Source organism: Gorilla gorilla, chromosome 6 (genome assembly GCF_029281585.2).
Source record: "Gorilla gorilla gorilla isolate KB3781 chromosome 6, NHGRI_mGorGor1-v2.1_pri, whole genome shotgun sequence".
In the NCBI taxonomy this organism is placed as follows: domain Eukaryota; kingdom Metazoa; phylum Chordata; class Mammalia; order Primates; family Hominidae; genus Gorilla; species Gorilla gorilla.
The window spans coordinates 42,463,449-42,732,873 of NC_073230.2; the positions used below are offsets into that span (position 1 = coordinate 42,463,449).

The following is a 269,425-nucleotide window of genomic DNA, read 5'->3' on the forward strand; positions in this document are numbered from 1 at the left end:
GTGCAGACTGCCCATCAGCTCCCCCTTGACCTCACCAGCATTGGCCCCAGTCCTTCCAGCTCCTACCAGTGCTAGGAATGACTTCAACACTGAGCCTCTCAGCCCCTTGACATCTTCATCTCCAGGGACCTGCACTCCCACTTCATGTCATTGACCAACACTTATGGTCTCACCTTGCACCATATCATCACCCCAGTCTGGCTTTGCCTCTGCATTTTAAAATTCAAACATCCAATCCTCTACTGTCTCCAAGTCTGTTTGGTATTCTATCTTCATCCCAGGGCCTGTCACTGCAACTCCCTCTGCCGGGATCTTTCCTTGCTTGGTCCTTCTGTCTCATCCACGTGGCAGAATGTTACTATCCAACTTTGGATCCATACCCATGCTATTTACTGGAGTGCTGGAGAAATCCCACAACTTAGAAGGCAGGAACCCTATGGATTCATAGTTTCCATTAGCAACTGGATCCCACATACTGCCTTCTACATTCTCCTAGTTCCATTCTCCCAAGAAGATACAGCAAATGCCCACTAGTCTCTTAAACCTGCTACCATGTTACCTACTCCCACTCCCCTAAACATGGCCTTGCCTCCTACTCAATGGAGAAACTGGGCACCATCAGAACGAGCTGCCACATACCCTCAGACTCACCAAAGAGTCTGCTTCTTACCCCAGTGTAAGCACTGAACAGGCAGGTGGGTGTATGGGTCTGAGACTGAGGAGAGCTGGCCTGTAGACACAGGTTTGGAAATCTTCAACAAAAAGACAATAATGAGATCACCCAGGGGATGTATGTGAGGTAAAAAGAGCCTAGTTTTTGAACTCTAGAGGACATCGATGTTTGTGAACAAGAGATATCTGTAAGGGAGACTGGAAAAGAGCAGCCAGAGAGATCACAAAACCCAGGAGCATGTGGGTCAGAGAAATCAATGGAAGGAAGTGGTCAGCTGACATGATAATGACTGGCATGTCCTGTGAACCAGAAACATGGAGGTCTTTAACCATCTTGGTGAGAGCAGTTCTGTGCAGTATTAGATGAAGATGCCAGACTTCTGTGAACTTGAGTGTGACTGGAAAATCATTCTGTGGAAAGCACAAGGACTCCTAGAAGCCTCTGAGGAAGCAGAGATAGCAAGTATAAGGGACTCTGCCAAGGATGTCTATGCATGAAGAAAGGAGAGAGATCTAGTGGTTGCCTTGGGGAGATGCTGGTTTAGTGGAGAGTTCTAATGAAGATAACAGCCATGTCATTTGGGCATGCTTAAGACTGTAGAAAGGCAGCCAGAAGAGTGGAGAGATGACCAAGCAGCTAGTTAGTAGAGGGAGCACCATCCCCTGGAAGAGAGGTTGGCTGTGTCCAGAAGAGGGGCTCCTCCTTGTGATGGGGTGTCTTTTAGTCACCTGAAACCCCAAAGCCCAAGCCTGCTTTTCCTCCAGTCTCCTTACTCCAGCAAGTGGCATTACCATTCCCCCTATTCCTTTATCCAGGCAGTCATCCTGCTGATTCTGTCTCATTAATGGTCCTCAAATCAATTCATTGCTTTCCACCCTCAATGCCATGATCCACAGTCATTTTTCCCATGGTCTTCAGCAGCAGCTCTAACTGGCCTCTTTGCATCTTCTCTTGTTGCCCATCAATCTTCCAGAGAGCTGTTTCCAATATGCAAATCGAATCCTGTTACTCCTTGTTTTGAAAACCATTCACCACTTCCAAATCTGTCTACATGGCTAACTAGGCCTTCAGGATCTATGACACACACCCTCTTCCTGCCCCTTCTTCTCCAGCCTTGCCTCTCACCATTTCCCAGTGCCCCTCACCATTTCCCAGTGCTTCTCACCATTTCCAAGTGCCTCTCACCATTTCCCAGTGCCCCTCACCATTCCCTAGTGCCCTTCACCATTTCCCAGTGCCTCTCACCATTCCTCAGTGCCCGATGCCCTCTCTTCCCTGGACATGCACATATATTGTTATCTTGGATGGCCACCCTTCTGTCCTGCCCAGGCCCTGCCAGTTCTCCTGGATGACTCTGGCTCAGTCTTCACATCTCACTTAGAACTCAGATCCTGCAGGAACTCTTCTCTTCCTGTAACCTAGACCTTCCCCTGTCATATCTCCTACCACAGTTTTTGTTTTGTTTTGTTTTGAGACGAAGTCTCGCTCTTGTCCCCCAGGTTGGAGTGTGATGGTGCAATCTTGGCTTACTGCAACCTCCGTCTCCCGGGTTCAAGTGGTTCTCTTGCCTCAGCCTCCCGAGTAGCTGTGATTACAGGCACGCACCACCACACCCAGCTAATTTTTGTATTTTTAGTAGAGACGGGGTTTCACCATGTCGGTCAGGCTGGTCTCAAACTCCTGACCTCAGGTGATCCACCCACCTCGACCTCCCAAAGTGCTGGGATTACAGGCATGAGCCTTACCACACTGTTTTGTCTGCTTATTTGTCTGATTTCTTGTTAGACTGTAAGCTTCTTGAGCCTGTTATGGGGTGAGGAAAGTGGAATTGGGCTGAGAGAAGTTGAACTTCAGTCCAATCCAATAGGGAACTCTGGAGCTAGGATGCCCCTTCAAACTCATTGCAAGTTGCAGTAAAGGTCCCAAACCTTTGACATTCACATCAACCTATTATCAATGTTGACTGCTTCCAGTGAGCGGGAGTAACCGCGGGAAGGCAGCTCCCTTCAGCCAAGAGCAAATGCCAAAGAGGGACTCAGTTGGGAGCCCTCAGCCACCAACACCCCTGTCATGCTGAGGGGAGGAGGGCTTCAGACCTGAAGGAGGAATCTGGGTGGCCACCACAGCATTGGCTACCAATACCTTTGGTGGCTCAGGGCCACCACATATACCATAGGTGCCTATTAAATCTTTGTTGGTTAATGATTGATTATGTGATTAAATGAATTAATTAAATCACAGAAAACAAGTCTAATTACATTAAATGACTCGAGATTTAGGGCCTTAAAGAAGGGCAAATGTTTTATTTAGAAATAACTAGTGAAGGTTCTTGAGCAAAACACGAATGGATTTTAAACAGGATTTGAGGAACATTGTGCAAGTAGATATGTTATGAGGGAGTAAATTTGTGACGTGGGCGGTGTGGATGGCTGAGATGACAGCAAGAATGTGGACGGGAAGAAATCCTAGGGGCTGGGAGGCTGCTGCTTTAACAGGAAGGATGAGGTATGGCACGCCTGTAATACAATGTTTAGAGCATGACAGGACAAATATGAGACCAGCTGAAAGGTTAACTCTTTGGAAAATATGTATAATTGTACTTGACCTCATTACTATTAATAGGTTCAAGCAAAGATTCTCCCATTTTGAATATATTAAGTAATAGATTAGATGTAAATTCCTTGAAGGCAATACTGCATCCCCAGTGCCTAGGGCAGTAGCTGCACACACTACATGCATAGTACATTTGTTGAATAAATAAGCGAATCAAATCTTGACTGACAGAACTCTAATACAGATTCCTAATGATTAGGAAACAGATTGGTGTAAGTCTAGACCTTCAAAGTATTCACTGTACATTTCTAAACTATAGTTATTTTAGAATAATCTTGCAGATATATTTTAAAACTGAGAGATTTAGTTGTTTTACTTACCAATCAGGCATTAATTCAATTCACCCGCCCATCCCCCCATTGCCATGAATCATGGTTTGTTCTTAGGAAATGAACCTTAAGGAAATAGCTGGAAACATTTCATTGCCATGGCAAGATGACCTGGAGCACACTCTGCTCAGCAATGCTGGAGTGGGTGAACTCCCTACTTTTACTTTTGCCAGCCAAGAAGCTCCCTGTAACTACAGTATCCAGTTTGTAGCAGGCAACAGATTAGGGAGGAGTTGCTGATAAGGAGTCTTTTGCTTTTAAAAGAAAACTAACTGACATGAATTCCAGCACCTGATTTTTGCACCTGAACTATGAACATTGTGTCCGGAGGAGTCAAGGCTGCTCTGGCAAGAGCTGAAGTATAAAGTGCAGTGAAATTGCGCTCTAGCATTGGCGTCTTGCTTGCAGAGCAGTGTACACCATGCTAGATTTCTAGCAGCTTTGGGAGGAATATGCCTTGTGTGTTCTGTGCAGTCTCAGGAGGAATCAAAACAAGTGATTCCCAGTTGCCATTGGCCCTGAGTTAATGAGAGAATTGGAGGATAGAAGATAAAAAAAAAAAAAAAGAGCTTATTCCCATCCTTTCTGGCCTACCCAAAATGGCTTCTTTTATGGATGCAATGGACAAAAGAGGAAGTGGCATCAGCTAAGCACACAGAGGAAGAAGTGGCATCAGCTAAGCAGACAGCCCAAAATTCCATGGTTGGTCCGTAGACTTCCACCCATGTTTTGAGGGTTTCCACCTCTGGTTGGGCGTGACTGGGGTTGCGGGGCTGGGTAACGATATTAATGATATTTTAGGGCCAGTGTGCTTTTTCTCATCCTGAGCCTCTCTCAATACTCAGTTGTTCAATGTGTGGAAGTAAGAGAGGGTTAAGTTGGGCCTCTGGATTCCCCCAAAGAGATGCCACAATAATACCCCCCAGTGATTGTTTCAAATGATGTGTCTTGCTTTGTGCCATCAGCATTTAGTCACACTTGGATCTTAAACAGCCTTGAGAGCTAGTTGGAACTGCCCAATCTATGCTTATCATAGCACTGCAATTCACACGCAGACTTGATGTTTGTTCTCGTTTCCTCATCTCTCATGAAAAAAAAAATACACAACTAGGACTGTAAGAACTGACACACAATTCCTTCAATGTCAGCTTCAAAGTTCTAATCTGCAATATTATTTTCTTCATGAGAATTAGACTTGCATGGAGAATCTGATGTTAGTTAATTTACATAACGCAGACAACCATGTAATACAAGATTCAGCCCTCCATAGCAGTCCTGGACAGCCAGAGAATGCTTGGCTATCTTTGAAGCCCACTCCAGCCAAAGTGGGTAAACAATGAAATGATGGGATGCTAAACTTCCACTGTTCAGTGTGTTAAATGCAAACATTCAAAAAAATTAATTTGTCTCACTCCAACCTTATGTATTCTGAGTTTCTTTTCTGCTGTGACTATTTTGGACAAATGCATGCAATCCAGAAACCATGGAGCAAATAAGTCGATTAAAGGAGAAAGAGTATAGTGAGACCAGGGGACCAAGGACCTTAACAAAGGCAGCCCAGGGAATGAAGACATGATGGAGGGAGAGGAGGAAAGCTAAGGGATGGGCAGCTCATTGGAAGCTGGAGGCAGAGGTGACACTGATGTTTGGAGTCCCTCATGTGGCTGGGTATGATGCCTCAGGGAAACTTCTCTGGAGCCCCAGAACAGGCCACTGCTGAACCCCAAGCCTGCATCATCCCTTCACCTAGTTTATTCACTGGGATTCCAGGCATAATTTTATTTTAAAGATGGCAATGCTGCTATAAAAAATAAAGGCAAGCAAAATATCTAGGAAGCTTGCTTAAGATGCACTTTATCAGCTCCTGTCCCTAGAGAATGAGTTTCAGGTGAGGTCTTTGTCTGCATTTCTAGCCAGAGGACTGTGATGCACACGGATCTTGACCACACCTTGCAAAATGCTGGCCTGAAAGGTGGTTTAAGGGTCATTACTCCAAAGGAATCAGTTCTGAGTGTTTGGAGGTCACACTTCTCACTAACTTAAGGGTTGTTTTTTTTTGTTTTGTATGTGTGTTTTTATAGATATGGAGTCTCACTATGTTGCCCAGGCTGGCCTCAAAATCCTGGGCTCAAGAAATCCTCCTGCCTCAGCCTCCCAGAGTACTGAGATTATAGGCATGAGCCACTGCACCTGGCAAAGGTTTTTCAATTTTTTTTAACTTTTTGCTCCTGTATTCCATTTTTTGAGGACAAATATTTTCTCATATTCCTCTATTAGGAATATTTAATAATCTATACACTTGTGAAGGACACATTCAGAAAAAGTAAACAAAATTTTAAGAAATCATGGAAAAAAAATAGAGTCATATTTCCACAGTTTATCCTTCATCCTTTTTTTTTTTTTGCTTTTTTTTTTTTTTTTTTTGAGACAGAGTCTCACTCTGTTGCCCCGGCTGGAGTGCAGTGGCACGATCTCGGCTCACTGCAACCTCTGCCTCCCAGGTTCAAGCGATTCTCCTGCCTCAGCCTCCTGAGTAGCTGGGATTACAGGCACCCAGCACCATGCCTGTTTAACTTTTTTTGTATTTTTAGTAGAAACGGGGTTTCACTATCTTGGCCAGGCTGGTCTTGAACTCCTGACCCCATGATCTGCCCAACTTGGCCTCCCAAAGTGCTGGGATTACAGGCGTGAGCCACTGTGCCCAGCACCCCCTCCTTTTTTTAGAGTCATATTTTGGAGGAATAGCTATTGAATGTCCATCATAATTCTGTTTTAGTGGTTTAAGATGAATCTTGGAAACAAGTCTTAAAATTTTTGCCAAGAGAATGAGGTAGGTAACAATAGAACATGTACTATTTATAAAACTTTATTAAGAGGTTACACAGATATATTATTTTGGGATCTGTGGAGTTAGACTATTTCAGAGCTGGTGTCATCTAACCCTTTTTTTGGAACCTGAAAGTGGGGGGCAAAAGGAGTAATGACACGCTCAGTGGATACCCATAGGCCGCTGCCTCTCATCCCTGCAGCTCTGGCAACATTACAATTACCTGGGAGACTCTGAGAAATGCTGGTGCCCAGATGTCACTCCAGGCAAATGCAGTCAGAAAAGGATGGCATCTGTACCTTTTAGAAGTTTCTCAGGTGATTCTGCCAAGTGGGGAGCCTGAGATCCACAGCTTTACGGAAAAGAGAAATGACCTCTTTGCTCATTCCTTATGATATGATAGATTTTTAACATATCTATCTAAAAGTAAATTTATCTTTACCCAAGGTCTGTACAGTAAAAGGAAAAGATAATGAGGTAACAAGTAATGCAGAATGTCTCTCTGATCACAAGTCAAAATGTGGAAGTGGGTTTCATACATCAAAGGTGGGACTTCGTTCCTGGCACTGATCTCTATTTGAGCTCCTCTTTTGTAGCCTCTACAACAATTAGGTTAGCTCATGAATGCTAATTTATCCCACAGGGCACAGTAGATATACAGTATTGGCTAGAAAATGATTTGAAACTTTAACCTGGGATGCCAGAGGTTTGCCTCCCAGACCCCCGCTTGTCTCCTCTGCTCGGCCCCAGTTTGGCTGCAGCGCAGGCAACCTGAGCAGGACTCACCCTATCTCCCCTCTCCCTGGAAGAGAAACAGAAAGAGCGTGAAGATGATGGATGGAGGAAGGGAGAAGTGAATCAAGGTGCAAGACTGAGAGCTGGTGAAGAGTCATGAAATATCTTGGAGAAAATTTTCTCAAATACCCTTTTTTCCTGGAGTTACTCAAGCACAAGATGCATTTCTGGAGCCAGCCAAGAAACAGGCCCATGGAATTTTAAGAGTCAAGAAAACAAAAGAAATCCAGGCTTAGCCAGCCTATAGATTTGTGTATGGGCATGATACAAAGCATTAATGATACATTTGTTCTTTATGCCCCAAAATAAGAAGACTGATACACCATCAAGGAAAACTCCCAGAAAAGGGAAAAGCCTTACAATAGCAAATAAAAAGAGCCCTACAAAACTAGCCTTTACCAAGTTCTAGGGACTGTCTCAGGATATCACATATACTACCTTGTTTAATTCTCACAGGAGTCTACAAGATGCATCCTTTCATTATCCTCAATTTGTAGGAGAAAGAACTCAGAGAGGCTCAGGAAACTTGCTCAAGGTTATATGACTAGTTAGGGGTGGAGCTGGGGTATGAACTCAGGCCACTGTTCCTAACCCTTGACACTACACTGTCTTGTGAGATGGACAATTCATAAAAGATAACAACATGAGTTTTTTTCCCTGAAAAGCTAAAAATTGCTTCCTTGAAAATAAAGATGCTAAGAGCCCACCCTAAGAATCACAGCCCATCCTAAGAAAGTATGTTCAGTGCAATTGAGTGTGGCAAATTATGGGGATTAACTTGAATTCTCTTTATATATTACAAAGGAAGTCATTAGCAGACTTTGGAACTCTGTTGTTAGTAACAAATGGCTTACACCCCAGCTCACTGCAACACCCCAGTGTGCTGTGATACCACCATGGCTGGGAACCATTGGCCTGGAAAACAGACCTAGGCAGAAAGATATTTATGTAACTGAGTTGAAGAAGGTAGCTGGAAGGTGCATCAAGCTAGACATTGGCAGTGTGTGTCAGGTGCTCCAGCTTAGGGCCTTCCTGGAAAATGGGCAGGAAAAATAGATGGTGACAAAGCAAACACATCAGTGTTGTGGGTGAGCCTGCAGAGATAAGTTCTGGGGCATTCTGCTGCCTCCCAAGACTACATAAGTCCCAGGAGCCACAGCATTTGTTGCATAAGATTAAATCACTCCAAGCTGAGAATTTCCCCCTTTGAAGGAATAAATGGCAAGCCATGGGGGAAAGAATGAGCCAACTCTTCTAGGACATGTGTGCCTCCACTTAGGCATTTTGGTCCCTTGACCCTCCAAGACATCGATGTGACTTTGGCCAAGTCACTGGTTGTTACCAGGAGGGGATGAAATACGTGTTTCCCTAAATCCCTTCCAACTCAAAAAATATGGGATACTTTGAATAAAATGAGATTGGTACAAAATTCTGATTACCTTTGAGAATGTCTAGCTCTGATTGCTAGATTTTCACTGCATATTTTCCTCTGGCTTTCAATTATCTCCCAATAATTTACCCCCAAATCTTTATTACTTCAAATGAATAGACTTTTCATAGAGCCCTACTGCATCTCTAGTCCGCAGACACTAAGACATACATTAGCATTATTAAATTGTAAGCCAGAGACATATCTATATATCTAAATACTGTGCATACTTTCCCTGATCATTATGTACTTTTTCCCCATTCCATTACCACTTAAAATGCATTTTGTGATATTTCATTAAAGAGGCATAATTACATTAGAGAAGTTTGTTTTCAGACATCAACATGTGCCTTTGGGTTACATTTCAAATTATGAAGATGGACTTAAAAGAGATAACACCATTTAGTGTGCTAATTACCACAAGATTCTCAAAGTGCGCCAGAGCTCTAGGTGCTTTTGCTGTTTAAGAAATGTGACTGTAAGAACTTCCACTCATAAAGCTTAGCATGCATTGACTACCTACTATGGATTGGGCTTGATATTGAGGATAGAGAAGAACAAAACAAGTCTAGCAGAGCAGGAAAGTGTGTGTGTAAATACGTTGTAGCTGCCACCCTCTGGAGTGGCTCTCCGTTTCACCAAGAATCCCTTAGGCCCTCCCCAGCAGCACTCTTTCCCCTTCTATGCCCAGGAGCCTGGAGCACAATTGTATTATGTGACATAGCCCTGAATGGATACTGGCCCCTGCACAACCAGGCAACATTGTCTCTCCCAATAATTTGAACCTTTAACTAAGAGTTTTAATTTAGCTTGGGCAAGCCTGGTGAATGACAGACTCAAAACTGAAGATTATGGAGCAGCCACTTCTGCTTGTCATGTTGGCTGAGAAGTAGAAATATAGAAATAATCAGTGTGCAGAGTAGAGTGCAGCAGACAGTGAGAAACAAGGATGGAGGAGGGAGAGAGAATGAATAATTAGATGACTGAATGAATCCTGGAGAGCCTTGCTTCCCATCAGCTGTTGGTTCCAGACCCTCCAGCCGCATTCCAACACCCCAGTGCTTGAGGCCCCTACATTTCCTTTTTTGTGGTTTTAGCCTTGATTTTTTTTTCTTTGCAACCAAGAGTTCCAACTAATAAATGAGTGTAATAACTTGTTATTGGCATTATAATGGAAGTGGGTACAGAACAAATTTTAACCTGTCTTATTTATACAAATACAGTACAGATGTCAATTGTACTTAATGATAAATAGGCCAATGACAACTCATTTTCGTTCTTAAATCCTTTCCACTATAAACATTTATACACAGCAACATTTGCAAGACATTGAGCCTTGGCAGTGAGTGTAACAAGACGCATAGCAATGGTGGGCAACCTTATTCTGATCAAGAGAAAATTAGGAAAAAGCAAAAATTACTTACAGGCTATATTTCTCTCTCATTCAAAATGGCTTTATTGTTGATCTTATGGGGAAAATTGTATTTTTGCAACTCAGGTGATTTATTTATTGAAGAGAAGAATGCCAACAAGAAAACTTTTTCGGCCTCTGAAAGATTATAACATGTTCCGGTTTAAGAATTTGTGACTCCAGACAGCTCTAATTGTCCATCTCTTATGTCTGGACTGCACCTTAATTTTCACCACATGAGTTCATCTGCATTAGCCCCAAGTATCCTTCCATCCCCCCCACCAAAAAAATCTGGTCCATGAGGTATTATTATCCTCATTTAGAGGATATGGAGAAATTAAGGCTCTGTTTCAAAGCAAGTCTGTAAATTCTTTAACATTCTTCCCATCAAGAAGAGAGACCTATCTCCTGCCCTGGAACATGGGCAGCACTTTTGACTGTCTGCATGCATATAATATGGTGGAAGTGACACTGCTTGACTTGTGAAGCTGGATCACAATGGGTTATTGACTTCCACCAGCCTGTCTCTGGGGACAGGTGACTTCATGTAAGAAGTCCAGCTACCCTGACAGAGAGTCCACATGGAGGGAGCACACTGTGATAGACAGAGGTGCCTGAGGAGCCCCGGCTGTTCCAGCCGCCAGCTGTTTAGGTCTTCCCAAGTCAGGCACCAGAAAGTATGAATGGACAGGCCTTCAAGAGAACTCTAGCCCCAGCCATTGTCTGATTGTCACTGCATGAGGACCAAAAACTGCCTAGCTGAGCCCCATCAACACCTAAAGAAGTGAAAGATAGTAATGACAAATGCTTGCTGTTGTTTTATAGCACTAAGTTCTGAGTGGTTTGTTGTGCTGCAGGCTCCAAGAGAAGTAACTTTCTGAGATCACTCAGGAATTTCTTAGTGGAACTAGGGCTAGAATCAATTCGCTGCATTTAATGCAGTATTAACCAGACAACTGTGTGGGGCCCTGGGGACCAGAGAAGAATTAAGACACAGCCCAAGCCTTCCCCTGGTCTGAGCTTCCTCTTCCTGACTTCATATTCATGGCAGCTCCTTCTTGCTGGGAGTGGGATAGAGGAGCCCTAGGGCTGCTGGCTTCTGGAAGGAACTGGCTCCAGGGCACCCTGGCTATTCCGCTGCTCCATGCTGTGTGCAGGTGGCTCTGGCACCAAGAGGTGGCACCAAACCTGCTGCCAGCCTTGGCTTTCTCACCAGTCCTGCTCTGATGAGTTGACAGGCTGTGTTTGGAATTGAGCATGGCGGTATTACAAAGGCAAGTGGGTACCACACAACCTGCCTGCAGTGTTGCTTTGTTCTGATGAATTATACCGAGTGCCTGGATTCACATTTGGCTGGATTGTCAGGAAAAATATGTGTTCTGGGTGCCAGCTGATCTTTTCATCTAGCTTCTGTCCTCAGGTAAACATTCCCTGTTAAAATTCTAAATTTCCATCTGCTTCCTCTAAAGAGATTGGTAAAAAGGCATAAAACACCTAAGAATCAGTGTTACTTGTAATGAGCCCAGGGCTGCTGCAGGGGGCACCATATACATAGAATACCAGGTGAGTGGGGTCCCCAGGGCTGAAGTATTATGCTCTAGGCCAGAAAAAGGATATTTTTTTTAATTCCTGGGATACAGATAATGTATTTTCACATAACATCCACATGTTTCATGAATTAAGCCAACAAATATTTACCAAGTATCCTTTAAATCCTTTAGTATTTAAAGTATCATTTTTTGCAAAAAAAAATATATATATATGAGAGCCAACTTATTTTTGCCTGTCATGAAATCAAAGGCCAATTAAATAATCACTGCCAAATTTATATTTCTGTTTTATAGGTTTTCTTTATTCAAGGCATTCTTGTACAGTAAAGGGCAGGAAAAGGAGAGGGAGAGGGAAAGGGAGAAGAGGAAGAAGGAGGAAGGTGTGTGTGTTGGGAGTAGGGAGAAGCTTTGCAAATGGTAAACCTGGGTTATTATTTGACTTTTGGTTAAAAAAAAAAAAGTTGCATCAAATTAAGCAGTAAGCAATCATGAAGCAGGCAGTGACATGCATAGAGCAGATTTTCCTAAATCATCTTCCCCAGAACGCCAATTCGCTAAGATGTTAATAAGCATTTTCCAAATAAAGATTTTCATTTTTCAGATAAATTCAGGATCGGCTGCATCTCCACTCCTGGTGAGTGACAATTCGTTTTAGCATGTTAAAGGCTCTGGAAAATGCTAGGGTAAAAGCAAAATGAAACACAAAACAAGAAGCTTGATTGACTTCCTTTAGCCTGGCACCCCCCAGATGCTGAACCTCTGTTATTGAAGTCGCTGAGGAACAGAGCCCATGGCACATGTGGAAAATCCTCTGCTGGATGAGGTGACTGTGGGATGGTCTCTGCTAGCTCCCTGCTAGGTCAGAGTGGAGCACTGGAGAAACACCAAACTCTTACCCAGGAGGGAAAAGGTCTGTTTCTCTGGCATCCTGCCTTTTTGTAGGGAGAAAAACTTCCAGTTTGAGTCTGAGGTGAAAATCGCTTTCCTGTTGCATCAAAGTCATGGAAACCCTGATGTGCCGTTATACCATTCAACATTCCCATCCCTGCAGTGCCTCAGGCTTTTGCAGTTTGCCCTCCTCATGCCCTTTCCTGGATCATGACCTTCTTCCAGCTGCCATTCCATTTTCACAGTCATTTCCATGCCCCGTTTGGCTAACTCACCACTCCCTCAAAATGAGATGCCCAGGTCAAAAAGCAGAGCTTTGCCCCATGTCCTTCCTGGAGCCTGGAGACTCCTGCCGAGTCCAGAGGGAGCAGCGAGCGTGCCAGAGAAGGGCCCCTGCTAGGGACTGCTTCTGCTGTGAACATTTGGGTCCTGTTCCTGTGCTTTCCCACACCTCTCCCAGATGCTGCCGCAACCTTTACATGAATGCTCAGCCTCAGTTTCCTCCTGTCTCAAATGTCCTTATTTCAGGGTTGGGATAAAGAGTAAAAAAATACGTTTAGAGTATTAAGCCTAGTGCCTGCCTGCAATAGGTGCTCAACAAATAGATGCTATTACTGATCATCACTATTCTTGCCTTATCTTCCCAAAGCGTCTTCATACTGAGAATACAAATGAGGTCAGGTTAACAGGACCAATTTAAATCTCACTGACTGCTTGGCCTCATTTGCATCTGCAGACCTTCACACCTCCTCCACCTGTAAGCTCCAGGCCAGTATTTCTGGGACTCTCCGGAGGGTGTCTCATGGGTATGTAAGAACAAGCCCGCTCTCTGTGCCACGCAAGCCTGCTCATGGCTCACTTGTCACCAGAATGCCCGCCACCAGCTGTCACAGCTGCATGGGGTGCAGGAGTGAGGCCCTGGCTCCACCTGGCACAGCAACTCCATGTTGGTGGTTATGGCCTGTGTGCCACCCATCTGCTCTTCTGTCCTAAGAACAGACTGTGCTGTGGTCTCTGAGCAGCCAGCTTTTTGTGTTACTGGCTGTTGGACGGGGGCTGAGTAGGGCTCCTTGAGACCTCCCATGTTAGAATTTACTGACAAGAGTTTTTCTTTTTGGAATTCTCACCTTTTTCCTCCTTAGGAAAGGAGCTGGCCTAGGGACGGGATGAGTCACTTCCTTCACAGGGAGCTTGGAGTCTCTGCTGTCTTCACCACTGAAAGCTTTGTTGTCAGGTCCAGCGTCTTGCTCTGGCACCACCTCATGTGGGAGGTGTTCTCCCCTGGTGGTCTATTCCGTTCCTTACAAGCAGTCAGCCCCCATAGTGGGCCCAGACTGAGTCCTCTTCCAGGAGGCTCTTCTGCCTGTGCAAAGGGGCCACCGCCAGCCCAGCCCTCAGTGCGCTGGTCTCAGTCTCAGTGGCCCCACCATGGTGCTGCCCTATGGGAGCAAACTCTCCCGCATCTCCATTCTCCTCACAGCACTAGCCACTGTGGTGACCATGGGTCCTACCCGATCCTGCTGGTGACTCCCTGCCACCATTGCCAGGACACAGCTCTTTCTGGCCCAGAGTGTCAATTCTGGCAAATTTAACTTGATATTGGCTATCCAAGGACAAGTATATGGTGAGCACTAAGCACCAGGCATTGTGTCTAGCTTCTGGCTCTCATAGATTTGCTAGGATTCCCCTGTAATGGCGGTGGTGGTGACAGGAGCTTACTCTACCCTGGGCAGGAGCCAGGCTGCAAACCCAAGTCTGGCTAAATCAAAAGTCCAGGCTTCCTAGAGACTCACTGTCTCTTTGTTCCTTACTGAAATCTTTGCTCTTATCCTCACACCTGTGCCACGCAAAGCCCCTCAGGAGCTAGGCTGATCATGACTGGACCCCGCACAGTCGCCCAGCATGCTCCTCCCCATTGCCTCTAAGCTGGCCAGGACCCTGGGGGGCTTTCCCCAGGCACTACCCTGACACCTTTCTGGGGCACCATAGTAACTATCCACAGCCCCTCCTGGAGTGTGTCTCTTCATCCTGAGGTCTAAAGTCCTGATAATCTCCCCCAGTGAACCTGCAGTTTCTCCGAGGGGCCAGGTCCTCTGAGGACATGGGTCCCCTGGTGACTGCCTTGCCATTATTGCACCTTCTCAGATGAGTGTGCAGACCACATTCCATGATCCCCAAGGAGCATTAGCCCAGAGGAAACACCTGATCAATCCTTGCCAATTTACGCTAAAAGCCACCATTTAAAAACAAAAACAAAAACAAAACCCTCATCAGGATGACCTTCTATACCACAAAAACTTGCCCTCAGCAGAATTCTCTATAGGTCTCAAAGGTGACAGTACAAAGCACTGCTGGAAATTCCCACTCTCCTAGCATCCTATTTATTGATCACATAGCTGCCTCCCGGGGGTAGAACCACTGGGAAATGTGTATGAACAGCACTCATCAACCATCACGTTTTTATTTGGCATTAGCTCCATGCCCAGTGAAGTGCCAGGTACAGACTGAGATTCATTTAAAAAATAGAAAGCATGGTCCTGTAAATAATTTGCAATTAACCAGGGAGATACACTTATACTGGAGAACTGAAGAACAGCTACAAGTACGCACCGTAAGTAGGAAAGTTCTACAGCTTCCCTGGCTTCCTCCCACTCTCAGCCCTGCAAGCTCACCCAAGCCGAGCAGCCCACTGGCTGTACCTCAAACGTGCCAAGCGACTCCTGCCTCAGGGGCTTCTCCTGGTTATTCCTGTGCCCTGGAAAAACCTTCTGCCAGACCTTCCCAATACTCCCTGCCTCACTTCCATCCATTCTCTGCTTCAATTCCCCTTCGCAGAGAGGCCTCCCTGGTCACTGTCTCTAAAACAGTTCCTCCTCTTACTCACTCTTCTTACTTTGCTTTAGTGTTTCTTCTTAGCACTTGTCACTACCAGATCTCCCACTTGTTATTTACTTGTTTCTTTGTGTGTATTAACTACATATGTATTTCAGTTGAAAGGTCTGTTCAAAACTTTGATCCTTTTTGAAATGTCCTTGTTTTTTATTGTTGCATTTTAGAGTTTTTGAGTTTATTCTGTTTTGTTTACTGTAGTATCTCCAGAGTCTGGAATAGCACCTGCCACAAAGGAAGCTATTTCCTGAGGAAATGAGGGAATAAATGAAGGGATGGATAAATGAATGAATGAATGAGACAGACTATGCCTCGTGGTAGGATTTATATAAAATAAGAATAATATAAAAATAATGCAATTTTATATTTGCATATCACTCATTCCATATATGTGATTGTGAGATGTATCCCATCTGTGTGGTGTGTGTCTGTGGGTATGTATGTGTGAGTGGTGAGTTTGTGCATGCTGTTTATGTGGATCTAGCCAATTGACCACTGTGCAGGAGGAAGAACTCAGACCTTGGAGTCAGAGGAATCTGGCTTCACATCCCTGCTCGGTCACTTGTTAACTATATGACAGTAAGTATGTTTCTCGACTTTTCCAAACCTGGGTTTATTCACATTAACATGGGGATAAAAGTACCTCTTTCATAGATTTGTTATGGGGGTGAAATGAGACAACATACAACATACTTAAGACACTTTACAAATGAGAAATGCTTAGAAAAAACTTTATTATATGTATGCTTTTCATTTGATTTCCTAATTTTTAATTTACATAAGATAATATTCACTGATTTTAGTGTATAGTTGTATGATTTTGGATCCCAATCAAGTTTTGTTTTTTTTTTTTTTTTTTTGGAGATGGAGTCTCGCTCTGTCGCCCAGGCTGGAGTGCAGTGGCACAATCTCAGCTCACTGCAAGCTCCGCCTCCCGGGTTCATGCCATTCTCCTGCCTCAGCCTCCCAAGTAGCTGGGACTATAGGTGCCTGCCACCAAGCCTGGCTAATTTTTTTGTATTTTTAGTAGAGACGAGGTTTCACTGTGTTAGCCAGGATGGTCTTGATCTCCTGACCTCATGATCTGCCTGCCTCAGCCTTCCAAAGTGCTGGGATTACAGGCGTGAGCCACCACACCTGGGCCCCAATCAAGTTTTATGACCCCAAAGTGTTCCTTCTAACTGTCCCCCATTTGGGGCAACTTCTCTCACTCCAAACTCTTGGCAACCACTGATTTGTTCTTCTTTCCTGTAGTTTTGCCTTTTCCAGGGTAGCGTGTAAATGGATTACCATATGTAGCTTTTTGAGCCTAGCTTCTTAAATTTAGCATAATGAATTTGAGAATCTTCCATGTTGCATGTATCAATAGTTTGTTCCTTTTTATGGTTGAATTTGCTTATTCATTGTGTATCCATTCACTAAAGGACATTTAAGTTGTTTCCAGCTTTGGGTGATTATGGATAAAGCTGCTATATTACATTTGCATAATGGTTTTATATGAACATAAGTTTTCATTTTTTTGGATAAGTACCTTAAAATGAGATTGCTGGATCAGATCGTAAGTGTGTATTTAAGTTTCTTATAAGAAACTACCAAACTGTTGTTCAAATGTTCCAGTGGCCTGAATCCTCACTAATACATTGTACTGTCATATTGTGTTTAAACTTTAGCCTCCTAATTGGCAGGTAGTGGTTTCAGTTTGTATTTCCCTGATGACTATTGATGTTGACTGTCTTTTCATGTGCTTACTTGCCATACATATATGTATTTTAGTTGAAGTGTCTGTTCAAAATTTTGATTCTTTAAAAAATTTCCTTGTGTTTTTATTGTTGCATTTTAGAGTTCTTTTTATATTCTGGATACAAGTCTTTTGTCATATATGTAATTCACAGATGGTTTTTTCCTAGTCTGTGGCTTTTCTTTGCATTATTTTGACAATGTCATTTGCAAAGCAAATTCTTAATTTTTAATGAATTCTAATTTACCAATTTTTTTCCTTGAAAGTATTGTTTTGGTGTTATTAATATAAGAATTTTTGCCTAATTTAGGGATGTAATAATTTTATCCTATATTTTCCTTTAAAAGTTTATAGTTTTACATTTTATACTTAGCTCTATGATTCATTTTGCATTAATTTTGTTAAAAAGACTATCCTTTCTCCACTGAATTACCTTTGTATGTTTTTAGAAATTCAGTTGACCATATTTATATAGGTCTATTTCTGGACTTTATTTTATTTGATTGACTTAGGTGTTCATCCTTTTGCCAATATCACGCTTGATTACACTAACTTGAAATAAAGTGGTATGAGTTTTCCAACTTTGCTCTTTTTCAAATTTGTTTTGCTATTCTCATTCTTTTGCTTTACCCTATATACTTTAGAATCAGCTTGCCAATATATATAGATAATTTTGTGGAGATTTTGATTATGATTGCATTGAACCTATAGATAAATTTGGGGAGAATTGACATCTTATGAATATCCCATAAACACAGTATATCTTCCCATTTATTTGGCCTTTCTTTGGGATTTTTTTTTTAAATCAGGGTTTATAACATATAGATCCTGCTGATATTACATTTACTCTCAATATTTTATTTTATGGCACTATTATAAATGGCATAATGTAAAATTTCAATAAAATTATTTATTGGTAGTATATAGAAATACATTTGTGTTTTTTTGTTTTTTTTGTTTTTTTTTGTTTTTTTTGAGATGGAGTCTTGCTCTGTTGCCCAGGCTGGAGTGCAGTGGCATGATCTTGGCTCACTGCAACCTCTGCCTCCTGGGTTCAAGTGATTATCGTGCCTCAGCCTCCCGAGTATCTTGGATTACAGGTGTGTGCCAGCACGCCTGGCTAAGTTTTTCTATTTTTAGTAGAGATGGGGTTTCACAATGTTAGCCTGGCTGGTCTCGAACTCCTGACCTCAAGTGATCTGCCTGCCTCGGCCTCCCAAAGTGATGGGATTATAGGTGTGAGCCACCATGCCTGGCCAAAATTAATTTTTATATATTGATCTTTTTAGTCAATTATGATTATGAGCTCTAGAGCTTTCTTAGAGATTCCTTGGAATTTTCTACATAATGGCTTTTATTTCTTTTTCTGGCCTTATTGCACTGGCTAGGGCTTCCAGAACAATGTTGTAAAAAAGTGGTAAGAGCAAAAGTCTTTCTCTTGTTTCCTATTTTAGGGGAATGCAGTCTTTTTCCATTAAGTGTGAAATCAACTATACAGTTTTCTCTACATGCCCTTTATCAGTTTAAAAAAAATTTCCTTCCATTATTAGTTTGCTGAGAATTTGTATCATGAATAGATATTGAAAATTTCAAATGTGTTTTCTGTATCTACTGAAGCAATCGTGGTTTTCCTTCTTAACCTATTAATATAGTTAATTATATTGATTAACTTTCAAATGTTGAACCAGCCTTACATTCCCAAGACAAATCCTGCTTAGTCATGGTACATTATCCTTTGTAAATATTGCTGGAATAGATTCACTAAAATTTTGTTCAGAATTACTTCACCTATGTTCATAAGGGATATTGGTCTGGTTTTAATGCTGGTCTAATTCTAGCCTAATAAAATGGGTTGTGAAGTATTTCCTTCTTTTTCTATTTTTGAGAAAAGATTATATAGATTTGTTACTTCTTCCTTAAATGTTTGGGAGAATTACTCAGTAAAACCTTCTGGACATGGAGTTTTCTTTTTTGAAGTATTCTAACTACAAATTCAATTTCTCTAATAGATATGAGACAAATCAAGTTATCTAATTTCTTCACCAGGCTTTGGTAGTTTGTATGTTTCAAGGAATTAGTCCATTTAATTCCTGATTTAACCCTGATTTAAACACAAATTTGTGGTAATACAGTCATTTGTTTTTCTGTAGTGATATCCACTCTTCCATTCCTGATATTGATAGCTTTTGTCTTCTCTCTCTCTCTCCTTCTTGCTTAGTATAACTAGAGATTTATGCATTTTATTGATATTTTCATTGGCTTTGTCTACTGTTTTTCTGCTTTCATTTTCATTGACTTTTGTTTTTATTTTTGTTAATTCATTTTCTCTGCTTGCTTTGGGTTTAGTTTGTTCTTTTTTCTTTTTTTTTGTTGTTTGTTTGTTTTATGGAGTTTCATTCTTAGCGTCTAGGCTGGAGTGCAATAGCACAATCTTGGCTCAACTGCAATCTCCGCCTCCCAGGTTCAATAGATTCTTCTGCCTCAGCTTCCCCAGTAGCTGGGATTACAGGCGCCTGCCATCACACCCAGCTAATTTTTTGTATTTTTAGTAGAGAAGGTGTTTCACCATGTTGGCCTGGCTGGTCTCAAACTCCTGACTTCAGGTGATCCACCCACCTTGGCCTCCCAAAGTTCTGGGATTACAGGGGTGAACCACCGTGCTTAGCTGTTTGTTGTTTTTTTCTAATGTCTCACTGTGGAAGCTTAAGTTATTGATTTGAGACTTTCTTTTCTAATATGAGCATTTAGTGCTATAATTTTCTTCTCTCTAAGCACTTCCACAGTTTTTTATAAATTGTATTTTTATTAATTATTTTAAAATATTTTATTATTTCCCTTGAAACTTACTTGACCAATGGGTTATTTAGAACTGTGTTGTTTGACTTCCAAATGTTTAGGTATTTTCTAGATATCCTTGATTTTTTATTTTTTTCTTTAACCATTTATGGTCATACATATTATTGTCAACATATTTGGTATGATTTCAATTATTTTAAAATTGTTAAGGTTTATTTAATGGTTCTGTCCTCTATAGGTACTTGAAAAGAATGTGTTTTGCTGTTTTGGAGTGGGTTGGCACCTGTTAGTGGTTTTTCCCTTGACTACTGGTCACATTTTCCTGGTTCTTTGTATGTTAAGTAGTTTCGGATTGTATTTTAGACAATCTGATATTATGTTGTGAGACTCTGAGTCCTGTTAAAATTCTCTAGAGAATATTGATTTTCCATAATGACCACCCTGTTATGCAGTTCCACACAACTGGAGAGACAAAGAGAACGAAAACAAAAATTGTCCCCCATCCACTTGGGATGATAGGGAACTCTTCTGAAGATCCTCTGACCAGAGAGACAGTGGTTTGTTTGTTTGCTTTCTCAGTGTTTTAGGTGCTCATGCCACAACTGCTGCAGAGAAGCTCTAGACTGTGGCCACTCCTCGCTTAGAGATAGGAGGAAAAAAGAGGGGAAAAACAGAAAGAAAAAAAGCCTTGGAATATATTCTACACTTTTCAGCTTACAGAGGTCTCTGTATCTGTTTGGTTCAACAAAGGAGATTTCTCTGAGTTTTGACGTCTGCTTCTACTGCTCAGTTCCATAATTAGGGCCATTTTCATTTCAAAGCAGTGAGATACAAAAGCAAAAATAACTCAGGATTCTCATCCTAATACTGGTTTTTCTTCAAATTTTGACTTTCAAACTATCTTCTGGTGTTTACTTTTCAGAGTCCTTAAATAGTTGCTTTCTGTATTCATTTTTAGTTGTAATCTGTGAGAGAGACAGGCTATAGAGGGCTGACTTTATCTTGGCCAGCAATGGCAGTCTCAGTAATATTTAACATCTAATAATTATTGAATTCCATGTACAACTCGCATCTCCTATCCTACCCTCTTTAGGAGGGCTTTTAAGAATGCTGGATAGTGGGAATTTTAGAGACATTGTGGGATGACTTCTGTTTTCACTGGGAGAGGTGGGAACAGCTTTGTTAGGTAAGCATTTTCTGGCATCTACTTGGGACTCATTTGCATATTGGTAGCTTCAACCTCACACAAATCAAATTGATCCGGTATCCCATTTTTATGTTCACACTCTGGAAACATGTACTACTACTGCCACCTATATCTACAACACTTAGTGTAATTGCTGGTTTATATGTCTGTCTCCTCCTTGAGGTTCCTTAAGGACAGAGAATGTTCTCTGCCTTCTGAGCTCCAGCACAAATTCTGGCACATAGAAGGAACATAATAATTTTTTTTAAATGTGTGACCTTGCTTTAAAATTGACTTTCATATTCTTGGAATGAGGGATAACATTTTTCTTATCTTAAACAAGTATGATAAAAATACCCAACACATCTCTGAGAACCATCTTGTAATTGCAGCCTTCTCATGCCTGAGAAAGGTAAACACTACACACAAGAGTATCGTGGAGTGGCCACACTGTGTCTTCTCTGCTTCAGAGATAGGTAAATCAAGGCATGGGAAAGTCAGGTGTCTTTGTATTCAACCTCAGATTATTAAGCACCTCAGAGAAACTGAAATGGAGAATCTGTGTCAACTCTTTCTTAGAATGGCAGTTCTGATCTCAATTTCCTTCAACTGCATAATAGAATACACAACTCAGTATCTATTTACACATCACTGCTTTTTCTTTTTGCATTAAGACATCATTTTAGAATAGGTTTTCTGACTTCCTCTATGTCTCTGACTGCATTAACTACCAAAAGCGTGGCTGAGCCACACTTCACTGACATCATCGTGCTCCCAGCTCAAATCATTTTCATCCTATTGTGAAGCAAAAGCCTTAAAAATGCTCTTTAGTTTTTTTTTTTTATTTTTAAAGGGCATTTACATCCAGCCATTTATGAGTGCAGTCAAGGCAATTTCATGTTATTTTCCAAGACTTTTACACATTTGGAGAGCCTGGCAAAATGCATTCGAGATGTTTGAGCAAGAGGTCCCATCAGTCATTCACCTGCATGTTTTAAATTGAGTGCCTGCCCTGTCCTGCTGAACGCTCCATTCATCGAATTGCCTGGAACAGCTCCATGGCCCTCAGGAGCCTCATGCACATCTCACACTGTTGCAAAATTGCCTTCAGACAGGATTCTGATTTCCGTCAGAGAATTTTAAATTCCAGCTAATGGAATGCTTTGAAGGCATGTGCCACAGACTTCTGCCCAGTGCAAGTCCTGTGTGTGAGCAAATCTAGCAGGGACTCCAGAGCCTGGACAGCAGAAAGCTGCACTTCCTCAAGAGGATGCAGGATCCTCTCACTTTCCCAGTTCTACAGCTGACTAGTCAGCTGAGGGATTCACCTGGCGTCTGTTATCTCCCCACTAGCTTCTCACTGTGGGAAGAGAAAGAATAGGATCCTGCTGGGAGCCAGGAGTCCCTGGGTTTAATTAATGGCCTTTTGGCTTTCTTCCCTTCCCCTCTCCACTGTGTGCACTGGTGGACACTGGTCCCCATCCCTGAGGTTCAGTCCTGCCCTGGATTCCAGGTCTACACCAAGCCCGAGAAGGTTCTGGATGAGAAGAGCTGAGTAATTTGCTTGGTCAACAATTTTTGAAACAATGCTTGAGATAACCTTTGGAATCTGGGTTCTTCAACTACACAGTTTCTGTCTTACTTTTCTCTTGCAGGAGGGTCAGTGCTTTCATTCCCAGCCAGCTATTCCTTGTTCTTCATGTCCTCTACCACCTAGTCCCAAATATACAATGAGAACTCCTGGATCTCTTAGTTTCTAGGTGTCCAGTTCTACTTCCCCTTAAATTAATGACTTCCATCCAGGACACAGTGGTTTTGTTTCATTGTATCAATGGATCAGACAGGCCCAAATCTAATTGCAAGCTTTGCCCCTGTCTGGTTGGAGGGCCTTAAGAAAGGCACTTGACATCTCTGAGACCCAATTTTCTCATCTGCAAAACAGTTTTACTAAGATGTCCTAAAGATTAAATTATATAATATATAAAGAGTCTAGCAAAGAGTAAGCCTGTAAATGATGGCTATTATTATTATTTTTACTAGTATTTGACTATCCATTTCCTCCATGACTGTTGCCCGGGTTTTCAGTGCTCTTCAGACTTATTTTTCTTTGATCACACATCAGTGAGTCCATGGCTAAATGAGTCTATCTTTGGCTCAACTCTCACATTCAGATATATTCTATGCTTTCACCTGAACTTGGGGATCCTCCATGGATTACTGGTCCTACCTCAATTATTTTTCCTGCTTGTTCTCTGCCTTATTTGTCCTTCTACTTCCTGAGCCCCTAATTTATTCATGTGAAAAAGCAAAATTGCACAATGTAAATTCTATGAGAACAGCTTCACTCTAAGGTAAATTATAATGTCTTGTCTTATTCATGAAATGACTGAATGTTGATGGTCATGTATATCATCTACTAAAATGATAGAATGAATGCTTTAGACACTCTAGAAATAGTTTGTTCTATTTTTCTCTACTTGACTGATGATCTCTTGGGATCAGAACAGATATTCACAATATTAAAACTATAGTAAATGGTTTTGTGGTTGTAACCAATGACAAATAATTTTTTCTCTTTGAATCTGACATCCTCCACATCTACTCTCTGGGATGGAAATGTCTTTAGTGATACTGCCAAAAAAAGCATCAGAGAGAGATTAGATAGAGATGACCTTTCCATGAATTTTAAGAGGAAGACTCTGATATGGTTTGACTTTGTGTCCCCACTGAAATCTCATCCTGAATTGTAATCCTCAGGTGCCAAGGGAAGAACCTGGTGGGAGGTGATTGGATCTTGGGGGTGGTTTCCCCCATCCTATTCTCATGATAGTTGTCACAAGAGCTGATGGTTTTAAAGTGTGGTATTTCCTGACGCTTGCTCTCGCTCACTCGCTTTCTGTCTCTCTCTCTCTCTTGCAGTCTCTCTCTCTCTGTCTGTTGCCTGCCGCATGTAAGATGTGCCTTGCTTCCCCTTCACCTTCTACCATGATTGTAAGTTTCCTGAGGCCTCCCCAGCCATGCAGAACTATGAGTCAATTAAACCTCCTTTCTTTATAAATACTCAGTCTCTGGTGGTATTCTTCATAGCATTGTGAAAACGGACTAATACAGAGAATTGGTACCAAGGTAGTGTGGTACTGCTGTAAAGATAACTTGAGAATGTGGAAGCAACTTTGGAACTGGATAACAGGCAGAGGTTGGAACAGTTTGGAAGGCTCAGATGAAGACAAGAGGATGAATGAAAGTTTGGAACTTCCTAGAGACTTGTTGAATTGTTTTGACCAAAATGCTAATAGTGATATAGACAATGAAGTCCAGCCTGAGATGATCTCAGATGGAAATGAGGAACCTATTGGGAGCTGGAGTAAAGGTTACTCTTACTATGCTTTAGCAAAGAGACTGGCAGCATTTTGCACCTACTCCGGAGATCTATGGAACTTTGAACTTAAGAGAGATGATTTAGGGTGTCTGGCAGAAGAAATTTCTAAGCAGCAAAGCATTCAAGAGGTAATCTGGTTGATTCTGAAAGCGTTCAGTTACATGCGCTTACAAAGAGATGGTTTGAAATTGGAACTTACATTTAAAAGGGAAGCAGAGCATAAAGATTTGGAAAATGTACAGCCTGACTATGTGGTAGAAATTTTTCTGGGAAGAAATTCAAGCCAGCTGCAGAAATTTGCGTAAGTAACAAGGAGCCAAATGTTAATCACCAAGACAATGGGGGAAATGTCTCCAGGGCATTTCAGAGATCTTCAAAGTAGCCCATCCCATCACAGGCCCAAAAGCCTAAGAGGGGAAATGTCCTCAGGGCCCTGGGCCCTGCTGCTCTGTGCAGCCTTGGGACACGGTGTCCTGCATCCCAGCCACTCCAGCTCCAGCTGTGGCTAAGAGGGGCCAAGGTACAGCTCAGGCCATTGCTTTAGAGAATGCAAGCCCCAAAACCTTGGCAGCTTCCACATGATGTTGGGCCTGTGAGTATTCAGAAGACAAGAGTTGAGCTTTCAGAACCTCCATCTGGATTTCAGAGGATGTGTGGAAAAGCAGGCAGAAGTCTGCTAGAGGGGTGGAGCCGTTATAGAGAACCTCTGTTAGGCAGTGTAGAAGGGAAATGTGGGGTTGGAGCGCCCATACAGAGTCTCCACTGAGGTACTGCCTTGTGGAGCTGTGAGAAAAGGGCTACCATCCTCCAGACCCCAGAAAGGTAGATCCACCAACAGCTTGCACCTTGCACCTGAAAAAGCCACAGGCATTCAATGCCATCCCATGAAAGCAGCTGGAGGGGCTGTACCCTGCTAAGCCACAGGGGTGGAGCTGCCCAAAGCCATGGGAACCCACCCCTTGCATTAGCGTGCCCTGGGTGTGAGACATGGAGTCAAAGGAGATCATTTTGGAGCTTTAAGATTTAATGACTGCCCGGCTGCGTTTTAGATTTTCATGTGGCCTGTGGGCCCTTTATTTTGGCCAATTTCTCCCATTTGGATGGGAATACTTACCCAATGGCTGTACCGCTACTGTATCTTTTTTTTTCTTTTTGAGATGGAGTCTCCCTCTGTCACCCAGGCTGGAGTGCACTGGTGCGATCTCGGTTCACTGCAACCTCTAACTCCCACATTCAAGCAGTTCTCCTGCCTCAGCCTCCTAAGTAGCTGGGACTATAAGCGCCGGCCACCACACCCAGCTAATTTTTGTATCTTTAGTAGAGATGGGGTTTCACCATGTTGGGTAGGCTGGTCTTGAACTCCTGACCTCAGGTGATCCACCTGCCTCAGCCTCCCAAAGTGCTGGGATTACAGGTGTGAGCCACTGCACCTGGGCCCCTATTGTATCTTGGAAGTAACTAACTTGCTTTTGATTTTACAGACTCATAGGTAGAAGGAACTTGCCTTGTCTTAGATGAGACTCTGGACTTGGACTTTCAGGTTAATACTGGAATGAGTTAAGACTTTAAGACTCTTGGGAAGGAATGGTTGGTTTTGAAACTTGAAAGGGACATGAAATTTTGGAGGGGCTGGGGTGAAATAATATGGTTTATCTCTGTGTCCCCACCAAAATCTCATTTCAAATTGTAATCCTCAGATGTCAAGGGAGGAACCTGGTGGGAAGTGATTGGATCATGGAGGTGGTTTCCCCCATGCTGTTCTCATGATAGTGAGTGAGTTCTCATGAGAGCTGATGGTTTTAAAGTGTGGCACTTCCTGGTTCGTTCTCTCTCTCTCTCTCTCTCTCTCTCTGTCTCACCTGCTGCTGTGTAAGATGTGCCTTGTCTTCCACCATGATTGTGAATTTCCTGAGGGCCCCCCAGCCATGCAGAACTGTGAGTCAATTAAACCTCCTTTCTTTATAAATTACCCAGTCTCTGGTGGTATTCTTTATATCAGTGTGAAAACAGACTAATACAGACTCCTTCCCTGGACACTAGAACCATGATGGCATTAGGGATGGAGTTATTAATGCATAATAGCAGAAAGCTCTTTACCTCAACATTATAAAGATAATAAAGGTATAGTTAACAATGATTGTACACACATTGTAGATTCCATTACAGTATTAAATTGAGCAATAGTGTTTGCAGCAAACTATGGGCATTATTCTTTGATTTCCCCTCCCATTAAATTATTCTTTAATTTCCCCTCCCATTAAAGGAGAGGCTGGTCTCTTTTCAGGTAAGGATTGCTCATCTCTTTCTTCTGCATGCCTCATGCCATGCATGCCCCATGCAGGTGTAAGCTAGATGGCATTCTGTATGTCAGGACCATTTTTCATTACTGCAAAATACTCAAACTAAGTTTTAAAGAAAAGAATTTCTATCCTATGCATTGCTATAAGGCTTTTTATTCCAACATATGGTATTAAATAGGAGTTTTGTGCTCAATTGTGAATTTATATGAAAAGGAGATTAGGACACAACAGGCACAGAGGAAAGATCATGTGAAGACACAGGGAGAAAACACTTATCTGCAGATCAAGAAGAAAGATCCCAGGAGAAACTGACCCTCCTGATAGATACCTTGATCTCCGACACCTGTCTGTGGTACTTGATGATGGCGCCCTAGCAAACTAACATAATTGTGATGAAACACAGAGGCCCAAGAGTGGCCTTTGTGTTTCATTTCAGTGCTCTATGTTCTGGCCAATTGTCTGTCATCTTCCTTTGTGTGTGAATGAGTCCCCTGTGGGCAAAAGCAGAGGCCACCCGTGGAGGCATACCTAGATGGGTGGCAGGCAGACAACCACTATCTGTCATCTACCCAACCCCCACTTATGTCCTTTTCCCTCCACATCCCTCCTCTTTCACCATCCCTCCCCTCCTACTCACCTTCTTCAGGTAGCAGGAGTGGGAGGTAGGAAAAAGCAATAGACTTATTAATGTTAAAGATCCAAGCTGCAAACCTTTGCCTCTGAATAGCTTTTTGGTTTCAGACTCTTTCTCTAGGCAAAATTTTCTCAAAATTATCTGCTACAGGAATTCAGAGAAACATTTAAAACTCTAAAAGTAGACCGATACCACCACCTTCTCCATCCTCCGCCCAACCAGGCTGTGACAGTACGTAAAATCTGTATACCCAACACCAATTCCCTTGATGGTATTTGGATCCATTTCCAATTGAGAAGCAGTCATCTATCCTTTTTCATTAGCTTCGCCTTCACTGGTGAGAAGTTTGTGGGAAGTAAAGACTCTGGAGGCCTGGAGTTGTTGGGTTTTAAAATTTTATGCCTGGAGGGTAAGTCCACTCTAGTAAATGCGAAGTTATTTTTAAACTTAAAGCCATGGAATACCACTACATTATAGTAACCAGCTATTTTGTAGTATAACCTACATTCATTCATGTATTGTTTGTATGAATGTTCTGTTTCCAGCATAATGGCTTTTAAAAATTAAAGATATAAATTAGCTATTATTAGAGAAACAGCACAATAGTAAAACTCCCATAAATTGGCATAAGAAAATATTAATAATAGACTCTAGAGGGGACAGACAGTCTCTAAAGAATAAACAAACCATTGAGTAGAGAACAGAAATCCCACCCAACCAGTTAGTGCTCTATGCTGATCTTCAAACAATGAGTTCCTGGGTCTTAGCAATAACAACAAAAACAACTCACCACTAACCCAGTGCTTACTGAATCTCATATGCTTTATATGTATTACTTTATTTTTTTTTCCAAATGTCACTTTTGAAGAAGATACCTTTAATATTTCCACTTTACAGATGATGAAATTTTAAAATGTTATATAAATTGCCCAGCTAGTAAATGGTAGAGCAGGGATTCAAACCCAGCCTTAATATATATACTATTATTTTGATCCCCAGAGCACTCAATATAGTGTTGGGTACTTTTAAAAGAACTAAGAAAATGTTGAGCCATATGGGGGATGATTCAGCCATATTGTAGGGACAGAAAACAGTAAAAGTGACCCAAATACCCTATCTTTAAAACTTTTCTATGTTTTAACCATTTATTTTCCACATTATTCTTTTGTGCAATGTTTGCTGAGCATCTACTATGTTCCAGGTACTGTGTCGGGTGGAAAACAGGAATAAATAATATACAAACCCTTTTATTAAGTAATTCAGAGTTCAATGAAAGACTTCAAAGGAAAACAGATCATTTTTAAATTATCAAACTGTGTGACAGGTGGAGTGGCATTAGCAGATCACAGAGGGGATGTTCGGGACTGGCTGCTGGCAGGAGGGGACATCTGAGCAGGTGAGAGGCAGAGGTGTGGGAGGAAGACAGGTAAGACCTTAACAGGCAAGGGTACAGTGTGAGCACTGGCAGGAAAATGAGTTGCTGGAAATTTCCAGCAGTTCATTGTTGCTGAAGCAGAACGTGTGATGCCGGGCGGGTCCCTGATCGTGGAGTGGAGGAGGGATGCAAAGCATGGAGACCCTTTTGAGGCACCAGAAGAGGGAGAGAGATTGAACAAATAGGAGAGGTGGGTGGGTGAGGGAGAGAAGAGCCACTGAGATCATCACAACTCAAACAAAACTAAAATGTAGTGCATGTCCTTGAGTTCTCTTGCTTTCTCCCATTTTCCATGAAAACATGCAAACTAGCACCTTAACACTTTTTGTAATTTCATGACAAATGCTATCATATTTCATAGCCAGCAGATGGCACTAAGTATACATAAAATGAACATTTTGCACACTCACTTTTTTTTTTTTTCTCTTGAGACAGTCTCACTCTGTTGCCCACGCTGCAGTGCAGTGGCGCAATCGTGTCTCTCTGCATCCTGGGCTCCAGCGATCCTCCTGCCTCAGCTTCCCGAGTAGCTGGGACCACAGGCGCCTACCTCCTACTTATTTTAAAAGAGTTCAATCCAGGCTCTACTGTTCCCAAGGGACTTTTCTCCATACTAGGAACTCTAAAATCTGACAATGGTTTGGATCCGTGAGATAGGAAAGGCATCTTACAGGTACAGGGTCCTGTCTTCTGCCAGGGTCTACTGTGCTGTAGTCTCAGAGGGATTTCATCAGGGGATCCCAGTAAGGTTGTAAAATGAATAAGATCTTGGTGGCACCATCTCTGTGTAGTGAGGAAAACTTATGTAAAACTGGAACGGGTGAAGGGGTGAAACTAGGAAGGTGTCATAGCTGTTAGAGGACGGGGAGCAGGACTGGGTGGGTAAAGCCTTCAGCTGTGAGGTCCGTTGACATCTATGAAAGAGGAAGAAAGCAGGAGAGCCTCCAGCTGCAAAGGACGGCTGACCAGGGCTTGGCTTGCTCAGTGAGCAGCTTCAGAGCAAAGATTGCCTGATGAAGCAGTTCAGCATTGGGCCGAAACAGCCAGGCCCTACAGTATCCTTCTCATCTGGTTTGGCTCTGTCCCCACCCAAAATCTCATCTTGAATTGTAATCCCCATAATCCCCACATGTCAAGGGAGAGGCCAGGTGGATGTAATTGAATCATGGGGGTGTTTTCTCCCATGCTGTTCTCGTGTTAGTGAGTTCTCACGAGAGCTGATGATTTTGTAAGTGTTTGGTAGTTTCTCCTGCGTTCATTTCTCCTTCCTGCCACCTTGTGAAGAAGGTGGCTTGCTTCCCCTTCACCTTCTGCCATGATTGTAAGTTTCCTCAGGCCTCCCCAGCCATGCTGAACTGTGAGTCAATTAAACCTCTTACCTTTATAAATTACCCAGTCTTGGGTATTTCCTTATAGCAATGTGAGAACAGACTAGTATATCTTCCTTGCTCGGTCATTGGCTGGGGGTTACCCAGGAAGAATGTGACCCAGAGTGAATGCCATGCAGATGCTGATGGTGCTACAGTTGAAGGCTGTCAGTTACCTCTGCTCCCTGCAGCTGGACAGCAGGTTCTCAGAGGAATACCCTAAAGGTGGTGTACTTTTGTGGCTGCCACACCATTCTTGTTAAGGAAATAACTCTCGTGTATGATCTCCATTGTATTTCTTAGGTCTGTATGAAGCTGTGTAAACAGTCTTGCTCTTTTCAATAGCTGAGGTGCTTTTTAAATAAAATTCATAGGTTCTTGGATATGATTCAATCCAGTATAGTCTGTGAACTGGCTTTGCAGCTTCATCTGAATAATCTCATTATTTACATACGAGTTATATGTATCTCTTGGAAGAAAATTTTAAAAGTAAAAGCCATTATCTATATGTGCTCAAAGGATATGAAAGAATTTTAATCTCAGAAAAGCACAATAAGGAAGTCAATATCTATTTTAATCTCAGGCAAGCATACTAAAGAAGTCAGTAGCTGCAAAAGCTCCTCAAAAAATTATTCTAAGTCAAATATAAATAATCTTATTTGCTCTTTTGGATTATGAATACATCATAGCTTTTTTATTAACATCCAATTCAAAGTTGGCCTATTGTCTGGTGGTATTAAAGTTGATCACATGTGTAGCCCTTAATAATGCACATTGACATGGAACACTTGGCTTGATCCTCATAATTCTATGAGGTAGGTATTATCACCTATGTACAGATGAAGAAACACATCCTGAGAGATGTGAATTTTAATGCAATTTCTATGAATGACATCTTTTTTTCAAAATCCTACGAAACACAATCTGGTAATTTTTAAGACACCGTACCACTCTTTCCTTACACCATATACAAAAATCAACTCAAGATGGATGAAAGATTTGAATGTAAAACTTAAAACTATCAAAACCCTAGAAGAAAACAAGAAAGGCCATGGACATATGCCTTGGCAAAGACTTCATGATGAAGATGCCAAGAGCAATTGCGGCAAAAACGAAAATTGACAAATGGGATCTAATAAAACTCAAGAGCTTCTGCACAGTGAAAGAAACTGTCAACAGAGTAAACATACAACCTACAGAATGGGGGAAAACACCTGCAAGCTATGCATCTGACAAAGGTCTAATATCCAGCACCTATAAGGAACTTAAATCAACAAGCAAAAACAAACAACCTCATTAAAAATGGGCAAAAAGTGTGAACAGACACTTCTCAAAAGAAGACGTGCATGTAGGCAACAAGCATATGAAAAAATGTTCACCATCACTAATCATTAGAGAAATGCAAATCAAGACCACAGTAAGATACCATCTCACACCAGTCAGAATAGCTATGATGAAAAAGTTAAAAAAAAAAAAAAAAAGATGCTGGTGAAGTTGTGGAGAAGAGAACACTTATACACTGCTGGTGGAAATGTAAACCAGTTTGGCCACTGTGGAAAGCAGTTTGGAGATTTTTCAAAGAATTCAAAATAGAGCTATCATTCAACCCAGCAATCCCATTACTGGATATATGCCCAAAGGAATATAAATTGTTCTACCATAAAAACACATATACATGTATGTTCATTGCAGCATTATTCACAATAGCAAAGGCATGGAATCAACCTAAATGCTCATCAGTGGCAGAATGGATAAAGAAAATGTGGTACATATATACCATGGAATACTATACAGCCATATAAAAAAAAGAGATCACATCCTCTGCAGCAACATGGATGGAGCTGGAGGCCAGTATCCTAAGTGAACTAACACAGAACAGAAAACCAAATACTGTATGTGCTCCCTATAAGTAGGAGCTAAACACTGAGCACACATGGACAAAAAGGAGGGAATAATAGGCACCAGGGCCTACTTGAGGGTGGAGGGTTGGAGGAGAGCGAGGACTGAGAAAATACCTATCAGGTACTATGCTTATTACCTGGGTGACAAAATAATATGTACACCAAACCCCATGACATGCAATTTACCTATATAACAAACCTGCAAATGTACTCCTGCACCTAAAATAGAAGTTGGAAGGAAAAAAATACATTGCACAAATGGAAACAATAAAATCTACAATTTGAACATTTATTTGAATAGCTGGACGTGTCATCAGAACAACTCTTGATGCTTATTTAGGCTCCCAGAGTTACCTAAAGAGAACATGAGGTTTAAGAACTACTGATGAGGAATCAAAGCCCTACTTTGAAGAGTATGAATATATATTAAGCATTATATACATATATAAACACACATTTTAAAGAATTATAAAATGAACACTTGTATACTTAACACCAAGAAATTGAATATTAACATTGAAGCACCCAGGACTTCTCCTGTATTGCATTCTTTCCTAGAAGTGATCACCAGCCTGTTTTGAATTAACTATGCCTATGCTTTCGCTGTTTTGCCACACTATATCTTCTATAATATTGTCTTGTTTGCTTTTAGGCCCTATGTAAATGGCATATATATTGACATGCACACACATCCCCTTTGATGACTTAGTTTTTTAACAGTCTATTTGACATTGGTTCCCACTGATGCTTGTGACTGTAGATCACATTCATTCCTTTACAATATTACGTTGTATGGAAATATCCATTTTATCCATTCTGTTGGTGGGCCTTTGAGTTGTTTTCAGCTTTTTTTTCTCAGGTACAAATAATGCTTCCATGAAGATTCTTGTAATTGGTTTCCTTGGTATATTTGTAACAACATTTCTTTAGGGTGAAACTATAAATTGCAGAGACTACATACTTTAAAACTTATTAGGAATTAACAGCTTATTTTCTAAGGTGGCTGTACCAATTTACACTCCTACTATAATTTCATGAGAGTTCTTGTGGCACCCTGTCCTCACCAATTCTTATCTGAATGTAAATATTACCATGTGATTTTAATCTGTATTTCCCTATTTTCTTCTAAGACTTTAAACATTTTACTTTCATTTAAGTCCTCGACCCATTTAAATTTGACTTTTGTGCATGAAGTTATATATATATACTTGTCCTTTTGAAAATGTCCTTATATTTCTCTTAAGAATTTTCAAAGATTTTTCTTTCCCCTTATCTCAATCCCCATCCTTTATGAACAGACTCAATGAATTAAAGAATATGAACCCATACAGAGCTTCAGAGACATACACTTTCTAAAGAATATGGTGAGTTTTTCTGGACATAGAACAAATACAAATGAGAATAATAACAAATACTATTTTGGGTCTCACAAATTAGCAAAATATATTCTTAATAAGGCTAATTAATCCCAGTGAGAGTGTTGTAAAATGAGCATTGTTATACACACTAACTTTTGATGGTGCATACAATCCAAAAGGTGCACACATACCTTTGCAAAGGTAATTTGAGGCTAACTGCATTGAAGGGTTTAAGGGTGTCCACAGTTTAAGGAAATTTATGAAATCTATCCTATGGAAATAACTTTAAAATCATAAAGTATGCACTAAGATGTTCATTGCAGTGTATGTATATCTTAACCACTTTTGAGCTATTGCCATTTTTGCTGCTATGTGTATGTATATAATTGTCCCCTTCTTTAAAATGTCCTGTTTTTTTCAAAACTAATTTTTCTATGAGTTTGTCCTTCGTGTATAATAGGAACATGTAATGTATAAAAATATAAACATAATTTTATTATTAAAGTACTCAGATTTTTGGTGTCTATCAGCAGCAAAGTGGTAGAACACAGATACTGTTGAAGCTGTGCATTTGCTTCTGACAACTGGATGAAGCAGATGAAGGAATTGTTGCAGCTTGTGTGCACCTCACTTCTAGCCATAGTTTCAGATTAGTGTGCAAACATAGGATCCTAGAAACTATGGAAAAAGCTTCATTGAATTAAGTGAAAATCTTCTCATGTTTCAAAAGAATAAAAAATAAAATTTATACAGGCAAGAATTCAGTAGAACAATTTGTATAAGAACAAGCTGCAGCCCAGTACTCCTATTTGTTGACATCAAATAAAGGTGAGACTATTTGGAATTCTGAAATGAGCTAACCTCACTCTGTAACTTGATATTACTGAAATGGTTATTAGTGAGCTGTAGGGGGTAGTGCAGAAGAAACTAGTGTTTGTTGAGTGCCTTTATGTGCCAGGTACTTCAAAACTTTCTTTCACTAATCCTCATAATGACCCTGCCAAGTAGGTATTGTGAGTTCTGCTTTACAGGTGAAGAAAGCTCATGGAGTTAAGTAACATGACCAACCATAGCATGGTGCCTGACATACAGTAAGTGTTTAATGAATATCTTTTGAATACATGGTAGGAACCTAACTAATGGAAGAAGCAGTATTCAAACTTTGATACATCTCATTGCACAGCTCACACTATTTCCATCACAGTATATTGCCTTCTGTGTAAGACTATACAGAATCATTTTTAAATGGCTAAGAAAGAGCACTGCCAGTGTAAACATGGCTAGTAAGCCCAGCAATCTATGATTTCTCCCTTTATATGAGAACAATTTCAATTTCAAAATGTATGCATTGTGAAGGATGAGAAAAGACAGGAAACAGGATCTTCAAGGGCTTTACAGTTACTTAACACAGATAGTACATGAAAATAACATAAATATATATGAAAACATCATATGTGTATGGAACATTTTATTAGTACAGCTCATCCATTTTTTGTTGAGTTCTACTGACTTTTTAAAATTTATTTTACTTTAAGTTCTGGGATACATGTGCAAAACATGCAGGTTTGTTGCATAGGTATACATGTGCCATGGTGGTTTGCTGCACCTATTGACCCGTCATTTAGGGTTTAAGTCCTGCATGCATTAGGTATTTGTCCTAATGCTCTCCCTCCCCTTGCCCCCCACCCCCACCTCCCACCAACAGGCCCTTGTGTGATGTTCCCCTCTCTGTGTCCATGTGTTCTCATTGTTCAACTCCCACTTATGAATGAGAACATATGGTGTTTGGTTTTCTGTTCTTGTGTTAGTTTGCTGAGAACGATGGCTTCCAGCTTCATCCACGTCCCTGCAAAGGACATGAACTCATCCTTTTTTATGGCTGCATAGTATTCCATGGTGTGTATGTGACACATTTTCTTTATCCAGTCTATCATTGATGGGTATTTGGGTTAGTTACAAGTCTTTGCTACTGTAACATCATCTGAAATGTGTTACTTTAATTTTATGTTAGGTGTTATGTCTCTTTTCCTTTTTTGTCCCACACATCACTGAAACAGATTATTTGAAAATGCTAAAATAAGTAAAATGTGCAGCATGCTTTCTAAAATGCTTTGTCTCCTGTACCAAAATAATTTACAAATACAAAAGTTGGAAATAATTGTATTAGTTTTTTAATGCATAAATCCAAACATATTTGTACTGAATATTTTATTAGCTAATACAGTACCATTTTTAAAATTCTACCAACTTACTTAAACTATTTCCTGTAAAAACATCATCCAAAATATACTTTGTTAATTTTTATGAATGTTAGGTGTTATGTCTCTTTTCTTTGACGCTCTCCTTTTTTATCCTGTGCTTACACCAAAAACAAATTATTTGAAAATGCTAAAATAAAATGTGGCATGTTTTCTTAGCTGTTTTGTATTCTGTTATAAAATATTTTACAACTATTAAAGTTGAAAAATAACTTTATTGGTTTTGCTGCATATAGCTGCCTGTCTGCTATAAGAGAACTAATCTATAAAATTAAGGCATTTTGTTATTTCAAGTGTAGAGGGGCAAGAATATAAGGGAATGATAAAAACCCCAAGATGACTCATTTAAAGTAGATGCACATTAAAATACTATAGATCTGGCATATTTCATATTTATAAAGCAGACAAAAAGAATGTTTATCTTTGCATTTGGCAAGAGTGTCTTCAAGATAACTACCACTTTTCAAAGCACTATTTTTGGGTAGGTTTTATTAGGGGAGAGGACTTAGAAAACATGACTTTCCTCATCCAAAACCGAAAATAAATGAGGGCTTAAAAATATATTATTTAAGAAGATAGTGGCCGGAAATAAAGACCATGACCAACAAACTTTGGGGCCATCAAGATGAAAAGACCTTTGCTTTATTCAAGATCTAGGATCTGAAAATCTCACTTCATAAATTTAACTGGATTTTCTTTTCTGATTATGTTTAACCCCAAAATTTGGTTGTATACCGTAGCAGTTTCTATTCTACCTGGATGTTAAAAGAAAAACCATTGGAATCTAAAGAGAGATGAATAACTTCTTGAGCTTAGATGGAGAACTAACCAGTGGCAAATATGTATCTAGTGGGGTAAATACATCTCAAGAGATTCAAAACGTTACAAAACAAGGTGTTTTTAAAAACACTTCAACTTGAAATTATAAAAAAAAGTATTAAAAGGTATTAGAGATCTTTCTTAAGGGCTGGTAAAATAAAAACACCTTAAAAGACACACTGTTACAACTTGCTCACAGAGGTAAAGAGGTTGTGACCAGTATCAGCATTTTAAGGATGTCATTTCAGAGCTTGCATTCTTCTGCCTTAAATGGTTCAAAGAGTTTGAGCAGGTACACTCTGGTACTAGGGAAAATCTGAAGCAGTTCACCTAGTTGGATGAAAAAGGACTTACATACCCTTGATTTATTAAAATTCATTGTTCTTTTATATACATTTCTCTTTAAAATTCTGAAATGAACATTTGTTTATGCAGTATGACATGAATGATTTAATAACTTATATGACAAGCTTAATAAGGCTGACATTCAATGAACAGAAAAGTAATTTACCTTTTAGTAATCAGAGAAACTTTCGATCCATTTTTATCTTATTTTTAAGTGTCTGTTATTAAAGCTTGTGATTTTTATTAATGTAAATAAGCCAAAGGGTGATTGTTTTTGACACACGGCATTGTGCCATAGTGTAATGGGTAGTATCCTTCTCAGTTAACCCTCAATACTCTGTACACACTATTCTGAAATACTGTGGTGAAGTAAGGCTTGGCATCTTTGAGCAGGACGCTACATAAGGGAGGGTTAGCTGCATTGGAAGGGTCTTCCACATCCCAGATTTCAAGCATACTGCAACCAGGCCTGAAAAAAGACAGACATATATATCCATATTAGAAATGTATTCCTGTCTAGAGAAAATAGATACATAACACAACATCTAGATTTTCAGAGACAAATTTATTTCATAAGTTAAATATTTTAAAGCGTCATTTCAAAAAACAATTTCAATGTTTAGAAATTTAAAAAATAGAATGAAATTAAGCATGTTGCATTTTCACATCTCATTTAACCAAATGAAAGACATATCCTAATAATAAAGCTTCAATATACATTCACAAATATATATGTAAAAGCACACTTTCAAGATGAAACAAACATAAATATACTTTCCAAGTGCCATCACCATCTAAACATAAGGCCCATTTGTAGTAAAATAAGACAAATTAAAACCTAATCGAATTCCTGATGAATTTCACATTTTTTAGCACAAACTGCCTTGGATTAGCATGAAATGATCCAAGGCAGGGACAGGAGACTCTTATGGCAATTTGTTTTCTTCAATGCTTTCCCATTTTGGGTGGCTCTATGACTGGGCTAAATGAGACACTCTCCTCCCTAGAGAGTAATCCTGCATGGCAGTCATTAAAGGGAAGGAGTCAGACAAAATTGATTTCTAATTTTTTAACATCTATATTGAAGTATAAGTTATACACAATAAAACTTCACCTATTTTATGTGTAAAGTTTGCCAGGTATGGGCATATGTGTATAGATGTGTAAGCACTACCACAATCGTAATACAGAAAATTTCCATCACCCCCACAAGTTCCCTTTGCCCTTTTGCAATCTACCATCTGCCCCAAACATGGCCTCAGGCAACTACTGTACTTTCTGCACTATAGTTTTGCTTTTTCTAGAATTTCATATAAATATATTATGTAGTCTTTTCATTTTTGGCTTCTTTACCATAGCATGTTTTTGATATCCATATCTGAGCTGTAGTTCCTACATCTTCTGTTGTGGTTCAGTAGTTCCTTCCTTTTTGTTGCTAAATAATATTTCATTGTATATAGAGAACACAATTTGTTTATCCATTTGCAAGTTAATGAACATTTGAGATGTTTTGAGTTTTTGGTAACCATGAACAGTGCCACTATAAACATTGATGGACAAGGCTTTTTGTGGACATATGTTATCATTTCTCTTAGGGAAACACCTAGGAGTGGAATTGCTGGGTTGCATGGTTATGTATGATTAAGTGTGGATTTATCTTTATAAGCAAGTTCAAAACTGTTTTCCAGAGTAGATGCACCATTTTCCATTTCCACCAACAATGCATGAGAGTTTAAGTTGTATCAGTTTTTGTAATTTTAATCATTATAGTATGGTTATGGATGATTCAAAATATCTTCTTTGGTGAAATTTCTATTCAAATATTTTGCCAAATTTTGTGTTGGTTCTTACTGAGGTGTGAGAGTTCTTTGTATATTCTGGGTAAAAGTCTGCCAGATTTTTTTAGCAGATGTATTAAGGCGTAATTGCTCAATAATTACTCAATAAGCTGCACATATTTAGTATCCACTTGGATACATATTAACATAGGTATATACTTGTAAAACAGCAGCCACAATAAAAATCATGAACATATCCATCTCTCCCAAAAGTTTACTTCTGCCCTTTTGTAATTCTAATTATTGTGTGCTTTCTTTTTTGTCTGGCTTCTTGTCCTCAGTAGAATTATTTTGAGATCCATCCATATTGCTGTAACAATAGTTCGTTCATTTTTATTAGTAATATTTACATTGTTTGGATATTCTAATAGTGTGTTTATACATTCATCTGCTGATAAATAAGCGGATTGTTTCCAGTTTGGGGCTAATACAGAAAATAAAGTGCTATGAACATTTGTGTACAATTACTGGGATGGATATATGCTTTCTTTTATTTTAATAAATACAGTAGTTGTATGTTTAACTTTTTCTAAAATTGCTAAACTGTCTTGCAGAGTGGTTGTGCCATATTACTTTTGCACCACTGGTGTATGAGAGTTCTAAGTCCTCCATAGTGTCAGCAACACTTGGCAGTTTTTTTTTTCAATTATAGCTATTTTATTAAGTGTTTAGTTACATCTCACTGTAATTTTCATTTGCATTTCACAAATCACTAGTAACATCAAGCATCTTTTTGTGTGATTATTTGCCATCTGTCCTTTTGTCCTTTTTTTTTTTTTTTTTTTTCTGAGACAAGGTCTTGCTCTGTCGCCGAGTGGAGTGCAACGGCACAATCTCGGCTCACTGCAACCTCCGTCTCCTCGGTTCAAGTAATTATCCTGCTTCAGCCTCCCGAGTAGCTGGGATTATATGCGCCCACCATCACGCCTGGCTAACTAACTTTTTGTATTTTTAGTAGAGATGGGGTTTAGCCATGTTGGCCAGGCTGATCTCGAACTCCTGACCTCAGGTGATCCACCCGCCTCAGCCTCCCAAAATCCTGGGATTACAGGCGTGAGCCAACTACTGCACCCGGCCTGTTTTGTCCATTTTTAATTGGGTTGTTTTCTTATTATTGGGTTTTGAGAGTTTTTAATACATCTAGAGAAAGTCCTTTATCAGACATAGGCTTTGAAAATATTTTCTCCCAGACTGTGGTTTATCTTTTAATTCTTCCTAACACTGTTTATAAAAAAGCAGAGGTTTACAGTTTTAATGAAGTCCTATTTATCAATGTGTTCTCTTGTGGATCATGATTATGTTACTGTATCTGAGAAATCTTAGCCTAATCCAAGGTTACAATAATTTTCTTCCATATTTTCTCCTAGAAATTTTATATTCTTGGATTCTTAGTAGCAAGTTACCTTCTACTCCTAGTTTGCTGAGAGTTTTTAATCAGTTATGGATACTGAATTGTGTCAAATACTTTCTCCTGAACGTACTAAGAGGATGATGCGCGATGATGCGGTCTTTCTTTTTCAGTTTGTTACTATGGTGAATTCACCTGATTGATTGGTTTTCAAATAGTGAGACAACTTTGCATTCCTGAGATAAACTCCACTTGCACATTATATATTGTCTTTCTTTAATATATTGCTGGATTCATTTGTTGCAATTTTACTTAAAAATTTCACATATGTGTTCACGATAAATTTTGATTGGTTGTTTCCTTTTATTGTAATGTTTCTCTCATGTTGGTATCAGGATAATGCTGACCTCACAGAACCAGTTGGGAAGTAATCACTCCTTTTGAATTTTCTGGAATAGTTTGTAGAATTGGAATTATTTCCAGTGAAGATATCTGTCTTAAAGTTTTCTTTGTGACAATTCTTTTTACTACAAATATAATTTTATTAATAGATACAAGGTCATTCATAATAAGGTAATAGATATAAGATTTTCTATTTCTTAAGTGAGCTTTGATTTTGCACCTTTCAAGGAACTTGTCCATTTTATTTATTTTGTCCTACTTAGTGGAATAAAGTTGTTCCTAAAACTCCCTCATTATCCTTTTCATTTCTTCAGATCCTGTAGTGATAAAATTTTTCTTATTCCTGATACTAGTAATTTCTGTCTTCAATCTTTTAGTTTGGGTAGGAATTTATCAATTTTATTAATCTTCTCAAGAATCAGTGTTTGGTTTTACTGACTTTTCCCTGTTTTGGGAGGAAATACACACTGATTTTGATTCTGATCTTTATGCTTTCTTTTCTTCTCCTTACTTTGGAGTTTACTTATTCTTTTTTTTCTAGTTCCTTAAGGCGAAGCTGAGTGACTGATATGAGGCCTTTCTTCTTTTTCTATTATGGGCATTCAACATAAAAACAAATCTCTCTACTGCTGTATCTGCATCCCACAAATAGCGGGATGGTGTTCTCATTTTCCCTTAGGTCAACATACGTTGAAACTAACCCTCCTTTTGTTTCTTCTTGACCATGTATTATCTGGAAGTGTATTACTTAGTTTCTAAACATTTGAGGGAATTTCCATATAGAATTCTGTTACTGATTTCTAATTTAATTTCATTGTAGTCAGAGATTGTACTTTACATGATCTAAAGTATTTTAAATGTGTCAATACTTGCTTTGTGGCCTAGAAAATGGTCTTTTTTGATAAATAGTCTGCGTGTGCTTGAATGTCTGTTTTGCTGTTCTAGGGTGGTGTGTACTATAAATGTCAATTAGGTCGTATTGGTTGATGGCGTTATTCAAGTCTTCCACATTCTTGCCAAATTTCTTTTTATTTGTTCTACAAATTATTTAGACATGGCTATTAAAATTTCTAACTATACTGTAGATTTGTCTATTTTTTCCTAAAGTTCTATCAGTTGTGTTTCATATTTTTGAAGCTCTCTTATCTAAGTGCATAAATGTTCAGAGTTGCTACATCCTCTTGAAATATAGATCCCTTCTTCATTTAAAATTCCTTGTTTAACCTTGATAATATTCTTAGCATTCAAATGTACTTTGATGTTATTACAGCCACCCCAGCTTTCACTGACTAGTAGTAGCATCACATGTCCTTTTCCTATCTGTTAACTTTTAACCTCTTCGTGTCTTTATATTTAAGTAAATTTCTTGAAAGTAGCCTATAGTAGGGTCTTGCTTTGCTATGCAATCTGACAATTCTTGCTTTTCATTTGTGGTGTTTAGAGCTATATTCGTTTCCTATTGCTGCTATAACAAATTACCACAAACAGTTGCTTAAAGCAACATATATTTATTCTCTTTCAAATTTTGGAGCTCATAAGTCTAAAATCACGGTATTGGCAGGACTCCAATCCTTCAGGAGGCTCTAGAAGAAAATCCACTTCCTTGCCTTTTCCAGCCCTAGAAGCTGGCCTCCTTCCTTGGCTTGTGGCCTCATATCACTCCAACTTCTGCTTCTACCATCACATCGCCTTTTTGATCTCTTACTCTTTTGCCTCCTCCTTATAAAGACTTTGTGATTACATTTGTCCTACTTGGATAATAAGGATAATCTCCACATCTCATGAGCATTAATTTAATCACATTTGAAATTTCCTTTTTCCATGTGAGTAACGTAATTCACAATTTCTGGGAATTAGGACATGGCCATTATGGGGGGCTCATTATTCAGCCTACCACAAGTCCATTTACACTTAATGTGATAATTAATATGGTTAGATTTAAGTCTGTCTTCTCCGTGTTTTCTCTTTGTTCCATCTGATCGTCATCTCCCTTTTCCATCTCTTCTGCCTTATTTTGGATTGAGTGATTTTTATAATTCCATTTTAATCTTGTTTGTTGCCTTTTGCATTCTGTCAATTTTTGCTTCATATATTTTGAAGTTCTCTTTTAAGTTCATATGCACTCAAATTATTGTATCTTTCTGCTGTACTGAACTATTTTGCATTATAAAACATAGTCATTTCCAGTAATATTCTTTGTCTTAACATCTACCTTCTCTGATATTTATACATTTTTCACTTCAGCTTTTCTAATGTTTACTCACATGATATCTTTTCCATTCTTTTTCCTTCAGCCAATATACATATCTATCTGTATTTAAAATGCACCTCTTGCAGGCAGTCCATAGATAGGTTTTGCTCTTGTATTCAGTTTGCCAATCTTCACCTTTTGTTTGGAAGAATTTAGTCCTCTTTCACTTTGAAATTACTGATATGGTTTGATATAGGCTTGCTATTGTGCTCTTTTGTTTTTTTAAAAAAACTTTTTATTTCAAGACATTTGGAGATCCACATTAAGTGAGAGATAATACAAGTAGCTCTTGTACAGTCTTTAGACAGTGTCCTCCGCCATGGTAACATCTTGAACATTTGTATAATATCACAGCCAGATAATAATTCACATTGATAGAATGGTGATAGAGAGCATTTCCATCACCACAAAGATCCCTTGTATAGCCACACATACTATACTCCCCCCATATTCCTACCCCACCCTAACCCCTTGCAACCACAAATCATCCATATCTATAATTTTGTCATTTGAAGACAGTTATACAAATGGAATCATACAGTATGTAACCTTTGGGGATTGTCTTTTCTTCATTCAAACAATTCTCTGGAGATTCATCCAGGATCTTGAGTGTATCAATAGTTTGATCCTATTGCTGAGCAGTATTCCATGGTATGAATAGATCACTATTATTTAATCATTTACCTTGCGAAAAACATCTGGGTTGTTTCAGGTTTAGGCTATTACAAACAAAGCTGCTATAGACATTTTTCTACAGAATTTTGTGTGAATATAACTTTCCACCTTTCTGGGAAAAAATGCCCAATACAATTGCTGGGTCTTAAGTTAGTTATATGTTTAGGTTTTTTCCCCTTTTAGTTTTAGTTGACAAGTAATACTTTTATGGAGTATAGAGTGATATTTCAATGCATAATTACAATGTGTAATGATCAAATAAGGGTAATTAGGATATCCATCACCACAAATGTTTACCATCTGTTTGTGCTGGGAACATTCAAAATCCTCTGTTCTGGCTTTCTCGACATAAAAAGATAAATTACTGTTAACTAATATTCACTCTACAGTGCCAGAGAGCACTATAACTTATTCCTTCTATTTATCTGTAGTTTTGTATCTCTTAACCAACCTCTCCGTATCTTCTTCTCCTCCCTACCCTTCCCACTCAGCCTTTAATTACCACAATTCTACTCTACTTCTATGAGCTACTTCTTTGAGCTTCCACATGAGTGACAACATGCACTATTCATCTTTCTGTGGCTGACTTATTTCACTTAATGTATCCAGGCTCATCCATGTCTAGGCTTGCCATTATGCTCTTTTTTTCCCCACTGTTTTATTTATTTTTTGAGTGGTTTTGATAGGGATGACAACAAGCATCTTTAACATATCATGATTTACTTACCATTTAAATTGGGTTATTTCTAGTAAATCGTACATTTCCACGGTTTACTCAATTTTTGTGCTATTGTCATGTATATTTAATTTCTGTCATAAACTAAAAAATATAATGGTATCACCTTTGCCTTAAATAATGTCTTTTAAAGATTTTCAGAGAAGAAAAACGTATAGTGATTAATATCCACATATTTACCATTTCCAGCGCATCACAGTATTTCTTGTATACCTGAGTCACCATCTGGCATCATTTCTCATCAGCTGATAGAACTTCTTGTCCATCTTGAAGTATAAATCTGTTACCAACAAATTATCTTAGATTTTGTTGATCTGAAAAATGTATATTTGGCCTCCATTTTAAAAAGATACTTTCATTAAATATAGAATTGTTGATTTTTCTTCTTCAGCACTTTGAATTATCATTCCAGTGTCTGATAATTTCCACTATTTATGTTGGGAAGTCAGATGTTTATATAGCATATCATTTTTTTCTCTTATTTTCAAGATTTTCTCTTAATCTTTGATTTTACCATTTTGACTATAATGTGCCTTGCTTTGGTTTTCTTTGGGCTTCACCCAGTTGGATTTGTTGAGCTTAGCAGACCTCTCAGTTAGTAGCTTTTATCAAACTTGAGAAATTTTTGGCCAACATTTCTTCAATATTTTTTCTGTCATGTTCTTTTTTTCATTACATCTAATACTAAAATTACGCATGTGTTGAACTACTTAATGTTACATAGGTCTGTGACTTTGGTTATTTTTCAATCTTTTTGGCTCCTGTTCTTTTGATTAACTATTCTCTCTTGATCTATCTTCAAATTCACTGCATTTTCTGTTCAAATGTTCTGTTTTCATCTCAGAATTGTTGAGTACATTTAAATGATTTTCATTTCATTTATTATACTTTTCAGCTCTAGAATTTCCGTGGGGGCTGGAGTGTTTCTATTTCTCTGCTGAGATTCCATAGCTCTTCACTAATGGATACCACGTTTTCTTTTAATTCATTGAATACATTTTTCTTAAGCCTTTGAATGTATTTGTAATAGTGGCTTTGCAGTCTTTGGCTGCTAAATCCAACATCTGGACCTACTTGAATCGGTTTCTATTAACTTATTTTTTTCAGAGTATTGGTCATACTTTCTCATTTCAGTTTGCATCTCTGAAACCTTTTGCACATTGTAAATGATATACTGAAGTGACTGTAGAACCTGTTTTGTTCTTCTGATTGCCAATGTGTCGTTCTAGGAGACAATTAATGTGCCTGAATTTCCTGTCATGTGCAGCAGCTAATATCTGTGCTTAGGAGTCTAAACAAAGGCCTCGTAAGATCAATTACACATCTTACAATTTTATGATTTTTAGAGATTCAAAATTCAGAAATTAAAAAATTTTAATTAGGAATGTTTTCCTTATGTCATTTTGGGTTTTGTCACTTTTCTTTTAAGTCTTACAAATCCAATATAATTCAGCTATAATACAGAATGCCAATATCTCACTTTGCTGTAAATTCAAATCCATATTTCAGATATCTAATAAAAATTTTCATAAATATTTCAAAAATTATGAAAAAAGCTAAGTGGAAGATGTTAAATTGAAAAATCAGGATATTAAATATACTATAATGTTTGGAATTAAATTCTACTTCATTGATAGTATAGTTTTACGTCCCTAGATGAAATAATTTAAACTAAGGTACCAGGATAATATTTTAATAAATTTAAAATAAAAATTCTTAAAGAATCAGGACTACTGTAATAAAGTGAAACATTTGTTGCTCAAAAATATACCATATCAGATAGCATAGGGTTAATACTCACTTAGTTCTCACAACACACCATGCCTCTTCTAAAACATAATAATTCACATGTAACTCCAACAATTTCTCTCCTACTTCTTTGGCAGATTTTCGACTACATGTAGAATAAACTATTTTTGTCCGAGCCCTTTAAATTTAAACAATAGTTTAAAAGATTTTAAAATAAATGATAATAGAGTAGACTAAAAAAATCTTACTAGCAAATTGAAATCTCAATACTCACTGGATGGAACACTGATATACATGACTCAAAACAGCATCAACTATTTTGGGGATGGCAGTTTCCACATTCCTACTTATATTTTGAATGTAATAAAACTTACAGCAATTTAATTTTGCATATACTGCTCATTACTGTATAAGATAGTCTAAAGTTGTACTGGGTAGCAGAGAGCAGCTTAGGATATATAATTTTCTTCTCATAATTCACACAGTTTTCAGCGAATATATTCTGACAGAGACTGAATGTAGTGAAAACACATCTTTCAATGCTTAATTTCATCTAAAGAAGCTCTGACAAATACATGAATTGAAATTTAGTGTATCAAGTAGAACACTTAGACAATGGACATCCACGGTATCAGAAGAGGTAGGAAAAGCACCTTCACAGAATCTTGAGAAATGGGGATGGTCACCAAAATATGGTACAATAGGTGATTTGACCGTAGTGGGAATTCTTACAAAATCCTGACAAACTATCACTTATGCACTGGATGTTGCTTAGAATTTCAAGCATATGGGATGCTCAGTCACCACAGTGGTTTCCATGCCAGTTCACCACAGTAGAACAGAGAGAGCATCAGGTACATTTCTAAGGTGTCTGACTCCAAGCCCTGGCTCCTAGACAGAAGACCTAAAACTTTTAAATAATTTAAAGATTTGCCTCTTAACAATAGGCCAAAAATCCACTTTTAAAAAAGATTACCCTGAAAATTACTAGAATAACCAAAATAATTTTTTAAACCAGCCATTTAAGGAAAGCAAAACTTTTAGACATCAATGGAAACTAGAGTTCTCATAATCGACTAGCAAAAATACTCTAAATTTTCATGAAAGCACGTAGTGTATAATAGCAACTTTCATGTACTTTTTCTACCTGTCACAAAAAGCTAGTCATTGGCCACCAGTAAGATCTAGAAATCATTTCTTAAATCAGAGTGGGGCTTGTGGTGTAGAGCAGGGGTTGGCAAACCACGGCTGCAAGTAAAATCCATCCTACTTACTCTTTCAACTACCTAGTAGTTTTACTGGAATACACACACACATCATAAATATGTGACACATTTGTCACTTCGGGAAAAACTGGCTTTTGCATTCTTCAGTTTTCAGAGGTCTGCTTGCTCCAGAGGCAACAGGTACGTATTGTCATTTCTGGATGGTTATTGTCATTTTTTTTTAACTTCCAGTACGAAAATGAGGATGAGTTTGTGTGTGTGTGTGTGTGTGTGTGTGTGTGTGTGTGTGTCTGTGTCTGTGTGTGTGTAAAAATTTTCCCAATTCCTAAGAATTGGGAGTCGCCAAGTGAGTCTTGAAGAAATACTCATCAGCTGCCAACCTCAAGTCTGCATCTTCGTAAAGTGGATGATTCACAATGGGATGAAGTGTAGACAGCTTGACGCTTGCCATTGTAGGCATGGCACCTGCGAAGACAGCATCTGAAAAAAAAAGGATATATTCTTCAATTAAATGTATTAAAGAAACTCAGAAGTTAAACTTACCTCTAATATGTGAACCCAAATTAAGAAGGATGATGCCTATTTACATGACCATGGACCTCATTCTTTGTATTAACTCAATAGTTATTCATTATCTACTATAATAATAGCTGACTTTTGTTAAATGCTATCTTGGTGATAGAAATCGTGCTCCATATTTTAACAAGAAATAACTTAATTTTCACAATTCTAAGGGGTAGGTCCTCTGTTCTTACTTTGTAGAATCTACAAACTGAGCATGTGAGGGGTCTGAGTTGTGCACTCATTAGAATCTAATGCCTGATGGTGTAAGGTGGAACAATTTCATCCAGAAACCACCCCCTACCCCCCAGTTCTGTGGAAAAAAATGGTCTTCCACGAAACTAGTCCCTGGTGCTAAAAAGGCTGCAGACTGCTCTTGTAGATGATGAAGAGACACAGCCAAGTTAAGTGACTTGCCCAAGACTGCACAGCTAGGAAGTTCCAGACCCTGCCCTCTTAGCTGCTTCACTAAAGCTTCCTGCTATGCTAAAGCACCATGCTAACAGCAGGACTACAGACACACATGAAACAAAAAGAATGTAAAATGTCACATCTGTTCCAAGAATGTGAAATGCCAGGAGCTGAGAGACTGCTATGAAGGGCAAGTCTCATGGGACATTTTTTCCAATGACTTTTGTGGATGGTGAACTGTGGTCCTGTGGATGTGCCATAAAAAAAGGAAAACATTGTTTTCTTCCCTCAGATCATCTTTAATTAAATTCTCAGAGTTACCATTTGACTTGACACCATTTATACACGTCATGAAATCATTTTACTACTTGCTAGTAGTACTTTTTGGAGTAATAACATGTATAAATTTGGTCATAACTAGAGATACATCTAAATCTATCTGGCTTCCATTTCATCTCTTGAAATATCAGAAGACCAAATGCTTACTTCCTGGTACTTTTGTATAAAAAACAATTACAGTGGGAGGAGCCAAGATGGCCGAATAGGAACAGCTCTGGTCTACAGCTCCCAGCGTGAGCAACGCAGAAGATGGGTGATTTCTGCATTTCCATCTGGGGTACCGGGTTCATCTCACTAGGGAGTGCCAGACAGTGGGCGCAGCTCAGTGGGTGCACGCACCGTGCGCGAGCAGAAGCAGGGCGAGGCATTGCCTCACTTGGGAAGCGCAAGGGGTCAGGGAGTTCCCTTTCCCAGTCAAAGACAGGGGTGATGGACTCACCTGGAAAATCGGGTCACTCCCACCCGAATATTGCGCTTTTCAGACCGGCTTAAAAAATGGCGCACCATGAGATTATATCCCGCACCTGGCTCGGAGGGTCCTACGCCCACGCCCATGGAGTCTCGTTGATTGCTAGCACAGCAGTCTGAGATCAAACTGCAAGGCGGCAGCGAGGCTGGGGAAGGGGCGCCCACCATTGCCCAGGCTTGCTTAGGTAAACAAAGCAGCCTGGAAGCTCGAACTGGGTGGAGCCCACCACAGCTCTAGGAGGCCTGCCTGCCTCTGTAGGCTCCACCTCTGGGGGCAGGGCACAGACAAACAAAAAGACAGCAGTAACCTCTGCAGACTTAAATGTCCCTGTCTGACAGCTTTGAAGAGAGCAGTGGTTCTCCCAGTATGCAGCTGGAGATCTGAGAACGGGCAGACTGCCTCCTCAAGTGGGTCCCTGACCCCTGACCCCCGCGCAGCCTAACTGGTAGGCACCCCGCAGCAGGGGCACACTGACACCTCACACAGCAGCGTATTCCAACAGACCTGCAGCTGAGGGTCCTGTCTGTTAGAAGGAAAACTAACAAACAGAAAGGATATCCACACCAAAAACCCATCTGTACATGACCATCATCAAAGACCAAAAGTAGATAAAACCACAAAGATGGGGAAAAAACAGAACAGAAAAACTGGAAACTCTAAAATGCAGAGTGCCTCTCCTCCTCCAAAGGAACGCAGTTCCTCACCAGCAACTGAACAAAGCTGGATGGAGAATGACTTTGACGAGCTGAGAGAAGAAGGCTTCAGACGATCAAATTACTCTGAGCTACGGGAGGACATTCAAACCAAAGGGAAAGAAGTTGAAAACTTTGAAAAGAATTTAGAAGAATGTATAACTAGAATAACCAATACAGAGAAGTGCTTACAGGAGCTGATGGAGCTGAAAACCAAGGCTCGAGAACTACGTGAAGAACGCAGAAGCCTCAGGAGCCGATGCGATCAACTGGAAGAAAGGGTATCAGCAATGGAAGATGAAATGAATGAAACAAGCGAGAAGGGAAGTTTAGAGAAAAAAGAATAAAAAGAAGTGAGCAAAGCCTCCAAGAAATATGGGACTATGTGAAAAGACCAAATCTACGTCTGACTGGTGTACCTGAAAGTGATGGGGAGAATGGAACCAAGTTGGAAAACACTCTGCAGGATATTATCCAGGAGAACTTCCCCAATCTAGCAAGGCAGGCCAACGTTCAGATTCAGGAAATACAGAGAACGCCACAAAGATACTCCTCGAGAAGAGCAACTCCAAGACACATAATTGTCAGATTCACCAAAGTTGAAATGAAGGAAAAAATGTTAAGGGCAGCCAGAGAGAAAGGTCGGGTTACCCTCAAAGGGAAGCCCATCAGACTAACAGCGGATCTCTCGGCAGAAACCCTACAAGCCAGAAGAGAGTGGGGGCCAATATTCAACATACTTAAAGAAAAGAATTTTCAACCCAGAATTTCATATCCAGCCAAACTAAGCTTCATAAGTGAAGGAGAAATAAAATCCTTCACAGACAAGCAAATGCTGAGAGATTTTGTCACCACCAGGCCTGCCCTAAAAGAGCTCCTGAAGGAAGCACTAAACATGGAAAGGAACAACCGGTACCAGCCGCTGCAAAATCATGCCAAAATGTAAAGACCATCGAGACTAGGAAGAAACTGCATTAACTAACGAGCAAAATCACCAGCTAACATCATAATGACAGGATCAAATTCACACATAACAATATTAACTTTAAATGTAAATGGACTAAATGCTCCAATTAAAAGACACGGACTGGCAAATTGGATAAAGAATCAAGACCCATTAGTGTGCTGTATTCAGGAAACCCATCTCACGTGCAGAGACACACATAAGCTCAAAATAAAAGGATGGAGGAAGATCTACCAAGCAAATGGAAAACAAAAAAAGGCAGGGGTTGCAATCCTAGTCTCTGATAAAACAGACTTTAAACCAACAAAGATCAAAAGAGACAAAGAAGGCCAGTACATAATGGTAAAGGGATCAATTCAACAAGAAGAGCTAACTATCCTAAACATATATGCACCCAATACAGGAGCACTCAGATTCATAAAGCAAGTCCTGAGTGACCTACAAAGAGACTTAGATGCCCACACATTAATGGGAGACTTTAACACCCCACTGTCAACATTAGACAGATCAACGAGACAGAAAGTCAACAAGGATACCCAGGAATTGAACTCAGCTCTGCACCAACCAGAACTAATAGACATCTACAGAACTCTCCACCCCAAATCAACAGAATATACATTTTTTTCAGCACCACACCACACCTATTCCAAAATTGACCACATACTTGGAAGGAAAGCTCTCCTCAGCAAATGTAAAAGAACAGAGATTATAACAAACTATCTCTCAGACCACAGTGCAATCAAACTAGAACTCAGGATTAAGAATCTCACTCAAAACCGCTCAACTACATGGAAACTGAACAACCTGCTCCTGAATGACTACTGGATACATAACGAAATGAAGGCAGAAATAAAGATGTTCTTTGAAACCAATGAGAACAAAGACACAACATACCAGAATCTCTGGGACGCATTCAAAGCAGTGTGTAGAGGGAAATTTATAGCACTAAATGCCCACAAGAGAAAGCAGGAAAGATCCAAAATTGACACCCTAACATCACAATTAAAAGAACTAGAAAAGCAAGAGAAAACACATTCAAAAGCTAGCAGAAGGCAAGAAATAACTAAAATCAGAGCAGAACTGAAGGAAATAGAGACACAAAAAACCCTTCAAAAAATTAATGTATCCAGGAGCTGGTTTTTTGAAAGGATCAACAAAATTGATAGACCGCTAGCAAGACTAATAAAGAAAAAAAGAGAGAAGAATCAAACAGACAGAATAAAAAATGATAAAGGGGATATCACCACTGATCCCACAGAAATACAAACTACCATCAGAGAATACTACAAACACCTCTACACAAATAAACTAGAAAATCTAGAAGAAATGGATAAATCCCTTGACACATACATTCTCCCAAGACTAAACCAGGAAGAAGTTGAATCTCTGAATTGACCAATAACAGGAGCTGAAATTGTGGCAATAATCAATAGTTTACCAACCAAAAAGAGTCCAGGACCAGATGGATTCACAGCTGAATTCTACCAGAGGTACAAGGAGGAACTGGTACCATTCCTTCTGAAACTATTCCAATCAATAGAAAAAGAGGGAATCCTCCCTAACTCATTTTGTGAGGCCAGCATCATTCTGATACCAAAGCCGGGCAGAGACACAACCAAAAAAGAGAATTTTAGACCAATATCCTTGATGAACATTGATGCAAAAATCCTCAATAAAATACTGGCAAACCGAATCCAGCAGCACATCAAAAAGCTTATCCACCATGATCAAGTGGGCTTCATCCCTGGGATGCAAGGCTGGTTCAATATATGCAAATCAATAAATGTAATCCAGCATATAAACAGAGCCAAAGAGAAAAACCACATGATTATCTCAATAGATGCAGAAAAGGCCTTTGACAAAATTCAACAACCCTTCATGCTAAAAACTCTCAATAAATTAGGTATTGATGGGACGTATTTCAAAATAATAAGAGCTATCTATGACAAACCCACAGCCAATATCATACTGAATGGGCAAAAACTGGAAGCATTCCCTTTGAAAACTGGCACAAGACAGGGATGCCCTCTCTCACCACTCCTATTCAACATAGTGTTGGAAGTTCTGGCCAGGGCAATCAGGCAGGAGAAGGAAATAAAGGGTATTCAATTAGGAAAAGAGGAAGTCAAATTGTCCCTGTTTGCAGACGACATGATTGTATATCTAGAAAACCCCATTGTCTCAGCCCAAAATCTCCTTAAGCTGATAAGCAACTTCAGCAAAGTCTCAGGATACAAAATCAATGTACAAAAATCACAAGCATTCTTATACACCAACAACAGACAAACAGAGAGCCAAATCATGAGTGAACTCCCATTCACAATTGCTTCAAAGAGAATAAAATACCTAGGAATCCAACTTACAAGGGATGTGAAGGACCTCTTCAAGGAGAACTACAAACCACTGCTCAAGGAAATAAAAGAGGATACAAACAAATGGAAGAACATTCCATGCTCATGGGTAGGAAGAATCAATATCGTGAAAATGGCCATACTGCCCAAGGTAATTTACAGATTCAATGCCATCCCCATCAAGCTACCAATGCCTTTCTTCACAGAATTGGAAAAAACTACTTTAAAGTTCATATGGAACCAAAAAAGAGCCCAGATCGCCAAGGCAATCCTAAGCCAAAAGAACAAAGCTGGAGGCATCACACTACCTGACTTCAAACTATACTACAAGGCTACAGTAACCAAAACAGCATGGTACTGATACCAAAACAGAGATATAGATCAATGGAACAGAACAGAGCCCTGAGAAATAATGCTGCATATCTACAACTATCTGATCTTTGACAAACCTGAGAAAAACAAGTAATGGGGAAAGGATTCCCTATTTAATATATGGTGCTGGGAACGCTGGCTAGCCATATGTAAAAAGCTGAAACTGGATCCCTTCCTTACACCTTATACAAAAATCAATTCAAGATGGGTTAAAGACTTAAACGTTAGACCTAAAACCATAAAAACCCTAGAAGAAAACCTAGGCATTACCATTCAGGCCATAGGCGTGGGCAAGGACTTCATGTCTAAAACACCAAAAGCAATGGCAACAAAAGCCAAAATTGACAAATGGGATCTAATTAAACTAAAGAGCTTCTGCACAGCAAAAGAAACTACCATCAGAGTGAACAGGAAACCTACAAAATGGGAGAAAATTTTTGCAAGCTACTCATCTGACAAAGGGCTAATATCCAGAATCTACAATGAACTCAAACAAATTTACAAGAAAAAAAACAAACAATCCCATCAAAAAGTGGGTGAAGGATATGAACAGACACTTCTCAAAAGAAGACATTTATACAGCCAAAAAACACATGAAAAAATGCTCATCATCACTGGCCATCAGAGAAATGCAAATCAAAACCACAATGAGATACCATCTCACACCAGTTAGAATGGCAATCATTAAAAAGTCAGCAAACAACAGGTGCTGGGGAGGATGTGGAGAAATAGGAACACTTTTACACTGTTGGTGGGACTGTAAACTAGTTCAACCATTGTGGAAGACAGTGTGGCGATTCCTCAGGGATCTAGAACTAGAAATACCATTTGACCCAGCCATCCCATTACTGGGTATATACCCAAAGGACTATAAATCATGCTGCTATAAAGACACATGCACACGTATGTTTATTGCGGCATTATTCAAAATAGCAAAGACTTGGAACCAACCCAAATGTCCAACAATGATAGACTGGATTAAGAAAATGTGGCACATATACACCATGGAATACTATGCAGCCATAAAAAATGATGAGTTCATGTCCTTTGTGGGGACATGGATGAAACTGGAAATCATCATTCTCAGTAAACTATTGCAAGAACAAAAAACCAAACACCGCATATTCTCACTCATAGGTGGGAATTGAACAATGAGATCACATGGACACAGGAAGGGGAACATCACACTCTGGAGACTGTTGTGGGGTGGGGGAGGGGGGAGGGATAGCATTGGGAGATATACCTAATGCTAGATGATGAGTTAGTGGATGCAGCGCACCAGCATGCCCCATGTATACGTATGTAACTAACCTGCGCAATGTGCACATGTACCCTAAAACTTAAAGTATAATAAAAAAAAAGTAAAAAAAAAAATCTTACATTCCTTCTCATGTTAATAGTTATTATTTTTTAAATATGATGCTATTAGCAAATTTTAGATTGGCATCCTTAATACATTAGTTAGATGTTAGTAATTCCACTTTTCCCTATAACTATTTTTCTTTTTAATCAGAAATCAATCTTGAGTTTTGTTCAATAATTTTATGATATTTATTCTGATTTTTATATTACTTTCTATTAATATATTGGTAAGTTTTTCTAAGATTTTCTGTATGTTTATCTGAAAGAAGTTCTGTAATTTTCTTCACTGTTGCCATTATCAGATTATATATCAGATTTACAAAAGTTTTGTTAAAAATTTCGTTCCCCCCCCATTTTTCTATGTCATTGAACATTTTGTTGACATTTCACATTTCTTGATTATTGAAGGAAATCTATAAGTCCATTGCTTGTAAATGTTTTTTTGGAGGGAAGTTACTCTTTTTTAGTATATACTACATTGTTATTGCTATATTCACCTATTAAATTATCTACTTTATTAAGACTTAAAATATTAATTTAAAAAAAAAACCTTAAATCTAAGACCTCAAACTCTGAAATTACTACAAGAAAACTTTGGGGAAACTCTCCAGGACTTTGGTTTGGACAAGGAGTTCTTGAGTAAATACCTGGGAAGCACAGGCAACCAAAGCAAAAATGAACAAATGGGATCACATCAAGTGTAAAAGCTTCTGCACAGCAAAGGAAACAATCAGCAAAGTGAAGAGACAACCCAAAGAATGGGTGAAAATATTTGCAAACTACCAATCTGACAAAGAATTAATAACCAGAATATATAAGGAGCTCAAACAACTCTGTAGGAAAAGAAAATCTAAAAATCCACTTTAAAAATGGGCAAAAGATCTGAATAGACATTTCTCGAAAGAAAACATACAAGTGGCAAACAGGTACATGAAAAGGTGCTCAACATCACTGATCATCAGAGAAATGCAAATCAATACTACAGTGAAATAGCATCTCACTCCAGTTAAAATGGCTATTACTCAAAAGACAGGCAATAACAAATGGCTGTTATCCAAAAGACAGGAAAAGACGTGGAGAAAAGGGAACTCTCATACACTTTTGGTGAAAATGTAAATTAGTACAACCACTATGTAGAAGAGTTTGGAGGTTCCTCAAAAAACTAAAAATAGACTTACCAAATGATCCAGCAATCCTACTCTTAGATATATACCCCAAAGAAAGGAAATAAATATTTAGAAGAGGTATCTGCACTCCCATGTTTATTGCAGCACTTCTCACAATAGCCTTGATTTGGAAGCAACCTAAGTGTCCATCAACAGGTTAATGGATAAAGAAAATGTGGTACATAGACACAACGCAGTGCTATTCAGACATAAAAACGAGTGAGATCCTGTCATAAAAAAAAGAATGAGATCCTATCTATTAACATGAATGGAACTGGAGGTCATTACATTAGTTGAAATAAGCCAGGTACAGAAAGACAAACTTTGCAGGTTCTTACTTATTTGTGGGAGCTAAAAATTAAAAGAGTTGAACTCATGGAGATCAAGAATAGAATGATGGTTACCAGAGGCTGGGAAGGATAGTGAGGGGGTGGAGGGGAAGTGAGGATGGTTAATGTGCACCAACAAAATAGAATGGATAAGATGTAGTGTTTGGTAACACATAAGGGTGACTGTAGTCAACAAAATTTTACTGTACATTTAAAAATAACTGAGAGAGTATAACTGGATTGTTTGTAACACAAAGGATCAATGCTTCAGGTGATGGATACTCCATTTACCCTGATGTGATTATTACACATTGTATGCCTGTATCAAAACATCCCATCTACCCCATAAATATATACACCTGCTCTGTACCCACATAAATTAAAAACTTTAAGAACCCTGAGTGTTTACTTTCCAGTATAGCTAAGCATTCTAAATGCAACTTTGAATGAAAATTTCTTTATATGCCTCAAATTTGAAAATATGTAAGCTAGTCAAAGAATGTGTATTTATTATTGGAGACTCAATAATTAATGATGACAAGCTGTTAAGCTAGAGAAGTGGTTCTCAGGCAGGCATGATTTTGCTCCCTAGGGAGCACTATCAACTTCTGGAGACATTTTTCGATGTCATGCTATGGGGAGGAGGGAGGAGATGCTGTTGGCATCTTGTAGATAGAGGCCAAGGATTTCTTGTAATACATAGGACAGCCTCAATGTCAACTGTGCTAAGGTTGGGAAATGCTGAGTAAGAAGAATTGAAAGCCCAGGGCCAGGGTCTTCCAAAAAAAACTAGGCACACCTGTCCAGCAAGAGCTGGACCCACTGAGTTGTCACCTATGGCAGACAGAGAGGAAGAAATACCCTCCCACTCCACCTTCTATCTTTTTGGCTGTGAAGTAAATGAGCATAACAAGGAAAAATCAGATATTTTCCTATCACTATATGGAAGTCTCCATTTAGCCTACTACACAGATTAGAAAAAGGTATTCCCCTGACTTGACAGAGCCCCATTATACATGGCTTGATGAGTGGACCACAAGCTGGATTTAAGCTTTCACTTATCCTCTCAATTGGTCACCTTTGTGCAGTGCACAAACTATACAACTGTATATGGCAGACCTCAATATAAGCACTAGTTCCACTAATACTACAAAACTTCATACAGCTTTTAATATGTGGTAACCATGAGATAACTCATAATAAGAGTAATTAAAAGGAGAATAAGACAGATTGAAAAGAAGATCAAAGAAGAGGCATCTAAAAGTGAGACAGGGGTTTGTGGCAGTTATCTTAGAAGGATAAGTTGCCAAATGTAGGCTCTCTGTCAGGAACCCAATACAAACACCGGAACAAAGAAAGACACAAGAAAAGATTAAAAGGGCAGCTATTTTTAAAAGCTTGGGAAAAATAGCTATAACTGGGGAGGGGCAGGCAAGGGAGAGTAAAGAAAGGGAGTGATTACCTTGAGCTCCTATGTGGAAAAAGTCAGTTGGGGATTACTTTTAAAATTCTAATTAAACTGGCTTGGCAGTTTAATGAGGCACTGTCACCTACACCCTTTGAAAGCTATAGACCAAATATCTTACTTATACCTTATAAAGATTTACCTTAATGAAGGTTAATTAGCAAAAAAGTGGCTATCAAATAAGAAATAAAAGGAAACAAGCTCAGGAGTCATAAGAAAATTTAAATAAATCATAGTGAAGAACTTGTGCCAGAGTAAGTTTCTAAATATCAAAAATAATCTTTGATTTACAAATTTAGTTACAGAAAATGTTATAGACTTATTCTCTGGAAAGGTATGTAAAAATATCTATCTGCTTGAGGTAGTTCTGAATAAAGACAGGAAGAAAAGAAGGTAAGCTAAAAAGAAAATTTTGGAGTATTTAGAAGTAGGATGTATAGTATCTCTGTGAGATGATTTAGTGAAGAAAATAGAATATCCAAGATTTTAACTCTTCTGCCAATGACCTGTTTTACAGAATTAGAGGAGACAGCACTGATGGGAGTGACAGAAGCAGTGCCGGTTAACTCCCCACCATCAAAAGTATCTTCTGCTGTAGCCTGGCACAAGGTGTGAAATTTCATTTTTAAAGATTTACTTCTTTGATTTGTCATTGTTATGGTTAAAATGCTATAATGCTGTCTGAGAGTTAAAGGACATAACTTGTGAAAAATCATTAATTTCCTGGTGCTAATTTAAATTCTTTGATAATTATCTGGGAGGGACTTAAAGGGGGTGCAAAATTGCCTTTTGGAAGGGTTTAATTGATTGACATTGCAATAGTCTGCTCAAAGTCTGTAAGAGTATGAATGCCTATCTGTAAATCTGTCATACACACATATATCAGAAATGACAATAATTATATATAGTATACACAAATGTGCCTGTGAGTATGTTTGTATAAAACTAGCATATAACCAAATACCTACACACCTGATGTGGTATTGTATTTGATCCACTGTAAAAGTTCTTCCTGAGGCAAATTATTAAATTCTCCTATTATGCTCCATTGATTACGGAGGTTTGCATAACCTTGTATTGACATCACTGTTAGAATGCCAAAGATAACATTATCAAAACGAACTCTGCGAAAAAGCCAGCCAAAGAGCTGAAACGAAAGAAACCATTTATTTCTAGTTCTTATATGAAGAGTACTATAGGATCAACAATAAATTCTCACCTTGTTACTCAAACCAACGTGAATTACCCTTTGATATCAGCACACATGTATACAGAATTATCATCTCCGATTGTTTCTAAAGCAACGGATATATTGGCATTACAGGGCCCAGGTGAAAATGGGACTTTCTCCTGGGAAGAATTAAGGAAGCTATACCTGATCCTTCTAGTACTAATTTACTACTAAGGATTAAAATAAACAAATCACAACTGTTGAACATCTTAGAACTAAATCCTTTCATCCTTGGCTGCCTTTTGTGGACATGGTTAGTAGACAGGGAAGCCCTATTAGCATGATATATATAGATTCTTCTCAGGAAAACAGGCATTATGATATTTTAAGGCTATACACTCATAATAAAAACTAAGTGAGGTGTTTGTAGAAGTACCTTAGGCCCAATATTCTAGCAATTTATCTAGTTCTTTTGTATGTTAGATAACACTGATAGAACCCCAGAATTTCTTATAGATTCTTCAAGCCAAACAGGACCATATTAGGGCAATTACTCTGCATCTACTCTGGTATTGGATGAGTATTTCAGGGTACTTTTGGTGAACCAGGAAACTCTTTTTTTTTGAGACAGAGTCTCACTCTGTCTCCCAGGCTGTAATGCAGTGGTGCAACCTCAGCTCACTTCGACCTCCACTTCCCGGATTCAAGCAATATTCCTGCCTCAGCCTCCTGAGTAGCTGGGATTACAGGCACACACCACCATGCCCGGCTAATTTTTGTATTTTAATAGAGACAGGGTTTCACCATGTTGGCCAGGCTGGTCTTGAACTCCTGACCTCAAATGATCTGCCCACCTAGGCCTTCCAAAGTGCTGGGATTTCAGGTGTTAGCCACTGTGCCTGGCCACCAGGAAACTCTTTTTTTTTCTTTTTCTTTTTTTGAGACAGAGTCTCACTCTGTCACCCAGGTTAGAGCGCTGTGGTGCGATCTTGGCTGACTGCAGCCTCCGCCTCCCAGGTTCAAGCGATTCTCCTGCCTCAGCCTCCCAAGTAGCTGGAATTACAGGTACTCGCCACCACACCCGGCTAATTTTTGTATTTTTAGTAGAGATGGAGTTTCACCATGCTGGCCGGGCTGGTCTCAAACTCCTGGCCTCAAGTGATCTGCCCATCTCGGCCTCCCAAAGTGCTGGGATTGCAGGTGTGAGCCACTGTGCCAGGCACTCTTACACAAACCTGAACTCTAAAAGGTTATGTTCATGGACAGGATATTAACAGAAGGGAAATGTTTGCCTAATCACTTGTTATAGAAATATCAATTAAAATCCAGAAATACTTTTCAAAGCCACTTGAAATTGCTTTTCTTGCTTATAGTGAATCATGAAGTGATATTTTTTTTTTTTTTTTTTTTTTTGAGACGGAGTCTCCCTCTGTCGCCCAGGCTGGAGTGCAGTGGCGCGATCTCGGCTCACTGCAAGCTCCGCCTCCTGGGTTCACGCCATTCTCCTGCCTCAGCCTCCCGAGTAGCTGGGACTACAGGCGCCCGCCACCACGCCCGGCTAATTTTTAGTATTTTTAGTAGAGACGGGGTTTCACCGTGTTAGCCAGGATGGTCTCGATCTCCTGACCTCGTGATCCACCCGCCTCGGCCTCCCAAAGTGCTGGGATTACAGGCATGAAGTGATATTTTAAATCATTTAACTTAGTTAAGTTAAAAACACTTAGTGTGTTTATATTTTGAATTAGTCAGCAAAGCCACGGTAACTACTAAGTATAGCTGCTATAGTTTTTATAGTATTGTTATACAAGAATGAATCCTTTACCTGTCGAGAGCATATCAAGGAAGCCATAACACACACGTGCGGCGTCAAAAACATCTTTAGCCTCATAATTAAAATGGCAAGGGCAGTAAACGCTAACAACTGCAATGTGTGAAAAGCCAGCTATAAAAACACAAATAAGACAAAATCACATTTTTACTTTTCATATTTTTAAATTAATGAAGTATATTAAAACTATATTATTCATTAAGACAAGGATCTTCTAAGTAATAAGCCTATCAGTATTCATTCAACAATAATTTATCGAATGTCTACTATGTTCCAGGTACTCTTCTGGGTGCTTCGGATATAGCAGTGAGCAATTTCTGTCCTCGTATTACATTTAACTACATTTAGTAATGAAAGACAGACAATACATAGAAATAACAAATAAATAAATCCATTACATAGTCTACTGTAAGGCAATAAGTGCAGCTGGCAAGAAAATGGAGCAGGCAGAGGAGCTAGGGAGAGTAGGAGGTGGTGTGAGGAGGTGGGGGACCAACACAGTGGGCCTCACTGTAAAGTGACAAAGTTACTAATGCATCCCTGATCCAAAAATCTGAAGTCTACAATGCTCCAAAATCTGAAACTTTTGAGTACCAATATTGATGTTCAAAGGTTATGCTAAAACAAATGCTCATTGAAGCATTTTGGATTTTGGATTTTCAGGTTAGGGATGCTCAACTAGTAACTACATTGTAAATATTCCAAAATTCAATAAAATCTGAAATCTGAAACGCCTCTAGTCCTAAGCATTTTGGATAAGGGATACTCAACATGTGTCATAAACTATCTCTATTAAGTTCAAATTCAGTTACCCACTCCTGTAAATTTGACCTTTACCTCAAGACCCACTTAAAGTTCTATCAAATAGGAAATATTTCCAGCCCACACTGATCTTTTCCTTTTTATGCCACAAAATAATTTTACACCATATAAAATGTTGTCTTATTTGTCTCCTTTGTAAAATTACACATACTGAAGGGCAGGAACATGACTTTAGTATCTTTTGTATCCTTCAACACTTCTGAGCTTGTCACTGACTGACGAGCAAATCTACGTGGTGGCAGATGGCCACCAGTCACAGGGCCAAGGGTGCCTGCCCTAATGGACTGTAGCTGATTAGCTCAGCAGGCTAGAAACCAAATGCTTGTTATTGTTAAATGAATGCAATTTAATTTAATTCTGTACTATAGTCATAAATCAGCCTTCTAGCTTTTAAATCCTTATTACTATTCAAAAGTAACAGCAGATGAAAGAGTGAGAAGGATCAGCAGAAATTTATCACCAATGCTGAACAACTCACTACTGATGGTGCATCAGCAGCAAGGTTATACCTTTGTCAATTACCCTCAAACTAGAATTTAATACACAAGTCTACCAGAGATTACAATGAAAGCTTTACCTCACTGTGTTCAAGGAGCTGTTTTCTAGAATAAAACAAAAATATTATCTGTTTACTGAAGGTCTTTTATACTATGAATACATAAAGATAAGCTTCATTTGTTTGATTTTAGATTTTTAAAATGTGACTATCTCTAAACTACTTAGGAACATACATAAAAATAAAAATATCAGATAATAGTACAAAAATTATAACAATTTAAAAGTCATAATTTATAGTCATCCTATTCAAGATATGTCAAAAATTTGTTCTTTGGTTAAGACAAAATAGATTTTACAGATCCCTGGAGATTGTACCTCTCATTAATAAATGAATAGGATGACCTTCTATTCAACCTATATATACAGTGTATACAATACTTTAGATGACCACTGTTAAACTTTTGAGTTATTTTCATTTTTCACAATTACAAATAACATGGACACTCATGCATAAAACTTTGTGAGCATCTCTGAATATTTCCTTAGCATAAATTTCCAGAAGAAAAATTATTGGGTAAAACATAAATATTTTTAGTTTCAGCAAAGTTGTCCCTTTACAAAATATTTATAGTACACCTACTGTATTCTAGGCACTGTGCAATGAAATGAATACCACAGTCCCTGCTTATCCTTCAATCCTCACTTTCCACAGTTTCAGTTATCTGTGGTCAACTGCAGTCCAAAAATATTAAATGAAAAGTTCCAGGAAATAAACAATTCCTAAGTTTTAAATTGTGCACCACACTGAATAGTGAAATCTCAAGTCACCCTGCTTCATCCTACCTGGGACATGACTCACCCCTTTGTCCAGCATATCTGTGCTGTATACGTCACTGGCCTGTTAGTCATGTAGTTACCATCTTAGTTATCAGATGGACTCTGGTGGTATCTCAGTGCTTGTTTTCAAGTAACCCTTTTCTGACTTAATAATGGCCCCAAAGTTCAAGAGCAGTGATGCTGGCAGTTGAGATATGTCAAAGAGAAGCTGTAAAGTGCTTTCTTTAAGGGAAAAGGTGAAAGTTCTCAAAAGAAAAAACATCATATGCTGAGGTTGCTAAGATTTACGGTAAGAACAAATCTACCCATGAAATTGTAAAGAAGAAGAAAAAATTAATGTTAGTTTTGCTGTTGCATCTAAAACTGCAAAAGTTATGGCCACAGTCCATGATGAGTGCTTAGTTAAGATGGAAAAGGCATTAAATCTGTGGGTGGAAGACGTGAACAGAAATGTGTTCCGATGGTGGCAATCACGTGTGTTACTCTCTGCAGTTTCAAGCATCCACTGGGGGTCTTGGGATGCGTCGCCCTGCAGATAAGGGCAACTGCTGTGCAGCATGGAGACAATACTTATCTTCATGGAGTTTATATTAGAGTAAGACGAGGTAGGAGACTGCCTATTTTATTGTTCTCTTGAAAAGACTGGGTATTTTACTTTTATGAAAGGCTTTATAGCCTGCAGGGGCATTCTAATATGGATTTTGGGGGTGAAGAGAGAAATAGGTGTGGAAAGTAAGTTCAGGGGTACAGAGACCCATAGGTTTTTTAAAAGAGAAGTCAGGGGAAGGTCTCTTAAGGTAGTAGTAGGGTCCAAATTATTCTATGTCCCTTGTAGCTCCTACCCTTTGTATGCAGTAATTTTTTTTTAAATCGAAGACAGGGGAAGGTCTCTTAAGGTAATAGTAGAGACCAAATTATTCTATCACCCTCGTAGCTCCTTCCCTGTGTATGCAGTTAACGGAGTGGGGTTTCCCCACTTGTCCCGAAATCTTCTAGGCACAACATATTCCTGTAGTGAGCTGCATGCAAGGAAGAAGCCTGGTAGGTGAGTAATTATTATAATCACCAAGAACCCTGAAAGTAACTACTGATACTTTATTTAAATCAAGTAGCTAATTAAAAATGTGAATATACAACCAAATCCCAAGACATGAATATCATGAAAAGGAAACATCAAAATAAATAAGCAAAAAACTTGACCTTTCATGAAGCAGCTAATGCAAATGAAAACTCCAATTATTGTTTTCACAGAAGTTTAAGAGGATAATGCATCCATATAATTAAAATAAGCTCCAGTGAAAAGGAGTTTTCAGAAATTCTAAGACAAATATATTTGCCTAATTTAAAGCCTCAAGAGAAAGTTGAAGAGCAAAATGTACACAGCTGAAGCTGACAGTATTAAAGACTCAGTGATGATATTCTCTGAGAACACAGAAAGAAAATAGATAATATGATAAAAGCAATAACAGAAATTCAAAAAAGAGAGGCTAAAGTGAAAGAATAAGAGAACAACACACACACATCACCCCTCCAAACCTTATGAATTTCCAGAGAGAAAAACTATATAGGAATTTTCATCTGTAATGCTCAATGCTAGAACACAAAGAAGCAATGTCAACAAAATGTTGAATGAAACCCACAAATATCTATTAACCAATCTATCAATCAAATATGAGGGCAAAATAAAGCCATTTTTCAGGTAAGAAAGCACCCAGAAAGCATGCCAATTCTACATGTCAAGGAAAAATAAATCAGTAAAATTTGAAGTCAAGTCCAAAGATTGCTGGTGTCTTTAATGTAAATGTTTAGAGACTTCTTAAAACATAACAGATAAGACAACAATCTAGAAAGTAAATTTCAGCATAACCTGGAAGGAGAGGGTGTCTAGGCAGGGACAAGTAGAAATATTCCAACAGCTCAGTGCTGAAACAAGCAGGTCTCTAGGTACAGAGCCTGAGTATGAATTCTGCCTCCACTACTCACTAGCTGTGTGCCTTTCAGAAAATTACTTACCTTCTTACTGGTTTCCTCATCTGTAAATAATGGGAATAACTGACTCCCTTCTCACAAGGTGACTGTGAGGATTTATTGAGTTAATACTGGTAAGAAGCTTAAAATACTGTCAGACACACAGGAAATAATAACTGTTAGCTACTATTGTTGGTGGTAACAGGTTTTAGATGCTGATGAATTCTTAATATCAAGATGAATATATTTGCTAATAATTTAAGAGAAACCACCAGGAAATATAGAAATGGTATATAGCTAACAATTCAGCAAGTATCAAGAAAACAATTTTTGAAAAGCATGATGAATAGAAAACAAAATCAGATGGCAGGGTGAAGTACAAACACAGCAGTTATCACAGTTAATATGAAAATGGGTTAAATTCACCAATTAGAAAACGAGTATTAGAGGAATTTGAATAGAAAAAATCTAACAATGAGAAATATACCTAAACCAAAATGTCACAAAAATGTTAAAAAAAAGCATAAATACAGGTAAACCAGGAAAATCTATAAAAAAGAAAGCAGAGGTGGCAATATTAATTTTACACAAAGAAAAATTTACAGCAAAAAACCACTAAGTAAAGCAAAGAATATCCTTTACAATAAAAGTACAATCCTATAATAATCATGCAATGAACAACAACACTATCTATATAAAGCAAACACTATTAAAATTATGAGACAATTTTGAAAAATTCATTTTTAATGTTGCATGTGAAGATAGCATTCTAAGAAAACAGAAAAAGTAGAAAAATAAGAGACCATTTAGCATAGCACTATTAATAACATGATATAACATGTAACTTTGAACTTCCCCTAAATAAGAAATGAACATTTAAAAAATCCTCAGAGCATTTACTAAAACTGAACATCCATCTCAATAAATAGCAAGTTAATTTTAAAGGCAAAATATACAACAGAAGAAACTAGTTAGACATTTTTAAAAATTATCATTATTATTATTATTATTGAGACGGAGCCTCGCACTGTTGCCAGGCTGGAGTGCAGTGGCAATCTTGGCTCACTGCAACCTCCGACTCCTGGGTTCCAGCAATTCTCCTGCCTCAGCCTCCTGAGTAGCTGGGATTACAGGTGCATGCCACCACGCCCAGCTAATTTGTGTATTTTTAGTGGAGACGGGGTTTCACCATGTTGGCCAGGATGGTCTCAATCTCCTGACCTCGTGATCCGCCCGCCTTGGCCTCCCAAAGTGCTGGGATTATAGGCATGAGCCACCGCACCTGGCCTAAAACTAGTTAGACATTTTAAGACATTCTTCTAAGTGATTTTGGATTAAATGATCAAAACTCAAATCACAGACCGCACAGAAATCAACATTAATGGTAATGCTACACACATCATGGGATACAGTGTGCATTTTCTTCAGAGAAAAAGTTATAACTTTAAATGTATTTACTAGGACACAACAATGATTGATAATAAATGATGTGAACTTTAGACACAGAAAAACAACAAAAGTGCACCAAAAGAAAAACTAAGGACATAAACATGTAAGCAGAGATTAATAAAATAGAGAACAACCTTCATACATATAAGGAATAAAACCAAAAGCTGGTTTTATGAAAAATCCAAAAAAGAATGACCTCGTTATGGACTAATGCAGCTGGTGACTTTCAGTTGAAGCCAATGTTCATTTACCACTTTGAAATTCCTGAGGCCTTTTTTCAGAATTATGCTACATCTACTCTGCCTCTACTCTACAAATGGGACAACAAAGCCTGGATGACGGCACATCTGTCACAGCATGATTTACTGAATATTTTAAACCCACTTTTGAGACCTACTTCCCAGAAAAAAAGATTCCTTTCAAAATATTATTGCTCATTGACAATGCGGCTGGTCACCCAAGAGCTCTGATAGAGATGGACAAGGAGATTAAGGTTGCAGGAAAGCAGGCTGGATCAAGGAGTCATTTCAACTTTCAAGTCTTGCTATTTAAGAAATATATGTCATAAGGCTATAGCTGTCATAGATAGTGATTCCTCTGATGGATTTGGGTAAATTGAAAATCTTCTGGAAATGATTCACCATTCTAGATGCCATTAAGGATATTTGTGATTCATGGATGGAGGTCAAAATACTGACATCAATAAGAGATGGGAAGCAGTTGATTCCAACTTATTTTCTACTTTATCTGTCATTTTCTTAGAATGTTTTCTTCTCATATAATATTAAAAATGATTCCAACCCTCATGGGTGACTCTGAGGGGTCCAAGACTTCAGCAGAGGAAGTCACTGCAGATGTGGTGGAAACAGCAAGAGAACTTGAATTAGAAGTAGAGCCTGAAGACGTGACTGAATTGCTGCAATCTCATGATAAAACTTTAATGGATGAGGAGTTGCTTCTTATGGATAAGCAAAGAGAGTGGTTTCTTGAGATAGAATCTACTCCTGGTGAACATGCTGTGAACACTGTTGAAATGAAAACAAAGGATTCAGAAGATGACATAGATTTGGTTGATAAAGCATGGCAGGGTTTGAGAGGACTGACTCCAATTTTGAAAGTAGTTCTACTGTTGGTAAAATGTTATCAAACAGCATTGTATGCTACAGAGCAATTTTTCACGAAAGGAAGAGTCAATCAATGTGGCAAACTTCATTGTCTTATTTTAAGAAATTGCTACGGCCACCTGATCAGTCAGAAGCTATCATCATTGAAGCAAGACCTTGTACCAGCAGAAAGATTACAACTCTAATGTACATGTCAGGATAGACATTATCCAAAAAAAAAAAGGTAGTAAGTGTTGGCAAGAATGTAGAGAAATTGAAATCCCTGCACAGGTGGAATTTCAAATGGTGCACCTGCTGTGGAATACAGGATGGAGGTTCACCAAAAAAATCTTTAAAAAATTAAAAGTAGAACTACCATAAAATCCAGTAATCCCACTTCTAGGTATTTATCCAAAACAGTTGAAATCAAAATCTCAACAAGATACTAGCACTCTCATGTTCACTGCAGTGCTATTCATAGTAGTCGAGATGTGGAAACTGACTAAATGTCCATCAACAGATGAATAATGAAAATGTGGCATACATAAACAATGGAATATTGTTCAGCCTAAAAAAAAAAGTAGGAAATTCTTCAATGTGAGACAGCATAGATGAACCTGAAGGGCATTATGCTAATCGAAGTAAGCCAACCCCACAAGATATATAATGCAAAATTCCACTTACATGAGGTATCTAAAATAGTCAAAGTCATTTTGACTATAAAAGTCAAATGACTATAAAAGAGTGAAAGAGTGGAATGGTGTCACCAGGGGCTGAGACGAGGGGAAATCGAGAGTTACTAGTCAACAGGCTTATAGTTTCAGTTAAGCCAGATGAGTAAGTTCGAGAGATCGACTATAGAATGTTATACATATAGTCCACAATACTGTATTATACAATTAAAAAATCGTTAAGAGGGTAGATCATATGTTAAGCATTCTTACCAAATTTTAAAAACAAGTGTAGTTATTAATAAGGAGAAAAAATATATAATAATCCCCAAAATATTTTTAAAGCCATTTTTAAAAAATTTAACATTCATTTTTTACTGCTTTATTGAGTTACAATTCACACATTATACACTTTCAACATCTATCTTTAATTTAATTTTTAAAATTGTCCTGGTTTATATAAACCAAAAGGAAACTTTTTTTTTTTTTTTTTTTGAGACAGAGTCTCACTCTGTCACCCAGGCTGGAGTGCAGTGGCACGATCTCAGCTCACTGAAACCTCGGCCTCCCGGGTTCACGCCATTCTCCTGCCTCAGCCTACTGAGTAGCTGGGACTACAGGCGCCCACCACGACGCCCAGCTAATTTTTTGTATTTTTAGTAGAGACGGGGTTTCACCATGTTAGCCAGGATGGCCTCAATCTCCTGACCTCGTGATCCGCCCACCTTGGCCTCCCAAAATGCTGGTATTACAGGTGTGAGCCACCACGCCTGGCCAAGGAAACTTTCTTAATGAAATAAAGGCTATCTATTATATACTAACAGCAAATGAAACAGTGAGACACTAAAGGCATTCTTCACTTTAGAGTCAGAAACAAAATAAGGGCAAGCCCATCCTCACTGCAATTCAGAGTTGTTCTGGAAGTTCTAGCTAATACACAAGACAAGAAAGTAAAGAAGTATAAATATTAGAAAATTATTACTATTTGTAGATTATATGATAACCTGCCTAGAAAATCCAGAGCATCAATGGAAAAACTATTAGAACCAGAAAGAAAGTTTGGTAACGTGGCTAGATAAAAACGTGTTGCAAAGAAAAAAAAAAAAAAAAAGTAAAGCAGCTTTCCTATAAACTAAAAGATCAATATAAGAGACAATCTAAAACAGACTCAAGTACAATGAGAATTGATAAGTGATAAAAGCTGACATTTGGAAAAAAGATTTATGCAATACTGTGATGGGACAATACCTCATTAGAGGGGGAAAGGTAGACTCCTCTATGTCACTATACCACAAAATTAATGCAAGAGTAATAAATAACCTATATGTGAATAGAAACTTATGAAAGAAAATATGAAAAAAATATTTTCATGTTTTTGGTTTAGGGAAGTGTTTCTAAGCAACATATCAACCCAGAAAAAATATATAACTGTGATTGTACAGAAATTTTGAAGTTCTACAAAGCAGAGACCATAAATGAACTATAAGTTGACATCTTGGAAGAAACTATGTAATACACATAAGAGACAAAATGTTACGTCTATGGAAAAAGCAAAAACATAACACGTGGCCGGGCACAGTGTCTCATGCCTGCAATCCCAGCACTTTGGGAGGCCCAGGTGGCTGGATCACTTGAGGTCAGGAGTTCGAGACCAGCCTGGCCAACATGGCAAAACCCTGTCTCTACTAAAAATACAAAAATTAGCTGAGTGTGATGACGGGTGCCTGTTATCCCAGCTACTCCAGAGGCTGGGGCAGGAGAATTGCTTGAACTCCAGAGGCAGAGGTTGCAGTGAGCCGAGATTGTGCCACTGCATACACAGCAGCAAGACAAAAAAAAAAAAAAAAAAAAACAAAACAACAAAAAAACAAAAAAAAAACCCCCACAAAACAACTTCTAAAGGTCAAAAAGAAACATAGTAAACAAACACATGAAAAGCTGCAAAACTCGACTGACAAAGAATTTACACAATAAAATGAATTGTTTTTACCTATCAGAAAAAATTAAAAGCTTGATAACGATGTTGGTGGAGTTGCAGAGAAATGGACACTCTCATCATTATAATTTCTCAGTTTTAACAAATTCTAAAATATGCAGGCCTCATAATCAGCAGTCCAAATTCAAATATTTTATACTATAGAAATACTTAGAATAAGTGTACCAAGATACACGAACCAGGATGTTCAATCCTCAAAACATTGGTTTTTTTATGACAAAAGTTATATATAATCTAAACTTTCATTGATATGGGAAAGGCAGTCATGCATGATGGTCAACAATAAAATCCTAAGACCATTATAAAATATAATGAAGATCAAGGAAGAGGCCCAAGACACACTATTAAATACAAGTAACAAGTTGCAGAATAAGAAGAATACAATTCTATTTTTTAAAAATATTGTGTTTCTATATGTGTTTTCTAAAATAAAACATACAAAGCTACTTACAATCAGCACCCAGGGGAGCAGATCTAAGAGAGGGGAGTATTCCCTCTCTTTCTGATACACTGGTTTTTCAGAATGTATTACTACTAGCCCCTGCTATTATTATTTTTGAGATTTAACCCGGAACCCTCTGCCCATACACAACAGGCCTGTCACTTTCAAATATGTAATCAATACATAGACTTCCATATTCTGAGTAATTATCTTCCATCCACTGACCCCTCCGAGTCTGTCGCTTCCACATTACACCCTCTGCAATATATGAAGACAGTTGCCACATACCCTTCAATCTTCTATTATCTAATTAAATATCCCAAGTCCCTTCATGCACTCCTTATGGGAACAGTGTCCAGGGTTCTCCATTCATTCTTTTTTAGAATGCCAAGACACATTTCCCTGGGCTCCATCTGTCCGGAACAATATAGAATGGGTCTATTATCCCCTTTATTTTGGAAACAATTTCAACAGATGCACCTAAGAGCTTAATTAGCTCTTCTGACAACCATACACAGCTGTTTATTAAAAATACAAGCATGGAGTACAGAGTTCATAGAAATTCTTTCTACTGTCTTCACAATTTTTCTATAAATCTAAAACTATTCTATAAAGTAGAAGTCACAAAATAAAATCAAATATTCTATTTACAAATATAAAATGTAACTTGAAAATTACTGTTAGGTACTATGCTCACTACCTGGGTACAATATACGCATGTAACAAGCCTGTACATGTGCCCCCTGCATCTAAAATAAAAGTTGAACACTAAAAAACATGTCATTTGAGATCATATTTCCCTCAGAAGGAAATTTTCTTCACAATTTACTTCTTGAGTCTTGCAGCAATTTACTTGTGTGTGACTGATATGATACATTTTGCTGGCATCTGCTTATGCTAGAGACATTACTAAAAGCATCCAAAAATGTTATACAATAAATAGTTTTAACAATAAGTTTAGAAGAAAATTCATAAATATTCAGGAACACAAATAATTATACCCCCTCTGAAACTTAAAAAAGAAAGAAAAAGAAAAGCCTGACCAACATGGTGAAACCCCCTCTCTACAAAAAAATACAAAAATTAGCTGGGCATGGTGATGCACACCTGTAGTCCCAGCTGCTTGGCAGAGCTGAGATGAGATGATCACGTGAGCCCAGGATGTCCAGGCTGCAGTGAGCAGAGATCATGCCACTGCACTCCAGCCTGGGTGACAGAGCAAGACTCTGTGAAAAAAGAGAAGAGAAGAGAAGAGAAGAGAAGAGAAAAAAAGAGAAGAGAAGAGGAAAGACAAGACAAGACAAGACAGAGAGAGAGAGAAAGAAGGAAAGCAGGAAGGAAGGAAGGGAGGAAGGGAGGGAGGGAGGAATTCCAAAAATTGCCAAGGTAATTTATAGATTCAATGCCATCCCCATCAAGCTACCAATGAGTTTCTTCACAGAACTGGAAAAAACTACTTTAAAGTTCATATGGAACCAAAAAAGAGCCCGCATCGCCAAGTCAATCCTAAGCCAAAAAAACAAAGCTGGAGGCATCTCGCTACCTGACTTCAAACTATACTACAAGGCTACAGTAACCAAAACAGCATGGGACTGGTACCAAAACAGAGATATAGATCAATGGAATAGAACAGAGCCCTCAGAAATAACGCCGCATATCTACAACTCAGGTTTGACAAACCTGAGAAAAACAAGCAATGGGGAAAGGATTCCCTATTTAATAAATAGTGCTGGGAAAACTGGCTAGCCATATGTAGAAAGCTGAAACTGGATCCCTTCCTTACACATTATACAAAAATCAATTCAAGATGGATTAAAGACTTAAACGTTAGACCTAAAACCATAAAAACCCTAGAAGAAAACCTAGGCATTACCATTCAGGCCATAGGCATGGGCAAGGACTTCATGTCTAAAACACCAAAAGCAATGGCAACAAAAGCCAAAATTGACAAATGGGATCTAATTAAACTAAAGAGCTTCTGCACAGCAAAAGAAACTACCATCAGAGTGAACAGGCAACCTACAAAATGGGAGAAAATTTTCGCAACCTACTCATCTGACAAAGGGCTAATATCCAGAATCTACAATGAACTCAAACAAATTTACAAGAAAAAAACAAACAACCCCATCAAAAAGTGGGCGAAGGACATGAACAGACACTTCTCAAAAGAAGACATTTATGCAGCCAAAAAACACATGAAAAAATGCTCACCATCACTGGTCATCAGAGAAATGCAAATCAAAACCACAATGAGATACCATCTCACACCAGTTAGAATGGCAATACTTAAAGTCAGGAAACAACAGGTGCTGGAGAGGATGTGGAGAAAGAGGAACACTTTTACACTGTTGGTGGGACTGTAAACTAGTTCAACCATTGTGGAAGTCAGTGTGGTGATTCCTCAGGGATCTAGAACTAGAAATACCATTTGATCCAGCCATCGCATTACTGGGTATATACTCAAAGGACTATAAATCATGCTGCTATAAAGACACATGCACACGTATGTTTATTGTGGCACTATTCACAATAGCAAAGACTTGGAACCAACCCAAATATCCAACAATGATAGACTGGATTAAGAAAATGTGGCACATATACACCACAGAATACTATGCCGCCATAAAAAATGATGCATTCATGTCCTTTGTAGGGACATGGATGAAATTGGAAATCATTATTCTCAGTAAACTATCGCAAGAACAAAAAACCAAACACCGCATGTTCTCACTCATAGGTGGGAATTGAACAATGAGAACACATGGACACAGGAAGGGGAACATCACACTCTGGGGACTTTTGTGGGGTGGGGGGATGGGGGAGGGATAGCTTTAGGAGATATACCTAATGCTAAATGACAAATTAATGGGTGCAGCACACCAGCATGGCACATGTATACATATGTAACTAACCTGCACATTGTGCACATGTACCCTAAAGCTTAAAGTATAATAATAATAAAAAAAATAAATAAATCTTTAGCTTACTGACTTTAAATTCTTATATTATAATTTATCAATTTAAACTTTGAGTTAGTTCACAAATATAAATATCTCCAAAACAAGTCCAAATACATATAAGAAATCTGTAAGAATAATATTTTTAAGGAAACATTTAAGTTTGGTTCATATCTCCTTTCTTAATCATAATGCTAAAATTTAATGCATATTCATTTGAAAAATTAATGTTATAGTATGTTATTTAATAATGGAATACTGTATGTTTTAAAAAGAATGATGATATAATTACCTTAGATAAATGTTTGTAGCTAAAACACACGAAATATCACGAACAGTCTGTGAATAGAATCAAATCAATGAAATTTTGTAAGGAATAGTGCAATATTTAAAATGCTCTGATTCATTTATATAAACACTCCGCCAAGGAAAGAAGTATTTTTTAATGTTTAAGGGAGTCCTCAGGAACAGGACAGTCATACTATAGATGCCTTCCTTTTCTCCTTCCGAGAAGTGACTTCACATCATTGAAAACTAAATGACCATCAGAAGTATCCTTGGGGTGAAAAATAAGCCGCAATAGGACAAATAAAGACTGAGGGGTTTATAAGAAAGCAGAAAGGAAGGAGTGAAACTTGGCTGGCTGCAGGGATGAGAGAGAGAGAGAGAAAGTGTGTGTGTGTGTGTGTGTGTGTGTGTGTGTGTGTGTATGAAACTTGGCCAGCTACAGGGATTTGTGTGTGTGTGTGTGTATGTGTGTATGCGTGTATGAAACTTGGCTAGCTGTAGGGATGTTTGTATGTGTGTGTGTGCGTGCGTGTGTGTGTGTGTGTGTATGAAACTTGACTGGCTGCAGGGACGTGTATGTGGGTGTAAGTGTGTGTGTGTGTGTATGCACATGCCCCTGCTAGTGCACATGCATAATTCAGGTTGTGGTGTGTCTGGAAACTAGTAATGTATTTATAAGTCTTGGATCTTAATTTTTTTTAATATAGCAGTTGCGGATCTAGCTATCAGTTTCTCTCACATTGCTGACTCTCCGCTGAATAGTTAATTCATGCATTGGTCCCTCTAAGTGGAGCCTTAGAAGAATAACTCGACATTTTGCCTTGATGGAAAAGAAGCAGGCCAGTAGAGAAAATCTTCATTCTAAGCCAGCATGGGCCAAAATGATGCAGGGCGGTAAACCTGCTCACATTTTACTCATTCCTCCTTGTTTCCTTTATCATGACTCTTTCCACGTGGTCTGCAGGGAACTGGATCGAGGGTGAAACAACAGAGATGTTGAGGGAGATACCTTTCTCACTCTTAAATTACTCACATCTCTGTGTAAACAAAGGAGTGAGAAGTGTGGCAACTAAAACTACATAGAGAAGATATGCAATTTGACCGTAAATACAGAAAACTCCTTTCAACAAGAACACAACTGGTATGGGGGTAGGGAAATTGTGTTATTGTTATCTGCTTAAAAGTATACAATAAATACATACTGGCTTAAGACTTGATAGCTTGTAAATAACATAAATAAAGATGGCTCAAGACTGTTTAAAAAAATACCCACTGTCTTTAACCATGCTTTTAGATAAAACTCCACCCAGACCAAGAAAACCTACCAGTGGTATTTTAAAGATTATTTTTTTCATTGAGATGTTCTTTTCTTCTGTCATGAAAACAGTGAACATGTAGAAAAGTATTTTTTAATTAGCTATACAAATTTCTTCTACGCAGGCCCACTCAAAACAGATCAAGACTTCACTGTGCTTTATATTTGAAAGATATTAACATTGTTGTCCCTGGACTTTTCTATCATAGCACCTATAAAAATTTTAATTCTTTAGACATTTGTGTGATTATTTGCTTCATGTTTGCACCCCCACCCCCAATAATCCAGGATTGTAAGTTCCAAGACAGGAGCGACCACATTTTATTTGTCCGGGTGTACCTACAATGTTAATGTAGTCCTTGATACACAGTTGGTGACTGGTATATATCTTTTGAAAGAAAAAATAAGAATACCTTTTATCATGGCTTTTTATAAAAAGATCGATGATGAAAGATCTAAACAAAAAGCAAACTTTTAGAGACAGAAAGAGTTCATCCTAAAAATAACATGGAATTCTGAGCAATTTGCATTATTATAGTCCTTATATTGATGCCAAAAACAAATAATAATCTGTTTAAAAATACCTTTTTAAAGATAAAACATGTAATCACCGTAACAACTGGAAGCAATAATGTCTTTGTGTATCTCAGTGGAGTCTGAAATATACCAAATTATTCAAAATAGTTACTTACAATTTTTACATTAAATTAGTAAACATCTATGTCAAACTAAGTGCCATGATAACATTCCTTAAAAGTAAAAGGTAAAATTTGTCATCAGCAGAATATATATTTATTGTCTTCCATGCCTTAATGAAATAATTAAAATTATAAAAATAGTTATAAAAAGTATTCCAAAAATTTAATGAAAAATTTATTTTAATAAAACTAGAATTGCTATATCTATTATGTTTTTCTTTTTTTATTTACATAATGCTAAGTTTTAAAATGCGTGTTTACCGATCCCTGGGTCCTACATTGTAACTTTCTGTACTACACAGCTCCATTATTTTCATTAGTGAAACTAGAGCTAAAAAGAAAGCTAACCAAAGTTAATTACTAAAACTATGAATAAGTACCGAAATAACATTGGCTAACTAATTCTGATGACCTGTTATTGTGATGATAAGGAGTAATTTACCAGGTAACTAAATTATACATTTCTTAAAAGCAAGAAACCAGTTCATTTTCCTCTTTGTCGTGCTATAGCAAACTGCCTCATGGATAACTAGTGGTCAATAATAGTTTTTGAATGAATGGGATGACTGGTTGGATGGATAAGAGAAGAATGTAAAATTTTATTATTTACCACTAATTCAGAATTCATAATGATTACACAAGGAATAATCAATCCAGTAGCAACTTTGTTATGTTCTATGAAGAAAATTAAGCTACAAATAGAGGAAACAGCCCTGGATTGAGAGTTCTAGAATCCATTAGAATCCATGTCCTGACCTTGGCTTGTGTGTGCCTTAAGCAAATCTTTTAAGCTTTTCTTTATCTGCAAATGAAAGAACTATATGGCATGGTCTCTAAGAGCCCTTCCTGATCTTGTGTTCCATGATTCTACAAAGAGGCCAATTGTTTTTTTCTTTTTTCTTTTTTTTTGATACAGAGTCTCACTCTGTCACCCAGGCTGGAGTGCATTGGTGCAATCTCAGCTCACTGCAATCTCCGCCTCCAGGGTTCAAGCAATTCTCCTGTCTCAGCCTTCTACTCAGGCTGGGACTACAGGCATGCACCAACATGCCTGGTTAATTTTTGTATTTTTAGTAGAGATGGAGTTACCACCATGTTGGTCAGGCTGGTCTCAAACTCCTGACCTCAAGTGATCTACCCGCCTCAGCATCCCTAAGTGCTGGGATTACAGGGATGAACCACCACGCCCAGCCTATATTTTAAAGCTTTATAACATTAACTTTTTAAAAAGAATAATACCTTGCATTTGTATAATTTAAAATGAATTTTTAAATGTTCATTAAAACTCATCAGTAGCATACCTTTCTTGATAACATCTTGTTAAAAATGTTATGATATTTGGGGTGTTAACTGTAATAAAACTGAATTTCTTAAAAACAGAAACAAGAATTTAGACTTTTTCCTGAATGGTCCCGTATTTCCAAGTGGCCTAGATTATTAAAAGTAATTGATTTGTAATAATAGTAATTATTATGGGTCATATAGTATGTTAAACACTCTTCTCCGATTATCTCATTTAACCATCATCAATAACTCTATAAGATAGAGGCTATCTTTTTTTTTAACAGACAAAAAAACAAGTGAGGAAGGTAGATTAGCAAAAGTTACAGTAAAAAAAATAAAATAAGTTGACTGTTTCTGTGCAAAAATTTTGAGTTTCAGATTTTAAAAAAACCTAGAGCAAAAACTCATATTAGTAAAGAAGGAAAAAAGAAACATTCATACTGCTTTTTCCATGAAGTCAAATTCGGGAGCACAGGTGTATATTAAAGTATCAAAATCTGTATACCTTAAGATTCTGGCTGCTATAAGATCACTCAGGCGAATCTGGGAGAAAATAAAGTAAAATGAATTAAAATTACACAAATGATTATAGCCTATAGCCAGTAATACTTTATTGATGTAAGAATAACAAAGTTTATAGAGCAGATAAATCCAATGTATTTAGACATCCCTCTAAGAAAACAAAAAACTACAGTGAACCAAATATACCATGTGCTGACTTCTCAAGATAACTGAAAATAAAGAGAAATATCATGAAAAATGAAAAGTAGAAAGAAGTCAGAAAAAATAAAGAGAAGATGATAAAGAGTGAGCTAAAATCAATATCTGCTGAGAAGAAACCACCATGTAGTTAATTACATTTTATAATAAGACAATTTATCATGAAAAACTATTTTACTTAATCTCTTTCAACATACATTGTAGGTCATAAGCTTTCTGTGCACTGTCATTTTCACAAAGCCTCGCAGACTGATTACAATATTTGGTACTTCTTGATGTTTTACAGACATATATTCAAACCATTGAATATGAGACCTGATCCTCATAAGAATTACAACAATTATACATACCACTTTTATCTTTGACTTAGCTATTTGATCTCCAAGGCTAAAAGTAGATACCAACAACCAAACCCAATGCAGAACTTCTATTTTTCTACTGATTATTTACAACCTGCTCTTGGTGAGACAATTATTTTTCCACAGCATCCTCAGAAGGCCAGAAAAAGGAAAATATTTGGCAAGTAAACTCTTAATTCAAATTATTTTATAGTGACAGAAATTATTTTATAACAAATTTGATGATTATGAGTGGTTTTCATTCAATTATTTTTCCTAATCTACCAGTACTCAAGGATAATTTAGAGTTGCACTTTATTTTTCTAATTTAGAATAGGCCTGGTGACTAACAGTAATTTAACCAAACCACTATAATTTCAGGTATTCCTCCTAACTGTCACATAAAGGAAGTCACTCAGGACTACCAAGGAAGTGTATTTGCATTTTTTTTTTTTTAATTTGTAGGGCAGGCATGGTGGTTCACACCTGTAATCACCAGCACTTTGGGAGGCCAAGGCAGGCGGATCACTTGAGGTCAGGAGTTTGAGACCAGGCTGGCCAACATGCTGGAACCCCATCTCTACTAATAATACAAAAATTAGCCGGGTATGGTAGCACATGCCTATAATCCCAGCTACTCAGGAAGCTGAGGCATGAGAATCGCTTGAACCCAGGAGGTGGAGGTTGCAGTGACCCGAGATTGGCCACTGCACTCCAGCCTGGGTGGCAGCGTGAGACTGTGTTTCAAAAAAATAAAAATTAAAAAAAAAAAGATTTAGATTTCTAAAGAGCTGGGGGTCAATGTGAAGTAAGGCAACAAACATAATCATGAACAAACTTAACAGACAAATAAATAACTTAGAAGGTCTAAATAAAGTTTATCACAAGACATATATAATAAAGTTAAAAACAATAAAAAGGAAAGGAGAATGGGGAAATGTGTCAGACATGCCAAAGAACAGCAGTAACAAATAAACTAATAAACCACCATGCAAAACTAGCAATAAATGGCAAATGTTTACATTCAGAAATTTTATTTAATATAAACATGTTGCATGTTATATTGCATAGAGATAGCATTTGACCTTTTAGAGAAGTAATACTATAATCTCTTGCCAAAGTACATAATTTCAGCATCAAACAGGGCCCTAATTGGATAGCATTAAATGAGGTAAATTTCAAAATTGATTATTGTATGATATACTCATGTATGCTTATTTCTAAACAAAGTGCTAGAAATAAAAAGTAGATTCATGCATTGTTTTCTATTCCCTAAACCAGTTAGTTAAGCAGGGACTTAGGCCTTGAAAAGGGCTACTCTTTAAAACATTAACAAACAGAAATACTACATGAGAGATAAATGCTCTGCATTTATTTCCTAGAAAATGAAAAGATCAAAATTTTTTAACATTCTCTTTTTATATAACAAGAAAGGCCTTAAAACATCAAATCATACATTGATTTTAGTCCATAGTTATAAATAAATAAAACAATACTGAGATTTTAAGAGTTCTATATTTTCAAAGCTGGGGACAGCCTCCCATATGTTAACATCTGCAATAAATGGATAACTTATGATGTAAACAACTAATTATTTGTATTTTAACTGAAATATAAACAAATAACTACTTAACAAACTATTAGTATTTTTTTACTAAAAGGGCAAGTCAGCATTCATGAATATTTTTTCTTTTTAGTGGGTTGCAAAGATCACTGAACTGCAAGACTTTATTGTTGACTCTGCCAATAACTCATCTAGAGACCTTAAAGAAGGCACTTAACCTCTGTAAAATGAAGAGATAGGAATAGATGGTTTCAAAGTTTTCATTCAGCTACATATTTATAAGAACTTTTATGTTTTAACTAAAAAGTACTTACGTGGTCTGAAACGCCTAAGATTTTAGATGTCAGAAATTTCAAAATGATTGTTCCACACCACCAGGCACTACCTTGAATTAGCTAGAAAATAAAATAGAAGTCCAGTATTTAAAACTACAAATCACCCAGCTAAAGTATTCAATTATATCTATAAATGACACAGAAAATATTTAATTATGTGAGGTATAAATGGTGAAGTTTTTTTAAAAAAGTTCCTTTAGAAAATCTTGTTTAAAAGCAAAGAATTAAAACTGATGACACTGGTATAAAATATATAGCAACACTAGAATTCTACATATCCTAAATCTTTTTTTTTTGTCTTAAGGAGTGAAAGGTTAATAGCCAAGAAAGAAAGAAGGAAGAAGAAAACAGCTCCCCGTACAGAGACAGAGGAAGGGGGAATTTGAACAAAGAAAAAACCCCGTGTGCGTCGGAAAAGTGGCTGCTTATACGTATCCTAAATCTAAAGGAAGTTTTTTTTTTTTTTTTTGAGACGGAGTCTTGCTCTGTCCCCCAGGCCGGAGTGCAGTGGCGCAATCTCTGCTCACTACAAGCTCCGCCTTCCGGGTTCACGGCATTCTCCTGCCTCAGCCTCCCGAATAGCTGGGACCACAGGCACCCGCCAGCATGCCCGGCTAATTTTTTGTATTTTTAGTAGAGACGGGGTTTCACCGTGTTAGCCAGGATGGTCTTGATCTCCTGACCTCGTGATCCACCCGCCTCGGCCTCCCAAAGTGCTGGGATTACAGGCGTAAGCCACTGCACCCAGCCAATCTAAAGGAAGTTTTAAAAGGTTACTTCCTTTTGATTTCTGTTAAGAAAAGGGAGTGTTTATATGTTTGTTTCCAAATATTATTTCTCAGCTGAAAATCCATTTTTTAAAACACTACCTTAAAAGTTCTTCTACCACTCCTGTGGAAATATATGAGCCCATCTTCAAGAAATAACAGTTTGAAATGTGAAAACTTAAGCTTTCCTTTAAGAAAGAGGAATATGAACTAGAACGGCAATGAGGCTTCTGTGTTGTTGTTGTTTATTTTTTGACTAGCCTTGATTAAAAAGGGAACAATTGTGTACTTCTGGTTAGCCTGGGGAAAGTTACAGCAGCCTAAATTCAAATCTCTGCATATATGAACCAACAAGTAGAGCAATACAACCACATACATGGCAAAAAACTTCAAATTACCTATGAATCGAAAAGGAGGCAACGAATCTATAGAGTTATACCTCAAGTCCCTGACCTAAGCCTTTGCAGAGAATGAGGGGAGACCCATAGAAGGATAAAGAAGAAAAGGAAAGACAGGGGTCAAAATTGGAAATAAAATAACCCAAGAAAGAGAAAAGTCCATCCTATGTGTAAAAAGAGCTCTGGGAGATTGGTAAATGGGAGTACAGAGCAGGGCCTAACAGTGACTAGAGACAAAAACACTGATGTTAGAAAGGCATCATTTCTGGAAAGAAAGGAGGATAAAAAGGGGAGTGCAAGAAGGAAAAAGTATCCAGCAGGAAAAATGAGAACCCAAACCAAAAGACTATCCATCACTACTGCCATCATGCACAAAAAAAGAAAAAAGTTATTCATTGAAAAAAATCACACTATGCTACATTTTCAGAAGAGGTTTGCACTTGGACTAGAAAACACAAAATAATTAATAGATGAAAAAATGCCTATATAAATATCCAAAAGTTCTTTAAAAAGATAACAAACATGAAAGTCAAATATTTCAGCTAATGAAATCCACACCACTGAACGATAAAATCTCACAAAACAGAAGAAAATTATGCAGAATTAAAAGTTGAACTAAATATCCTCAAACGAGCATTCAGAAATATTAAAAAAACAATTTAAACAAGAAATTCAAAAACCAAGAACAGAAATGGGGAAAAAAGCAGAAAGAAAGAAATAGTTTATTAGACATAGAAAGGGAATGGAAGAAAAGGAGAATACTATCAAAAAAAAAAACTGAATCACAAGATGATAAAAAGAAAAATTCAAATAATGAAGGAATTGAAGTAAAGGCACTAAAACAATGACGAAGAATGAAAATGATACCAGAGAAAGAAGTGAGAAGTATCAGAGAAAGTGGCAGAAATGGAAGAAAGGCACATAATTATAACTGGAGTGCCTGAAAAAGAAAACCACAGCAATGAATCAAAACTAGTGTTTAAATTATAATCCAAGAAAACTTTCCAGAAATAAAAGAAGACCTGAATCGGCATTTGGAAAGGATCCAGGGGGTAATGGAAAAAATTAATCTGGTATGGTAAACTAACTCAAGACATCTTTCAGTAGAACTATGAAAAATGAAGAAAAATTCCTCAGAACCTCCAGGCACAAAAGTCACATAATTTATAAGGGACAGAAGAATTGGGCTAGCATCAGACTTGTTAAAAGAAACATACAAACCAAAGCAGTGGTGCAGATGCATTTTTAAGAAACTTTAAAAATTGAGAACCAAGTATTTTAAATCTGGCCAATCTGTCATTCAAGTATAGACGTTATTAAAAAAAGTTTCAAATATGCAACAATTGAGGAAATAACAGTAACTTTCCTAAATTCAAAAAGTTTAAAATAAAGGAGAATCATATACAGAAACAAAGCAAATATAGTCAAATACACATAAAACTTACAACAAAGGTTTTCACATTATCTCACAAAGCAAAGACAGACTCAATTTATGCTACACAGGGAAGACAAACAAAAACAGATTCAGAAAGGTGAAAAATAGAATGATGGCAGCAGCATGGCAGGCAAATGCCATTTCCATATGGAAACTAAGGAAGACATTTAAAGCAAGGATAAGAAGCAAATTCATGGCCTTAAAAGCTTTATCAATAAAAATGAAAGAGTGAAAATAAATGAATTAAATCCTTGACTTAAAAATCTGAATAAAGAATAACAAAATAAAGCAAAAAAAGCACATGAAAGGAAATACTCATGAGAAGAATAGTCTATTATATCTACCCCTCTGTGTATCTATTTTGCTGTTTTATATTTCTTCCCTATATTCTAGGATTCCTTCTTGCATCTCCTTTTTGTTTCCAGAACTTTTTAAATTTTAAGTTCTGGGTACATGTGCAGGATATGCATGTTTGTTACATAGGTAAATGTGTGCCACGGTGGTTTGCTGCACCTATCAACCCATTACCTAGGTATTAAGCCCAGCATTCATTAGCTATTTTTCCTGATGCTCTCCCTTCCCCTACCCTCCCCTGACAAGCCCCAGTGTGTGTTGTTCCCCTCCCTGTGTCCATGTGTTCTCACTGTTGAGCTCCCACTTATAAGTGAGAACATGCAGTGTTTGGTTTTCTGTTCCTACATTAGTTTGCTGAGAATAATGGCTTCCAGCTCCATCCATGTCCCTGCCAAGGACATGATCTCATTTCTTTTTATGACTGCATAATATTCCATGGTATATATGTATCACATTTTCTTTATCCAGTCTATCATTCATGGACATTTGGGTTGATTCCATGCTATCAAAAAAGAGTTTATATAGCCAAGACAATCCTAAGCAAAAAGAACAAAGCTGGAGGCCTCAGGCTACCTGACTTCAAACTATATTACAAGGCTACAATAACCAAAACAGCATGGTACTGGTACAAAAACAGGCACATAGACCAATGGAAGAGAATAGAAAACTCAGAAATAAAACCACGTATCTACAACCATCTGGTCTTCCACAAACCTTACAAAAGAACTTCAATTAACCATTCTTTAAGGTTCTCTGCTAGCCACAAATTATCTTAATTTTCATTGATTAGAGAATGTCTATTTCCCCTTCATTCCTAAAGGAAACATCCACTGGATATGTAATTCATCTTGACAAATGTTCTGCCCCAACCTTCTGGCTTCCTTACTTTCACGTGAGAAGTCTGCTACAATTCAACTCAATTTTGCCCTGTAGGTGATGTGTCATTTCTCCATATCTGCTTTCAAGATTTTTTTCTTTTCATTTTAAAAGTTAACTTATAATGTATCTTGGCATGGATTTCTCTGGGTTTTTCTTACTTGGGAATTGCTCAGTATCTTCACTCTGCAGGTGTGTCTTTCACCACATTTGGGGAGTTTTAGCAATTATTTCTTAAAATACTATTCAGCCCCACTCTCTTTTTCCACTCCTTCTGAAATTTTGATGATACAAATATTAGAACTTTTGTTACTACAGCATAGGTCCCAGAGGCTCTGTCCTTTTTCCTGTGATTTTCTCCATTTAGATTGGGAGATTTCTATTGTTCTGTCTTCAAGAGCACTGATTGCTTCCTCTGTAATATTCACTCTGCTACCAAGTCCATTTATTAAATTTTAATTTGTTATTGTATTTTTCAGTCCTATAATCACCAAGTTGTTCTTTAAAAAAAAAATCTGTGGTGAGATTTTATAGCCTTTTCATTTGCTTCCAGAGTATTTAAAACTGCTCATTGAAGTGTTTTTATGATGACTGCTTTAAAACCCTTGTCACATAATCCCCACATCCTATTCATCTCAGTGTTGACATCTGTTGACTGTCTTTTCTCATTCAAGTTGTTATTTTCTTCATTCTTGCTAGGATGAGTGGTTTTTCTACTGTGTCCAGTACATTTTTTATATTATGTTAGAGACTGTGGATCCTATTTTAAATTTCTATTTCAGCAGACAGTCACTTTGTTTTTAGGTTTATCATGCAAGTCCTGGCCTACTTCTGTTTGCTATAGTTACAATGACAGTTTAGTTTTCAGAGCCTTTGCAGTGCTAGTGCTATTCTGGTCAGCTTGATTCATCTGGTGCCCTGGTGCTCCGTCTCAGCCTCAAATCATGCTACCAATGTAGGAAGAATGTACTTCCCATGTCCTGTTGCCATGAGGTGGAGGGTGAGAGACACCAGGATTGTGGGCTAGGAGGTCGGTAAAGAGCAGAGGGCTCTTTCCTGGGCTGCCTAGTCCTAGCAGGGCACCTGTTAGATCCCTGCTGCTGCTACCTGCATGGGCAGCCTTCTTGGAGAGAATAGTAGATACCAGACCCACAGCATGGAGAGCATTTCCCTGAACCCTCTTTCTGAGTGTCTTCTGCCACTGGATGGAGTTTCAGGAGATGGCAGGCTGTAGTGTTTTTCTGTGAGTTCTGAGGTACCTAACTAGTCTGCCTTTCTATAGCATTAGGCTGGGATTGGAGCTATAATTATGAAATCATTATTTCATACACACACACGTGTGCACATACGTGCAGTGAAAGGGCCTAGAAACAAGGACACACTGGTAGTAATGAGTGTACATACCACTCAGGTCTTGGTTTCCAAATACCATTCTCCTCTGAAAGGAACCAGGGCTCCTTGGAAAAATGGCTGATTCCAAGGCTAGCACAAGGAAAATCAAGAAAAGCCTGGAGCATTATAAATTTATAAAGACATGTCAAAAAGACATCCAGCTTAGGAACATTCAAAATGGCTAGGCCTGGAACTGATATTTGTGTATAACATCTGTTTTTTTTTCATATAGATTGACTATTCCAGCATCATTTAGTGAAAAGTGACCTGCAAGACAATCTTTTGCTGAAATTGCTTTGAATCTGAACATCAACTGGGGAGAACTGAATTACATGAACCTTCATACATATAAATGTGTTTTATTTTTCTATTTATATCTTAGAAATTTTAAAATAAATTTCCCCATACAAATACTGTATGTATTTTGTTAGATTCATTCAGATCCTATGCATTTTTCTTCCTAATACATAAGGCATATTTTAAAAAAATATGTTTTCTGTGTGTTGCCAAAGAATAGAAATGCAATTGATTTTTAATATTAAACTTATATCTAGCCATGGTATTGAATTCTTCTAATTTCTAATAATTTGTCAATTATTTTATTCTTTCTAGGTAAATATAATACCATAATAAATTTTGCTTCTTTCTGTTTCTTTCCTTTTCCTATTATTTACTTTTCTTGCATTACTAGGCTAGTTTGGACCTTTAACATAATGTGAAAAAGCACATTTATCTTTATATTGATTTTAAACAGAACACTCTAAATACCTTATTATCGGTAAGACTAATGACTGCTGAAGAATTTTACTGGGTTGAGAAAACTGTTATTTATATTGTGTTAAATGTTTTCATTATAAATGGGTGTTCAATTTTATCAATTTTATTTTCTGCATCTAATGGGATGATCGTAAGATATTTTTCTCTTTTAATCTCTTAGTGTGATCATTAACATTTTTTGATTTTCCAGAAACATCTTTGGATTCCTAGAATAAGCCAGATTTATCACAAGTCAATTATCTTTATCAGATATATGGCTGTTCTTGAGTTACTAATCTTTTACACTTTTGTGTGTAAGGAATGTTTTTAATCTAGGTGAAATTTTGAATCTATGCTCACAAGTAAGAATATCCTTTCTCATACTATCCTTATCTGGCCTTAGTACTGAGCTTTAGATTATCTTGGAGGTTCCATTTCCCTTCTTGTAATGATTCTCATGCCTCATGATGCACACAAAGTTCCCCTTTGTAAATTTTGTAAATGTCAGCATGAGCTCAATTCAATAATTACTTTGTCACCAAAAACTGGAGTCTCCCATTAAACAGTGAATTTGCTTCTATTGACGTTAAACTCTAAAATGAATCACTTAGATCTAAAAATACCTTGTTCAGGTTGTGTGTAATAAATACTTATTTTTGCCAAAGATATACAGAGCTAAAAACAGAAAATAATACCTAGGGGGCTTAAAAAACATGTAAGCTGAACATTTGGTTAAATCTCAACTTTTCCCTCCTTAGATTTTTTGTTTCTTTGATATTCTTGATTTTAAAACTTAGTCAATTCATGTTCTTTCCAGTCTACTACTGAAAATGTTGTTGAAAATGAAGACAGTTAATTTTCCTTTGAGTGCAGCCTTGGCAGAATTTTTTTTGATGTTTATGGACTCTTTTCTATTTATTGTCATTTTTCAATAGTTTGCAACTGAAATTCTGACCTTCTTTTGAGTTATTAAATTGCTCAATTTTTCTGAAGTGAAAGAATTATATATTACAAGTGTAATGTCGATATGTGAATTTCTACAAAGCCTGCATGCCTAAGGACAGGTGGCCTGGGTAAAGAGTCAAATTGGTAGAACCAACAAAGAATAATAAAAAGACAAAAAAAGCATCATGCCATTCATTCAACAACTTAGTGGACAAATCTTTCTATATTTTCACCATAAAGGATGGGAGAATTCCTCCAACAAGGAGAAAATAGCAACTCCTTCCATTTTGTTCTCTTGTATTGTGGGTAGGAACCTACCTCCTCAACTTGTAAATTTCCAGACTTATCCTTTCAATATATAACATGTAAACATACAGTTCATTTCTTCTGTCACCCAGGGTGGAGTGCAATGGGGTAATCATGGCTCACTGTAACCTTCCAGGGCTCAAGCGATCCTCCCACCTCAGCCTCCTGAGTAGTTGGGATCACAGGCTCATGCCACCATGCCCAACTAGTTTTTCTATTTTTTGGAGAGACGGGGTTTTGCCATGTTGCCCAGGCTGGTCTCAAACTCCTGGGCTGAAGCTCTCTGTCCACGTTGGCCTCCCAAAGTGCTGTGATTATAGGCGTGAGCCAGTGTGTGTGGCCCAGGGTTTATTTTTTAATAGAAGAACATCACAGACCAGAGAAAAAGAATATTGTCTGTCTCATATTAAGAGAATTTAGGAGTTCCACTACCTGCCTAATAACTTATTTTACTAGGAAACCATAGAGGTAATATGGGCCATCCATCTGCATATTTGGGAAGAAGCCAAACAAAAATTAGGTAGTGGCTGAGTTCAAATTAGAAGGGGCTGGGAGACCGTAAGGAAAATGTTAAAAGGACAAAAGTAATGGAGTCTGAAGTTGGAAGCAGAAGGAAAGAGAGACAGATGATGGATAGATGCAGAGGAAAGAAAAGGAGAAAGCTGGCAAGAAACTACAAACTTGAGTTATGTTGAAGGGAAGGTTAATTGAAGCTAAAGAGAGAAACTCAAGACAAACAAATTTTAAAAAGCAAGGCTGTATGGATATAGCAGAATGAAACATAAAGGAAGAGTGGCCTGAAAGTTAGTTGTGAAATATGTGAGCTAACTTCCTGAAAATGATTTCTAGTCCTTGCTAAGGACTATTTCTTTACATATCTATCTGCCTTAGATAGTAACTATTTTTAAGACAGTAGCTATTTATTAACTATAAATTATTAGCATTTTAAAGCATATTAACTGTGTTCAGTTTACAGAAATAAAAAGTAGAATTTAAATAAACTGCATTAAAAACATTGAATCTTACCCAAAAGTTGAGTTTAGATACTCCCAGTTTTTGAATTTCATTTCTCTTTAGAATTATTGCCTAACATGCACATAAGGGAAAATGAAACAATTCAATACAATTAACATTTATATTTTGTATAAATGGTACATTTCAAAAATTATATAGCCACCCTGTTCCATCTCAGCTATCACCAGCCATTTTCCTCCTTAACTGTTGATTTTTCAAATTTTGGACAAATTTTGGCGAATTTCCTTGAGGTGAAAGTTAAATGGTTTGTATGTCAAAAAGTTGCCTCGTTATTTCCTCACTTAAATACCCTGGCCATTTTCTGCAGGATAATTCCTCTACAAAGATAAATGGTATGTGAGCAGATGAGAGCATCCATGCAAGTCTGTATGTGAGTTATCCAGCAATGTTCGTGAACTAAACTAACATGAAAATCCTTCCTCTCCAAACTGCCGAATAAAATATTTAAACATGTTTTAAAAATGTATACTCATGTGAAAGAGAAAGAACTTCTCCGATGCTAGAAAAAAGATTATTTTAAAAAAATACAGTATTAATCAGCAGAGAACTACCACCCCTGGCAGTCTTTATAAAGGCCTGTAGAATAAGGTTCCAACTATAGGCTTGTATTGTAAGGGGGAGGGCAGCAGAAGAGGCCTTGGGTATATGCAAGGTAAGAAGTTGGAATTGAGACTAATACATAAAGCTAGGGTCCTCAAAACTATACCTGCAGTGCTATGCACTGAGTATTTGTGTCCACCTCAAATTCACAGACTGAATCTTTAATCCCCAGTGTGATAGTGTTTGGAGGGTGGGCCTCTGGGAAGTAATTGAGTCATGAGGGTGAAACCCTCATGAATGGGATTAGTGTGCCTGTATTACAAGAGACTAGAGAATTGATGTCTCTCTCTACCATGTGAGGACACAGAAAAAGGCTTCTGTCTGCAAACCACAAAAAGGGCTTTCACCAAGAACCAAATCAGCTGGCACCTTGATTTTTGAACTGCTTAGCCTCCAGAACTGTGAGAAATAAATTCCTGTTGTTTAAGCCACCCTGTCTGTGGTACTTTTGTTATAACAGCCCAAACTGACTAAGACACACAGTGACTAAGAATACTTCACCTACCATCTCTACAAGTTGATAGGTTATTTGTTTATTCCCAAGTTTGGGGTGAAAACAGTGCTCTCATGAGAAACTGAATTCTCGGACTTGGGTATTATTTAGACTTGGATTCCAATTTTGTATCATTTAGTTGGTGTAGAAATTCCCAAAGTGAGCCAGGATTACTGAACTTCCAATAGGAAAATATAAACGTATCAGATTATTCATTGCAACATTGTTTGTAAATGCAAAAGTTAGGCAACAACCTAAATGCCCAGACATAGGAGAGTGACTGAATTACAGTAAATCCAAAGCAGAACACTAGGAAACTACCAGAAAGAATGAGGAAAATCTCTATGAACTGATATCCAGGATAGGTTGTTAAATGAAAAAAAAAAAAAGTCAAAAGACTATCTTTAATATAAGAAGAAGAGATATAAAAAATATACATGTAACAGTTACTAGTACTTTAAAAAGCCAACTAAATGGGTCAACCAGAAAACTAATGAGATTTCTTACCTACAGGGAATAGACAGTAACAGGGTGAAAAGAAAGGTGGAGAGAATGTGCTGGAAAGAATAGTGGGAAGTATTTTCTGAGTATAATTATATATATATATCTTCCTCATTGAAACATGGTAATGTTTCACCCAAAGTAACTAAAATCAATCAGAATGAAACTTCTGCTTCTGTCCAAGTTTGTATAACAGCAACCACATTTATTTCTCACCCTAAAAAACTAAAATACCAAGCAAAATAGATTATAGAGACAACTATGAACAATTATATGCCAACAAATTAGATAACTTATAAGAAATAAATTTCTAGAAACATACAACCTACCAAGAGTAAATTATGAAAACACAAAAAAAACTCAACAGATCTATAACTAATAAGGAGATTAAATCAGTAATAAAAAATTTCTCAACAAAGGAAAACCTCGAACCAGATGGCTTCACTGGAGAATTCTATGAAACATTTAAATAAGAATTCACACCAATCCTTCTCAAGCTCTTCCAAAAAACTGAAGAGAACACTTCTACACACATTTTGTGAGGCCAGCATTACTCTGATACCAAATCCAGAAAAAGATACTACAAGAAAACTACAGGCCAGTATCTCTGATGACTATAGCAAAAAAAAAAAAAAAAAAAAACACACACACACACACACAAATATTTCTTTTAAAAATGAGCAAAGGACTTGAATAAACAGTTCCCCAAAGAATAAATACAAATGTCCAACAGGTATTTAAAATGATGTTCAACATCACTTATCATCAGGGAAATGTAAATCAAAACCACAATGAGATACCACCTCAAACCTGTTAGGATGGCCATTATAAAACAAAACAAACCAAAACTAAACCAGAAGTAACAAGTCTTGGCAAAAATGTAGAAAAATTGGAATGCTTATGCACTGTTGGTGGGAATATACAATAGTGCAGCCAAAGGGCACATCAGGTAGTCTACACAGAAGAGTTTGCTTCAGAGAGCAGCAATATTAGCCATAAACTAACCAGTACTTTAATTCCAGCTAACAAATCTGAAAAGCAAGACCTGAAAAGATCAGCCTATGTTCAAGTGGCTTAACTGCATCACAGAAAAAAGCTCAAGAATATCTATAGGAATAAGAAAATAATCCAGCAGCTAACAAGGTAAAAGTCACAAAGCCTGGCATCAAAGTAAACATTGCCAAGCATGCAAACACTTAAGAAAACACAACCCTGATATGAGAAGAAGAAACAATTAATTGAAACTGACACAGATGACAGAATTAGCAGGTGGAGGCACTGAGGCAGTTAGTATAACTGTATTACACATGGTGAAGAAGTGGTAACAGAGAAAGAACATGTTAACTAGACACACAAAAATACTTCAAAGATCCAAAATGAACTTTTAGTATGAAAACTACAATGACTTAAAAGAGAAATACACTGGATGTGATTAACAACAGGTTAGATACTGCAGAAAAACAACTAGTGAACTCTTGAAGACACAGCAATAGTAACTATCCAAAATTAAATAAAGAACAAAAATAAACATAGGCTCCATGAACCACTGAACAATTTCAAGCAGCCCAATATGCATGTAATGAGAGTCCCTTAATGAAAGTGAGGTGGGGAGGCAGAAAAATATTTGAAGAAATAATGGCCAAAATTTTTCCAAATTTGATAAAAATTGTAAACCTAAAGATCTAAGAATTTCAATTAATCCTAAATACAAGAAACATAAAGAAAGCTATAGTAAGGCACATTATATAAACAAACTGCTCAAAATCAGTGGTAAAGAGAAAATCTTATCTCTAGCTGGGAATAGCTAGAGAAGTAACATATTATTTACAGACAAAAGCGTAGGGATGTCAACAGATTTCATAAGAAAAAAATGCAAACAACAAGACAAGTCAAGCAGCATCTTTTAAATTCTTAAAAAAAAGTGCTGTTAACCTGCAATTCTACACCCAGGAAACATACCTTTCAAAAATGAAGGCAAAATAAAGACTTCATGACCAGGTGATCTGCACTAAAGGAAATGTTAAAGGAGGTCTTTCAGACAGCAGGAATACAGTAGGTCAATCTGGCTGTACACAAGTAAAAGGCACCGAAAATGGTAACTACAGGGTAAATATATAACATTTTAAAAATTTCGAATACTTTTAAAAGGTAATTTACTGTTTAAATAAAAACAAAAATTTATTGAGATTTCTATATCACGTTTAAGTAAAATGTATGACAATAACATGAAATAAATTTAAAAATGTACTTTATCAAAATATGTGGGATGTTGATAAAGCAGTACTTTGAGAAAAGTTTATAGCACTAAACACCTGTGTTTAAAAACAAAAAACAAAAACAAGAAAGGTCTCAAGTCAATGACCTTGCTTTATACCTTTAAAAAAAAAAGACTAGAAAAAAAGGAGAGCAAAACCCAAAGTAAGCAAAAGAAATGAGGTAATAAAGATTGAGTAGAAATCAATGAAACAGAAAATAAAAACAGTAGAGCAAATCAATGAAAACAAAAGCTGGTTCATTGAGAAAATTAATAAAATTGATATACCTCTAACCAGACTGATCAGAAAAAAAAAATAGAACACAAACATCTAATACCAGGAATGAAAGAGGAACTATCACTACAGATACTATAGATACATAAAAGAAATAAAATATTATGCCTTTGTCAATGAATTTGACATCGTAAATAAAAAAATTCCTTGAAAGATACAACCAAACTTCACTCAAGAGGAAATGGATAACATGAATAGCCTTATACCTTATTAATGAAATGGAACTTGTAGTTAAAAACATTCCTACAAAGAAAGTCCTAGATGGTTTCACTGGTAAATTCTACCAAATATTTAGGGAAGAAATCATAAGGATTTTACACAAATTCTTCAGAAAACTGGAGAAGAGGGAACACTTCATAACTCATTTTATGAGGCCAGCATTGCCATGATACCAAAAAAGACAAAGATGTCACAAGAAAACTATGAACCACTTATTGTCATGAACTTAGGTGCAAAATCATAAGTACAATTTTAGAAAGCTGTATCCAACAAAAAATAATAAAACAGCATGACCAAAGTGAGGTCTATTCAAGGAATGCAAAGATGCCACAACATTTGAAAATCAACCAATATAATGCAGCACATTAACAAAACAGAAAAGAGAAACTATATGATATCATATCTTCAAAATTCATTTTTGAAAAAACTCAGCAAGCTGAACAGAAGGGAACTTCTTTAACCTGATAAAGGGCTTCTCTGAAAAATCCTATAGCTAACGCAGTTACTTAAGGATGAAAGACTAAACAATTAAACAAAACTTACATTTCAAAATGAGCCATTTAAAATAAGATATTTAAAAATACTAAAATATGTGAAAGAATGACACAAATCAAAATTAGAAAAACTGAGAAATGAGCTGACAGAAATCAAATAATTTGAAATAAAACAAAAATAATTTCAGACATAAAAAACTAGAAGGAATATGAGGAAATGAACATAATAATAATGCCTTAAGAGCTATAAAAGGTGAAGAGAAGAAACTTTTAGAAATAAAAAAAGAAATAAGATAAAAAGTATTCAAGAGAAAGTGATACGTTTATAATGTATCAAAACTTGTAACACTTTTAATAGCAACCCTTTTGGACAGAAGTAAAACAAGTACTCAAAGCAAAAAATAAAACAGACAGCCAGGCGTGGTGGCTCATACCTGTAATCCCAGCACTTGGGAGGCAGAGGCGGGCAGATCACCTGAGGTCAGGAGTTCGAGACCAGCCTGGCCAACATGGTGACACCCCGTCTCTACTAAAAATGCAAAAATTAGCTGGGCGTGGTGGCAGGCGCCTGTAATCCCAGCTACATGGGAGGCTGAGGCAAGAGAATCTCTTGAACCCAGGAGTTGGAGGTTGCAGTGAGCCAAGACTGCGTCATTGTACTCCAGCCTGGGCAACAAGAGGGAAACTCCGTCTCAAAAAAAAAAAAAAAAAAAAAAAAAAAAAAAAAAAAACAGAAGAAGAAAAGAAAGAAAAAGTAAAAATAAAAGAGACAAGAATTTTACATAGAGCCAACTTCACTTTCAAGTAAAAGGCAACAAAACAAACTGTGACAAACACATCAGAATTGAAGGAATTCTCTTGTAGAACAAGACTAAAATAACCAAGATAACTAGGAGATAACGACATAAAGATTGGTGATAAATAAATGCATATTTGTTCACATAAAAACATGAAATAAGGTTGATAAGGCAGAAAATACAGTATGCAATACTCTATGTTCTGACAATATAGATACGGAATTAGTAAAAAAAAAATTGGTGAAGAGAATGAAAGAAGGATATGCAAAAAATTCTTTATTTCTCATAATCATGTGCGTGGTGCAGTATAGCAATTCTCATACATACACTTTGGGAGAAGGCAAATGGATATATGATATTCTATCATCCCCTGGCTTCTTGAGACCAAGAGAAACAAAAAAACAAATACAGGATAGAAAGAGTTAAGTAAAAACCCTATATTCTTGAATTTGATTTGGAAATACCCATCAGAACTTGTGAGCTAGTTTACCATAAATGCATGCACACACACACATGCACACATACATATTTTCATGGTAGATTTTTAAAGAAAGAGAGAGAGCCTGCAACCTATAATATTTCCTAGTTCTGCCCACTAATAAGGCCTAGAAACAATGACCTACTTAGTAGCAATGAGCATCCATGGGTCCCAGACTGCAGTCTTAAAACACCATTTCCCCAATAAAGGCAAGAAGGGTGCCTTGCAGGAATGGCTTCCTCCAGGTTTTGGGCAGGAGTACACAAGAGAGACCTGGAGAAACTTGTCATACATGACACAAGTATGCTATCAGACCACCAGTGTCATGTCAGAGAACTTAGGAGAAACATAAAGAGGCTCCCCTGGTCAACAGAGAAACAATCTGAGAATGAGTAAAGATATTAATTTCAATTAACTTGAAATACATCAAAAATGTTTAAATCCCTATGTTCCTAATGAAACCTAAACACACACATACACAGCCCAAAGAGCCCACATTTGGAAGATGACAGGGAATCAATTCATTATTTTTAAAACTTGCAAATAAAGAGGTAAATCAACATTTACTTTACTTTTCCTAAATGAACTTTAGATGACAGATTAGAATGTGACCACTTTGCAATCCCTAATGAATTAACAGATCCAGCATAAGGCACTGAAGGCTAGTACCATAAAGAGAGACATTATGTGCCTTTTAATGAAAGAACAATACTAAAGACTTGCAAAAGTGATCAAGCCTGAAGCAATCCAAGTTTCAGATCCAATTTCTAATAGATCAAGCTATACCATGAGACAAAGGAACATGCTTAGCTACACCACAAGAACTCAAAAAGCAAAATCTGGACCATGAAATCCTCCACATGTTCTATGACTGTGGTTCTTCAACAAATAAACTTCATGAGGATAAGACCAGGCAGATATTCAGGAAACTTGTAGCTAAAAAGAGAAACTTAAGTGATGAAACTATAAAGGAACGCTGGAAAGTTACTATCATAGCAGTCAAGATAGTCATTATCGTTTTAGGGCAGTACAAGGGAGTGCTTTGGGACAGGTCACATGGAGGCTTCTACACTCATTTAGAAAGTTATAATTTTGATATAATGGTAGTTTAAGAATGTTTGCCACATAATACATAACACGGTCAGCCCTCCACATCCATGGGTTCCAGTTGCTGCAGATTCAACCACAGCAGATAGAAAATATTTGAAATAATAATAATACAACAATTTAAAAAGTACAAATGAAAAAACAATACAGTATACAAGTATTTGCATAGTATTTATATTGCATTAGACGTTATAAGTAATCTAGAGATGATTTAAAGTATATAGGAAGAGTGCATAGATTATATGCAAAAACACACCATTTTATATAAGAAACTTGAACATGTGCAGATTTTAGTATCCACAGGGGTTGGGGGTGTCCTGGAATCAATCCCTGCAGACACGAAGGGGACACTGTACTCATCAGTATTAGCCAGCACTAAGTCAGCACACAAAACATTTGCTTTATGCAGTTTTATCTGTACTATATTTCAAAATAAAAAAGTTTTCATTAAAAGAGGTAGATGAGCACACTATTAGGAGTCCTCTACTCTGTAATGGTGAAATAGTTTGACAAAATGTTGGAAAGAAAGAGCATTTTTTCCGGGAGAGAAAGAGGAGGGATTACTATGAGGGAAAAAGGATATGGAAAGCAAAAATGTTAAAACATAAGGGCAATCCCAAAAGATTAAATCACTGCACCATACATGGAAAAGTGCTATATTTTGGCATTACCGTAGTTGGTATCATTTCTGATCTGTGTGGAGATGGGAGGTACAGGAGAATATTCTAGGTTCTGGCTTATAGATATCAGAAATACAACTACAATGTAATAGAACTGATTTACTAAACCACCCTTCCAAACATATATCCAAAAGAGTATCATTCCATGTAGTTCCCGTGAAGAGACTGCACATTTATTCTAATTATCTTGCCATCACTCAAAGTAGTTTGGAACTACACTTTCTAAACTGCCTTCAGAAATAATTTAGTTATAGGTGCAAAATAATCGGTCTTATGACTTTACTGTCACACCATCGTTTGAGAAAGATCTGTATTACCCAGCCCAATCACACAAAATATTCAGAAAATTTTGGTCATTTCCAAAAATCAAATCCACTCTTGAAAGGCAAGACATACTAAAGAATGTGCCATAGTCTGTGAAGGAAACTCAGAGAAGTTCCAAAAATGTTCTGGGCAATGGCAGTGTCACTGCAATGAGTACTTAACATCCTCAAGTGACTTAGGAGAAAAGGAGTCATTTTTATCATAAAATGGGATATGATTAAAGTAAGTCTTATTACTTTATGATCATTTTTAAATATTTACTTGGGCACTGTCTTAAAAAGAAAAACTTCCTACTATGATATTTTTCAAGGATAAGATAGATAAAAAGCTTTGCTTGGGAAGAATTTTGTCATGTTGAGTGATAATCAGGAAAGGGCCTATTTATTCTCTTATATCTGTTTTAGACAGGAAAACATGCTATTTGGCAGGTTAAAAAAACCCAACTTTATGAACTAAACACTTACCCACGTCATTAACAAAGATGAAGAATAAGAAGAAGATAAGTACATTGAATTTCCAAACATCAAAATGAAACTAAGGGTAACTGAAATCTGAAAAAAATGAAAAAAATACATTTTATGGTTATTACATATATTGGCATAATGCATATTTTGTAGATATATAGCCATTTCTAATGCAAATTTATTTGCATAAAGATGAATGACTCTTGGCCAAATGATAATAGAATTTCAAGTCACTGCTAGATTCTAAGTATTAAAATTCAAGACCATAAACTCTATCTGGCAGAATTTAACTTTTTCTCCATCTGCTACTCGGAACAATGAAAAACAAGTCTATGATTTCTATTGTTTTAACAATGGAGTAATATAATAAGAAAGACTTAGTTATAAATACCAGTTTTACTAATCATATTTTTGTTAGACTTCAGGACTTCTATTATTTATGAAGCTTTACTAACTTTTTATGTTTTTAAGGAAGCTATGTTTGGGACCTAAGCCCAAAACAAAATTGCAAGAATATAAAATTTCAGTTAGAGTGTCATATTCAGGCAAAATGCTAAAAATCTCATGTCTGAGAAAGAAAAGGCAGTTTTAAAAGTAGTAATAATAATAAGTAAAACATAAAAATAAAAGTTCTAGAGAATAAAACACATCTACAGTCCAGTTGAAAGTATAATCTGTTATAATATGTCATCTATAATATACATTTCCAGTTTTCCTTCTGGATATCACCAATACCATATGTATTAAATATTACCAAAGAGGAGGTACCCTATAAAACAGAATCACTTCGATTTTATAAACTCTGAGAACCTATCTTAATATTTGACTTATATATATTAAAAATGTTACCATGTTCATATAAATGATCTTCTGAAATTTGCTTGGTTCAATGTATCCCACAACATACATGGGAAATAATGATGCTATCTGAAATAATATAAAAAAGCAAAAGTGAAAAAAGTATAGAAAACTAACACTTTACTATTCACAGGCAAAGTAAATATAAGAGGAGGGCTACAGTTCTAATAATGGTAAACAAAGGAATTTGAACCAACCTTCCCACTAAGAACAAGAATGGCTAGGAAAAATATAAATATATAAATAAAAATATTTTAAAAATATGTATAAAAGCCACAGACTATTAACAAAGCAAATGAGGAATTAAAAAGATAGATGGCAATCTATACCGATGAGCATGACATTTTGGGCCACTTTTCTCCCAGAGGTATCTGCCAATTTCAACAGAGGCAGATGCCTGCCAGCTGAGAGGCAGTTGGGAGACCAACAAGCTGAGCAGGGATTTCAGCAGATTCAGCAGTCAGAGTGCACCAAGAAGGGTGCTTTAGTTTGGAGTTTCAAAAGGCCATACTATAATAGTGAACCAGAAATCAAGCAGCCCTCAGAAAGACTGAAACCCATCTATGGATCATCTCAATCTGATTGCATAAAAGTGGTTCAAGATTTATTAGTGCTTTTTACTCGCCTCTCCAATTTTTCATGTATAATGTCCAGCACCACATCAAAAATAACCCAGCATAGATGGAGATAAGACACTATCACTAACACAATAGAAATAGATCCACAAAAGATTTAGATCAGGGATCAGCACATTTGTTATATAAAAGGCCAGATAATAAATATGTTATGCTTTGTTTGTCACATACAGTCTCTTGTATATTCTTTTTCTACTTTTGTTCTATAACCCTTTAAATATATAAAAACTATTCTTAGCTTGGAGATCACTCAAACACTTCTCTGGCATAATCAGATATATCTTTAAACTATGCTTCAAATGTTCAAGGAAATAACTGATAGGATTGAAAATTCCAGGAGAGCACAGAAGTCATAAAAAAAAATTGGGCCAGGCATGGTGGCTCACGCCTATAATCCCAGCATTTTGGGAGGCCAAGATAGGAGGACTGCTTGAACCCAGGAGTTCAAGAGCAGCCTGGGCAAGATGGTGATACCTCATCGCTACAAAAAATTAAAAAATTAGCCAGATGTGGTTGCACAATGAACTAATTTTAACCTTAATCTACGAAAAACACAATTAAGAATAAAATCTTAAAGAACTCCCAGAAAATAACATTGAATTATCCCTCTGTAAGCATGAAACACACACATACAAACAAAACTATATACATTAGTAAAGAAAAATAAAAGCCTAGTATATATCCAGAGAATGACTAGAAAATCATTAACAGCAATATCAAACTTACCCAATAACTTCTTTTTTTTTTTTTTGAAACTGAGTCTCACTCTGTCACCCAGGCTGGAGTGCAGTAGCGCGATCTCGGCTCACTGCAACCTCCACCTCCTGGGTTCAAGCAATTCTCTGCCTCAGCCTCCCAAGATTACAGGAGCCCACCACCATGCCCGGCTAATTTTTTTGTATTTTTAGTAGAGACGGGGTTTCACCATCTTGGCCAGGCTGGTCTTGAACTCCTGACCTCAAGTGATCCACCCGCCTCAGCCTCCCAAAGTTCTGGGATTACAGGCGTGAGCCATCACGCCCGGCCCCAAAGAGCTTCTTAGTTTCATCAGTATCACTGGATTAATAAATTTGCTTGCAATGAAATGATGCTCATTAAAAATCTATTCTACTCTGTTGGCATGTGCAAATAATGAAAACCATAGAATAATGTCTGTGTTATAACCTGAAAGGGGCCAACTATTATGAAGTAAAACAGAGGGAATACTTTAAACATGAAGCACCAATTGAGCTGGGGTTATAATTTCATTCTTTGTAGGCTATTGGCAGCATGAGACTTCTTGGCAAAATTTCTCACTTCCAATATAGAATATTATTATTATCATCAGCATTTGTTATGTAGGAAGGAGCTCTGATGGAAAATCTTAGTATCATGAAATGTCATCAAAATTCTCCATTTACTCTCTGCTTCCCCAGTTCAGTTTCTTGTTACTAGTTATGTAGTTGCTTTAGAAACAGGATATGGGCTCAGCTCACTTAAGCAATGATGAGCTTTATGATTAAAGCTTGCAGAAATGGTTCCAGGTAAAATTCTGCTCTACAGACAAAACAGCCAACATTTAGCTGAATTAGAAGCAGAACGTCCTGCTGTGAAGAGTAGGATTGGCCCTTAGCATGCTGTGTAGCTTGGCACCCAGAATGATTCTCAGGACAAAAGGAAAATCTATAGGTAGATATATACAGATATTATCTCAAACACCAAAAATAACATTTGTGAATAAAAATAATAGAAAAAGTCTTTCACATGTCGAGCCTTAAAGTCTGTCAAACTAACCAATACAGTAAAAGAATGTGGAATTATATTATTTCATAAAAATAATACCTTTAAGTAAACTTTATTCCCTATTTTGAAAATCTTTTAGGGCGTAAATGTAACCATATTTAAAAATTTCTCTGGAAATAACCAAGTACATCTTGCATTCAACTTAATTAATATACACAAAGGACTATAAATCATTCTATTACAAAGACACGTGCACCCATGTCTTCACTGCAGCACTATTCACAATAGCAAAGACATGGAATTAACCCAAATGCCCATCAGTGATAGACTGGATAAAGAAAATGTGGTACATATACACCATGGAATACTACGCAGCCATAAAAAGGAACAAGATCAGGTCCTTTGCAGGGACATGAATGGAGCTGGAGGCCATTATCCTCAGCAACAGGAACAGAAAACCAAACACCACATGTTCTCACTTATAAGTGGGAGCTGAACAATGAGAATACATGGACACAGGGAGAGGAACAACACACACTGGGGCCTGTCAAGGGATGGGGTGGGGAAAACATTAGGAAAAACAGCTAATGCATGCTGGGCTTAATACCTAGGTGATGGGTTGATAGATGCAAAAACCACCATGGCATACATTTACCTATGTAACAAACCTGTACATCCCACACATGTACCCCAGAACTTAAAATAAAAATAAAAATTAATTTAAAAAATCATCTTACCTGTGTAAAAAGTATAAACTGAGCAAATTGCCAGGGAAGCATAAAAGCAACATTGGAAAGACAGAGTGCAATGAAGGGCCTATCATTGCTTGAGGTCCTTAATAGAGAGAATTGATACCAGTAAGTTTCACCCTAAAAATGGGCTGTCACTGAAAAGAAAGACTAATTGCAAAATGATAAAATCTACATTATTCCATTACCTTTACTATAATACAACAAAATATAGTTAACTTTTTAAAGTATACTAAAAAGAACTTGAAATACTTCATTCCTTGCATGAAGCAATCAAAATTAGAGTTTTAAAATTAACATTGTAACTTACCATTAAATATTTTAAATACAAAAGCTCTTTTTCCTCTACATATGCATGACATTAGAAATTTATTACTCCAGCAAGCAGGTCAGAAAATAGGATGCGGCGCTACCCCTGCACACCTCAACATGCTTCTCCTGTATGTGTAGCAACAACTTTTGTATACCACCACTTTTGTGCTTCAAAAAACATTGAAGAGAAATATAAGTGCTGACAAAGTAATAAGTTAAAAACTATGGGAAAAATTTAAGGAAAAGGAACCTTAAAAAATTAAAAAATCATTCTAGAATTCAGCTGAAGCATGTGGAAGTTTAAATTGTCCATTCTGCATTACTGAGATGTATTGGGAACCAATACCTTTTACCACAGAGAATTACAGTAACTTTTAGATATGAAAAAAGAAACACAAATATTTTACATAAATAATAAAACTGTAACTCTTTCTTTTATAAATTCTGTATTGGATTTTGATGAATCTTTGTACAATCATATATAAATTTTCAAAAACAAAATTCTAAATGTTCATATTGTTTACTAATATTATAAAATACTCATTATGTACTTTGTAATCTTATATTTTTCAAACAAAAATTACTTTTGACTAAGACACAGAGTATAGTACATGCCCTCAATGATACAACCCTAAATGTTCTAATTAAGACATTTTATTCCATGAAACCCCTGACTGACCAGACTGATATCACTTCAAAAAAATAAAAATAACCCACCTTCCTAGGAATTAAACTGGGAATGAATAGCAAGGGGTGATGAAGAATGGGCAGCTTCCATCACCTAATCTTTGAGAGAAGGCAAAGTGCAGAGCAAAGATATAGAAATCTGAATGAGGAGGAGGTTCCTAAATCCAAATTCAACCCCAGAATATACTTGTCAGGTTGGTAAGAAATCAGAAGTTAGCCTGCTCCGTTCTCAAGGTTTGTGCCACCCCAGTACACTACTATTTACCACTCTTCAATTAGCTTTATCTGAGTGCCACAAATATTTGCATGGACGTGTGCAGTGTTCTGTGGTTAAAGAGATAAATATGGCATGGTCCCTGTTTCCAGTAGTACTTTTAAATACATATAATTGGCCAGGCACAGTGGCTCACACCTGTAATCCCAGCACTTTGGGAGGCTGAAGTGTGCAGATCACTTGAGGTCAGGAGTTTGAGACCAGCCTAGCCAACATGGTAAAACCCTGCCTCTACTAAAAATACAAAAATTAGCTGGGGGTGGTGGTGTGCACCTGTAATCCCAGCTACTTGGGAGGCTGAGGCAGGAGAATCGCTTGAACCCGGGAAGCAGAGGTTGCAGTGAGCTGATTGTGCCACTGCACTCCAGCCTGGGTGACAGAGCAAGACCTCATCTCTAAATAAATAAATAAAAATTTGTGTATGTGTGGAAGATTCATAAATTTACTGTTTTAAAAAACAAGGAAGACAAACAAATGATTTTTATGTAAGACAGAATCTGCCAGGGACTAGTAGGTGAAGAATGGGGTCCTCTGGGAGTTTGGAGGAGATAGTGATCATTATTTCATTCAGTGAGAGTTCTCATTAGTATTCTATCAAACTTATTTCTCTGATAAGGTTATTTATACTATTCTACCACTTATGGGGTTTTTTGCTCATTTCTCAGACCTCTTAAATATCTAAAGTGCTTATAAATGTAATCCCTACAAAAAAAGTGTATCCAAAAAAAAAGTTTGAAATGAAACTGGTTGTTCTGTTAGAAACATTGGTTGTTCAGAAATGCTTCATAAATATGTGAACATATGTACTCTTTATCCATCTAACTCCGCATTTCCCAAATTCATCTGCCCAGAGAACATTTTTTTCATGGCACAGTTATCAAAACCACAGGTTAGAAAACAATGTCAGAGTACTTAGACTGTGAAGAGAAAATGTAATTGTTTCTCAAAAACTTTTGAATCTTGGCAAACTATATACAAACACATACCTTTTGGTTTATTAAAACATAATGTAGTTATCTAAAACCTGTAGCCTACACTCTTAAATGGAGAGCAATTTTTACATAGAAATTTTGAATTATTTTCTTAACTCTATACTCAATTTACTTTTAAAATAACTAAAAAATGGTCTAAATTTGGTAATTACAACTTCATAGATTGAAGTATATATATTTAATATATATATTTACATTTTTTTAGAGGGAGTCTTGCTCTCTTGCCCAGGCTGGAGTGCAGTGGCACAATCTCAGCTCACTGCAACCTCTGCCTCCCGGATTCAAGCAATTCTCCTTCCTCAGCCTCCCAAGTAGCTGGAATGACAGATGCACACCACCATGCCTGGCTAATTTTTGTATTTTAGTAGAGATGTGGTTTCACCATGTTGGCCAGGCTGGTCTCAAACTCCTGACCTCAAGTGATCCACCCACCTCGGCCTCCCAAAGTGCTGAATTGAAGTATATTTTAAGAAACTTAAATTATAATTTATTGGCCTTTGTTTTACAAATCAAAGTTACCTGAGAATAAAAGTTAAAATATACATCTGAAGTACAAGGAAAGGATAGGAAAAACTTTCACGGAGAGGTGGTGTCCACATCACACGGGTGGCCTGCAATCAACAAAATGCCCACTTTACATCCTGTTTACTATAACAAACGTATTAAAAAACCAGGGGTGAGTTTGTTTTAGTAATTTTAATACTAGGCTCACTAGATCCCATTTCTGAGTGTCTGGCATAGCTTCTCAGTTTTTGAAGCTCTCTTAACTCATGAGGCCATTATGTAGAGAGCAATTAACTACCATGTCCAGAAACCAGCGACAGATATATCAGACCGAGCAAAAGGAAACCCAAGGGACAAATAAGATTGTACGTATAAGAGTTGTGAGAATTCTGGGACTGACCAACTAGATCCACAGCCCAGCCCCGCAGTATGATCCTGGCATATGATTCCCGGCATCCCAGGCTTTGGGATATATGCATGCCAAGACAAATAGCTAAACAAATGTCACCTAGGTCATTCGCAAGCACCAAGAGAGTTTCTACATAACAAGTATGAATGAATATAAATACACACTTTGAATAGCTATGATCGCCTCAGAATTTGTAAAATGTACCTTAAAAAAGGTTAAGTATATATTTTAAAAACAACTAGAAGTATTTGGGAACTACAAATGTGATACATGTAATGAAAGTATTAAATTTCCATACAAACTTTAAAATTACTTCTAAGACATATGGGTCAGAGTATAAGAAAAATTTTCCATCAAAAATTCTGAAATTCTAGAAAGAATGTGAACTCTTATTACTTTGCAAGAGTCTTAAAAGTTACTGCTTCTCTTCCAAGATACCAAAATTGTAAATGTTGGAAGAGGAATTATGATACATATAAGAAAGTCAACTTATACCAACAGTTGTCTGGAACACTCAGAGAAAAACCTTTGTCTTTATGACAGCACATTGTTGAATGACAATGCATTTGTTTGCTTTAAAATAATATATATAAGGCTTTTATGTATAATTTTTATGATTCCTTTATCTAACTGATTTTTAAAAATTAACCCAAAAGCAATGGATAAAAGTACTCCTACCCCGGCCGGGCGTGGTGGCTCACGCCTGTAATCCCCAGTACTTTGGGAGGCCAAGGTGGGTGGATCATGAGGTCAGGAGTTCGAGACCAGCCTGGCCAACATGGTGAAACTCCATCTCTACTAAAAATACAAAAATTTAGCTGAGCATGGTGGCACATGCCTGTAATGCCAGCTACTCAGGAGGCTGAGGCAGGAGAATTGCTTGAACCTGGGAGACAGAGGTTGCAGTGAGCTGAGATCGTGCCACTGCACTCCAGCCTGGGTGACAGAGCAAGACTCCATCTTGAAAAAAAAAAAAGTACTTCTACCCTATGTAACCTGTGTCGTAAGATATTAAATGTTTTGCTCCCAAGAGCTAGTAGTCAGAATCTCTCTCTTTTTCATTGCCATATCTTCAGCATCTAGCAGAGCATGGACATGCTATGTACTCAATAATTTGTTGAATGAATCCATCGTATTTGAAATAAGCTTCTATGAGCTCTTTTTTAGGTGGACTATGTTTCATTGGGCTGAATTAGTAAGTTAATGTCTATTTTGAATTCAGCATTTTGCATTACTGAACAGACAGCATGATGTAACAGAAAGAAGTGAGGGAGCAGGTGGCAGTGTCTTAACTGTGTCCCTGCTGTCAGGCCTGAGGCCTCTTTCATTGTTGTTAAGGGGAGTGCAATGTATACAAAGTTTCAGTTAGGCAAGATGAATAAGTCCTGGAGATCTGCTATACAACTTTGTGTTAATACTATATTGTACACTTACAAATCTGTTAAGAGGGAAGATCATATGTTACTTATTCTGACCACAATAAAAAAGTTGAATATATATGTTATATATATATGTTTTTATAAAATATAACTATAATTTTATAATTTATAAAATATAAATTAATATATATGTGAGGTTTTAGAGGCAGACAGACATAGAATGGGAAATCCAGTTTCATCATGTAGTAAATGTGGAATGTGGATAAGTAACTTAACTTTCTCTAAATTTAAATTTCATAACTTGTATGGTGAGGCTACCACCACCCACAAAAAAAGTTTAGTGGGAATAAATCAGATAATGTGCATAATATGATTCAACTCAACAAGTACAATATTTCCTTTTCTCTACAGAATATATGTATATGTACATATTTACTAAAAATAAGGCAAGAGATTTCATGTTTGAAATTCTAGCTATTTAAACATTTCAATCAACATGATTAAAATATCAACTTATAACACGAGGGTCTTTAAAATATTGTGAAGTCATAAGTAGTATACAATTAAATATTGTTTTGATGAGTATATTTCCTTGTTCCTCTACAGCCTCTTCTATTTCTTAAAAATTGCTTTCTAGAAAACAAACCTCTCCATGGTTGAAAAAGAAGCACAGTACTGTAATAAGACCTCCCAGTTGAGTCCCACTGTAAAAAAAAAAAAAAAAAAAAAAAAAAAAGAGTATACAATCAAAATTCATGTAAAATACAGATAATTTTTCACAAAATTAACTCAGAATTTAAAATCACAGTTTTCTATATTTAAAACATAATAGTACTAAACCATACCCATGTGGTTGAAGTTTAAATTCTGAATGTACAATTCTGAAAAGTGTATGTATAAATTAATCTCAATTTTATAATTTATTATAGCTAAAATACTTTCTAAATAAAATACATAAGGTGTGGGCATAATTTTTTTTTTTGAGACAGGGTCTTGCTCTGTTGCCCAGGCTGGAGTGCAGTGGCGAAATCTCGGCTCACAGCAACCTCCGCCTCCTGGGTTCCAACGATTCTCCTGCCTCAGGCTCCTGAGTAGCTCGGATTACAGGCGCATGCTGCCACGCCTGGCTAATTTTTTTACTTTTAGCAGAGACAGGGTTTCACCATGTTGGCTAAGCTAGTCTCGAACTCTTGACCTCGTGATCCACCCGCCTCGGCCTCCCAAAGTGCTGAGATTACAGGTGTGAGCCAACGCACCCGGCCACATAAAATCATTTTTAAGAAACAGGCTAGCACTTTAGAGTCTAGATCACATCCTTTGAATACTCTGAATAAAAGCAAATTTTATCTTTTGAAATTGGATTTAAGGGACTGAGAGATGAAGACAAGATTCTAACAGTTTCATGTAGCATTAACTTAGAACTGTCTAAACTACTGCAAATATTCTTTACTTGAGTCCCAGAGAAGCAATAATGCAGAATACAAAATTCAGATGAAAGATAAAAACCTTTGTTGTTGTTGTTGTTGTTTTGAGACAGACTCTCGCTCTGTCACCCAGGCTGGAGTGCAGTGGCACAATCTCGGCTCACTGCAACCTCCGCCTCCCTGGTTCAAGCCGATTCTTCTGCCTCAGCCTCCCGAGTAGCTGGGATTACAGGCACATGCCACCACACCTGGCTGATTTTTGTATTTTTAGTAGAGACGGTGTTTCGCCATGTTGGCCAGGCTGGTCTCAAACTCCTGACTTCAAGTGATCCGGCCACCTCAGCCTCCCAAAGTGCTGGGATTACAGGCGTGAGCCACCGCACCTGGCCAAAAACCAACCATTTCTTAAATTGCCTTTTTGTGATCATGTTTGTGTATGAGAATGCAGATGCTCAATCCCACATCTGTGTAGTGTTTCTATGCTTCCATTTATCTTCCCTCCATACACCACTTCCCTAGTCTAACACATTCTAAGCACCATGAGTACAGGGACAGGTTCTTTATCTGTCTTGTTCATTACTATATCCCCAGCTTCACACTTGGAAGATTAATAAATATTGGTTGAATTAATGAAGAAAGAAAGGAAGAAAACAGCAGAGGAAAGCTCATGGGAAATGATTTACCATTTAATAAAGTTTCACACAGAAAATACAAAGGATGAACTTCAAAGAGGAAGAAATTGAAAGAAAGAATGTGTGAGCAGCAACGACCAATTGTACATTGAGGAAGTGGGGAAATGTGGATAAATCAAAGTAAGATGAGTTGGTGGGGGGTGGAGCCAAGATGGCTGAATAGGAACAGCTCCAGTCTACAGCTCCCAGCGTGAGCGACGCAGAAGACGGGTGATTTCTGCATTTCCAACTGATGTACTGTGTTCATCTCACTGGGGATTGTCGGAAAGTGGGTGCAGGACAGTGGGTGCAGTGCACCAAGTGTGAGCCAAAGCAGGGCAAGGCATTCCCTCACCCGGGAAGTGCAAGGCGTCAGGGAATTCCGTTTCCTAATCAAAGAAAGGGGTGACAGAAGGCACCTGGAAAATCGGGTCACTCCCACCCTAATACTGCACTTTTCCAGCGGTCTTAGCAAACGGCACACCAGGAGATTATATCCCGCACATGGTTCGGAGGGTCCTATGCCCATAGAGCCTCCCTCATTGCTAGCACAGCAGTCTGAGATCAAACTGCAAGGCGGCAGCAAGGATGGGGGAGGGGCGCCCGCCATTGCCAAGGCTTGAGTAGGTAAACAAAGCAGCCAGGAAGCACGAACTGGGTGGAGCCCACCACAGCTCAAGGAGGCCTGCCTGCCTCTGTAGACTCCACCTCTGGGGGCAGGACATTGCCAAACAAAAGGCAGCAGAATCCTCTGCAGACTTAAATGTCCCTGTCTGACAGCTTTGAAGAGAGTAGTGGTTCTCCCAGCACGCAGCTAGAGATCTGAGAACAGACAGACTGCCTCCCCAAGTGGGTCCCTGACCTCCGAGTAGCATAACTGGGAGGCACCCCCAAGTAGGGGCAGACTGACACCTCACACAGCCGGGTACTCCTCTGAGACAAAACTTCCAGAGGAACGATCAGGCAGCAACATTTGCTGTTCACCAATATCCACTGTTCTGCAGCATCCACTGCTGATACCCACGCAAACAGGGTCTGGAGTGGACCTCCAGCAAACTCCAACAGACCTGCAGCTGAGGGTCCTGACAGTTAGAAGGAAAACTAACAAACAGAAAGGACATCCACACCAAAACCCCATCTGTACGTCACCATCATCAAAGACCAAAGGTAGATAAAACCACAAAGATGGGGAAAAAACAGAGCAGAAAAACTGGAAATTCTAAAAATCAGAGTGCCTCTCCTCCTCCAAAGGAACACAGCTCCTCACCAGCAAGGGAATGAAGCTAGATGGAGAATGACTTTGATGAGTTGAGAGAAGAAGGCTTCACATGATCAAACTACTGCGAGCTAAAGGAGGAAGTTCGAACCCATGGCAAAGAAGTTAAAAACCTTGAAAAACAATTAGACGAATGGCTAACTAGAATAACCAATGCAGAGAAGTCCTTAAAGGACCTGATGGAGCTGAAAACCAAGGCACGAGAACTACATGACGAATGCACAAGCCTCAGTAGCCAATTCGATCGACTGGAAGAAAGGGTATCAGTGACGGATGATCAAATGAATGAAATGAAGCGAGAAGAGAAGTTTAGAGAAAAAAGAATAAAAAGAAACGAACAAAGCCTCCAAGAAATATGGGACTATGTGAAAAGACCAAATCTACGTCTGATTGCTGTACCTGAAACTGACAGGGAGAATGGAACCAAGTTGGAAAACACTCTGCAGGATATTATCCAGGAGAACTTCCCCAGTCTAGCAAGGCAGGCCAACATTCAAATTCAGGAAACACAGAGAATGCCACAAAGATACTCCTTGAGAAGAGCAACTCAAAGACACATAATTGTCAGATTCACCAAAATGGAAATGCAGGAAAAATTGTTAAGGGCAGCCAGAGAGAAAGGTCAGGTTACCCACAAAGGGAAGCCCATCACACTAATAACTGATTTCTTGGCAGAAACTCTACAAGCCAGAAGAGAGTGGGGGCCAATATTCGACATTCTTAAAGGAAAGAATTTTCAACCCAGAATTTCATATCCAGCCAAACTAAGCTTCATAAGTCAAGGAGAAATAAAATCTTTTACAGACAAGCAAATGCTGAGAGATTTTGTCACCACTAGGCCTGCCCTAAAAGAGCTCCTGAAGGAAGCACTAAATATGGAAAGGAACAACCAGTACCAGCCACTGCAAAAACATGCCAAATTGTAAAGACCATCAAGGCTAGGAAGAAACTGCATCAACTAACGAGCAAAATAACCAGCTAACATCATAACGACAGGATCAAATTCACACATAACAATATTAACCTTAAATGTAAATGGGCTAAATGCTCCAATTAAAAGACACAGACTGGCAAATTGGATAGAGTCAAGACCCATCAGTGTGCTCTATTCAGGAAACCCATCTCACATGCAGAGACACACATAGGCTCAAAATAAAGGGATGGAGGAAGATCTACCAAGAAAATGGAAAACAAAAAAAGGCAGGGGTTGCAATCCTAGTCTCTGATAAAACAGACTTTAAACCAACAAAGATCAAAAGAGACAAAGAAGGTAATTACATAATGGTAAAGGGATCAATTCAACAAGAAGAGCTAACTATCCTAAATATATATGCACCCAATACAGGAGCACCCAGATTCATAAAGCAAGTCCTGAGTGACCTACAAAGAGACTTAGACTCCCACACAATAATAATGGGAGACTTTAACACCCCACTGTCAACATTAGACAGATCCCCGAGACAGAAAGTTAACAAGGATATCCAGGAATTGAACTCAGCTCTACACCAAGCGGACCTAATAGACATCTACAGAACTCTCCACCCCAAATCAACAGAATATACATTCTTCTCAGCACCACACCACACTTATTCCAAAATTGACCATATAGTTGGAAGTAAAGCACTCCTCAGCAAATGTAAAAGAACAGAAATTATAACAAACTGACTCTCAGACGGCAGCGCGATCAAACTAGAACCCAAGATTGATAAACTAACTCAAAACCACTCAACTAAATGGAAACTGAATAACCTGCTCCTGAATGACTACTGGGTACCTAACGAAATGAAGGCAAAAATAAAGATGTTCTTTGAAACAAATGAGAACAAAGACACAACATACTAGAATCTCTGGGACACATTCAAAGCAGTGTGTAGAGGGAAATTTATAGCACTAAATGCCCACAAGAGAAAGCAGGACAGATCTAAAATTGACACCCTAACATCACAATTAAAAGAACTAGAGAAGCATGAGCAAACACATTCAAAAGCCAGCAGAAAGCAAGAAATAACTAAGCTCAGAGCAGAACTGAAGGAGACAGAGACACAAAAAACCCTTCAAAAATCAATGAATCCAGGAGCTGGTTTTTTGGAAAGATCAACAAAATTGATAGACCACTAGCAAGATAATAAAGAAGAAAAGAGAGAAGAATCAAATAGATGCAATAAAAAATGATAAAGGGTATATCACCACCGATCCCTCAGAAATACAAACTACCATCAGAGAATACTATAAACACCTCTATGCAAATAAACTAGAAAATCTAGAAGAAATGGATAAATTCCTGGAAATATACACTCTCCCAAGACTAAACCAGGAAGAAGTTGAATCTCTGAATAGACCAATAACAGGCTGTGAAATTGAGGCAATAATTAATAGCCTACCAACCAAAAAAAGTCCAGGACTAGACAGATTCATAGCCCAATTCTACCAGAGGTAAAAGGAGGAGCTGGTACCATTCCTTCTGAAACTATTCCTATCAACAGAAAAAGAGGGAATCCTCACTAACTCATTTTATGAGGCCAGCATCATCCTGATACCAAAGTCTGGCAGAGACACACAAAAAAAGAATTTTAGACCAATATCCCTGATGAACATTGATGCAAAAATCCTCAATAAAATACTGGCAAACCGAATCCAGCAGCACATCAAAAAGCTTATCCACCATGATCAAGTGGCCTTCATCCCTGGGATGCAAGGCTGGTTCAACATATGCAAATCAATAAACATAATCCAGCATATAAACAGAACCAACGTCAAAAACCATATGATTATCTCAACAGATGCAGAAAAGGCCTTTGACAAAATTCAACAATCCCTCATGCTAAAAACTCTCAATAAATTAGGTATTGATGGGACATATCTCAAAATAATAAGAGCTATCTATGACAAACCCACAGCCAATATCATACTGAATGGGCAAAAACTGGAAGCATTCCCTTTGAAAACTGGCACAAGACAGGGATGCCCTCTCTCACCACTCCTATACAACATAGTGTTGGATGTTCTGGCCAGGGCAATCAGGCAGGAGAAGGAAATAAAAGGTATTCAATTAGGAAAAGAGGAAGTCAAATTGTCCCTGTTTGCAGATGACATGATTGTATATCTAGAAAACCTAATTGTCTCAGCCCAAAATCTCCTTAAGCTGATAGGCAACTTCAGCAAAGTCTCAGGAATCAAAATCAATGTGCAAAAGTCACAAGCATTCTTATACACCAACAACAGACAAACAGAGAGCCAAATCATGAGTGAACTCCCATTCACAATTGCTTCAAAGAGAATAAAATACCTAGGAATCCAACTTACAAGGGACGTGAAGGACCTCCTCAAGGAGAACTACAAACCACTGCTCAATGAAATAAAAGAGGATACAAACAAATGGAAGAAATTCCATGCTCATGGGTAGGAAGGATCAATATCGTGAAAATGGCCATACTGCCCAAGGTAATTTATAGATGCAATGCCATCCCCATCAAGCTACCAATGACTTTCTTCACAGAATTGGAAAAAACTACTTTAAAGTTCATATGGAACCAAAAAAGAGCCCGCATTGCCAAGACAATCCTAAGCCAAAAGAACAAAGCTGGAGGCATCACACTACCTGACTTCAAACTATACTACAAGGCTACAGTAACGAAAACAGCATGATACTGGTACCAAAACTGAGATATAGACCCATGGAACAGAACAGAGCCCTGAGAAATAATGCTGCATATCTACAACCATCTGATCTTTGACAAACCTGACAAAAACAAGCAATGGGGAAAGGATTCCCTATTTAATAAATAGTGCTGGGAAAACTGGCTAGCCATATGTAGAAAGCTGACACCGGAGCCCTTCCTTACACCTTTTACAAAAATTAATTCAAGATTGATTAAAGACTTATATGTTAGACCTAAAACCACAAAAACCCTAGAAGAAAAACTAGGCAATACCATTCAGGACATAGGCATGGGCAAGGACTTCATGACTAAAACACCAAAAGCAATGGCAACAAAAGCCAAAATTGACAAATGGGATCTAATTAAACTAAAGAGCTTCTGCACAGCAAAAGAAACTACCATCAGAGTGAACAGGCAACCTACAAAATGGGAGAAAATTTTTACTATCTACCCATCTGACAAAGGGCTAATATCCAGAATCTGCAAAGAACTTAAACAAATTTATAAGAAAAAAATCAAACAACCCCATCAAAAAGTGGACAAAGGATATGAACAGACACTTCTCAAAAGAAGACATTTATGCAGCCAACAGACACATGAAAAAATGCTCATCATCACTGGCCATCAGAGAACTGCAAATCAAAACCACAATGAGATACCATCTCACACCAGTTAGAATGGCAATCATTAAAAAGTCAGGAAACAATAGGTGCTGGAGAGGATGTGGAGAAATAGGAACACTTTTACACTGTTGGTGGGACTGTAAACTAGTTCAACCACTGTGGAAGACAGTGTGGCAATTCCTCAAAGATCTAGAACTAGAAATACCATTTGACCCAGCCATCCCATTACTGGGTATATACCCAAAGGATTATAAATCATGCTGCTATAAAGACACATGCACACATATGTTTATTGTGGCACTATTCACAATAGCAAAGACTTGAAACCAACCCAAATGTCCATCAATGATAGACTGGATTAAGAAAATGTGGCACATATACACCATGGAATACTATGCAGCCATAAAAAATGATGAGTTCACATCCTTTGTAGGGACATGGATGAAGCTGGAAACCATCATTCTGAGCAAACTGTCGCAAGGACAGAAAACCAAACACCGCATGTTCTCACTCATAGGTGGGAATTGAACAATGAGAACACTTGGAAACAGTTTGGGGAACATCACACACTGGGGCCTGTCATGGGGTGGGGGGAGGGAGGAGGAATAGCATTAGGAGATATACCTAATGTAAATGACGAGTTATTGGGTGCAGCACACCAACATGACACAAGTATACATATGTAACAAACGTGCACGTTGTGCACATGTATCCTAGAACTTAAAGTATAATAATAATAAAAAAAAATACGAGAGGATGTTTTGAAGAAAAGCATTCCAAGATTCCTTGTTTGATTGGAAGAAGGGGAAAGATATCAATGTATTTTATACTTGAACAAATCATATCTGTATGTTAAAATTTTATGGTTAGCCACCAAAAGAATAGAAGTAGCATATCTACCTTCCCAGTTAGTGTCAGTGGGGAGGGTAGCCATGGTAACAAATACAAAAGTTTTCCCCAAATTTCTATTTCTTTTGTTCCTCGAATGCCAGTTTCCAATCTCCTCACAGTTTTGATGACACCTCTTCAGTCAATATTGGTTGACTCTGTATATCCTTCTTAAAGCCTAGATAGAGCCTAATATTGTATTTTATATTCCAGGACTATATAACCAATTTAGAGAGACTAGCACCTCTTCGGTAGCCCTCCTAATGAAATATACTGATTTTTAAAGTTTTAGTCATTGTTGTGTAACATTTTCCTTATGAAAAAACAAAAAAGATAAGAAATACAAACCATTTTCAAAAACAGAACTTATTTATTCATTTATTCGTTTTTTTATTTTTAGTTTTGAGACTGAGTCTCGCTCTGTCGCCCAGGCTGGAGTGCAGTGGCACGATGTCGGCTCACTGCAAGCTCCACCTTCCGGGTTCACGCCATTCTCCCGCCTCAGCCTCGCGAGTAGCTGGGACTACAGGCGCCCGCCACCATGCCCGGCTAATTTTTTTTTTTTTTGTATTTTTTTGTATTTTTAGTAGAGACAGGGTTTCACCTTGTTAGACAGGTTGGTCTTAATCTCCTGACCTCATGATCCGCCCGCCTCGGCCTCCCAAAGTGCTGGGATTACAGGAGTGAGCCACTGCTCCCAGCCCAAAAACAGAACTTTTTTTAAAAAAAGAACATTTTTAAAGCTGCCCACACAATCTCAAAGCAATCCTTTTCCCTCAAAATACTTTAATGAGCTTATATTTTTTCTATATGGCATATAGAAAAGTGCATAACATTTCTAGCTTATAGAACTATTGTAAAAGGAACGTCCATGTAGTCACCATATAATTAACTGAAATAGAGAAATTATTATACTGAGTCTCTACTTGCCAGCCTCCAAGATAAGAATCAGCTACTGACCTGATTTTTGAGATTATCAACATAACCATTTCTATATACATATCAAACTATGATTTACTTTAATCTGTTTTTAAACAACATACAAATGGAAGTATGGAGTATTTTTTTTAAATTTTGTACCTGGATTCATTCATTCAAAATTATATTTGTAAGATTCCACCATGTTGTGTGTAGCTGTATAGTTCATTCATTCTCATTATTGTATACTGTTCCACCATGTTAATAAACCAAAATGTATTCATTTCTCTGTTAATGGATATTTGGGTTGTTTCCAGTTTGAAGCTATTGCAAATAATGCTACTATATTATTGTATGTACTTCCCAGTACACATGTGCAACACTTTTTTTGGGAATATATACTTTAAATTAGAATTACTGAGTTACAAGGTATCTATATCTTGAACATTATCAGATAATGTACACTGTTTACCAAAATAGTTGTACCAATTTATATGTCCACCTGTGGTGGATGAAAGCTCCTTTATCAATCTATTAGATGTGAGCTGGTATTTCACTGTGGTTTGAATTTGCATTTTCTTTATGACTAATGATGGTGGTCAACTTTACATATGTTTATTGACCATTTGGTGTTCTTCTGGGAAATATCAGTTCATAAACAATTTTTCCATTTTTCTATCAGGTTGTCTTTCTTCCTTATATTCCCACTCTAATATAAACTTCACAAGGACAGAGATTTCTGTCCTGTATTCCAAGCACCTAGAACAGTGCTCCTGGTCACAACAGTCTTTCAATAAATATTTATCAAATTAATGAATGAAATTTCTGGATAGTAGGTGGGGCATACACTTTGTAAATATCTTCACTCACTTTGTGGTTTATTTTTTATCCTACAGTTCTTTTGAGGAACTGAAGTTCCTTTCATCAAATTTATCAGTTTTTCTTCATGACTGGACTTTTGTATCTTGTTTATGAAATCATTTCTTATTCTAAGTGACTTTTTCTATATTATACGCTGAACACTTTATAAATTTGTCTTTCATATTTGAGTGTTTAATCCAACTTGGATTTATTACTTATATAGTTCCAATTTCTCCTTGTTCCATATGATCTCCCAATTATTCCAGCACTATTTATTAAAATGCCTGTCCTTACTCACCAATCTGCGATACCCACTCTTCCATATATCAAATGCCTTTAAATGTACATTTCTGCTTCTGGGCTCTACTCTATTGCAGTTATCTATTTGTCTATTGCTGTGCCAATATCATAGTGTCTTTTTACATTAGCTTTATAATACAGCAACAATTGATAGTGCAAATCCTCCTTTTTCAAGAATACCTTGACTGTATTTGGCCCTTTGCATTTCTGAATAACTTTTAAATCAGCTCATCAAAGTCAACAAAAAATATGTTGGAATTTTGACTGGTAGAGCACTGAATCTATAAAGCTTTTTAATATCAAGTCTTCAATCAATGAATGTGGAATATCTCTCCACTTAGATTTTCCTAGACATATCTCAGGAATGTTTTAATCATTTTCCCATAGCTGTCATATGTATCTTTTGTTGGGTTTATTCTGAGGAATATCAAGCTTTTAATGCTATTCTAAATAGCATTCTTTCAAAATTTCATTTTCTATTTGATGCTAAAGTATAAAATTTATAATTTTGAATTTTAGTATTAATGCTTACATCTAGTAACATTGTAAATTTTCTTATTATTGCAAATACTGTATCCATAAACTTTTAAAATTTTTCTAGATACATGATGTAATCTACTTTTAAGAACGCATTTCTTTTTTTTCAAGTTTTCCAATCCTTATACTTATTACTACTTTTCTTTTTATGTACCATGCTGGATAGTATCCCTGGCACAATACTGACTATGTCACTAGTTTTCATTGATTCTACGCTAGTCTTTTTTATGCTGAAAACTTCCTAAAACAAAGAGCGTGTATATTTACTAATCTCTATATTGACATAAGCCCCATGAAAACTCAATAAATATTTGTTGAAAGAGTAAAGCTATCAATTAATTTTAATTTTAATTTTAAATATTTTGCACGACAAGAATCACATTGTAAAGAAATCTGATGATTCAGCTAGGAATATGCTCCACTGAAAGAAACAGAAAACCTAACAAAAGTGGCTTACACAATATGGATGTTGTTTATTATATCATTCAACAAGAAAATGAAAGATAAGTATCTGCTGGCATTGGTTCAGCAGCAGAAGGATGGTAGGCCAGATATATCTGCTATTTTTATGACCTTTCCCTTATGGTCACAAGATGACTGCTACAGCTCTGGGCATGACATCCTAGTGTAATAAAAGCAGGAAGAAACAGAGAAGGGGCAGCTAAGTCTGTCCTTTTGTGAGAAAGGCAGATACTTTATTAGATGTAACCAAAACTGACTTCAACTTAGTTTTCATTGGCAAAAACTAGCTGATATGGCTATCTCAGGGAGCAATTAAGTGTGGGGGCAAAACACATGACCATTGAGATTAATTTCAACTTATCACCTGAGACCGGTCTCACTGATGCTTCATCGTGGTACTGTTATCAAGATAGACATGCTAGCAGATGTAAGTGCCTGCCACATGTGATTCACAGTTTTTCCTACTGCTTTCTTAATTTCATCCTTAGAGAATACAATTAGAAATAAGCTGCTACTACTGCTAACCAAAGATCTCCTCCAATGTTTTATTAATTTTACACATGAATTAGGAGATATTCCATTAAAGCCTTTGTTAGGAAATCTGTTTAAACAACAGAATAAAAGGGATGACTTTGAGACAGAATTTTAATGACATCTCCAGTTTCTGGTTACATGATATTGGTTAAGCTTCTGAAAAATCAAGTAAATCCACAAACTTTCCTGATATGAATCTAATCTCATTAATTTTCCTTTTCATTTAATCAACAAATATCAGCCAGTCTGTAAAAGCCCACTGAAAGGTCTCTTAATTCAGTAGTAGTCTTACCTCAGGTATGCTCCATACATGAAGAACAATCCCATCATTAGTCCATTTAAAATAAAGATTACACCAACATAAAAGCAAGCAGGATCTCCCAATCCTTTGAAAAGATACAGATAATCAGTGTTTAATGAATATATGACTCTAAAGCAATTGGGCATAATTATCTCAGTGCTTTGCAATCAAGAGCTCATGAATTTGCTGAAAGCATTTGCTTTCCAGATTGCTGCTGTGTTTCATTCTTTACCCTTATAACAGTTTGTGTGTGTGTGTGCTTGCAGACACATATATATGTGTGTGTATATATATGTGTGTATATATACACACATACACTTTTGTAAGCTCACCCTAATGAGCAATTATATAGTTACACTTATACTTTATACTTTTTATAATTGCATTTATACTTTCCTCTAATGAATTACTATTATACTGTAATGATTTGTTGGGGATTCACATTTATTTAGGTGATGCTGCTAGTGTTCAGTGTCTGGAACTGTCTGTAGAACCACTTAATGAATACAAAAGAAAATCCATTACATTATTTTTATCTTTTGCTAGGTTCTAGGAAGAGTTAAGATATGGTTTTGACTTTAGGGTACAGCTTTAGTCTATATGAAATGATCCAGTCATTTGATCCATTATTATGTATAGCTAGAATCTTAGTATATTCCACATAGAAGATCGTGTGTGTGTGTGTGTGTGGCAATATGTACTTAACAATCATCCCACATTTTTCTCCAAACAAGTTTATGATATTAGCTGGTATAAAAATACTTTTCTTACGGTTGAGAAAACAGAACATAAGATATTCAACTTGTCAAAGGTTATTTCACTTTAACTGGCTGAAGCCAAGGTCTGAAAGCTGGCCTTCTGATTCCCCCTGCCTCTCTGATCGCTCCTTTCAGTCAGTTCTAGTAACTTCTCTTGTTTTATGTACCACTCTTTAATATTGGAACACCTTAGGCTCTGTCATATCCCCCCTTCATTTCTCCATCTGCATATTCTCCATAAGGAAATTCTTCTACATCCGTGGCTCCAATGATCTATATACAGACGACTCCAACTCTACATTTAATCTAGAACTTTCTCCTTATTCTTATACCCAGATAGCCACTTGACGTCCCCACTCTGAGGTCTCTCAAGTACCTCAAATTCATGAATACACAATGAAACATAACAATACAAACCTGCTGCTGTTCAAATGTTTCCTATCACTCAAAGGAGCTCAGATACTTAAGCTAGAAACCAAACTGTGTTTCACATGATTCTTCACTCACCTTCTCCTCTCTTACCAAACAATTACCAAGTCTTGTCCATTCTGCTTCCAAAATCTCTCTCACACCCAGGCATTTCCACATTATCTTTCCTGCAATCACTTGCTGAGAATATAATTGTCTCCTACCTGGCCTCCCTTAACCTACTTTTGTTCCTTTACTAATATTTTTTCCATACCATTGACTAAATAATGTTTTAAAATGGAACTCTGGTAAAATTCTTCAATGGATAAAGTATAAAATCCTTCACCAGTGCACCCCTTTCATGATCTGATCCTTGCTTATACTCCCAGCACCATTTCACATCATTTTTCTTCTCCATCGCTTCTAGGATTTCTAGCCTTCTTTCAGTTCTCTCTTGCTTCAGCATATTTGAATACATTATTCCCTATTCTTAAAATACTTATCCTCTCCTACTCCTAGTGTCGGTAACCTTATTTTCTTATTTGTAATATCCATCACAGTTGTAACTGCTAACAGCCCCCTTACAGCATAAACTCTATGAGGATAAGGCCCCACCTCTAGCTGGTTCATCTCTGTGTCCAAAGTGCCAAATACTAACCTATCACTTATTGGGAATGTAACTAATACCATACTTAGGTGATCATTTTCACCGCTCAGACAGGGTCACACCTTCTAGCTGACTGAATCATTGCAAAGTCTTTCATTTTATGAGGCATTTTCTCCAATCCTTTAAATTGTACACAAAAAAGTATAATTGCCCCTCAAACATCCTCATCAATTCTATTTTACTGAGGGAATCAGTAAAAAATGTAAGGAAAATAGATTTAGTTTATATCCCAAGAGTTGAATGTTGTTACAAACAAGTCTAAAAATTTATTCATAAAATATAGTAAGTCATGTTGTTAAGAATTTGAAGAAATAAAGAAAAAACAACAGTGTTAGTGTTATGAAAATAGATACAAGTGGCTCTGAACGAGAGTCTCAAGGGGCAGCACCATACCTGAATTGTGAAAGTGCTGAAATGCAAAAATCTTAAATGGAAGTGACCACTATGTATCCTGGAAAGCTGTTAGATGATTCCAAAAGCGGTTCTTTGACAAAGAAACCAATGTAGAAGATAAATAGGAAGAGTTTTATTAATACTACTCATGGACTATGAGCATATATAAAAAAGTAATATTTCTAAATCAATCTATTATGGCATGTCCAATTTTTAAATATGTATGCATAATTAAATTTATACATTAGCTATTACAAATAGATATTTGACTATTTAATGTATCCTCAAAATTTATATATTGAAGCTACCCCAAAAAACATCTTTCTGTATCTTCTCATTCTGAAATAGAAGACTAACTTATAGTCAAGATTGCCTTACAATGGGATACGTTAATACTCAAATTCCAAAATTTATACTCAAATTTTTAAGTACACAGCCTTCTCAGAAAACTACTTTAAAATGTAAAATACTCATTGAGGTGAGTCAGTTCTAATGTTTTTTAAATCAATAACAGAATTTTACAGTAATTCTTAAAAGTGAATCATAATATTATTAAATGTTTATGAATGTTTACAAATGACAGCATTTTTGGAGGAAACATGCCTTCACAGCTTTGAACATCATTAAGAGGTTCTATTCTGGTGACATTCCAGCAGGTCTTAGTTTCTAGTCCAAATAAATTCATTATTCCCATGAATGTGTGATACCAGGTGGCTATGATTACCTTAAAAAAGATAAAAACAAAGAGATAATTGAGGTAAATACATTCTCTTCATAATAATAAAATAATAATAATAATAATAATAATATATACCATGGAATACTATGCAGCCATAAAAAAGGATGAGTTCATGTCCTTTGTAGGGACATGGATGAAGCTGGAAACCATCATTCTCGGCAAACTATCGCAAGGACAAAAAACCAAACACCACATGTTTTGATATTAAAAAGCTTTATAGATTCAATGCTCTACCAGTCAAAATTCCAACATATTTTTTGTTGACTTTGATGAGCTGATTTAAAAGTTATTCAGAAATGCAAAGGGCCAAATACAGTCAAGGTATTCTTGAAAAAGGAGGATTTGCACTATCAATTGTTGCTGTATTATAAAGCTAATGTAAAAAGACACTATGATATTGGCACAGCAATAGACAAATAGATAACTGCAATAGAGTAGAGCCCAGAAGCAGAAATGTACATTTAGAAATGTACCATAACTCATATGGTTATGAGTTCCGTGGGCTCTCTTTGTGCCTCATTTTCTCAGATTTGGAGTTAAAGAGGCTGGCAATCCAGAAATGCCAATGGGCACTGCTATAGTTTGAATGTGTCCCATCCAAAATTCAGGTATTGAAACTTAATGGCCAATGTGATAGTATTAACAGATGGGACCTGCAAGAGGTGATTAGGCCATGAAGACTCCCCCCTCATGAGTGAGATTAAAGCTGTCTTACTCTCCTACTGTCTGCCATGTGAGGACACAGTGTTCCTCTCCTTCAGAAGATGCAACATCAAGGCACCATCTTGGAAGCGGAGAGCAGCCTTCACCAGACACCAAATCTGCTGGCGCCTTGATCTTGGACTTCCTTGGACTCCAGAATTCTTAGACTCCATAATTGTGAGATATAAATTTCTATTCTTTATAAATTACCTAGTCTCAGATACTTTGTTCAAACAGCACAAAACAGACTAAGACAAACATACAAAAAGTACCCAAAAAGTCAAAAGTAAAAAAAAATGTGGCTCTACCCCTACCGTATAAACAAAGGCCAAGTGGGGAAGCTAGACTTCCACCTTCCCTGGGCTTTTTTTTTTTTCTGGGGATGGAGTCTCACTCTTTTCACTCAGGCTGGAGTGCAGTGGCGTGATCTTGGCTCACTGCAACCTCTTCCTCCTGGGTTCAAGCCAATTCTCCCACCTCAGCCTCCCAAGTAGCTGGGATTACAAGTGCCCACTATCATGCCTGGCTAATTTTTGTATATTTAGTAGAGACAGGGTTTCACCATGTTGGCCAGGCTGGTCTCAAACTCCTGACCTCAGGTGATCCTGAAAGCAACAAGATGGTGCCTTCCCCCTTTTCCCCTTCCTTTGCTTGAGTGATACCAGAGGTATCTAGTTAAAATAGCAGGTTTAAATAAAATCCAGTCTCATAACATAATACTCAAAATGTCTAGGTTTCAAGTGAAAATCAGTCATCAAGAACCAGAAAGATCTCAAACTGAATGAGAAATAAATGGATTCCAATACTGAGATGAAAGAAATATTAGCATTATCAAGGATTTTAAAGCAACAATCATAAATATACTCTAATGAGCATGCTTAAAACAAAGGGAAAAATTGAAAAGTTTACCAGAGAAATAGATAGTCTCAGCAAAAAAACAGAAATCAATACTAAGAACATTTCTCAAAACCACATAATTACATGGAATTTAAACAACCTGCTCCTGAATGACTTTTTGAGTCAACAAAGAAATTAAGGTAGAAATCAAGAAATTCTTTGAAACTAATGAAAATAAAGATACAACATACCAGGATCGCTGGAACACACCTAAAGCAGTGTTAAGAGGCAAATTTACAGAGCTAAATGCCCACTTCAAAAAGTTAGAAAGATCTCAAATTAACAACCTAACATCACACCTAGAGGAACCAGAAAAATAAGAGCAAAACAACCCAAAATCTAGCAGAAGACAAGAAATAACCAAATCAGAGATGAACTGAATGAAATTGAGACACAAAACACCATACAAAAGATCAACAAAACCACAAGTTGGTTCTTTGAAAGAACAAATAAATTTAATAGACCACCAGCTAGACTAATAAAGAAAAAGAGAGAGAAGACCCAAATAAACACAATCAGAAATGACAAAAGAGATATTACCATTGACCCTGTAGAAAAGCAAAAAACTCTGAGAGACTATTACGAACAACTCTATGGACACAAACTGGAAAACCTAGAAGAAATGGCTAAATTCCTGGAAATATATAACCTCCAAAGATTTAACCAAGAAGAAATGAAAACCCTGAATAGACCAATAACAAGTTCCAAGACTGAATCACCAATAAAAAGCCTACCAGCCAGAAAAAGCCCTGGAACAGATGAGTTCACAGCAAAATTCTACCAGACATATAAGGAGAGCGGATACCAATCATACTGAAACTATTCCAAAAACTTGAGGGATTCCTCCCTTACTCATTCTATAAGGCTAACATCATTCTGATGCCAAAATGTGGCAAAGCCACAATGTAAAAAAGAAAACTTCAGGCCAATATCTCTGATGAACATAGATGCAAAATCCTCAACAAAATACTAGCATACTGAATCCATCAGCACATCAAAAAGCTAATCCACCACAATCAAGTAGGCTTTATTCCTAGGATGCAAGGGTGGTTCAACACAGGCAAATCAATAAATATGATTGATCACATAAAAGAATTAAAAAAAACCCACATGATTATCTAAATAGATGCAGAAAAGGCTTTTGATAAAATTCAACATCCTTTCATTTTAAAAGCCTTCAACAAAGTAGGCATTGAAGGAACATACCTCAAAATTATAAGAGCCATCTATGAAAAACCCATAGCCAACACCATACTGAACAGGCAAAAGCTAGAAGCATTTGCCTTGAGAACTGGAACAACAAAAGGATGTATACTCTCCCCATTCCTATTCAACATAGTACTGGAGGTCCCAGCCAGAGCAATCAGGCAAAAGAAAGAAAGAAAATAAATCCACATAGGAAGACAGGAATTCACACTATCTTTTTTGTAAACAATATAATTTTATACCTAGAAAGCCCCATAGTCTCTGACTAAAAGCTCCTAGATGTGTCTTTTTAAAACTTCAGCAAACTTTCCGGATGTAAAATCAATGTACCAAAGTCAGTAGTATTTCTATGCACCAACAATGTCCAAGCTGGGAGCCAAATCAAGAATGCAATCTCATTCACAATAGCCACAAAAAAGTAATAAAAAACTTATAAAAGAATACCTAGGAATACAGCTAATTAGAGAGGAGAAAAATCTCTACAATGAGAATTACAAAACACTGCTGAAAGAAATCAGAGGCAATAAAAACAAATGGAAAAACATTCTATGCTGATGAAGAGGAAGATTCAATATTGTTAAAATCACCATATTACCAAAAGCAATTTACAGATTCAATGCTATTCCTATCAAACTACCAATGACATTTTTCACATAATTAGAAAAACTATTCTAAAACTTATATGGATACTCCTTCAACGTAAATATGGTTAAAATAAATAAATGAGTAAATAAAATAAAACACATATGAAACCAAAAAATAGTTCAAATAGCCAAAGCAATCCTAAGCAAAAAGGACAAAGCCAGAGGCATCATACTACCCAACTTCAAACTATATTTCAAGGCTACAATAACCAAAACAGCATGGTGCTAGCACAAAAACACACACATAGACCAATGGAACAGAATAGAGAGCCCAGAAATAAAGTCAAACACCTAGAACCATCTGATTTTCAACAAACCTGACAACACAAGTCAATAGGAAAAAGGACTTCTTATTCAATAAATGATGCTGGGATAACTGGCTAGCCATATGCAGAAGACTGAAACTTCACCTTTCTTTTCCCCATACACAAAAATCAACTCAAGATGAATTAAAGACTGAAATGTAAAACCTAAAACAATGAAAACCCTAGAAGAAAACATAGAAAATACCATTCTGGACACAGACCCTGGCAAAAATTTCATGACGAAGATGCCAAAAGCAATTGTAACAAAACAAAGATTGACAAATGCAACCTAATTAAATTAAAGAGCTTCTGCATAGCAAAAGAAACTACCAAGAGAGTAAACAGACAACCTACAGAAAGGGAGAAAATATTTGCAAACTGTTCATCTGAAAAAGGTCTAATATCCAGAATCCATAAGGAACAAATCGAAAGTAAAAAAACAACCCCATTAAAAAATGGGTACTCCGTGCCACTCCCAGTCACAGCCTCCCATGCCTTGCTCAGCTCCAACATGGCAAAAATCTCCAGCCCTACAGAGACTGCGCGGTGCATTCAGTCCCTGATTGCTGTTTTCCAGAAGTATGCTGGAAAGGATGGTTATAACTGCAATCTCTCCAAGACGGAGTTCCTAAGCTTCATGAATACAGAGCTGGCTGCCTTTACAAAGAACCAGAAGGACCCCAGTGTCCTTGACCGCCTGAAGAAACTGGATGTCAGCAGTGATGGGCAGTTAGATTTCCCAAAATTTCTTAATCTGATTGGTGGCCTAGCTGTGGCTTGCCATGACTCCTTCCTCAAGGCTGTCCCTTCCCAGAAGTGGACCTGAGGACCCCTTGGGCCTGGCCTTCAAACCCACCCCCTTTCCTTCCAGCCTTTCTGTCATCATCTCCTCCTCACAGCCCACATGTCCCCTGAGCCCAGCATACCTACCACATCACGCAGGCCCCACCTGTGGATAGTAATAATACAATGTCACTTTTTTAAAACATGAAAAAAAAAAGTGGGTGAAGGACATAAACACAAATTACTCAAAATTAGATATTTATGTGGCCATCAATCATATGAAAAAGTGTTCAACATCACTAATCATTAGAGAAATGCAAATCAAAACCACACTAACCCAATCGGAATGGCTATTATTAAAAAGACAAAAAATAACAGATGCTGGTGAGGTTGTGGAGAAAAGGGGATGCTTATACACTGCTGGTGGGAACGTAAACTAGTTCAAACACTGTGGAAAGCAGTTTGGAAATTTCTCAGAGAACTTAAAACTGAACTACCATTTGACCCAGCAACCCCATTACTAGGTATATACCCAAAGGAATATAAATTAGCCTACCATAAAGACACATGCACATGTATGTTCACTGCAGCACTATTCACAATAGCAAAGACATGGAATCAACCTAAATGCCATCAATAGTGGAACGGATAAAGAAAATGTGGTGGTACATATACCCCATGAATATTACGCAGCCATTATAAAGAACAAGATAATGTCCTTTGCAGCAACATGGAAGGAGTTAGAGGCCAGTATGCTAAGTGAATTAATGCAGGAACGGAAAACTAAATACTGTGTGTTCTCATTTATAAGCGAAGCTAAACACTGGGTACTCATGGACACAAAGAAGGGAATAACAGACACTGGGGCCTACTTGAGGGTGAAGGGTATGAGGAGGGTGAAGATTGAATAACTGCCTATTGAGTACTAAGCTTATTACCTGGGTGCCAAAATACTCCATACACCAAACCCCCACTGCATGCAATTTACCTATACAGCAAACCCACACATGTATCCCATGAACCTAAAATAGAAGTTGGAAGAAGAAAAAGTGTCAGCAGAAAAATAGAACACATAAAGAAAAGTCAAAATTTTCAGAACTCAAAAATAAAATAATCAAAATTAAAAACCTTGATAGATGGCACAAGAGGAGAATGGCAGAGATAGAAGAAAATAACCAGTAAACTAGAAGACAGAAAAATAGAAATTACTCAATCTGAGCAAAAGAGAAAAAACAGATGCTAACAGAATAAACAAACAAAACAGCCCTAGGGACCTGTGGAACTTTAACAAAGGATCCTACATTCATGTCATTGGAATCTTGGAAGGAGACGGGAAACAGGCAGGGCTGAAAAAGAATTCAAGGAAATAATTACTGAGGCTGGTCCGGGTGGTTCATGCCTGTAATCCCAGCAGTTTGGGTGGCCAGGGCAGGCAGATTGCTTGAGCCCAGGAGTTCGAGACCAGCCTGAGCAACATAGTAAAACCCCATGTCTACAAAAAATTCAGAAAAATTAGCCAGGTATGGTGGTTGCGCATCTCAGGAGGCTGAGGTGGGCAGATCCCTTGATTCCAGGAGTCAGAGGTTGCAGTGAGCTGAGATTTCACCACTGCACTCCAGCCTGGGCGACAGAGTGAGATCCTGTCTCAAAATAAATAAATAAATACATACATACATAAATAAAAAAAGAAAGAAAAAGAAATAATGACTGGACTTCCCATATATGGCAAAAGATATAAACCTAAATATTCAAGGAGCTGAGCAAATCTCAAACAGAAAAAATCTAAACAAATCCACACTAAAACACAACATACTTTAGAAAACATTTGAACTTTGAACATTATACTTTGATACACTTTTGAAGACTAAATTTAAAAAAATACTGAAACCAACAAGAGAGTAACAAAACCTTACCTAAAGGAGAAAAAGAATTCAACTAACAGCAGATTTCTCATTAGAAACTATGGAGGGCCAGAACAAAATGGCACAACACTTGCTGAATGCTGAAAGAAAGGAACTATCGACCCAGAATCCTATCTCCAGCAAAAATATCCTTCAGTAATGAAAAGAAACTGCATTCTCTGAGTTAAGAAAAACAAAAAAATAAATAAAATTAAAAAATTAAAAAAAATGCAGCCAGCAGAACTTTTACAACAGACATCTATTCTAAAAGTGTAGCTAAAGAAAATCCCCTAAACTGAAATGAAATGATAAAAGAAGGAATGTTGGAACATCAAAGAGGAAGAAATAAAAAACATGGATAAAATAAAACAGGCTTTCACTTTCTTCCTGAGTTTATAAAATATGTGTAAAACTTGAGTTTAAAATAAGTTTGATGATTAAAACATACAGTAAAATGACAGCAGCAACAGATTGTAATAAATTGTGTTAATACAATCGCTAGAACCACTAAAAAAAGCTTTGTAAAGTGATATATTTAAAAAACACATAAATCAAAATATAACTCTAAACAATGTTCAAATAAAATGTTCTGCCACAAGAAGGTTAAAATAAAAGCAAACAGAAATTGAAAACCAAGAATAGAAACCACAAAATAAAATCACAGACTTAAACTCTAACATATTAATAACTATATTAAATGTAAGTGGTCAATTGGTAAACATACCAATTAAGAGATACACTGACAAATTAGATTTAAAAATATTACCCAACCGTTTACAAGGAACTCGCTTCAAATATAATAATAAAGTCAGGCTGCAAGTGAAAGGATGGACAATGATGAATTTATCATACATACAGTAATGAAAAGAAAGCAGAAGTGACGATGCCATTATCAGAAAAAAGCACACTTCAGAGGAAGCAAAATTATCAGAGAAGGAAGAAAAAGTCATCGTTAAATTATTTTTTAAAAAATTCAACAAGAAGACCCTGCAATCCTAAATGCATATGCGCCAAACATAGAGCTACAAAATATGTGAAGAAAAACAGATAGACGTCAATGGAGAAATGTACATATACATAATTTTACCAGGAGACTTCAGAATCCCTCTGTCAAAAAACTAGAATTAGTATTTTCAACTAATTCTTTTAGTTGATAGAAGAACTAGACAGAAATTCCCCCAAAATTGAGACAAACTCAACAACACTATGCAAAAGACCCTGTTTAAGAGAATGAAAAGGCAAGCTACAGACTGGGAAAATATATTTGCAAGCCATATATATGAAAAATAATTAGCATCTATAATATGTAAGGAACATCCTAAGATCCAAAATTCAAAAAACAAACAATTCAAATAGAAATGGAGCAAAATACATAAAGACACGTTTCACATACAGATGGCAAATAAGCACAAAAAGATGTACACCATCATTAGCCAACAGGGAAATGCAAATTAAAACCATAATGATATATCACTACATATGTGTAAGAATGAGTAAAATAAAAAATAGTGACAATACCAAATGCAGGTAAGGATACAGATAAACCTAATTTTGGTTGTGCTTAGGTTGTATCTATTGACTACTGAGTATGTAGCACAAGGAAATTTGCATAGTTTCATTCATTCAACAAATATGATATTGAATCAACTCCATATTCCAGGAAGTAGGCACCTGGGATACAGCTAGGAAATACATAATAGGCACGGGAAAACAGTAGAAAACAAGGTCATTTGCTGAGAGTGAAAGGGGGACAGGAGGTTTGGGATAACTGGAGAGAGAAGATATGAAACAGGCATCAAGGGGTTAGCAAAAGGCTCAAGGACCATATCAGGACCTGTGGTCTATTTTTGTACCAGTAATGTGAAAAGGACATTGTTTGTTACCTTTCCCCCAGCAGTTTAAGATAATAGAGTGTAAGACTTATACGGGAGATAAGGAAGAGGGGGGTGGGTGGGTTTCATGCCTTTCTCTAAGTGGCTCCTGTTCTCCCAGGCTTTACCATGGAGGATGCTTTCTGAGCACTCTTGCTAATCTTTTGTCAGCACCTTATGAGGTCTGTGTAAAAATGTCTGTTAGCAATTGCAAATTCCCTTGCTAACCCATACTAGGCATTTACCAACTGACTGGTGAACAATTTGAGCTGAATTCTTTACCATTGTGTCTAGTGGCATGACCCATGTAATTAAATGCTTGTTTCTGTTCTCCTTGCACATGCTTTATCTTTTTAATTTATTTTGGGTTATTTGATTGCCCTGTGACCTCAGCTCTCTGACTGCTTCAGGAAAAGTTGTAAATTTGAAGACTGTCTGGCTTTTGTTGTTGTTGCTGCTGCTGACATTGCTGGAAGGCCACGAGCAATGTTCTTTTTGGCTTTCTACATCCAAGGGAAAGCTGACCTGACATGATTAAATCCAACTCTCCATTTTCTCCGTGTTTATACTTGGGAATCTGATTATAGCTGGAGGGACACAATTCTGTTAGCTGGTTTTGTTCTCAGTTCAAGACCATCCACCTCAAATGAAGCCCTTGGTGCTGCCCAAGAAACTCACATTATATCCCTAGTCTATTCATTCTGTTAGATAAGAGGTCAGCAAGCTTTTCCTATAAAGAGCCAGACGATAAGTATTTTAGGCTTTGTGAGATAGTCTCTGTCTCATACTCTTTAATGTGTTTACATTTACCCTTAGGTTTGCATATGCATGTTTGGTTTGTTTATCTATTCATTCATGCATTTGTTTGATATTTATCCTTTTTGATGTTCTCTGAGTTTCTTGGATCTGTGGTTTGGTATCTGTCACTAATTTTGGAAAATTCTCAGTCATTTATTTTTCAAATGTTTATTCTTCCTCATCCTTTCCTCTCCCACTGGGATTCTAATTATGCATATATTAGAATATTTGATATGGTGTCACAGCTCTTAGATGTTCTATCATTTCCTTCCTCCACTTTTTTTTCTCTTTGCATTCCTATTGACCTATCTTCAAACTCACTGATTATTTCTTCTGCTGTGCTGTGTCTGCTGATGAGCTCATGTAAGGCATTTTTTACTTCACTTTTTTTATTTCTAGCATTTCCCTTTGATTCTTACAGTGTCCAACTCTGCTAAAATTATCTATCTGATCTTGCATATCATCTGTCTTTTCCATTTGGGTCTTTAAAATATTAATCATAGTTACTTAAATCTCCTGTCCAGTTGTTCCAATATCTGTACCTTTTTTGGGTCTGCCTGATGACTGCTCTGTCTCTTCGGACTGTGCTTTTTCTTACCTTTAGGTATGCCTCATAATTTTTGCTGAAAGTTAGACATGTTGTATAAGACAGTAGACATAGAGGTCAGTATTTTTATGCTTGAAATTAAGAACATCTTTCTTACCATTAGGTCTTTATTGTAGGGATTTGTGTTAATCTAGTTAGGGTGGGCTAGATTTGAAGTTTGTAATTGCTATAGTTACCAAAGCTGGAGTTTGTTGCCGCTATGGACACTAGCGATTTCAAATTCCTCTAGTGGTACCTTGTTTTGAACTTGGTTTTGGGTTTTCCTTTGTGCTGCTCCCTAGAAAGAAAATGCCTTGCAAAACTCACTCAGTCACATTCCACTGTGATTTTTATCAAAGGCTTGTTAATGTAATGGGGGAAGAGTGACAGGTTTTCTGATGTTCCAATTAAGCCTCAATCTTAGACAGGTACTGTGAATTTGTGATTTGGGGGCTGTACCCTTCATAAGTCTTCCCTCCTCAAGGAATGTGACTGTTTTTTAACATTTAGGTTTTTTTTTTCCTGCCTGTTCTCTTTCACCAGCTTCACTGGATACCCATCAGTGTCCTCAGACAATGGGTTTGATACCGTTCTCCCTGCAGATCATGGCTTTCTTTTCCTTAGGAGAGATTTCACAACATGGGTATGAGCAGAGTCCGAGCAATGATTGCTTTTCCTGTCCCCTAGCCAGCACCATAGGGAAAGCTTTCTCTAAATACTTCCCCAATCTTCCCTGACAGAACCTGCTCACCTTCACATTTCATACCAGCTCACAATAAGCCTGTAGCAGTTCATTAAAAAATTTCTGGTTTAATCTTTGTACCAGCTTATATGGCATTCAAAAGCATCTATCTCAGTCAAGCAGTTCCTATTCCAGAATGCTCAGTTCTTTGTGCTTTCTGCAGGCAACTGTCCTTCTTGAAATTTTGCGTTGGTTGTCCTCTGACCTCAGTTTTCTGAAGGGTTCAAGAAAAGGTGTTATATTGCAGTTTGTCCAGCTATTTTCCTTGTTGTAGGAATAAGAGTGCCATCATTCCAGCTCTCTTCATCGCCAAATTGACACCTGAAGCCTCCAGAAGCTAAATATATAAAGAATTAAGAGTTCTTTATATATTAGGTGTATCAGCCCTTTATCTGTGAGATATATTACAAATATTTTCTCCTGGCCAGGCATGGTGGCTCATGCCTGTAATCCCAGCACTTTGGGAGGCCGAGGCAGGAGGATCACTGGAGGCCAGGAGTTTGAGACCAGCCTGGCTAACATGGTGAAACCCCGTTTCTACTAAAAATATGAAAATTAGCCAGGCATGGTGGTGCACATCTGTAATCCCAGCTATTCGGAGGCTGAGGCTGGAGAATCGCTTGAACCCAGGAGGCAGAGGCTGCAGGGAGCCGAGATCATGCCACTGCACTTCAACCTGGGCAATGAAGTGAGACTCTGTCTCAAAACAAACAAAAAGAAACCAAACAAATATCTTCTCCCAGTTTGTCAACTGTCTTTTGATTTTGTTTATTTCTTTTCTTTTTTAAACTCTGCCCGGTTTTGCCTTTCCCATAGAAACCCCAATAAAAGTGATGGCCTAGGCTTTACCCTCAGTCCTGCTTCTGCCTGACCAAACTGTCTTTCTCCTGTGGCTCTGTGTGATGTGACTTGTCCTCTTCTCCAAGGAAGTATTACTCATAAATTCTTCTTTAGCGGCACTGATCTATCTGTGTCATCACTCAGTCAACTGCATACATTAAGACCTAGGCACAGAACAACTCTGTCTCTATTTCTATAAAATTCTAGAAAATGCAAACTAAACCATAATGACAAAAAGAATATTAGTGGTTTCCTAGGGATGGGATGTGGGCAAAGAGAGACGAAGGAATGAGGGATTACCAAGGAGCACAGGGAAACTTCGGGATGAGGGATGTGCTCATTATCTTGACTGGTGATGGTTTTGCAGGTGGGGCAAAACTAATCAAACTTTACACTTCATCTATATGACCAGCTATCATATGTCAATTATACCTCAATAAAGCTGTTTAAAAACATTTAGGGTATATCTACTGGAAAGTAAAACTTTTTAATTATAGACTCTATCATCACGTGCATAGAAAAATCCAAAGGATTCTACAAACAAGCTACTAGAACCACTGACTTCATCGAGATGCAGGTACAAAGTTAATATTCAAAATCAACTATATTTCTATTCAAAAGCAACAAAAAATGGAAAAATAAAAATTTTAAAATAATACCATTTATAATAAAAGAGTACTGGGGAAGACTGTACATTGAAAAAATACAAAACATTGCTGAGACAAATTAAAAATAATCAACAAAATGGAGATCTATACCATGATCGTGGATTGGAAAATTCAATATTGTTAAGATGTCAATTCTTCCCAAATACATGTACAAATCCAACATAATCCCAATCAAAATCCCAGCAGGTTTTTTTTTGAGAAATTAATAAGCTGACCCTAATATTTAGATAGAAATGCAATTTTAAAAAGGAAAAAGTTGGAGAACTATCTACTTTCAAGATTTATTCTAGTTACAGTAATCAAGACAGTGTGGTATTGGCATAATTATAGATCAAGAGAATAACAGAGTCCAGAAACAGATTCACATATAATGTGGTCAACCAATTTTCAACGATTGTACCGAGACAATTAATTCAATGGGGGAAAAGACAGTTACCACAATGGAGCATTTTTTGGCGTTCCGAAAATATTTTGTAACTCAGTTGTGGTGATGGATATATAGCTTCACACATTTGTCAAAACTCAGAGAATGGTACACTCAAAATTGGCACATTTTATTACATGTAAGTCATACCTCAAAAAAGCTGATTTGGTGACAAAGATTTATATATGTTGTTGATAGAAGAACAAATGCAAATGTTTATTAAACATGGAAATATATTTATCCCCATAAATAATAAGGGAGGTACAAATTAAAACAAAAAAGCGTATCACAGCCATCATAAGAGTAAAAATCACAGGGTCTGACAATTCAAAATCTAATAAGGATATGAGAAAATTCTAGACAGCAGTGTGAACTGCCACATTTGCTTCAGACAGCAATTTACCAATATCTGGTAAAGCTGAAAAAGCACACGCTCTATAACAACAATTCCATTTCTAGGTATATATCCTAGAAAAAATATTGCACATATACAGAAGAAAACCATACAAAAATGTACATTTTAGATTACATTGCTTGTAATCAAAAAATTGGAAATAATATATTAAGATGGGGAAATACATAAACTTTACAATTCATAAAACGGTTAAAATTAAAGAAATATATATATACAGAAAGTTCAAAAATACAATTTTGAAGAAAAAAATCCTACAGTGACACATTCAGTATGAGATCATTTATGTGGACTTAAAGCATATAATAAAACAATCTCTGAAAACACAGATTGGATGGATACACACACCAAATTTTAATAAAGGTATAAGTTGGACTAGGAGCAGAACAAAGGTGATTTTAACTGTATTTATAATATTTTAATTATTTTAAAATAGCTGATGCAAAAATGACAAAGATTAGCATTTATTTATTTTAGATGGTTGATCACACATATTTGAATATTATGTTCTAAGTCTGTAGTTTTAAGCATTTCAAAATCTAAAGAATAATAATTTTTAAAAGCTATAAAAATATGAATAGAGGACTAGAAAGCAGTAACTTTTCATTAATATGCTGGATTCTGAGACAACTTTAAACTCAACAGTAGTATTTACCATGGTGTCAAATTTAGCATTTATCTTGAGTTCACAAACTGAGTTCACTAATTTTGTCTCTGTTTTTCAAATTTCTAGCATTTATAGACTACTATAACAACCATACTCTTTTAGGCTAAGTGTTGGAAAATAGTAATAGATTTCTGGCTGTGTGACTAAATAAATCTTACTTTACTAACGTAACTCCAAGATCACTATTCAAAAGCTCATCACTCTCACTGTCCCTTCACGTGGTCATCGTGCTCACCCATGAGGTGTTCAAAGCCAAAAGCCCATCCCTATTTAGAACTTTTTGGCTCCCATGAATCTCTTTTCCATTTGGCTTGTCTATTACCCTGGCCACTATTTACACACTAAGGTTCATTCTTCGAGTTCATGAGAGAACAGTTTCTGGGGTCTTTAAATTTTAAGAGAGGAACTTATGATATTCTACTCAACTATAAGGATACATACAATTAATAAACCTGAAACGTCCCCTCCCTTTCTTAACAAGATTGTGCTTACTATTTTTATCTGACAAAGAGGATCACTCTACAAATATTATTTGTCTCAAATTATGACTCACCTCTGGATAAAGATGGAAGCGTTTTACCATATTAATTACAAGAGGATATTCAGTAAGCCTGTCATTCATAATCATCCACAGTCCTTCCAAAAATGAAGGTGCTTCAATGATGGTCTTGAAGTAGGAATAATAAAGTCCCTTTTTTTAAAAAAAAAAAAAGGCACATATTGTCAATGTAATTAAAACTTTAAAATATTTATTTTTATCACTTCTTTAGAACTTTTTTTTTGAAAAAAAAAAAGTTAATAATAAGACTTCCTAATCACTCCTCGCTATTTTGCATTCTTGGACTTTAAAGAACACGTATTTTCAGGTGATCACTATACTATTCTTTCAAGTTTTCTATAGGCTTTCAAACTAAAGAGTTGGAGGGGATGGTCAAACAATTTAAAGAGTTTCTCTAATAATGTCTTAAAATGTGTAGACAGTATATGTTTGATTTTCCCAAATCTGGTTTTATCCCCCACATTTGAGATGCTTGAAGGTTGACATCTGATTAATTCTATCATAAACAGGGATGCCTTCATGCCTCTGTACAACTTTGCATATAGAAAATTACTTTTTTTCCTATGCTCTTAGGAAATAAAATATAATGACCATAAGCATCACGAGCAAGGAATCCAGTGCTTCTAGCTTAATTCATAGCTCCATCTAATCCTCTGTGCAAAGTGAAAGCTCAATGTCAATTGACTATCGTTGCTCACAAATGCTATGTACTAAAAAGCAGATTATTTTAGTGTCTTATACTTCAGCATATAAAATAAAGGCTTCATTGGGATAGTAAAAGTGCTGTTGAGTTAAAATTCATGGATTAACAACAGCATGTTGTGTCTTATTTCCCCAACAATTTCTTGCTTTCGCTCCTAAAATCTAAAAGCAAAAAAGGGCCACAATGTTTAAAATGCATTCTCCCTAAAAAGTGCTATATGCTATAATCATATCTGCCTCATCCAACACGAGTAACTACTAAATTACAGGTCTGTTTTAGCTGATGTCTGAAAGGCCATTACCTCATAGTTGATTGGCAAAATATGAATTCATAAAGAATTTTCCTTTCTGCTTAGGAGGATAACAAAGCAATACAACAATTAAAGGGTATCTAATATGCAAAAGACTATATTTAGGGAAATATTAAATATATAAATAAGTTACTAATAACAGCTATTGTTTTAAGTATTCTGCTATGTGTTGCCATTCATTATCTCCCTTCATTTTCCCTAAACCCCTCTAAGGTTGGCATTATTTCTATTGAGCAGACGAGATTACTGAGAATCTGAGAGGTGACCTGACTAGCCATCATACAATAAAGCACAGAACTGCTATTAGAATCCAGCAATCTGTCACCAAAGTCCAGACTCTGCCACAGTTACACTCTTTATTTAATAATATTTTATATTCTGTCTTTGGAAATACCTTTAAAATGTTCAAATGTCGTACATATGTTAATGTATCCAATGCTTTGAAACTTTATAGGGGCAATATAGGGATGAAAATTAAAAAGCAGTGACTGAGGGGCCTGGCATAGGCAAAATCATAGAGACAGAAAATAGAGCTGGGTGTGATTAGTGTTTAGTGGGTAGAGTTTCTGTTTGGGATAGCAAAAAGTTCTGGATGTGGACAGTGGTAATAGTTGCAAGACAACACAAATGTACTTAATCTCACTGAATTGTACGCTTAAATGATAAACATTGAAATTTTTTATTACAAATTTAAATCTAAGTTTTACCATAATTTAAACAAAAAGCAATGGCTAGACTGAGGAGAGCCAGTTTCAATGCTTCACTAGGCCCCCGACCAGCTGTGAGCAGATCTGGAAGATGGACGGTTGTGGTGTCTTCTAAATGTAAAATTGCGCAATTTTGGCATTTGCTATCCCACTTACTCCTCACAATAATTATGTGAGATATGTACGGCAGAAAACTCCATTTTAAAGATTAAGTATTGAAAAACAGAAAATTATTTAAAAATTATATCAAAAGTTATCTCTTAGAAGAGATTATCTTGAAATCAAAAGAGAGCCAAATAATAATCGTCATCATTAAAAGGCCCAGGTAAAACATGGGATCTCCTAACCATAGCCAAAGAGAAAGCAATTTCTGATAACATCTCATTTCATTCCCCTTTATCACTTCTTCAGTGCTTTCTTTGTCCTCCTTCCTCAGCTATTATAATTCATCTTTATTATCTTAAAAAGAAGTCTGCATTAGGAAAGGGTGAGAGATAATGAAGTAACAGAAAAATAATCTCAAACACTTTACTATTTAAATAATAAACCTGGGTTATAGCTTATGAAACAGTGCAATTCACCAAAAGTTCATTTCAATTCCTAATACATTTCTACCTCATAGTCTTGCTATTCTTAAACCACAAATTAATTCGTTAGAAGAAATCTAACCATTTCAGTGCGAAAAGTCATCTCCCGTTCCAAAAGAGAGGTGAGAGAAATGACGATCATTTTCAAAAAGTGTTACTAAATGTAACCTAGAAAAAAATGAAGTATCATATTACAATAAGAACAAGTTTCAAAACTAACAGTAAAATAAGCAATAAGAAAGCCATAAAAAAGAAAATAATAAATTGTTATAATATTAATTTTATAATTTGCCTACTAACTTGTATGTTTTTAGGCATTTATAATCCAGTATGGCACACACCTGAAATTCCTTAACTCAGTGGTTTTTAAGCTTAATTGTGGCCGGGTGCGTTGGCTCCTGCCTGTAATTCCAGCACTTCGGGAGCCCGAGCCCGAGGCGGGCAGATCACTTGAGGTGAGGAGTTCGAGACCACCCTTGCCAACATGGTGAAACCCCGTCTCTACTAAAAACACAAAAATTAGCCAGCCATGGTAGTGCATGTCTGTAATCCTGGCTGCTAGGGAGGCTGAGGCAGAAGAATTTCTTGAACCCAGGAGGTGGAGGTTGCAGTGAGCAGAGATCATGCCACTGCACTCCAGCCTGGGAGTCAGATAGAGGACTCTGTCTCAAAAAAACAAACAAACAAAAAAAACACCTTAATTGTATATCTAAAATTCTTGTGGCTTGTTTCACCCTTCCTTCCATCCCAGGCCTCTAAATCAGAACAGAGGCAGGTTAGTGTTTGTTTTTTAAGTTTCAAGTGATTCTAATGTACCAGCCTTGGGAAATACCTCCATAACTGTTGAAAAGGGTTCAGAATATAATTTTAAATAAAATTACCTTAGATCAAAGCAGACTTAGAATAAGTATAATATCACATAAAGGATCAACTTTCAAGTGCCAAAGAATACAGGTGTGTACTTGAAGACCTTTTCGTAGTGAAACTCAGCAGCTGTAGGCAGTGAAGAAAGGAGCATATGTGATAAACAAAATTAGCTGTGGCCAACAATTATGCTATAGCTAACTTATGTAGTCAGTACTTTCCAGTGAAGTTGAAAATAAAGCAAAGTTCCATATATTAACCCTGTTTTCCACTAACCCTTCTTTACATGTAGGCCATATGCCAGGTTACCCAAAACTGCAGGAATATTCCCTACCATTGCAGCCTCAGTTCTAACATCAAAAGCTCCCTGCAGACTAAATGTCTAGAGCAGCACTGTGTCAACAGAACATAGGGGCAGATCTCATACCTTCCAAGGGTAGAAATCACTGAGCACAGGTAAAAAGAAAATATTCCAGAAGGAAATATTATTTTACAAATTTTTATAAACACTTTTGTAAAATAATGTACACAGACTTGCACACTGAAAGACTCAGAGCCATTTAACCATATAACCACTGCAGAATCTTTATCTTCTTTTTTACCTGATTTCCAATTGGCGGGTGTTAGTAAAACTTTATCACCAAAGTTATTTCACTGGCTGAGCGTGGTGGCTCATGCCTGTAATCCCAACACTTTGGGAGGCCGAGGCAGGTGGATCATTTGAGGCCAGGAGTTTGACACCAGCCTGGCCAACATGGTGAAACCTTGTCTCCACCAAAAATACAACAAATTGGCTGGGTGTGGTGGTGCACACCTGTAATCCCAGCTACTTGGAAGGCTGAGGCACGAGGATCACTTGTGCCTGGGCAGAGGTTGCAGTGAGTCAAGGTCACGCCACTGCACTCCAGCCTGGGAGACAGAGCAAGACTCTGCCTCAAAAAAAAGTTATTTCACTAGCAACATATAATTACCATAAAATAAAGGAATGTTTTAAATGAACTACACATGCAAAATACACTAGAAAAGCTAGATATTTAAAGAAACGTGTGGTGAATTATTTGGTAAAGCAAAAATATTTTAATTCGTAAGTTACTATTCCCCTAATGCATCTATTTTGTAAATGCTGTTTCACATATGAGGTTTGTAAAAAAGCAAAATACATGTATAAATTGGTGCACATAAAGATGTTCTACAAATATAGCCAGAAGTTATTGTTTTACTGTATGCAAAGAGTGATGGCGATTTTTAATTCAAATGTTTTTAAATATTTCAAACTGAAACTAAATCTTACCGATGTAGAATTGCCACAAAGACGGCTGGAATAAAGAAAAAAAGGACAGTTATTAATAGCTGCTTTATTATAAAATACCACTAAAACAAGTATTTTAAATGTATTATTTTACATGTCTAGAAAGATAGCACACAAAGGAAGACAGCCAGCTAATCCTGTCTCTATGAGCATAGGAAAAAATCCAGGACACAAAACAAATTCTGAACAGAGCTTACCTCTCTGCAGCAGGGCTCAACAAGCAAAGGGAGAAACTTGAGAGGGTTTTTTTACTTCAGGTAATTGGTAAGAGTGATGGAATTATGGAAGATTGTGACCTTTTTTGTGTTTTTTTCAGTATTATTTTCTATCCCTTTATATGCAATTTTTAAAAGAAGTAAGTATATGCAGTATGCTTCAGCTAGTTCTAACCAAGAGGAGCCACTCTAGATCAGTTTCTCTAGCATTCATCAGAAGATGATTAAATGCAGGAAATCACTTCCTCAGCAGCACATCTAAAAGCCCCAATGTGCAGCTCAACCCTTGATGAATTGCAAGCTCTTTGCAAGAGCCCAGACCTAGGAGCTACTAGATGGCCTAGGAGACTAGTCTGGAGTCACCTGTGCCAACGCCCCATGTATACATAAGACTTCACCTGGGAGCTGGGAGACACTGCTCTGGGTATGGAGCTTTTACAGGAGCTGCAAACACAGCCTGTGCCCCTGTTTGGTTGGGGAATTGCTTGTTTTCAATTCCCCTGGAGAGAGAAGAGTGGGGAATAGAACAAGTTAAAACATCACAAACTTTGCTGTTCTTGGAGAGGTTCAGCAGCTTTTCTTGAATTAATGCCCTTTAGATTGTTGTAAACCTTTGGTTAATTTCCAAAGTTTTGAAGAAAATGATTTTGATAATTTTCCAAGTATTTTCATTGTCATCATGGAGGAGTGCATTTCCTTGGCTATTCCAGAAGTCCTACCTCGCTTCTGAGATTTTATAATGGTATTTCTTATGGTTATCCCAAATATACTTGGCAAGTCATCTTATAAACCACCAATAATAGCCTCTTAAAAATTCAAAACTTACTTCACTTGGCTAACAAAATAAATGCAAATTAATTCAATAATTATTGAAGAAATTAAATTTTTAAAAATTAAAAAATTGCAATGTTGAAATTCTCAACTATGCTTACCCAGATCTTTTCCTATATTACTAACTGTCCTGGGCTTATCTTAAACACTTCTCGGAAGATTTACTTGTTTTATACCAGGATAGGCAAAGTATGGCCCATGGTGTATTTTTGGACTGTCTGCAAGCACGGTTGCTATAATTTTTAAAAGGTTGAAAACTTTAAATGGTTGTAAAGATGCTCATTAACTGTTTATTAGGCTTCATTAATTTTAAAATATACAGAGACTATCCTGTTCAACTATATTTGTATCCTATTTCTAATTCTCCTAACAATTATATACACTGGCAAAAACTCTTCAGATGATATATAAGGAAAAGGTCAAATATACTACCAAATTCATCCAGCTTTCCAAAGATGCTCAAAATCTTTCTGTGTCTCTCACTCCCTCCCTTAACCCACATACCACATCTGAAAAAAAATGATATGGTGTAACGATGCCAGTATTCTAAATGCTTGAAGGGCTTATCACATGCCCTTTCCAAGCTGTGACAGAAGCATGTCCCCCGGACCCCGGCATCCTATCAATCTCACCTCTGAAGGTGACCCAGCCTCATACTTCACTGAAACAAAGACCATTAGACGCCAGCACTCCCGACTTCTTTTATCTCCACTTTAACATTTCTCCATATAGTAATTCTCGCTTTTCTACTCCCTGCCATCTCAGAAAAGGAATTCTCTCTCCTCTTTTCCACAGTTAGCTTCTCAAATTTGTGCCTTTAACTCTACCCCTCCAAATATTCCAAGACTTGCTCCACTAATTATTTCCTCTCTTGGAATCTTAATCTCATCCTCTTCCCTTGATCCCTCCCCTCAGCCTTTAAAACTCCTAGACCTTAAAACACTCTCTGCGATCTGACAGCCCTTCAAACCAATATACTCCCCATCTCTCTCTCTCCCCTGGTTCAATGACAAGATTTTTGGCCAACTTCTTTCTACTCGGACCTTGCTATTATTTCCTACTAGGCACCCACAAACCCTTGCTTGTTAAACTCATCTCCTTCAAGACTCAAGAAAAGCGCCATGCGGCTCCCTCCTAAGGCTCTCCTGCCCTCTCCTTACCGATGCTGACAGTGGTTCTGCTGGGGAACCACCGCGCCTGCAGTTCGTGCACCTCTTCCCGGAGCTGCGCCAGGGAATTACGGACGAACTGGAAGGGGCCGAGAAGGGTCTTGGCCACCACCTTTAGCTCCAAGCCTTTTCGCTTTTTCAGATTTGGGATCCTCCCCGGGGAAGACCTCCTGGCGCCCCCTGGCAGTTTCCCGCCGCCTAGGGCCGACTTTTCCACCTCCCGCTCCCGGGCGGGGGAGGCCCCACACGGCCGCTTAGACGAGCTGGGGCGGGAAGATTGCAGCGGCTTTGGGCTTACTCCTTGTTTCTTCATAATCCCTAGTGGAGCTGGGTCAATTTCAGGCACAGCCCAGCCGAGTCAGGCGAGGTCCAGAAAGGCCTGACTCGCCTGGCAGCCTCAACGGACTTGTCCCCGCAGCCGTTGACGAGCCGTTGACGAGCGGACCTCCCGGTCGTCATGGCGACTGTGAAATGTAGGGTGGGGCGCATGCGTTCGAAGCCATTCGCGCGGGCAGTCCTTGCGTGTTCCCCCAAGTGCTCCCCAGCAGCGCGCAGCACCCCCGCCTCCGCGCTTCCCCGAGCGTGCAGCTTCCGGTGAGGGCAGCCCCACGCACAGCCCCCCACACCCTCCCCAGCGCCTGCAGCCTTCGGTGCGGGCAGTCCCCAAGCCCACATGCGCAGTTCTCACCTTGCGCGCAGCCCCACGTACAGCCCCCGACACGCTCCCAGCCCCACTGGCGCAGAACCCATCACCGCTTGCCCTTCACGCGCTTCATTGGGAGTGCAGCTCCCACCCCGAGCGCGCAGCTCCACGCAGCCTCTCCACACTCTCCCCAGCGCTTGCAGCACCCCCAGTGCGCACAGCTCTGCCAGTAGCTTCCCGGCGCGCCTCCCCTGCACCGCTTCGGGCCATAACCTTGCTGGCGACTAAGTCTAAAGAACTTCCCGTGGTTTCATTCTTTTCTTCGGGTTTAGTCTTAGCTCTGACATTTTAACCAAAAGGTTACACGTTAATTAACGAGGTATTAAAGGGGGAGATCTCAGCTGAAAGAAATGACTGTAGGAAGTGTGTCAGGGAAGCCAACGGAACCGCTGGCCCGCCAGTGGTGCGCCCGGCATTAGGAACGTCTCTACGATCGCTGAGGTATCGGACAGTCAGTGCCCGTTGCCAGCGCGGAGGGAACGGGCCGAGACTGCGGGCAACACGTGGCAGAGCCGGCCTGAGTCCGGTGGGTCTGATCCCAGAGCCTCAGGTTGACGCCACTTCCTTGGCACGGAACAGCGTTTACTGAATCTGAGAGCAAAATGCTTTTCCAATAAGGTTCCTCAGAAGTCATCGGCCCTAGGAGCGGTGTGCTCAAACGCTTTCAACACCAGCCAGGACCAACTAAGAGGGGAGCGCTTAGCTCCCAGTCACCGCGCAGCGCTACAAGAGGCCAAAGCGGCTGGCACAGATGCACTGGGGCCACTGACATTTTCCATGTCCTCTGTCACGGGCCACATGCTGGAGCCCACACCGCTTCACTTGCCATCTGTTTGATGATGGATCAAATTGAACTCCCATATCCTAACTGACCAGTCTAAAGCATGGCTCATTGTGGCCAGGTTAATTTTTCCTGATGCAACACAGCACAAAAATGTTCGTGGCCCACAAATCAAGTCCTAGGCTTGCTCACCAATGCCTTCAATATTTGCCCAATATACCTTTTCAACTTTAATTTCCCACTTCCTCGGGCACAAAATCTTCCATCTCAGTCATTTCAGGTGAAGTCCACAGCCTGAGACATCATAACTGCTGAATTCCTTTATTCATGTGGAAAAGCCATCCCTTGGCTTTTACATCCTTTTCTCCCTGCCCATCTGAATGCTGTCATCTTCCAAGCCCCAGCCCATTTCTCCAGTCCATATTAATTATGCTTTTTCTGAAGGTCTAGAGCACTTAACTGACAGTACTATTTATCTTTTCACTCAGTTAAATTCAGTAAGTGCTACTACTGCTCATTTTTTGTTTTGGGAGATTTTTTTCAAGGAGCATTTCTACATTCCTGGCATTGTGTTTGGTGCTCAAAATGTTTTCTCACTGAATTCATGCAATAACTGTATGCAAATTTTAAATCAAGCATCAGGATGTAGTTATTTGCCCAAGTTTTAACAGCTAATAAATTCTATCTGTCCAATACTGCATTTAAAATACAAAGTATTTACTGTGGTTGATAAGAATATATTCTTGAATGGCTAGGCAAACTCAAAATAAAGCACCTTATTTTAAAATATGACTGTTTTAATGTTTTTTGGAACAATAAGTGAAGTGGAGCTATTGTTTTTCTTTTTGGTCAGTTTGTTTTTTCTGGAGTTTCCAATTGCCTTTTGCATCACTTGGTGTCCTGGTGGGATACAAAATGCTCTTACCCATGGTCTAGCCCATGAAAGTACAAATCTGGTCATTTTTATCATTGAAAAAATTAATCTTTTTATAAGAATGTTCATCGTGCTATTATTTATATCGTTAAAAAATAGAAGTGGCCTCAGTATCAAACACTAAGTTATGAAATATTCATATAATGAAGCATTACAGCCACTAAAGTCATTTTGTATGGATATTTAATGATATAGGAAAATAGTCATGATATAATGTTAAAGAAAAAAAGAAGCAGGATATATTTTATGATTCATATGTTTAGTAAACACATAAAATTAACTGTGTGCCATGTGCTGCTCTAAATCTTTTACACAGGGGACTCATATAGGAAGATTACCAATGTATGACCTTGAGCTGGTAATTGAGCCACTCTAGGATTAATTTTCTCATCTGAAAAATGAAGACAGTTATATTTGTCTTACTGATGGTATGATTGAATGAATTAATGCTTGTAAAGCATCAAAAACACACCACATGCTTAAACAAATGTTCCTTTATTATGTTCTAGACCAGCCATCCTATAGTGCACTCGTGAGTATTTTTAGGTTGGTGCAAAAGTAATTGCTATTTTTGCCAATACTTCCAATTAATATTTTGCTCGCTTGGTTTCTTTGTCATCAAGTGATATGTTAGTAATTATTAAACAGTAATACATGTTTTAGGTTCATTAGTTAACTGAGAGATAGTTGCCTAAATCATTATGTATCTACTCCTACTAAGGAGAGGAGTAGATTTGTGTATAAGAGGGAAATCATGACACTTAGTTTTATGTACAGTTGAATAGAATCATGGATGTTTTCATGTTTTTACAGCTTCTGTAACAGTGGTCACTTATTTTGACCTCATTATTTTGAATGGTTATTTGAGTCACATTTTAGCTGTATACTAACTAATGACAATAACTTAAAGCAGTTAGGTTGATAATTTAATCTATGATTAATTGACAATTAAAATAGCACATTATAATTAGATAAGATGCAATATATTCTTGCATTATCTTATCATCTTTGAAACAGAGATGCCTCATGATTTATATATATATATGTTTATATATATATGTTTTTATTATACTTTAAGTTCTAGGGTACACCTGCACAACGTGCAGGCTTGTTACATATGTATGCATGTGCCATGTTGGTGTGCTGCACCCATTAACTCATCATTTACATTAGGTATATCTCCTAATGCTATCCCTCCCCCCTCCCCCCACCCCACGACAGGCCCCGGTGTGTGATGTTCCCCTTCCTGTGTCCAAGTGTTCTCATTGTTCAATTCCCACCTGTGAGTGAGAACATGCGGTGTTTGATTTTTTGTCCTTGTGATAGTTTGCTGAGAATGCTGGTTTCCAGCTTCATCCATGTCCCTACAAAGGACATGAACTCATCATTTTTTATGGCTGCAGAGTATTCCATGGTGTATATGTGCCACATTTTCTTAATCCAGTCTATCATTGTTGGACATTTGGGTTGGTTCCAAGTCTTTGCTATTGTGAATAGTGCCGCAATAAACATACATGTGCATGTGTCTTTATAGCAGCATGATTTATAATCCTTTGGGTATATACCTAGTAATGGGATGCCTGGGTCAAATGGTATTTCTAGTCCTAGATCCCTGAGGAATCGCCACACTGTCTTCCACAATGGTTGAACTAGTTTACAGTCCCACCAACAGTGTAAAAGTGTTCCTATTTCTCCACATCCTCTCCAGCACCTGTTGTTTCCTGACTTTTTAATGATCGCCATTCTAACTGGTGTGAGATGGTATCTCATTGTGGTTTTGATTTGCATTTCTCTAGTGGCCAGTGATGATGAGCATTTTTTCATGTGTCTGTTGGCTGCAAATAATTTAGCTTTTTTTTTTTTTCCTCAAGATAGGGTCTCACTGTCACACAGGCTAAAGTGTGATGGTGCTCACTGAAACCTTGAACTCCTGGGCTCACGGGATCCTCCTGCCTCAGCCTCCTGAGTAGCAAGAACTACAGGTACCACACACAGCTAATTTATTTTTGTAGAGATGGGGTATCACTATGTTGCCCAGGCTGGTCTAAAACTCCTAGCCTCAAGCACTCCTGCCGCCTCTGCCTCCCAAAGTATTGGGATTACAGGTATGAGCCACTGCACCTGGCTGCAAATTATCTGTCTTACATAGAAATCTCTAATCCGGTTATGGATATCTAAAACTTGCCTCAGTTTTTCCTTTGTCTTTTAGTAAAACAATTGGGAATTTTAAAAAATGCAATTAAACTATGTAACCAGCAGATGGCAATAATGATCTGTAAATCAAAATTTCAAAACAGTTACTTATTAAATTCATTCTTTAAAAAAAATCACTGTTCTTATAATAAATCCATTTACTAAATATGAAATGTAGGAAAATTCCAAATGTAACCCCACATAAAAGTTACATTGCATATTTCATATGTCAAAATAATTAACATATTCATCATGGCCAAGATTTAGTTTTCCAAATAATAATGACTTTGTTTTAATTGATTCGAATAATTTATTAGATTTAAAGTTTTAACTTTGCACAAATACATAGATATAATTTAAGTGGATAGTTAAGTTCCATCTCTAGCCTCCAGGCTAGATAGAGGTAGTTTAGCGAAGACCATTTTGAAAACATTACAAACTTTTCCGGTTATAATTTCGTAATTTAAAATATGAATTTCACTTTAATTGAAACTTTCTGCATAAAAGATTTGTTTTTATTTGTTCTGTCTCATAATTTCTTATGCATTAAGATACTTTTCCCCCTTTGTACCATGCAAGGAGTTGGAATTGGCACCAAAGTATTAGTCTCTACTTTATCAGCATTAGTTATTCCCAGAGATGGTGGCAAAATTCTTAGGATCTCATATTTTATTTAGTAATTTTATTTATTTTCATTATACCTTTCTAAGACTTTTTCTACAAATTCCAACATGAAATACATCCTTTGTTTAATTTTGTAGCTCCATTTTTGCCTTCGAAAAATAGGATAGCCATAGGTATGTTCTTCTTGGAGCTTATTTTCTAGGTAATTTCAAATTGGTCTGCTTATAAATGTTAAAAGATCCTTTCAAATTCTTCTTCAGCAAGTTGCCTCCACTAAAAAAAGTGTCTTTGGACATGTGTATTTTATAAAACAACTGCTTCAGTCTAAAACCTTTCTTGGATTTACATATCTTGGATTGACTCATTTTTAAATAGCATATTTGCTGCTGTCGAATTACTTTACAGAGCCTCTTTAAATTCATATTGGATGCAGGTCTTCATCAAGGAGAAAGTGGAAAGACACCAACTTGCCGTGAAGCATACAGCAAGTTTAGATGTAAATGCATCTGTAAGTGATACTTTGCATAATGCTGTCTTTTGGACTATGGAAGAAAGGCATCTGTAATAACAACTTGGAATTTCCAAGAGTTCCAATCTATTTTCTGTGTCCATGAGGGGGCTATCCACTCCCCACTCCTAACCCCCCAAAAAAACCCCAAAACCAAAAAACTAGAGCTCTGTAAGCCACCCATGCCCCGGTCGTGTAGTGCTCCAGGCCTATGTCAGATACGACATACCTTATAAACAACTCCAGGCCTTTATCAGATAAGACATGCCTTATAAAGGCGTGTCTTATTCAAAGGGAGGGAGGTGATCCATAAATTAACTGGGAGATTCTTTCAGCTCCAAGTAGAGAGACTGCACAATTCAATAGTATATGCACATTCATTTGAACCAGATTGGTACTCTGTTATCACTGTTAAATGACTTAACCAACATATACACAACTATACTTATATACATGTACCACATCCCCAAATCTACAAAATCCATTTTTCCCTGGATTTGATGGTAATATACCATTTACAAACTCCATCATATTGAGATTATTTTTATTTACCACCAAAGTAACTAATATAAGAATTACTACATTCAATATTAATAAGCAAAAGCCTCTACTATATTAGTCCATTTTCCCCATTTAGTAAAAAAAAAAGTGCAGCTTGCTGCCAGTGCTCATTTAATTTTACATAAACACTTTATTTGAGGCTGAAGCAAATCTGACTGATTTTCAACATGAAAATAAAATATAAAAACTGTTCTTAGAGTTATTTATAAACAGAATTTGTCTCTAATCCTAATGTAACAAATGTAGATGATGATGTTACAGTAGCATTAGAGATGAGTATTTTTGGGGCAAACAGGAAATGATTTAAAGAATGAGTTTCAGAATATTTATGGGCAGATTAAATGCAAAACATAGTAAAAGTGCCAATGATACATAATGAATCTGTGTGCTGTATTTTACATAATATAATATTTTAGGTTGATTTAAGATTGAACTTTGATTATAATATAGAGTTGAAGATATATCACTAGACTAGGCCCAGTATGCTTTGGCCAATTTACTTTGTTTCTCTAGTTCTGATTTCCTCAACTATAAAATACTTTGGATGACATGGCCTAAATAAGGTCTTTTAAACTTACTTGATTCTAGTTGGTATTTGTACAAATATTTAGGTAGATGCACCTGCTAAGTCATACAGTGGCCTGTACTAAGATCTCTTTTTACCACTTTTTTCCTTCCCTCCTCCTCTGCCTCCAGCTATGTGTTCAGACTCCACCCTGAGGGTCTTACTCTGCAATCTATCCCACAGTTTGTCCTCTAGTACCTACACTTGTCATTGCCCACCCAGAGGGCTGAGCTCATCTCTCTCATCTCTTCGGCCCAGCCCCAACCTGGCCTCCCCCTTGTCCCTGAACTTTATTCCTCTGATTCCTTCTCACCTGCACTGCCCAGTCTCTAAGTAGGGTGGGCCTCCTTGTTCCTATTTTCTAATTACTTCTATCTACTAGTAGCCTAAATGGCAACTAGAGAATAAGGAGGAGAGTGAGACAGCCCTAAATAAATAATAAGTGTTTATATCAAGACCACCAGACTTGTTGGGGGCAGCAGAGCTCTGCTTTCGCATAAGTATGGACCCATCCCCTAAAGATAAATATGAAACTTTAAAATGCTCTCATCTTTGGTACCATCCATTGAAACCCTTTTTGAGATGCTTATTAGTGACAATTTATAATCCATTAGTAGAAAAACCATCGAGTTTTGCAGCTTTCATATTTCTTAATTAAGGCTGTATACCTGGGTTCAAAAAAAGCAAGGTAGACTTTTTAAAAAAAATTAAAATTTGGAAATATTTAAAGGGCTAGTGCAGTGTCTTAGTTATAAGTGTTAACAGAATTTAAATCTTCACTATTCCTAAAAGAAACCCCATACCTACTTGCAGTCATTTCCATTCCTCCCTCCTTCCAGCCTCTGGCATGCGCTAATCTATTTTCCATCTCTATGGATATTTCTATGCTGGACATTTCACATGCATGGGATCATATAACATGTAATCCTTTTTGACGAGCTTCTTTCTCTTAGCATCCTGTTTTCAAGGTTCATCCATGCTGTAACATTTATCGTACTTCATTTTTTATAGCTGAATAATCTTCCATTATATGGATATGCCACATTTTATTTATCCATTTGTCAGTTGATGGGCATTTGGGTTGTCTCCACTTTTTGCCTATCATGAATGATGCTGCTATGAACATTCGTGTACGGGTTTTTGTGTGGACATATCTCTTCATTTTTCCTGGGTGTACACCTAGGAGTGGAATTGCTGGGTCATATAGTAAGTAACCTTTTTTTATCCTTTTCACGAATGGCCAGACCACATCATTTTATATTCTTACCGACAATATATAAGGGTTCCAATTTCTCCACATCCTTGCCAACTTGTTATTGTAATTATAATTATAGCCATCGCAGTGGTTGTTAAGCGGTATCTCATTGTTGTTGTTTTACTAAGAGGCTATTTTTAGAGCAGTTTTAGGTTTACAGAACAATCGAGTAGAAAATCTAGAAGTCCCGTATATCCCCTCTCCCCCATGCTGGCAGTCTCCCCTATTATTAAACTACTGCATTATTGTAGTGCATTAGTTACAATTGATGAACCAATATTGGTGCATTATTGACCAAAAAGTCCATAGTTTACATTATAGCTTACTCTGAGTTGCACAGTAGTATGAGTTTTGACAAATGCATGATTTCATGTATCTACTACTACAGTAGCATCACAGAGTCATTTCACTGGCCTAAGTATCACCTGTGCGCCATCCCTTCATTTCTCCCTCTTTCCCCCCAAACCGTGGAAACCACCAATCTTTTTACCATCTCTGTAATTTTGCCTTTTCCAGAATGTCATATAATTAGAACCTCCCAGTGTATAGCTCACTTTTCACTAGCAATATGTATTTGAGATTCCTCCAAGTCTTTTCACAGCTTGATAGTGCATTTCTTTTTATTGCTGAAAAATATTCCATTGTATGGATAATGGATGTACCACAGACTGTTCATCCATTACCTATTGAAGGACATCTTAGTTCTAAGTTTTGGCAATTATGAATAAAGCTGCTGTCAAGAGTCATGTGCAGATTTTTAAGTGGACATAAAATTTTAACTCACTTGGGTACATACCCGGGAACATACTTGCTAGATCATATGATAAGACTATGTTAGTTTTGAAAGGAATTGACAAACTATCTTTTTAAATGGCTGTACCACTTTGCATTCCACCAGCCATGAATGAGAGTTCCTATTGCCCCACATCCTCACCAGCATTAGCATTGCTAGTGTTTTGAATTTTAGCTCTTCTAATAGGTATGTAGTTGTAGCTCATGTTTTAATTTGCAGCTCCCTAATCACATGTGATGTTGAGCATCTTTTCATATGCTTATTTGCCATCTGTATATCTTTAAGTATCTGTTCAGAGAGATCCTTTGCCCATAATTTGTCTTTTCCTTACTGTTGAGTTTTAAGAGCTCTTTGTATATTTGAAATACGAATCCTTTATCAGATATGTTTTTGCAAATATTTACTCCCAGAGTGCGGCTAGTCATTCTATTCTCTTAACAATGTTTTTCACAGAAGTTTTTAATTTTCATGCAGTCCATCATGTTAATTTTTTTGTTAATGGATTGTACTTTTGGTGTTGTACCTAAAAAACCAAAACTACCTAGATTTTCTCCTGTTACTTTCTAGAAGTTTTATAGTTTTGCATTTTGTATTTAAGTCTATGATCCATTTAAGTTAATTTTTGCAAAAGATTTAAAGTCTGTGTTTAGACTTATTATTTTGCATGTGGATATTCAGTTGTTCTAGTACCATTTGTTGAAAAGATTATTATTTCTCCACTGAATTGCCTTTGTTCCATTGTCAAAGATCATTTAACCATATTTATGTGGGCTTAGTTCTGGGCTCTCTGTTCCATTTATCTAATTGTCTATTCTCTTGCCAATAGTACACTCTTTATTACTATAGTTCTGTAGTAAGTTTTGAAGTTGGGTAGTGTAAGTCCTCTGACTGCTTATCTTCTTTAATACTGTGTTGGCTATTTTGGGTCTTTTGCCTTTAAATAAACTTTAGAATCAGTTTGTTCTTAGCCACAAGTAACTGGCTGGAATTTTGGTTGTGTTTGCATTGAATATATAGATCAAGTTGGGAAGAACAGACATCCTCACAATATTGAGTCTACCTATTCATGAACATGGACTATCTCTCCATTTATTTAGATCTTCTTTGATTTATTTCATCAAAGTTTTGTAGTTTACCTTATATAGCTTTTGTGAATATTTTGTTTATACCTATTTGTTGTTTTTTCTTTCTTTAGTGATGATATAACTGTTTATTTCAAATTCCAACAGTTCATTTCTGGTATATAGGAAAGCAACGGTCTTTTAAAGTATTAATCTTGTATCCTCTAACCTTGCTATAATTCAACCTTGCCATAATCACTTATTAGATCTATGAGTTTGTTGAAAGCACATTATTTTCTATTTTTTAAAAATATCAATAAAAATAGGAAGGAAAAGATCCATTAAAACTCCAAACAAACCGAACAAATAAACCCACTTGTATTGCTCATGAGTAACATAACTATCCAGGAGGACAAAAAATGAATTAATCAAAGTAACTGCTGAACATATCAGTTGGCTATATACTGTTAGTTGAGTAGCACGGAAACAATGCAAACAAACCCTGACCTCTTTTTAGAAGGTTTGTGTATTGTAGTTGTACAGGTGAAGCAATCTGAAATTAGTTTTAAGTGTATGGTAGAGTTGAGTAAATAAATACGTTGAGGTAATTGTTGAGCCTTCTTCCACTGTATTCCATACAGATATCGAATGGGGCAAAGCAGGAAAAGAGGACTCTGTGGGAGTGCATTGGAATTGGAGGTATCAGTATGAATTCATGATTTCTAATACAATAGGAATCCTTTTGCCATGAAAGACAAAGACAGGCTGAAGAGCTATACTATATTTAAGGAGACTAAAGTAGCATGAAGACTAAATGCAATATGTGATCTTGAAGTGGATCTGTACTGAAGAAAAGATATGCTACAAATGACATTACTGGGTAATTTGACAAATCTGGAATACAGATGATACGTCAAAGTACTGCATCATTGTTAAATCTCCTGAAGTTGCTAACCCTACTGTGATTATTTAGTGGAATCTTTTTTTTAGGAAATACACTTTCAATTATTTAGAGATAATGGGGCATGACATGCTACTTACTTTCAAGGGGTTCAGAAAAATAATTTGTATATATTACACATGCATGTGCATGTGTGTTTATGCACACACTACTCACTGTAAATGCACATGATAAAGTAAATAGGGCAAAAGGTTAACAATTGTGAATCTGCATAAAGGGTGTACAGAGTTTCTTTATGGTCTTCTTGCAACTCTTCCTTAAGCATGAAATCCTTCCAAATAAAAGACTTCTAAAAGGTTGGTGTTAGGCATGCACAAAAAAATTAAGGGTAATAGAGTAGACTTTTGAAAGCAGGGGGTAATGATAACATCAAATATTTTGAAGGACTGTCATGTGGAAGGAGGATTAAGACTTATAATTTGGCTAATCTTATTTGGTGTCATTCTGCTTTGTGTAATATCATCACAGCATATCCAAGTGCTCATGGCTGAAATGAGATACAGGCGTTTTTAAGTTTTATGGAGTCTTCAGTATAATTCAGTACAGAGAGGTGCAAAATCATGTGATTCTGAGGGTTCATTGGGTAGCATACACGAATGAAGGGGACTGGGTGCAGAAAATGGAAAATAGTGGGAACTTGAGAGCAATGTCTTTTCCAAGGCTTTCAAATGCAACTAAAGACAAACCCAAAATACTGTGCAGTAATCCCGGGCTGTGTCCAGCCTGTGAGTGGCCAGCTGGGACCCACAATCTTATCTAATCCTTTCTGTCAGGTGAGGAAACAGGTACCAAACATCATAAAACAATGTCAGTGAATGAAAGGTGTAAATGGGTGCAAATGTATTTTTAAAAAAACACCATTTTTAATGAAAGAAACTAATATCCACACATTTGTACTTATGTACAATTGGGGTAATATATAATTTTAAGCTGTTTACAAATAATATGTAATGCTTCAAATATTACATAAGGTTGATAATATATTTCTAGCAGAAATAAATATATTGCACTTAAAAAGAACTGCATTAGATGTTACTTCATAGTATTAGGCTTATAACTTTTTTTCATAAAACATTTCCCATGCCCTTCCCCCCACCCCCAGCACACATATTTCATTACAGTGACTGTTCTCACGCAATTCATTAAGCAAATGAACACAGCAAACAACAGAACTGTGATAGTGTCTACTAAAGAGGCTATATCCAATTTTATCCTTTAGGAAATAAAACAATTTCTTTTATGTTTCTGAAAATAAAGGAGGAAAAAATCCAACTAAACACAATATTTTAATGAACCAGAAGTAAAATACAACTTGTATTTTTTGTCCATATGTATTATTTCACAAAAAAATGATTTTGTTTTCTTATTATCAAGATATTTTGTTTAAAAAGGAGAGGGTAATGAAGTTATTTGAGGGAGGGACAGAGAAAGAAGGGCTAGAAAATACATATGGAATATTTACCTATCAAATATTTATAAATAAACCTTTCCATATGTAAGCATTCTGAAGAAAGGTAAGTCTTGGAATATTATAATTGGCATAGAATATAAGTAGCAAACAAAGGATTTGATGGTTTTTTAAAGTTTAAGGAGTTTGTAACCTTCCCTTTGCATGTTTACAAAAAAATCTGTACATTCTAAAATAACATAAAAACGTGTATAAAACCCATCATCCAGCCAGGCACAGCTCTTTAAAGGAGAAAGCTGAAAATCTTATCATCTGTCCAGTGATTTGTCTAGATTTAGGGTAGAGTATTGCTTTGTTTGTAATAATTATCAATTTCCTACATGTTTAATAGTGACAACAGTTTTTCTTACTTAGTCACTGGAAGATTAAGTTGTTTTTCTTGCAATTTGTTACTCTGCACATTACATAACTGGATTTTTTGAACTTTTTAGTTACTGAGTCATGGCTAAGCTTGACTGAGTATTTAATGGGGTGTAAAGTCATTTCATCCTCTTTATTCAAAAGTGATTTTTCTCAATATAAATCAGCTTATATATAAGCAGGACAGCCTGAAAAGCTACTGTGAAATACAGAAATAGGATAAATATCCTAACACCTCTTTGAAAAAGGCAGTATGGGATGAAGATACTTTACTTCTAAGAATATTTATTCCTTTGCCTTTTAGAGGGTTTTCTTTTTTGGTGGGGAGGGAGCAGTTGGAGAGGAAAGTGTGTTGTGGCTGGAGAGGCAAAATGACAGAGATATGGATAAGGGGGGAGACCTTCGAATGCCCCAGAAGTCAATGTAACTCCTGTAATATAGCCCTACACAGGGCCTTCGCTAGATGACGACTCATGAGGAAGCTTCTTAATATCTCTTACTCTGTGCCCACCTACTAGGAATGATGATAGGCCTTCTGGACAAGTTACCATTGTTATTAACTCAAAAGGTCCAGCAATACAATATAAGCTCATTAATCTACACCTTGTTAACTAATAATCTGTGATGTGTTAGACAAGCTGGATATGTTTACCTATATATTGCTCAGGGTAGACAGAGGAGAGGAGAAGACTAAGTTAGTAAAAAAAAAAAAAATTGAGGCCGGGTGCGGTGGCTCATGCCTGTAATCCCAGCACTTTGGGAGGCCGAGGTGGGTGGATCAGAAGGTTAAGAGATCGAGACCATCCTGGCCAACATGGTAAAATCCTGTCTCTACTAAAAATACAAAAATTAGCTGGGCATGGTAGCGCACACCTGTAATCCTAGCTACTCAGGGGGCTGAGGCAGGAGAATTGCTTGAACCCAGGAGATGGAGGTTACAGTGAGCCGAGATCATGCCACTGCACTCTAGCCTAGCAACAGAGTGAGACTCCGTCTCAAAAACAAAACAAAACAAAACAAAAAAAAGACCTTGAATCTACTCAGAATCATTGATATTTTAAAAACAAACCACAACTGCAAAACCTATTCAGTTCTGAATTAATTCCTCAGGATTAGATAAAGCAGGTCTGGCAGGACCTCTTTTTAGCAGCACTTCCCATTAGCCATGCTTTTTGACACTATAATATACTCGGGGGGCGGGGGGAGGCGTGGGAGGAACCCTGAATATATTCTAAATATATTATAATTCATGGCCTTTATTATTCAATTGGCTTTCCCATTAAATAGGTAGTTCTTGAAATTACTTTTGCCAGAATGGGCTTTGGAATTTTAAATACTAAACTCCCAAGGGTTTAATAAGAATCAATGACCAGGATACGTCAGAAAGGCCCAGGGAGGGGAAATTTCTACCCCTTGGTTTCCATGGCTCAAGTGACTCTGATGAGGTTAAGCTCTATTTCACTTGTGCTTCTTTTCTCTGGTTCGAATAATACTTAAAAATATATACCCAATTTAGAATTTTAGGTCTGACTAGTCTTTGTTTTCTCTAAGCACTCTTATTTATAGTCTTATATTGCTTAATTACAAAATAAAATTATGAAGTCAGGAAATACTAGGTAAAACCATATTCAACAAAAACACACAAATCTCTTTGAGACACACAGATTGGTAGAAATGTCAAAACAGTATGTACTAAAACAATCTTTTCATCCTCTTTGAAAATAAAATTCAGATACAGATTCACCTTAGTAGACCAGTAATTTATCAGGGTATTGAGTAGCATTATGTAAAACAGCATCTTTTGTTATTCCTGCTTTAAGCAGCAGTACTCTATATTCAAAGGAGCACTGGCAACAGGCCAGCTATTAAATAGTAAACCCCTATCCTAGCTCTATGGATAGTTTAAACATTACTCATAACTGCTTTTTTAAAGAAATGCACACCTGTACTTTGTTTGAAAACAAACTACCTGTGGATACTACAGCATAACATGCAACAAGTTAAAAATTGGCCCACAGTGTTTGCTGTAGGATTGTGAGATGCTTTGTTAACGCAGCCCATGCTTTTCTGTAAGTAAACTTTGGAGTACAGTGGAGAATAGCAAGTGCAAAATCCAACAACAGCATCACCTAGACAGGCTGTGCCATGATGCCTTGTTTCACAAGCTGGAAGTGCCCAGAAAGGCATGTGATATGAAAAAGGCTAACATTAAAACCACCAAATAAAATCCCATGGGAGTCTGATGTGATAAGTATATTGCATTTCCCCCCAAATACACTTCTACTGTCAGTAGAAATATTTCCCATCCCTTTTAACAGATTCAATACTTTTGTAGCAAGAAGAGTAGAATGAATATGACATACAAAAATTAAATTAGAGTTTTGGAGAAATTTTCTAAGACGACAGGTTGCATCCTGTAGTTGAAGTGCATTAAATCTAAAGTTGAAAAACTATTAATTTCATTAAATCTATGTTATTAGGGAAATAAATTGTTGCAAAATGCCAAATGTGTTACCCTGACTGTAAATGCTTATATATATATATATGCTGTTCAAAAACAATATACAGGTCATATATAACTAAAATATTTGTTACTATTATAAACATTAAAGGAAGGCTTAAGAAGATAGCAAAAGTTGAAAATAAAGTGGAAGAATGCTTTAGATTACTTATAAGAATTGCCAACATTTCAGTTATGGAGCCATTACGTTATCAAGCAATTTAAGATTACAGACCTAGCAAAATGGTAAAGGAGTCACTACATGTAACACAGTAAGGAAAAAGGCTAAATTAGATGTATGGACACATTTCCACGCAGGAACATAAGTTAAATCATGGCTATCCTGGCATTTAGAATGGTCATTCTCAAATCCTTGTCAATCAGCGGCAGCAACAACAAAGCAGATTTACTAAAAATGAGAATTTGTCCAGATGCATTTTAACATCCACAAGGTCTTCCAAAACTGAAGTGAAAATGAAGGGATCTCTGGCACCAACGGCAGAGAAATCCTTCTGGAATAGAACAACCATCCTTCTGTTGCAGCTGTAAGTGAAAGCGAGCCTCACATAACATCATGCCTAGGCTTTGGAGTGTTCCTCAGTGAATTAGTCGGTAGTGTGTTTAGAATGCAGCCCAGAAAAATCAAACTTCAGTTTTACCATGTAATATAAGAGGCTCTTGCTTCAAAACTGTATATGGAAGATTTTTCCTCCATAACTCTAGCCCCAACCCTAACTCTGGCAAGTATTTGCAATAAAGAGAACTAGGAAGAAAGAAGACTGTGAAAACTGAGCTTGGTTACTGGCCCTTCAATATTACAAACAGAATTTTGTGAGGTCATTACCATGTATTCATCCACAAAACAGGATGTATTAGCATTATCTCAGCTCCTTCCCCAGCAGACTAACACAAAAGAAAACTAAACATGCTTATGCTACAGCACTACAAATATTTCTCTACTGGCTCCCATTTTCTACAGGGATAAATTGACTTCAGTTAGTCATTATGGTCAGTATGCTATATAGTATGGCCTCTTTGAAGATTCTTTTATCCTGTGAAAAGCAGGAAGAAACCCTACACACAATGATTTTATACATTACTGCATCAACACAGCATTTTAACAATGAGGAATAATGCACTTTAAGATTCATCAGCCTTGTATTAGTAAACTTTCAGGCTGGCTGAGAACTTTACATGGATTCTCTCCTGAACCCAAGAGCTGTCCCTCAGATGAATCCTGGTCCGTGGTGCATTCCCTCAGTGGTAGGTTTTATTGTGAGTCCGGCTCTCCTCTTTGATAGGTCCTGTGTCTCCTGGAAAACCCCTGCTCCAATACCCCACATCCCACCCACCCAGCCCTGTCCTATATTTCCATACCCACTTGCACATTCTGGATCTGGATTCTCCCATTTTTAGAAGAGTCATACAAATGGCGTCATCACAGCAGAGGAATGGCGTAGTCCTTGAATGGCAGCATAGGGCCCCTGCTGAAAATAGTGATGGTATCGCGGCATGTGGAATGAAGGGAATGTGGGGCCACTCCCTTGCATGGAGCTGGCAATGGCCGATGGGGTCAGAGGCATTCCCAGTCGGCTATATGGCGGCAGAGAACCCTGGATGGGGTGAGGAATGGGTGTTGCTATGGATGCTGTGCTGGTGCCAAGAGCAGTCAGGGACTGTGGGTGCTGAAACCCAGGAAAACTGGAAGAAGATGATACCCAGGAGCTGAGAGACAAATTATCAGATGTTGTAAAGGCTGACCCTGTAAGGAAAAACACTCATTAGACTGGAAACACTGTGTCAATGTACAGATCAAGAATTAAATTATCTGTAAAGATTAATTTGTGTTTAAGAATATTTAATACATCTGTAATTTAGAAAGACAAACACACATGAGATCTGTCACGAGGCAAATCTACTTTTCTAGGTAAGAAGATGATATTTACACCTTGCATGGAATAGAGAATTTACTAAATGGAAAAAGACAACTCATTGGATAGCCTGCACACTCCCACAGACTGGCCAAAACATTAATACCCTGCCTGCAGGTAATGACCTGATTCTCTTACAAAAAGCTGCAAATACCTGATATCTGTTCTGACCTCTGTAGTGTCATAAGGAAGGCTGAATGTATGAAATCTCTACCAAGCTGTCTGGTTTCCAAAACTGTTGTGAGAACCTAAGAAAGTAAGTTTTCCTACCACAGCATCCAGAAATTTAGAATAGAGTTGACACTGAATTTTCTGACTGTATACAGTTGTCCCTTGAACAACAGGGGTTAGAACTGCACGGGTCCACTTACATGCAGATATTTTTCACTACAATTTACACTGAGTCTGCCTGACCCCTCTTGCCTCACTTTCACCTCCTCCACCTCTTCGGCCTCTACAACCTCCGAGACAGCAAGACCAACCCCTCCTCTTCCTCGTCTGCCAACTCAGTGTGAAGATGAGGATGAAGACCTTTATGATGATCCACTTCCACTTAAGGAATAGTAAATATATTTCCTTTCTATGATTTTCTTAATAACTTTTTCTCTAGCTTGATTTATTATTATAATACAGAATGTAATATATGTAACATACAGAATATGTGTGAATTGACTCTTTATGTTACAGGTAAGGCTTCTGATCAACAGTAGGCTATTAGCAGTTAAGTTTTAGGAAGTGAAAAGTTATATGCACGTTTTGGACCACACAGGAGTTGGTTCCCCAACCACTGTGTTGTTCAAGAGTCAACTGTAATACTAGTGGTTCACTTGGACTGAGTAATAAGAAATGTCCTATGTTTTCACAGATTATATAATTTCATATTAAGGACATAAAACAATGCAGAGGACTCTCTCCCCGTACGAACTTCACTGTTCCCAGAATGGAGCCCCTCTGGGCTCTTTTCTCTGGACTCTCTTCCCAGATGCAGAGGGCTGCTCTCTAAGCCTTGGGAACAGAGAAACTTTGTTCAGTTCCTGCTGTCAACACTGGGGCCACTTCCTCTATGTAATATCCTTCATTAGGACAATCCTCTTTTAAAAGTGTTTTCTATTTTGGTCTTTGATTCTAACAAATTATACCTGACATAGATGGAACAGATATATTCCCTGGCTTTCAGATTATGAAACTGAGGTTCAGAAGGACTTGGTGACTGCCCCCAAAGTTCAACAGCTCTTATGTACTAAGTCATGGACAAGTAACTCCTGATCCCTGACTCAAAGGCTCAGTATTCTTTCACTTAAAAAAAAAAACAAACCATAGGAAACCTGCAGGCAGCATCATCGCCTGTGATTCAAAGGCAAAATAATGAAATCTGTGAGGATCAGTGTCGGGGCTCTCCCTTCCCAGGGAGGCTCCTGAAATCCTTTCCCGGCATCGTGTACTCTGAGGACTGGCCATCTCATCAACAACCTGCCCCCATTCTCCTTTAGGTGCTCTGCCTCCCAGCAATTCCATGGCCTTGGAAACTACCTTACCTCGATTTGGGGTTGTCTGACTCTCATCCCCCAAGACATCTTCTTCTCCTCCGTAGGTACGGATGGGTGAGCGTGCATAGGAATGCTTTTGAATCAGGCTCTCCACACTTTCCCTAGGTTAGAGTGACATATCACAGGTTAACTAAAATGTAAAGGACTCAGAGATACAGAGAGGTCTTAGAGGTAACTCACCAATCAGTAAAACCATTTTCTCAGCCAAAAAGCTACCACTGCACAGAAAGAGGAAATTCAAAACATGTACATTTATTCTGTTGTACAGTGACTCCTCAGAGACATGACCTCAGGTGTATGACTGCAAGCAAACATGACTGACTAGGACAAGGACAATCCCCTGAAATACTTTAAAATGAAGGACAAAGGGGTGAACAGGAGCTATGAAACCTGACCACAGGAATATGAAATTCCATGATGTGAAAAATAATGAGTGAATGAATTTACTGCAAGGAGCTGCAATGACTCTTCTTACTGACTTCATCAGCTAACAAATACAAAACAAATACTCAGTTGATACAAATTGCACTGATCCAACAACCAACGAAATGTTGGCAAAAAGTTCAAATTATCATTAGTCAGCGAAAGACTCTAATATTCACCAAGAAATCAAACAAATTCATAGATTATAGTACAATATACATAGTTTGGGTAATGAACACTAAGATCCTTGTTGCTGTAAGACTGAAAATTACAAAAAACCCATGAAGAAAACACAAATGACCAATAAGGAGTTTTAGCCTCTAGGTAAATTGGTACATTGTCTTGTAGATGGTCTTCCTCCTGTAACATAGTCTATCAACCAAACAGTGAGGTTAACTTTAAAAAATAAAAAAAAATATTGGCATTGGACAATTTGACCTTCTGCTTTAAAAAAAAAAAAAAAAAAAAAAGCCAGTACAATTTTAGCCAATTTGTTTGCCAAAAGTGCATACTGATAACAGATTAGTCTGCATGGCACACATTTCTGGAACAGCTGTGGCCCAAAGACCAATGCCAAATTGACCAGCAAAGGACAAAAGAAGACTTATAAAATATGTGTTAAATGAGGAAGGACAACCAAACGTCACATTTCATATTGAGGGAATAAGCAAAGCAAATAAAATGTCATAATAACTTTTTAAAATGTTAACACTTGTCAACATTTCACATAAATATGCAAACTTTACCTGTGAAAAATTACTACCTAATTCATAGTAAATTTGGTGTCGTAGAAAGCTTATATACCCACACAGATGAAGGCATTTTATAATATATAGTATGACTATGACTATGAGGACTTAAGGATATGCCTAAAAGGAAAATTAACTCTGCAACTATTTAAGTTACATCTCTATTCTCAAATTGTTTTAGAGTAAGAATAAAGTACCACCTCTTATAGTCAAAATAATTAGGATCCAGATCCACTGCATTAACACATAGGTGTCAAAAAGAATGAGGTCATTCCGTATGTATAGAAATGGAATAATTTTCAAGATATAGTAAGTGAAAAAAGTAAAATACAGAATGTTATGTAAAGTATGCTACCATTTGTGAAGTTAGAACACAGGATATGTATGTTCATATATGCCTGCATGTGCACAGGATTTCTAGAATGTTCCAGTTTCCAGAACAAGAAACTGCCTAGAAGAGGTTGCCTCTGCAGGGTGAAATCAGGGACTTGAAGGATTGGAGTAGTGATTCTCAAATTTGTGTGTATGTTTGAATCAACTAGGGATCTTGAAACAAACAAACTATATTGAGATATGATTAAAATACAAAAAGTGGCACATATTTAAAGTGTATGGGGCCGGAGCCGGGGCCGGTGGTTCACACCTGTAATCCCAGCACTTGGGGAGGCCCAGGCAGGTGGATCACCCAAGGTCAGGAGTTCAAGACCAGCCTGGCCAACATGGCAAAATCCTGTCTCTATTAAAAATACAAAAATCAGCCGGGCATGGTGGTGGGCACCTATAAACCCAGCTACTCAGGAAGCTAAGGCAGGAGAATTGCTTGAACCTGAAGGCAGAGGTTGCAGTGAGCCGAGATCGTGCCATTTCACTCCAGCCTAGACAAAAGAGTGAAACTCCATCTTAAAAAAATAAAAATAGAAATAAAGTGTATAGTTTGATCAGTTTGGGCATATGTACGCACCACTGACACCACTGCCACAAGCACAATAACAAAAATATCTAACACCTACAAAAGCTAGCTTCCTCAAGCTCCTATGCTCCATGGTCCCCATCGCAACAAACCTTTCCAAGGAAACCACTAATACAATTTCTGTTCTTGCAGATTAGTCCGCATTTTCTAAACTTTTACAAAGATGAAATCTTACCTAATATATTCTTTTTTATCTGGCTTATTTCACTCAGCATATTTTAAGATTTATCATGTTGGGGCATACATTAATATTTCTTGTACTGAGTAGCATTATATTGCATGGATATATTATGGTTTATTCACTTATTGATGGATATTTGACTTGTTCCTAGTTTTTGAATGTTAAAATGAAACTGCTACACGTATTCATGCAGACTTTTTAACAAATGGACATATACTTTTATTTATCTTGGAAAGACATCTAAGGATGAAATGACTAAATTGCATATATGTGCAATTTTTAAAGAAACTGCCAAACTATTTGTCAAAGTAGTCATACAATTTATCATTCCCACCATCAGTGTATGAGAATTCCAGGTCCTCTATACTCTCACTGACGCCTGATATGGTCAACGTTTAATTTTAGCTATTGTAATATGCATGTGCTGGTATTCCATCATACTTTTGATTGTGTTCCCCTAATGACTACAATGTTGAACATCTTTTTCTGTGCTTATTTGCTTCCATATTTCTAGCTGTTAATAATCTGTTTATTTAAAAAATTAGGTTATTTGTTTTCTGAGTTTTGAGATTTCTTTTTATATTCTGGGCACTGGTGTTTATAGAATATATGATTTGCAAATATTTTCTTCTAGGCTGTGGCTTGTGTTTTCTCTTTCCTAAACAGTTTCTTTTCAAAAGCAGAGTTTTTAATTTTGATGAAGTGCAATTTATCCATTTGTAATTCTATGGATCACGCTTTTGGTGCCATATTTTAAGATCTTTGCCTAGCCCAAGACCACAAAAGTTTTCTCCTAGTTTTTTTCTGAAAGTGTTATAGTGTGAGGTTTTATGTTTGTGTCTATGATTCATCTTGAGTTAATTTTATATATGAATGAGTTATGAATTATTTATTTTTGTGCTTATGAATATCCCATTATTTCAACATTACTTGTTGAGAAGACTGTCCCTTCTCCATCACATACATGTGGGTCTACTCTTGGACTCTTTATTCTATTGATGTGTTTGTGGAACTTGACACCAAAACTATACTGTCTTGATTACTGTAGCTGAATAAAAGTATTAGAACTTTTGACATTAGGTAGTATTAGTACTCTATCTTTTTTTTCAAAGTTGTTTTGGCTATTCTAGTTCTTTGCATTTCCATATGAAATTTAATATTACTTTGTCAATCTCTACAAAAAAGACTCCTGTGATTTTGGTCAGGATTATTTTAGATCTACATATCAATTTGTGCATAACTGATATTTTAATATTGCATCCTTCAAATCATGAACCAGTATATCCTTCCGTTTCATTAGGTCTTCTTTAATTTCTCTCAGCAATGTTTTTGTAGTTTTAAGTATATACGTCTTGCATATCCTTTCCAGATTTTCCCTACTTTGTATTATAGTAAATATTGCTTTTTAACTTCAATTTCTGATATTCATTTATAATAGATAGAAATACAATTTATTTTGTATATTGATCTTGTATTCTGTGAACTTGCCAAACACTTATTTGTTCTAGTGGGTTTTGGAGATTTGGGTTTTCTGTATAGATAATCACGATGCCTGTACACAAAGATAGTTTTACTTCTGTCTTTTCAATCACAATGACTTTGATTTTTCCTGACTTATTGCAATGGCTAAAACTACCTGTACAATGTTGAATTAGCAGTGGTAGGAATGGGCCAGGCACAGTGGCTCACGCCTGTAATCCCAGCACTTTGAGAGGCTAAGGGTGGGCGGATCACCTGAGGTCGGGAGTTCACGACCAGCCTGACCAACATGGAGAAACCCCGTCTCTACTAAAAATACAAAATCAGCTGGGCATGGTGGCCCATGCCTGTAATCCCCGCTACTCGGGAGGCTGAGGCAGGAGAATCACTTGAACCCGGAAGTTGGAGGTTGCAGTGAGCCAAGATCGAGCCATTGCACTCCAGCCTGGGCAACAAGAGCGAAACTCCGTCTCAAAATAAATAAATAAATAAAAAGAACAGATATCAATAACTTGTTCTTTATCTTACAGAAAGCATTCAATTTCTCACCATTAGGTATAATATTCATTCTAGGTTTTTTGTACATACAATTTACCAGACTAAAGGTTCTCTTCTATTCCTAGTTTGCTGAGAGTTTTCAAGAATAGAGGTTGAATTTTGCTAAATGCTTTTTCTGTGTCTGTTGAGACAATCACATAGTTTTGTTTTTAGTTTGTCAGTATGATCATTACATCCATTGAATTTCAAATGTTAAATTGACCTTGCAGTCCTGAACTAGGCCCTAGTTATTTATGACATATTATCGTTTTTTTAATTCAATTTCCTAAAATTCTGTTTAGAATTTTTCCATGTATATTCATGAAGAATATTGGTCTTTCTCTAGTTTTAGTATCAAGATAAGGCTAATCTCATAGAATTAGTTAAAACTCTTCCCTCCTCTTCAATTTTCTAGAAGATTTCAGGTAGAATTGTCATTATTTCTTCCTTAAATGTTTGGTATCATTCACCAGTGAAACCATCTGGACCTAGAGTTTTCTTTGTAAAAGTTTTTTAACTACAAATTCAAAACTATCAGAGTATCTGTTTTCTCTTGAATGAGCTTTGGTAGATTCTGTCTACAAGAAATTTGTCCATTTTGTTTAAATTGTTAAAATTTTAATTGTAAGTGTTCATAATATTCCTTTATTATCTTTCCTTTTAATACCTGTAGAATCTGTAGTGATATTATTCCTTTCATTCTTGATTACGGTAATTTATATTTTCTTCCCTTATTTTCTTGGTCAGTTTGGCCAGCAAATGGTCAATTTTATTAATCTCTACTTTTTGTTTCATTGATTTTTCTCTACTTCTTCCCTGTTTTCTATTCCATCAATTTCTACTCTGATATTTATTATTTTCTTTCTTCTACTTGCTTTGGGTCTCATTCACTCTTGTCCTAGTTTCTTGAGATGGAAGATGAGGTTATTGATTTGGGACCTTTCATTTCTAAAGCAGAGATGTAGCACTATAAATTTTCTGGAAGTAATGTTTTAGCAGAATCCTGCAAGTTTTTATATGTTGTATTTTCATTTTTATTCAGTTCAAAATATTTTCTAATTTCCCTCTTGATGTCTTCCTTCCCCCAAGGGTTGTTTAGACATGTGTTATTTGACTTTCAAATATTTGGGGACTTTTGAGATAGCTTCCTGTTATTTTCTCTAATATAATTCCATTACGGTCAGAGAGCATGCTTTGTATGACTTGAATGCCCTTAAATTTATTGAGACTTCTTTTGCGTAGAGTGTAAGATCTTTATAAATGTTCTGTGTATACTTGCAAAGAAGGCATATTCTGCTAATTTTAGATAATATTTTCTTTTTTTTTTTTTTTTTTTTGAGATGGGGTCTCACTCTGTCGCCCAGGCTGGAGTGCAGTGGCGCAATCTTGGCTCACTGCAAGCTCTGCCTCCCAGGTTCAAGTGATTCTTGTGCCTCAGCCTCCCAAGTAGCTGGGACTACAGGCACCCACCACCACGCCTGGCTAATTTTTTTTGTATTTTTAGTAGAGACCGGGTTTCACCATTTTAGCCAGGATGGTCTCGATCTCCTGACCTCATGATCCACCTGCCTCAGCCTCCCAAAGTGCTGGGATTAAAGGTGTGAGCCACCGTGCCCGGCCTAATTTTAGATAATATTTTCTAAACATCAATTGGGTCAAGTTAGTTGATACTGTTGTTCAAATCTTCTGGGTCTTTACTCATTTTCTGTCTACTTGCTCTATCAATTATTAAGAAAGGGATATTAAAATTTCCAACCATTATTGTATATTTGTCTGTTTTTTTATACTTTGTCAGACATAAAGATGTAGGACTGTATATTACCCTTGAAGAATGGAGCTCTTTATTAGTATGAAATTATCTACTTTATCCCTAGTAAAATTCTTTTCTCTGAAATCTACTTTGATATTAATACAACTCTTAAGTTTTTCAAAATTATTGTTAACATGCTACTTTTTTTCATTGCTTTACTTTCAACTTATGTCTTTACATAGAAAGCACATTTCTTGTAGGCAACATATAATCAGGTCCTACTTTTTAATTCAAACTGACAATCTCTGCTTTTTGAGATATGTAGTGCATTTATATTTAATGTGATTACTGATATAGTTAAGTTGAAGTCTGGCTATTTGTTTTCTATTTGTCCCATCTGTTCTTTTTTTTATCTCTTTCCTCTTTTTTGTTTTCTTTTGGGTTTTCTTTAAATGATTTCATTTCATGTTCTTTGTTGTTTTATTAAACTTTCTTTTGTTATTTTAGTAAATGACTTAGGATTTATAGTAAATATCTTTAAGTTGTCACAATCTACCTTCAAGTGATACTAAATCTTTCAAGTTAGTATAAGCCCTCAAAATAATATATTTTCATTTCTCCCTTCCAGCCATTGTGCCATTCTTGTCATTTTACTTTTATATAAACTCCATTCTAATTATTATTATATTTGTTTAAAAGGTTAACTATCTTCTTAAAATATTTAAATAATAAAAAATTAATCTACTTATCCATGTAGTTCTTATTCCTGTGCTCTTCATGCCTTTGTTTACATCCAGATTGACATCTGGTATAATTTTCTTTCTGGCTGAGGGACTTCCTTTAAAATATCTGTACTGCAGTTTGCTGGTGGTGAATTCTTCGCCTTTTGTATGTCTGAAAAAGTCTTTATTTTGTTTTTTGTTTTTTTGAAAGATATTTTTGCTGGGTAAATAATTCTAGTTAACAGACTTGATTTCTCTTTCAGTACAGATGATCCCCAACTTGCAATGGTTCAACTTACAAATTTTCAGCTTTACAATGGTGCAAAAGCAGTAGGCATTCAATACAGTCCTCAGCTTATGATGGTGTTATATCTGGACTTAGACACTTTTGACTTATGATATTTTCAATTTATGATGGGTTTATCCAACCATAACCCCATTGTTAGTCAAACAGCACCTGTACTTTAAAGATGTTGCTTCGCTGTCTCCTAATTTACTTTGTTTCTAATGAGAAATCTGTACTCATCCTTATCTTTGTTCCTCTTATGTAATACGTCTATCATTCTCTGGCTGTTTTAATATTTTGTTTATAACAATAGTTTTGTGCAATTTGACTATAACATAATTTGGTATTATTTCTTCATGCTTTTTGAGCTTGGGTTTGTTGGGCTTCTTTGGATTGTGTTTACAATTGTCATTAAATTTGAAAAATTTTTAGATATTATTTCTTTGGGTATATTTTTAGTCCCACCTCCCAACCACCTTTAGGGCCTCCAATTACACAGATATTAGGCCACTTGAAATTTTCCCACAACTGACACTCTTTCAATTTTTAAAAATTTATCGTTGTTCCTTGTGTTTCATTTTGGGTAGTTTCTATCACTATGTCTTCAAGTTCACTAATCTTTTCATCTGCAGTGTCTATCTGCCACTAATCCCATCCAGTATATTTTTCATTTTATACATTGCAGTTTTTATCTTTAGAATTGTGACTTTGATTTTTGGTAAATCTTCTACATCTCTCCTTAATTTCTGGAATGTATGGAATACAATCATAGTAAGTGTCTGAATGTCGTTATTAATTAGAATATCTATGTGAGTTCTGACTTAGTTTCAACTGATTATCTCTTCACTATGGGTCATATTTTTCTGCATCTTTGCATTCCTGGTAATCTTTAATTAGATACTAGGCATTGTGAATTTTGTCAGGTGCTGAATATTTTTGTATTCTATTTATAAGGACATAAATATAAGACATGTCTTGAGGTTTCTTTTGGGATATAGTTAAGTTACCTGGAAATAATTTGATCCTTTGGGAGTTTGCTTTCAAGATATTTTAAGTAGGACTGGAACACTATTTAGTTGAGGGCTAATTCTTCCTCACTACTGAAGCAAAACCCTTCTGAATAGTCTACCAAATGCCTTCTAAATCACAAGGTTTTCCAGTCCAGCTGATTACATCAGGCATTATCCCTGGGTGACCACAAGGTACTGTTTGTTTCCCCCTAATCTTTTCAGATACTCTTCCCTGCAGCCTCTGGTAGTTTCACCGTATGGATTCCCTTAGCAAATCTCAGCTGAACACTCAAAAGGGATCCTCTATAAATCTTTGGAGTTCTTTAGGGATCCTCTGTAGATCTTTGAGTGCTTTTTCCATGCAGCTTTCACCTTTTCTATTGTCTGTCCTATGAATTCTCACTGTTTTGGTCTCTGCAAACTCAGCTCTGACTCTCAACTCAGGGAGTCTGGTGGGCTCTGCCTGTATTCTCCCCCACTGCCATGGTCTATACCCCCTCGGGAAATAAGCTGCATCATCACAGGGCTCACCTCATTTGTTTCCCATCCCTCAGAGATTATTGTCTTTTGTTGCCTGATATCCAGTGTCATAAAAAACATTGTTTTGTATATTTTGTATGTTTCTTAGTTGTTTCAGGAAATAGGGTATATTTGGCCCTTGTGGCTTTACCTTTACTAAAAGCAATGTCTCTCCAGGGGAACTTCTAAAAATTCCAAAGCTGACACCACACTCCCATACCAATTAAATCACAATCTTTGGGAGTGGGAGACAGGCTTCAGTAATTGTTAACATTCCCCCCTGGTGATTCCAATGAGCAGTCAAGTTTAGAAATGGAAGATAGGTGTGTGGATGGATACTTTTCACCATATACTCCTGTATAACTTTTGAATTTTGGATGTATGTATTATTTATTTAAAATTAATTTCACATTACAAAATGAGACTATGATAACCCATCAATGAACAAAAACAAAAGAACTGCTGGTCTAACATTGGTACTTTGGGAACCCATTATAATGAGTTGGTTAAAAAATATAATTATGCTGATTTATCAATGTAATTTATGTATGGTAAGCAGTGCAATATATTGGAAATATCATGGGCTTTAATGTCATTTATCAAATGCATGAATGAATAGATGAGTAGGTGATCATCTACAACCATTTTCACATTCTGACTTTGTTACTTTCTTAACCTCTCTTCATCTGTACACTGGGGAGCCTAACATCTGCCTCACAGGGCCACTCATTCATTGACAAAGAAGTATTGAGTCACTACTATGAACAAGGAATTGCAGAGATAGCAAAAAAAAAAAAAACAAAAAAACAAAAAAACAAAAAAAAATTCCCTGTCTAATGAGTGATGAGGGTAAAGGGAAGACTGGGAGTTGGGGTGAAAAGTGGGGGAGAGAATAAGAAAAACATGTAGTATGTTAGATGTTGATAATAGTGCTATGGAAAATAAAAATAAAACAGAGAATAACAATAAGAAGTATTACTATAAGGATTAAATGAGAAAATGCATTTGAATTACCTAAAATAGTGTCTGGCACATAAAAGATGGTAAATATAAGTGCCCTTAAAAGTATATCTAAAACAGGTAAAAATATTTTATCCTCTTAGATTATATTTTTTCCAATTTATTCTGCCTGTCTGTATAATCCTAATTCAGAATAATGTGGTCCAAACAGGATTTTTCCCAGTGACTGAATGCTGAAGTCGGTGGAGAAATTGACTAGAATATTACTTGCAGTTCTATTATAAAACTATATCTGACATGAAAGAGAAATGTTAAGCTCTAGTGAGTCCATTATCACTTGTTTAAAAGTGTAACCTATTTTTAAATATCCCTTGAACAGACTTATTGAATCCCATGAGTTAGGCTTGTTGAAATGAAAACATTTTATCATTCACTGAGAAGTACTGGTGAATATATTCAAAGCAAAAGTTAATGGGGAGGATAATCTGGCATAACATGGACCCTAATTAATTTACCAGCTGCCATATATTTTAATCTTTATATACAAACACCTGATAATGTTGAACCCCAGCAGCCTAAACAGCTGATGTTATTTACTCAAAGGCTTAATTTACAACAATATTAGAGAGTGACCGTCTTTTGAGGTCATTAAGAAGAAAGTCAAGTGAGCTGAGCAACCGCTAATAAAACGACAACTATAACATACATTCAAGCTGATGTCCTTTAAGTCTGAAGCATAAGTCATATTAACAAAATTTTACATGAACGTAGGAAAGAATTAGGTGGTTATTTTCACATGCAAGAGAACTTGTTTCAATATCTTGGAAGATATTTTTTGTACATTTATAAAGGATTTACTGTCCATGGGCCCAAATTCTGGATGGTGTTTTTCTAAGGTGTATTCCTCTTCCCACAAATTGCACATAACTGCTAAATTCATGCACTTAATTTGTTTTTTAAAAAAGAGTGTAATAGTTACATCTCTAAAAAAGCACACTTAATAAGATCATTTAAATATCTTTCACATAACACACACAAGACAAATAATTTCCCAAGTAACACAGTGAAACATTTTGCTTTTCTGAAAGAACATTATATTCATTTTGCCCTTGCTAGATCACTGGTATCATTACTTATGCTAGTCTCTCGGAGGGGAAAAGAGGGATTTTATTGAAGTGATTTACTTGTGTTAGGCCTGGAAGTGAACTGAAAGCAATGGCAGTTCTTATATAAAGGATGGCATAATTGAATTATTGCCTAAGTGATTGAAAACAGTGGTGCATATCAGAGCCATCTCTTCGAAGATGTTACAAAGACTAGTCAGGCCATGATGTTTACTTTATGTCTAATCCCTGTTTCCAGCAGAACGAGAAGTGCAAAGAATCTGTTTAGCCTGGAAGCCTACTGTGAGAATTTCTAAAATACTGTACCCTGAAAAATGAGAATGGCTCACCGAACAGGTCAAGTGATTTAGGTATCACAAGCTAAGACACTATCTTGTAATGCTAATTCTGTCACATCCCAATGCAACAGACTGTAGTTTTAGTAGATTTCACTTTGGATTTAATAAGGTAGATAAAGTGGGTACTGTTATTGAAGGTCAGTCTTTCTAACATCTAATGCTAAATATTTTTTCTAGGCAAAAAAAAAAAAAAAAAAGGGCATCATTACCTTCTTTGATCTTTAAAACATCTCCTCTGACTACTTTGTAACCATCAATTTCAGAAATGGTACACACGTCAGAGACACACTCATGGCCAGAAAATGGGCAAAACAGAGGATCACTACAATGATTATCCTGCTCTGCCAAAACATTCAGAAGCATTTGAAGTCATTTGGACTATTTATTCAACCTCTAGACAAGCAAAACCTGCACTCTTATCAGTACTGAAACTGGTTGCCCTTCCTCTATCTTTGAAACTAAAGTGCAAATTTCTCAATGCTCAAAAAGCAAAACTTTCCCTTCCCCTCACATTCTCCTTTGCAACACCATTGTTCCTAATACAATCCTCCTTTACTGCAATTACTAGATTGATGGCAATTATACGTTTTCAGGTCTGTCTCCACTACTATGCTGCTGGCCCTTGACTGAAAATAATACTACTACTTTCTTGATCTAGGCTGGGGTTCTCAGACTTTAGTGTTCACCAGAAGCACCTGGAGGGCTCATCAAAGGACAGATTGTCAAGCACCATCCTAGAGTTTCTGTCTCAGTAGGTCTGGGGTGTGGCCTGAGAAGGTGTTGCTCAATATGTTCCAGGTGCTGCTGATGCTGCTGAGAACCACTGCCCTAGTGAAGTGGTTAGGGGCATGTTTGCTGGAGCAAGTCTGCATATCTTGAACCCTGCCCAGCTACTTGCCAGCTGTGTGCTCACGGGCAAATTACTTCACTTTTTCATGCCTCCCTTTTCTCATCTGTAAAATAAGGATATCAATATGATAAAGCTCTTAGAGTTATTAAGATTAAGTGAATTAATACACAGAGAGCTTAATTGGTACCTGACACATAAGTGCTCAATAAATGTTTATAGATAACAAAAATTAAATTATCTTTATTGTTATTATTGAGCATTGAGATTATGTGTTCCAGAAGGTGCTTACATGGTGATAATCATTTTAGATGAACCTGAGACTACCAGTCTCTATAACTTGCCATGCTTTGTTTAAACCTTCCTTCCTTATACATGCCAGAGACGAAATTAATATTAAATGTGATTTCAATTTACATTCTCATTTTCTCTCCTAAATATAGACCTGGCAAAACTGTGTTCAAAGAGAAAATGTCAAATCCATTAAAATCAAATATAATTCATAAAAAACAAAATATATAATGTTGTTTTTGCTCATTAATTTGTTCATTTTTACATCACATCTTACTGAGTCTTTGTAAATAACTCCTTGTCACAACATTTTTCTAAAGATTGATACAGATATATTATAAATTCCTGGAAGACAATGTATCAATATTCGTAACTTCCACGAAATACTTAATAAATGAAAACTTTAGATAATACAATTTAGGAGGTATTATAAATCATTAATTTTAATTTGAGAACTGAAATATACAATCCATTTTGGAAAAACAAAATGACTCTAACTTAATCCTTTAAAAAGCTTTTAGGCTTTAGTTTATTTTTAATTATTTGACTTAATCTTATTGATTTTTCTTTTCAGTAATATACATTTCTGGTTTTGTATTATCATTAGAAACTTAAATAAGTAAACTGTACCACTGAAAAAACCCAAAAACTATTATGCTTAGTTTTCTAAGTTGTATGGCTGTGACAACCATATAAAAAATTCTGACAAAGTACAGATTACTCAGCTTAGAAATAAACATCAGTAAACTGTGAGGCAGGCAACAAATATTCTTCATACACAGATAGAAAGAAAGACACAGCAAGAAAAGAAGGATAATTTACAACCGTAAGTTAATTGTGAATAACTCTACTCCATCAGACTCACTGGTCCGGCACTTCCAGTTCATACGGTTTTATAAAATAAATGCTTCCTCTAAAAAGCTGTGGATAAATGAGTAGCATTTTAAGTGCAGAAACACATCTTGCTAACTAAAAAATTTTGTGGTGACCCCTTCTATAATTTGAAAAAAAATTAGTTCTGTTAAACGCCATTCCTTCTTTCTTGCTGTTGTTGTCAATAGATTTTGATTTTATTAAATTAACATACTTTATTTAAAAGCAGACTTTTTTTTGAGATGGAGTTTTGTTCTTGTTGCCCAGGCTGGAGTGCAATGGAACGATCTTGGCTCACTGCAACCACCACCTCCCTGGTTCAAGTGATTGTCCTGCCTCAGCCTCCCGAGTAGCTGGGATTACAGGCATGCACCACCACGCCTGGTTAATTTTGTATTTTTAGTAGAGACGGGGTTTCTCCATGTTGGTCAGGCTGGTCTCAAAATCCTGAGCTCAGGTGATCCGCCTACCTTGGCCTCCCAAAGTGCTGGAATTACAGGCGTGAGCCATTGCGCCTGGCCCAAAAGCAGACTTTAATCTGTCTACCAAGCAAATCTGCTTCCATTTTATGCATGCAGAGTTTTATACTAAGTCTATCTTTGCTAAAGATCTAAAGAAAATTATTTCTTTCCCAAGAAGCTGTGCATTCAGATTCTTTATCTATATCTGGGCTTCGGTATCTTCTATAAAGTAAGGAACTTCTATAAAATAAAGACGTGGTGGAATGGATTAGACAATCTTGAAGATTTACTATGGTTTTAATGATTTATAAATCTGTAAATATATAAACAAAAGTAAAAATTTTAAAACAACTGTTTTGAAAAATCCCAGTACTAGTTGCAAAAAACCCTGAGTTCTAGCCCCAGGTCTTCTACTATTCGTGTGGCACTGGGCAAGTCACTTGAGCTCCTGGGGCCCTAACTGCTGTGTGATTATAATGACAAAGATAAACTAGGTAACTCCTAAATTTCACTCTAACTTCAAAATACATACTTCTTAGAAAACCAATTAATTATATTCTGGAAGTTTAAAATCAAAATACCAGGGTACACTTTAGTATATAATATAATTTTAAAATGTTTTTACTATTTTTTTAATATGTGAGAAAGAATAAAGCACATACTAATAATTAAAGTTATTTCCATTTTTACAGGATTATATTATAATATGTTGCTCTATATTCCAGAAATAAAATTCAATTTACACTCCTTGATTTCTGCCTCTTTGTTCTGACATCTGCTATAGTCTGAACATTTATGTCCCCTAAAGATTCACGTGTTGAAACCTAATCACCAATACGACAATATTGAGAGGTCAGGACTTTGGGAGATGACTAGGATGAGAGGGTGGAGCCCTCATGAATGAGACTAGTGCCCTTATGAAAGAGCCTGAGGAAGCTTACTTGCCCTTTCCACCAAGAAGGCACCATTTATGAAGCAGAGTGCATGTCCTCACCAGATGCTAAACCTGCCAGTACCTTGCTTTTGGACTTTCCAGCCTCCAGAGTTGTAAGAAATAAATGTTGTTTATAAGCTACCTTGTTTATGGTCTTTTGTTATAACAGCCCAGTTGAACTAAGATACATCTGAGCACCACTGTATTCCTGGATCCTATCCCTCCAAGCAGAGGTGATGCAGCTGTCCTCCTCTATCTCAGAAGCCTAGTCTGCTCTGTGACTCCTTTTACAGAATGTGGGTCTCAAGGGGAACACTGTGGGTCAGTGGGAGCAGGGGGCAGAAAACTTTTTTCTGTAAAGGGCCAGATAGTAAATATCTTAAGTTTTACAGTTCATATGGTCTCTGTCACATATACTCAACACTGTCATTGTAACACAAAAACAGCCACATACAATACTTAACAACAACAAAAAAACAGACCGTGTTCCAATAAAACTGTATTGGTAAGCAATAAAATTTACTTTCATATTATTTTCACATGTCAGGAAATATTACTTTAAAATTTTTTCCAACCATTTAAAGAGGTAAAAAACCATTCTTAGCTTTAGGCTGTACCCAGCAGGTGCCAGGCTGCAGTTTGCCAACCCCTGCTTTAGGCTATTTACCTGATTAGATGTGTGCCCCACTGACCCTGCACTGCTCCTAAGGAAACACGCTTTGAACACTCTACAACCCAGCCTAGAGCTGTGTTAGAACCAAACACCACTTTCTTTCCAGCACCATAAATTATTATGAAAGACCCAGGAATTATTCACAACCATGAACTTCTTTAGCAACTCTGCCAAAATGTTTACTTCTTCATTATGTTGATGTAGCTAAAACTTCCACAAATTCCCAGAATATTAGATTTGCAACTTGCTTTCCTAAAGTCTCCTTCCTCACCTAAACTAATAGAGTACACTTGAGCTCTGAGCAAAAAGGGCCAAATCCCACTGGGCTTATGTCCAAACTTCATGTGTTTGAAAGTTTTATTCAGTGCAAGTGGTTTTAAAGTCACTTTTATAGAGACTCTTAGCATGAATTTTGGACCAATAGGGTGATATAAGCCTTTATATTTAATTCCCTGACCTACTAATATGAATGAGAAAACAAGAGAAACTCAAGAAATGAGGGAGGGTGCCAACTATATATTAAAATATTTCAGCCACAGACAGGTAAGGAGTAAGGGCAGCACCAGCCGGCATGCCATCCATCAGCACATAAGGAAGAAAGATACCCAGGGTGGAAATAAACAAGGCTTCTGTTGGAACTTCATCAAAACCCCAACTTGGAGCAAATGGGGTTAAAGATGAAAGCAGATCTTTGAGCAGTTCTTTGGGGAACAGGTTGCCACACAGCTGGAGTCTAGGAGGAAGGAATCCCACGGCAGCCCTCCCAGCCAGCACATGGTGTATTTGGCACACTGAACAGTGTGGGCCATCACCATGGCCAGCTCTGGAGGAGGGCATGAGGCTGCTGTGCTAGGTGAGGGAACCAGCACTGCCCCAGTTGGTTTCTAGCTGCTGAGACAGAGAGGGTAGCCACATCAATGCCAGGTCAACACTCCTTTTTCAGAAACTACTTCCTTATCTATCTGCGACAACTCTCTAACTTAAACAGAATTTCCACATGGGTAAAATGGCAATAAATGTATTGCCCCTTCTTCAGTCTATACCTGGAAGATCTAACAAACAGCTTCAGGCTTTTACTCAGGATCAATTTCAGCTCCTAATATTAAACAGACATTCTATTCTACAGATGAGCTAAAGAAAAATAACTGGACATTACAAAATATTCAACAGTTCAAAAGAAGAAAAGTTATTAACAGAGCAGAACAAATGACTTCTTCTGAAGCAGATTTATTGCAAGAAACAGAAGGACACATTTTAAAATCTCTAATTTGTGCTTTTAAAATTTTAGTAAGATTTAAGAAGACCCTGTATTAATAAAATAGGGACTAGTAGCCATGAAAAGGAAACAATCTGAGCATGTAAAATTACACTTACAAATAACACAACAGAAATTCTCACATTTTAAAGGAACTCAGTAAAGACAGAAGACAGCATATCAGATGCTGCAGAAAACAGAATCAGCAAATTAGAAGATATAAGAAGTTCTCCCAAAATTCAGAGTAAAAATCTAAAGAGAGAAGATAAATGGGGAATAGATTAAGGAGATGCAACATATGTTTACATTAACTTTAAGAAGATAATTTCTAAAAGATGATAAGAAAGACCAATGAATAAAATTCTAAGTCCAAGGTTATTTAAGCAAAAATTATTCGTTGAGGGAGGAGAAGTACAAAAAAAAATCTCTATTTCCTATTGTATAGGACAACAAAATATACACTTTCGGTCTTGGCAAAAAAAAAAAACCAAAAAAACAACAAAAAAAACCCAGAAATATCAAAAGAAAAAGAAAAGAAGAAAATTTTCCTGAGCTCAATTAAGACTTGAATTTTCAATTGAAAAGGCTCAATTATATTTAAATACTAATAAAAACACGACAACTGAACAGAGATACAATTTCTGAATTTCAAAGATTGAGAAAACTTTCTAGAAACATTTTGTCCAGACAGAGAAGAAACAAGTAAGTCTCCAACAAAGAAAGACAATGGGTTTGGCATTAGCTTTTATTCCACAATACTTCAAAACTAGATGACAATACTTAAAAGGAAGGTTAAAAGAGTTCTAAGCAAAAGGACTGTGACTCTAGTCAGGTTCATACATAATGGCAATGGAGCCTCTCAGTTATGCAAGAACTCATAAAGAAGATGACCCACTTATATCCTTCCTCAACCAATTACTCAATGTTTACCAACAACTGACAATAAAGTCAGAACACAATTCCAATAATTGAAGAGAGTACAGAAGAAATGAGCAGTAAACAGTGAATATGCCTGCAATTAAATTAAAAATAATTGTGGCTAATCTATCACAATCCTGATGTTCATTAAGAAAATAATTTAAGAAAGATGATAAGAAAGACCAAGGGCTAAAAACCTGATTTTAAGTCCCAGATTATTTAAACAAAAATTACTGGCTGAGGGAGGAGTAGTATCCTATTTTATAGGATAACAAAATATATACTTTAATTCTTGGCAAAAAATTGAGAAATATCAATTTTACAATGATGTCCTATTGGAATTTAAAGGCAATAATTATTAAAAAGAAATACAATGAAGATTAGAGAAAATATTTTGGTTTCAGATGAACTAAACTGGGTTTAAGGTTCAGCTATCACAAATCATGTGAATTTGGATAAATTATTAGTATCTCAAAGCTTTCATGATCTCATCTACAAAATAAGAATAAGTTTCTTTGTTATATGATTATTTTGAAATAAAAAATATATATATAGCCCATTGTCTGACACATGGCACATGTGGAGTATTGGCCATTATTGTTAATAATAAAGGGAAAAAAACTTGATAAATATAACAAAAGACAGAAAAAGATTAAAAGCTAAAGCCAATAGCTATATTAAACAGAAAGCAGAAATGGTTCAAAGAAGCACCACCAAACATATCAGTTATCATAATGCTTGAAGCTGGGTTAAGTTTTTCTATTGAAAAATAAAGACCCTTAGATAAGACTTTAAAAATACAGCTATTCTGTATGCTGTTTTTATAAAGACACATCATTCACTCACTCAACAAATATTTGGGTGCTCACTGTGTGCCAGACACTATTCTGGGATCTGAGGATATGGTCAGGAAACAAAACACAAAGGCTTTGACCACTGTGCAGTGCAGCACAATCCAGTAGGAAGGTTAAAGACCCTCAGGCTGGGACAGCCCTCACCGTGTTCAAGAAATGTAATCAGGTCTGTGTGGTGAAGCCAGCAAGCAGAGGAGAGTTCGGAGAGGCAACTGGGTCAGGTGGGGTAGATTCTACAGAACCTTTGAGGCCTTGTCTGGACTTTGGATTGTACCCTAAATTAGAAGGTGAGGAATTGGAGGGCTGTGAGTATGAGCAATGTGATCAAACTTCCTTTCTTTGGAAAGATTATTCTGATTGCTGTATTGAATAAAAATAAGGCCAATATTGAATGAAGGCCAATAAGAGTGGAGGCAGAGAGATCAGTTAGAAAATTAATGTAATAATCTAGGAAAGAAAGGACAGTGGCCTAGATAAGAGTGGTAGCAGTGAAGACAGTAAGTAGTTCGACTACTCTGGACTAGAAGGATTAGTTGACAAGATGAGTTAATTGTTTGGATGTGTAAAATATGAGAAAACGAAGAGTCAAAGATGACTACAAGTTTTTCGGCCAGAACACTGGGAAGGATGCAGTTATGAGCAGCTATGATGGGAACAGTAAGGGAAGAGTAGGTGTGGAGGAGTGTGGTTAGGCAGCCAGTTACAGGTGTGTGAAATCTGAGGTGCTCTTAGGGGGACAGGGAAAATTAAAAGCAATAGCCAGTCAGATATTTGAATCTGGAGAGGCCAGAACCAGAAATGTAGGTTCAATAGTCATCAGCATATAATGGTCCTTAAAGGCATAAAACTGAGACAGGGCACCCAGAGACCAGATGTAGACTGAGAAGAGAAGTGCAAGGACTAAGGTCTGGAACACATGGTGTTTACAGATGAATGAGATGAGGAGGAGCCAATGAAGGACATACAGAAAGCATGGTAAATGAAGTGGAATAAAAAACAGAAGACTGAGTGGTCTGGGAAGCCCAGAAAGGAAAGAGGGCAGAATGAATGACTGTGCCAAGGGCTGCTGACAGGCCAAGGAAGATGAGGTCTGAGAACTGACCACTGGGTTTAGCAATGAGGAGGTCGCTGGTGACTTTGACAAGGGTGGACTAGAGGGTAGTGGGGATGAATGTCTCAGAGGCAGAGTAGAAGACAGAAAGGAAGGAAAGAAATGGGAAAAGAGAACATACAAAAGTTTTTCTGAGGAACTTTAAGAAGGAGCAGAGAACTGGGAAAGTCAGTAATTCAAAAGACAAATGGGGTCAAGAAAGGGTTGTTTTCTTCTTAATGAAAATGACAGGATATTGATGAGAGAGAGAATATTGCTGTAGTCCTATGGATTTTTAAAAATTAAAGGGTAAACAAAAGAAAGCAAAAATTTAAAAAGGGTAGCCGTATAAGATTAAAGTAGAACTTGAGACAAAAACAATTACATGGGACAGACATTAACATATATTTGACCAATAAACAATGGAACAGACTTAAAAAGTTGTTAAAGTGGTATTCCCCAAAAGAATACTGCACCCAGGTGAATTTATGGACAAGACTGATAAAATCTTCAGGTAAATGATCATTTCTTTGCTTTTCAAACTGATTCTAACAATAAAAAGAAGGAAAAGATTTCAATTAATTTGAACAAATTAGCAGAAACCAATACCAACAACTGACAAGAGAAGGTACAAAATCAACTAATTGTTTCAAGATTGATACAAAAGGTCTTAAATAAAATACAAGTAGTTTAAATCCAGTAATTTAAGAAAAACAAAATCCAGGCAGGAGGGCTGGGTGCGGTGGCTCAAGCCTGTTAATCCCAGCACTTTGGGAGGCTGAGGCAGGTGGATGACCTGAGGTCAGGAGTTCAAGACCAGACTGACCAACATGGAGAAACTCTGTCTCTACTAAAAATACAAAATTAGCTGGACGTGGTGGCACATGCCTGTAATCCCAGCTACTAGGGAGGCTGAGGCAGGAGAATAGCTTGAACCTGGGAGGTGGAGGTTGCAGTGAGCTGAGATCGTGCCACTGCACTCCAGACTGGGCCATAAGAGCGAAACTCTGTTTCAAAAAAAAAAAATTCCAGGCAGGAATATAAGGATGGTTCAACAGAGACAATATGACTATATTATAATGTCATTTAAAATTTTTTAAAAACGAAATAGTATCAATATATGTTAAAAGAGCATTTACTATAAATTCAATTAATGTTAAGATAAAAATTATTAATTTAGGTATGAAAGTTATTGCTTTGGTATAATAAGGAATATTCTTCTGAAACCAACAGCCACCAAAAACCATATGCAATGAATCAAGAACAAGAGAAAAATACCAACTATTATTATCCTTCAATGGTGTCCCAGAAATTTCAATCAGTGTAATAAAACAAGAAAAAGATATTTTTAAAAGTATAACTACTAGAAAGGAAGAGATAAAATCATCATTTTTGCAAATGATATAGCAATTTAACTAGAAAACACAAGAGACTAAAATGAAAATTTATTAAAACTGATTTTTTAAGTTCAGTAAAATGGCACAATGCCAAAGACACAGGAATCAACAGCTTTTTGCAGACTAAATTAGGCAGATTTCTAATTTAAAATTCTCTTTACAAAAGTAAGCACCTCCAAAAATTTCTCTAGTGTTTTCCAATAAAAATGTAATGTGAGTCACATATGTAATTTTAGATAAGCCCAGTTGCCACATTAAAAAAAATACAAAAATATACTTTATGTAACATAATAACCCAAATTATTATTCCAATATATCTAATTGATATTTTTAAATGATTTTTTTCATACTGAGTCTTCAAATTCTAGTGGTTTTTGGTAGTTAGTTAACCTGTTTGTGTGTTAGCACACTTAACAGTATTATTTCACATCTTCACTAACCACCTGTGGCCAGCAGCTATTGTATCAGACAGAGCAACTCTCATAGGCCTAGATGTATGCCTAAGAACATCTGTGCAGAACGTACAAACTCGAAAATGGCAAAGTGCTACATAACACAGGAGATTTCAGAAAGAGGACAAACATATTACATATTCATAGATGAGAATAGGAATGTGTGTCTTTGAATACTGATATCACTGTAAAGATATCGATTTTCCCTCCCAGGTTATTATATAAATTCAACACAAGCCTAAGCTAAATTCCTGTAACATTTATGTAGAAGACCTGACAAAAAGATTTCAAAGACTGGAAGCATAAAGATCAAAGAATATCAAGAAACTTTTGAAATGACAAGTAAAAACGATTGGGATTTGCCATATCAGATATTTAAATATCAAATATTTACAATTTATGAAAATTACAACCATATGATACTGACAGCTCAACAAAGAGACTGTAAGAACTAGTATGCATAAGAATTTGGTACAGCATGTGACAAAGGGAGAATGAAAAATAAGTGGGAAATGAATACATTAGTAAATACATATTAATAGTATTCAGGCCACTTGTAAAAAATATAAAGTTGTATGTCTATTTTATAATGTTTACCAAAATAAATACTACACAAGTCAAAGGTTTAAATGAAAAACTAAAAAGCAGTAAGATGATTAAAAAATCTATAGTAAATGTTTGTATTATTTTGGAGTGAGAAAAGTTTTCTAGGATAGAAATCAAAGAACGAGAGCAACAGATTTGGTGATAAAACCATCTATGTATCAAAAGCATAAATAAAAAGCTAATTTTCAAACTGGTAAAATGATTCCAACATATATGAACAATAAAATACTAATACTCTTGATACATAAGTAGCTTTTACAGCTCATTTAGAGAACAAGGTGAACAATCCAAAAAAAAAAAAAAAAAAAAAAACCTAAGGACATAAACAGGCCAATTCCCAGGAGAAAATACAAATGTTCACCTATGAAACTGGCAAAGATGAAAAGACAACGATCATGTCGGACAAAGGTGTAAAGGAATGGTAACTGCTGTGAACAACCTTTCCTGAAGGAAACTTGGCAGTATGCATAAAATGCCTTAAAAACATATACAGTCATGTGCCACATCACAATGTTTCAGCTCACAATGTTTCACATATATGAAAGCGGTCCCCTAACATCAGAACGGAGCTGAAAAATGTCTATCACCTAGTGACATCATAGCCATCATAATGCAGCAACACAACATGTTACTCACGTTTGTATAAAATACATCATACTTGATTAATGATAATAAACAATGATGTTACTGGTTTGTATATGTACTACGCTATAATTTTTATAATTATTTCACGGTGTACTCCTTCTACTTATCAAAAAAAAAAAAAGTTAACCATGAAACAGCCTCAGGCAGATCCTTTGGCAGGTATTCCAGAAGAAGGCATTATCATTACAGGAGATGTGTGTTATTGCCCCTGAAGACCTTCAGTGACAGAAGATGTGGAGGTGGAAGACAGTGATATTGATTATCCTGACCCAGGGTAGGCCTGATGTGTGTGATTATGTCTTAGGTTTTAACAAAAATGTTTAAAAAGTAAAAAAAAAAAAAAAAAAAAAAAAAAAAAAAAAAATTGAAAAAATATTGAAAAAACTTACGGAATAAGGATATAAAGAAAAAATGTTTTTGTACAGTTTGTACAATGTGTATGTTTTAATCTAAATGTTACAGGAGAGTCAAAAAGTTAAAAAAATTAAAAAGTTTAGAAAGTAAAACAGTTATAATAAGCTAAGGTTAATTTATTCTTAAAGAAAAATATTCTTCATAAATTTAGTGTAGCCTAAGTGTACAGTGTTTATAAAGTCTACAGTAGTGTACAGTAATGTCCTAGGCCTTCATATTCACTGACCGCTCACCCAGAGCAAATTCCAGACCTTAAGCTCCATTCACGGTGAGTGCCTTATACAGGTGTAACTTTTTTTTGTTTTACACTGTATTTTTACTGTGCCTTTTTAATGTTTAGGTACATAAATACCTACCCTTGGATTACAATTGCTTACAGTATTCAGTACAGTAACATGCAGCACAGTACGGTTTATAGTCTAGGATCAATAGGCCATACCAAATAGCCTACGTGTGTAGTAGGCTATACCATCTGGGTTTGTGTAAATACACTCTATGACGTTTTCACAATGACAAAATCTCCAAACAATGCATTTCTCAGAATGCAGCCCTTCTGTTAAGTGACTCATGACTATACATCTTTCCACTTACATGAGGTACCCAGACTAGATAAATTCATAGATGCAGAAAGTAGGATACAGATTACCAGGGTCTCAAAGGGAGAGTAAACTGGAAGTTATTTTAATGGGTACAGAGTTTCTGTTTGGGATGATGAAAACATTCTGGAAACGGATAGCAGTGATGGTTATGTGACATCATGAATGTACTTAATGTCACTGAATTGTACACTTTAAAATGGTTAAAATGGTCAATTTTATGTTATGTATATTTTAACACAATTTCTAAAACCTCCATTGCATGACTATGAATTTTATTAAACCATTCTCCTATTATTGAATATTTGGGTTCTTTTTCCAAATTTTTAAACAATTAAAGATAATACTATGATAAAAAAAAATCCTTTGACTCAGCATTTTAATTTGTGGATATTTATCTTATGGTAATAATTAAGAAGATGTGTAAAGATATGTATTTTCCTCCTGGCACTATTTGTAACAGCAAAAAATCAGAAACCTAAATAACTAATGCATAGGATTAGTCAAATAAATTACAGCACATAATGGAAAATTAGAAAGCCAATAAAAAGTGTGCTGCAGACATATATCTATTTATATTAAGGGGAAATAATTAAAAATAATATGGTTGACCAGATAAACTTTAAAGGAAGTAAATGTTCATACGTGCATAAGAAAGTATCTGAAAGAATATATAATGGGGTTTTGCCAGGGGTCATCTCTAAGGAAATGGGGTTTAACTGCTTTTTTATGCTTTTTCTTACTTGTCCGTATTTTCTGATTTTTTGGCAATGCACACAAACTCTTTTAGTAAAAAGAAAAAAATTAATAAAAGAAACTTAATTTTGAATAAAACATAGATAACTCCTCCCAGTTATTTTTCTTTTCTCAGAAGGAACACTGTGCCTTTGTGTACTGGACAAAGTGAACCGCATCGCCCCAGAAAAGAAACATAAAATGCCAACTGAATGACTGTCTAAAGCTTGTTATTATATGGAACCAGCCAATAATTGTTTCCCCAATCTGAGAAACTAGACATTAGATTACACAAAGATATCCCTTTGGGCTTTTGGTTTGCTTCTTGGTTGACCATAGTAGGTATATTACAAAGCAGTAATGAAAACACTTTCTATTTTTGCCAGTGAGGTGGGTTTTCTTTTAGAAATGAGGAAGACGATGTCCCTGAAGAGTAAGGCTACACACAAAGTGAGACATTCAAGTACCTCAATGGAACCTAGTAAAATTAGAGCAAGAAAACTAAAACACCTTTAAGAGTATCTCAAAAGCTTGTGTAGCTGTAGAAGGATTAAAACTGTGAATTTAGAGGTACAGGCAAACAGATCCAATCCTAAAGGCATTTTTGTTTGGGTGTCCCACACATTAAGCTGTAAATCTGAAACAGGAAACTTGAAATCACTAAGGTCACATATTTATAACATCATATTCAATTAGGTTAGAAAAGTGCAATATCTGTCATCATGTCATAAAAAGATGTGTTTTTCTCTCAGATCTCTTATAAAGAAAAGCTCCCTATATTGTTAAGGATAGGGCTGTTTTCAATCAGTTACAAGGAGCAATTCAATTACTAGATGGTTTAGTGCAGTAACTGACTCCAGACTAATTTAATTTCTTTAGGTCTCTAAAGATCAATTGATCTGATTTGTCCCATCCCCAAAGGCTGTTTATGAAAAATTCAGACTTAAATATCTGGAAATGAAATCCAAAACCTCGGCCAATTTCACACTACTTAGGTCATCTTGCAAACTTTTAGCTAGTCATGTAAGAGTGCTGTCTTTGCCCTCAGACCATTGAAAGCTACTTAGCTTCATGTACATGTGAGTGCTCCCACATCAGGATGCTTATCCAATAAGTGGAAAATGTGGCCACATGCATTATCAAATCTGCCGTTCTAAAGAGCAGTCAGACTGAGTACCTCCTATCTTGTAAACCAATGTGCAACTACAAGGCTATTTTTACTCTAGGAGTAGTTTATTAAGACTATGAAACATAGAGTTACATGGGATAAAAGTTGTTAGATGAAATGCTCATATAACAAGATGAAGAACTTGTAATTATTTTACATTTTTAGATTTATAAAATGCTGTCATAAATGCCAGCTTATTTGATTCTCAGAATAAACCTCTGAGGTGAGCAGGGTTATTTTTTCCATTTTCTAGATGAGCGTACAGACTCAGAAGTCTGGTGACTTCTCCAGGATCACTCACCCAGGGAAAGGCAGAGGTGAGATTCTAAGCCCTAACTTTTTTTTTCTCCCAATATATCACGCGTACCCCCATGGTCTGAGACAGAAAATACGACACACACTATAAAAACAGATCACTATCACCCCACTGCATCATTGTCTCCATTCTTACTTAATACCTGAATAAAACTGAGAAAAAGTTCACTTATAACAATCCCAACTACATAAACCCGGTCTGCAGCAGGGCTTCTGGCCCTCAGAAACAGGAAATAAAGTCATGCCTAAATGAAGTTGCCTTTTGCAAGTGGACTCCTTTGTTGTCCATACTGCTGGTACCACATTCTCAGTGACTTGTATCCCACCTAATTTGAGTTACCACTTGCCTTCTCTCTGCACTTTGCAATGGATTTTCAATCACAAGCTCAAGTTTCTTTTCCTGATCTCAACACTTCCAACCAACTTGTCAAGCTCTCCAACTATTTAATCTTCCTTTTCTGCTCAAATCCCATAGTTCCTGGCCAATATTCAGCCTCTCCTGCTTGCTCCTCTGCTTCCCCACTGAGCCTCTAAGTCTGTTCCCCTAAATCAAACCTCCCCCTCACATTCTGCCATTTGGGAAGGCTTAGGAAGGCTGAGACAGAGGTTGTTAAAATATGTAATTATCTTTTAATTTGAGTTGCCAAGATAGATTAGACAGAAGTGCTGAGGTCAGGAGATGTGGCTATATAGGTAACAAAGAGTGCAGCAGAAATGTGCAGCAGTTAGTAGGGAAATTACACAGATGTAGAGATAAGAAAATCAGTGGTTCTGGTGGCTAGAGAACTTCCCTGGTCAATCAAGACATTGGACCACATAAAAGAATTAGTGTGTTTAAGAAGTACAAATAATCAATTAGGTTTAAAAATCTTCTCTTTGAAAAACAATTTTTGACATTCATACTGGGCAAAACATGTATCTCCATATAGTCATTACTCATCACCTCAATGGTCTCAAACTGCATGAACCATTTTAATTGAGTAAAAAGTAGGGTAAGTTACAGGCACATGATTTCACTTGTCTTCTTAGAGGTCCTGAGGCCTGCCTGATGTCTCTCCTATTAAATATAAAGCAGTCTACTACATTGGTAAAATTATGTGACCTTGAATTAAATTACATCTCCTTGTTTTAAAATTCCCAACTACCCTTACACTCTTTGTGTTAGCAAATATATCTACTTGGGAAGGTAAAAGGCTATCACGGTTCTGTTTCTCTACAGACTGCCACTCATTGAGACACGAAGCTTAAGAATGTCAAGAGGACTAAGTCTTTAATAACAACAAAGCCCTATTTTTTATAGTAGAATAAATGTCCTGACCAAAGAAACTATTTCACTCAGAAATTAAGCATATAATAGATCCAGTCACAGTAGCTGTCAGACTTAAGCAGTTGCATATGTACAAGGAATGGGGTGCAGAGAATAGAAGACTATATATAGTAAGGTTATGATTCTCTGGTGTCGAAAGGAGTGTGTTGTTACAAACTCCCTCTTCTCTTGATCTTATCTGAACAAGAAAGTAAACAGAAAATTCTCATTACCTCTCAATGTCAGTGAGCCTGGAGGAATCCCGGAATCCTTTGGCAAAAGGATTGCTATCTATTTTCAGCTTTGTTATCTGGAGAAAGAATGGGTACAAAACAGTATCATTTATGAGGTCAAGGAAGTAAAATCAGAAATAGTTTGTTCATTCTCCATAGCACACCAAGAATATCTTAATGTTTCTCAGTGTCCTGAGAAGGGTGGAAAATGCTACACATGTTCACAAGAGGGACAAATCCCAGCCAGGTGGGATGGTAAGGGAAGGCCTCAGAGAGGAGGTATTGAGGACAGGCTGGAGGTTGACAGATAGATACAATTAGGGAAGGGAGCCTTTGAGGCAAAAGTAGATGTGAACTGGGGTGTGCAGTATTTAATATATTATATAATATGTCAAAGGCTAGGGCTGAACTGAGGAATGGGAGAACCACCTAAATGGGAGAATTATGCAGAATTCCAGCATTGGTAGAGAATGAAAGTAAGAATGCATTTGACTTGGTGACATCTTTTTTAGTACTGTGAGTACATATACATACCATAATAGATAAAAGGTAAAATGGCCAATAATAGCCTCATGTTCAATATGATATTGATATACATGACATAAATACATGACATAAAGCCTTCTGAATATAAATTTTCTCCTATTTCCCTTTCCATTTGACTAAATCAGAATCAAATTAGTCCATCTTTTGTTATCCCTCCATGAAATGTTATTTATAAACTCTATGTTTTTATGGAAAAACACATTCTAATAATAATCACAGTCTGAAATATTAAATGTCCATGCTGTGGTATTCAGAATTCCCATAGTACTACTATTAGTGTAGAAAGATCCATGAAATTATATGCACCATGCCTCTGAAGGAGAATACATTAAGTTGTAACGAGAAAATAAAGGAAACACTGATTAAAAGATACTCAACATGGAAAATACTGGAATTGTTAGAGCTGAAAGGAAGCTGAGAGACCATCTAGCCCATGGTCTTATCCGACAGATAATCACGCACAGACTCAAAGAGCACAAGGGCCAAGATTCAGCTGGTCAGTAACTGAATTAGAACCAAGAAAACCTTTAAGGAATCATAGCTTCTCAGTATCAAAATTAGAACCCATGTTCATCTCTAGAGAGAAATGCATGCTAAAGATTCTTAACGGGGAAAAAAGTTACAGGTATGTCTTCTTCTTTCAAAGTAAGGAGTACACAATCAAAACAGATAGTTTGAAATACTCTTGCCAGGCCGGGTGCCGTGGCTCACGCCTGTAATCCCAGCGCTTTGGGAGACCGAGGTGGGCAGATCATAAGGTCAGGAGTTCGAAACCAGCCTGACCAACATGGTGAAACCCTGTCTCTACTAAAAATAAAAAATTAGCCAGGCATAGTGGCATGAGCCTGTAATCCCACCTACTCAAGAGGCTGACACATGAGAATCACCTGAACCCGGGAGGCAGAGGTTGCAGCGAGCCGAGATCGCGCCACTGCACTCCAGCCTGGGCGACAAGAGCGAGAGCAAGACTCTGTCTCAAAAGAAAAAAAAAGAAGAAAAAAAGAAATACTCTTGCCAAAAAGCAACTTTCTCCCCAAAGTATATCTATAGAACACTTTAAACTGTTAACACATGAGGAATTTCTTTTTTCATTTCAAAAGAAATGTGGTTTTTTCTTTTTCATGGTTTCTGAACACTTTCAGAACCAAGGCACAAGCTGCAAAGAAGCTATTTATGCCTCACTTAAAATGAAACCTCCCATACTAACCCAGCCAGAAAGACTCCTCTATCAGTAACACTGGCAAATTATAAGATTAACTCTTTGATAATATTAATTTTAAAAAACATTTGACAGTGCCTCAGAAATGCTCATTTTTAGCCCATGAACATTCACTGCTGAGCAGTTAGAAGAAAATAGCTATGCTATGAGCATGGTAAACAGGGAAGCAAATAAGCTACACAAATCAGAAACCTGTTCTCATGGACAGCAACAGCTAAGACATGTATATGAAGAGAGATACAGGAAAGAGTTTATAGAGAACCTTCTCACACACAGCTACCACTCTCTGAAGAATGAAGCCTTGTTTCATCCACTTATTCCGACTAAGACTTGTTTTTGAAAGTCAGTTTTGGGAGGGAAGGGGAAAATATTTTTTTGTTTGAAATAAATTATAAACATCCTCTAAAGCCCAGGCAATCGATACAGTCTACGATTACAAATATCAACAAGATTTTAAAATCCTCCAGGACATGAGCTATGTCTCTTTGTAATGAACAACTATACTTAAAATACGTTCTACTTCTGCAGTACTTTATAGTTCATTAATATGCTTTCACAATAATTCATCAGCAAATAATGAGGATAAATCACCATGCACATGCACTGCGCTAGATGTCGGATGACATGCACAGCTAATCAGAGCTGGAACTGGCTCTAAATGATGCTAAAGAAGGTGGCACCACCTCCAACAAACAGAGACATTAAGGGTAAATCAAACCCACATGAAAATTTCAAACTGAAACTGTGAGGTGGAGCAATAAAGGTAAGGCTGCCTTTAAATAGCACATTTATAAAATTGAAAAGTAAACAGGCTTGCCAATGGATAAAATTTTCTACAGACAACAACAGATAATATAGCTGATAAAAAATTCATTTTGAAAGAACTTTTTACAGCCATCTCTCTAAGATATGAATCATATCAAGCTTTTTCTGAGTCTTTATAAATGAAAAGGGTAGAAGGTATTACCTATCTGTTCTAATGATTAAAGATGGACTTTTGACATATTTTATCTCTGAAAAGAATTTTGAAAATCACATTTCTTGTTCTTTTTTCAAAAGATAAAGACTATTGGCTCATAATATGATTGAGAAGTTATCTTAAATTCTCCAGTGCTCTAATACCACAGAAAATACATACTCTCAAAACACGTGTTGCTCAATTGATGTGTCACCATATCTAATAATACTGCCATACTTTGAGCAAAGGAGTAACTTAAATTCAACATGAGTTTTCAAATGTCTTTGGATTTTCTCTCATTACGAGAATTATCTACTGCTAATATCATTTTAATCCAACTTTCATAATTCCTAGGAGTATCAGTGGAAATTTCTTTACATTTTGATATAATTTCAAACTTCAGGAAAGTTGCAAGAATAGTACAGGTGCTCTTATACACCCAGATTTACCAATTAGCCACAGCAATGATTTAGTTTTAGTGTACTAATCAGAAAAAGAATTCAAAACAATTACTTTCTCTATTTCTATTTAATCTAATTCTAGGGAAAATAATTGCTTTTGCACGTGAGAACAGAAAAAAACTGAATGGATCTATTATCACTAAAATTGTATGGGAGCTCTGGGTTGATGCTACACATTCCTGAACAGCTTTTATGGGGTATTAATAATTAGCAGCACAGAGATTGTGGATTAAACTTCTTTGTGAGCCCACCATGTTCCTTGTAGCCCACTGTCACTAGACTCTGAATCTACTAGGGTGTCCACAATAAGAACCCCACAAGTATTTGTTGAGCTTTACCTCAAGAACAAGCACAGTCAGAAATATGATCTCACCTTTTCATCAATTATGAACTAAGTGAAACCATGAATTTACAGGAAAAGCATTTCACTTTTTAAATTTTAAGATAAAATAATTTTTAAATAGCAAAATTTTAACATTCTAGGTAATCATACGTTTTAAAAGGTCAGACATAGAGTTTATGCCACAATATTTAAATAAAGACCAGTAGCTATATAGAAATTCATTTTTAAGGTGTAGTTTTACATCTCTTTATGAAATTTGGGATAACTGAAAAAAAAAAAACACTGAGAACTGATGAGAAAAAAAAGCTGAGTTACAGACAGTGATTTCAGGTGGACACCATTTCATTCATGTCCGAATAGAGGATGCCTGCAGCTTGTAATGTTGTTGAACAAATCACGTTTATCAAAAGTAATCCTAAAAGAAGTATCAAAAATAAATCAGCTACCAAACATTGTATGTACAGAAACCAGAGATATGGCTTCTTTATAACTCACAACTTCTTGAAAGCAGCAATGTTTCTCACTTCACCAAGAGAAAACACTAACAAGCAAGGTTAGTAGTATGTGCTTAAGAAATGCTACTGTTTAGTGTGGGTCTACATATATCCAAGTTACTAATTCAGTCCAAAACACAACCCTGCTTTTTCGTGTATTTAAATAATATAGAACATAATGCAATTCCTAACCAAAATGTTCACTCTTTTGGCATCTCTATTATCTTTAAGTAAATGTGTGGAGGGCAGATTTTGACACTACCTGCTGTGCAAAAGAGAAGGGAACCTTTTGCAGTGGTTATTCTGTATAATATCACTGGACTCTGAATCCAGCTAGGGTTCCCAGCCACAAGGTAAAATTGGCCCTCAGAGACCATTTCTCCAATTATCAGGAAAATATCTGACCAAAGGCATTTAAAAATGAAACTTGACCTACACTTCAACTCTACAGCAATGGTCTGCCGGCTCAAAAACAATGCATGACCTTTCAATCTTAAATTATAAAATAGTTTGTTGAAAGTGTAATGTATTTAGCTTTTATCCAATAATGTAAAGAAATGCAATCATTCCCTCACAAAAACCAGAGAAAGAAATAGCAAATAAAAGGTCCTACTTTCATTACTTACAAATGAAACTACAAGGCACAATAAATGAGGAATTTTTTCACAAATTGTTTTGGAAACTCTGACTTGGATTTCAATAGACATGAAAATAGCAGTCATATCCAAAGCTTAAGATATATGAAAGTGGTCCTAAATGTGAATTTTTAAATCTTCCTCTCTTTTTTCCTCCCTCTTTGTTCTTTGTATGTGAAAAAATTCTAATACTATACCTAGTATATATTTACTTTATTTCCTATATATTTATTATATGTTATAGGCTATTATATGCTGCACGATATATTATTGTATGCTATAGGAAAATTACTACACAAACTTGGTAGAGAAGTGAAGTCACAGTAGATGGTAGAAGGCCTAGAAAGAGTCAAGGATAACTTTAGAAAATGACATAGGACTAATGAAAATGCTAACCCACAAGTTCATTTATTCACTGCACATATGTTTACTGAGCACCTACAAGAGGAATTTTGATTGGTCTTACGAGGTTTATAAACCATTTGCGAAACTGGCCTGTCAGGATATAAAATCAAATTGTTGACTATTAACTGGATTTCTATTTTAAAGGCATATGGCTTTGTGCAAGCGGCTATGGTTTTAAAGGTGGATATCGAAAAATAAACTCAGACATAGTAGAATCTATGAGAAAATTAATTCTGAATTTAGTCCCTTCCATTGTGGTTACTCAGCAATGAAATGACATACTAATCATATTAATACTATACTTAATGCAAGAAAGAATAGCTGGGCACTGATGGCTAGATTTTGATCCCATTTATGATATTAATTAGAAATAAACCTTTGCAAAGGAGCAACTTGTGTTGAAATGTGCATATTAGTATCTTCAGCTATTTTCATTACCCATATTTTCAAAGTCAGTTTTTGATGACACTGTCAGTGGTCACCATTTCCTTGGCCTTGCAATCTATCATGATGCCACCAAAAAGGAGGAATTAAAACCCAGAAGATCAAAAACCTCATACTGGTTCTGTCACTTACCAGATTTGTGACCTTGGGTGAATGTCTTAACCATTCTGACCTCAGTTTCTAATTCTACAAAATGGGACTCGTGGGGCCTTCTTCAAGGCATACAGTGTCAGAATTAAATGAGGTGTTTAGAAAAAAATGTGGGAAGATTTTTCTAAATTAAAAGTAATAAATCCAAACCATGAATTTTAGCTGGATCCTAGTTCAGAGGGGGTTTAGGGGCAGTTGGTCTATCCTGGAAATTTTAATATAAACTGAATACTAGGTGATATAAAGAACAAATTCTTATAAATTTTCTTAGCTGTGATAAAGATGTTGGGATTACAAAAATAGTGTTCTAATTGTCAGAATACGCTTAAAGAGTGTTTAGAAGTGTCAGGAGGCATGCAATTTAGTTTCAAAAGGGGAGGGAAGAAACTGGGAAGGAAGAGGGGAAGTACATTTGCATATAGAGAGAGGAAGAGGGAGGAAAGAGAAAATTTGGGGGAAAAGCAAATTTGGCATTGCTGAATCTGGGTGGAAGGCATGTGAGGTTCATTTTACTATCTGTTTCGTTTTTTGTATATCTGAAATTTGTTCTAAATAAAAAATCAAGTAGAAAAACAAGAATTAAATTAGAAAATGTCATTAAAGATGTGGTTCCAGTTGGATACAGCGAGTACTAGCAGATATTCTGACCTCCTGTTAAGGATGATCATCATCGTGTTACACTTGCTGATGTGTGGTGTGAGCAGCACATTTGTTTAAAAAAAAATGAGCATAAAGAGCTGATGCTCTCTAAAATCAATGTCTCAGAGTCTATCAGGGCCAAGAGCTGAGAGAGGGTGAAGTTCTGCTTCTTTGGGAACAGCAGGCACTCACAGCTTAGGGGTTAAGGGCACTCCCTCTTGAATCTTAACCACCTGAATTCAGATCTGCAATGGGAGGAGCAAGGTCACTTCAGATGACTTATTTAACTAGTGCCTCAATTACCCCAACTGTACGATGCTGAATAAAAATACGATTGTTCCTATCTCATGATATCATTGAGAAGATCAAGTATGATTATGAATTCAAGTGGTGTCTTGCACATAGTAAGTACCCAAATGTTAGTTGTTATTTGTATTATGTAAATAAGACCCTCCTATGATATGAGAGGTCCCGCCAACACTTACACAGTCTTGCTCTCTCACCTATTAAACCAAATCTCAGGCATTATACTTTAAAGTTTACTAGAAACTTTAATTTTTGTTCATCTCTATAATTTTCACTAAAAAAAATAAAGAGGAAAACAATTTACCTCCTCCTGCTTTGGCCCTCTTTAAAAAGAATTATGATAAAAGCAATGAGGTTTCCACATGACAAGTGTCTATGCCATTCCCAAACATCAATAAGGTTTCTTAAGTGAGCATAAATTTAAATTGCTATAATATATTAGCATGGTGTACATTATAAAAGCTATGAAATCAATTAGTATAAATGAATGGAATGTTTTCGGAATCTTTTTGGAGCCTATGATATTTGCATTCCACGTGCCCTCAAATAAATTAAAAACAGGATTGCTGGTTTCAGTGTTCCAGATTCGCAGAGAAACAGCATTAGTGCTTTAGGCCTTTGTAGGCTTCCATCTAAACCCCAACTTTTAGTTTGGGCATTCTCTGAATGTTTCCACTCCTGTGTTATGATCTTGGAGATAATTCAAAGGTTACAATACTTGCCTTTACTATAAGATGATCAGCATGATAACAATTACACATTAATTTCTCTATCTCATTAACTAATACACCACTAAAATTTTAAAATACAAATGGTGACAAATTCTTTTTTTGACATTTCTGAGATAGCCCCATCATAACCACGTCTTATTTACAGAGCACCTTACAGCTTCCAAAGGCTTAAACAAGCCTACACACACAACTACATTTGATCTTCACAGCAATCCCCTAAAATGGTCTGGTCAGTTCTTGGCCCTAATATCTAGGTAAGGAAAACAGCAGCCACTGGTGAAATGAAATCTACTCAAAGTTGTATAGAAATCCTAGGAGAGTAAGCCTTACATACATCCACTCTGGCCATCTGCCCACATCCCTTTTCCAGGCTTCTACTACCTCATTTGTGTGAGGCTGGCTGTGATGTCAGCTTCATCTTGCCTTTCCCGAGGGTCTCCACACCACCTCGCTTTCAGGTGACCATCCTCCCCGGGACTCTGAGCCATCTACCAGGCAGCATCTAATAGCTACTCACTCAGAAACCAAAACCTAACAACATCAAGACAAGAGGAGAGCAATAGTCTTGGCTACCTATGACCAATGAAACAAACACAAGATACAAAGACACAGAGAGGTCATAAACAACTGAATGTGTCAAGTAAACTGAGCATGTGACTTCCTTTTATACTGAAGTGTATGAAAAGGAATTCTATTTCTGGTCCTTTCTGATGGAGAGAAGTTACTCACCCTGTCTTAGCTTCAGCTTCCTCACCTATGGAGTGTAGTACTGCCACAGCCCCTTAAGCTTATGCTGGGCACAAAAGAAGAAAATGTATGGGAAGTGTCTATCAGTACATGGCCCTTAGTATGGCCTTGATAAATATTTACTAAGTTGGAATAAGCCCTATGGATGAAGAAATGCATTAATTTAAGTTTTTTTTTTAATTTTATTATTTTTTTGAGGTGGGGTCTCGCTTTGTCACCCAGGCTGGAGTACAGTGGTGAGATCTCTGCTCACTGCAACCCCTGCCTCCCAGGTTCAAGCGATTCTCCTGCCTCAGCCTCCCAAGTAGCTGGGACTACAGGCACCTGCCACCAGGCCCAGCTAATTTTTGTATTTTTAGTAGAGACGGTTTCACCATGTTGGCCAGGCTGGTCTCGAACTCCTGACCTCAGGTGATCCACCCACCCTGGCCTCCCAAAATGCTGGGATTACAGGCATGTGCCACCGCACCTGGCCAAAAATGCATTAATTTTAAATGTGACGTACAACAGAGAGTAAAAAGTATAGGTTGAGTATCCCTTATCTGAAATGCTTGGAACCAAAAGTATTTTGGATCTCAGATTTTCTCAGATTTGGGAATTTTGCATTATACTTACAGGTTAAGCATCCTTAATCCACAAATCTAAAATCTGAAATGCTCCAGTGAGCATTTCCTTTGAGTGTCATGTCAATGTTCAAAACGTTTCAGATTTTGGAGCATTCAGATTTTGGGTTTTTGGATTAGGGATACTCACCCTGCATATAACTCAATAATATAAATTAGATATCTTGATGTTACATACTATAGTTTACTATCTAAAAAGACATTTAAAATCATTTTACCAGAATTATCTCACCCTAAATTATAGCTGAATAAACCTTACAAAATATCTAAAGTATCAGCAGTTTGGGCAGTTGGATAGAATAGGTGTGTTTAATTGAGCAGAGAAACTGAACTTTTAAATTTTATGAAGCAACAACAACATGGTTATACATGTTACCAGGAGGAGGAAAAGGAGGCAAGCAACTTTCTGGAGAAGAAAATGTGAGAAGGCAGATTGGGGTAGGTATGGGTGGGGAAGTGGGCAGTTAAAAACCTGACCCATAATGTAGAGATTCTAGAAACTATAGTGTAATACACAGTCACTCAACACACTCTTAGAGGTCCTAGCCCTGAAACTCAATAGCTCTCTGCAAAGTGAACATCCATTTTGAGTACTTGGATATCTCTTCTCTCCAAGAAAATATAAGAACCTCCTAAATCCTTCTCTTATGCAGGAACTAAATTGTGAACTGTACACTCACCAGTTGATTCTGGTAGGCAGTGACTGCCGTAAAAACTGTTTCTGGAAAGATGAAAGTTCTAAATTCTTCAGACTTCAGGTTGAGCAATGAGGCTGTGTGGTCTTTCTTCTTAATGATGTGCACCCTTGGCTGGTACTTATGCATTGAGTTCAAAATTATCTACAACAAAAAGATGGGAAGTACTGAATTTTACATACTTAATACTGCTAAACAGGCCAAATTACAGTGAGGCAAGAAAGAACCAAATGGTCTACAATTTCAAAGTCAATTTTAAGATATGGATCTACCCTTTCCAGCCTTAAGGCAAATCATTTTCACAAGATACTGCAGAGTCATTGTTGTGAATCACATTTTACCAAAACAACTGCAAACCACACAGGTTGTTTCAAGCGTCCTTTCTAAAATGGTAGGGGGAGAGGTCATCTGAAGGATAAGTTTTACCTATTTTTAAAAATCAAGTCTTTTAAATACTTTTGGTTTGCTAGTCTAGTTAGACCAAAGGATGCATGTCTAAATTTTCTAAAATAAGAAATCACATATTCTAAGAGGCCAGATTATTATTTATGGAGAAAAAAATAAAAGAGTTTAGAAAAGCAGCGGGGTGTTAGACTTGGGTAAAAATTTTGAATCTGTCAGTTTCTAGTCCTTTAATCCTTAGCCAAGTGATCTCATCTCCCCAATTCCTAGTTTTCTCATATGCAGAAACAGTACTAACCTCGTAGGGCTGGCACAGAGGAAACAGGAAGTGCTCAGTAAATGTGAACTGTATTATTATTAGTAATAGAAGGAGTATTTATGACATCTTCCTTGATTTCTAACTTCTAGTTATTAAACCAAACTTGAATCATGATAGCCATCTTCCATTCTGCAGCTAGTAAAAGTTGCCAAGTACTCAGAAATCATAAACACACCCTTGTTAACAAGGCAGCCAATAGGTAGTATTTTTCATATATCTTTTAAATAAAATATAAAAGCTAGCCATTATGAATCAGGGCAATAAAATTCAATTTCAGATATAAAAGGTTTCCCACATCTTCCCTCCTGTCACCCAGACAGCTATCTAAGTCTGCACAATTTGGGGGTATGTCTTTCCGAGGATGAGAGGGCTCACATTGTATGCCCTCCTCTCCAAGGAGCTAGCAGAGAGCGTGACTCTCAGGAGACATCTGACTATAAACAGCCTGGCAGGACCAATGGCACTCTCTGCTGGTTGCTGCTGCTAGTCATGCAACTGATGGCTCCCCAGCTTTCTTAGCTAACCTGGGCGAGGGGCATGAGTGTTTCTGCTGATTGACTTTAGCAGAGTTGAATACTAGTCACTGTGGGATAACTGATATATAATCGCTCGCTCTCTGTGCTGAGATGTAAGCCAACCTAAAGTTACGGGGTTTTAACTGCGACTGAATTTTGAACATGCTGCCTTTTTATGATCTCAAACTGGAACAGGAATAACTGAAACAAAGGAGATCTTTAAATGAATCAAAATAATGTTTTTGAATGATAATATGATCTGTTTGCAATAATACATTTATTCAAAGGATTTCAAGCGATTGATCCTCAGCCAAATACTTGAATAAAGTTGAAGCAGCAAAACCAAACATTTTCCTCCTATCACTAATATAAGAAAAAAAATTAACATTCATCATATATTCTACTGGGAAGATAGGAAGAATTTTCAAATCACACCCAACCACCCATACATACACATACCAAAATGGAACAAGCCCTAAGCTTTAAATAAGCTGCTTCTTTCCCCACTTCTACCACCTGAGGGTTAATTTCCTTTGGGAAAGGTTACTGGACAGACTCGGACCCCAGACTGAGCCTCTAAGACCCCAGGGCTCCCTGACTCTCTGCTCAAGCCCTCCTGTAACTTGAAGACAAAGGAACACTAATAGAAACGTGGACTCTGCTTCACTCAAGAAATAATTCTTGAGAATAAGAAAGTTTCCTTTTCTGAAACTAAAACTGCATCTATAAGAGAGGCTTCTTCAGAACCTATTCAAAGAAGTTACCTTAACAACACAAGATCTAAAAATCTTTCCTTGTATTAATAGGTTTCAGAACACACTAATTCTGGTGACAAAGGGTTATATTAAATATAATTTTTTTTGAGACAGGTTCTTGCTCTGTCACCCAGGCTGAATTGCAGTGGCACAACCACAACTCACTGCAGCCTCGACCTCCCAGGCTCAAGTGATTCTCCCACCTCAGCCACCCAAGTGGCCGGGACTACAAGTGCATGCCACCACATCCAGCTAATTTTTTGTTTTGTTTTGTTTTCATAGAGATGGGGTCTCTCTACGTTGCTCTGGCTGGTTTCAAACTCCTCAGATCAAGCAATCTTCCCAGGTCAGCCTCTCAAAGTGCTGGATTGCAGGTGTGAGCCACCGTGCCTGGCCAGTATAAAAGTTTTAAAGCTAAAATGCATATAAGCAACCATCTAAGACTAACCAGTTTTTTAAGGCATAATCTTGGTATAATCAGGCTAGACCCTAGAGCTTCTGAAATCTGGTTTAGAGCTATTACTACCCAACAAAGCTGATGCTAAAAGAAAAGCATTTCAATTATGGACAACTGATCTCAAAATGACTCTGAAGTCTTTTTGGAAAGACTCAAATAATTCCTCTAAAAGCTTCACATATAGAAAATTCTAGAATCATAAAAGAATTCCATTTTTCCCTGCAAAAATTTCCATTAAAGTTCAAGAAATTTTAATATAAATGACATTAAGAATGATCATTGATCTACAAAAAAATCACTCCATACTTCATAAATTCTAACCTGAAAAAAAATTTATCAGTGGAAGCATGTTTAAAAAAAAGAAAATTATGCCAATAACCTTAAAGATAAAGATCAACTATCTTTCTCTTTCAATACACAAAAAAACAGAAGCATATTAAGCTACTTCCAATATCCCAACAGCACCACCAGTAGAGTCGTGAGTTAAGTGGCAACCCTGACTTGGTTGTAATAAACACAGTCTCCTGTGGGCAGAGGGATAGTGCTAGCACCTAAAGTGATTTATTTGGTTCCAGGTTTAATCCAACCATATGAAACCAAACCTAGAACTTTCTTATTATCTACTTATGACCATCTTTGTTGAGAAAGGTCTTCAAACACTTCCTCTAAATTGCACAGATTTGATCCTTACACATTGTATATATGTATCCAAATATCACATGTACCCCATAAATATGTACAATTATTGTGTATCAATTAAAAATTATTAAAAGAAGAAAAAAATTATGGAAGTCTATTTAAAGTTTTCTTAGCATAAAATCTAAGACAGAATTTTTATGTGTATCTTTATTTAACAGCATGAAGTAACATCCCAGCAATGCCTTAAAAAGGCATTTTACCAAATATGTAAGGACCTGCATCATTGACTATTTGTTCTATTAAACTACTGATAAGAACACAGAGTTAATTTTTCTTTTTTCCACATTTTCATAAACTTTATACTGACACAAAATCAAATTGTTTTGTTTTTAATTACAGGGCTTCTTTATGCTTTAATATTCATGAAACTCTCCAAAAAAAAAAATGGTTACATAATGAGTAAACAGCACTTTCCCAAACTGATTTGGACATAAAATCCTTTTGTTATTTCGTCTCACATACATATGTTCTATAGACTACACTTTGGGAAACCCCCATCAGAGGTCCTAGCCCTATTCTCTCTAGGTTTTATTATCTGCTATGCTGCTGACAGAAATTAGATGCTTAACCCAACAACAGGCTGTAGCAGCCTCCAAAAATGTATATTCCCTTAGTTTAGTTGGCTCGGGTGGTACAGCAATTTCAGAAGCCTTAGGAATTCCATGGAACAGAAGATCCCTGACCTTCTTGCATAGAAATGGCACACAGCATTCCCGTAAATAACCTATTACAAAATCAGTCAAGGTCCCCTGAAGAACACATAAATGCTCCCATAAAATGACTCAGAGATAGAAGGTGGGAAGGGGATAGGGAAGGCAGGAAGGGACTCAGAGAGAGAGAGTTTTGTGCGACTTGTCCATTCTATCTCAGGGAACCTGCACAGCCCAAGGCATGGTACTTACATGGCCATGTTGATCCAGTTCATTGTTGGTGAGTTTCACCTTTTCAAAAGACACCATCTGTTTGAGTAGTTGCTCACCGGTAAAAGGAGAATCTGGATGCACATAAAGCCTAAGAAAATTAGGAGAAAACTTTATTGAGACTTCTTTAAAAAGTCTGTCTCCGTAGGTTATAAAACGTTCTAATTCTAAGGGAACACATAAGCCATATAGAAGTGGGAAATTTTATTGCCCCATATACCTCAAATTTATTACTATTGCAATGTCAAAACAACTGTAAAATGTCCAATTATTTCTTCATGTACCAACTATCTAAATGAGATAATACTTAACAAATTTTCTATTAAAAGCTGAGCGAGGCATTGTTTAAAGGGGTGTGTGTGTGTGTGTGTGTGTGTGTGTTTTCATCTATCTAGTCAACTACTGGTCTGCTTCGATCAAACGCAAAATCTTCTTGTTGAAGGTGCTTTCAAAAGAAAAACTAGCTTACACTAATCGCATGAGTTCCTATTATAAACATCTCTTAAATAACAGTGAAAACATAAATAATTTAAAAGAGAAAATAATTTTAGAGAATCCATTTATTTAAACTTAAAGGTTTAAAGTTTGTGTTCTTTGTAAATATAAGATGGAGCAATTTTAATATAGGGACATGGAGAACTCCCAGTAGTCCACAGATCAGCTAGGATTCTGTTCTTCCTGTTACATTAAACACTACTGCTTTCATCATGATCTGTTTATGTACTCACTAGATGAGAGTTAAAACAATCTAGACACACTTCACATTATTCAATTTATTTATTTGTAAACAGTGTAAGCCAAAAAAAAGCTCTCACATCTTTTACGCACTCACAGTTAAATGCAGGTCACTTTTTCTACCTGTGACAACGCCTTAAATGCAGCTCTTTGTAAGTCCCCATCCTGGTATCTTCTTGACTTAAGTCTTTCTGAAGTCAGAGAGAGACTACAGAACTAATGAAGGGGAAGCAAAATCCTTGATTTAATAGGACAAATTCCTTTATCCACGTAAAAGGTTATTTATACCTAAATTTTATATAGGATCCTTATAACTACAATTAAACATAAATATTTTTACTAGGGCAAAAGCAAGGGATAAGAAGTCATAAAATTTTTCTTGCATTATTCATGTAAAGAACAAGAAATCTGTTCCATGGTTTGTCACACAGAGGACTAAGAATAGAAGAATTCTGTACAAATGCTGAAACTCACAAAGCCCACCAGGAGCAATGCACAAAAAAGGTTGACAGCACCAAAGACTCTTACCAGACCTACAGAGAAACTGTAAAGGCTTCAGGCATTTGTCTGCCTGTTAATTCCACTGTTTTTAGGAGGAGTGCTCACAGTTGCCTTTCAATTATTCTTTGATAACACAACCACTTTTCAAGTACCATCCTTCCAAGACTGTAGCTTTATAGGTGCAATTGTTTTACTGATCAGAACCACATTCCTCCCTCTAAAAAAGTCCAAAATTATTTAAAGTCCTAAAGTTGATGAAATGTTCCCTCTCTAAGGACCACATTCACCACATGTAATGGCTATTAATAAAATATTAATGTATTTAAATATTATGTATTTTAAAGAAAAGGAGATGTGCTATATGAAAAGGTAACATTATTTTAGATCATAAGTAATATCTTGCTTATTATTACAATCAAGTGATACTGTCAAGCATTATTTCTTCCGATTAGGAATGACTGACCAATGAACTTCAGCCTGAACTAAAATGCTTCAAAGTCCTAAAACCATGGGAAATTTTTGCCATCAGTACAAAAATTATCATCTCCCAAGTTCTTCGTTTTTCTCTTATGGAGATAGATAAGTAGCAAACTATTTATTTTAATAATAATAAAGAATAGTTGCTAAATTATCTATTTTTTATCCCATAATAAGCTAAACATTTTTATTTAATATCAATCTAAAAAAGCTGAACTAGGATTAATGAAAAAATATACAGGAAGCCCCTCCTCTCAAGTCCCCCAGAGACTTAAAATTCCAGCAATAGCTTAAACATGCTTCAGTTAAGATAGTGTATTGGTACACACTTTTCTTCTCCAACCAGAACAGATTAGTAACATAAACAAGGCATGTCATATTTCCAAAGTCCTGCTGGCCTGCATCAGCTCCCCATACCTTCAGATAGGAAGAAAATGTATGTTTAATAAGAGTGATTAACTTCTTAGAGGAAAGATTGGAGGGCAAACAAAAAAAAAAAAAAAAAGAGGGTTTGCTTGTAGAAAATGGTTAGGAATCTGCCAAAATACTCTCAGGTTTAAAACGGTATTGAAAAGTTTGGAAGGTAGCTAAAGAATAATAGTAAACTATTTAATAGTAAATAGAAGAGAACACTAATTTTATTAATTTTAATATCTATTATAAACTGGTGAATCTTGCTCAACTAAAAAAAAACTAATAGCAATTATTTTTTAGATTTTCTTAGTCTTGACTGTTATTTAATACACTGATTTGAAAGGGCTGGGAAGACGCCCTTTCTGGTCTCTTCCGAGAATGGAAAACTCTGAGAGATTGCTTTTAATCTCTTTTCTAGTGCACTTAGCATACGATAAACTCAATAATATAATAAACTACTAATTAAGCTGAATATTCTATCTGAACCATATGTGTAATTGTCTGTTGATTCTCTGCCTTGACTATGACTCCAGACTAGACACAAAGTACCAGCCGTAACTTAACAGTTCCCAAATCTGTACATTTAAATAAATTCTTAGCTCTGATACAAACTTTCAATCAATCACAAAAAATTAGTCATTAAACATAAACAACAAAAATTAGTCATTAAAGAAAAGCTATGAGGCTGGGTTTTAAAATCCCAAACATAAAGTCAGCTAATATGTTTTGTTTTGTATTAAAGTAGGCAGTTACATTCCTGTAACTTCATCTATTATTCTTCACATAAGCAAGTATATGTTTTCCTGTTAGAACTCTCATTTAGTTAAAATAATAACAGTAAAGGTTTGCATGTGCTTTTTTAAGGATGGTACTCCTGGAAAAACTGTATTATTAGCAATGAATTTCACAAGAGTAAATATGCATGATCCCTAATATGTTAACTGAGGAATGTTTCATGTAAAAGAACCAGTTATTGAATTACATTCATCCACTAAAATTATAAAGGGAGAAAATAAGACTTGGCTTTATTTTTTTACTTAAAAATCTCTGAACCTTTATTGGTCAAAAACAACTGAATTTTACCTAAATGTTGTTTATTAAATGCAGTTATAACCATATGATTAACAAATACTGTGAGCAACGATTTTACTAAAATACACTCTTCTAAAAAGGATTTTAGGACAACCATTTCATCAGTAGGTTTATTCACTCTGGTTTTAAGCAGCAATTAGAGAGGATGTCTATATTTATATTTATACAAAATGGGTCCACATTTCTAATGAATACTCAAATTGAAATTTAAGAAAAACTTTGAAATGAATTTCTGCCAAAGAAACATAAAGACAGTGTTTTCTCTATGCACAAACTACCTTTCTCACAGCCTAACCCATATTTTGTGTAGTCAATCCTGGAGTGTCCAGGCTTGGAATGCTCTCTTGCCAGAGCCCGCTGCTTTAAAAATACACTTGCTTAAAATTCACACAAGCCAGAAACATTCTGACAGACGCACTAACAGTTTTCTCAGTGAAAAACCCGGAGGCACGAACCTGGCTGGCAACGGCGGGTCGGCCTTGCCAGCCACCAGCCAGGAGGACCGGTGGTAGGCGTAGCGGTACCTCTTGTTGTCCACAGGGACGATGTCCATCAGGACTATGTACTTGGCCTCAGGATCCACCCCCGAAAAGGACACCCGGATGGTTGGAAACATCCTCCTGACAGAGAGAGAGAGAGAGAATGGGCCCTGTTTATGCTGCCTAATAAACTGACCTGAATTAGGAAGAGAGGAAGGGAGGGAGGGAAGGAGGGAAACGGTCTGACTCCCCTCTCTATCCGGTCCACAAACCCCTCTTTTGTTTTGTTTAAAGCCTCAGAGAAGTGAATACAGAGACAGGGTTTTCTTCCAAGCCTAGATAATTTTAAGTGTCACCTTTAAGCAAGTGTTAATTGCTAGGTGAAAAGGTGGGGGTGGGGGTATGTGTTAACTCCAGAAGGTCTGTGATTAGGGAAAACCCCATACATTTTAACGATCAAGCGCATGAAGTGTCCCAGGACCCGAAGTCCCTGGAGCTGACCCAGTCACACAACTCACCCGCATCCCAGCCAGAAAACTCTCCTCTTGCAAAATAAAAGCCAAAAGCAGAGGTTTCTGGGAAGGATTTCTCAGATACCCTGCAGGTATTTTCTGCAGTCCCAAGAGCTAGAGCCACCAAGTTTTGCCGGCCTCTGCCCCATCCCAACCTCCCTGCAGCCCTGCAGCTTCCTGCCTGGCCAAAGCCCGCCCGGCTCTGGCGCCAAGAGGCCCCGAGCAGTGCTCCTTCCTACAGGGAATTTTATCGTTTCAAATTTCATTCTTCCGCCCAGGTTTTAATTTTAGTTTTTAATGGGAGCTGGCAGCTTTTGCAAATTGAGGCTGATAAAAGGGAAGCTACTCACCTATCTAGAAGCACGCAGCAGCTCATCAGGCACCCAGGCACAAATTCCTCCTCCTTCCAGATCCCGACCCTCCACCCGCCAAACCTTCTCCAGCTCCAGGGAAAGCAGACCACACCCTTCGGGGTTAGTGTGTCTCCCTGGTCCCTGTGCCCTTCTCAACAAAGCCAGGGTGGGGCTTCCCATGACCAAATCCTGAGAACGCAAATGACTAGACATCCTGTAGCTCCTAATGCAAGCTGGTGGAAAGAAGCTGCCCTGGAGCCAAGCTGTCTCTCTGCTCCATGACCAGCCAGCTCTCATCTAGTTCCTGGAAGCAACCTCAACTACCCAGGGAGTGTCCTGACTCTCCACCCCCAACCCCCAACCCCCAAGTCCCAACTACCTGCCCGACTTGGTGATGATCATCTCGGTGCCCAGCTCATGGAATTTGTCCCAAAGCTCCTTGGTCTCCAGGCTGCAGGCAATTTTGGCCATTTCCTCACTGGGGATGATGGGTGTGGTGGGGATCAGTGGCTCAGTGCACAGAGAGGAGGAGGACGGGCTGCTGCCACTGCCTCCACCAAACTCCCCATGAGCATCCAGGCTGGTCAGCTCACCCAGGGACTGGGCACAGGACGACTTCTCCACAAATTGCTCTGGAGGTAAAGAGAATTGTGAATGACAGCTGACACTGTTCAATAAGGAAAGATCTGGAAAGAACAGCATAACCAAAATGGTCACTTGGATTTGACTCAGGAAAAGTTAAGTTCAGAAACTCCAGGCAAGGCTGTAGGGATGACCCATCATCACTGTATAAAATTACCTGGGATTCCCACGGAGTAGCATGCCCAGTGTTTCCTGACCAAGCTAGTGAGTTCTAGAATGACTGCTTTTCGCCACCAGTACTGCAGCCCCCTTTGGGAAATAAAAATGTAAGAGTGGAAGAAGGGAAGCGTGATGATCATGATGGATGAAAAGCAAATATTCCTATTGTCACCCCTCCCAAATTCTAGACTTCGTAGCTCATGGAACTGATGCCAGTCCTGCCTCTTTGACAACCAGGAGAAATTTTTCTCCACGGAGACAAAGGGAGCGAAGAGATCAGCATCTTCCTCACCTGGAGAGGAACTTTCCTTCCTTCCTGGAGCCCTCTCTCCATAAGAGAAAAGGAAAGGAGGATAGGAGGGTAAAAGAAAAATGGGGAATGTGGTTTACAAAAAATCAGTCACTTCACCTCTGTGCCTGACTTTCAGTTTTCTAGGCTTTATGACGAGAGTTAGAACATTTTTATAATATTCTTCCCAGCCCGAGATCTTATGAAAGATGCTAGCATACAGCTTGCTAAATCACAGGAGCAGGTTCTGTGGGCCATTTTCAGAAGAGGCTTAGAACAATTACTTGAGGGGTGAGGTATAAAATTTTTCTTTCTCCCAAAAAGGTCCTAGAAGTGAGGACAACAACCTGAAATCCAGACCAGCAGTGTATTAAAATGAGAAGAATGCTCTGCCATCCACCACCAGGTTGGAATACTGCTGCCTATGAACCAAACATTCTCCCCCACAGCTGATAAGGGCCTCGGACTACACCAGTCACTTTGATGGAATACAGGGAGACTTCTGTAATTGTCCCAATTATCTTCCATCCCTTAAAAAAGAAACTACTTGAATTTGCAATGTGAAGTTGATCTCTTAAGTGCCCTCAAGAAATCAAAGCCAGTTCTAAATGTATGTATGTACATGTATATGATGTGTGTGGGCATATGGGACACGCACAGATCATAAGGTGTTTTATTTCCTACACATCCATACATGAAGAAAACAGGAAACAGAGTGGTTTTACTTTTACTTCTCATGCAATGATAATCCAACCCATGAAAATGTTTTAACTTAAGAGTAATCAAATTAACTGCCATCCTGATTTTTTTCAGATTAACGAAACGAAACCATACCATAACAAAATCTTATTTTCTACTAATATTTTCAGAAACACATTCACATAATGTCTTCGGAGGGAATTAAGAAGTAGTGTTAATGATTTTTTTTTCTGACAACTGAAAGAGGCAAACTCCCTAAGCCCCAGACTGACCAATGCATCAGGATGCGAAGTAGGAGAGGAAGAAAATGAAATAGAAATGCTTCAGCAGACTGAAGCTGTTCTTTTAAATAGACTTTGTATGTTTAAAAGGGCAATCCTGGGACACACTGGAATCCCCCTCCCCACTCTATAGTTTGCTTCAACAAAAGTCCCACATTCTCTCTTAACAGAACTTTTAGGTGTTTCTCTTGATAGAGTCCTTGGCTTGCAGTCACCTCTGTTGAACTGGCCAGTGTAAGGGACAAGAACGCCTGCTAGTTCTTTCAGAGCCCATCTCAAAAGCCAGGAGAGGGACATGCATTTTATATTAGTGCCTATATGTGTGTGTGGGCATGGGGGTAGGGTTGGAGTTGTGAGCTGGGCATGGCTTTAAAGTTCAAGATTTAGAAATTTCGATATAAGGTGGCTTTTCTCAGAAAAATAAAGAGAGAAGGAAGCAATGTTGAAATGACAGGGCAGCTGGGGCTGGCATGTTTCCCAATTTGCTGTCTACACTTCTGTCGGGAATACTCTTTTCCTGCTATGTAACAAGCTGAGATGTTTACAAAGAATTCAGGGGCCCCTAAACAGCAATGCATAATGTTGAGAAGTCGCACAATATAACTTTGAAATTGTTAGTTATATTTTTCTAAACAATTGGATTTTGTTTGATTGATTGTCTCCATTCTTTGGCAGGTTTAGATTTAGATGGGAGGTGGGTGGGAAGAACCAGGGGAAGGGGGTGAAAACTTAGAGGACAGATTTTTTTTTTTTTTTTGACATTCTGTTTTCTACAGATCTACTAGTCTCTTTTTCCTTGGTTTCAAGTAGCTACAGGAATTTTACTTCTCTCATCTTTAAGCCCAAACACCTTATTTTTGATCTCTAACACTTCCTTTTTTTCATGTTATCATTATTTTGGATGTGATACCTTAAGTGTTGGGAAGGACAGAGAGAAGAAAGGAGAAATTGGGGAGGGTTAAAAAAGAAAAATTAACTTAAGTTTGCTATCTCATTTTCACACTGTAGTGATACCAGATGATCAGGCTGTGTAACAATTATTTTCTGGGGATCCATGAGGCAATGATGAGAACACTTCTTTTTCTCTCAGTTGTAAAGAGATTCTTAAATATTTATCTTGGGCTGGTTCTTTTCCATGTAATTCACTAGTGTTAAGAAGAACATAATCCCTATTCTCCCTTTACTCCTAGCCTAGTGTCTTCTATAAATGGTAAAGGTTGTTAAACAAACAATATAACTAAAAGTAGAGGAATTTGAGAAATGGTTACTGGTTAGTGTTTTTGCCACCCTCAACTGAAAATGACGACAGTTATAAAATGATGTCTTGGTGATAAGTCTAGAGCTTCAGTGAATAAAATGGTTCGTGTAGGGAGAATTGGTTTATTCTGCTTTACAGTGGTTTCAAAGAGCTTGCTCTGTTTTGTCTATTCAAGTCAGAGGAAAACCAAAATTAAACTGGTTTCTTATGAAGTCCTTTAGCGTCTCCTTGGTTTCAAACGCACAAGCAGGTGTTACATGCACAGTAAATCCTGTTGAGCCTTAAAAGGAGTTTTATTATTCTTTTTCCATGAATGTTTTTAACCCAACAAACATACACACACACCATATGTCTGATCTGATATATGGATTCTAGACAACTTAGGAGACCGACGGGCCCAGATATAAGATGCACATTCACAGCATTCAACAGACTGAAGCCTCCAAAGAAAACTTGGACCCAAAAGAAAAAGATCTCCCACCCGCGATGTATGGCTCATGGCTTGAGCATCAGACGTTGCTGCGAGCCGCCTGCAGCCAGGGGCACACACGGATGCGCAGCATCCCCAGTCCTCGGCGGACAGCCGGGTAGCCCAACTTACCCAGGGGTTTGATTGTGTTCTCTGTCGCCTCCTTCTCCTTAGAGCCGCCGCTCGACATGAGCGCGGCAATGGAGAAGGCGTTGGCCCGGGAGGAGAGTTGGGGCTTGGGCGACGCCGTGAACTCCATGGTCCCCAGCACGCGGTCCTGGCCAGGGACGGGGTCGTCCGAACTGCCGTCCAGATTCCCCAAGGGAGACAAAGACCCGAAACACAGCTCAAAGTTTCCGAGAGCAGTCACAGCGGGCCAGGGACTCCAGAAGTGTCAGCTCCAACGACTCCAGAGCTGCACACTGGCCTCTATCCCCCCACCGCAAAGCCCCAGAGCCGCAGAGACTTCGAAGGCAGCCGGAGAGGAGAGGGCCCACCGAGCACTACGGCGGGTGCGCACGCCCCGGGGCGCTCGGCAGGACGACAGTCTGCACAGCCCAAGGCGGAAACGAGCATCAACTGCACAAAGTCCTGGGGTCCTGGAGCATCCCCTCCGCGTCCTTCCTCCCTCTGGGGCTGGGTACAGCCGGGATGTCCCAGGCTGAGGTGGCCACCAGCAGAGCTCGGCAGCTAGGACGCTGGCGTGGGGAGCGCGGTGCGGAACTACGGACAGTGAGCCCTGGCGCTCGCTGCCCTGCGCCTTAATTTGCTGGCGGCGGCGATCCCGGAGGCCCGCAGCCAGTCAGCGTCGTCTCACGTCACCGCTTCCTGATTCCGCCGCCGGGGGCGGGGCCGCGGGCCGGGCGCGGAGGGCGCGCCCAGGGTGCGGCGCCCGCGTGGCCTGTCGCCCCGGCTGTACGGTACCCCAGCACAGGTTCAGGGAAAAGGGTGCCACCACTAGGCTGACGCAGCAGCCACGGACACCCCCACCTGGTCTCGCAGCCCCGGGAGGGAGGGCGGTGCGCGCTGTCGGGAGAGGACACATCACCGCGGCCTAACGCCCGAGATCCGGGCATGGCCCAGTTGGGGAAGCTATGACCAGACCAGAGGAAGCCTCAGGAGTTCTCACTTTTTCCATTCTTTTTCTTACCTGCGCTCAATGTTCCAAAAGAAAGTAGGGAAGCGCTCAGTAGAATCCGGCGCCTCTGAGCCGGCGCCAACTGGCCAGGTCCATACTCGGGGCAGATCCCAGGGCTGGGACTCTCATTCGATGGTCCCAAATTTGATCTCCTTGACAGTGGGGCTGAGCAAATGCAGCCCTGAAAAAGAGAAGCTTAGCGAGAGTGCGGGCATTTGGCAAAGGATGCCGCTCTCAGAACCGTGGCTTCTGCTCCTCACCAGTGCGTCTCTAGCCTGGGGCTCCTATTTTCCCTAGAGGGACCCTGGAAAATGGGACGGCTGCCGAAGAGAACGCGAAGGTCAGAGCGCGGAGCTCTACGGTAACCACGCGACGCGTAGTGGGAGAGTGCGAACCTTATGGTAGCGCCCGGACTAAGCGGACACAGACCCCTTTGGTTTTACAAAGGCGGCTGTGACCAGTACTTCCCACGGCCTTGTTGGAGGGCGTCCTGTTAGCCCTGCTCAGCCTGAATAACTCAAATTCTCCGAATTCGCAGGGTAATCCGCTTCGCTTGGAGCCGTGTAAACTCAGGCTGACATACACACTCAAGCTGTACATGTAAATATTTGTTCTCTTTTCCAGCCAGTCGGTCTGGCTATTAGAAGCCTCTTCGTGGGTCTTAAAATTAAAATACTAATAATAATTTTTAAAACTCCAACTTTTCACTGCACCACCCCCTACTCCTGAAATAAATTTGTGGGGGAAAACGGCAAGTTAAAATAGCTGTCGAAAACGTTTGTGTGAACAAAATGATGACATCTGGAAGAGTCGTGATTTCAGCCTGTCTTGATCATCGTGTGTCAATAGTTTTTAACAAGGTGCTGGATGAAGGTGACTAAAAAATGCATTCTCATATCACTATCGAAGTTCGAAGTGTCGATTTATAAATATTTGAGGAAATTCGTAAAACCATAGACTTTGGTGCTGGAAGGAATTTACGCTGTCTTCTAGCCGGTCTCCATGTGCGTTTGAGAGAGAAAAACAGGGCCCGACGTGGCAGAGCGCGCATCTCCCCCTAGTCCACCTCAGCGTCTAGAAGCAGACGGAAGGGCAGGACTCACACTCCGGGCCCCGACCCTGATCAGCCCCTGGCCCTGCAGCTGTGGCTGGGCTGTTAGCTGAAGAGCCAGAGTAGAGTTAACGACGGCTGGCAAGCAGAGGGCTTTCAGACTAAACCGCAGGATGCATCTGAGGATCCGTTTCTATTCTTGAATTTTTTGCTGGTTTTGGACAACCCAGACCCAATCCAGACCCCTTTTTTGGTTATTAAAGTCCCCCGCCCCAACCTATCTCTCCCCAGACACACCTTCTCAATGTAAGTGACATTTCTTTGTATTGAGTGGAAGGCGCACACTGATTTCTTTCCTATATCAAATGCTTAGGATTTGTCCAGAAAGAAAGATTTCCCTCAAGAAGTGGGGATTTTGGAAGGTCGGGGAATGTTATGGTTAGTCTAGACCTTGATATATGCTTCAACAGGGTGTGGCAAACCTTGTTAGCTGAATTTAGTTTTCAAAAACTTGCCGCAAAATTACACTTCATAAAAAAAAAACCCTTTTGACTGTTTTTCTACACAGAGGAAAACAACTGTGTCCTTTCTTAATTACCTCAATGATTTTGACTGGAATCTGAATAATATCATGAGAGGAACATTTTCAGAAAGTTTGACGAAGCAAGGGGAAAACTGAATTGCCACAAATCTGTTTCCTCCTCCTTTCCAAGTGCCTACGCGGCCTTAGCCCAGCTCTGTGTCTCTTGTGTGCAGGAAACCCCGACTGCGCATCCTACTACAGGTAAAATACTATACAAGAAAAGATGAGTGATCGTTAGGAGGCAGGCGGCAAACGAGAGGTATTGAAAAGGCCACTTTAAACAAATCCGGGTGACCCGTTTGGGGATCTCTAGGCTATGCATCTTGTTGGTGTTGAAACCTCGGCAGTAAAACATATGCTGCAACATTATTATCGGGGGCACACTGTCCCTCCTCCTAGATTTATTGCCTTTGCAAATCAATATGATGCCATAAAAACGGGGAACCGGTTCTGGGCAGAGAGGTGCTGTCGAAGGATGATTCAAAGCCTTCCCAAAGCGGAGAGTGGGGAGTTCTGAGGTCCCTTCAAAACGCCACTGATAGCGCAGGTTAACAGGTAAAACCACCCGGGGGTTGGAACAAAACAAGCACGTTAACACATCTCTCTAGGCCCTTCTCAGGCTGACTGCTGGCAGCGGAAGCTGCTGAAGTCTGAATGTTAACTTTAACACACGCATTAGCCCGGAGACTTTGTGTAGGTTACTGAACCTCTCAAAGCTTCAGTTTCTTCATCTGCGTTAGAATAGGGCCAATAGTTCATTCCTACCTGGAAGATAGCTCTTTGGATTAATGCCCTAATGTGTATAAGAAGCCTAACACTCACAATAAACCCAACATAAGTAAAGCATAATACAGAATTTTAATCATTTAATTTTGAACTGCAAATTCGCGATCGGAGAAACATGTCTCTCGGGTGCTCATATATAATGTAATAGTTTTGGAATGTACAAAGAGCATTGGGGCCACAGGAGGGTATTGGATTGTTATTTACATCCCGTTTAAACTTTGGCGCCTAAGAATGTAAAATTTTGTTATACATCTGAGTTTGTTTATATGGAATTTGATTATATGGAAGACTGGAAGATGTCTCCTTTTATACACCACTCTTTCAAATTCTCATTTGTAGCTCCCGGAACTCAGAAGACAGTCGACCCCCAAAACTGTCCAGGAAGTAATCGGTTTCCGGCTTTTGGACAATGGTCCCTCGCTTAACGAAAGCTAACGAATGCTCCCTTAGCTGGGAGCTTCAGGGACCGGTCCCGGCAGGTCTAACCAACCGTCCGCAGGCGCCGTGGTCGACAGCAGAGCCGAGACGGCGGGGCAGGGTGCCAAGCGGAGGGCACAGCCTGGCAGCCACCGTTGGCGGCAGGAGAGAATGGGAGAAGGGAGACCCGCTTCTCAGCACAAGGGCATCTGTCTACTCCCGAACATGGCCGGAGATTCCTGTCCGCAGCCTCCCTCCAGCTCTTTCTGGTAGACACTTTAAAAGCGACAGTAACGGGCTTCGGTGCCTTTGGATTCCTAAATTAGGTTTACGGAAAAGGAAAGACTTCCCAAGCACAGTGAGAAGAGGAGCTGCAGCCCCTCCAAGGCTGCTGCGGCGCGTTCCCGGGGCGCGCCGAGAGCAGCGCGCGGCTCCGTGCCCCGTGGGGAGCGCGCGGCGCGGCCTTGGATTTCACCGCGAGGCGGGAGGGCGGGTCTGAGCCTTGCGTCCCAGGATCCTTCCGACGAACACCCCGCGGGTTTTAGTTTCTCGAGCCAAAGTGGTCCCGGAGAAGCGCTCCCTCGCAGCCAAGCTGCAAGAACTGGCCGGGAACCTGCAGGCCTCGGGCCGACCCAGGAAGCCTCCGCACCAGAAAGCTCGATGAGCCCTTGCCCAAGTCTTGCTCGAAGGGCAAAGCAAAGAGCCAGCTCCCCTGAGTGTCACTGAAGTTCCTGGATGGGGTGTGAGTGCGCGCGTTCCGCCCGAGACCTCAGTCTCGCCCAGCTATAGAGCCGAGAAAGGGATGTCTTGTGGGCGTAAGGCGCTTCGCGCCCATCTCCAAGGCCGATGTGGTCAGGAGGTGAGGGGAAATGTCCTTCTGGCAGAAGCCCGCGGTGCTGCGACGTTGACCCGCCTGGCCTCAGGCTCAGGGCGGCGGGCAGCCCAGGGCGCATGTAGTTTCAGCAGCCGCGCTACGTGGGCGCGGGACCCCAGGCCACCCCACGTGTCCGCCCTGGGCCTCCTCCGGGTCCCAAGGCGCGGCGCCTCCAGGCCTTGTAGCGTCTTCCCCGGGTCCCCGCGCGCCAGGCCCCGCAGCCTGCTCACAGGACCGCCCTCGGGGCTGCGACCCTCTCGCTCCTCCCCGCGGCCACTCGCTCCCCGTTCATCCCCCACGAGCTCACTACCGCAGGGACCGGCCCTCAGAGCCCCGGGCCTCCTCCCGGCAGTGGAAGAATCAGCGTGCTAACATTGTGTGCAAAACTCGCAGCGTGATCAAGAACTGCAAAAGAAAAAAGAAAAGAAAAATCTCTTCTGATCCTGTGGGCTTGGAAGCCAGGCCTACTCTCCTCACACTCCTGCACCCTCCTTTCTCCTCCTTCCCCTCCTTCTCCTCCTCCACGCGTGCTCCCACCTTCCTTCTGCAACCTTCCTCTTGGGCAATCGCCGCCTTCCCAAGGGCCCGGCTGCTGACGTATACTGTTTATTTTGTATATCATGATTTTTGTATGAATTTTGACTTTTAGAATTACTGCATTAAAATATATTTTTCTTGACAACTGAGTTGGTTGACATCTAAATTGTGGGTTCTCACCCCGGTCCCGGGCCTGTCAGGAAGGTTAAGAATTTCATCGAAATTGCACAGATCATAAGCAGTAGAACCGGGCTTCCAATGCAAATCTGTGGCTTCGAAAGCGTCGTTCCTACCGTTACATCGCGCACGGGACTATTAACCTGGAACCCCAACAGGGGGAGAAAAGCGGACAAGGGACACGTTTCCTGCTTCGAGATGAAGGTCTTGTTGGCTGGGTGCCCTGGCCTGCCCGGGCGGACGCGTGGGACCTGCGTGGATGGCGCACGCTGCAGCCAAACAGGCGGCCCGAGGGCTCTTCCTGAGCGCAGTTCCTCCGGTGTTTAAAAACAAACTCAAACTAAGTGAGAGTTTCTCTTTGGAATCGCTTCACTTGGGAAAATGATCCAGCCTTCCACCAGGAACTGTGCACTGTCCCCTCTGGTGACTGCTAGAGCATCTCCACACATCCTGCAGTCACCTCTCACCTTCGCTTTTCGGGAGCCAGAGTCAGCTGTTTTTGTAAGGAGTTTTGAGAGATCAAGGTGGGGAAGACCCAGGCAGGAAGCAGCCCCGCAAGGTCTCTGCTGCTAGCTCCCACAGTAAGTCATTCCAGAAGCAGTTGATTGAAGCTCATCTTACTCCCAACAGTGGCAAAATTCATACTGTAAGCACTTGGATGCCTATTCCCAAATGTCGACGTGCTCCAGACGACTTGAAACATGTCGTATGCAAGGAAACAAAGATGTATGCGTGTAATAAAAGATAACGAATGTAGAGGATTTGTTCAGTCATCCAGCATTACACAGCACCTACTCTGAGCTGGATACTGTGCTAGGCTCTGGGAATAGAATAGAACAGTGATCTGGACCCTAAAATTCCTGCATTGTGCAACTCACAGTCTGGTAGGAAACACTGATAATAAACATATAAACAAATACAAGAAGTACAAATTGTGATGAAGACTTAAGGAAAAATTCACATTTGTTGGTATTCATTCATCAGGCACTGGCTTGTTGGGAGTGGGACAGAGTTGGACAATTTGCATATAATCCATGCCCCTCAAGTGTTCAAAGCCTAGCTGGGAGATGTATTTTAAAAAGTGTCCTTATAGCAATCATACATTACATTTCCCCTCAACATTTTTGCTAAAGAACTCTTAGACTGTAGGGGTGTAATGGCTTAATGGAAATAAACAACTTGAATAAAAGTTGTGGAGGAAGATGTTGGGGTCTAGCACCAGGCTATGCTGCCTCTGTTTTTACATCTGTCAAATATGTTTGCTGATAGTCATATGTCCTTATATCAGAGAGTTTGTTGTGAAGATTAAATGAAACAATGTCTCCGTGTAAGGGCAGAGGACTTCACAGACGCTACTGTCGCCAGCCCTGGAACTGGGGAAAGCTTCCTTTTCGATTTAGGGATGATATAAATTCGATCTGATCAAGGAGGTGTGTTCAAGAGCCACAGTGTCAACCCTGCACTCAAGGAGTTTGAGAAGCAGCCTTCTCTGGGGTCTGTAGGTTGGTCTCAGAAGCTCTGCAGTGGGGGAAGAAAACCGTGTGCCACTAAGTAGAAGAGCGGCTTTATGCAGATGCACAGACAGTGGGGCTGTTTTCTGTGAATGCCCTGGCTAGAACTGCTGGAGGCCCACAACAGGCGTCAGGGCTGGATTTTCCTTCTTTAACTCATGTACTTTGAGGGTGTCTGCGTACATTTCAAGCCCTGATGCCAGCTTTTCAGTGCATTGCAGAGAGCATTGAGCCACGCTTAGCATGTGCCAGGCACTGCACTAGAGGCTTTCCATGAAATATATGATGATGCTGATAATAATATAAGTCGGGTACCATTATTGTGTGCATTTTTAAATTGCAGAAAATGAAGCTCAGAAGGCTAAGGAACTCACTTGCTCAAATCAGGGTGGAGCGGGAAGCGACCCTGGTCTGTGTGACCCAACCCTGTTCACTTCTCAATCTTCACCTCCATTTCTATCTTAACCTCAATTAATCTTATTCTCGGTTTCTAGCACTAACTTGGTCAGATTTCTGTTCTAGAAGAAGGTGTTCGGAGGAGAGGGCTGGATTTTCTTGGTGAGTTTGTAAATAATATTAGCAGCCCCAGAGCCCAGAAACATGTGCATTTCTTTGTTGTCGGCCCATGGGGACTCTGGGCTTTAGAAGAACACAGGCAGCTGTGACCCGCAAGTCCAGCCCTTCACTCTCCAGGCGAGCAAAGGGGAAGAAGAAGGGGGGCCAAGTAAAGGTCTTTCCCTGCCGCACGTGGACAACGGGCCCGGGCAGCCTTTGTAATGTTCTTTTTTCTTTTCTGAAGATAATTACCTAGTATTCTGCAGGTTCCTCTGGTGCAACAGAGACTGCCGCGGGGCGGGGGAGAAGGTGGTGAGGGGGATCGCGCATCGCTCAGTGCAGGTCTGTGCTTTCACTTGGCCTGCGCTCAGGTCAGTGCGCCCCTTACCGGAGCACCCATGGCCTCCCGCGTTACCCCCAAATTTTGTAGGCAGACTGTCAGAGTTCGAAGCCAGCTGTGTCCTCTGCGGGCCGTGTGACCCTAGGCTATCTGGGCTGCTCGGAGACTTAGTTTCCCTAGTTGTGAAGAGGGAGGGTGTGACCATGGCCCGGAGCTCTCCGAAAGGCTGTGCGGATTGCTCGGTGGCGGAATGTGGAGCGCGTCTTCTATGATGCCAGGTGCTGGCCAAGCGCTCGGTGCAGGCTGCTCCAGTTAGGTAGATGCGATGGCGGGAAGCACTTTCCTCTGCAATGGAGAGACGCCGACACCCCGAGCCCGAAGGCTTGCAAGGCGCGCTCTCGCCACTGGGGTCGGGGATCCGTGGGTTCTCTATCCCGCTTACCCACTCCATCCTTAGCAGCTGTCGTCGGTCCCAGACCTCTACCTTGGAGAGACCAAGGTGGCCCAGAGCCCAGGAGACTACTGCGCGGTACGCCAGGATCCAGAAGTGGATTCTGACTTCTAAAGACCCCTCCCAAGCCAACGCTATCAGGGTCCCTGCAAGCGGTTGACTGTGGCGGAGGCAGAACCAAACCCTTTGCTCTGCCCGCGGCGCTCCAGCCTCTCACCCAGGACAGTGCTCTGGGCTCCAGCCGCTGCAGTGGGGTCGGGACACAGACGCCGAGTTAGAGGCCCCGCCGCTGTAGGTCCCTGCTTGGTCGGCGCGGTGACGGTGTCGCTGGCGGCGGCGGGGGCCTTCCTTTGGCTGCCCCACCATTTAATCAGAGCTATTATCAGACAGGGCTTGCAGGATGGCGCCGGCCGAGCTTTACCCCCATTAGCACAGGGCAGGCTGGGGGCTGGGTCCTGAGGCCACCGCCGGTCCCGGCCAGCTGCAGCTTTTCTGGGGAGCTATGAGAAAGGCAGGCCTGGCGGCTCCGGCCTTCTCTACCCCGCCACTCTCAGGCTGACGAGTTATTAGAATTTTATTTTCTAGCTTCCCATCTGACCCTGACCAACTTCTGTGCCATTGGAGCAAATCACTGAACTTGTCTGAATCTCGGTTTCCTCATCTGTAAAATTGGTCCAGATAGATACATAACTCGAGGTTGTAGACATTAAATAAGATGAGGCATCTGAAGTATAATACGGGGACCTGGCGCGCTAAATGGTGTTATTACTACCAACGCACTAGAATTGTATCTGCTTTTTTTTTTTAAGACCCCTTTTTCATTAAAAAGGAAGGGAAGAGAAAGACCACGGTCAAATGTTTCAAAGAGGCCCAGTGGTTAAGGATTTGCTGGTTTTCCCCGCAACTGACTGGGTTCAAGTTTCACCCCCAGCATCCACTACCTATGTGACTTTGGGCAAGGCATTTCAAAGGATGAGCACTAGAACTTCATTGGACCGTCATGCACGATTCACAGCGGTGCCAGTAGAACAGTAGAATGCTGAGCACAGATTGGGCTCTCCATGTGTGTTATTAGCAAAACGTTTATGCAAACCACAAACATCAGATTTTTTTTTTTTTTTAGATGGTGTCTCACCTTGTCGCCCAGGCTGGAGTGCAGTGGCACAATGTCGGCTCACTACCACCTCTGCCTCCCGGGTTCAAGCTATTCTCCTGTAGCTGGGATTACAGGCGCACACTACCACGCCCGCCTAATTTCTAGTATTTTTAATACAGACGGTGTTTCATCTAGTTGGCCAGGTGGTCTCGAACTCATGACCTCAAGTGATCCACCCACCTCAGCCTCCCAAAGTGCTGGGATTACAGGCATGAGCCACTGCTCCAGGCCAACATCAGACTTTTAAAAGATCTACAAGCAGGCAACTTGTCTCCTAATCCTAAAGGATATTTATGTCAGGAAGGGGAGATCATCCAGGTTTAGGCTTAGAGGAAAGGGGGTGCGATTCATAACAGCATCTTCTGGTCCCCATTTTTCTCTTTGCATTTCCAGCACAATGCCCTATTGATGCCCCACTTAAAGATAAAAGCTCACCATCAAAATCAGTCACTGTTGTTTTCAGATGTCTGGAAAAAAAGAAAGAAGCACTCACAGCAACTCCAGTATTGTCAGCATAGCTTCTAATCAGTAAAGTGTAATTAGCAAAGCAGGGCTAATTATTAAAGTGACCTTCTAAGTAGTGAATGTTTGTGAATGGTCGTTAAGTGGGATGTGCTGGGCACAGGGCCCAACCGTATGAACTGCCTGGGGATTCTTGTCATGCTCAGCTTGAGCCAGGACTGGCTCCAGCTCTCCAGTGTCCCTGAAAGCCTAGCCCTGTTTTTGGATTGACTCTCTCCTTCTGACATGTAAAGCAAGTGACTTATAATAATAAGAGCTTGTATGTGTCAGGAAGTAGCCTAAGCAACTTACCTGGATTATGTCATCTGATGCTCCTCGTTTTATGGATAAAGAAATTAAGCACAGAGATGTCATGTAACTTACTGTAAATTACACAGCAAATATGTGGTGGAGCACAGACTGAAACTAATGTCTGCCTTTCTCCCAAGGTTCTTATGTTCCTACCTCCCAGCTCTATTAGCCCCTACTCTTCTGCACCCTGAAAATACTTTGAAACTGATGGCAACTCAACTACTTGGGAGGAAAACAGACAGAAAACCTCAAAACATTCCTCTGCATCTAACGAGTCACCTAGGGGTGGAGGCTACCATACCTGGTAGGGGTCTGAGTACATTTGCTAATCAGCATGACTTCTTTTCATTTACCTTTGGGTCACTTCTTATGTTGTATAACTGTTAAATATATCCTATAACTAACATCTGGTGAGACCTAATGTGTATCAAAGCCTGTAGGAGGGGTTTTTATATACATCGTTTCATTTTCAAATAAATTTCATAAATTTTATTTTATAATAAATACTGTCTACTTTGCAAGGATGATCCAATGAGCCACATTTTTGTAAGTATTTAGAACAGAATTTATTAGAAATGACTATTGTTTATTCTTAAAATTCTGAAGAAATACATTTCTTAGGACAGTGATTTTTCAATGCATGATTCAAGGTCTATCTGAATCCAATGCACCTAAGAATTGTGTGTATCTCTTGGCTCCACCCAGAGCCCCTGGACTGTGGGCCCTAGGAGTTGAAGTGAAGAGTGGGGGTAATTTACATTTTAACCAAGCACCCCTAAGAGGCTGCTGAACTCTGGCTGGGCGTGGTGGCTCACACCTGTAATCCCAGCACTTTCGGAGGCTAAGGTGGGTGGATCGTCTGAGGTCAGGAGTTCAAGACCAGCCTGACCAATATGGTGAAACCCCACCTCTACTAAAAATACACAAAAATTAGCCAGGCATGGTAGTGAGCACCTGTAGCCCCAGCTACTCAGGCGGCTGAGGCAGGAGAATTACTTGAACCCAGGAGGCAGGGGCTGCAGTGAGCCGAGATTGTGCCACTGCACTCCAGCCTAGGTGACAGAGCAAGACTCCATCTCAAAAAAAAAAAAAAAAAAAAAAAAAAAAAGAGGCTGCTGAACTCTGAGTCTTCCTTATGGCACTACAGTCTTTCTATTGGCCACATTTAGTTTTCTACTTGACTAGAGAAAAAGAGAAACAGGAACTCCCCATCTCTGCTGAGAAGCTTTTGGGATGACACAGAAAATACCACATTGCAACTTGTAACTTTCATCATTTCTTATCACACCCTTAACCCGAAAAGGTGGCTTCTGGTTCTGATAAGTCTGTTGTTTCTCTCAAGAATGGATACTGCAGGAGCATGAATGACTGCAGAAAAGCTACCAACAACACCCCACTCCCTGCCCCCATATACACTCTACATAGAGGGTACCGTTGAGGTGACTCTCCTTAGCTTGTCTTGCTACAGAGCAAGGACCAAGACATTTCAGAATGTTTGAAAAGACCAGAAGGGTCAGTAAAATCCACCCCACCTCTCATCTTATGGATGAAGAAATTGCAAATTGAAGCCTAGGTCAGGAAGTAACAAGTCCAGAGTCACACGGTTGGTCAGGTCTTTGAATCCTGACTTCAAATTAATGCTTGACATAAGCCCTTCTACATGAACTCTCCTTGGGAAAAGCAGAAAGTTCTCTCGTTTTCTATCTCTGGTTTCCTAATCTGTGCAATTATACCTCTCCTGTGTGGTGGCTCACACATATTGGGCTTTTTAGTGATGATTGTGAAGGTGAAAAAACTGCTCTGAGAACTGAAACTGAATTTTGCACCATGGTTTTATTTGGCCTTGAGCAGGGAAGAAAATTTGGAGTCTTGTCCTTGCTTGCCTTCAAGGATTCAACTTCTGGTGGAGCTTCTTGTCATCTGGGTTGCACCACAGTCATCTTTGTATTTTAAGTTTGACAGAACTCCACTGGGAATTCACTCTTTTGGAGGGGAGAAAATGGGGCAACGCTTAACATATGATCAGATAAAATGTAAGTATTTGAAACAAAACTTTTAAGGAAGAGGAGTTAGTTGAGATAATGTGTACATCAATTAGGATTCTATACTGTGAATAGCGAGAAATTATTTTCAATCTGGTTAGAATAACACAATAAATTTGTTGGCCCATCCACTTAGTTTAAAAATAGCTTCAGGTGAAATGTGATCCAAGGATCAAAGGAAATCATCTCTATTTCTCATCTCTGGCGTCTTGGAGGTGGTGCTATTTTTAGTCAGACTTCTCTCTGGGGTCACAAGATGGCTTCAACAGGTCTCATGGCCATATTTCTCCTTGTTTGTACCCATTAGAAAATAGTTTATCTCTCACAGAAGCACATGCAGAGAAAGGAGTCCAAGAAATATATCTTTACATCTTATTGACCCTGATTTGGGATCAAATCAAATCAGTGCCTGCACCTAGAATCTGGGGCACAGGAAGTCCTCCAAAACCACAGGACTGAGACCAGACAAGGGGTGAATTCATTTAGGAGAAATGAGATCACTGTTGACAAGAGAAGGGACAGTGGCCTTGGGGAGACCATCGATAGTGGTTCACCAGCATGTGCAAGGGAGGTGGGAAAGGCAGGAAGGAATATCTTTATTCACCAGCATAATTTAAAAAAGACTGGAGTAACAGACACAATGCAAATCCCCACAATGACCAAAAATGGCAGTCAGTGAGGATTTGTCACAGCAGATTCTGTCCTCCAAACCTTATTTCTTTCCGGAACAATTTAAATGGCCCTTTGCTAGCAGGAGAGAAATTAGGAGGCTGAGAATTAAAGCAAGGTGGGGGAAGTGGTAGGAAGAGAAAATGTCTGTGCCGAAAAGGGATCTCAGAGATAATGTAGTAAGGGTGGGGGGGTGGGGCGGGGTGGGGGGGTGCGCAGTGGCTCACACCTGTAATACCAGCACTGTGGGAGGCCGAGGTGGGTGGATCACCTGAGGCCTGGAGTTTGAGACCAGCCTGGCCAACATGGTGAAACCCCATCTCTACTAAAAATACAAAAATTAGCAAGGTGTGGTGGTGCGTGCATGTAATCCCAGCTACTCAGGAGGCTGAGGCAGGACAATCGCTTGAACCTGGGAGGTAGAGGCTGCAGTGAGCTGAGACCATGCCACTGTACTCCAGCTTGGGTGACTCAACGAGACTCCATCTAATAAATAAATAAATAAGTGATAATCTAATGTCAAACTCGTTTTAGAAGAATCTGAGGCTCTGGAATGTGACAACCATATCCAAGATTGAGAAACTTTGCATAAAAATATTTTTTTTTCTTTTCAGGAAACCTGGATTGTATTTCTCAAATGAACCTTTGCAGAACACGGGTTGCTTCAGATGTTGCCTGTTTCTGTACCGCTCAAGAGCTAAAAATGATTTTTACATTTTCTAATGGTTAGGAAAAGAATCCAAAGAAGACTAATATTTTGTGACATATAATAATTATACAAAATTCAAACATCAGTGTCCAAAAATAAAATTTTATGGGAGGGATTGGCAGACCTTTTCTTTAAAGGGCCGGATAGTAAATATTTGGGTTTTGCAAGCCATATGATTTCTGTCACTATTGTCCACCTCTGTCTTTGTAACATAAAAGCAGCCATAGACAATATGTAAACAAATGAATATAGCTGTGTTCTGATAAAATTTAATTTGTCACATAGAAATGTAAATTTCATATAACATTCAAATATTACAAGGTATTAGTCTTCTTTTGATGTTTTTTCAGCCATTTAAAAATGCAACAACATTGCTTGGTTAGTAACCTGCACAAAAACAGGTGAGTGGCCAGACTTGGCCTGCATGGGCCATGCTTTGCAGACTCCTGTTGTATTGCCTGCCTTGGCAACACAGTGGCAAAGCTGAGTAGCTGTGACAGAGACCACATGGCCTACAAAGCCTGAAATATTTAAATATTTACTAGTTGGCCTTTTACAGAAAATGTTTGCTGACTCTGACTCTAGAAGGGTTCTTTTAAACTGTAATTTACATGCAAAGCACCTGGGGATCTTGTTAAAATGTAGACTAAGTCTGGGTCAGTCCAGAGATTCTGCATTTCAACAAGTTCTCAGGTGATGTTGAGTTATTGGTCCATGGACCACATTTGGAGGATTTTTCATTTACTCTTCTAATATCCTGTTATAAAATGCCTCAGAGGATCTCCTCTCTGATCATTCCCCCACTTGAATTAGAATCATTTTTGCAGGGGGATGAGAATCTGCATGTGAAATAAGTTCTCCTCTGATTCTTTTGAGAACCATTGATCCATTGATCCAGATTTTGTTGTTGTTGTTGTTGTTGTTGTTGTTGTTGTTGTTGTTGTTTGTTTTTTGTTTTTGAGATGGAGTTTTGCTCTGTCACCCAGGCTGGAGTGCAGTGGCACGATCTCGGCTCACTGCAACCTCCACCTCCCGGGTTCAAGGGATTCTCCTGCCTCAGCCTCCTGCGTAGCTGAGATTACAGGCTTGCGCCAGCACGCCCGGCTAATTTTTGTATTTTTTTAGTAGAGACAGGGTTTCACCATGTTGGTCAGGCTGGTCTCAAACTTCTGACCTTGTGATCCACCTGTCTTGGCCTCCCAAAGTGCTGGGATTACAGGGGTGAGCCACCATGCCCGGCTGATCTAGATGCTTTAACAGAGATTCAATAACAAATTCATGGAGGACTGGGTATTATTAGCCAGACAGTTAACCTTGGTGCTGATGGGATTCAGGTAACTTTTGTTTGACAAAGAATTAACAGCATATTTTAAAAAGTCATTAATCATCTAATTATTAAGGCTGAAGGATTATTTATTTTTTGGTTAATCTCCAGAGAATGAATGCTGCTTATAGCATCTTGACTTTACATGAAGGCAGTGACTTAGGTATGCTGATTGCAAGCAAATTGATGCCATCTTTCCCATTTGAATTGTGCATTTAGGACCTGCCAGATCTACTCATGTACAGATAGGTTTAAAGAGGAGAGATTGGGTTTTATATCCTCCATGTAGTAGCAAACCAATCCTTTCTATAAAACTCCATTAAGTCCTTTTACTGTTTCATTTCTTTTTCCTTCCTCCCCCCATTGTCTCCTTTCTTTGATGGACAATTATCTCAGATTTTTTATCTTTATTTCCAACTGTGGAAAACTTCTGAAGAATTAACCTTTCAAAACCATGCAACTCTTATATTAGAACTAAGAAAGAGAGGAATGAAGGGCTGTTAGTGAACATGGGGCTTGGGGTTTACAGAATGTGAATCAAAACTTAGGTTTCAGTTACAGCAAGGAGCAGACAGCCTGAGAGCCTGGAAGGATGGAGAATTGAGCAGCTGTGGAAATAGAACACTCATGTCCCTAATTGAGTGGGGAATCTGCACTGTGACGTGTGATGTGTCAGACACCCTGTTCAAACCACATTCGTGACGCTGTGGATCACATGACTGGAAAAGCACTACCCATTTTCTTTTTGTTATGCTTATTAATGACAGAAAGCCAGCTCTCTCACTGATCTGTGCACTTGATTGTGTAAGCCAGGACCATAAGGACCATCTGCTTCTTACACGACAGAAGGTGAGTGGAGGGAAACATTTTATTTAGAGGTTACATGGAAGTTCAGGGCATGTTGAGGAATTACCAATCTACCATTATTCTAGGTTCTAGTTGCTTCAGATGAGGTCTTCATAGGCATTTTTATTTTCATTTAAATTAGCAGAATTTCTTTGGAAAAGAGAAAGTCAAGTAGATGGAATTTAATGATGACAGTCTTTCTTTGGAAAAGGAGGACTATCTTGAATGTTCTCAAATAGTTGGTGATAGCAAAAAAAGTAATATTCTCCTACACACACACACACCCCTATCTTGTCAGGGCTGGGAATGGCGAGTACAGAGAGCCTTCTATTCTTCACTTGATGCTAACCACAATGCAGAATGATTAGCCTTCTAACTTAAAAGGCCTCAGAGTAAAAGAAACCTGAAAATGAAAATCCCCTTAGACCTCTTAGAATAAATTATGTGGATTTGCTAAGTACACAGACTGGCCCTCTTAAAAGGGAGATAACCAGTTTAACTGTTGCTTTGGAAAGATAATCCAGGAGACCAATTATGAGTCTTATTTTACATTAGTGATTTTACACCAATAAATAGAACCACCTTGAGTCCTTTGTGGAGTGTTGTTTTAAAACAAAAACCTAACAAATTTGAAATCTGTTTACATTTAAAAGATAAAGTAGCAAAGTGTAGTGAAGAGGCTGCCAGACTAGGAGTCAGAAAACTGGGATTCTCCTGGCTCCTTCTGAGTGACCTGAGTAGGTCTGGGAGCCTTAGTCTTTTTCATCTGTAAGAGGCAGAGAAAAACATCTGCGTAGCCTTCCTCATGGTATTTTAAAAATTAATTGTAGTTAAAGTTCATGGCACTTTTGTGACGCACAAATGAAATAACAGATATAAAGTTCCCCTTTGAAAATTACAGATGCTAACAAAGGATATTTTGGAAGGTTACAATAGGCATATAGAAACTTTAGTTAACAGAATTTACGTGACTATTTTGACATCAAAGCATGTTTCATTTCTCTTTCTCCTACTAGCCTCAGCTTTCTTGATATAAAAAATTATATATAATGTCAAAAAGGCTTAGAGATGGATCTTTTTTGATGACTAACTATAGGTTCTGTAGTTGCCAGCCTCCAAGATAGCTCCAATGAACTCACTTCCTGGTATGACATCCTTGTGCAGCCTCCTCATCCCTGCATTATACCAGGATTGGCTTGTGTGACCAAAACAGTACAGTAGAGGTTGGCCGGGCACGGTGGCTCACGCCTGTAATCCCAGCACTTTGGGAGGCCGAGGCGGGCAGATCACGAGGTCAGGAGATCGAGACTATCCTGGCTAACACAGTGAAACCCTGTCTCTACTATAAATACAAAAAATTAGTCAGGTGTGGTGGCGGGCGCCTGTTGTCCCAGCTACTCGGGAGGCTGAGGCAGGAGAATGGCATGAACCCGGGAGGCGGAACTTGCAGTGAGCCAAGATTGCGCCACTGCACTCCAGCCTGGGCGACAGAGCGAGACTCCATCTCAAAAAATACATACATAAATAAATAAATACAGTAGAGGTGATGGCATGTCACTTCCAGGATTAGGTTATAAAATACTGCAATATATATGTATGTATATTTCCCTCCCTCTCTCATCTCTACCTCTGTTGGGAAGCAATCTGCCATATTATGAGCAGCTCTATGCAGAGGCCCACGTGGCTAGAAATGGAAGTCTCCTGCCAGTAACCTAGCTTAGAAGCAGATCATCTAGCCCAAGTCAAGCTTCTAGATGATTTCAATCTTGTCAATCAGCTTGACTGCAACCTCATGAGAGATCCTGAGCTAGAACCAACCAGGCAAATTGTACCCAGGTTCCTGACCCTAAGACACAGTATGAAATAATAAATGTTTATTATTTTAAGCTGCTTAAGTTTTGTTATAATTTGTTACACAGCAGTAGATAACTTGTATAGGTTCTATCAGGGAAAGAAAATGGCAGAAATGCAGATGATAAATTCTTTTGACCAGAAAGAACTTGACCAAGAAAGCCTGTTGGGCATATATTTCTTTACTCATCAGTTTAGCTATGATAAGGATTTAGAGGCAAAATGTCAATATATAGTAGTTTAAACTAATGACATGTTTTGATGTTGCTATTGCCCCTGATGAATCATAGCACACAGTTGAGGCTACTGTGCAGCATGAGAAATGGAATTCACTGAGGAGCAACATATTTACATGTTTTAGCTATGTTCTAGTCAGGAAAACAGAGCTCATACAATAGATCAATAGAGGGAATTTAACTTGGGGATCCAGCCACAGAGACTGAAAAAGGCAAAAGCCAAATAGGGAATGGGGAGGCAACCCAGATTAGTAATACCAAGAAGCTTCTATCACTTCTATAACTGGAGAAATTAGGTGAGCCATGTGACAGGGACTGGAATGACAATGAAAGCTATGAGACTAGAGATGAATGCACAGAGAAGCAGCCACTGCTGGAGATGCTGCCCTAATTGGAGAGAGACGGGGAGAAATTCTTCTACAGGTGGCCTAATCTTCTGCCTGTCTCCACCATTGGTCAACTAACCAGAATCCATTTATAAAGAGAACCTTGGAAATGTAACCTGCCAAATTTGCCCCCTTGTGAAACAGAACAGGAGAAGGGTGGGAAATGGATCAGAGGGCAAACAAATGAGCATCACCATCTGCCTCTTTTGCTACTCAGCATCTGTTCTCACATTCCTACCTACATTTATTTCCCAGGCATGCTTCCATCATTCATACCAATGATGACTCTTACCCATCCTTGAAAGGGCAACACAAAGCCCCATCAGTCATTTCAAAGTCCATGACTACTCATTTCAAAGTGTAGAATCACCAGGTGATATATTCTGTAGTCATTCTAAGTAATGCAACCACCTCTCCCATATGCCTCCTGCAGTCAACCTCATTCTTTCTAAGCCTTTGATTAATTGGGCAATATTGCCACTGCCTTTGAATAAGAGTAGATCTATACCTCAGGACATCTCTTAAGCAAAGTAAACAACAGAATATACTGCTTAAATTTGTTTTTCCACTGAGAGTTCCCTTCTTCACTGTCTGTAAGGCCTCCCTAGAGTGGAACATTAATGTCTTAGCTGGAACTCACAGTTGGAAACAGCTGATCATGCAGATTTATATGTAGACCAGGGTCAAGCGTTTTCTTCCTTCAATGACTGGCCATAGGGAACTCTTCATGCAACCATAAAATGTACTAAAGAAGAAGTGGTGATTCACTGAAAAAGTGCCCAGGTACTCTAAGACACCTACCTGTTCAAGCATTTTACTTGAGCTTTCCAGACCTGTTCAAGTCCAAATCTATATATACCATTCCCACTTAATGGTGCACTACATTTGTGCCCTCCCCAATTTATGGCTTCACGGGATACATAACACTTCAGTTCAATGTGAGTGGCTCTGTAGCATAGTCATTGGTGTCCTATACTTAAGCATTCAGTCTCTTCCAATACCCATTAGCAAGTGAGAAGCTATTCTCGAAAGGAAAAAAAAATATATCAGCAGAATAGGACTATGGCTATGTTCCAAGATTTAGGATCTGTATAGGATCCTTCTATTGTGGCTTGCCAAAGGGCCACATAGCGTCCTAATTTGCAACAGACACTTAAAGCATTATTTTCTCTGCAAGTTCAGAAGATCTGAATTGCAGAGCAGCTTACACTCCAGCTTGGACAAACTAAAGAGGCTTCTCAAAACTAGCAGTCTTACAAGTAACTCAGTAAAAGACTTGAAGCATCAAATTTAAATGTGGGACCTACTGCCTTCAAGATGTAAATATGGCCACTAAGCATTTTTACTACCAAGCAAGGTGAATGAACTTGTCTTTCATTTACACCAAAATGTTCTACTGTTTTTCACCAGCATGTTCCTGAACATCTGAAACTGGCAGGAATTATGAATTTTCATGGGATTTATCTTCCACCTGCTAGAATGCCTATGTCTTACTAAGGCAGCTAAGATACTTACACTTATTGCCTGCCAGGTCCAGTCAACTTGGTATTATCAATATCGTGGGGCAGCATGATGTTCTCTGGAGTGTCAAAATGATCAGAGACCTAGTGGACAATATTATGATGGAGAGCAGAAGAGTTCTCATGGCCCTGAGGAAAGACAGTGAAGTTATACTCTTGCTCCTACCAAGTGAAAGCTAATTGTGTCTTGCTATGATACCAAAACCAGACAAGGAAACTACAAAAAAAGAAAACTACAGACTAATACTCCTGATGAACATAGATGTAATAATCTTCAACAAAATACTAGCGAACGAAAATCCAACAGCATATCAAAAAGATAATACACCATGATCAAATGGGATTCATACCAGGGATGCAAGGATGGTTCAATATATAAATCATAAACATGATACATCATTCAACAGAATGAAGGGGAAAAAATACAATCATCTTAACAGATGCGGAAAAAGCATTTGATAAAATTCAGCATCTCTTGGTAAAAACACTCAACAAATTAGACATAGAAAGAACCTACCTCAACATAATAAAGGCCATTTATAACATACTCACAGCCAACATCATACTAAATTGGCAAAATTCCTCCTAAATTGCAAGCATTCCCCCTAAGAACTGTGACAATACAAAGATGCCCATTTTCACCACTCTTATTTAACATAGTATTGGAAGTCTTAGCCAGAGCAATCAGGCAAGAGAAAGAAATAAAAGACATCCAAATTGGAAAAGAGGAAGTCAATTATCTGTTTGCTGGTGATAGAATCTTATACCTAGAAAACTTATATTAGGCATCTTCAAAAGTTTTCTAGATATGATTTGATAAATGACTTCGATAAAGTTTCAGGATGCAAAATCAATGTACAAAAATTAGTAAGATTTCTGTACACAAATAGTGATTAGTACAAGTGATTGATGTAATAAAGAACTCAATCCCAGTTACAATAGCTACAAAAAATACCTAGGAATACAGTTAACCAAGGAGATGGAAGATCTCTATAAAGAGAACTACAAAACACTGATGAACAAAATTATACATGACACAAACTAATGAAAAGACATTCCAAGAATGAATATTCTTCCAACCCATGACAAAACAATCATATTGCCAGTAGAAATAGAATCTAAATTCAATGCAATCCCTATTAAAATGCCAATATAATTTTTCAGAGAAATAAAAAACAAATCATCCTAAGGTTAATATGGAACAAAAAAGCCAGAATAGCCAAAATAATCCCGAACAAAAAGAACACAGCTGGAAGCGTAACATTACCTGACTTTAAAATATATTGCAGGGCCATAATAACCAAAGCAGCATTGTATTGGTAAAAAAAAAAAAAAAAAAAAAAAAGACATATTGGCCAATGGAACAGAATAAAGAACCCAGAAATAAATACACATATTTACAACCAATTGATCTTCGACAAAGTCATCATGAACATTCACTGGGAAAAGGACGTCTTCTAAAATAAATGGTACTGGGAACACTGGATAATTGTATGCAGAAAAATGAAACTAGACCTGTCTCTCACCAATACAAAAATCAACTCAAGATGGATAAAGACTGAAATGTAATACCCAAAATTATAAAACTACTAGAAGAAAACATAGCGAAAACTCTTAAAGGCATTGGTCCAGGCGAATATTTTATCACTAAGACCTCAAAAGCATAGGCAACAACAACAAAATAGACAATTGAAACTATATTGAACTAAAATACTCCTGCATAGCAAAAGAAACAGTCAACAGAATAAAGACACAACATCTTGAATGGGAGAAAATACTTGCAAACTGCTCATCCAACAGGGGTAGTGTAGATGTATACACACATCTGGAATTACATTGTAATTAATACACCGCTTTATTAATTTAAGGATAATCTCAATCCAAATGGAGTCATTCTGTCTCTGGCCTTTGCTCAAGCCAAAAAAATGATGGGTTAAAATGGGGATGTATAACGAATCACCATCTCTGCATCTATTAACTCTTTGATGTTGACATTAATCTCTGCAAGTCTTCCAGGTATGTACCATTACTTTGGTTTACTATTTTGGCAGAAAGGGATAGTCTCAGGGTCTTCAACTTGGCCCTTCTTACCACAATAGCCCTTACATTATTTAGGGAGCCGACAAAGATAGTCTCCAATTCCCTAGTATTATGTGTCCTCCAACTACGCAATATGGGTGAAGCGGTGGATCCTCTAGGTCTATTCTAAGGTTGACTAGGGCCCAAACTTCATTTATCACCTTAGGGGTAACTTCCATATACCTCTCACTTGGACCAGTGGACCACAGTGAAATTTTGGGTCACTAGAAATTAATGTAAACTCAAAGTCTAATAACTTCGGAAAGGTCTTGGTATTATTGTTACTTTTTCCATTCCTGGTGCATTGTCACTAAATTAAGTGGTCATAGGTCCCTTTGGGAAAGGTGTGAAGACAGAGTTACAATATATACTTATGGCAGTGGGACCTGCTTTCCCCTCAAGCCAAAGACTGGATCTGTCTTTACATGTGTCACAGACCCAAGACAATATTATTGATATTGTTTTAAACAATCATTATTTTTCAATTTGCTACACATTTACCTTTTCTAGTGCTTGTAATTCTTCCCCCAAGTCCCATGCTTTCATCTGAGGTTTCTTTCTTTTAGTCTGAAGAACTTCCTTTAGTAATGTTCTAGTTCAGGTCTGATGACAATGTATTTTTTCAGCTTTTGTTTGTCTGACATTGTCTTTATGGCATCTTTATTTTCTAAAACAAACTTTAGCTTTCAGAACAGATTTTAGATTTACAGAAAACTTGCAAAGAAAGTGCAGAGTTCTTAAATATACCATACCCAGTTTCATCTATTATTACATCTCATGTTAGTATGGTAAATTTTATTAAAAATAATTAACCATTATTAAAACATTATTATGTTATTAACTGGAGTCTATGTTTTATTCAGATTTCTTCAGCTTTTAGTTTTTTTCTCTTCCATGATTCTGTCTGGGATATCACATTACATTTAAACCTAATTCTTAGTCTTCACGTGACTGTGACAGTTTCATTGTTATTTTTGAAGGTGATTTCCACCAACTGTAAAATTCTAGGTTGGTCAGGGTATGTTTTTTCATTCAACATTCCATTGCAATGTTGGATGAAATTAGAAGGTGGAATATCAATGATAATGCAATTCTGTTGTCTTCTAATATCTAAAGTTTCTGATGAAAAGTTAGACAAGTTTTGCTAATAAAATGAGTCCACTTAGTTTGTATCCAGACCTTCTTTCTGTAACCAGCAATACGTATTTAATAAATTGAAAAGGAGATATAATTATAAATTAAAGGAATCAATTGTTTGCATATGTGACTTATAAACTGATCTAATGCAGACTGGTATACTTTGCTTAATATCGTGATCTTGGTAAATAAATAATATAATATCTAAAATGTTCTTATGTAAATCAACTCTGGTGGTCAAGAAAGGTATTTTGTAAAACAAGTTTGTGTTAAGTGATAATATAATTTACTTGTATGAATCAATCTTATTAATCAACAGGGCAATATATGCTCCAGATAGATCACCCTTACATTCAATATATCCTCATACTATAATGTAAAAATACAATAACTAGCCATGATAAGCAACACATTCAAAAGAACATGAAATCAGACATAACAGAGTGTGAATCCTTGCTCCCTCTCTTGCTAGCTGTGGAAACTCTGTGACTCGGTTACTTAGTCTCTCTGAACTTCAGTTGTCTTACCCGTACATTGGGGATACTAGAACTTACCTTGTAGAGTTGTGTGATGAATAAAACTATTTAATATATATACAGTCTCCGACATCCAAAAGACAATAAATGGCAACCGTTAATAATGATAATAATTGTCATAATATTATTCATAATTATGGTTTATACTCTTTAATACACATGAAATATTTTTACAGTATCTGAAATGTTTTATTAATGTCCTTTGTGGTTTTATAGATACTATCTAATAATGCGGCAGCCCAGCTATGCTTCAGGATGAATTTCTGCCATGATTTTTCCCTTCCTTTTATTTCACATTCCTTTTAATAATACTCTCTCAGGACAGTCAACGTAATCCTGCAAATGCTGCGGAGAGAAAATTAGTGCTAAGGAAGTTCTCCTGAATGTGCTTGGCTCTTGGATTTGTGGTGACAAGTTAGCCACAGGACACTCATCACAGTGAAATGCCTCCACCTCTCTGTCAGATGAATAGCAGTGGCTTATTAATAAGTGAGGAAAATGATAGCAGCCCTAGAGCATGAAACTTGTTACTCTATAAGGCACGCCCTCTGGATAATCCAGAGTTGTGCAGTGTCAGCATTTGAGGAATTATATGAACACAAATATGAATTATATAAATCTGGAATTACATGAGTTACATGAAATCAAACCCCATCTCAGATGCTGCATCTCAGGTGCCAGCATGTGGATGTATTCAGTAAAAGTTTGCTGAGTGAATGATACATAATTGATAGATGTACTAGGCATCTGGAAATGAAAGAAGGGTAGGACTTTGCTCCTGCCCTTGGTGGATGTATCATTGAACACCTAGTAATATAACAGTAGAATGTGATTAAATTCTAAAAGTGAGGCTGGGGAGATCACAAGTGGACTTAAGTTAGAAGGGATGGGTGAATAGGATTTATGGGTGAAGAGAAATAAGGAGAAATTCCAGAGAAGGACATAAGCATCAAAAGGCAAAAAAGTCAGGTTGAAGATAATCAAGGAAGGAAGGTGTTTTATAGAGAGTTTTATCCTGTTGAAATAGAGTTGTGAACTTTGCGGGTTTTAACCCAGCACAGGTGAAAAGAGGGATAGACAGAATGGGAACTGTGGGTGGGGAACAGGGTGGCTGTTTGGTGGTCTAGATTTCAGGACGTGGGGCCACACAAGAAGCAGATGAGGGAGAAGTCTCTAAAGAAGGACTAACAAACCTTTGGTTACAAAGATGTTTTTTGGGGGAATGGGGTGAGGTCTGGAAGGGAAGGGAAGGCGGAGAGGTGAATGTCCAGACAATTCCCAGTATTTGTACCTCATTGAATAGAAGAATGGCTTTACCATGCATAGAAACATGAAGTCAGGATAGAGAGCCATTTGTGGGAAAAATGGCAAATGTGGTATGAAAGTTTGTGAATGTGTGTTAATCAGAACATCTGTACATAAATGAACCACAAGCTAGAGTGGGACTGCAGTGAAGCCATATAAACAGAGTAGAAATAAGAGTTGTCAGTGTTTTGGGGTAACCTCTGGGGATTAGTGGTGGGAAAAGGCTATTACAGTTCTCTCCTTCTTCCCCCCAACCTTCTTTAAGATGGTATGGTACAAATGGTACAACAAAAGTAAAGTCTCAGATAGGCTTATCTCAACATTTAAGCAGGTGCAAAACAATTATAAAGGCTTTTCCTGCAAGCTTGGAGAAGCCCTGTTCTGTCCTTAGGCACTAAAAAAATTCTTTATGAGGTAGATGCAATGATATTCTGATACTAGGAGCAGCCACCCGCTGGACTCTGTTTTTGCAGGCAACAAAGTCATCTATTAAATGTGTGTGGAGATGGATGCAGGGTGGGCAGAGAGGTAAACTGAGGGTCAGCCAAAGTGCTCATTGTACTTCATCCCTGCAAGGGTAGTGGAGCCCATACAATCTCTCTAGCCAACCATTAATCTTGTATGCCGCTTTTTCCACAGATTTAAAATGATTTTTAAAGGCACTTGTGCAAAACAGTACTCCCTCTAATGTGGGTTTAATAACAACGTTAGAAGTGTTTGTCATGCACTCACTCCATTCCCTTCACTAAGAGTATGAATTCTTCATTTGAGCTCTTCAACTGCTAGCTAACCACATGCATATGCATCATAGACACATACATACAGAAATATTTTAAAGTAAGTTACTACACAGAGAGGCAGGCTCAAAGAGACAAAAGCTGGAAACCACATGAGCTGGTGAGACATTTGAGGGAAAGAGTCCTAGGGGAAGGACACATTAATGGAAAGAGAGCATTTCAAGACAGTCAAGGGTGCCTACTAGCAGCAAACACTCAAAGAAAGATTTGGAGATTAGGGAGGCAATTGGTGACCTTAGAGAGAACAGGCTGAAGTCAGATGACGGGAGTGAGTGTGGGGTTTACCAGCAAGTGGAAGTGGCAGGTGTGACCCCCCTCTGTGAGAAGCTTCATCCCAATCACAAACCATTCTCTGGGAGCAGGTGAGACAGCAGGGTTGGAGTATAGAGAGCCATGCTGAGGCCCTGGAGCTCCATTTTAATGTTGTTCCAAGAGGCCCTTTTGCCACGCTACTTTATGAGGAGAGCCTTTCAGCACTTGGGCAAGTCAGCCTCTTTGGGCAGGCCCATGGTGGCCCCATCAAAACTAAATATCTGGGCAGTGCAATGGAAGAGCTTCAGAGTGTACAGTTTCTATTCTTTTGTAGCAATGATTAGGTCCACATATGTGTATCTGTGCTTCCCTCTTTTCCTTCCTTGGGCAAATGTAGTGACTGCCTCCAGGTGTCCCAGGCTGCACAGCTGGTACAACAGAGGCTCCTACTTCTGGACCCACAGGTGAATTTGACATGGAAGGAAATGGTCACCTCAAGGTACTATGCACTAGAGACATGGGGAAGGTGTGGAAATGTTGCCTGGGAAGGCTTCCTAGGAGTTTGCAACCTAGCTAACTAACCCACAAAGCCAGCTAGAATTGGTGAGGCAAGAATTTCTTTATTGAGTGGCTTTATCCAGCTGTGAAAGAGAGAGTTGGGAAAGTGAAGGGAGGTCCCTGAGGAAGGGACTCTTATGCTCTGCCTCTCATTCTTCACACTATGGGACACCCTGTATGCATCTCTGCTTAGCAATTTAATGCAAAAATAAACTGTGTCTGTCTGCTTGTGGCTCTAGGAAAGAGAGTCATTTTATACATGATGAGCATGAATTCCAAATAAGAAAATAAGTGACTAAAGTTGCAGTAATAGTCATGCGGTCACAATGTGCTTGGGTCAGGAGCTGCCTGCAGAGAGAGATGTGGCTTGCCCAGAAAGCTGAGGCTTGAAAGAAATAAAACACAAACGCACTGTGGAATGCCAAGCCATCCCACTGTGAGAATTGAGGCAGCAACTAGATATCATCATACCCACTCCGAGCTTATCTTCCTCGAGGTCTGGGTCTCAACGGCCTCTCCAAAGTAGAAGAGTTGTTTCTGCAATGCCTGGAGCTGCCTCAGCAAGGTGCTGCATGGACATCTTCTCTAATCTTTTCTGACGACAGGTCTGGTGACCTTTAATGGCACTTAAACTTTTTAAGGGAAAAAATATATAAAGTGCAGAAGCTTAAACAATCCAGTCCCCAGGATTAGCAGCCCATGTCCAGCCTTCGTCTTGAATCCTTCATCTTGCTCAGTTTCCCATTAACATGAGACAAGGTATTCAAAAGTTTGGGGTTTTGGACAGTGTGCTCGGTTTTCTTCATAGGTCCATTTTTGCAGTATAATTTAAAGCCTCACTTCACAAATTCCTTTGCAACTCAAGAAGGCCCCCCGAAAAATCCGAAAGTAATTTTTAGAGGAATATTTTGTGGCTCAGAGAGAGGCACTGATGGTATTAACATGAAACTACCTGTTCCCAATCCCCTTTCAATAGCACGTCAGGGAGCAAAGCCTCCCTTACAAGATCTGACAAGCGTATGTTCTTGAGGAAGTGGAGGGGAAGCTCTCTGTTCATATGACTAATTAGACAGACTTCATGCTGTGTTGCTCTTTTTTGATGCAGGTCCTGGTCCTAATTGTCAGTTTGCTCCTCTGGAAAGTAAGGTTGAGTTCAAATGCCAATGTGGCCTGTTTTCTCTTAGCATTCCTGACCTGAAACTGATGCGGGGTGACAGGGAACAGACGGGAAAGAGACTCATTGCACTCAGAGTAAACCTTTTCAAGTTCCCCACAAGGAAGACTGGAACACTAGAAACAGCTCCTAAGGGCTGTGTTTATCACTTAACGTGGCTTACATCAGCTGGGAGTTCTGCCCAGGAGATGGCTAGCCCCTGTGATGAGCACCCAAGCCCAAGCGAAGAGACCAGAGAAGCTTACTGGGCAAGTCCACTTGGACAGTTCTCCAAAGGGCAAGGCAGTTATTAGCAACGGACATGGTCAACGTGTTTGGGAATAATGCCAGAAAATGGGGTGTGAGGAACTGCTTGCAAGAATGGCTGCAATTCCCTCCCTATAGCCATGCCCTTTGCAATGTGGCCTTGTAGCTCTTCCTAGTAAGTGGTGGGATGTTTCCTTACTCTTATTTCTGGGCTGGCCTTCTGTTTTGGCCACTTGAGTGCAGTAGAAGTAATTTTATGTAAGTTCCAAGCCCAGATCTTGAGAAGCCTGAGCACTTATAGTCTATCTCTTGAGATAATGCCACGTGTACAAACCAGAGGATGAGAGATCACATGCAGAAAGGCTGAAGTCTCCCAACTGAGGTCATCTACAACCATTCTGTGCCCAGTTGACCCACCATCTGACTGTGATGCATGAGCAAGCCCAGCCAACATCAACTGCCCAGCCAACCTATAGACTTACCAAAAAAAAAAAAGAAATGCTGGCTGGGTGAGGTGGCTCATGCCTATAATCTCAACACTTTGGGAGGCCACTGTGGGAGGACTGCTTGAGCCCAGGAGTTCAAGACTAACCTGGGCAACATAGTAAGACCCCGTCTCTACAAAAAAGAAAAACGAAAAATAGCCATATGGTGGTGCGTGCCTGTGATCCCAACTATTTAGGAGGCTGAGGCAGGAGGATTGCTCGAGCCTGCAAGGTTGAGGCGGCAGTGAGCAGTGATTGTGTCACTGCACTCCAGCCTGGGTGGCAGAGCACGATCCTGTCTCTGGGGAAAGAAAAGGCAATGCTTATTGCTTTAAGTGATTTAACTTTGGGGCAAGCGTTAATTTAGATCATCTGAGAAGCAGATGCCAGCCAACATGGAATTAGATGTGCAAGAGATTTTTTGGATGAAATGCCTGTGGAGGATAAGGCAGAAAAAGAGAGAGAGGTGAAGAGAAACTTCAGCCTGAGATGCAGGTCTTATTTCTGTGAAGAAAGAGAGGAAAGGAAGGATTGAATAGAAGAGTCTCAGACTGCAGCACAGTTCTAGGAAAATTCTGGTCAGCCTGATGGGTAGTCCTTGAGTGGAAGTCACTGTCTGAGGAACCCTGCGTATCACAGATGTTGGCCTCACTGGGCTCAGTCTCTGGCTGGTAGCAGCCTGGGGGAAGCATGGCCTCCACGGGAAATTGGGGATGAATAAAGAAGGGTAGCAGCTTGGACCATTAGTCCCCTCAGCAGAAGATCTGAGCAGCACACGGCAGTTTGCCATGCAGCATTATTGGGGCAATAGAGAACTGCTCTGTAGAGCAAATAGGTTTCTGAGCCTCCAGGGATTTTTGTTGTGTCCTGTGCTTGATCTCTTTTCACCAAGCATGCCTCTTTGATTAAAACTAGAGCAGAATCTTTTCCTTGAATAACATCAAAGTTTTAAAAAGTTCTCTGCTGACTACAGTCCCTAAACTGGAAATATCCTAACAAAAATGCCACAGACCCAACATTCCACTTCCCTAGGAGGCAGAGAAATATGCAAGTTGTTCATCATTTTGCCTAAAAAGGTGTCGCATGGTGTCCTCCACAGCATGTCAGGAGGAAACAGAGTCCTTGGCTAAGAGGCTTTTCATTACCCAGATTTGAAATTGGCTTCAACCTGTGAGATAAAATTTATGAAATATTGTTGTTGATGACAAATCCTTTATGCATCTGTGTGGTCTGGATTAGCATGCCTCAATATTACTGTTTTCATAAAGCAATTTAATTACTAAGCATTTGCAATTACTATTATTAATTAGTTTTTTATAGACTTCTGGGAAGAAGATACAACCTCAGATTCAATTAACATTTATGGAGCTCTATTTATGTGCTAGGCACTTTGCCAGGGGTATATTTTATTGAATTCTCACCAAAACTATGGGAGGTACTTATTATCTCCATTTGTCTTGGTGATCACACTGTTGTAGAACACAGATTGGATGGAGTCAGGTCTTCTGACTTCACAATTCATGTACTCAGTATTCGACAAACATGCTTGAGCATCTAGCAAATTCTAGGATCTGTACTAGAATTGTTGATAGTGATATCAGCACAGTTTCTGTTCTTGAATTGCTCATAGATTACTAGGGGAGACAGATATATTCACACATACTCACTGAGCTCTGTGCTTTGTCTGAGAGAAGCACAGGGCACTTCAGACACTGAGAAATGACACCTGTTACGAGCTGAATCGTATTCCTCCAAATTCAAATGAAGAACCCTAAGTCCCCCAGTACCTCACAATGTGGCTGCATTTGGAGATAGGGCCTTTAAAGAGGTAATTAAGGTAAAATGAGGCCACATGGTTGGACCCTAATTCATATGACTGGTGTCCTATTGAAGGGAAGAGTGGGACACAGACAGGTGTGTGCACTGAGGAATGACCACGTGAGGACACAGCAAGAAGACAGTAATCTGCAAGCAAGGAAGAACCCATCTAACAAGCCAACGCTGTCAACACCTTGAACTTGGACTTCTAGCCCTCCGAACTGTGAGAACCAAAGCTTCCATGGCATAAGACACCCAGTCTGTAGTGTTTTGTTATGGCAGCCAGAGCAGACTAATTCAGCTCCTAAGTATACCGGGCAGGGTTGGGGACCGCAAGCTGACACAGGAGCCTCCCAAACAGAGAGGCAGTGGGATGTGGTAGAGACAGCATGGGACTGAGAGGAGTGAGCAGGCTTTTAGTCTCTGCCTCGCTATCGATGGACAGAAAAGCCTGTAGCAAGGCACAGCCTCTCCCTGGACCTCAGTTTTCTGTCTGTGAAATGGGGGGATGAGCCTTGAAGCATGTTTCCCAGTATGTGTTTCTTGGAACACTGACCCCTTGAGACACTTCTCAAAAAAGGGATTGGTGGCTCTGTGATCCGATATATTTGGGATACTCACTCTCAGATATTCAGAATAGAGAGTTGCATATTATAGGTTCTGAAAAGTCCTGCAGGGAAAGAATCCTGTTTTATGTAGAATTCGCTCAACTTATTTAGCCATAGAACCCCACTTCCATGGCATACTCAATACTTGCATTCCAAGAAACTCCATTTGGGAGACTTAAGCCCAAGTGCATTATGTCTTTATTTTCCAACTCCAACACTAAGTGACTTAAAAATAAAGAAAACATTTTTAAAAATCTCAAGTATAAAATAGTCAGAGGCTAGGGGTTAGACCTGTGACTTAAACTACGAACCCAGAGAAGCAGTTGTAACAACAAGGACAAAAAAAAGGAGATGACATTAATTTGGACCATGCTCTACTGCCTGATTCTTTTTGTTTCTAACATTTACACTTAGTTTTTTCTTGACTTACTTCTTTGGCCAAAAGTCACTGGACAGCGTTGAATAACAGTGGTGAGAGTGGGAATCCTTGACTTGCTTCTGACTTTAATACAAATACTACAGTGTTTCGCCTCAATTTGTTGTTTGCTGCTGATCTGGAAAGCTTTCCTTTACTACATTAAGAAAATACCTTCCTATTTCTAGTGTTGAAAGAGATTAAAACAGGAATCACTGATGACTATTAATAAAATTCTTTTTGTCTTTTATGGGGATAATCACATGATCTTTTCTCCTTTGAATTTTTAATTTAAAAATTATATTAATTGATAAAATGACCCTTACATTTTTAGGATAATTGTAATGTGGTCATGGTATAGTGTGATGCATTAACTGGTTTCAGAATTTCAGCCTAATACACTTACTGGCTTTCAGCTGACTAGTTAGATGTATATATTACAAAAAACACTTAAAAGAAAACTGATTTGTGCTAATGAGAATTTCACCATATCCTATCAGGGTGCTTTAGTTCCCATTAGATAATCAAACTGCCCAGCTCTGGTTCAAGGTGACATTAGTCAACTGATAATCTATTTGAATATTCAGTAATGCATGCATAGAATTTAATACTCTCCAGAGAGGCACTTCTAAGCAAAATTCTGTCATACAAATTTCAGTTTGTACACAAACAAATATTATGGAAACAGTTGTTTTTTTAAGGTTAAATTATAAAATGAGACCCAAAAAAGTGCTTTAAAAGCATATGTTAACATTTTTCTTTTGCAAATTCTCCTTTATTAAGTTTCATAAAATACTGATATATAAAAAATCTTTTTCTGATACACAGTTGCAGTTCTAGCTGTGAAAACACCATATCTGATATCTATTAAAAAATGCACTTACCTGTTTCTTTTCACATGATCCTAGGTAAAAAATGTGTTATCTTATCTAAACCTTTTCTCAGATTGACTTTTAGAATATGTAAACAAGAGAGCTGGGCTAATTATTATGATAAAGTAAAGTGGAAAAAATCATTAGGACTGATACTCTCTATCTCTTATCTTAATAATGTAAAACAAATAAAGAAAATAAAACACCAGGGGAAATTGCATAGGGCTGATTTATTTTGTAGTTAACCAGTTTATTTCACATTTATTTTTGATTTAAATGCTTATTCATATCTTGATAGTAATTTTCAGATACACATCAATGCCAAATTATTAATTTATGCTCATCTCAGCAATGTTACTCAGCCATGGAGATAATCAGGCTTTGGAGATCTTCAGAAAAACACACACATTAAGTCTGGTAACATCATTAACCTCTTTTCTCCTGCAACCATAGCAGTAACCATGGAGCTCAGCCTGTGTAAAATCACTGCTACCAAGACCATGGGAAAAAACCTACATGATTTTTCTAATCCCAGGAATTCTTAGATAACTTCTCTGCTAAATGAGGAGCATGATTCAATGGATGATAGAATACTAGGGCTAAGAGGGACTCTTGGTTTGCTGGTGATAGCCCAGCTGGCTTTATCACCAGTATTCTCTTAATTTTTTGAATGGCAGTTGAAGACAAATGCCATATCAAGAAGTTGAAGAAAAGTCTCAGATAATAGCAGAGTAGTAATACCCTTTTTATGACACCTAGCAGATGTATGAACCCAAGCTAGGGATATTCTCATCTTTGAGAATCACAGAATGCAAGAAATGGGTGTGAAGTTAAAGATCCTTTTGTTCCACTAGCTCATCTTAGATAATGAAACTGGGTGCCAGAGGGCTTGACTGACATGCTTCCTCACTATGGCAGACAGCCTAGATGCCCATCTGTCTCATTTCTTTGTCTTGGGAGCCCAGGAAAACTACATTTCCTGAACATGTGGTTAGATTAGAGTACATGACTGCCCATGGGATGTGGGCAAAGGTGAAGTGAGTCATTTTAAGCTCAGCACAGTTCTCTTCTCTCACTCATTAGCTGAATGCAGAGGATCCTGGGGAAGACTCAGGAAATCCTAGAAGATGGTAGCACAAGATGAAAAGAACTGGCATCCCTGAAATACTACATGGAAGGCTAGACACATGAGTGAAAAATATATATTTACAGTGTTATGGTCACATAATTTGGTGGTGACAAAGCTAAACCCAACACTTCTAACATCCTGTCCTCAAGTACATATCATCCTTTAGGCAGAATTATTTACCTCCAAAGACCCCAAGGGATTTTTTTTTAATTGAAAACCTTCCAGAAGAGGGAAAATTTAACATTAGCAAGGCAGGAATGTCACAGTTGCGTGTATTTTTATTCTTTCAGATAGAGCTGATGGATAGTTGGGCAATTACTCAATGTGAAATGAACTGTGATTTCTTTTTTTTTTTTTTTATTGCTTAGAAGACATGGAGAAACTTAGCAATATTTAGATGCCTCTGGACACTTCTCAGGAATCAAGGGAAATGACTCAGTCTGCTTGGGGAAGATAGGTTCATTTGTTTCTAGTGATTGCTTTTATACTTATTATTAGCTTGCAAAATGATTAAGAAATGATTAATGATTGAGGCGAATATTCCACATGACTCTGGCCTGTTGGATGAGTGTTGACCTCATATTCAGATCCAGATGGCATCTCTCTATAAAATCATGAATGAGTCCTACAGCCGTATCACTTTATCTTCATGGAGAGGTGAAGAAAATGTTTGCTACTCTTCCAGCCACTGTGGTAGACTCATTGATATACCCTACTGTGCCAGAAAGAGTGAATCCTGTTTCATAGTGTCAAATATTGAGGTTTTTAATAACGTCTCCTGTAAAATTTTTTTTGGTCCTTGTTATTTTTTCCTGATATGTATTTCTGATTTAAAAAATTTTCAGACTGGGACACAGTATGATTTGCTGTTAGCCTTCTCATGTCATTTATTTCACATTGTTTTGTTGGAAAAATTGGAATTGTTTTGAAAAATGAATTTTTTTTTTTTTTTTGGTTTTGTTTTTTTTTGAGACAGAGTCTCACTCTATTGCCAGGCTGGAGTGCAGTGGTGCGACCTTGGCTCACTGCAACCTCTGCCACCTGGGTTCAAGAGATTCTCCTGCCCCAGCCTCCTGAGTAGCTGGGACTACAGCTGCGTGCCACCATGCCCAGCTAATTTTTGTATTTTTAGTAGAGATGGGGTTTCACCATGTTGGCCAGGATGGTCTCAATCTCTTGACCGCATGATCCACCCGCTTCAGCCTCCCAAAGTGCTGGGATTACAGGCATGAGCCACCGAGCCTGGCCAGAAAGATGAAATTCTTTTTTTTTTTTTTTTTTTTTTTTTTGAGACGGAGTCTCGCTCTGTCGCCCAGGCTGGAGTGCAGTGGCGCGATCTCGGCTCACTGCAAGCTCCGCCTCCCGGGTTCACGCCATTCTCCTGCCTCAGCCTCCCGCGTAGCTGGGACTACAGGCGCCCGCCACCACGCCCGGCTAATTTTTTGTATTTTTTAGTAGAGACGGGGTTTCACTGTGTTAGCCAGGATGGTCTCGATCTCCTGACCTCGTGATCCGCCCACCTCGGCCTCCCAAAGTGCTGGGATTACAGGCGTGAGCCACCGCGCCCGGCCAAGATGAAATTCTTGATGAACATTTTTAACTTGAGTTGAGCCAATTGACATGTTGTTCAGTTCCCAGACAGGTGAGTTGTAATTGGCTTCCTCCAGGGACTGCAGCATAATTTTCAGGGGAGATTGAGAAGCAGTTTGACTTAAACCAATATCTATTTTAAGAAGTTAGAAAAAGGACAGCAAAATAAATCCAAATAAAGTAGAAGGAAAGAAATAATGAAGATGAGAGTAGAAATTATTAAGATAGAAAACACACATAAAATAAAAAGGATAAACAAAACCAAAAGTTTGCTATTTGAAAGTACTAGCAAAATTGATCAAGAAATCAATTGGCAAAACTGATCAAGAAAAACAAGCGAGGTTTCTCTTATTTTCTACTATATTCATTTAAGGCTATAATTTTCCCTCTTACAAACTACTTTGGCTGCAGCCCACAAGTTTTAAAAGTACATTTTTTGTTAGCATTACATTCAGACTTAATTTCCAATTCCATTATGATTTCTTCTTTGGCCTACAGATTTTTTAGGAGTATATTTCTTAATTTCCTAATATATGGGTGTTTTCTTATTTTCCATATGATTTCAATCATTTCAAATTTGATGAGAGTTTCTTTTTGACCTGTCATATATTCCTTTTTAAAAAATATTTCGTTTGTGATCAAAAGACTTGAATTTGGTAGAGTTCTTTATATGCCTATTGATATAAGTATATAATCATGTTGTTAATGTCTTTTATGTTCTTCCTAATGTTTATCTGTCTGTAAGAAAACAGAAGATTTCAATAACATAATCACAAATAACAATCAGTTTCTGAGAGAGATGACTATAGATTTGTCTGGTTCTCCTCTTTGCTTTGTAAACATTTTTCTACATATTTTGAGGCCATATTTTTAGGTGTATACATGTTGGTCAAACAAACCTTTTATTGTCATATAGCATATTTTTAATCTCTAGTAACAATTTTTGCCCTAAAGTTTACCTAGTTTAATATTGATATAGTAGTCATACCAACACTCCTTTGGTTATTGTTTTCATAGAATATGTGTAAATACTATATATAAGATGTTATATATATTGTATATAACTATCTTTTACTTTCTGTCTTTTTTATTCCTTATGTTTTAGACATGCATGTTATAAATTACATACTGTATCTTTTTCTTCTTAAATCCAATATGACCATCTTTGTCCATTAATTGGAGCATTTGACCCATTTATGCAGTGAAAGGTATTATGTTAGAGAAATAAAACTAAACTTGTGAAAAAAAAGTTAGATCCCAGTTAGTAGCTTGGCTTGGGGTTGTAGACAGTAAGATTTTTTTGACCTACTGGCTGGAAAAGCCCTTCCTGTGTCTCTGGATGGTACCCACACAAGTCAGAGACAAGACAGGGTCCTCTGGGGCATTGCTTTTTGCTTCTGAGACAGTCATCTTATCAGATGGAGCACAGAAGATGGCAGGCAAGGGAGACCTGCCTAGTCAGCCAGATCAGCCCTATTCACCCTGACTCCTTACACACGAGAAATGTCAGGCCAGATTGCCCTCACACCCGGAATGCCCCGAGGGCTGTTCCGTTCCTTCTGTAGTCCCCAGTGACTGGCAGTAAAGTGGCCATGTGCAGATTCTCAACTTTCTATGAACATTTGGGACTGTGATGTGGGAGAGAGTTTTTTTTCTGTTTGGGCTTTATCTAAGGTTAATTTACTTCTGAAGGATGACAACCTTTTCCCCACTTCTATCCCAGATTTTAAAAATATGCTGACATGATTCCAGTTCGTTCTGTAGCCTATTCAAGGTTAGGGGTGATAAATTTCCCTGTGTAGTCCTGACTATACTATTTTTATGAGCTTGTACCTGTTTGTTTCTTTCATGTGGACTCTGAGCATGATGAAGAAGACTGCCTCTTGTTGATCTTTGATCTCCCTTGTATCCCGGCATGCCATCAAATGATGGTGATACAAAAATTGAATAAATAATCTAGGCAATAGGTATTTTATTGGTAGTATGGAAGAGTTCAGTAATATGAGATAAAAGATTCTTTCACGTTTATTCATAGACTTTTCTTTGAGAATTTATTTCTATTAAGAGGTAAGACAGGCTTAATTATTATTTATAACTTCAAGTTTAAAACTATGTCTTCTTTTTGTCCTAGTTTGTAGTGCAAATCCCTATTTTTTCATTAAATTCTTCTCAGCAGCTCTTGGTGTTTTTTTTCCTTCTGAGAGGAGTTGGCAGTGATAACTACTCAACATGGCAGTTACCTGGTTTTTGTCTGTTAAAATCTAACCGTCTCCATGATGTTCAGGTTTCAGTAGAACGATGTATCACCAAGAATCTTAAGCCCTTGTGGCTCAATTCTTCCTGCCAGGTAGGAGATAAATGTCTTTCAAGACATAAGATGCTTTAAAGCAAGATTATATCATCTACAATAACACTGCAAGCTGTCCAGCTATTGGCTGACATTGTTTTGAACGTGAAAGAAGCTCAACATCTCCTCCAAGCATTTAAATTATAAAGTGAGATCTGTGCCCCTTCAACCAAAACAATCATAGTGTCCATGAGGACTCTGCCCTGATGAAGATAGCTGCTTCGCAAATGGAGAAGGACTATTGGAAACCGAATGGACAAAGGCAGCTCTTTCTGAATAATGGCCTCTGAGAGAATCATGATATCATTGGTGATCATTTGGGATGTACTCTGGGCTTTGGGTGTATAAAATGATTCATTCTAAGTTTTCAGTTCATAGAGTGCTGGTAGATGTTCAGGACTTAGTTTTAGTAGAATATAGGTTGATATCACATCCCCATGGTTGAAACAAAAAATAAATCTGGAAAGTTCTTATATGTTCTAAAGCAAGGCACAAGAGACAGGACAGAAACTACCACATATTTGATACAGTTTTGGGATACTCTCAAGGCCTTCCTCCCTAGTATGGAACTGAGGCTGTCTCAGCCACAGACAATATTTGGGAGGTCCTCCTTTTCTGGCATTTAGAGGAAAGGAATTCATTCTGGAGTTAGAGAAGAAAGGGAAATTGATCTTGGGCACTGAGATGTTAGCAGAGCTTTACTAAGAAGCTACAAGATTATATTTAAAAAACTGATAATAGTAGTGCCCACAGACATACCAGGGGAAAACGGTCATAAGAAATCAGCATGGTATGGTGGAGGGAGGGCTACTAATGTCAGCGCTTCTCCATGGGAACCGTGTTGGCATCTTTGGGAGGAAAACTCTTCTTCCGAGGAGTGCCCTGAACAATGCAAGACATTTAGCATGCCTAGTGGTTAGGGCAGTAGCACCCCCTTAGTCATTGTTTAACAGTGCTCTCTGGGGAGTGATGCTGTCCTCCATCTAGGGCCACTGGTAGGTGTTCAAGAATCCTGTACCTGACTGGGCTTTGCTAGTAATAGACTGCGAGTTTCTAGACAAATCATGTTACCTACGTAGACCTTTATTTCTTCATCTGGAAAGTTAAAAGGATTGAAAGTTCTATAAGATTTCTTTCAGCTCTTATGTCCCTTGGCTCTTTAATGTCTGAGTAAAAGAAATAGTAATGGGCTCTCTGGATTCTAAAAAGAAGACTAAGTGCACCCCCAAAAATCATAAGAAAAATTTAAGTCTGAGGTGATTAGCGAAGAAACTAAATATGAGTAGTAATGTTTAGTGAATTATAGGCACTGTGGCTCCTTCAGGGCTGATGAGAATCTTTTTTCTTCTTATTTTTTTTCCTTCCCTGAATAGTGACTCATTTCTATTTGTGTTGGGTGCGAATGTGAAGGAGATCAAATAAAAGGGGAGAGTAAAAAAGTTGTATAATTTTAAGTGAGTTGGATGAGAAATAATTTATAATGTCATTGCTAGCCTACTGTTCATTTCATTTTTAACATCTCCCCTCTTCCACCTTAGCCCTCCCTCCAAGGGCCAGGCTTTTATCACTGGGATCATTTGATAAAAGTCCTGCTTTGCTGTGTGAGATTGCAAAAAGGATCTGTGTACCCAGGAACATTCTCACCATTTTCAAAGTATCCAATTTTTGTCTCACTTTCTTGGTAGAATCGTTTCCCCTTGGGGTGTTCTTACTCACTTGAGTGCTTTAAGTCCACGTTAATACACTTATTTAACTAGACCTTTAATCAATATTTCATGGGATGTATTGAGGAGACCCATTTAATCTCTTTTAGTCTCTGCAGGTGCAGGAGTGAGAGAAAGCACTGGCCCGAGAAGACGGGCATCATTTACACACAAATGAAGATGTTCCTATTGATCGTGGGCTTGCTGGGATAATAATACTTGTGATGAATCATTTATAGGAAAGGGACAAGGCATTTTATGTTTTACAGAATGGGATTTTTGGATCCTTAAATATGTATCAGAGTACCATTATTGAAGGAGTCAAGTATGACCACTGGATTGACTTCCTGGCAAGAAAAAACACTAATCAAAATAAAATAACTTGAATAGCCAGAAAAATTGGGACCACAAATGATTCCACTATTTGTAAACTGGGATATTCTGAAGAGATCTTGGACTTCTATCATCCATGGACAAATAAGACTCAATGAGTGGGAAGGTTAGAGTGGTGTTTAGAATGGTAATTTCTTTTTGATAATGTTTACAGTATGGTGGTAAGTAGCCTGGGATTTGGAATCAAGAGGTCTTAGCTCAAATTCTGGCCCTAACACTGATTATCTAGAGTGGACGTTTTACTTTACATCTTTCAAATATCACTTCCTGAGCTATAAAATATTGATTAATACCTACCATGTGTTAAGCACTTATTGTGTGCAAGGTACCCATCTACATTCTTAACATATATTATCTTTTATAATCCTCAGAATTATCTTCAGAGAAAAACACTATTGATTACTGTAGCCATGTAGGAAGTCTGTAAAGTGGATTTTTTTTTCACTTTTTTCTTCTATTTCAAGTTTTAGTTCCCTTGTCTTTTCACAGAAATTTTAGAATAAGTTTGTCTTATTACCTTACTGGGATTTTGATAGAAATTGCATTCAATCTATGGGCCAATTTGGGGAGAAATACCATCTTTACTATGTTTAGTTTTCCAATCCATGAAAATGGTATGTCTCTTTATTTCAATCTTTGATTTCTTTCATCAGCTTTTCGTAATTCTCAAAATACAAATCCTGTACATTTCTTGTTAGATTTATATGTAACTACTTCATTTTTTGGAGTAATTATAACTGGTATTGCATTTCCTAATTTCTGTTTTTACATATTCATTTCTATAGAAACATGGTTGATTTTTGTTTGTTGTTCTGGAATTTTGCAACTTTGCTAACCTCACTTATTAATTCGAGGATTTTTGTCAGTGAATTCTTGGGATTTTCTATGTAGACAATCATTTCATCTGCAAATAGGGAAAGTTTTATTTCTTCATTTCCAACTCATATGTCTTTTATTTCCTTTTCTTACCTTATTGTGCTGGCTAGCACTTCTAGTATTATATTGAATAAGAGTGCCAAAAGTTGATGTATTGTAAATATTTTTTAATTTCCTGTATATTATCATAATGTTTTCATATCCTAAAACAAACAGAAAACCCTCTTTGACCAGGGCCAGACTGCCCCTCCTGGGGCTAGCCAATTTAGTCAGGAGCATGCCTTTGATATGCAAACTCACTAATTCACAGCCACATCTCCTCTAATGGCTGTACACCCCAGATGGCAATATTCCTCTGTTTTAACCGTCTGAGAGCCAGGTGCCAGGCAACTAGGGACCACCCCTGTGGCTTAAAGCCTGCCAAAATTATTTAAGGTATCCAGTCCTAAACTGTTCACCCTGCTCTGTCTTGCCTTCATCTCAAAAACCCAATAAAGGCAGTGGCCTAAACCTTTCCCCTTCTCCTGTCTTCTGCCTCCTGACTATTCCAATGACTTTCCCATGTGACCCTGTGTGGATTGCCATGCCTCCTATCTCTAGGACCTGAGAGTGTAATAAATTTTGCCTTTCTCAATCTCTCCTTTGTCTTTCATACCTATCTGAAAATCTCATAAAAGAATACAAAACAACCAACATCCTTGCTATGTTTCCAATCTTAGGGAGAAAGCATTCGGTTTTTTACTATTAAGTATAATGTTAGTTGCACAATTTTTGTAGATATTCTTTATCAAATTGAGAAAAACCTTCTTGATTTCTGGTTTGCTGAGAGCTTTTTATCATAAATGGATGTTGATTTTGTCTAATGGTTTTTTTGCATCTGTTGATATGAGCACAAGCTTTTCCTTATTTAGTTTGCTAATATAGTGAACTGCATTAATTGGTTTTTAAATGTGAATCTACATTTGCATTATTGGGAAGAACTCCACTTGGTTGTGCTGTATTATTCTTTTTACATATTGCAAGATTTGATTTGTTAATACTTTGCTGAGAATTTTTAAATCTACCTTCATGGGAGATATTGATCTGTAGTTTTCTCATAATATCTTTGATTTCAGTATTGAGATTTAAAAAATTTAAATGTTACATTTTTGAGCTGGTGTATAGTAAAGCTATTAATTTTTCCATATTGTTCTATGTCAGCCAGCTCCTTGAAATTGTGTTTTAATTCTAATACTTTTTAAAGTGGTTTCTTGAATGTTCTAGGTAGACAATTGTTGGACAATTATAACTTTTGTTTACAAAAACAATTTGGGGCTGGGTGCGGTGGCTCATGCCTGTATTCCCAGCACTTTGGGAGGCCGAGGTGGGCGGATCACCTGAGATCGAGAGTTCATGACCAGCCTTACTAACACGGAGAAATCCCCTCTCTATTAAAAATACAAAAATTAGCTGGGCGTGGTGGTGCATGCCTGTAATCCCAGCTACTCGGGAGGCTGAGGCAAGAGAATCACTTGAACCTGGGAGGCGGAGGTTGTGGTGAGCCAAGATTGTGCATTGCACTCCAGCCTGGGCAACAAAGTGAAACTCTGTCTCAAAAAACAAAACAAAACACTGTGGTCTCTCCCCATCTCCCAACTTGATACACTTTTTAGATATTTGTGTATTATCTAGTGCCTCTCAAATCTTTACAACAATTTTAGTAATTTAAAGTTTTACATGGTATTTGTACATAGCATTTACTGGTAAAATTAACCTCCTACCTACCTGTAGTTGTATTTCTTTTTCACTTGTAATTTTTGCAACTGTGTGCTCACTCTTCTGTCTCTCTCCTGACTGGACACATCAGAACTTTAACTTTTTAACTGACCTTAAAAATAACAGCCTTTAATTTTATGATGATCTATTCTTTTTGTAGATTTTTTATTTTATTAATTTGTGTTCTTATTTTTAGTGAATTTCTTCTTTAGGCCGGCTATGGTAGCTCACACCTATAATCCCAGCACTTTGGGAGGCCTAGGCAGGAGGATCCTTTGAGGACAGGAGTTTAAGACCAGCCTGGGCAGAATAGCAAGATTCTGCCTCTATAAAAAATTTTTAAAAATTAGCTGAGCGTTTTGGTGTGAGCCTGTAGTCCCCCGCGATTCTGGAGGCTGAGGTGGGCTCACTTGAGCCCAGGAGTTTGAGGCTTCAGTGAACCATGATCATGCTAGCACCCTCCAGCCTGGGTGACAGAGTGAGACTTTATCTCAAAAAACAAAAACAAAAACAAAAACAAAACACCTCCTCATTTAATTTTTTAGCTTCATTTATTGAATGTTTGGTTTATTTGTTTTCAGGCTATTGATTTTTCTTTGAGCACTCTTTGGACACGTTTCACAGATATCAAAATATTATGTTTTCATTATCTAAATAGTTTAGAATTTCAATTTTGTTTTTGTCTTTAATGCAAGAATCATTTAGAAGTTTTAGAAGTTTTTTTTTTTTTTTTGAGACGGAGTCTCGCTGTCTCCCAGGCTGGAGTGCGGTGTTGCGATCTTGGCTCACTGCAGGCTTCGCCCCGCCGGGGTTCACACCATTCTCCTGCCTCAGCCTCCCGAGTAGCTGGGACTACAGGCGCCCGCCACCTCGCCCGGCTAATTTTTTGCATTTTTAGTAGAGACGGGGTTTCACTGTGTTAGCCGGGATGGTCTCGATCTCCTGACCTCGTGATCAGCCCGCCTCGGCCTCCCAAAGTGCTGGGATTACAGACGTGAGCCACTGCGCCCGGCCTCATTTAGAAGTTTTTAAAAATTTGCGAGTGGATAGGTTTTTTGTGTGTCAAAACTTAAAATAATACTGATGTCATTACTTTGTAGTCAAAGAATGTGGCCTGAGTGACTTCTGTTAGTGGAGTTTATATGGATTTCTTGTGGCCTACCACACAATCAATTTTTATTCCCATAGATATTTGCAAAGAATTTTCTAATTTGGAGATAGAAAATTCTATATATATGCAGATATATATTCAAATATCAAACTAAATTGTTCAATCCTCTGTATGCTTACTTTTAAAAAGTCTTTCAAAGTTTTTCCACTACTGTTGTAATTTTGTGAATTAGTGCTAATACTACCATCAGCATCATTATATATTTCAATGCAATACTTTTTTTGTACACAACTATTTTATCTATATTTTGAATTTTTGTCTTTTAGCATTGTAAAAAAAATCTCATTTTCTTATTTAAAGCCATTTGCCTCTAAATCTATTTTGTCTACCACTAAAATAGTCATTTCTGTTTTCTTTGTGTTAATGTTGGCTTGGCATCTCTTTGATTATCATTTTACCTTCAGTTCCTCTATATGAGTGAATTTTAGTTGTATTATAGCATAAGACAGTTTTCTAAACTAGGAATTTGATCTACTCTCATTTCTTTTGATCTTTAATATACTTGGACTTAATTACTTCGATGCTATTTTATATATTCTATTTACCATGTGTCTCTACCATTTTCACATTTTCCTGTGTTTACTGGTTGTATGGAGTTTTCTTTTTCTTTTTCTTCCCCCTTAGGTGAGTTGAAAATTTGCACTATTTGCTTTCCTTAAAAACAGACTTTATTTTTTAGAGCAGTGTTAGGTTCCTGGCAGAATTGAACAGAAAGTACGGAGTCCCTGTATGCCCTCTGCCTGCACACATGCACAGCCCTCACTATCAACAACTCCCACCAGAGTACTGCATCTATTACAATCGATGAACCTACACTGATGCATCATTATCATCCAAAGTCCATAGTTTACATTAGGGCTCACTCTTGATATACATTCTGTGGGCTTTGACAAATGCATAATGGCAGCTATCCACCATTGTAGTATTACACCGAATAATTTCACTGCCCTAAAAACCTTCTGTGCTCCACCACCTACGTATCCCTCTCTGCTCCTTAGTCCCCAGCAACCACTGAATTTTTTTTTTATACCGTCTCTGTAGTTTTGCATTTTCCCAAATGTCATACAATTGAAATCATACAGATGTAGCCTTTTCGGATTGCCAGATTGACTTCTTTTACTCAGTAATATGCCTTTAAGTTTCCTCCAAGTCTTTCCATGGCCTGATAGTGCATTTCTTTTTAGGCTGAATAATATTCCGTTGCCTGAATGCACTACAGTTTATATTGTCCATTCACCAGCTGGAGGACATCTTGGTGACTTTCAGTTTTTGGCATTTATGAATAAAACTGCTATAAACATCCATGTTTATAGTTTTTTGTGTGGACATAAATTTTCAACTCATTTGAGTAAATACCAAGGAAACTTATTGTGGTAAGTGAGTATGTTTAATTTTGAAAAAAAACTGTCAAACTGTCTTCCAATGTAGACGCACCATTTTGCATTCCCACCAGCAATGAATGAGAGTTCCTGTTGCTTCACATCCCTGCCAGTATTTGGTGTTGTCAAGTGTTCTGATTTGGGCAATTCTAATAGGTATGTATTGTTTTAATTGGTATTTCCTTAATGACATATGATGTGGGGCATTTTTTCATATGCTTCTTTGCCATCTGTAAATCTTCTTTGGTGAGCACTATCTTTTAATTACTTGAGTGAGTGTTCTTAAAATTTTTATAAACATGGAAATGTATTTGTTGCATACTTAAATTATAAAAGCAGCACAAACTTGTTTAAAAATCTATTAATATAGAAGTCTAAACAGTAAAAGTGGAAGTCTGTACACCCCTGGGACAATCATTAATAAATATACTTCCAAACTTACTGATGCATAAATAAGTATACATATAATTTTCCATATGAATATGACTATACTATATATGGTATAATATATTTAGTCTCTGCCCCTACAAATTTTGTGTGTAGTTGAAATCATATCTAATTTATTTCAAGACTGCTCACCTTTTAAAAATATTTTACCTTAATATTACTAACAATGGCATCAAAATCACAGCCACATTACAATTCTTTAGCCCTAGTTAATCTTCTGCCATTATGTTTACTTACCAGCAAGCCTTTTATTTGAAGTCTTCCTCTTTGTTGATTTTACTTATTGTTTTGCTGAGGAATTTTCTTGCACTTTTTTTTCAGAAGGGGCACATGTATGATGAACTTTTAAAGCCCTTGCCTTTCTTTAAACATATTAATTTTAGCCTACTTGCTAAGTAATAATTTCATTGTCTTCTAGCATTCTGTGTTGCAAAAATGAAGTTGGGCCTTGGTCAAATACTATTTCCTTTGTAAATAACTCATTCTTTCATCTTCAAGATTAGTTTAGAAATATAATATACAATTAGGTAAATTTCTTTATTCATCACTTTTGTTCAGTAGTCAATAGTGAGGTCTTAAATCTTTATTCATTTCAGTAAAATTGTCCTCTATTATTTCTTTAATTTTGTTCCCCCTTCTCCAGTCTGCCTTTTCTTTCTTCTCCTTCTGTTAAGTAGATAGTTTAGTTAATTTCTATTAAGTGAATCTTCTAAATATATTCCTTAAGCCTTTTTTGTAATTTTTTAAATTTCCTTGTTTATTATTCTATTTTCTGGGAAATTTCTTTTCTTTATATTCCAGATCTCTAATTTGGTCCTTGGATGGTCCATTTTATTACTTTACATTTTAGCATTTCTTTTGATCAATTACTTCTTATTTTTTTATTACTACTTTAAAAATAGCACCTTAATCTTTTTCCATGAATAAAACATCCTCCTGAGAGCTTCTGAGGATGCTATTTAGAAATTTCTCTTCTGTTTTTTGTATCTTTTGCTTTTTTCAATTTCTTCAACATTTTTTCTGCTTGTTCACTTTGGCTGTTTTCATTGGTGTTGGTGTTTCTCAAAGGTCTAGTAATCTTTAATTGACCGTTTTTATTTATAAATGCATGGATTGCATTTTTCTTGGGCATATTTGTATTCATACTAGATTTCTCTCTGAATGGAAGGAATGACTAAAGGTTGGGCCTCATAATGGGCATATTTCTCCTTTAGAGTGAGAAAGGGAGGGAAGTCAGGGTCTTATAAACTTGCCAAAACAAGGAAGACTTTACCCTGCTATTAGAAAGCTTTTTAGTGCTTTCATTCCTGAAAGAGCCCCATTTCTTACCTATCCACCTACGCTGCATGGTCCATTATACAGGACTAGAATTTCATGGAGCTCTGCTCTACTTTTCTCTTTTTTCCAAACGCAAACATTTCCTCTCCATCCCCTCCTCCCAACAGAGAGGTCTTGCCTCCACGGGAAGCTGGCAGACACCAAGGCAGGCCTCTCATCTACATGCAGAGGTGCATAGGGACAGCAGCCCCACTGCTCTACCAGCAGTCTTTTACTTAATTTTTCTGAGGATTGCCCTGTAGCCAGGGACTACACCACCTTCCTGTGCTAGTATTCTCTGAGTTTGGAGGTTCTAGAATCCTTGGGAAGAGCAGCTCTGTTCCCTACAACAGCCCCTTTTTATTGTTGCAGTTTGTTTCATTCTGATTTCTCTATCAGTTTGATCTTACTAGTTTTCTAACTTCCAGAAATTCTCCCAAACATATCGTTCACTGGCGGTATCCTTTCCTGTTCCCCAAGCTGTTGCAAATTTATTTTTTAATTATATCATTTGTGTCATTTCAGATGAATTTTGGGAGAGAGAGGAGGTAAATATTTGTCATCAGTCTGTCACATTGAACTGGAAGTCTTCACCTAGTTTTAATCCATAAGTAAGATTCTACAGGCTTAGCAATTGGAAGCTGTCACCAGTATCTAGATTCTGATTTTAATTGTCTTTTAATTTCTAATGAAATGTCCATATCAGGAGTTCTTTAATTTAAATTTCTTTTAATTTCTAAATGAAATATTTATATAAGGAGTTCTTGTTCTAGGGTCCACGGATTCCCTAGAAATCAAAGAAGTCCCAATCTATTCTCTAGAGGGCTTTCAGAAGAAAGAATTAGAATAAAACCCTTTAAAAGTATTTCTTCATTGACATCTTAAAATGGCTATGGACAACTAATGAGAGATAAATAAGATCTAAAACCACACATATTCTTCAGGGAAGCTCTATACAAGGTGATCGTCTCCAGCATTTTACTATGAACAATTTTAAACATATAGAAAAGTTGAAAGACTTGTACAACAAACACCCATATACTCACTCAGATTCTACAATACATTTAACTTTATGTGGTTTGTATTACATCTATCTATCCCTCTATCCATTCAAAAATTCTTTTTTCCCTTTTTATGTATTTCCAAGGAAGTTACATATATTAGTGTACTTTAGAAGATATTTTTAAAATGTCAGTCCATATTCTCTGACTTCCTTTCCACTCTTCCTTCTTTCTGTCATCACATTCTCATACCAGCAAGAGGTGAGCTTCTCTCTGGATACCAGGGCTGTCCTTGCTTGGCTGGCTAGGGTGGAAGTTTAGACGTGCAAACCAAACTGGCTGCTTTAAGGGCCAGCTGAAGGTCAACTCTTCTATAAAGACTTGACCAGATGGGTTGGCAATCCTTTCTCCTGTGATCTCAGAAACTTCAGGCACATCTCTGTGCATAGTAGATGCACTTGACAGCAATAACTTAAGAAATGATGATTGTCACATGAAGGTTGCTGACAGGAGGGTGCTAAGTGAAAATGCTATATAAACTGCATGCTTCTTATAAGAGTAGATAAGAAGTTGCAGTTCTCCTGTCCAGCCCGGCACCACTGGACTGCCCTGTAAGTTCCCCCAAATAAACTCTATGTTTCATTCACTGGCTCTGGGTTCTCTCCTTTCACCTCTTGAACCTGGTGCCATCTCTATTGAAGTTAACAGGGGCCCAGCAGGACACTCTGTTAAGCTAGTCATCAGACTGGTGTTGTGATTCTTCCTTTATAGGAACATCTCCCCTTCTGACTATAGTACACTATGCATGTATGTGTCTGTGTGTTTACATGTGTGCTTGTGGAGAACAGTGGGTTAGTGGCTAGGTCTTATTTATCTCTGTATTCAAGTACTAAAACAGTTCCTGGAATATATTAAGTGAATAATCAGTGGAAGAACAAAGGAATCAATGCTTGCTTGACTAGAATAGACAAATCAGTCCAAAACTGTTTTTGTGATCATCGCATTTTGATTGGTAGGTTAAATTAGAATGATTGCTTTGCCTAAGAGTGTTTGTAGTCTACACAGTTGGTATGGTTTTGGCATCATGTTTAAAGAAAGTAAAAAGATGGCCCATGTGAGACTCTTTACATGATTCCAGGTGTAACACTCAACATCCAGAATAGATAATACTGAAAGAATGGAATGAATCTATCAGATCATAATCTCAGGCTCATGGCCAAACTTAATGTTGCCTGTTTTGCTTTGCCAGTGTCATCAGAAACTATATATATACATATATATGTATATTTTTTTCATTAGGAATAATAGACCCCATGCCATTGTAAAGAAATTGTTTCTGATTTTCACTTTTCCTCATTGATATGGTTTGGTCCTGTGTCACCACCCAAATCTCATCTCAAATTGTAACCCCCATGTGTAGAGGGAGGGACCTGGTGGGAGGGGATTAGATCATGGGGGCGTTTCCCCCATGCTGTTCTCATGATAGGGAGGGAGTTCTCATGAGATCTGATGCTCTAAAAGTGGCAGTTTCTCCTGTGCTCTCTCTTGCTCCTGCTGCCTTGTGAAGAAGGTGTCTTGCTACCCCTTTGCCTTCTCCATGATTGTACAAGTTTCCTGAGGCCTCTCCCCAGCCATGCAGAACTGTGAGGAAATTAAACCTCTTTCCTTTATGAATTTTCCAGTCTCAGGTATTCTTTCCAGAAGTGTGAAAATGGACTAATACACTCATTTTAAAAAGTTTTCCAAGGTTAATTTTAGTAACTGATCTAACAATACCTATCTCAATAGCTGAAGTGAAATCTTGCATCTTGCCCCAGCTACCCTACATGCCGTGCTTTCCTTTGAGCTTAGGTGATCCAAGAGCCATTCACACAAAAGAAACTCAGACAGGTGTTAAGTAGGAACCAACATCTATTGATGACTTGACACTATGCTAGGTAGTTTACATTGGTTGTTTTTGCCTCAAATCTCCTTCAATTGAGGGGAAATTGGATTAACTGGCTGAAATCATTCAGTTGAAAGATCTGCATGGTTAATGGTCATTGGTTGCTTTCTGACTTGAGATTAAGGGACTGTTCCTCCCCTTTCAGGTTTGTCTTGATGGTTTAATATTAATACTGAAGAGCAGTGCCAGAAAACTAAGCCACCAAATCAGGCCCACAAGGGGTACTGAGCTCACTTCAATAAATAAAATAAAAGAGTACTTCAGTGTGTTCTCTGGTGGACAAGGTCAGGGGAAGACCTGGGCCGAGCTTTTGCTTTGTGCTCAAGTCACAGATTCCTGATCTTTAAGTCAAGGATGCAGACCCATTCACTCTCCACAGGTAGCTTGTATACCTCTTGCTTTTTTTTTTCTTTTTTTTTGGTAACCCTAGGAGTTCATTTTACCAAAGATAACAAATGTGGCCCTGGAGGAGATTTAAGGAAGCAAGTGTGATTCACCCTAGGAGAACTAGGTCCTTCCTGAGCCCAGTACACCTGCAGGAAGCACCCCAGAAGCCTGCCCCATCCTGTGGCTTGAAGGCATCTCCAAGCACCATTCAGTGGCTGGTTTCCCTAAGATGCAACTTTGGGGCAGTCTGCCTGTGAGAGTAGATAAGAAGTGAGCTTAGCAGCATCTTTTATCAGCTGCTTATGCTCACAGAGGCCAGATGATCTTTAAGGAGTTGCTTAGAGATTTAAAGCACTGATGTGACAAGGATGCTTTGATTCCAACGTCTCAGCCATCTCCCTGCAGCCAGTGTTTACATAAACTTGAAAAAACCTGCCACTACTGTTCATCGCCCTCGTTTTTCAACCTTAATGGTAATTACATTCCAAGGACTAGGAGAGATTTTCCCTCTCCTTCAAGTCTGGGGTTAGATATTCCCTTTGACGTGGCGTTGGAGCTTTGGAACCCGGCGCTGGGGGCAGGGGTGGGGTGAGTTGAAGGAGACACTGCTTTCTGATAGGGTTTTTAAATCAATTCTTAGAAAGCTTTACCTTGTTTATTTATTGTTTACTTTTTTATTATTGTGTATGCAGAGTTTTGACTTAAACTTGAAACTTACTTTTGCTTGAATGTATCAAAACTTTGCATGTAACTGAAATTCAAAAATGAAAGTTGTGGCTTTCTCCCTGCACTCAGTGAAGTTTGTGATCTCTTCTTCCCAAGCCCCTGGCCTCCTATTATTTCCCTCACCATGCTTCACTCTCAAACTCAGCTCTTGTCTTCTCTCCTTATAGCCCTTCTTTACAACGGCAAAGATGGAGCTGTGAAGGAGAGAGATCTGTCTCATCCATTCAGGATCCCAAATCAAGACAACAGGAAGGAATGTTAAGAATGGAGACTGCTACCCCCAAATCAAGGACATATGCCTGCCCTTTGGCCAGCTTTACATGTCTCTCCCTTACCCTCCATGTCCAATGGGCCTTGAATGTCCCTACCACCATCTCTTTTTCTTCCTCAATCTATTTTTGTCCCATTGCAAGTGCACATTTTCCTTTAAGAGTAAAGGAAAAACAAAAGACTTTGGATGGGGAAAAAGAGTAGTATGTGATGATGCAATTGCTTTTTCGTCTTTCTCCACTCTGTGTTTCTAACCAAGCCCTAAAAGATGGAGTTGGCCGGCTCCAGTAGACCAGATCTTGGATTTTGAGCAACCTGGCCACTTCCAGGTAGTTTCTGATCTCCATTTGGCACAATGGGTGCCACTGAACACTGGCCCTGACCTGGTGCTTTGGCCAGCCCTGCCCCTAGGGTGATCATTGGGATGGTGCCAAGAGCTGTGGACACAGCCACGCAGATGAAAGAAATTTGGGTCCTGTTTCTAGAATCCAGAGCAAGGATGCTGGTGGAATCTTTCCTCTCCTCTCAATGGCCAATCTCTGGCAGACTTCTTCTTCATTTGCCCAGGAAAGCCAGCTTTCAACAGCACAGGATTTCAAGAGGTTTCATCCTGCTCTGGTATGCAAATGTTGGCCCAGAGAAGAACTCCTGGCTTTTCTTAAAACCAATTCTGCTTGGCTGGAAATATGTACTCCATAGGGTTTGATAAACAGATCCTGGCATTTTTTCAACTTGTCTATCTTAAATGGAAATGCAGATGCAGATCCAAGTTTTGTGGGGCCTGAAATCTCACATAATTTTTAGGGATTCTTTTTAAGAAAAATCATAGAAACAAAATTGGGTACTCAACTTCCTCTTATGCATATCCCCAAAATGCCCATGAACTTTTCTATATCACTGACCTGATCGGGGGTGTGTTGAAGTAGAAGATGGAGTGGGAAGAGACAACAGTCTTGAAAATTGAGTTAAAATGTCTTACTTCATCAGCTTAAATAAACTAACAATGTATGATCAGATGAGCATGTTGTTGGGGTTCCGCCCAAAGCCCAGGCCGGGGCATGCCAGTGAGGGCCCTGCAGCTCATACTTCATCCGCTTCACTGTAAGTCAGTTTCTGCAGGGATGCTTTCGTCTTAGATAAATGAAACACCCTTTCCTCCTTCCCAATCACATTACTTTATGTTTCTAAAATTGCCTCTCAAATGTTCTTCATACAATTTGACAATATGAATCAAGAGCCTGATAATATTCATGCTCTAGCCCGGTAACTCTATTTTGCAATCTAGTATAACAAAAATGACTAGATCATGGAAGGACTTTATGCACAAAGATGTCTATTGAAGCATCATATATAATAACCAAAAATTGGATAGGCTTTAATGACAACATAGGAATGACTAAGTAAAACATGACATATTCATATTGTGGAATATTATACCATTAGAGACAATGAAGTTTTTACAAACTGCTTATAATAATGTGGGAAAATGCTAATATACTAATATCACAAAATAGCAGCTCACAAAAGTGACATAAGCAGTATATTTAACGAGCCAATTGGTAACATTAAGTTTCTAGCACTTGGAAGATACTTTTGCATTCATCACACTTATCTTCTTCAATGAGGAAACAAAAGTTCTGAGCCCCTTGGGTCCTTGGAATTTCCAAAATTGAGGGCCACACTAGAAGAAACTCTCATTTTAAAATAGCCTCTGATTTTATGTTATTTTCTAAAGATAATTCTTGATGTTATGCAACTGTGAAGAATCAGTACTTTTACTTACTGCTTATAGAAGAATAATACATATACTGATACAAATGTATTTATACCCTTTGATGCAGTCATTCTAATCCTGAGCATCTATTCCAAGGAAATTACCAGCAATATAGAGGCATTATGTGCAAAGATGCTAATTGCAATGAAATATAATAAGAAGGCATTACAACTTATCTAACAGTAGAGGAATTATTTTTTAAAATCTCAGTGTACATCTATAATGGTATATTAGCCATGGAAACAGTAAAATAGAGAAGAAACAAAAAATATAAAGCAAAGATAAGGACATATAATGGAACTCCAAGTAGGGTGAATACAGAAATGCATATTGAAGAGTTTATTTTCTTTACAAGCTCTAATACATATCAGCCACCGTTCTAAGCTCATATGAAGCTATTTAAACTTCCTAACAATCCCATGAGGTTAGTTCTATAGTAATCCCCATTTTTGGTTGGAGAAAGAGTACAAACGGGTTAGGTAACCAGCCACAAATCATGCAGCTGGTAGGGGTAGAGCCCCAGTCCTCGCTCTGCAATCCAGCTTGGATGTCCTCGCTTGCATCTTCTATGCGGTACGACTCCAGGGTTAGCTCTAAGCTTTCTAGCAACCAACATGAAAGTGAAAGCCAGATCACTTCCTTGAGTCAATGTTAATAACAGGAGAATAAAATGATTTAGTATAAGCGATTCCTGACACTAAGAGAAAAAATCTCTTCTGAAAACCACATAACTAGAATGCAGGTTACTTAGAACTGGAGTAGAGACCACACCATGCTTTATGTACCATTTTTGATACTCTTTCTTCATTGTGTGCCAAGCCAAAGGATCCTTCAGCAAGAATGACTCTATAGGGGGTAGGTGGAAGTAGGGGAGCAATATTGTAATGTCCAGATGCTTTCTTTAATGAGATGACTTAATTCAAGAATAAATTAAAGAATGTCTGGGAAAAGAAAAAGAGAGTATATTCATGATGCAGTACACTGTACTCCAGAAACATTGCTCCTCTCAGTCTGGCTTTTGATAGAGTGTAAGTCACTGCTTTAGCATTGTAATCCTATCTACCTTCACAATTCTGTTTAGGGAGGCAACACAGGTATATTAGCTAATTAAAATGGAGAGGTAAAGGGGCTTGCCCCAAGCTGCACCCAAGTGTTCTAACCCTTATCTTAGGATTGTCACCATAGATCAACTGTGAAATCAGTCACCGTCCTGGGTCTATTACTCTCAGATAGCCCCTTGAGGCCTACGCAAATCCCTTTGTTCTCAGGGTGAGCTGCCAGAGCGGCCCGTGTCCATGTGCCATGTGGAGCAAGCTCCTTCCCTCTCAGTCACTGGGGGAGAGAATGTAACTTGCAAATGGAGAAAAATAGAAGTCAAAACACCCAACATGATGTTCATCCTATCCCCATAGCTCTCCCGTATAGAACCCTGGAGAAAAAAAAAGAAAAAGTCAAAAGAAAGGCAAATGTGATGGCACCTAATACCCACTGGTGCCAACATTAAACCAGTTCTTCCCTCTACTCCCAGTTCCCAAGCCCGTAAGGAAGGAGCCGAGTCAGAGAAACCATGTGCTTGTGAGTGACGCTCCAGCCATGGCCTGCCTCTCTCAACCAGTCAAACACAGAGTCAGAGCAAAAACAAACACACAGGAGAGCGGGACTCTTTGTTTATAGTTTTAATTCTTTTAAATAAAAGGCAGAGGAATGGGTGCACTGACTCCAAATATAACACAGAGCCCATGAAGCAGTGAATGAAGAGTCACTCCCGTCTCTGCAGCCACCGGCTTTGTTCTGGGTGCTACCAGCATAAATACTCTATTCCATTCATTGAGTGTCCAAAACTTGGGGTTCACACTCTTTGTTTTGGTTTGGTTTCTGGTGGCTCCCATTCCATACCAGACATCATTATTATAGGGTCCCATCTGTGATGTAGGAGCCACTCTCATTTGACTGTGATGTTTTTCTATTTTCACCCATCATGGACATGTTTTCTTTTGGAATTCAATCTAACCGGAGAGGAATCTCTTTTCAGTATAGATTGCTATGCAAACTGCTTCCCTACAGACTTTCGTATTTAGTGTAGCAGGGAGTCGATTTCATTTCATTAGGGGCAAGACCTGATCCTGTGATCTCGATCCTTTTAGCCATTGCCATAGAAATCCAGTTCTTTCCATCCGTCCACACGCACATCCACACATCCACACACCCACCAAGCACTGGGCCCTTCCTCCAGACTAGGGCCTTTTACATGACCCCTCTCACTCACCCCCACTTTTCCTGAGAGGAGTCCAGTCCCCTCACCTCACCTACACCCCCAACTAACTTTCTTTTGTGGCCTAGACACTTTTGGAACTGTACTCCTAGCTCGTTTAACTGATAGACAGTTTCAGTGTGTAGTTATTGGTGAATAGTAATGGTGTAAGATCATGCTTCTCAAATTGTATTGCATACAAAGGGCACTCAGGATGTTTTAAAAAGGTAAATTTGTAAGCCTTTGTCCACAGGAATTCTGATTCTTTAATTCTTACTCCTAATTTTGTTTGGTTTTGATTTAAATCAAAATAATACATGTGCATAGTTAAAAATCAGATAATACTGGATGACAGCGTTCTGCTTGCAATGATAGCAGTCTAGATTCAGAACCATGCTCCTCCTGATAACAACTAGAAATACCAGACAAAATGTAAAAGAAAAATAGTCTGAAGTTCTCAGTGAAGAATTATGGAGCTAGATGATGGAAGAAGAAGGAAGCTCAGCGAGGTGACCTGGCTGTTAGGGCCACATTTTCCCTGGAGGTATTTGCAGATTCAGAAGAGGCAGCTAAAATTTGTCAAGCTTAGTAGAACTTTCGAGACAGTCACATGGCCAGGGGATTAAGTTGAAGTTTAGATCCCACCAAAAAAGCTTTGCGATGAGATCTGGAGTGGGTACCTGTGGGAGTAAGTCCATCAGAAAGCAGAACACTGATGGCCAGGCGCAAACAACTTCATTAAGTGGTGAGGGTAAAGTGAGGAGGGCAGGATTTCCCCTAGCACAGCTGTGTACTAAAGGCAAACCAAAACACCTTTCTGGAAGATAATAGCATCATTTTAGACTTTATCTTTACAGTTCTCCACATATAACGTCTGGCATGCAATTACAACCAACCAGGTGCAGCATATCTGAATACAAACAATTAAGAGGAAAAACAACAATAGAGACAAATCCACAGGATATCCAGATAATAGAGTTATTAGATACAGACTTTAAGATAATTTAGCTGATATGTTAAAGGAAATTAAAGACAAGATTTAAAATGTTAGCAGACAAGTGAAATAGTCTTAGCTTAGCTGTTGAATGGCCAGATAAATATTAAAGAAATGGAAACCATAATTTAAATTTTTCCACAAATAAAACTTCAGCTTCATCATGGCTTTACTGAAGACTTCTACCCACCCATTTAAAGAGGATGTGAGACCAATGTACCCAGACATTTCCAGGGAAGAGAAAAAGAGTGGACACCTCCCAAGTCATTTTATGAGGCGTTACTTTCATAGCAAAACTAGACAAAATTGGTACAAAAAGAGAAAATTATAGGCTAATCTCATCCTTGAAAATAGATACAAAAATTAAAAATAGATGGTAACTAAATAGTAGCACACTGGACCTGGTGATAAAAAAAAATGAATCATATGTTCCAACCAAACTGGGTTTGTTCTAGGAATGCAAGATTAGTGAACACTCCAAAATCAATTCATAGAATAAAGGAGAAAAACCACACAATCGTTTCAACAAACAGAAAAAAAGTTACAAGTTCACCACCATTTTATGATAAACAACAACAACACACAAAATCTTTTAGCAAGTGATATGGTTTGGCTGTGTCCCCATCTAAATCGCATCTTGAATCTTCGTTCCCATAATCCCCACATGTTATAGGAGGAACCCAGTGACAGGTAATTGAATCATGGGGGTGATGGTTTTATAAGGGACTTTCTGTTTGGTCAGCTCTCATTCTGTCTCCTGCCACCCTGCGAAGAGGTGCCTTCTGCCATGATTGTAAGTTTCCTGAGGGCTCCCTAGCCATGTGGAACTGTGAGTCAATTAAACTTCTTTTCTTTATAAATTACCCAGTCGCCAGTATTTCTTCATAGCAGTGTGAGAATGAACTAATACAGCAAGCTAAGAACAAAAGGAAACTTCCTTAATCCGATAAATGATATCTACATAAAACTGCAGCAAAAATCGTACCTACCAGTGAAATGTTGAATTTTTTTCCCTTTAGCTTGAAAAGGAAATAAAAATGCTACTAATCTTACCTCTATTCAACATTGTTCAAGGTGTTCTAGTCAGTATAACAAGCAAGAAAATGAAATAAAAGGGAAAGTGGTTTACAACTGCCTTTATTTGCAGATGCTGTGTTAATGTGTATAGAAAATGCAAAACAATCTACGGATAAAATGTTTAAATTAAACAGTAGTTTAGTAAGGTGGCTGGATACAATGTCAATATTTTAACAATCAATTGCATAGATTGTCAAAAAATTAAATTAAAAATGTCATTTGTAATAGAATAAAATAATACCAAATACCTAGAATTATGGCTAATGCAGAAAGTGTAGGGTTATTACCTAGAAAACTATAAAATATTGAAAGAAATTAAGACCTAATAAATGGAACTATATCATGTTCATGGATTATAAAATTAAATATTATTAAAATGTTAGTTAGTGTTAGACCACGCAACTGATCTATAGATCCAATGCAATACCAAACAAAATTTCAGAAGATTTTTTTTCCTTTGTGGAAATTTAAAATTTGGAGGCAAATTCTTTAAAATTTGGAAGTCAGATTAGAGGAGAAGAGAGAGAGTCCTGATTGGGTATAGACACGAACAGAACTTCTGGGCTACGGGCGATGTGCATTGCTTGACCTGGGAGATGGTTACACTGGTATAATCATTTTCACTCAATGCTCATGAATGTCTTAACTGCCCCATGCCTCCCACACCCAGACCTCACTCCCTGGAAGCGATCACTGCTAATTACATCCAGTTAGAATGCTCAAGCAAGCAGGTTTCTTTTTTTGTTTGTTTTTTTTTTTTTGAGACGGAGTCTCGCTCTGTCGCCCAGGCTGGAGTGCAGTGGCGCCATCTCAGCTCACTGCAAGCTCCGCCTCCGGGGCTCATGCCATTCTCTTGCCTCAGCCTCCCGAGTAGCTGGGACTACAGGCGCCCGCCACGATGCCCGGCTAATTTTTTTTTGTATTTTTTAGTAGAGACGAGGTTTCACCGTGTTAGCCAGGATGGTCTCGATCTCCTGACCTTGTGATCCCCCCGCCTCGGCCTCCCAAAGTGCTGGGATTACAGGCGTGTGCCACCGCGCCCAGCCAAGCAGGTTTCTTTTACAAACAATATGCCTGTGTCGTTTCATTATATGTATAAAATATATTTATTATATATTTATATAAATATAAATATATAAATAATATTAATATACTATAAATATAATATATAAATTATAAATTATATATTTTATATATAAATAATATACGTTTATATATAAATAAAAACAAAATAATATATAAATATAAATATATTATATAAATAAATATAGAAATAAAAATATATAAATTATAAATATATATAACATATTAGCATATACTATAGTATATTTTATTTAAATATTATATTAATATATTAATGTTAATTAATATATATTTAAATTAAATATACTAAATAAAAACATATAGTATATTATATATTTACATATTATATATAAGATTTATATATAATATATAATTACATTTTTATATAATATATAATTATATATTATATAATATATAATATATAATTATATATTATATAATATATAATATATAATTATATATTATATAATATATAATATATAATTATATATTATATAATATATAATATATAATTAAATATATAATTATATTATACTATATATTATATAATTATATTATATATAATATAATTATATGTTATATGATATTATATAATATTAAAATATAATATTAATATATAATATATAATATAATATTATATAATACATAATATAATATATAATATAATATTATATAATACATAATATAATGTATAATATAATATATATAATATTAATATATAATATATTATATATAATTATATATTTTATATATATAAAACATATAATATATAAAATTATAATATAATATATATTGTATATATAAAATATATTATATATTGTATATATTATAGTATACATATATATTGTAAAATATATATTATATATAATATATTATTATATAAGTGTTATATATTATATATAATATATAATTATGTATTATATATAATCTATAATTATAATTATAGATTATATATAATACATAATTATATATTATATATAATCTATAATTATAGATTATATATAATGTAAATATATAATCTATAATTATATATTATATATTTTATATAAGATATAATATATTCTTTATATATTATATATCAAATTTATACATACATATCAAAATTATACATAACTATGTTATGTTTAAACCTCCACTTCTTTTCCTGTAAACTTCAGTTTTATTTTAATGTGTTTTATAAAGACTGTATAAATGAAAATAATCATTTTTAGCAATAATTTGTCTAGGTGCAAGTCGTTGTCATTCCATCCATTTTGTATATTCAATTTGAAATTCACTTCTCCCTTTAGCTCTGGAAAATGTCTTTGGTTGTTTCTTTGACAATTGTCTCCTCTGAATTCATTTGGCATCTTTCATTTTGCACTTCTGTTGGTTGGGTGTTGGACTTCCTCGTTTGATGCTCCTGTTATCTCTTATTTTTATTGCTCATAGTTTTTATCCCTTCAACTTTTTCCTTTTATGCTCTGAGAGGTTTTCTAGATCTCTGCTCCCCAAATCTTCTATTAAAATATTTATTTCAGCAATCATATTTTTAATTTCCAAAACTAACGTCTTATATACCCTAGTCATTTCTTTGATTGTTTCCTATTCTTGATCTATGGATTAAATAGCTCTTTAAATCCCAGTGTGCCTACTAATTAGATTTTGTTCTTAAAAACAAATCACTGAACTTGAATGATGCTCCTATTCAGTTTCTCTTGGGCTTTCTCTTTCAAACTGCTATTTTTCCTGAACTGTCGGGATGCCTTTGAGTGTTTATTGGTATTTAAGAATGGGAAATGGGAAGGCTAATGAGGAATTCTCTGGGTTTGGCCTGTTGAACTGGCAGGCATCTTTTTAAGGTGAGCAGATGAGGAGCTAATCACCATGTTGATGGCCTCCCTAAAGCCAGAATGAGGACTGCATTACTTTTAGGTGCTAACATCTATGGGAGCTGCCTTAATTCACCTTAGGTATTGTCTTAGAATATTTTTGCTGCTGTAACAGAATACCACAGAAGTTTATTTGGCTCTTGAATCTGGAGGCAGAGAAGTTCAAGATGGAGGGGCCATGTCTGATGAAGTCCTTCTCGTTGCATCTTAATGGGGCTGGAGGAATCTCATGGCAAGGAGGCATCCAGAGGAGACGGAAGAGGAAATAGGGCTGAACTCATCCTTTTATTGGGAGTCCACTTCCATGATAACTAACCACTCCCGCAGTAACCGTTCAACTCCATTCATGAGGGTGAAGACCTCATAACCGAATCACCTCTTATTATCGATGCATTGGGGATTAAGCTTTCAACACATGAACTTCGAGGGCCACATTCAAACCACAGCAGTATCCTGTGGTTATTCTCTTTTTTTTTCTTTCTTTCT

The 269,425-nt window shown here is 38.0% G+C and overlaps 3 protein-coding genes and 2 long non-coding RNA genes across 7 annotated transcripts; 3 read left to right on the forward strand and 2 right to left on the reverse strand.

Annotated features, from left to right (window-relative positions):
• Positions 1-35,653: 35,653 nt before the first annotated feature.
• On the reverse strand, positions 35,654-142,138 carry LOC101148570 (probable C-mannosyltransferase DPY19L2). Its single transcript, XM_055347551.1, is given in 23 exon segments — positions 35,654-37,389; positions 45,972-46,097; positions 47,526-47,625; positions 58,599-58,773; positions 60,620-60,739; positions 62,025-62,049; positions 73,661-73,707; positions 75,556-75,627; positions 77,395-77,496; positions 79,890-79,970; positions 88,166-88,225; positions 96,881-96,967; positions 97,730-97,807; positions 100,833-100,929; positions 103,629-103,720; positions 106,048-106,105; positions 117,847-117,940; positions 120,685-120,805; positions 134,820-134,957; positions 137,215-137,248; positions 137,250-137,300; positions 139,288-139,312; positions 141,512-142,138. Coding segments are annotated over 23 exon segments (2,256 nt in total). The 5' UTR covers positions 141,834-142,138; the 3' UTR covers positions 35,654-37,238.
• On the forward strand, positions 62,998-80,352 carry LOC129523811 (uncharacterized). The gene is made up of 3 exons (XR_008667448.2): positions 62,998-63,071; positions 63,779-63,827; positions 80,215-80,352. It is a non-coding gene; the product is annotated as an uncharacterized lncRNA (long non-coding RNA).
• On the forward strand, positions 125,061-125,461 carry LOC109026927 (protein S100-A11-like). Its single transcript, XM_055347550.2, has one exon. The coding sequence runs from the start codon at positions 125,086-125,088 to the stop codon at positions 125,398-125,400; it is 315 nt and encodes a 104-aa protein (XP_055203525.1). The 5' UTR covers positions 125,061-125,085; the 3' UTR covers positions 125,401-125,461.
• Positions 142,139-145,846: 3,708 nt separating the features above from the next.
• On the forward strand, positions 145,847-159,197 carry LOC129523812 (uncharacterized). 2 transcript variants are annotated; one of them, XR_008667450.1, is made up of 4 exons: positions 145,847-145,920; positions 147,161-147,263; positions 152,140-152,197; positions 158,715-159,197. It is a non-coding gene; the product is annotated as an uncharacterized lncRNA (long non-coding RNA). The 2 variants fall into 2 exon arrangements; XR_008667449.2 differs by lacking the exon at positions 158,715-159,197 and having other exon boundaries at positions 152,140-153,309.
• TBX20 (T-box transcription factor 20) lies at positions 153,290-209,991 on the reverse strand. 2 transcript variants are annotated; one of them, XM_055347552.2, is made up of 8 exons: positions 206,202-209,322; positions 205,782-206,034; positions 204,514-204,678; positions 200,822-200,930; positions 196,758-196,916; positions 187,377-187,453; positions 160,254-160,366; positions 153,290-158,549 (listed from the first exon to the last, which is right to left on the reverse strand). In XM_055347552.2, exons 1-8 carry the CDS (start codon positions 206,341-206,343, stop codon positions 158,209-158,211), a joined length of 1,359 nt encoding a protein of 452 aa, XP_055203527.1. In that variant the 5' UTR covers positions 206,344-209,322; the 3' UTR covers positions 153,290-158,208. The 2 variants fall into 2 exon arrangements, with proteins under 2 accessions (XP_055203527.1, XP_055203528.1); XM_055347553.2 differs by lacking the exon at positions 206,202-209,322 and adding an exon at positions 209,332-209,991 and having other exon boundaries at positions 153,293-158,549.
• Between the last annotated feature and the right edge of the window lie 59,434 nt (positions 209,992-269,425).

What these genes read in the sequence shown, in the direction of transcription:
- LOC109026927 (XM_055347550.2), top strand. Translation starts at nt 125,086, where the DNA reads ATGGCAAAAATCTCCAGCCCTACAGAGACTGCGCGGTGCATTCAGTCC.
- TBX20 (XM_055347552.2), bottom strand. Translation starts at nt 206,343, where the DNA reads ATGATCATCACGCTTCCCTTCTTCCACTCTTACATTTTTATTTCCCAA. An exon ending in ATCATCACCAAGTCGGGCAG is followed by an intron (nt 204,679 to 205,781) that starts GTAGTTGGGACT and finishes TCTCTCTGTCAG; the next exon opens with GAGGATGTTTCCAACCATCC. An exon ending in TCAGACAACCCCAAATCGAG is followed by an intron (nt 158,550 to 160,253) that starts GTAAGGTAGTTT and finishes TTTTCCTTACAG; the next exon opens with GGTCAGCCTTTACAACATCT.